Raw genomic sequence first — 259,177 nt, 5'->3', positions numbered from 1 at the left:
AACAGGTTTCTGACGGTAAACATGTACCAGAACGGCATTATCATGGTCCCGGGCAGTGAGGCTGCTCTCAGCTCTTTTGCGCAGGACTTCCCCAACCTAACGAAGATAGCGGAAAGCAAAAAAGGAATGGACAGCACTCCGACCTCTCCCCTCACCTCAGGCATCCCAACAGCAGGGCTATCCTCCCCCCTGCCTACCTACAACCACCAGAGCCAAGACCACACTACCATCAGCCTGTTGAGAGACAGTGTTAGAGGTATGGGTTACTGAGCTGAAGGAGCAGCCCCCCAGCTACACCACCACCAGCCCAGACACAGAGCTTCTACAGGACCAGATCAACTAGTGCAGGACCCAGCTGAAGAACTCTGTCCAGGAGCTGAGAGAGAGCCTTACCACAGCTCTTGAGGAGGTAAAGGCCACCATGAGGAGAGAGCTAGTGCAGGTAAAGGAGGAGATGGCAAAGAAGTTGTCTGTCATCAAGAGGGTGCTACAGCACAGAGAACAGACTATAGAGACTCCCAGAGAGAAGCTTGCAGCCCCTCACCACCCCTAATAACCGCACTGACCCACCTTTACCAACAATCCCCCCCCATACCGACAACACTTTACCCACACCCCAAGTCAACAAGGAGGCTCACATGGAGACACCTACTACAGAGAGAAGCTCTCTGGCCCTCCCCGACACACCCCCACACACCCCTCCATGTACACAGGCCCTGTGTACTCCAGCGCCAGACCGTAAACGCACTAATCTGGTAAAACCCACTGAGGTGGCAATCCTCATTGACTCAAATGGGAAATTCATCCAAGAAGACAAACTCTTCCCCCAACACAAGGTGTGCAAAATATGGTGCCCAAAAACACAGGATGCACTCCACATCCTGTCCCAGCCTTTGGCACACCAGGCCACATCATTATTCACACCGGCACCAACAACCTGCAAGAGGAGCAGGAGAGAGTAGGCAGCCTGGTCAACAGAGTAGCAGAGAGGGCCTCTGAGCGGTTCCCCAACTCCCACATCATCATCTCCACTCTGCTGCCCCGCAAAGACTTTCATCCCCGTACCATTCAGAAAGTCAACGCTGCCATCACCAGAGGGTGTGGCCTACTCCCGAATGTACACGTTGCTCACCACCCAACAATCACCACAGAGCATCTGCACGACCACTCCCACCTGAGGAAGCAGACAGTAGGGATGTTTGCCAAGTCTCTAAAGGACGTGGCACTTGGTAGACCAACACCCCATGCCGCATTGGACAGAGGACCACCCAGAGACCCCTACCAGACCATTGCACCACCAAGGAGCCCCAGGCCTCTTCACCAGACCCAGCGCATCTCACAGGCCCCACCCACCACCAGAGAATCACCACTTCCATCGGCTTAGCCAGACCCGGACCGGGCCCAGCCTACTACCCCACACCAGACCACCACCCCTACCAGACCAGAGAGGAAGCCCCACGGCCCAGAACTGGCCCTCCTCCACTCCACAGGGCCCAACAGCAGGACCACCGCAGCTACGCAGAGGTCGTCAGAGGACAGGAGAACCCTATAGGATTAAGTGAGATTAAACAGCTCCTCCAATACATCTGCACTAAACTGCACTAAACACACACGGACGTATGCACACACACACACACACACACACACACACACACACACACACACACACACACACACACACACACACACACACACACACACACACACACACACACACACACACACACCTATTGAACTAGAATTGACTTGTTCAATGAATAGGAATATTTATATATATATAACAGAAATGTTTTTAGGTGTTATCCTGTTTATCTCACTCTTAACAACTTATTAGTTAATAGTTACTGTATTTCTGACTGCTTGTCACGTCCTGACCATAGAGAGCTCGTATTTTTCTATGGTAGAGTAGGTCAGGGCGTGGCTGTGGATTTTTGTCTAGTTTACTTTTTCTATGTTGGTTTCTATTTTTTTTTTTTGCATGATTCCCAATTAGAGGCAGCTGGTCATCGTTGTCTCTAATTGGGGATCATATTTAAGTAGTTGTTTTTCCCACCTCTTTTTGTGGGAGATTATTTTGAGTTAGTGCATGTTGCACCGCTTCGTCACGGTTTGTTTTGTTTATAGTATGTCTTGCATAGTTTCACATATAAATAAAGATGTGCAACGATACCCACGCTGCGCCTTGGTCTCCTTCATATGACGAACATGACACTGCTATTCTTTCTTTACTTAACATGAAATCCCTATCAGTTAGCATTTTGTTGTTACTGTTGTCCCGTTGACAATTTTGATTCTCTTTTTTTATTTTATAATTTTTTTATTTTTATATATAGTAAATATCCAAAATAAGCTTTGGCAATATGTACATTGTTACGTCATGCCAATAAAGCGAATTGAATTGAGAGAGGGAAAATAATTCATTTCCCAATAGAGGGAACAAGGTCTCACAAAATATAAGATGAGTCCGACCACAGAGCATAGACTATGGCCAGACTCAGAGATGGCAGCCTTTGTGTAGCCTTTGTGATCAGAACGCTTGAAATAAAGAGTGATGGTATCACAAATATCACAAATAAGATTATTCTGTGCCCTGTCACGCAATAAAGTTATGTTGTAGTATGTATCACTAGGAAAGGCTGACCAGATGTTCAAAAGTGAAATCATCGCGTTTACCGGTAAACATTTGGCTAGATTAGCCAGCTAATAGTGGAAGTAAACGTACCATATAGTGCATATATGGGAAGTACACTGATGTTACCTGAGAGGCGGACATTACCCAGGTTACCATCCAAACGTGTTATGCCTGTAAAGTACATGTTACAATTGGCCTGATTTGTCAGTACATTTCCAAACATCGACTAAACAAAATACGCTAGAAAAGGTGGGATTTTTTCCTGCGCTCTAAAAATGAGGGGTTCAACAAGAGTTCTTCTAAGATCCTCAAAGTTCTTCAAAGAACCTTAGGGTTCTTGGCACTGAAAATGGCCCATAAAAGTTATTCTAAGAACCTCATAGGAGGTGGGGTTCATTGAGAAACCTCCTTAATTGGTGGGGGTTCTTGCAGGAACCTAACTGCCAAACTGAAACATTTGGATTTGAAAGGGCAGCAGGTGCGGGCACTTAACTGAAAAATGTAAAGATCTCCTCAAGTTAAGTTAAGGTTTGTCCCTTGTATGATCTACATTGATATTGATTTATGATGATACCATTTATCTTTTGTGCAAATCTTTCTAAAACAGAAAATGGACACAATTCAATGGATATGAATTAACAAAGCGGTAAGAATATGTAGGCTATAAGATATGTTGAAGGCTAGCTGTGTTGGGTGCACATAACTGAACTGGAGGCACACAATATGGTATGTCAATATGCATTGGTATGTTATGCTGATCACATGTACCATCATCCTCCCTTACCTCTTCAATGAATATTCCATAGGCCTCTACATTATGGACAAGGTATGTGTATGAAAACCATTATCAACATTTTATTTTTCATTCACATTTACCACAAAAACCAAGGTAAAATTACTGTTTTGTTAATCATCTGTATAATTATATTTTGGGGGATTCCCAGACTTCACCCTCTCTACACCTCTGATGAATATAACAGGAAACCTGTTTGATCACCATGCACTGCAAAATCATTCTGGCTATGGATACAGAGAACATCAACACATTAACATCAACACACCAGAGGATATACCCATTGGACTTGGGGCTCTGCTGGGAGTTTACTTCATTTAGATTGTATTTAGATATTGTGTTGTTATTGTTATGTGCATTATTCATTATAATAGGGAAGGGGGGTTGTTCAAAAATTAACCCCAAAAGGTTCTTCAAAAGATTCTTCAAGGATCCATTAAAAGGGGTTATTTGAAGAACGATTTCAAAGGGTTCTTCGAATACTTTATAGGGGTTCCCCCACAGTTTCAATTTGAAGAACCCCTAAAGGATACACCAGGAACCTTTTCTTTTTAGAGTGTGTGTAACGGGTTTTGTCGGAAGGAGTGGACCAAAGCGCAGTGTGGTAAGTGTTCATGATTTTTATTATCAAAAAACACTTAAACAAAATAACGTAAGGGAAAAACGAAAGCGCACAGTTCTGTCAGATACAGAATAACAAAACAGAAAACAACTACCCACAAAACACAAGTGGGAAAAGGCTGCCTAAGTATGATTCCCAATCAGAGACAACGATAGACAGCTGCCTCTAATTGGGAACCCTACTCGGCCAAAACAAAGAAATAGATAACATAGAATGCCCACCCCACATCACACCCTGACCTAACCAAATAGAGAAATAAAACGTCTCTCTAAGGTCAGGGCGTGACAGTACCCCCCAAAGGTGCGGACTCCTGGCCGCAAACCTGAACCTATAGGGGAGGGTCCGGGTGGGCATCTACCCTTGGTGGCGGCTCAGGTTCGGGGCATAGCCCTCGCTCCGCCCGCTGATCCCTCCGCTTTTGTGTCACCGGACCGTGGATCGTCGCTGGAGGAACCGGACCGTGGATCAACACCGGAGGCTCCGAACTGGGAACCCCCACTGGAGGTTCTGGACTGCAGGCCATCTCAGGAGGCTCCGGACTGCAGGCCGTTGCTGGAGGTTCCGGACTGCAGGCCGTCTCAGGAGGCTCCGGACTGCAGGCCGTCTCAGGAGGCTCCGGACTGCAGGCCATCTCAGGAGGCTACGGACTGCAGGCCGTCTCAGGAGTCTCCGGACTGCAGGCCGTCTCAGGAGGCTCCTGACTGCAGGCCGTCTCAGGAGGTTCTGGACTGTGAAACGTCGTCGGAAGTTCTGGACTGGGAACTGTCACCGGAAGCTCTGGACTGGGAACTGTCGCCGGAAGGTCTGGAACGGGAAGGCGCACTGGAGGCCTGATGCATGGGGCTGGCACAGGTGGCGCCAGGCTGGTAACACGCACCTCAGGGCGAGTGCGGAGAGCAGGAACAGGACACACCGGACTGGGCAGGCGCACTGGAGGCCTAGTGCGTGGAGCCGGGACAGGTGGCACCAGACTGGTGACACGCACTTCAGGGCGAGTGCGAGGAGCAGGCACAGGACGTACTGGGCTGTGAAGGCGCACTGGCGACACAGTGCGTAGAGCTGGCGCAGGATATACTGGGCCGTGGAGGCGCACTGGAGGTCTGGAGCGTAGGGCTGGCACAACCCATCCTGGCTGGATGCTCAGTTTAGCCCGGCAAGTGCGGGGCGCTGGCACAGGACGAACTGGGCTGTGAAGGCGTACTGGCGACACAGTGCGTAGAGCTGGCGCAGGATGTCCTGGACCGAGGAGGCGTACTGGAGACCAGGAGCGCTGAGCCGGCACAATCCGTCCTGGCTGAATGCCCACTCTTGTTGGTAATGAATCCAGTTCAGTGACGAGAGACTGGGACGTGTAGCGGCTCTGTGCAAAGGAAAGAAAACGTGTGGAGGGGCAATAGTCTAATAAAAAGCATGAGCTGGCGCACACCCAGAGAAAATGATTTAGTGTAGAGGTGCTGACTAACTGTAAGATATAAAAATAAATAGAGTCACACACGAATATGAATGTTGGAACAATGTCAAGGTTAATAGTTGTAATTGTGGGGGGACACATTGCAGCATTTGGTGGATGCCAGGTGCAGAAAGAAGCGAGAGAGGCCCAAAGATATAAAATCACTCATAATGTCTCTTATGCAGAGGCTGCAAGGCAGATTGGTGGAACTATTAGGCAGAATGTTTTATTTTATTTTTCAATTTATTTCACCTTTATTTAACCAGGTAGGCTAGTTGAGAAAAAGTTCTCATTTACAACAGCGACCTGGCCAAGATAAAGCAAAGCAGTGTGACACAGACAACAACACAGAGTTACACATGGAGTAAACAATAAACAAGCCAATAACACAATAAACAAGTCAATGACACAGTAGAAAAAAGAAAGTCTATATACAGTGTGTGCAAAAGGCATGAGGAGGTAGGCAATAAATAGGCCATAGGAGCGAATAATTACAATTTAGCAGATTAACACTGGAGTGATACATGAGCATATGATGATGTGCAAGTAGAAATACTGGTGTGCAAAAGAGCAGAAAAGTAAATAAAATGGGGATGAGGTAGGTAGATTGGGTGGGCAATTTACAGATGGACTATGTACAGCTGCAGCGTTCAGTTAGAATGATGGAGATAATAGGTTACTCCTGGAATAGCTGGACCTACTGTAGGAAATGTCTAGAAACAGATGTGTCGTTTCAAAGGACACCTTAATAGTTAATCAGATTGACTTTATAGCCTTCATTGAAAAGATGATCAACCTGACTGTGTTTGTGGAAAGAACAACTGCCAGGTTGAAGATCATTGTATACGTTTTTAGGAGTAACAGATGTTACTGTTACCATGATTGTTGATATGTTGACTTCTAATAATACTAATGATGGAATGTCTCAGTATGATGATAATTAGAGTTATGTTTTTTGTTATCGTTCAGTGGAATGCCAGAAGCCTTGCTAACGGTCAGGAGTTTAAGAAATGTATAATAGATTTAGAGATCAAGCCTGATGTGATATGTGTTCAAGAAACATGGCTTGGACCACATCTTATTTGTATTATTCCTGGTTATTGCTCAATCAGATCTGATAGATCAACTGGACAGGGTGGTGGGTGTGCTACGTTCATAAGGGAAGGTCTTGTATATCGTAATATACCTGTCCCATCTGAATATGAATGTATGATGGTGGAAATCTACAGTGCAGGTTGTAATGTTAAGTTACAACATTTTTACAACCCTTGCTGTCAACTATCTGTAGCGATGTTTGATGAAATATCAGGAGAATTGGGCTCTTGAGAGGTATGGTCCCTCGACTTTAATGCACATAGTAGTTTATGGGGAAGCACACATACAGATGCTAATGGTACTATTGTGGAAGATATGATGGAAACAAGAGCATTACTATGTCTTAACGATGGATGTGGTACAAGAGTTGATGTTGTTAGAGGGGTTACATCCTGCCTGGACCTCACAATGGCTTCCAACTCTATTGCATCTATGTGTGAATGGAATGTAAGGAATGATTCTACTGTTGGAAGGGATCATTTCCTGATTTCGTGTACCATGAACTTTGATGTTATTATTCCAGATAGAGTACCATTCAGAGATGGGTCTTTCATAAAGCAGACTGGGAAAAGTCTGGTGATCATTGCTCAAAGTCTGTTGGACAGTTGTCTTTAGAGAGGCCCGTTGATGTATGTGCTGCCTCTGTGACCTCTCTGATTTTGAGTGCTGTGAATTTATATGTACCAGTGAGTGAAGTGGGTGAGAAAAGGAAGGTGGTTACTTGGTGGACTGAAGAGTGCACTGTGGCTATGCAAGAAGAAATAGGGCTTGCGTAGGCATATGACTCCTGAGAATCTGCTTGATTTCCAAAGGAACAGAGCTTTAGTATGTAGAGTCATTAAGTCTGTCAAGAGAAATGCATTGAGACAGTTCTGCTCTACAATAGGCAGGGGTACTGAGCTGGGGGTTGTACTGTATGGTCTATGTTGAAGAAGATGACTGAAAGAAGCAAGTCCACTTAAATTCCAGTTTTTCCTCAACAAACCTGTAGGTACCGGTACCCCCTGTATATAGTCTCGTTATTGTTATTTTATTGTTACTCTTTTATTTTCTTAACTCTTATCTTTTTTTAAACGGCATTGTTGGTTAAGGGCTTGTAAGTAAGTATTTCACGGTAAGGTCTACACCTGTTGTATTTGGCGCATGTGACAAATACATTTTGATCTGATTTGATTTGGTTGTGGATCAAAAAATGTCCGTAACCGTAAAAGAAAAAGATGACTTGTTGGGAAGACATTTGCTAGGGTATATAGTGGGGTATATAGTGGGGTTACTTTGGATTAAGTATATAAGCAACTCAGATGTTAAATGCTCTTGTTAATGTGTATAAGAAATGGAATACTGTTGACTCTTCTTTGGATGCTGTTTTTACCATACATGAGATGTGTTCAGCCTTAATAGGCTGTGGATATACAGCCACAGGTCATGATCAGTTGTGCTTTGTAATGTTTAAGCATCTACCAGATGAGGTCAGACATGTTCTCCTGGGATTATTTAATATGATTCGGAGTGAGGGGGTTATACGTTCTGGTTGGAAACTTGCAGTAATATTACCTTTTGTAAAGCCTGGTAAGCACCCTTCATGTGCTGATAGTTATAGACCAATAGGACTAACCTCTAACTTGTGTAAACTGTTGAAAAAGTTGATAGTCAATAAATTGTCATATTTCCTGGAAAGGTAGATCTACTTTGGTTCCATTAGTAAAAGTGAGCAATGAAGTTGAAAAAACTCTGGTCATGAAAGACGTTATGGCTACTGTCTTTTTCGACATTGAAAAGGCTTATGACACTATGTGGAGAGAAGGCCTACTGATTTAGATGGAGAGACTTAGTATTGGTGGGAGATTATATAATTGGGTTTTGGCCCTCTTATTTAATCGCTCTTTTCGAGTTAAAATAGGATCAATTTTATCTGATGCCTATGGAGTTAACAATGGTATTCCTCAAGGCAGTGCTATCAGTCCTATTTTGTTTAATATTATGATTTGCAATGTGTTTTTGAATGTAGGTATTGGGGCTTCCCTATATGCTGATGATGGAGCTTTGGAAGAGGGGAAGGAATGTCTCTCCTGATGAAATCTATTCAACAAGCTATAGTGGATGTTGAAAGATGGTTGATTGACTGAGGTTTTACATTTAGATTTTAGTCATTTAGCAGACACTCTTATCCAAAGCGACTTAAAGTAGTGAATGCATACATTTCATTTTTCTTTTTTGTACTGGCCCCCTGTGGGAATCGAACCCACAACCCTGGCGTTGCACACACCATGCTCTACCAACTGAGCCACAGGGAAGGTTTTAAATTGCCAATGGCGTAGTCTTGTTGTATGTTCTTCTCGAAGAAGAAAGTTGCTGATAATATACAGTTGTTTCTGTATGGACAGCCTATGGGGAAGGTTTCTAAGTACAAATAATGGGGTCTATGGTTCTATGAGCGATATACATGGAAAGATCATGTCATAAATGTTGAAACAAAGTGTAAGAAGGTGAATCTTATGTGCTTGGTCTCTGGTTATGAATGGGATGCTGACAGACAATCGTTGATGGATATTTATAGAGCTCTGATCAGGCCATCAATTGATTACGGATGTGTAGTTTATGGAACAGCGGCGAAGACTTGGCTTCAGAAGCTGGACAGAATCCAGTATATAGCTTTAAGGATAGTATTGGTGTATTTAAATCAGCATCTGTATGTGCTTTACAAGTGGAGACAGGTGAGATGCCTTTAGATATACGGCGTAAAGAATTGTCATTAGCTTATTGGGTTAGGTTCAAAGGCTGTGGGGTTGAGCATCCCACTGCTACTTTTCAAGGTGACTGTTGGGAATATACTACTAGACAACGCAGTGGTTTTGGTTGGTCAGTTGAAAAACTTGCTGATGAGAGTGGTTTGAGGGAGTTGGAGGTTGTCCCTTCTGTGGTGATATGGGATGCTTCTCTATGGTTACTGCCAGATCCTGTTGTTGATCTAACCTTGGTAGAGAAAAGGAAAGATTGATCAGAATTCAATGATATAGGGAAACTGGTTTACAATTACATTGGTAGAAGTTGTTATTCTTTTTAACGCTTTTTCACAGACAGATCCAAGGACCCAGATAGTGGGCGCACAGGAGCGGGCGTTTACATTCCTGAATGTGATGTGCAGATATGTAGAAGACTAACAGATGAACTGTCAGTATACTCAGTTGAACTGTTGGCGATAGTAGTTTCCCTCTTGTGGGTGGAGGACATACAACCTGTTAGAATTATAGTATGCTCAGATTCTCTGTCTGTATTAAATAGTTTATCATCTGGTAAATCTAATAGGAGTGACATACTATTGGAGGTATTAATGTTTGTAGCAATGTGCGCTGAGAGTCTGGAAGCAAGTTCAGAGAGTGAGTGTTTTAATAAATAAATGAAGCATAATACAAAACAAGAAACACGAACAACACACAGACAGGAAACAGAAACAATGACGCCTAGGGAAGGAACCAAAGGAAGTGACATGTATAGGGCAGGTAATCAAGGAAGTGATGGAGTCCAAGTGAGTGATGACGCGCAGGTGAGTGTAACGATGCAACTGCTCGTTACACCTGCACCCCCCCGTGTGCGTTCGTGTAACAGGGTTGGTTATGTTTCCACTTGCCTCTAAAGAAATGTGTACTTAATGTTCAAGCATTCGTATTGGTTGGTTCAACTGATGACAATAAGGTGTGTTGTGATTGGCCCCGCTTGCAGATAGGGGGAGATCGCGAACGTCAGGTCTTCCCAGTATGAAAATGTGATGCAAGGGGTAGGTCACGTTCTGAATACTGTTTTATATTTTATATTTTACAATGTGTTCAAGTTTGCTGTACGTTACGGATTTATACATGTGTGGGTATATGGTACCTGTTAGGGATTGAGGGGCTTTCTGGAATGTGCTTTGGCATATGATTGCTGTAGATAAGTGTTAGCTAGCATACATCGTTGTAATGGTCACATAAGCCCACTGCTAACACAGTTGTCTTCATGCTACAGCTTTTGCCATCGACAGCCATCAGCATCATTAAGCCCTGCACAACTACCGTGCTGTTTCTCATTTAACAACAGCAGGAATAAATGATGCTCAACTGGGACCGCTGGCTGATGTGATTTATTAGGAAAAAAACACAACGCAAGGAGAGTACGCTATACATCTGTTACATTCGCCTCCAGATGCAGGACGCCAACCCAAGGGACGATCCCGGGAGTCAGGAGCGGACCGGTCACCCCTGCTGATACGCATGAACCTGTCGCCGGCTGGGACGCGGGAACCTGACAGACCGGCTGAGGCAGGGGAGCTTGGCGATCCGGCTGTGGCATGAGAGCCTGACAAGCCAGTGGAAGCAGGGGAGCCTGGCGATCTGGCGAAAGCTTGAAAGCCCGATGAGCCAGCTGAGGCAGGGAAGCCTGGCGATCTGGCTGAGGCAGGGAAGCCTGGCGATCCGGCTGAGGCAGGGAAGCCTGGCGATCCGGCTGAGGCAGGGGAGCCTGGCGATCCGGCTGAGGCAGGGGAGCCTGGCGATCCGGCTGAGGCAGGGGAGCCTGGCGATCCGGCTGAGGCATGAGAGCCTGACGATCTGGCTGAGGAATGAAAGCCTGTAGCGGCTCCCGGACCCGACGTCATTCCACCTGACACAAAAAAACTCCCTGATGCTTCCCTTAGGTGAGGCATCATTCTGTAGCGATGTGCGCTGAGAGTCGGGAAGCAAGTTCAGGGAGTGAGTGTTTTAATAAATAAATGAAACATAATACAAAACAAGAAACACGAACGACGCACAGACAGGAAACAGAAAGAATTACACCTAGGGAAGGAACCAAAAGGAGTGACATATATAGGGCAGGTAATCAATGAAGTGATGGAGTCCAGATGAGTGATAACGTGCAGGTGCGTGTAATGACGGTGACAGGTGTGCGCCATAACGAGCAGCCTGGTGACCTAGAGGCCGGAGAGGGAGCACACGTGACAATGTTATTGTGGACAATTGAGAGAATGGATGTAGTATTGAGATTCTGACGGATCCCAGTACATTCGGGTGTGGAATGGAATGAAATTGTAGACCAGTTAGCCAAAAGAACTTTGAAACAAGATATAATTGATATTAATGTTCCACTGGGTAGAGATGTGGCCAAATGTAAGATCAGAGCCATTTTGATAGATGTGTGGCAGAAGAGATGGGACTCTGAGTCCAAGGGCTGGCATTTAAATGCCCTCCAACAAAAGGTTGGTAGACCAAGATTCAAAGGTCTGATTAGGAAGGAAGAGGTAGTGTTTTCTCGACTGCGCTTAGGACATTGTACATTGAATTCGTCATTACATCTGGTTGGCATGCATGTGAATGGTTTGTGTCTGGAGTGTATGGTCGATGAAACGGTGGAGCATGTGTTGTTATATTATTGTAAGTATTTTGAAGAGATGGAAAGATTGAAGTGTAGGGTCATTGAGGTTGGACAGGGTTGGGGGTTTTGGAAGGGATTTCGGGGATGGGGGAGGGTCTATTAGAAGTTAGTAGTGTAAGGACCGAAACCGGTGATGAGAAGCCGGTACGGGGAGTCAAACATTTAATCAGGAACAAACATGGAACAAGACAGAAACAGCGTCAGCACATGGGTATACAAGAACATATAACAATAAATGCTGAAGTGGGGAACAGTGCAGGGGAACAGACAGATATAAGGGAGGTAATGACAGAGGTGATTGAGTCCAGGTGAGTCCAATAATTCCTGATGCGCGGGACGGAGGAAGGCAGGTGTGCTTAATGATGGTGGCAGGAGTGCGTAATGCTGGGAGCCTGGTGCCCTCGAGCGCCAGGGGGGAAGAGCAGGAGCAGGTGTGACACTAGGGCTCTTTTTTATTTTCTCAGAAGTACTGAGTTTGGTAGGAGGATTTATAAAATGTTGTAAACCGTGATTGACCATACACTACAGCACAGTTGGTGGCGGCATGCACCTTTAACGTGTCACATCCTGACCAGTAAAAGGGGTTATTTGTTATTGTTGTTTGGTCAGGGTGTGGCTGGGGGTGTTTGTTTTGTGTGTTTCGGGGTTTTTGATTTATGTTCTATATTTTCTATTTCTATGTTTATTCTAGTTTTCTATTTCTATGTTGTGTTTTTCAATGACCTCCAATTAGAGGCAGCTGGTTGTCGTTGTCTCTAATTGGAGGCCATATTTAAGTGTGTTTGTTTTTCACTTGAGTTGGTGGGTGGTTGTTCCTAGTATAGTCTGTGCACCTTATTGGACTGTTTTCGTTGTTTATTTTGTTTAAGTGTCTTCTCTTTAATAAAGTAAAGAAGATGATAAATATACCCGCTGCATTTTGGTCCACTCCTTACGACACCCGTGACATAACGTTGGTTTGCGGTAGAAGAACAATATTAGGAACACCTTCCTAATATTGATTTGCACCCCCGGCCCCCTCCCTTTGCACTCAGAACATCCTCAATTCTTCGGGTCATGGATTTGTCATGGAAATTACCACCAGGGACACCTGAAGTCAATCTTAAAGCCAAACCTTGACCCAGAAAATATAAAAAACTATCGGCCTATATCGAATCTCCCATTCCTCTCCAAAAAAATTGAAAAAGCTGTTGTGCAGCAACTCACTGCCTTCCTAAAGACAAACAATGTATACGAAATGCTTCAGTCTGGTTTTAGACCCCATCATAGCACTGAGACTGCACTTGTGAAGGTGGTAAATTACCTTTTAATGGCATCAGACCGAGGCTCTGCATCTGTCCTTGTGCTCCTAGACCTTAGTGCTGCTTTTGATACCATCGATCACCACATTCTTTTGGAGAGATTGGAAATCCAAATTGGTCTACACGGACAAGTTCTGGCCTGGTTTAGATCTTATCTGTCGGAAAGATATCAGTTTGTCTCTGTGAATGGTTTGTCCTCTGACAAATCAACTGTAAATTTCGGTGTTCCTCAAGGTTCCGTTTTAGGACCACTATTGTTTTCACTATATATTTTACCTCTTGGGGATGTCATTCGAAAACATAATGTTAACGTTCACAGCTATGCGGATGAAACACAGCTGTACATTTCAATGAAACATGGTGAAGCCCCAAAATTTCCCTCGCTGGAAGCCTGTGTTTCAGACATAAGGAAATAGATGGCTGCAAACTTTCTACTTTTAAACTCGGACAAAACAGAGATGCTTGTTCTAGGTCCCAAGAAACAAAGAGATCTTCTGTTGAATCTGACAATTAATCTTGATGGTTGTACAGTCGTCTCAAATAAAACTGTGAAGGACCTCGGTGTTACTCTGGACCCTGATCTCTTTTTTGACGAACATATCAAGACTGTTTCAAGGACAGCTTTTTCCCATTTATGTAACATTGCAAAAATCTGACATTTTCTGTCCAAAAATGATGCAGAAAAGTTAATCCATGCTTTTGTTACTTCTAGGTCAGACTACTGCAATGCTCTACTTTCCGGCTACCCGGATAAAGCACTAAATAAACTTCAGTTAGTGTTAAATACGGCTGCTAGAATCCTGACTACAATCAAAACATTTGATCATATTACTCCAGTGCTAGCCTCCCTACACTGGCTTCCCGTTAAGGCAAGGGCTGATGTCAAGGTTTTACCACTAACCTACAAAGCATTATATGGGCTTGCTCCTACCTATCTTTCCGATTTGGTCCTGCCGTACATATCTACACGTACGCTACGGTCATAAGACGCAGGCCTCCTAATTGTCCCTAGAATTTCTAAGCAAACAGCTGGAGGCAGGGCTTTCTCCTATAGAGCTCCATTTTTATGGAATGGTCTGCCTACCCATGTGAGAGAGAGACTCGGTCTCAACATTTAAGTCTTTATTGAAGACTCATGGTAAGTTGGTGTTTGAAGATATCCCTCTAGTGGTGTGGGGGCTGTGCTTTAACAAAGTGGGTGGGGTTATATCCTGCCTGTTTGGCCCTGTCCGGGGGTATCATCGGATGGGGCCACAGTGTCTCCTGACCCCTCCTGTCTCAGCCTCCAGTATTTATGCTGCAGTAGTTTATGTGTCGGGGGACTAGGGTCAGTCTTATATCTGGAGTATTTCTCCTGTCTTATCCAGTGTCCTGTGTGAATTTAAGTATGCTCTCTCTAATTCTCTCTTTATTTCTTTCTCTCTCTCGGAGGACCTGAGCCCTAGGACCATGCCTCAGGACTACCTGGCATGATGACTCCTTGTTGTCCCCAGTCCACCTGGCCGTGCTGCTGCTCCAGTTTCAACTGTTCTGCCTGCGGCTATGGAACCCTGACCTGTTCACTATGATTACTATTATTTGACCATGCTGGTCATTTATGAACATTTGATTATCTTGGCCATGTTCTGTTATAATCTCCACCCGGCACAGCCAGAAGAGGACTGGCCACCCCTCATAGCCTGGTTCCTCTCTAGGTTTCTTCCTAGGTTCCGGCCTTTCTAGGGAGTTTTTCCTAGCCACCATGCTTCTACACCTGCATTGCTTGCTGTTTGGGGTTTTAGGCTGGGTTTCTGTATAGCGCTTTGATATATCAGCTGATGTAAGAAAGGCTATATAAATAAATTTGATTTGATTTTGATTTAAATGAGTCCTTGTTTATTAGCAGTTAACTGGAGAGGTTCCAACAAACTTGATGCACCATAGTACACGTCTGTCAGGAGCTCTATCAGGGCAGTCCTGTTAGATCTCTTATATACTGCTTACAGAACGTTACATATGCATGATTTAGCTTATTCATCATTCATAATTAATTCATCATTAACGTTTTGTTCATGCATGTGACCGACCAATACTGGTTCATGCATGTGACAGACCAATACCTCACAAGGCTTCTTCTCTCCAAGCTGAGACCTTGAAACTGAGATATCCTTTCGTTCTCAAAACAAGGTTCTGGGCGTACTGCCAAATTGCCGATACTGATAGTGAGGATTCGTTCAATCAGTCACTTGCATGAACACAAAATAGGTTATTAGAAGAAAAAAAACAGAACACAGAAATTGGTTATTAGAAAAGCACAAACATAACATTTTCCATCACAGACTCTACAAGGAGTCGAAAGCGTTCCACAGGGATGCTGGCCCATGTTGACATGTTGTTCTCACAGTTGTGTCAAGTTGGCTGGATGTCTTTTGGGTGCTGGACCCTTTTTGATACACACTGGAAACTGTTGAGCGTAAAAAACCCAGCAGCGTTGCAGTTCTTGACACACTCAAACTAGTGCGCCTGGCACCTACTACCATACCACATTCAAAGGCACTTATAATCTTTTGTCTTGCCCTTTCACCCACTGAATGGCACACATACACAATCCATGTCTCAATTGTCTCAAGGCCTAAAAATCATTTAACCTGTATCCTTCCCTTCATCTACACTGATTGAAGTGGATTTAACAAGTGACATCAATAAGGGATCATATCTTTCACCTGGATTCAACTGGTCAGTCTATGTCATGGAAAAAGCAGGTGTTCCTAATGTTTTGTACACAGCGTATTTTGAACTCTCTCTCTATATATATGGCTATGGAGTTCCCCATCTCCTCAAAAGTATCTCTGGTTAGGGGTGAAAAAACAGACTGCTGCAACCTGATTGGCTGAACGCGATCTGCATCTGGGACTAGCATTTAGTCACTAGCATGGTGATGGGAAATGGTGTTTCATAAAGAAAGTATGCATATTTTCCAAAAATATTCCTGCCTTCTCGCCCATTAAATCGAGTTAAGGAGGAAATTTAAGTCTTTGCAGCCTGAATGGAGAATGTTTTAAGTTTGAGCCGGTCAACAAGGGACTCGAGCAGTGGTGTAAAGTGCTTACAGTGAGCAACCAAAGTATCGGGACAGTGACACATTTTTGGTTGTTTTGGATCTGTACTCCAGCACTTCGGATTTGAAATTATACAATGACTATGAGGTTAAAGCGCAGACTACCAGCTTTAAACTGGGGGTATTTTCATCTATATTGGGTGAACCGTTTAAAGGTTACAACACTTTTTGCACATAGTTCCCCTATTTTAGGTGACCAAAAGTATTGGGACAAATTCACTTATATGTGTATTAAAGTAGTAAAGAGTTAAGTATTTGGTCCCACATTCATAGCACACAATAACTAAATAAAGCTTGTGACACTACACATTTGTTGGATGCATTTTCTGTTTGGTTTGATTCAGTGTTTAATAGTCACATGTACAGGGCTGCAGGTGTGATTGCAAGGTACAGTGAAAATCTTAGGCTCCGAGCTCCAACATGCAGGACTAAGTGAAAATAATATATGAAAATGGTCATAAAAAAACAACAATAGAAATAGAAATAGCACTATATACAATACAGTCAAAAGTTTGGACACACCTACTCATTCAAGAATGTAGAATAAAAGAGAAGACATCAAAACTATGAAATAACACATGGAATCGTGTAGTAACCAAAAAAGTGTTAAACAAATCAAAATATATTTTATATTTGGGATTCTTCAAAGTAGCCGCCTTGATGACAGCTTTGCACACACTTTGCATTCTCTCAACCAGCTTCACCTGGAATGATTTTCCAACAGTCTTGAAGGAGTTCCCACATATGGCTTCTTTTTCTTCACTCTGCGGTCTAACTCATCCCAAACCATCTCAATTGGGTTGACGTCGGGAGATTGTGGAGGCCAGGTCATCTGATGCAGCACTCCATCACTCTCCTTCTTGGTCAAATAACCCTTATACAGCCTAGAGGTGTGTTGGGTCATTGTCCTGTAGAAAAACAAATGATAGTCCCACTAAGCGCAAACCAGATGGGATGGCGTATTGCTGCAGAATGCTGTGGTAGCCATGCTGGTTAAGTGTTCCTTGAATTTTAAATAAATCATAGACAGTGTCACCAGCAAAGCACCCCCACACCATCACACCACCTCCTCCATGCTTCACGGAGATCATCCTTTCACCTTCTCTGCGTCTCACAAAGACACGGCGGTTGAAACCAAAAATCTCAAATTTGGACTCATCAGACCAAAGGACAGATTTCCACCGGTCTAATGTCCATTGCTCGTGTTTCTTGGCCCAAGCAAGTCTCTTCTTCTTATTGATGTCCTTTAGTAGTGATTTCTTTGCAGCAATTCAACCACGAAGGCCTGATTCATGCAGTATCCTCTGAACAGTTGATGTTGAGATGTGCCTGTTTACTTGCACTTGAAGAAACTTTCAAAGTTCTTGAAATGTTCTGTATTGACTGACCTTCATGTCTTAAAGTAATGATGGACTGTCATTTCTCTTTGCTTATTTGAGCTGTTCTTGCCATAATATGGACTTGGTCTTTTACCAAATAGGGGTATCTTCTGCATGGAGACCTACCAGAGGTATGGGAGGAACATGATCGTGTCAATGTCTTCAGATCACAATTCTGAAGAGTTTACACAAATATTACCTTCGTAGCTCTTATTGCTGGACTTTGACTGTGGAAAATCACCTCTAGTCAGCCTATTATATGTATTGAATTTTTTTACATTGATATTAGACAGTACAGCATTACCTATGGATTGTGGATCCATGAAATGGGGTATCAGTCTTCTCAGTGACGAATCTGATGATTCGCTTGGCCATTGTAGTAGTTGGAGTTCAGTTCAATTGTGGTGAATCGAATCATGGGAATTAAAATCATATTTTGTGAATCATGAACAGTAAAAGGAAAAAAATACATTTGGGATTGTGTCACTGCAAAACTTATTTTGTAGATATTTTAAGTTGGTTATGATATACTATTTATTGGACATTGCGACTAAATAGATGCTAGTCAGCCTAAAGTAAACACTTCTAAGATAAGATAAAACATAGGGCACTATGAAATCTCTTATGCAGAAAAGCATGCTGAAACAGTAATTTTTAAAGCCCCCCCCCCCAAAAAAAAATCCCAATTATATGTCGACTGTAAAGTAGGCCTACCTGGCATTATGATATCATGATGATTTGTATTAATCGGGTGCACATTTGTTTTGCAAGCTCTGTCATCACATGTGCAGTACAGAAACACTGCTATGTGTGCAGTTGAATTAAATGGGAACTACACCCTCAAATATAATTCTTTGAAGCTTTTCCCAGACCTCAAGTGATTAAATCATTATTGTGGACTGAGAACATCCATTTTGTTGTTCTATAAAAGAAAGTTTGAACTTGACAATTTGCAATCGAAAACCTGAAAAAACAAAGGAATCAGAAACCTGGAAAAATAAGACTGAGAAAACAATTTGAGAAATAACAAAATATAATTTTGGGAAAAAACTATTGGATTTCATAGGGCCCTATAAATAGGAATACAATAGAATGCGTAAATTTCATGATTTTTTTTTTTATGGTTGCTTCAGCTGTCTAAAAATATTTGTTTGGTAGTGGGAGATGTGTTAAATGTGGAATTCAAACTGAATAAAAGCAGTTCAGTACAGTAAGAATTGGTCTGATTACTTTAGTAGACTGCTATATAGACTACCCAGATGAACTAGGGGGCTGAGTAGTCGAAGCACGGGGATGTGCCTTCCCATTTTTGGAGGGGGCAGTGTAGCAACCCTCGCTATATGAGTCACATTATAATTCCCTCTAAGTGGGTCAACCCTATTGGTGCAATGTGTAGGGTGTTTTCCTTTGATGCCAGTGACCAGGGTTCTATTCCCTTCTATGCTGTTCGCTTCAATACCAAAAGGTTAAAATCTATTGGTGAGGTTGCTAGGTGTTGTACTAATGTTGTTTAGTATTAGTACAAAGTATACAACGTATTTATATAGATACTAGATAGATATATAGATTTATTATTTATTTTTTGCTCACTCGCCTCAGTTTTCAAAAAATGAAATCCTTTATGCAGTTAATTAAATCTTTATAGCCTTATTGTAAAATTAAGTTATGTGTATTTATTTATTATGTAATGATATTCCAACCTTGTTTATCTATTGAGTCATGTGGCATGATTCCACTATTTGTACCCGTTTGGATCAGTTTCAATGGTAGAATTTTATTGTCAAGGCGAACCACCGATTCCACTACTGTTGCTCATCGCTAATGTTTTTCACATCACTGTGGTGTTATTCACTACCACCTCATGGGTGAAGCTTTGAATTAAACTAGGCCTAGGCTAGATACTAGTCAGGTACAGACGCAACAAGATAATAGTTCTCTGTAGCTCAGCTGGTAGAGTATGGTGCCTACAATGCCAAGATTGTAGATTTTATTCCTGGAACCACCTGTACATAAAATGTATGCACGCATGACTAAATCACTTTGGATAAGAGTCTGCTAAACGGCTTATACACTGCTAAAAAAAATAAAGGGAACACTTAAACAACACAATGTAACTCCAAGTCAATCACACTTCTGTGAAATCAAACTGTCCACTTAGGAAGCAACACTGATTGACAATAAATTTCACATGCTGTTGTGCAAATAGAATAGACAACAGGTGGAAATTATAGGCAATTAGCAAGACACCCCCAATAAAGGAGTGGTTCTGCAGGTGGTGACCACAGACCACTTCTCAGTTCCTATGCTTCCTGGCTGATGTTTTGGTCCCTTTTGAATGCTGGCGGTGCTTTCACTCTAGTGGTAGCATGAGACGGAGTCTACAACCCACACAAGTGGCTCAGGTAGTGCAGCTCATCCAGGATGGCACATCAATGCGAGCTGTGGCAAGAAGGTTTGCTGTGTCTGTCAGCGTAGTGTCCAGAGCATGGAGGCGCTACCAGGAGACAGGCCAGTACATCAGGAGATGTGGAGGAGGCTGTAGGAGGGCAACAACCCAGCAGCAGGACCGCTACCTCCGCCTTTGAGCAAGGAGGAGCAGGAGGAGCACTGCCAGAGCCCTGCAAAATGACCTCCAGCAGGCCACAAATGTGCATGTGTCTGCTCAAACGGTCAGAAACAGACTCCATGAGGGTGGTATGAGGGCCCGACGTCCACAGGTGGGGGTTGTGCTTACAGCCCAACACCGTGCAGGACGTTTGGCATTTGCCAGAGAACACCAAGATTGGCAAATTCGCCACTGGCGCCCTGTGCTCTTCACAGATGAAAGCAGGTTCACACTGAGCACGTGACAGACGTGACAGAGTCTGGAGACGCCGTGGAGAACGTTCTGCTGCCTGCAACATCCTCCAGCATGACCGGTTTGGCGGTGGGTCAGTCATGGTGTGGGGTGGCATTTCTTTGGGGGGCCGCACAGCCCTCCATGTGCTTTCCAGAGGTAGCCTGATTGCCATTAGGTACCGAGATGAGATCCTCAGACCCCTTGTGAGACCATATGCTGGTGCGGTTGGCCCTGGGTTCCTCCTAATGCAAGACAAAGCTAGACCTCATGTGGTTGGAGTGTGTCAGCAGTTCCTGCAAGAGGAAGGCATTGATGCTATGGACTGGCCCGCCCGTTCCCCAGACCTGAATCCAATTGAGCACATCTGGGACATCATGTCTTGCTCCATCCACCAACGCTACATGGCACCACAGACTGTCCAGGAGTTGGCGGATGTTTTAGTCCTGGTCTGGGAAGAGATCCCCCAGGAGACCATTCGCCACCTCATCAGGAGCATGCCCAGGCATTGTAGGGAGGTCATACAGGCACGTGGAGGCCACACACACTACTGAGCCTCATTTTGACTTGTTTTAAGGACTGTCATGACGTTGGCCTGTGGGTAAGGTTTATGACCCCCCCCCCATAAATACCTTTCTCCCTTCCCCTCTCTGACCCTACTGAAGGACTTGAATAGCCTGTGTTAAATATAGAGAGTCTGGGAACATCAAACAAATGGGGAAAAGGAACCATATTTTGGTAATAAAACCAGTTGGAAATATGCTTGGGAACGTAATGAGTATGTATGTCAGTTCGGTTGTCATCTGAGACATTATGACTGATGACAGGACGACATAAACTGTACCTGAGAAAGTATACACCCTCTAGTTATCAGAGTAACATGGAATTGTTATGCAATTGAAATGTTTGATATTGAAATTGTTTGTTAGGAGATTAAATGTAATTTTAGCTTCCAAATGAGAGAATTGGGTTTTCATAAGGAAAGTGCCCTGCTTGATCAGTGGCCCACCCCTGTGAAGAGGAGGGGTTATAAACGATGAAACACATCCTTCCCCCCTCTCCACTATATAAGCCTTTGACGAAAAGATAACCACGTTGTTCCAGTACGTGAGGTCTGCAGCCTCTACGTTAGAAGGACACACATGTCAACTAAGCCAACCTCGGCGTGAGCTATGGTATGAACTGGTATGAACTTTGAGCTTATTCACTACAGAAGTGCTACTTCCTAGCCGTTGAGTTAGCAGCGGCCGCTGTAGACGTGGGCTAGGAAAGGACGGACGACGGATCCAGTCTAACAGACGGACGAAGATACCACCACGTATCCAATTTACCACCAGAGTGTCACGTCCTGGCCAGTATAAGGTCAATTGGTATTGTAGTTTGGTCAGGACGTGGCAGAGGGTATTTGTTTTATGTGGTTCGGGGATGGTGTTTTGGAAAGTAGGGTGTTTGATTTAGTATTTGCGGGGTTTTGGGTTATGGTCTGTGTTTATGTATTTCTATGTGTTATCTAGTTAGTTGTATGTCTATGTTTGGTTAATTGGGGTGGACTTCCAATTGAAGGCAGCTGTGTGGTGTTGCCTTTGATTGGAAGTCCTATATTAGTTGGGTGTGTTTGTTTGTCTAATTGTGGGAGATTGTTTTTGCATTGCGTGTTTTGTAGCCTGTAAAACTGTTGCACTATCGTTGTTTATTGTTTTTTGTATCGTGTTCACGTTAAAGATTTATTAAATTCAAAGATGAACACGACCTCCGCTGCGTATTGGTCTACCTTTTCTGACGAGGACTTTTCTATATCTTCTGAAGACGATGAATGCTGTGACAGAATCTCCCACCACTTCAGGACCAAGCAGCAGAGGAAGGCGCAGAGGGACTTCGAGTTGGACTGGCGGGAGAAGTGGACCTGGGAGGAAGTGCTGGACGGGGCCGTACCTTGGCACCAGGCTGGGGATTATCGCCGCCCGCAGTGGGAAATTGAGGCAGCCAAGGCAGAGAGTCGGTGGTACGAGGCCATGGACGCGCTGAGGGAGAAGCATGAGAGGCACCCCCAATAATTTTTTTGGGGGGGCACACGGGTAGTTTGGCTAGGCCTAGGAAGAGCCGGAAGCCAGCTACCCGTGGTTATATGGAGGAGCGTATGGGGGGGAGAGCGCCATGTTTCGCTGAGGAGCGCACTATCTCACCCATACGCACGCACAGTCCGGTGCGCGCTATTCCAGCCCCTCGCAGGTGCCGTGCTAGAGCGGGCATCCAGCCTGGTAGGAGGATGCCTGCGCAGCGCATCTGGTCGCCGGTATGCCTCCGAGGACCAGGCTACCCAACTCCCGCTCTACGCACGGCTACCATCAGGCCCCTGCACAGCCCAGTCTTCCCTGTACAAGCACCCCGCTCGTACAGGGCTACTAGTTCCATCCAGCCAAGACGGGTTGTGCAGGAGGTAAGATCAAGACCGACTGTGCGCCTCCATAGCCCTGGGTTTCCAGCTCCTGTCTCTTGTGCGGACCCGGAAGTGCGTCAACCCAGTCCGACTCGTCCTGTTCCCGCTCCCCGCACTAGCCTTCAAGTGCGTAAACCCAGCCACGCCAGTCAACAGTCGTCGGAGCTGCCCGCCAGCCAACAGTCGTCGGAGCTGCCCGCCAGCCAACAGTCGTCGGAGCTGCCCGCCAGCCAACAGTCGTCGGAGCTGCCCGCCAGCCAACAGTCGTCGGAGCTGCCCGCCAGCCAACAGTCGTCGGAGCTGCCCGCCAGCCAACAGTCGTCGGAGCTGCCCGCCAGCCAACAGTCGTCGGAGCTGCCCGCCAGTCAACAGTCGTCGGAGCTGCCGGAGTGGCCAGACTGCCCTGAACTGCCGGAGTGGCCAGACTGCCCTGAACTGCCGGAGTGGCCAGACTGCCCTGAACTGCCGGAGTGGCCAGACTGCCCTGAACTGCCCCGAGTGGCCAGACTGCCCAGACTGTCCCGAGTTGCCAGACTTTCCCGAGCTGCCAGACTGCCCAGACTGTCCCGAGCTGCCAGACTGCCCCGACAGCCTGGAACGGCCAGAGCCGGAGCCACCTCCAGAGATAGGTGGGTTGGGGAGGGGGGGTGTAGCACAGTGCCGTCGTTGACGGCAGCCACCCTCCCTTCCCTCCCTTTAGTAGGGGGGAATTTTTCTTTTTTGGTGTTGCTTGGGGTTATTTTGTTAAGGTGCTTCCGGGGTTAGCACCTTTAAGGGGGGGGGGGTACTGTCACGTCCTGGCCAGTATAAGGTCAATTGGTATTGTAGTTTGGTCAGGACGTGGCAGAGGGTATTTGTTTTATGTGGTTCGGGGTGGTGTTTTGGAAAGTAGGGTGTTTGATTTAGTATTTCCGGGTTTTTGGGTTATGGTCTGTGTTTATGTATTTCTATGTGTTATCTAGTTAGTTGTATGTCTATGTTTGGTTAATTGGGGTGGACTTCCAATTGAAGGCAGCTGTGTGGTGTTGCCTTTGATTGGAAGTCCTATATTAGTTGGGTGTGTTTGTTTTTGCATTGCGTGTTTTGTAGCCTGTAAAACTGTTGCACTATCGTTGTTTATTGTTTTTTGTATCGTGTTCACGTTAAAGATGTATTAAATTCAAAGATGAACACGACCTCCGCTGCGTATTGGTCTACCTTTTCTGACGAGGACTTTTCTATTTCTTCTGAAGACGATGAATGCTGTGACACAGAGACATTCTTCCGAGGAAGATCTGTTGGCCAACCCGGCCAGCATCTACGACCAATCTACCGAAGCGCAGCTCAGAGTAAATATTTATTGCATTTTCCTTTTCCAAATGGGCGGTAATTTAGAATGCATAAGATAATGTATTTACGATAGCATAGCTGCTGTTTCTTTGTTCCTAAATCTTCCCGCTCTTTCATTCAAGCCCAACCCCCTTTCCTTTGTGTAACCAGCCATGATACAGGTTCCGTCCACCAGGACGTTTTTGTATGACATCATATGTATTCGGTGTATTTGTAATTCTGTGTGATAAGTTTAGGTATTTAGTAAATAAATAATTGAACCCAATTTTGTATTGCTGATTCAACTTGTTAGCCAGGGTTTGTGAAGATAGCCAAGAATTTACAACTTTCATTATGAGACTGAAAATAAGATAAGGGTTAATATTGACGGCTATCGATGTAAAATATTACTAAGTATTTTAAGAGTTTATTCGGAAGATAACGGCTCTATAAACGTTCTTCCGTGGTGCCCCGACTTTCTAGTTAATTACATTTACATGATTAGCTTAATCAGGTAATATTAATTAGAGAAAGAATTTTATAGGTTAGCATGTCATATCTCTTAATCCGGCATAGCCAAAGACACGACAGGACATTACATCAAAGTTGGATCAGCCTGTAGTGTGGTTTTCCACTTTCATTTTGAGTGTGACTCCAAATCCAGACCTCCATGGGTTGATAAATTGGATTTCCATTGATTATTTTTGTGTGATTTTGTTGTCAGCACATTCAACTATGTAAAGAAAAATAGTATTTAATAAGATTATTTATTTCAATCAGATCTAGGATGTGTTGTTTAAGTGTTCCCTTTATTTTTTTGAGCAGTATATATTAGTGTTTTATTTTTCATTAATCTATTTTTTATTTAATTGTTCTTCCACTTTGATATTAGAGTATTTTGGTGTAGATTAAAAAATAAAAATGATTTTACATTTACGTCATTTAGCAGACACTCTTATCCAGAGCGACTTACAAATTGGTGCATTCACCTTATGATATCCAGTGGAACAACCACTTTACAATAGTACATCTATCTTTTTTTGGGGGGGGGGGGTTAGAAGGATTACTTTATCCTAACCCAGGTATTCCTTAATTGATGTAATCCTAATTTGTACACAACAAAAGGTGGAAAAAGTTGAGGTGCTGAAGGCACTGTAATTGCCCAGAATGTATACAATTTATTTTGAAGGCTTATTTTGCCCATTATCTTAGCACCACATGTAATGTTCCTATCACCATTTGTCACCCAAATTCTGTAGGTCATGCAAAAAGGTGTTGGCAACTGGTGTCTATGCAAGTTTCAATCATTTCTCAACTATTAACGAGTCAAAAGACGCATTGCATTTAGTGCTTGCTACTTTGGCTTGGTGTATGTTTTATGAAGCTGAGTATTCTGATTATAACTTGAGCTCTTAATATCTGACCCATAGATTGTATAATGATGACAATATCACACCATAAAGCAGCATGTTTAGTCTCCAAACTCTTCAACAGAACGGTACAAAGGTGTCTTCAGATACATAACATTCATATAGCCTTATTTGAATTAATATTACTATACTGGTGCAACTCCAATCTTCTGACTGTATTTCATATTTCTTAAAGCAATTTAGACATACATTTTGGCTGTTTTCAAAGGATGTGGGAGATGAATCATACAAGCAGCTTTTTGTTATTTTTGCTATGTTGAACATTTAAAGGAAAGAAATAGCCTCCATTACCAGTGTTTTCACTGGTTGGGGACTTAACTCACATCTATATTTCAAACAGTACAATGATGTGTTGCCTAGTCTATGTATTAAATTATGACCCACATAATTCACAAGGGTAACCTAGAGTCAGATGAGATGAATTACTTATAACTGGTTGACATGCGTATAAAGTGTGACAATCTTTTTTTTCAAATTTTTCAATGAAACTGTAGCATCAAATTAACATGGTCTTCAGACCCATTCTCATTGGCTATGAGAGATGGACTCATATGACGTAAAGTTTCCGGGTTGTCGCCTCTCTGTTGGAGGTTACTTTCGGTCATTCATCCTTCTGGGAATGTTCCTCTCACTTCTCGGTTTTTGAGGTAAGATTAGATTGACTATAGCTAGCATATAAGCTAGCTAGGGAAATGGCTAAGTAAGCTGTCAGATAATATATGTTATCATCATAGTTATCTTATTTACAAAAATGTGTCAATATTGAATATTCTTAATATCCAGTGTACTGAAGTAGTAAGAAAGAGCTAACGTTAGCAATGGCAACTTCATTTCTGTCTTTGTTTATTATTTTCGCGCTATCTGGACAGGCTACAAGCCAGGCTACAAGTCATTTTTAATTTTAATAACCATCAGCACCTATTAATATCAAATACTTAAAGCGCATAATGGGTGTATTCCACGGTGGGTCTCTGTTTTCAAACATCACATTACAGAACATTTGCGGAACGCCAGTCACCAAATTCTATTCCTCGTTGTCCCTCATTTTCATAATGATACCACGAAGCTAGCTACAAAAAAGTCTTAATTTTGATATGCCGGATTCTTTTTAGATATGTGAACAGTCTTACATTTGTTGGGATAAATAGCACGACTATTATGTTTTTTCTTGAAGCTATGTAAATGGAGTTGACAGGTGCAGAGGTTACTTTTGGTCAGACAAGGACATGGCCTCACTCACTGGACCTTTATATGATTTATTCATTTGATGTCCGTAAACTAAAAGGCATGTAACATTGCCTAATTGTTAAAAACGAATGAATGTTTGAGCAAACGATTTGATAGCTATGTGGGTTATATTACAGGTTTATACAAAAGCGTTGGTGAATACTCGTTTCTGATTGGCTAGAATGGCATTCTAGACTAGACATTAAGGAAGGGATAATCGAGGGGCTGTGCGTTCCCTGGAAAAGAATGAACGACGTAGAATATGTGTTCCATATCACGCTAGCAGAGTGGAACTAACATGCCAGGGATTAGCATTTTTTTCCAGAGAAAGCATAGAGCCCTGAGTTGATTACCACTTTTATACTATTGCTATAATTGAACACATTTACCGCTAGAGATGGGTTAATTTGCTGGTAGAAATGTGTTCAACATCCACTGAAGTAGCTAGCAAGTTTACTAGATAGTGACAGTAGTCGCCTTGGTAACCAAACAAACAGACTTGCTAGTTTTAGCTAACCAAACCATCGGTCCTAGCTTGCTATTATGAAAATCAAATTCAACAATGCCAATGTTTTCAATTCGACTTTTGTTTCAGAAGCAGCTCAACATAGAACATGTAAGAACTATAGCCATTGAATTCTACCATGCAAATATACTGTGGGTTATAGGGAAATAATGCATGCTCTAGAATGCCCTTCAAGCCAATCAGAAATGAGTGTTCAACAATGCCATGGTATAATTAAGCAAAAAGGCCTGAGGGGGTGTGGTATATGGCCAATAAACCACAGCTAAGGGCTGTTCTTAGGCACGACGCAACGTGGAGCATATTGGTGAATACCACAAACCCCTAAGGTGCCGTAATGCTATTATAAACGGGTTACCAATGTAATTAGAACAGTAAAAATACATGTTTTTGTCATCCCTGTGGTATACGGTCTGATATACCACGGCTGTCAGCCAATCAGCATTCAGGGCTCAACCACCCAGTTTCTAAAACCAGATAATGGGACAGTTAGAAAAGTTATTGGGTCAGTTGGAAACGTTGGCTAGCTAGCTCGCAAGACATAAGCACGTTGCCATGACACATAAAGAACGAACGACTGCAGTCACGTCCATAAATATCGAACTAATCGAACGAATGACTGTCTCTAGCAACCAAAAATATGAGAAAGTATGAATTTGCTTCGAAAAATGAAAATATCAACCAACACTTTTGGTAAATATTTGCTTTAGTTTTATTTTCTTTGGCAACTGTGGTATAAGCGGGATAAACACCTCCGTTCTGTACATCCTGTACATGGGGTGGCAGGCAGCCTAGTGGTTAGAGCATTGGGCCAGTAACCAAAAGGTTGCTAGATCGAATCCCCGAGCTGACAAGGTAAAAATCTGTTGTTCTGCCCCTGAACAAGGCAGTTAACCCACTGTTCCTAAGCCGTCATTGTAAATAAGAATTTGTTCTTAACTGACTTCACTAGTTAAATTTAAAAAATAAACATTACCTTGGAAAAATTTACTCCGCAAAGTGGCGTGTTGTCCATTATTTTCAAGGTAATGTCAGTTTATCCCTTACTTATATATGGGTTATACATGTGCGTATTATATTATATATGGGTTGTACATGTATGGTTTATATTATATATGGGTTATGCATGTATGGGTCGTATTATATATGGGTTATACATTTAAAAATATATATATTTACCAAGAATGTTCAATACCAGTCCTAATAACAGGATAGAAAACTAATGCCAAGGTCTGGTGAACACACTTCAAGTCAGTCATCACCCTGTTTTGTATTGATACGGTTCTTGTGTTACAATTTGTACAGATGAGGAGTTTGATGTACAGTGTAGGCTTGAGGTACAGTACAAAGCTTGTGTTGCAGGTTTGTGTTGTTCTTTTTCTGCCATCTGTTTTATAGACACAGCAGTAGCATTGGATGTTCTATCTAACAATACAACCTTGCCATTAGTCTTGTTCCCACGTTTCATGCATCACACAGTATTCTTCAGTGTGTTAAAGGTCATTGACCTCATGCTATGACATGCTTCTACGTGGGTAGTAGTATCCTGTCTGATGATGAGGCAGTGGACATGTTTTTCTTGAAACAGCTGAAAGGAATTCACTGTTGCTGATTTGAAAGTGTTAGAGCACATCAAGAAAAATAATCATGGGGCTTGGATAAACATGTCTGTCTCTTCATTTCTTGGAATAGATTAAACTGAATCTGTGAACAATGTTGTGTCAGTCTATGAAATGTGTTTCACTATGAGCAACCAGCTGTGTTTGCGTAACAGTTTTAATAGATGTGGTGTCTGGAAATATAATGCAAAAAGGGTTAGTCACAGTCAGCCCTGAGTACGTTGAGATGAATACTGTAGAGAGGAACCGTATCACTTCCTGTCCAATACACTCTCCTATTGGATGAGAGCAGTTGTGGGTGGAAGCAGGAGAATGTATGTTAGCTCTTTGTGAGTGCAGCTGAGTTAACGAAAAACCTGAGACGGGGAGTGAAGAATAAACATTATCTGGACCAGGCTTTTTGTTCAAGGAAAGAGGAAGTGTGTTTTGTTAGCGTACCTCAGAACAGTAGGTAAGGTAACCAATTTCCTCTCTTGTTCATTCTACCGAAAGGTTTGCACTGTTTCGATCTGCTCATCACTGGTATAGTGTTTTTCAGAAGTGTGTGCATGTGTTAATTTTCCAAAGCCATTCAGACCATCTCTGAATTACCCCACTTTTCAGGGGTAAACGGTCTTTCCTCTGACTAATGTTTTAGGCTCTCTGAAAATGATGATTCTGTTTAGAGCTGATATACCTGATAACGGATATCATTTCAATTAAGAGCAACGAAAGCGGTTGGAAGATGTTGTTTTTGGGGGTGGGGCATCATATCAAATGTAGAAATATAATATATTTAGAATGTAGATATTTTCTTCCCACTGAAGAAGATATACTGATTGACGGAGGAATTTGTCCTGGCTGATTCCTTTTGGGGTTGTGATGCCTGGGCCTCGTGTGCCTATGTAGTAAATGGGATTAGGCCAGATCAGTGACACATGAGCAGTATAAGCCACTCACAGGCAGCATCCTGTGTGCTAAAGCATTACTGTCTGGAGGGATGTCAAGTCACACAAGCGTTCACCATCAGGATAACGTAGCAGATCATGATTCAAGCATGACGTGGCCTTTCTATCATTTTACAAGTTATGATCCTGTCTAGACATGCTCAGCTGCTAGTTATAGTATCCACAGCAAGATTTTTTTTTAACCTTTATTTAACTAGACAAGTCAGTTAAGAACAAATTCTTATTTTCAATGACGGCCTAGGAACTGTGGGTTAACTGCCTTGTTCAGGGGCAGAACGACAGATTTGTACCATGTCAGCTCAGGGATTTGAACTGGCGACCGTTACTAGTCCAAGATCAATTAGATAACATTTTTAATGGAATGTAGGTCTGATGTGTTGGGCACAGTTGACTTGACCTGAAATGTTCCCCTTATCTCTGATGTCAAGCTGCCCTCCATTAGGCTACATTGTATTATAAGTGATTTGGTTGAAATGGTTTACTGGATAGTGGAATGGGATTTTTGTTTAGGCTTGGATGAAGTCCAGATTAACCTTTTGGTGCCCTTTTTACCCATTCCAGTGTGCTGGTTAGTGTTAGTTACCAAACTTTGCATCTTTTATTTTTTTAGGCAAGTCAGTTAAGAACAAATTCTTATTTTCAATGACGGCCTAGGAACAGTGGGTTAACTGCCTTGTTCAGGGGCAGAACAATAGATTTTTACCTTGTCAGCTCGGGGATTCGATCTTGCAACCTTTCGGTTACAAGTCCAACGCTCTAACTACTAGGCTACCTACCACATCTGCACTGTTCTTCAAGTAAATGTGCGCATAGAGTCCTTGTGTATACAGTTGTATGGTTTGTTTAACTTTGTAATCATTGGTTTTTTATAGTTTTTTTTCACTTTAAAATGTATGTTAGTCTGCATCACTCTGTTACCGTGGAATTGCCCTCTTGCCAGTTGCCACCATGGAGAATCTTGCGCAAAGAAATGTGTTCTTTGGCTTACATGGAAATGTCTCTGGTTTGCACAAGGAAGTTGTTTTCAGTGATGTCATGACTCCTGAATAGTATTCAGTGAAGTCATTTGGGTTTGCCTTTTTCATGGGACAAGACTGGGTCATGCACATATGCATATGACCGTGATCCAGGTTAGACTGTAGACGTATGTCGAAAGGGTTGCCAAGTGGCACCAGAAATGTGGCAATAGTAAGAAAGTAAAAGCCAAGTAACAAAATAAGACAGTAAATGACTACTTAAATGTTTTTAAATGTTTTACTTGTAAAAGGTTAAGTAAGATTTCATGTATGCTGTTTCTGTCATCTAACCTAATCTAACCTCACCTCTTTGGCTTCATAACCACTCTGCTAAACTCTGCTCTGCAGTCTTTGTATTTCAGTCTCTTCATTTACAACATTCTCAATGGGTATTTTCCTAGGGTAGACCTACTGAGTTATTTATTAACAACTTGTGTTGCTCATTCGGATTATTCTACCTTATAAATGTTTCTGTCTTAACCAAGGCACCATCAATTGGCATAAATACATACAGGTACTCTTTCAGATTTTTTAAACACAGACCTAACATTCTTCCAGTTCTGGCAAATGATTGCACACTGCAAGCATCAATTATAGATAAGATAAAAGGTTGTCAAATCTGAACTGAAGTGATGTTGACCAGACATGGGCCTAGATGTTTGTGTACAGCTGCAGTGGTCAGTGCAGTGCTCCAGTGAAACTGAACTATTTTGTGCAGCAATATTTACCGGCGGTAAGGTATGTGTTAAATACCTTAGCTGCTTCTTCTTTGACGTCCCCCCCCCCAATAATAAAACACCTAGGTTTGGTGTGTTGCAATGTATGCTTTGACATGAAATACACAAAATAAGCCTTTTTGAAAATGAATAAAGTCATTACTTTTGGCTAGTCTATAAATTAGATGTTGAATTATTCACAGTGCATGCTTGTTGCTACTGGTAGCTCCTAGCTATTGTTTCAATATGACTACTCTTGGTTAAGTTCTGGGTCTATACGTGTTAGAAATGAGTAGTTCACCTGTGTTTATTCAGCTTCTCCCAATCCTGATACGTCCAAATAGTCAGTGAAGAAAACCCGAACACTGGAACTACTGTTGCTCGTTATCCTACGCATTCCATCCCGCCGCGACAGATTCTTCGGTTTACGCGCAGAATCTGTCCACAAGAGATTACAATATGACTAACCTACTTCTCTTTCTCCATGTATTTTCTTCTTCCCGTGTGCTCAACAATTCTGGACCAATCACCCTGCTATAGAGCTAGCATCACAGACCTCTTGTGTCAAGCCTTTCCATTGAATCGTCTGGGTGCATGTGCTGCTACCTGTCCAATCTGTAATTACCGCAACCTGCTTTGGCAACCTTTCCATGACCTGAGAGCTGAGCTGTCTGAACTCTCCCTGAAGCAGACGCTTCTCCCTCAAGTCTCTTTTTCTCTCCACTTCTGCCTCACCTTCAACCATGAGGTTCAAAGTAGACATGCATTACATAGTGTTCTCGCCTGTGTACCTGTTGATGTGGCTGTACACGCTCATCACGTTTATCCCATGGTATTTCCTCACTGATGCTGGGAAGAAGAAAACCATGGCAAAGAGAGAGAAAGCCAAGTCCACCACAGGCAAAGCAGAGGGCCCCTATCGTTGTGTAGAGAACTTTGACAACCTGGCCCGGGAGGACTTTGAGGGAAAGGACTCTCTAGACAAGCTGTTTGAGCATGCAGTGCAGCGCTTCGGCAAGGCAGACTGCCTGGGCACCAGGGAGGTCCTAAATGAGGAGAACGAGACGCAACCCAGCGGCAAGATCTTTAAGAAGGTAGAGTGATCTCACACACACATCTCACCAGGAACCAATTATTGCAGTCAAGGTTCTGCCAAATAAGTTAGAAAAGTTATGCAACCTGAAGCAAGTTCGTGTAACTTCATCTAACAATCCTAGATTAAATCCCTTCTTGTGGAGTTATTAAATCAAATGTGATAAATATATGACTTGACTCTCCAGTGGGATATTTACCCCTGTGAATTGAAGGCCCTTAGTAAAACCAACCCTAAAGTCCTGTTCCTGTGCTCTGTCCTCTGCTGCAGCTGATCCTGGGGGAGTACAGGTGGCTGTCCTATGACGAGGTGGACCAGATCATCAGTCATCTAGGTAGTGGACTGGCAGCACTGGGCCAGCAGCCCAAGAGTACCATCGCCATCTTCTGTGAGACACGGGCAGAGTGGATGATCACTGCACAGGCCTGCTTCAGACGCAACTTTCCATGTAGGCATTGACCCAACACACGTCCCTGTTTGAGAATCCAACACTGGCACATAAAGTTCCACTAGTTTTTATTATAAAGATATTTCTTTTTAGGACAGCAATATTTGTGAAAACATTGTATTGTGTGTGTGCATGTGAACAACATGTTTGGTTGTGTTGCAGTGGTCACTCTGTATGCCACCCTGGGGGAGGAGGCAGTGGCCTATGGCCTGAATGAGTGTGGGGCCACTCACCTGATCACCAGCACAGAGCTACTGGAGACTAAACTCAAGGTAGGAGTCATTAGGGGAAATGCATGGTTCAGATTCTAGCCTAACTACACACTGCTGTTCTCAGCTCCTCTATCTGTGGGAAAGAGAGCTATCTTTTTAGACAGGATGTGTGCAATCACCTCCGTAGATCAAGGAGGAATTTAAAATTAGCCATGGGGTGTTTGTGTGTGAACTGAGGTGTGTCATTGCTGAAGATGGCGCCGGAGAAGATGGCTGATGTTTTACGTGCTCCTAACCAACTGTGCTATTTTTTTTTTTTTTTGCGTTGTTTGTAACTTGTTTTTTACAAAATGTTGCTGCTACCATCTCTTATGACTGAAAATAACTTCTGGACATCAGAACAGCGATTACTCAGCTTGAACTGGAAGAAGCTTTTTTCCTTTAACGAGTCCGACATGAAGGATATACTGCTTTCCCGGGAACAGGCCCAAATCCCTGTCATTTGCGTGAAGAAAATATGGAGAAAGGGGGGCGGAGGTCAGGTTGCCTTCTGAGAATTCGTAGGCGAGCGAGTAAACCTCCACTGCCATCCGTTCTATTGGCCAACATGCAATAATTGGAAAATAAAATCGATGACCTACGATCAAGATTATCCTACCAAACGGACATTAGCTGTAATATCTTATGTTTCACCGACATGGATAAAATAGAGCTGGCGGGATTTTCCATGCACCGGCAGAACAGAGAAGCTACATCTGGTAAGACGAAGGGTGGGGGTGTGTGTCTATCTGTTAATAACAGCTGGTGCGCGATGTCTAATATAAAAGAAATCTAGAGGTATTGCTCGCCTGAGGTAGAGTACCTTATGATAAGCTGTAGACCACACTATCTGCCAAGAGAGTTGTCATCTATATTATTCGTAGCCGTCTATTTACCACCATAAACCAATGCTGGCACTAAGACCGCACTCAACCAACTCTATAAGGCCATAAGCAAACAAGACAATGCTCATTCAGAAGTGGCGCTCCTAGTGGCCGGGGACTTTAATGCAGGAAAACTTAAATCCGTTTTACCTCATTTCTACCAGCATGTCACATGTGAAACCCAGAGGAAAAAAAACTCTAGACCACCTTTACTCCACACACAGAGATGCATACAAAGCTCTCCCCTGCCCTCCATTTGGCAAATCTGACCATAATTCTATCCTCCCGATTCCTGCTTAAAAGCAAAAATGAAAGCAGGAAGTACCAGTGACTTGCTCAATACGGAAGTGGTCAGATGACACGGATGCTACGCTACAGGACTGTTTTGCTAGCACAGACTGGAATATGTTCCGGGATTCATCCAATGGCATTGAGGAGTATACCACCTCAGTCACCGGCTTCATCAAGAAGTGCATCGATGACCTCGTCCCAACAGTGACCGTACGTACATATCTCAACCAGAAGCCATGGATTACAGGCAACATCCGCATCAAGCTAAAGGAGCGGGACACTAATCCGGACACTTATAAGAAATCCACCTATGCCCACAGACAAACCATCAAACAAGCAAAGTGTCAATACAGGATTAAGATTGAATCCTACTACACCTGCTCTGACGCTCGTCGGATGTGGCAGGGCTTGAAAACTATTACGGACGACGAATTGAAACCCAGAAGCGAGCTGCCCAGTGACGCGAGCCTACCAGACAAGCTAAATGCCTTTTTATGCTCGCTTCGAGGCAAGCAACACTGAAGCATGCACGAGAGCACCAGCTGTTCTGGACGACTGTGTGATAACGCTCTCGGTAGCCGATGTGAGCAAGACCTTTAAACAGGACGTGTACTCAAAGCATGCGCGGACCAACTGGCACGTCTTCACTGACATTTTCGCTCTCCCTGACTGAGTCTGTAATACCTATATGTTTCAAGCAGATCATCATAGTCCCTGTGCCCAAGGAAGCGAAGGTAACTTGCCTAAATGATTACCGCCCCGAAGCACTCACGTCGGTAGCCATGAAGTGCTTTAAAAGGCTGGTCATGGCTCACATCAACAGCATCCTCCCGGATACCCTAGAGCCACTCCAATTTGCATACCACCCCAACACTTCCACAGATGACGCAATCTCAATCGCACTCCACACTGTCCTTTCCCACCTGGACAAAAGGAACACCTATGTCAAATCAAATCAAATTTTATTGGTCACATACACATGGTTAGCAGATGTAAATGCGAGTGTAGCGAAATGCTTGTGCTTCTAGTTCCGACCATGCAGTAATATCTAATAAGTAATCTAACAATTTCACAACAACTACCTTATACACAAGTGTAAAGGAATGAATAAGAATATGTACATATAAATATATGGAGGAGCGGTGGCCGAACGGCATAGGCAAGATGCAGTAGATTGTATAGAGTACAGTATATACATATGAGATGGGTATGTAAACATTATATAAAGTGGCATTGTTTATAGTGACTAGTGATACATTTATTACATTCAATTTTTAATTATTAAAGTGGCTAGAGATTTGAGTCAGTATGTTGGCAACAGCCACTCAATGTTAGTGACGGCTGTTTAACAGTCTGATGGCCTTGAGATAGAAGCTGTTTTTCAGTGTCTCGGTCCCTGCTTTGATGCACCTGTACTGAACTTGCATTCTGGATGATAGCGGGGTGAACAGGCAGTGGCTCGGGTGGTTGTTGTCCTTGATGATCTTTTTGGCCTTCTTGTGACATCGGGTGGTGTAGGTGTCCTGGAGGGCAGCAGAATGCTGTTCATTGACTACAGCTCAGTGTTCAACATCATAGTGCCCACAAAGCTCATCACTAAGCTAAGGATCCTGGGACTAAACACCTCCCTCTGCAACTGGATCCTGGACTTCCTGACGGGCTGCCCCCAGGTGGTAAGGGTAGGCAACAACACGTCTGCCACACTGATCCTCAACACTGGAGTGTGTACTTAGTCCCCTCCTGTACTCCCTGTTCACCCACGATTGCGTGGCCAAACACGACTCCAACACCATCATTAAGTTTGCTGACAACACAATAGTGGTAGGCTTGATCACAGACAACGATGAGACAGCCTATAGGGAGGTGGTCAGAGACAACAACCTTTCCCTCAATGTGAGCAAGACAAAGGAGCTGATCGTGGACTACAGGAAAAGGCGGGCCGAACAGGCCATCATTAACATCGACGGGGCTGTAGTGGAGCGAGTCGAGAGTTTCAAGTTCCTTGGTCTCCACATCACCAATGAACTATCATGGTCCAAACACACCAAGACAGTCGTGAAGAGGGCACGACAAAACCTTTTGCCCCTCAGGAGACTGAAAAGATTTGGCATGGGTCCCCAGATTCTCAAAAGGTTCTACTGCTGCACCGTTGAGAGCATCCTGACCGGTTGTATTTCCGCCTGGTATGGCAACTGCTCGGCATCTGACCGTAGGTCACTACAGAGGGTAGTGCGTATGGCCCAGTACATCACTGGGGCCAAGCTTCCTGCCATCCAGGACCTATATAATAGGCGGTGTCAGAGGAAAGCCCAGAAAATTGTCAGACTCCAGTCACCCAAGTCATAGGCTGTTTTCTCTGCTCCCGCACGGCAAGCGGTACCGGAACGCCAAGTCTAGGACCAAAAGGCTCCTTAACAGCTTCTACCCCCAGGCCATAAGACTGCTGAACAATTAATCAATGGCCACCAGACTATTTACACTGACACCCCCCTCCGTTTATTTTGTACACTGCTGCTACTCGCTGTTTATTATTTGGGCTCCGTGTCGGCGCAGCGGTCTAAGGCACTGCATCTCAGTGCTAGAGGCATCACTACAGACACCCTGGTTCGAATCCAGACTGTATCACAACCGGCAGTGATTGGGAGTCCCATAGAGCGGTGCACAATTGGCCCAGCGTCGTCCGGGTTTGGCCGGTGTAGGCCGTCATTGTAAATAACAATTGTTCTTAACTGACTTGCCTAGTTAAATAAAGGTTACTTTTTTTTTTTTTAAATACATTCAATTCTATGCATAGTGACTTTACCCCTACCTACATGTACAAATTACCTCGACTGACCTGTAACCCTGCACATTGACTCGGTACCAGTACCCCCTGTTGATTGCCTCGTTATTGTTATTTTTTAATTTTTTTACTTTTGTTTATTTGGTAAATATTTGATTAACTCTTCTTGAACCGCACTGTTGATTAAGGGCTTGTAAGTAAGCATTTCACTTACCGTGAAATGCTTACTTACAAGCCCTTAACCTACAGTGCAGTCTACACTTGTTGTATTCAGCGCATGTGACAAATAAAGTTTGATTTAATTTGAAAAACAAACACTGATGTCATTGAAACTTGAATGAACCCTAAAGGCATTTAGGACACGAGAGCTGAGATTACTCATGTCTAGACAATGATGTGTCTTCCTGTGTATTTGACAGAGTATTTTGCCAGAAATGCATAATCTGAAGCACGTTATCTATGTGGACAACAAGAGCATCAGAAGGACGGGTTACCCAGAGGGCATTCAGATCCACAGCATGCAGGCAGTACAAGAGCTGGGAGCCAAACCTGACAACTGTACGTGGAAACATCAACAAAACTATGCATGTACAAAACACACAGGCCACACTGTTGGGTCACCCTGTTATGTCAAACAGTGTTTGCGCTGAAACTTGAGTTTACATATGGCTCAGATGGCATTGTAGAGATGATAAAATGTCTAAGCAGCTAGTGAAGTATAATATGCACATATGCTGGCAGTTTAGTTTAGTCCCACAATGTAGTAAATAATGTTTGTACTGTCTTGAACTGTACCATTTATTTTCTAAGCATTATTAAGTGACGTGTGCTCCTGGCAGTGAGTATAGCTGTGCAGCGGCCCCAGCCCACAGACCTGGCTGTGGTCATGTACACCAGCGGCTCCACAGGACAACCCAAAGGAGTCATGATCATCCACAGCAATCTTATTGCTGGCATGACGGGCCAGTGTGAGAGGATCCCAGGCCTGGGGTGAGCAGAGCACTCTACCACAGGGCTTCTAGTATCTAACCACCATTTACCTAGGCTGGTCAGGTCTCTGCATCTGACATGGGAATTTGGCACAATGTTTTAAAGACAGCAGACAAACAGTGTAATGTACTCATGCTAACCGTGCCTAAACTTATTTACCCATGCGATCTTCCTCCTTAACTTGATAATTAGACAGTATTGTCAAAGTGCATAACCACTTCCTTATTTTTGTATACCGTTGTGCATGGTTACAGACATTGAAGATGTTCTCTCATCTTCATATTGCTTACAGTAGTGTGATGTGTTTGTGCCCATGTGCAGGCCGAAGGATACCTACATTGGCTACCTGCCTCTAGCTCATGTGCTGGAGATGACTGCTGAGATCTCATGTATGACGTATGGCTGCAGGATTGGCTACTCTTCCCCACAAACACTCTCTGACCAGGTAATAGACTCAGCAGTTTGATATAAAGAGATATATATATTTTCTTATGGATTTGTTTTATTTTATTGCAAAGTGGACAACAATCTAATGTTAATTTTATTGCTTATCTTTTGCAGTCAACAAAAATCAAGAAAGGCAGTAAGGGAGACTGCTCTGTGTTGAGGCCTACTCTGATGGCAGCTGTACCGGTAAGAAAGAACATCCTTCCTTAATCTTTTTGCTTATCACTGATTTGTTAGTGTTTTATAAAATAGGGATGTGCATGGTTATTCGAATATCTGAACGGACGTAGTATTCTAGTACTTGTGTGAGTATAATGTTTTGCTCCCGAAAAATTATAGGCCAATTTTAACCTGACTCTAACACTGAAAAGCGTTTTTCTAAATTAAATGTAAATGTCCGTGTGACTTTGTTACATACAAGGATAGACCATGTCATTGCAAGTTATTCATTTAATAAAGCAAACCTTTCAATGTAGTTATTATGATGTGCACCCCATAAAGACCTGTAGCCCATCAATTGCCTTCACGTAGCTTGTTGGCCAATCAAAGCAGCAAAGAGGTTCAATGTGTAGCACGTGTAGTGAAAGTTCACTAATGCAATGCAAGATGGAATAAATTACTGAATTACAAGTTAGTGAAATGAAAAGGTGTAGGCTACAATGAGCAAGCAACAGGTAGGCTGTTTTATCTGAATGGGGTTGTGCAGCATGTGGACTCCATTAGCTTAGCTAGCTTCTCCCAGCCCTTGATCATGACTCTGCTCCATTACATTACACATAAGAGTCATTGGACGAAGGCGTCTTCTGTACGGGGGAGTTTTGTTAAGAGCCCTGACGCTCGGTCTGAACATTAACATGCATCGCTTGAGGTACAGTTTTGGAAGCATAAGGACCTTATTTCATATCGGCAAGAATTCATTTTCAAAAAACAAAGTTTAAATTGATACACACCTTTTGTTGTGCTAGGCTACTCCAGTCAAGACAGACTGTTTTGTTATATGGGATGATAAATAACATTGTGGCTGCTACAAATAAACGTTAGCTAGTCTTGACTGTAGCCGAGCTGCCTTGGCGTCTCTCTCTCTCTGTCTGCTCGCTACACACACCACCCCATATAACCTCAACGGCTGTATTTCAAATATCCGCATATCCGACAAAAATGTAAGGTACTATTTGAATAGTGCCATTATTTCAAACCCACATCCGTACTATAAGGCTGGCTTCTTTACAGATCTTTAGAGGTCAGGTTTAGAGGACATCTTCGAACAGTTGGTGTTGATTCTTTGAGGTTCTTTAACTATCCTGCAGCTTTGATTTCCTCTGTAGAGAAAGTGAAAGCAGACATATGGATAAGGTAAAAAGAAAAACCGTCACAACTGATGCGTGATGTTTATCTTTTCTGTTTATTGTATCTTATCTGTCAGGAAATAATGGACCGCATCTACAAGAATGTGATGAACAAGGTGCAGGAGATGAGCTATGTGCAGAGGACACTGTTTAAACTGGGCTACAACTACAAACTGGAACAGATCAAAATGGGCTACGATGCCCCTCTCTGCAACTTGTGAGTATACTGTATGTGAGGACACACACATACACATACCAGCATGTTCCCAGCTGATGTACACAATCCTGTTACATGCACATGGCGATCTCTATAGAGATAAAATCCCTGATACAAGGTCAGTGCATAAAGACATAAACATTGTCAGTACATAAAAACATAAACATTTCCAACATGCCATTACAGTAGTTGGAAGTAAGACATATAGCTAGGCCTTATCAAACTACATGGGTTTTTCAAAGCTGTATAGATTTGTCCTATGGAATCTATATATTTTAAATGTACGCTTGTATTTTGACTGGTTTTGGTTCCCCCTTGGTGGCAACAATATTTTCTTGTCTGCCAGACAAGAAAAGTTTCCTTTCCCCATTTCTTGGTATCAGCATGTCTGAGCCATTGGCCTCTGGTCACCCTCTCAACTTTTTTTAGTTTTTGATGCCAATTTTACTCTATTGGATTCTATTAAATAGGCTACAAGTGTGTCACTTCCAATGCAAGTCTAATGTGCCCTAGTTCTGAGATGGCAGAGACCAATGACAGGCTCAGAATCTGTATACGTCATCATAACATGCAACAACCTGCATTGCAAGCTGCTTATCAGGGATCGGACAGTGAAACTGTATCAGTAAGCATGGACCAATGGGTATCTTGATAAGCTAGTAAGTAGTAATACGTACATTTCTCTCCTCTGCTCTGTCAGGCTGCTGTTTAAGAAGGTGAAGGCTCAGCTGGGAGGGAACATCAGGATGATGCTGTCAGGAGGGGCGCCCTTGTCCTCCGCCACCCAGCGCTTCATGAACATCTGCTTCTGCTGCCCTGTGGGACAGGGTTACGGCCTCACAGAGACCTGCGGAGCAGGTACCATCACAGAGGGTGAGTCAGGGCAGGCACAGCCACGACTACAACTGCTGGGGTCCTTTGCTAATGACATTCACCCTGGAAGTGGTATCATTACCAAGTGCACCCTTGGTTCCTTCACTAGCAGAGTAGTAGTAGTGTGTAGGGGAATGGTGGGAGCGCTGTCATTTGAGAATTTTCACCATTGTGTTTTTTTGGGGAAATTAAACCATGGTAAATTTGGGCTTTAGCCAAGACAAGGTCTTTGAGAAAATGCTACTGCTCAGGCTTTTTCATATATTAAGGTGCCCTGAGGGTTTCATGTCTTTAAACACACATGCTCTCAGCGATAGATGTCTTTGTTCAAGCCCCAATCTGTGAAACGTTCTGTGGTACTGGGATCGTGGATGACAAAGGAATGACAGCTATACTAAATATAACTGTTTTGCGTCAATCGGCTTTGCTGTATAGGTCACGCAGGTATCAGTCACTTTTCAGTGCATTGTAAATGTGGATGGATATGCTTGTGCGACGCTATGCAGCAGTATATGAGTGTGAAATAGTTGGCCGAATGATGCCAAATAACCACTGGGTGTAACGGCCGTCGTCAAAATGAGACCAAGGTGCAGCGGAGGATGTGTACATCTTGAAAGACTTTAATGGACTAAATGAACACTTACAAAATAAACCAAAAACGACCAGCAACAGTTCTGTTAGGTTGTAAAACTAAACAGAAAACATTCACCCACAAACCCCAAAGGAAACACAGGCTGCCTATGTATGACTCTCAATCAGCAACAACGATCTACAGCTGTTCCTGATTGAGAGCCATACACGGCCGAAACAAAGTAATACACCAACATAGAAAACAGAACATAGAACGCCCATCCATGTTACACCCTGGCCTAACCAAAAATAGAGAACAAAAAACCCTCTCTATGGCCAGGGCGTTACACTGGGGACGATTTTATAAGCCCATATTATTTAAGAGGACCTCGGGACAGGGTTCTCAGTTTCGTTTAACACTCTTGCAAGGCAGAGGACAATGTACAAGTTCTTAGTTTAAAAACAAATAACATTCTTTTATAACAAATCAATGTTTGCAAACATTTGATTTTCCTCATAGCTCAAAGCAGTGAATGAACTAAATATGACAGTGTTATAATTGTGATTCTACCACCACACTGTTTTTTGTAAAGGTGTGTTAGTGATGCGTGAGTCAGCTGTTTGTTCACCCGCCCGCAGTTGCTAATAACACATTCGCAACCGCATGTGATAAAGTGAAAATCTGTGGCCCGCTCCCGACCCAAACCTGTAAATATAGAAAATGCGCTGCATTATGTTAGGCTATGTGTGAGGTTATAGACTTCGCCTACAGTCAGTGTCGAGATTTCAGTTACTATTCCATTTAACCCATCTGAACACTACAGTTCCCATCTTGTGACTGTCTAATTTGTATAGCGCTTCACAATCATCACACAACATAGCTGCTATTATCAACCTCTTCTACCACTTCACCACAGTTCTGGCCCTCCCTTAATGTTTTTAATTCAACTCTGACATTGTCCTTTTTGCCTCCATTGATCGACGTACATTTTTTCTGCTCGTCTTACCTGAAGCATTTGGTGATTGGCGTGCGTAGGCTAATGTTAGACCCTAAAGCGTAGGCTTTTTTGTACCCTTGTCTAAAGCCAGATAAAAATAACCAAAGAAAAAACTTAATGTAGCCTATTCCTATGAATTACACAATTGTATATTTGAGTCAACCCGCACATCACTAACGTGTGTATCTTGCTCAATGCCTTAGAAGTGCATGAGCGTAAGCACTGACGCCTATTCTTTAATAAGAAAACCTTGAATATTCCCAGACTGGTTTTTAGTAGGCCGGGTTGCAGCCTACTACTGGCATCAGGTATTAAACTCTACATGGGACTATTTTATTTATTTGTGATTGTGTGTTTCCTCTCCAGTGGCAGACTACAGCACTGGGAGAGTAGGAGCCCCCCTCATCTGCTGTGAGGTCAAACTACGAGACTGGGTTGAGGGTAAGTAATAAAACCTATGGACACACACATACACACACTTATTTGTGAAAATTTTTGATAAAGTGTACTGCGCTGTTGAGGAGAGCTTGCAAGTAAGCATTTCACTGTATCAGTTACACCATGTATCCTGTGCACGTGACAAATACATGTTGATTATGACACACCTATAGTATGTGTATCACAGATGGCTTGGACATCCTCGTTTAGTAGCTGCCCGATTTGCCCCCTTTGCATGTTGTTACTGTATTTTCATGTGGCTCTCATGGGCCCGATTTAGCTTCCATGTGGTTAGTTTTTTTCTGGTCCAAACAATACTCTATACAGCTATTCTCTCCCATCATGCCTCACTCTTATATTCCAACTTTGTTCCCAAGGCGGCTACACCAGCCAGGACCAGCCCCACCCCCGTGGAGAGATCATGATTGGTGGGCCCAATGTTACCATGGGTTACTATAAGAGTGAGCACCTGAACAATGACTTCTGGGTAGATGAGCAGGGCCAGAGGTGGTTCTGTACTGGGGACGTGGGGGAGATCCACCCTGATGGCTGTCTGCAGATAGTGGGTGAGTGGCTGAGAGTTAGAGAACGCCTGAATAATAACACCAATGTGCACTGATCATTGCACAACAGCTGCCTCTTCAACACTTTATGACCATGAGGCAATACTGTCATAAACAATTGAAATGGATGTAAACAGTGCTACCTGCCATAACCTCTCAGGAGAAGATGTAGACAACGCTATGCTGACATACTTTAGTGTTCTCACTGACCCTCTCTGCTCTGTTTGATCCATGTAGACCGTAAGAAGGACCTGGTCAAACTGCAGGCTGGAGAATACGTGTCCTTGGGGAAAGTGGAGTCTGCTCTGAAAAACTGCCCCCTTATTGAAAACATTTGTGCATATGCAAACAGGTATCTCTTCTGTCTGCTTTACTATATACCATACACTTCTTTACATAGGACAGAACTCTATTAAATTGACACCACATGCATTTGCGGTTATTCTACATGTATCACCCTGAAAACATATTTAATGTGCACAGGTCAAGTCTGTATCATTTTAAAAATGTTCTCTTGCTTTTAGTGACCAGAACTATGTGATAAGCTTTGTGGTACCGAACCAGAAGCAGCTGACAATTCTGGCCAATAAGAACGGCATCAGTGTCGCCTGGGAGGAGATCTGTAACCACCCGGCCATGGAGAAAGAGGTCTTGAAGGCCATCAAAGAGGTGGCTACCTCAAGTAAGGCTGACACTTACTCTATGACACATATCCTGTTAACTTGATTAACCAGACGGATAATAACCTAGAATTATAAGACACATCATTTTAGTGTGTGACAATAGAGGGCTTTGTTCAGGCCATGCTTATCCCTTTTATATTAACCATTGTGTTTTTTCCCCATCAGTCAAACTGCAGCGTTTTGAGATCCCAGTGAAAGTGCGTCTGAGCCCAGAGCCCTGGACCCCTGAGACTGGCCTGGTGACAGACGCATTCAAACTGAAAAGGAAGGAGCTGAAGAACCACTTCCAGACTGATATCGAGAGAATGTACGGAGGGAAGTAAAGCCACTATCTGATCTAACCTAAGAACGGTTTCCTGACCACTTTCACCAGTGAAATGAGTGGGTGCGTGTCTGAATGTGTGTGTATGCTTGCGTGCGTGTGCATATGCTTCAACGCACGTGTGAAACTCATTCCACGGCAGGCTGAGTGTCTGCGGGATTTCACTCGTCCCTTGTACTTGATTGATGAAATAAGGTCACTAATTAGTAAGGAACTCACCTCACCTGGTTGTCTGTCTTAATTGAATGGAAAAATCAAAAACCTGCAGACACTTTGCCCTCTATGGAATGAGTTTGACACCCTGCTTCAAAGCATTATGTCTGTGAACTGTAGAATTGTCTTTCCACGTCGTCTCTTTTGTCACATTATGAATGTTAGTCCATAAAGTTCAGCACAGAGGGATCAGCTGGTTAGTTACAGCTATTTGTGTTGGAGATCGCACAGCGTTGTGTAAAACGCCATTCGAATGCAAGTCTTGTATTTGCATATTGTAATTTGCCTTTGGGATTTATTATGACATGTCCGTAAATACTACTATTTTTGTGTCTAATTGAGGTAGGAGTCATAATGTCCTTTTCTCAATGAGATTTGCTCAACTCCTGAGTCCTCTCTTCTCTGTCCCATCTGGCCTCCTTTTGAAAAAGGTCAACATAATTGATAAAAACATTTTTGCTGCCCCCTCGTGAGCAAGCACCCACAGTGCTGCTGTATAAATTGTTTGCTTGTTCTGTACATAGGATCACATTACTGCCGAGACCCCACAATCCTTTAGGCTATTGCACATAGATCAAACCTGAGTGTAACTTCGGCCATTTCTGTCACCTGTGCTTGTGTCATTTATGTTTTCATGTTTTGAACCTGCTCATGACATTGTTATAGTGACACAACCCAACCCAAGTATGTCACGTTATGTTTTAGATTTTTCAGATAGTAGGTAATTGGTATGGTTAATGTCATACTTGCTATGTTACAGCATGGATTATCAATTTTATTTGAGCAAAAATGAAGATAGTCCTTTAGCCTTCTTTTTTCATGCTGATCTCTTCCTACAACTCTGTTGTATACTGTACAATATTTATAGACGTAGATAATGTTTCAAGTCATCTTTATAATGTACTGTAATAGTTCTACATTTCTGACCTATGGATATGCCAACTTAATAGCCTGTATGCTCTTAAGTAATTTGACATACAAAGTTTATCCAGATATGAAATACTCAATATAATTCAATGCAATATTTTCATTATATGATGTTGAAAATCCAATTGACTTGCATGTGTAAAAAAAACGTTTTATTTAAAATATTTTGTATGTATATTTAAGGTCAAGTTAAACGTTGAACCATTTTACATTTTTTTGGATGAATTTGTACTATTGAACTGTTTAAAGGTCACAATTGTGCTTCTTGAAACTTTGTGTGGAACCTTAATGAAAATGCTGTGTATCAGCAAGTTTGCTTTATCATTCAGAAGCTGTTTAACGTGGCATATATTTTGCAGTAGAAGAGAATTGATGGGGTCGTGACAAGTGAAATGTGCAAATCAATGCCAAAAATAACATTCCAGGATGCATTGCATTCATAACATATAATACAATTTAACGATTTTGCAAATATCCTCAATGGCCAACACAGCGGGGTGAAACATACACTGTTCAAATTAGCCATGATACCACTCTAATCCATTGAGTCCTATCACGGCTATGTTCCAATAGGAGTGAGAAAGGTCAAAACATTTTTTTTGTCAAGGTTTTATTATTTTTATACTCAGGGTTACATCCACCAAGAATGCGACTGCGGTAGTATTTATTTTGAGACCAACCTTTAATCTTATTATGTTAATTGTGAAGCACTTAGGTTGTGTTTACAATGGCAGCCCAATTCTGATATTTTTTCCACAAATTGGTCTTTTGACCAATCACATCAGATCTTTTCACATCAGAGATTTTTCAGAGCTGATCAGATTAATCAAAATACCAATTAGTTAAAACAAGTTCAGAATTGGGCTGCCTGTGGAAATGCAGCCTTATTCTCTCTCCATTTATATTGATGTGATGTTTTGTTAATTTGTATTATTTATTCAAATCTGTTAATATGTGTATGAAACAATGTGTGATAGGGATGGGCAGTGTGTACCTTCTGGTTATGTCATTTGAAAGTACATATTCTTTTTATATGAACATTAAAGCTTTCTGCCCACTGTAAAATGTTTATTACTTGAATAATTGTCAGTCATAAATATCAATATAAAGTATTGTTCAATGATTTATAACTAGGTTCACTAGTTTAAATCTACCCCATTCTTTCACAGCGCTGTCAAGAAAGATGCATTCTAACTATCGTTGGGGCAAGCTTTGCAAATCTTTCAAGCAAGGAGAATGACAGAATTTCAACCAAGCACAAGGTATGAGGTGATTCTAATGCCTCTCATAAGTTCCGTAGGTAGTGTAGGGCTCACAGCAAACTCAAATGTCTCATTGCTCCACTCAGACACAGCTGTTTATTAAAGTGCATCATGGCAGGTAACATAGTGCCTAATGAAAGTCTACACAGCTTGAAGTCTTCAACATTTTCTGCTTTCAAATTAAATCTAAAAATTGATTTAATTTTGATGTTTTTTTCCTACAGATCTACACAACCTACTCCACATTTACAAAGTGAAAGTTGTAGAACCTTTTGCCATATCTATAACTCATATTTTTTTATGGGAATTTGGTTGGGTCGCCCAAAAAGTTACATATTTAATTGAAAGTAAGTCTAAGAAGTGGTATATCTGTTTTATGTGCACTTTTTATATGCTTCCCGTTCTTAAGTTTAGTTTTTGTATCTGCTTTCTTTTGCACACCAGCTTCAAGCACAATATTTTTTTGGTTATGGAAAATATATTTCACAGTAGTTTAGATGGTACAATATTTCTCTACACTATACATGCTTGTTTTGTCAAACTTAAATAGTTGAACTATTAGAATTTTTGCAACCAGGAAATGGCATAGTGAATCTTTTTAATGGTCTTGTTGCAAACAGAATTGATGATTTGGAGTGGATTTTTTTTTAAACACGGGCTTCCTTCTTTTCACTCAAGCCTCTGTCTGAACAATTGTTCCTTTATGATCTAGCCAGGTCATTACAATTTTATACAGATTTGAGGGTGCATGTATTTACGTTTAATATTTTACGTCTAGTCTATGACACCAGGCTACATGTATTTTGTATCATCAACAACAGTCTTATGTCCATGTCCTATTAGTTTTGTATTAAAATGAGTTGCTGGCAAGTGTACTGTTCAATTTCACCGACAGGTGGTGCGCCATCGACGACAAGAATCCATCGACAACAAACTGAGCCATGCTAGCTAGCTAACTAGCAGAGAAAAATAATAGCCATAGCTCAGGAATCAGATTGACCAAATCTACATTTAAGAGAGTGGTAAATAGCCAATTATATATTTAAAAATTAATAAACGTTCCAGCGAGACAATTTCAGAAACATCTGGATTATTTTTATGGTTGATTACAGTATTTGAATCAAACAACGAGGTAAGCTGTAAAATGGCGGATAACAGTCTTGGAGCTAGCTGTGTTGCTAGTAATGTTGAATAAACTAGCAAGTTATTACCTATATGTAGCTAGGACAATTAATGTTAGCTAGATACAATAAGGAACTGGGATTATTTTTAAGTAGCGGTTGTGTCGCAAATTAACTAGCTAGCAGTTAACTTAATCATCAAACCATATTGACGTGTCCCTTGACTGTAACGTTATATATTAGCACGCTAGTACATGGTAGCTAAGTTATTTAGCTCCATCACCATGATCTGTGCAGCGACTTTGCCTGATTTATGTCGGAATCGTTACCTAAATCGTCTTGCGATCACCGTAACACATCATGCGAGTGTTTGTTTATAGCTAAACCGTCTCTTAGTTAACCATAAGATAGCCAACTAACGTTAGTTAACTACAGTAATGGTAGCCAGCTAGCTGGCAAAGATGGAGGACGTCAAACATTGTTTACACGGAAGAGGATTGTACCCTATCAAGAATAGCTTGTTTTTGGAGTAACGTTAGCTATATTGAAAATGTGTGTAGTTAACTGAATGGCAGTTATTTTTCTTACATGTCGTTAGAGTTGCATACTTCTTGGTTTTGTTTAATTGTTTTACAGTTACTACATTGTCTGACAGCCGCAGAATGCATAGCTACTTTACTAGCCAACCTTCCATTCGCCGACATCAACCAATGAACAAAGATGGAGTAGTTTAAGAACGTCTGTTGCAGCCCTGGAGTAACGTTAGTCCTCATAATGTAGGGATTTTTTTGTTTCTTTGTTTGAAGCCGACGAGGTGTTATTTAGTTCGTGATTCTCATTCGTAAAGAAGTTTGCTGACTCAGCTTTCCGAATGGCCTAACATTAGCTATCTCGTTTAGCTAGCTTTCTCGTGAATAATTGTTGCTGGCTTCATAACAGATTTTTTCCCCCCTTATTTCCATTTTTTAAAGTGTGCTGTTGTCTTCTGGTTCTACGTCTAGTGTCATGTTATTTTATTTTCCCAGGTAACAGTAGTAAGCTACATCTGGAAGGTGTGTTCATTCGTCTGTTGCAAAACGTTTTCCAACGGAAACCGTTTACTAAAGGAACCTGACGGACACAAACGAAAGGCACCTACCTACAGTTGTCCAATAAAAACCTGTCGTTTTCGTTGCAAATAATTTTCTGTTTGGCGTGAACGGTTTCCGTTGCAAAACGGTTAGCAACAGACCAAACGTTTTGCAACGGAATGAGACTAATGAATACATCTATGTCTTCAGCAGTCAATTGTAAACTGCCGAGTGTGCAAACGGAATTGGTTATCCTCACTTGTTATTTATACTGTTAATCAATGATACTTGTTACACATCAACCATCAACCAACCAAGTTATACATAGGCATAATACCATCTTTGGAGGGCCTTTGTCCTTTTGAAAGTTTGACCTTTCTTTTCATATGTTCTAGGTTGTATTAGTCTACATTTTGGTGGATCCTGAGAAGTCCATACTTACTAGAGTGGGTCCAGAAAATGTTAAAGAAATGATAGCAGCACAAGAGTTGCACACAGAGTTTCAGTTTCCTCAGTAAGTATAACTTAGATGTGTAAAGTAACATGCAAATTGTATTACCTTATTTTTTTTAGCAAACCGTGAAGATACAGAGGACATACACTTTGAATTGCATAGATAGACCTTCAAACTAGTTCTGTGTGTATTGTTAAAATAACTTATTTTTGTTTTCTGAACAGAGAGACCGATACACAGTTATCCTCTGACACAGACGTTGAGGACCCTGATGTCAAGAATGCAAAGCTTGGGAAAGGAAAGGTGAGACTTGCTTGTAAAATCCTCTATCAACACAAGACATCCATAATAAAATGGATATGGTCTCCTACTACTTTACATTTGTGCACACACAATGTACACTTACACGGTATTCCTGTCTGTTGTAGGGTGGAAGGAAGGGGAAGAAAGCCCCTGGAGAGAAGGGGAAGGGTGGTGGAGCGAAGGGTACTGGCCTTGGCGGGGTGAATGGCCACCACCAGGAGAATGGGATGGAGAGCATGACCCTGTTCGAGGTGGTGAAGATGGGGAAGAGTGCCACACAGGTTGGTTATTTAATTAGAAGGATAGGGTAATAAACAAGTCACTCTCAATGCATGTTGTTGATAGTAGTATTTTCATATATAAGTGATGGCTAATTGGTGTTTTTTCTTTTAGTCCATCGTTGATGACTGGATTGAGTCTTACAAGAATGATCGAGACATTGCACTCCTGGACTTGATCAACTTTTTCATCCAGTGCTCCGGTTGTAAAGGTAGGCTCCCAGAGTGTATTGAATAGAATTGTTGAATAGAATACAATCTGCTGTGAAGTCTCCCAGAGTGTATTGAATAGAATACAATCTGCTGTGAAGGCTCCCAGAGTGTATTGAATAGAATACAATCTGCTGTGAAGGCTCCCAGAGTGTATTGAATAGAATTGTTGAATAGAATACAATCTGCTGTGAAGGCTCCCAGAGTGTATTGAATAGAATACAATCTGCTGTGAAGGCTCCCAGAGTGTATTGAATAGAATACAATCTGCTGTGAAGGCTCCCAGAGTGTATTGAATAGAATACAATCTGCTGTGAAGGCTCCCAGTGTATTGAATAGAATTGTTGAATAGAATACAATCTGCTGTGAAGGCTCCCAGAGTGTATTGAATAGAATACAATCTGCTGTGAAGGACTTTTCTAAATAATTTAGCATCCATTACTTGTGATGATTAAACAAGCTAAGATTTGTTGTTGTTATGTTTTGTTTTGCTACAGGTGCTGTCAGTGCAGAGATGTTCAGACACATGCAAAACTCTGAGATCATCAGGAAGATGACAGAGGAATTTGACGAGGTACTTTCTGATTGTACACTTACTGTACATCGTTATTTATGCCTCTCTGTCTATAGCGTATATTTAAACATTATTCCCGCTTTCTCTCTGTTGTCAAATAGGACAGCGGGGACTACCCGTTAACCATGGCAGGGCCACTGTGGAAGAAGTTCAAGTCGAGCTTCTGTGAGTTTATCGGGGTGCTGGTGCGGCAGTGTCAGTACAGCATCATCTATGACGAGTACATGATGGACACAGTCATCTCGTTGCTCACGGGCCTGTCTGACTCGCAGGTCCGAGCCTTCAGACACACCAGCACACTGGCAGGTCAGTACTAACACAATAGAGACTCTGGGCAGTTGAGGAAGAGTGTAGTTAAACCACTGTTAAACTACTAGCTTGATGTATTTTAGTGCTATCTTTTATGAGGGCTACACTGTGTGTCTATATGTAGGCCTGTTGAATATACCTTGATTTGATGGCAGGTCTGCATAAATAGTGCCTTATTAATTAGTAGATGTCACTCAAGTGAGTCGTTGTCTCTACCAGCCATGAAATTGATGACAGCCTTGGTGAACGTGGCTCTGAACCTGAGCATCAACATGGACAACACTCAGAGGCAGTATGAGGCAGAGAGGAACAAGGTCATGGCCAAGAGGGCCAATGATAGGCTAGAGCTCCTGTTACAGAAGCGTAAAGAGGTGAGTGGGTTCTTCTGGTGTCTCAACCGTTTATTCCCTACGGCTGTTGTAGGGAGGGGTAATCTTACCTGGTCCTAACAATTCAAAACTGACCATTTAGAAATTACATTTTTGAAAAGGAAAAGGCACAGCGCTCGCTCAACATTTTAAAACATTATTTTATTTAAACAACTAAAAGCTTGACAACCAATTTCTGATGAAGGCCATCGATGAAGTCCGTAACGTCAAACTTTTAAATAGTTGTTTAAATAAAATATGTTTTTAATGGTGAGTGAGCGTTGCGCCTTTTCAATTATAATTTAGTTTTTTGGTTGCCCCTCGACTCGCGTTGGTTGTGCGCCCTCCACTTTTTTCCATTAGATATGTAAAAAGCATTTTCAATTTGAAACGTCTCCTCTTTTCAGCTTCAAGAAAATCAAGACGAAATTGAAAACATGATGAATGCGATTTTTAAAGGAGTGTTTGTTCACAGATATCGGTATGTATTGCAACTTGTCATCTTTCTACGTACAGAACAATTAATTAAATTACAACTGTAATGGATTATGTGTTTTTTTTTAAATTCAGTATTGTTTTATGGTGGGTATTATGAGTGGTATTTTTGTAGTAGATTTTTAAAGAGAGGTCTAAAAAGAGAACTGTGGGTGCATTCACTTGATGTCAGAGAGTTTGATCACTGTGTGAAAACCAACTTCAGGTACTGACATTGAGAGAGACTTCAGATGCATGGAAGGCTTACAGCAGTTGTGAGATGTGCAGGCTGGTCTTTCACTGAGCTATTCCAAGGCTTTGGGGTGCCCTCTTGTGCTAAACAACAGGCAGCAACGGTTGCTAAGGCAGAACAGCTCATCATGGCACACCATGGTGCACTGATATCTGATCTAAGTAGAACTGCCTCTGACTGTACCACTTAAGCCTTTCTAATGAAATCAATGTTTACTGCCCTACCGTAAGATATCAAATAATTGATTTGATCATTGAGGGTAATGGGGGCTGTGAATAAATCTGGACATTTCTGTTTATCAGCGATGCCATAGCTGAAGTCCGGGCAATCTGCATTGAGGAGATTGGGGTATGGATGAAGATGTACAGCGATGCTTTTCTCAATGACAGTTATCTGAAGTATGTTGGATGGACCATGCATGACAAGGTGAGCCATGCAATATGTCAAATCACATTTGTGGGAGTTGTAAAGCATGTTGCGGGTAGTCATTTACTGTGCGTTTCAACAGTAGTTATATTATCAGAGTTGAAAAGCTACAGCATTGAGGTTTGAACGTTGTGGTTTGAACATTGTCCTCCCTGTGACTGCAGCAAGGAGAAGTGCGTCTCAGGTGTCTGACTGCGCTCCAGGGCCTGTACTATAACCGGGAGCTCAACACTCGACTGGAGCTTTTCACCAGCCGCTTCAAGGTAGGTCAGACGCTCCCCCATCACACCGCTGACTGGGAAATCCTGTACATAACATACACACATCATGGTTGGCCAGATGTTGACTTTACTGTCATTGACAGGACCGCATTGTGTCGATGGCTCTGGATAAGGAGTATGATGTTGCAGTGCAAGCCATAAAACTTCTGACTCTTGTCTTGCAGTGAGTAACCTTGTCTACAAATAATGTCTATAATTGCTCATCCTTCACAACGTTAGCCCACATATTAGTGTCCAGCCCTCCATGCATTCCTGACCCTTCGCCGATGAGACCTTACAGACCTGTGTGTTGTCACCTTGCAGTAGCAGTGATGAGGTCCTGACAGCAGAGGACTGTGAGAGTGTCTACCATCTGGTCTACTCTGCCCATCGACCTGTGGCTGTGGCTGCAGGAGAATTCCTCTATAAGAAGTAGGTCTCACACTGGCTCTCTAAAGCTGTGGTGGAAGCTGAAAAATACTCTTATGAAATTGTGATTAAAGCCCTATTTGGGTTGGTAATGCCTTAAGGCTGAGAAACCGATATATATTTTTGGAATTATCCAGCCGCATTTAACCTTACCTCAATGTTGCCATATCCATAGGCTCTTCAGCCATCGAGGTCCAGAGGAGGAAGGGATGCCCAGGAGGGGCAGGCAGAGCCTCAACGGGAACCTCATCAAGACCACCGTCTTCTTCTTCCTGGAGAGTGAGGTGTGTTCAGGCTCCATGAAGAGTCTGTCTCTGTGTGAAGTGACCTACTTGGGGCACAAATCAAAATCACATTTTAAATTGTTATGTTTCGTAAACAACATGTGTAGACTAACTGTGAAATGATTACTTACGGACCCTTTCCCAACAATGAAGAGTTAATGATAACAAAAATAGAGATACATTAGTGACTCGACAAATAAATACACAGTGAATAACATGGCTATATACAGGGAGCACCCGTATCATGTCAATGTGCAGGGGTACAAGGTAGTTGAAGTAGCTATGTACATATAGGTAGGGGTAAAGTGACTAGTGACGTGTTTGTTGTGATAACCTCTGAATGTTTGCAGCTCCATGAGCACGGGGCCTACCTGGTGGACAGCCTGTGGGAGTGTGCAGGGGAGCTGCTCAAAGACTGGGAGAGCATGATCAGCCTGCTGCTGGATGAGGCTATGCCAGGGGAGGAAGGTAAGGAGGAGCAACACACACACACACACACACACACACACACACACACACACACACACACACACACACACACACACACACACAGTCATGTCTCAACATGTTTTGTCCTGTCCAGCCCTGACAGACCACCAGGAGACTGCCCTGATAGAGATCATGCTGTGTGCCATCCGCCAGGCCTGTGAGTGCCACCCTCCAGTGGGCAGAGGCACTGGGAAGAGGGTGAGTGCTGCTTGGCATTTTCCAATGTAAGCCCCTCAGCGGTCAACTCCAGTACTAGTGAGCTCTCAAGGCTTTATTCTCAGAAGGCATGTTTGAACATTGACTCAGATATGAGGTTTTATAAAAACCTTTCATATAACATTATTGTAATGTGAGTTCAGGTGGGCCGTTGCGCTTTAGCAAACAAAGGATAGGAGGGGTGTTCAACAACAACTGACAAAAATCACGAGAATGGCTTACTAAGAAAAACTTCCAAAACTACTAATTTGAGGTAAAAAGGAGATGGAGCACTCAACAAAAAAGTCAGAGATTGATTACTTTTTGCTCACTTTAATCCATTGTACAGGATGCTAACAGGTGACTGACGGTTCTGCCTTTTTTTGTTGAGTGCTCTAACTCCCTTTTACCTTAAATTAGTCCTTTTGGAAGTTTTTCTAGGTAAGCCATTGTCATGACTGTGACGTGATTGTGCTCTTCTGAAAATCTTCCTAGGTCCTGACAGCGAAAGAAAAGAAAACCCAGCTGGATGACCGGACGAGAATCACTGAGATCTTTGCTGTGGCGTTGCCTCTGTTGTTGGCCAAGGTCAGTTATCAAGTTGTGTACATGACTGTCACTTTTTATAGTCTATACACAGCTTCTATATATAACTCAACCCCTGGGACTGCCAGAATGATGCAGTATTACTCAACGCTAGGTCTGTTGTTGTAGCTCCCCTCACCCTCTCCATCTTACCCTCACAGTACTCCGTTGATGCTGAGAAGGTGACCAACTTACTGCAGCTACCGCAGTTCTTTGACCTGGAAATCTACACCACTGGTCGATTGGAAAAGGTTTGTGAATCATCTGATATTCCTGGACCTCAACTAATCCTACCGTACCTTAGATTGTTAACAGTCAATTGTTCACACGGCCATTGTGGCAGAATATAGTTTGAGACCTCGCATCCCTTTGTCCTCTGTTTGTGTGCAGCACTTGGACTCGTTGCTGCGTCAGATCAGGGAGGTGGTGGAGAAGCACACAGAGACTGACGTGCTGGAGGCGTGCTCCATGACCTACCACGCTCTCTGCAATGAGGAGTTCACCATCTTCAACAGGGTGGACATCGCCAGGTCTCAGCTACTGGACGAGTTGGTGGACAAGTTCAACAGACTCCTGGAGGACTTCCTGCTGGAGGTGGGCTCAGATGCATAGAGACACATAAAATGTCTATTGGATTCTATTTAATTCTATGTTTAGCTGGCTGAGTAGCTTAGAGACTGAGCAGTCTGTCTGTCAGATTGAGAACTTCTATGGCAGATTTGGCAATGCATAAGGACATTGCCTGTCTTTAATCTTTGTAGATTATTTGTCAAAGAAAAACGAGTATTCTAGGGTAGTACTCAGATTGGTGTTAATTGAAACCGGGACTGTAAATTGAGTGATACGTGGCTGTGTAGGATTTCACAACCTAGTTCTCTGTTGTTTCAGGGTGAGGAACCAGATGAGGATGATGCCTACCAGGTTCTGTCCACACTAAAGAGGATCACTGCTTTCCACAAGTAAGGCCTTGAGCAAGATTAAACAAGTAATGTGTAATCCAAACATTTGCCAATGAACGGTAGATAAATCATAACTCCTTATCTAACTAGATTCTGTCTTTCTCTCTCCTCTTCAGTGCACATGACCTCTCTAAATGGGACCTGTTCACCAGCAACTATAAGCTACTAAACACAGGACTTCAGAATGGAGATATGCCTGAGCAGGTACCTAAACCATAACCGTTATCCCCTCAAACCCACCTACCCCTGAAATGTTTGACATTCATCTCCACTGTTTACTATCACTGACCTTGTAATACTCTCTTTTTCCCAGATTGTAGTTCATGCGATGCAGTGCACACACTACATCATTCTGTGGCACCTAGCCAAGGTCTCAGAGGGCAGCTCCACAAAGGTACACACACTGTTGTTATCAGTGACTAATGACTATCCAGTGTCTACCAATGGTTGTGACTATACACCCCTGGGTGGCAGAGTTACAAGTTTTGTCTGTAAAATGAATGTGGTTTACTGAGTAAATAGTGAGTAGTGAAAACTGAAAAAATGTGTTGGTTTCCAGGGGAACATGGTCACCCTGAGGAAGCAGATGAGGGCCTTCTGTCTGATGTGTCAACGCTACCTCACCAGTGTCAACACCACTGTCAAAGAGCAGGTGGGTTGTCCTACGTCATGTCGGTCTGTTCCCTGACTGTGTAGCTGTGTGGTCACTGTTAAGTGAGTGCTGAGGAGTTGCTGCTCTGTTCTATTTTCCTGGATTACTGTAAAGCACTGTGTGACGGCTGTTGACGTGGACGGGTGTTGTGTGATTGATTGACTGACTGTGTTCCAGGCCTTCACCATCCTGTGTGACGCCCTGATGATCTTCAGCCACCAGATCGTGTCGTCGGGCCGGGAGCAGCTGGAGGCTCTGATCTACACGCCAGACTCCCCCCTACAGGCCGAGCTGCTCAACTTCATCCTGGACCACGTCTTTATCGACCAGGACGATGACAACAACAGCACAGGTCAGACACAGCCCACTGGCAGACAGTAACCCCCCCCACACACACACACAGCACAGGCTAAACATCCACACAGCCCACTGGCAGACAGTAACCCCCCCACACACAGCACAGGCTAAACATCCACACAGCCCACTGGCAGACAGTAACCCCCCCCACACACACACACAGCACAGGCTAAACATCCACACAGCCCACCTGGCAGCTAGTCAAAACACAAGGAGACGGCTGAGAATGGTGAATAGTGCACACACAAGTTAAAACACCAGAGCTGTTTCTGAGTTAAAGCGAACACATTATATGGAGACAGGAATGGTAAAGTTTTGCAAGTGGTTACCTCAGTGTTCTTAATTTTATCAGATGGGCAGCAAGATGATGAAGCCAGTAAAATTGAGGCTTTACACAAGAGACGTAACCTGCTGGCAGCGTACTGCAAACTGATAATTTACAATGTAGTGGAGATGAACACTGGAGCTGATATCTTCAAGCAGTACATGAGGGTATGTCTGGCCTCCAACCATATTTAGACCTTTTAAAAGAGAAATGTCATGTTGTGCTATTCCTAATCAATGAAATTTGTGTTTTTCTCTCTAGTACTACAATGACTATGGGGATATCATCAAGGAAACGATGAGTAAAACAAGACAAATTGACAAGATCCAGTGTGCCAAGACCCTCATTCTGAGTTTGCAGCAGGTAAGAGCTATGGTGAAATTAACATTCAGTTAAAGTATTGTCTTAATTTTGTGACAATGTGAGTGGTTTTGATGATTGTTTTTTAAAAGTTGCAACACTTTTCTCTTTTTAGCTTTTCAATGAGATGTTATCTGACCTCGGCTGCAACTTTGACCGCTCGTCGTCGTCCTTCTGCGGCATTAAAGAACTGGCCCGACGTTTCTCGTTGACCTTTGGCCTGGATCAGCTGAAGACCAGAGAGGCTATCGCCATGTTACACAAGTAAGCCTGCAGCAAATGTGAAACTCATCCTCTGTGTAGGAATCAATACATAAAGGTTTAACAGCTCTGCAGGCATGCTTCTATTTGAGGCTTCTCAACCTCCCAGAACTGTTAAAGTATTTACAGCTCAATACTTCAATCCATTCCTTCCTAAACATTTTGTTTTGTGCTACACTTGCTGCAGGGATGGAATCGAGTTTGCCTTCAAGGAGCCCAGTCCCCAGGGAGAGGGAAACCCTCCTCTCAACCTTGCCTTCCTGGACATTCTCAGCGAGTTTTCCTCCAAACTTCTCCGTCAGGACAAGAAGACTGTGTAAGTCAGAGGAAACTGTTATACGTAGTCCTATGTGCAGTCAAATCATTAGTGACTGTATTATCCTTAGCCAGACAGACCACAGCTACACTAGATCATGGATGTTGATTTGTGGTCCTCTGTCCCCTGCAGTCACCTCTACCTGGAGCGGTTCATGACCTTCCAGATGGCCCTGCAGCGAGAGGACTGCTGGCTGCCCCTCATCTCCTACAGGAACTCCCTGCAGGCCGGAGGGGACGACGACACCATGTCTGTCATCAGCGGCTACAGCAGCCGAAGTTCCAGCATCAGGACCAAGAAGGCCAAGCCAGCCAGCACCGGAAAGAGGAAACTGCCTGAAGGTGAGGGGCCGACACCGAGCCACAGAACAGCATGGGCAACATACTGTGACACGCTGGTGTTAAACCTGAAAGCTCAATGTTTAGTGTTATGATATACACTGAGTATACAAAACATTACGAACACCTTCCTAATATTGAGTTGCATTCCCTTTTGCCCCCAAAACAGTCTCAATTTGTAGAAGCATGGACTACAAGGTGTCGAAAGCATTCCACAAGGCTGCTGACCCATGTTAACTCCAATGCTTCCAACAGTTGTGACAAGGTTGCTGGATGTCCTTTGGGGGGTGGACCATTCTTGATACACACAGGAAACTGTTGAGCGTGAAAAACCCAGCAGAGTTGCAGTTCTTGACCCCGACCGGTGCGCCTGGCACCAACTACCATACCCTGTTCAAAGGCACTTAAATATTTTGTCTTGCCCATTCACCCTCTGAATGGCACACACAATCCATATCTCAATTGTCTCAAGTCTTAAAAATTCTTATTTTATCTGTCTCCTCCCCTTCATCTACACTGATTTGAAGTGGATTTAACAAGTGATATCAATAAGGGATCATAGCTTTCACCTGATCAGTCTATGACATGTAAAAAGCAGGTGTTCCTAATGTTTTGTACACTGTGTACACAACAAATTGTGTTCCAGAATATGCCACCTGCTTTGTGCGATTAGATTTTCACTTGGGGAAATAACTTGCCGAATGAAGATTAGACATGAATGAATTGAGTGTTTGCTAGATGTTATCTGATGTTGGCTTTCTAAAAAGCCAATATGCGAAGATGTCTCTAACTGAGCAGCGAGTGGTCTGCTCACTGTATAACAACCCTATGAAACCCTTGCTATTGCAGCAGAGGAGAGTAGCAGCTGCAGCACAGACGCAGTGTGGATGAACCAGGAGCAGAACGTGCAGACGCCAGTGATGATGCCCTCGCCACATCTAACCTCCACTGTGCTGAGGGACCCCAAGAAAATGAGGCCAGAGGAGAGCTACATGGGTGTCTATGCTATGACATCAGAGCAGCAGCACCAACAGCTGCCCCCCCAACAGCACCACCATCAGACCCCCATGGATTACAAGTACGGAACACCTTTCTATGGCTCAACACCTTTTGATTTTCATGAGTATCTTTGGCCATCCATTGTAGGGTGGCAGGTAGCCTAGTGGTTAAGAGCTTTGGCCCAGTAAATGAAAACTTGCTGGTTCGAATGCCTGAGCCGACTAGGTGAAAAATCTGTCAGTATGCCCTTGAGCAAGGCACTTAACCCTAAGTCGCTCTGGATAAGAGCGTCAGCTAAAGAACTAAAATGTAAAAATCTATAATGTAATGTTACTTAGCTACGTATGCAATGTTATCACAATGAATGGTATCTTCAATGAAACCTCTGTAGTTCGCCTCTTGTTTGAATAAGTATGACTGTCTGTATTAATGTGTGTGACTCTGTTTTCAGTACCCAGGTGACCTGGATGCTAGCCCAGAGACAGCAGGCAGAGGCCCGGCAGCAGCAGGAGCGAGTCAGCATGCAGTATGCCAAGATGAGGAGCCACATGCAGAATGCAATGTAAGACTGCACTTCTCTTCCAGACCACAGTGGTGTTTCAACCCCAGTGTAGTACTTACTGTCATTTGCTGCCACATGTGTAATGTATATAGTAATTTGTGGCCATGTCTTTGACCATCTAGCCGCCGCGGTTCAGGACTCATGGAGGATGATGAGGAGCCAATAGTAGAGGATGTAATGATGTCATCAGAGGACCGTTTGGAAGATCTCAACGAGGGCATGGATTTTGACACTATGGATATTGATCTGGTAAAATACACTCAAAGATGTTTATTTTCTCACAAGTTGTGCATTTATGAATATTACTGCCTTGGTGTCTCTTCTTTCTTACTTTGCTGTTTATTATTTAGCCACCATCTAAAAATCGCAGAGAGAGATCAGAGCTGAAGCCAGACTACTTTGATCCTTCTTCGATCATGGATGATTCGGTGGGTATTGGTTTGTCATTGAGAGTACAGTGATATCTACATTGTTAAAGATCACACACAACAAATGATATGATTAACAGTGGCAGTGCTGACGTGAAGTCCAGATACCTAGTTAATGTCTTTCGTATGCATATGGGAAGGCTATACTTATATTCTCTAATTCTTTTCCATATTATACAGCAAGTAACTAAACATTTAAACGCAGTATTTTCTTTCTTTTTAGGTCCTCAATGTTTCAATGTTCTAAGCTGATTATGGTAGATCTGCGTGAAGAGGATACTGTGTTGTTACCGAAAAAGTTTTGATGACGAGAAGTATTCTCTGTAGAGAATTGTTTTAAAAGAATCTCATGGGACTATTTGCTTATAAGGCATCAATGGTTGCACATTCGTCATCATGTTTGAATTTCACCTTTTATTTTGTCGATCAATGGGCATGTTTTTGTCTCATGTAAATACATAGTTGCTGACATACTTTTAAAATATAAAATCTGGCATGACATGTAGCCATATATTAAAACATATACAGTAGGAGAAAATGTGAAATGTCTTCATATTGTTGGAAGGCCTTACCGCAAATATGAAATACAGGGTTCTCAGAATTCTCTCTGTGTCATTATTTTTAGAGGTTTGTCTGTCCTGCTTTTATAACTTATAGAATACTTTGATTTATAGGTATTTTGTAATGACAATCAGATGTAAATCAGTACTTTATAATCATGTTAATACTCCTATAGAGTACGGAAATGAACCTTTGTAATGGAATTTCTGGTGTGTAACAATGGATGTGGCCTGCAGTTTTTATTTTTTCCAATGTTATAGGTGAGACCTCTTGGTGAACTGATAATGCCCTTTGACCCATTGACAAGCTTAGTTTAAATTCTGAATCACTTTTAAAGGTTTGATGATTTTGAATGCTGTGTGGCTTTTGAAGAGTGGTACAAAAGTATAGTGTGCAGAGGGTTTGTATAAAAGATTGGTCAAAATATTCTCTGTTGTACCACTGTGTTGTCTGTAAGAGAGCTTGTTATAGAATGTTTCTAAAATACCACATTTAAGAGTTTGGGTTAGCTATTATGGTATCATAATATATAATTATATATTATACAATTATAAAAATGTGTAATATATTGTGAATCGGTGCTCATTTTATATTTGCTCAGTTTTAGTTCATTTGAAGTCTAATTTAGGAAAAGGTTCAATAGAATGTAAACTGGTTTAAATTAACCTCCTAACTAATGTGCAGTTATGCATAATAATTTACCTTTGTATTTATATTTAAATGGTAAATGTTTTGTTTGTCTTTTCTAAGGATTTTTGTTTTAATAACTTTTCTTTACCTCTATGTACTTTGGTTTGCAGATTCCCAACAAGCTTTTCTGGAAGAATAAAATTGTAATCATGAATATTGTAAATTATAGTTTTATACAGCCACAACAGCTTAAAACACAGCCTCTCCATTTTCAAAAGCTAAAATGTTATATCTAAATACAAAACTACAAACCGGAGAATTGTATATTTTTCATTATTTACATTGTAGCAATGTTAGACAAATAAAAAAAAAATCATTTGAATGCATAGTTGTTTTGCTTAAATTTTATGTAGGCTTCATACTGTCATTTTGATATTTACCTTTCTGTTGTCCTTGCATTGAACTGCTGAAAGTGTGTGCATATGTCTAAATGTGTATGTATACACATACACATATATATATATATATATATATATATTCAAATGTATATGAAACTGTTTTTTTATTCTATTTACAAAGTCCACTGTTCCATTTATGGTTTGTATTTATGTCTCGAGACCAGTAACTTTTTGAACAAAATAAACCCCTGCAATTGTGTGATGATTTGAATGAAGTGTTACCAGTATTTAGTAGACCTATTACACTGAAATGAAATGTCTATGGGATAGAGTGTAGTATAGTCACTGGTTGTGTGACTAGTTTGAATCACCCGTGTCAGGGGTTGCTACAATGATGTCATTAATGGGATGGTGATCATGTAGACCACTAACGGGTGAATGTGGGTCTTTTTAAAGCACAAGGAAGCCAAAGAAGCCACTGTTACAGTAATGGGGTTGTGGATAATGTGTTGTGAGAATTCTATGGATGCACAAACGCCCACACACAAATCATCCCAAGAGACATGACAGGCAATGGGTTAAATTGACAAGTGGGTAAACTGGAGTTTACCTTTAAATGCTTTGTGCTCACCTCTGCCATGAATTTGCCTGAATACTGTTAATAAACTGAAATTGAGAGGCTCCTAGCATCACATGACCATCATGTACTGAATACATGCTCTGACGACTTGAAGTGATAGAGACGCTTAAGCAAGCCTAAAACCCAGTGGCTCTGTACAACATAATTGATTATCTTTACACTAATCTACATAAAATCATAAACGTTAATTATTGTAGCGTTGTAATTTTAGGCTTCCAACGTTTATTTGTGGTAAACTGACTGGAAGACCTCAAATTGACTCGGCGTCCCACGATGCACTAGTTTTCATTATTGTGCGTTCAGCTAAACATCCGGGCTATGTGTGGTATTGAGGGGGAAGATGGCGACACGTATCATCCCTGCTGATTGGATCAAAAACTGGGAAAAATCTGGAAAACATGAGTTGTAAGTTGTATTATATTGTTCAATTGTGAAGACGAATGTCTTGGTATTTCATTTTCCATTAGGGTTGTTGAGCCATGCAACCGGTTCCCATAGTTATCCTGTACACGACCGGGCTAACTCGCGACGTGAATTAGCCAACCTAGCGTGCTAACTATTTCATAATAGCAAGATAAAGTTGGCTACAGTTCAATAATGTTGTTTGAAGTAATAATTTGGTAAAGCGTTTGTACAATCCATGTACTGCAACACTGGCCCGGGCCATTAGATGCTAACTAGCTACCTAACTAACTTTTGAGTCCGTCTGTCCTCCGAGGCAGCTAGCTAGTTAGCTTAGCCCTGAAAGCCAGTGCAGTGGACTAACTAACTAGTCAGCTATTATTGATGCAGGCTAGCCTGATGGTTGACCCTGTGCGTTCTAACTAACGTTAGTAGCTACCTACTATAATTAGCTAGCTACCTATATACCTATCTAGTTGGCAAGTTGACTTAGTGAACAGTGAGTTAGCTAACTAATACTAGTATTGCATGCATGTGCATCACAACATGCGGTTTTCGCTCACATGCACTACATGGCCAACAGAATGTGGACATCGCTTCAAACTTGTCGATTCGGCTGTTTCAGCCACACCCGTTGCTGACAGGTGTATACAATCGAGCACACAGCCATGCAATCTCCATAGACAAACATTGGCAGTAGAATGGCCTTACTGAAGAGCTCATTGACTTTCAAAAGTCAGTTCCTCAAATTTCTGCCCTGGTCAACTGGAAGTGCTGATGTTGTGAAGTGGAAATGTTGAGGAGCAACAACGGCACAGCCTTGAAGTGGTAGACTACAAAAGCTCAGAATGGGACCGCCGAGCGCCGAAGCTCGTAAAACATCGTCTGTCCTCGGTTGCAACACTCATTCCAGAGTTCCAACCTGCCCTGGAAGCAATTTCAGCACAATGACTATTCGTCGGGAGCTTCATGAAATGGGTTTTCATGGACGTGTAGCCGCACACAAGCCTAAGATCACCATGCGCAATGCCAAGAGTTGGCTGGAGTTGTGTGAAGCTCGCCCTCATTGGATTCTGGAGCAGTGGAAATGCTTTCTCTGGAGTGATGAATCATGCTTCACTATCTGGCAGTCCGATGGATGAATCTGGGTTTGGCGGATGCCAGGAGAACGCTAGCTGAATGTCAATGTGTAGTGCCAACTGTATAGTTTGGTGGAGGAGACTGTTTTCCATGGTTCTGGCTAGGCCATTTAGTTCCAGTGAAGGGAAATCTTAATACTCCAGCATACAATGATGTTCTAGACGATTCTGTGCTTCCAACTTTGTGGCAACAGTTTGGGAAGCACTAGCGGTTCTGTGACACAAATTTTGGTCCCCCTTGTGGCCCCCCTAAATGTGGAGTATGAAATAATTTTTACATAACTAATGCCTGCAATGCAGTGAAGAAAACGATATGACAACAATGTCTAATGTAACTGGCCCCTCTAACAGTACAACTGGCCCCAGCTTGGCCCTGTTGAAATGGTCTTGAACCGCCACTGTTGGGAAGGCCCTTTCCTTTTTCAGCATGATAATGCCCCCGTGCACAATTCGAGGTCCATAGAGAACTGGATTGTTGAGATCGGTGTAGAATAACTTGTCAGGAATCTGTCCAGGCCAGTCCTCGATTCTATCGAACACCTTTGAGATGAATTGGAACGCAGACTGCAAGCGAGGCCTAATCAGCCAACATCAGTGCCTGACCTCACGTATGCTCTTGTGCCTCAATGGATTAAGTCCCTGCAGCAATGTTCCAACATCTAGTGGAAAGCCTTCCCAGAAGAGTGGAGGCTGTTTATAGCAGCAAAGGGGGGACCAACTCTATATTAATGGCCGTGATTTTAGAGTATGTTCGACGAGCAGGTGTCGTTCCTAGCAAGCTAATGGTACCACCACCTGACTCTTGCTACACGAAAACATTAGCTAGGTAGTTAACGTTAGCCACTTTGTCTAGAATAGCCATGCATGTATTGTCCTATGTTTTATTTTTACTTAATGCATGGTTCCCAGGCAGCTATCACAGTCTAGACATTTTCTATCAGGGACTAGTTAGCTACCCTAATAATTACCATAACTAGCTAGCTAGAATTGAAAACATGTCGTCACCTGAATTTGGTAGTATGGGGGTGATTTCTGCTGATTTAAATAATTGGCAACAGTTGGCATTGATAAGAATTTAGTCATCAAGCTCTCTAGTAACTGGAAGTTACAGTTTTTTACTATGTTTTAAAGTCTCATAGCAAAAATGCTCAGAATGGTGTACTCAAACAAAAAGTTACAGTATAATATTGGGGGTAGACATCAGGCTGATCTTGCATGTCTGCAACATGTACTGTACAAATTATGTACACATACTACAGCACACTAACTGTTCTATGATCATTTGGAAAACTATTTACAAATCACTGAAAATAAACTAGATAATATATACTAAATCACCTTTCCCCTTCTTTTCAGTGTACAACTATGTAAGAATCTTGCATACAAAACAAATCATGACAGCACAATAAAAGGTAAGCTCAAATGAAAGTACCCATCTGTGCTCTTTGAAAGAACAGTATACATGTTAGTTTTGCAACAATTGAGTCTTTGCAACATGAAGTTATTCAAGGTATTTAAGGTAATATTCATTCAATGATGGGGTCTCGCTATGTGGGGTCTCATCTAATGTTCATATAGCATCATAGTGAGCTTATGCCTCAACAGCTCTTTGGTTGTCCGTTTGTGAAAAGGGGGTTATACTGATACATTGTATTGAGAGTAATTCTCTGCCTGTTTGCCTCTTCTCTTTATTCTCTAGATATACAGGCAGCTTTGTATGAACTCTGCTGGCATGTCATACAGGGGAACTTCAAGCTAGACCTTTCTGCTAGCGTCCTCTGTGACATGATGGTATGTATGGTCCTTTTGAAGTCCTCATTCTCTGCAATGTCTTTCATCCCATAAAATCTTCCATGCGTTAGTGCAATAACGAAATGAGGGTTTTGTGTCATATAGGAGAGTCCTTTTAGTGAAAACATTGACTAGTGCAGTATCTGCCATTGAGGAGTGATGTGTATTTAGTTCTTAATTTCTGGTTATTTTTAAGAGGGAGAAAAAGACACAATCCTAATCGGCGGTTCCTTTAGCAGGTGTTCAAGTTGATAGAGTAATGTGACAACTCATTGAGTCTCCAAGTTTTTCCTGTGTTCCCTGGAATGTGGAATTTTTGTAATGTTACGAATACAGGCACAGACGCTATCATTAGGAACATGCAGAGAAGGTACACTTGCAGCTGCGCCATAATAAAACAGTCCTCTTCTGCCTATTCATTCATTTCAGACTGAAACGGTGTGCTTTGCTTGTGAAGAAAGCTAATCACCACTTCTGGAACTTCTGTATCAGCAAACAAAAGTCATTAAGAATTTACCTTTTTTATGCCTGTTTTGAATGCTTCTGATTTCTTTATTTCCAGGATCTGCGGGATGACATGCCATCCATTTTAGCAGATGTTTTCAGTATACTAGGTGGGTATGACTTCAGTTTGGGCATATTGTGACAGCCATTTGCAATCTAATGCCTAAATGTGTTGCCTAATTACAGTTATGATATTGTAATATTTCAATCATTATTTTGACAGACATAGAGACCAGCTCTTTAGAGGAAAAAAACAAACGTGACCATTACACCCAGCTAGTGGGAGCGTGTCTGGTAAGTGTGTTTCAAGTTATTGCAATGAACAAAAATACATTCTCATGAGATGTCAACTTTCACTAGGTGGCGGTATTGATCATGGAAAACTCAGCCTTTGTCTGTATTTCCTACTGCTAAGCAAAACACACAGTATTTGAGTGTCAAGCTTGAATACAAACTTTTTTTTATGCTATTGGCTCTTAATTTAGAATATTATAGTGACATTTGATTCTCTTCACACATGTTAAATTTTCTGTCATTTATAACCAGGGGTGAAAGTAAGCTGGTCCGGTACGGCGTTCATGCCAAATAAATAGTGGGGCTACATCGTACTGGTAAAACGTGAGCCTATCACAATTAACACAAAATGCCAAAAAACAATAGGCTTTTACACGCATTCTGGGATATGTTTCGTGTAGCCTCTGAGAATAACATTGACTAATACATGGATACAGTGACTGAGTTCATCAGGAAGTGTATTGTAGATGTTGTACCCATTGTCACTATTGAAACCTACCCAAACCAGACACCATGGATAAATGGCAGACTGAAAGCGCGAACCACCGCATTTAACCATGGCAATGTGACTGGGAATATGGCCTAATACAAACAGTGTACTTATTCCCTCCATAAGGCAATCAGAGGCAAAACGTCAGTACAGAGACAAAGTGGAGTCGCAATTCAATGGCTCAGACACGAGACGTATGTGGCAGGCTCTACAGACAATCACGGACTACAAAGGAAAAACCAGACACATCGCGGACACCGACGTCTTGCTTCTGGACAAGCTAAACGCTCTTCGCCCGCTTTGAGGATAATACAGTGCCACCAACGCGGCCCACTACCAAGGACTGTGGACTCTCCTTCTCCGTGGCCGACGTGAGTAAGACATTTAAGCGTGTTAACCCTCGCAAGGCTGCCGGCCCAGACTGCATCCCTAGCAGCGTCCTCAGAGCACGTGCAGACCAGCTGGCTGGCGTGAATACCGACATATTCAATCTCTCCCTATCCCAGTCTGCTGTCCCCAGTTGCTTCAAGATGTCCAGCATTGTTACCGTACCCAAGAAAGCAAAGGTAACTGAACTAAATGACTATCACCCCGTAGCATTCACTTCTGTCATCATGAAGTGCTTTGAGACTAGTCAAGGATCATATCACCTTTACCTTACCCGGCACTCTAGACCAACTTCAATTTGCTTACCGCCCCAATAGATCCACAGTCGATGCAATTGCCATCGCACTGCACTATCCCATCTGGACAAGAGGAATACCTATGTAAGAATGCTGTTCATTGACTATAGCTCAGCATTCAACACCATAGCTCAGGGCCCTGGGTCTGAACCCCGCCCTGTGCAACTTTTTGTAAATTGTATTTATTTATTTATTTAACCAGGCAAGTCAGTTAAGAACAAATTCTTATTTACAATAACAGCCTAGGAACAGTGGGTTAACTGCCTTGTTCAGGGGCAGAACGACAGATTTGTACCTAGTCAGCTCCGGGATTCGATCCACCAACCTATCGGTTACTGGCCCAATGCTCTTAACCACGAGGCTACCTGCCGCCCCAGGTGGACTGGGTCCTGGATTTCCTGACGGCCGCCCCCAGGTGGTGAAGGTAGGAAACAACACCTCCACTTCGCTGATCCTCAGCACAGGGCCCCACAAGGGTGTGTACTCAACCCCCTCCTGTACTCCCTGTTCACCCATGACTACGCACGCGTCTAACTCAATCATCAAGTTCACAGACAACACATCAGTAGGAGGCCTGCTTTACCAACAATGATGAGACAGCCTACAGGGGAGGAGGTGAGGGCCCTGGGAGAGTGGTGCCAGGAAAATAACCTCACTCAACGTCAACAAAACAAAGGAGCTGATCATGGACTTCAGGAAACGGCAGAGTGAGCACGCCACTATCCACATCGACGGGACTGCAGTGGAGATGGTGGAAAGCTTCCAAGTTCTTCTGTGTACACATCACCAACAATCTGAAATGGTCCACCCACACAGACAGTGTGGTGAAGAAGGCGCAAAAGCGCCTCTTCAACCTCAGGAAGCTAAAGAAATTTGGCTTGGCACCTAAAACCCTCATACATTGTCACAGATGCACAATTGAGAGCATCCTGTCAGGCTGTATCATCGCCTGGTACAGCAACTGCACCGCCCGCAACTAAAGGGCTCTCCAGAGAGTGGTGTGTTCTGCCCAACGTATCACTAGGGGCACACTGCCTGCCCTCCAGGACACCTGCAGCACTTGATGTCTCAGGAAGGCCAAAAAGATCATGAAGGACATCAACCACCTGAGCCACGACCTGTTCCCCCGCTATCATCCTGAAGGCGACGTCAGTACAGGTGCATCAAAGCTGGGACCGAGAGACTATCATAAAGCCATCAGACTGTTAAATAGCCATCACTAGCCGGCTTCCACCCGGTTATGCAACCCTGCATCTCGTCAATTCAGGCTACACATGTAGGCCTTCACAGAATGTAATTACAGTACACGTAGGTGTTTTGTAACGGATAGCACTTTCCATTCATCAAATTGCGGCTGCACAGTGCACTGTTGGGTGTGGATGCTGGAATTATTTTGTGAGTGGATGAATGTGCACGGGTAGCCTGCAGGAGCTCTTTGTTAAGTCATTGTCAAACAATCGGATGAAAACATCATGACTGGTTGTTTATGCCGCATTAAAAGGCATAGGCGACATGTCCATAAAGCTAGGGGAAGCTTTCCCTAATGTAAATGTAATTAAATTGCCCAAATTATATAGGCTTATTAGCTTACGCCTGTCTATACAGAAATAAATAAAATCATTCAAAATGGGCAGCTACACCAGAAAGAATGATTTGGCCGCAGAGGATCGTTAGCTTGTTTTATATAACTTTTTTTCTTCTTAGCTTAATTGAGCGAACAGTAAGTAGCCTATTTTATTGGCACCAGTGGAGAACATCAGCCATATCCCTGGTGAGTGAACATATTCACTATCTTTATCATTGGATCAGTAACACTTTTGGTTGTTTTTGGACAATTTCCTCCTCTAGGTTAGATAGATGTCATATTGTATTTGTGTCTCACCTTTTTTTTGTAGGCCTTTTTATATGGATCAGACAACATTGTTTTTATTGATCTGTCAGGTGTCAGCAGAGTAGGCTACCTAATCATTTGTCGTAATAAGATTCTGCTAAAACAGTGAATTCAGAAAGTATTCTGATCCCTGGACTTTTTCCAAATTTTGTTACGTTACAGCCTTACTCTAAAATGTTTTATAGTTTTTTTTATCCACATCAATCTACACACTACCCCATAATGAACAAGCAAAAAACGGTTTTTAGATTTTTTTTTGTGTGCAAATTTATAATATAAAAAATCATATTTACTTAAGTTACTTTACTTTACTTTACTCAGTACTTTGTTGAAGCACATTTTGGCAGTGATTACAGCCTCCAGTCTTGGGTATGACACTACAAGCTTGGCACAACTTTGTGTGGACTTTTTGTTTTCCTATTCTTCCCTGCAGATCCTCTCAAGCTGTGTCAGGTTGTATGGGGAGCATCGCTGCACAGCTATTTTCAGGTCTCTCCAAAGATGTTAGATTAGGTTAAAGTCGGGGCTCTGCCCAAACCGGTGAAGGTCAGAGACTTGTCCCGAAGCCACTCCTGCGTTGTTTTGGCTGTGTGCTTAGGGACATTGTTCAGTTGGAAGGTGAACCTTCGCCCTAGTCTGAGGTCCTGAGAGCTCTGGAGCAGGTCTTCATCAAGGATCTCTACTTTTATCCGTTCATCTTTCCCTCTGTCTTGACTGGTCTCCCAGTCCCTGCAACTGAAAAACATCCCCACAGCATGATGCTGCCACCCCACCATGCTTCACCTTATGGATAGTGCCAGATGTGACGCTTCAGGCCAAAGAGCTCTATCTTGGCTTCATTAGACCAGAGAATCTTGTTTCTCATGGTCTGAGAGTCCTTTAGGTGCCAAGCGGGCTGCCTTTTACTGAGGAGTGGCTTCCATCTGGCCACTACCATAAAGGCCTGATTGGCAGAGTGCTGCAGAGATGGTTGTCTTTCTGGAAGTTTCTTCCATCTCCACAGAGGAACTCTGGAGCTCAGTAAGAGTGACCATCGGGTTCTTGGCCACCTCCCTGACCAAGGCCCTTCTTCCCCGATTGCTCAGTTTGGCCGAGGGGCCAGCTCTAGGAAGACTCTTGGTGGTTCCAAACTTCTTCCATTTAAGAATGAGGGAGTCAACTGTGTTCTTGGGGACCTTCAATGTTGCAGACAATTTTTGGTACCCTTCCCCAGATCTGTGCCTCGACACAATCCTGTCTCTGAGCTCTACGGACAATTCCTTTGACATCATGGCTTGGTTTTTGCTCTGACATGCACTGTCAACTGTTGGACCTTTTTTATATAGACAGGTGTGTGCCTTTCCAAATCATGTCCAATCAATTGAATTTACCACAGGTGGACTCCAATCAAGTTGTAGAAACATCTAAAGGATGATCAATGGAAACGGGATGTACCTGAGCTCAATTTTGAGTCTCATAGCAAAGGGTCAGAATATTTATGCAAATAGGGTATTTCTGTAATTTTTTTACACATTTGCAAAAATGTGTAAACCTGTTTTCGCCTTGTCATTATGGGGTATTGTGTGTAGATAGAATAAGGCTGTAATGTAACAAAATGTGGATAAGGGAAGGGGTCTGAATACTTTCCGAATTAATATAAAGTGTAGTAGAATTGCATGAAATGTGTTTATAAAAGGCCAACAAGACATGTATCTGATAGGCCTACTCTACACCCCTTCGCGCTGCATTGAAATATTTTTTTTGCCAACAGTGATGGAGTTAGTGTTAATTAGAATGGAGCCATTATTTAAGCTATCACATTAGGAATAGTAGGCTAACTTACATAAGTCTGCAAATGCGAGGATGCATGGAATGCTTTATTATAAATGTTTATTGTGAAAATTAGCTTCCCCAAAGTTGAAACCCACATGCCCTCTATGTTAAAAGGTAATGCATGTTAAAAGTGTTATGGCATATCTTTACTAGGCCTTGGCCCACTGAGATCATATGAAATGAATAGGGATTCTGTATGTAATTCTATGATTACACCTAGGCTATACAAAAAATCAATTTGTGTGTGCGCTTTGGTGTCCTGTACTGGTAAGAAATTAAATCTACTTTCACCCCTGTTCATAACCATATAAGATCTATTTACTAATCTTTATACAGCCCCTCCAGGATTTCACAAGGAGTTTTTGTTATTATTGCTGTCAAAAATGCTTGATTTTGCTGTGGCAATTCTGGCATTTTGCATGGCAATGTGCAGTGATTGTTGTCCAATTTGTTGCTAAAATGCGCTGAGGAAAAAGGTTTGACGCGTGGCTCGGTAAATGTGCGCTTATTGGTTTAAATTGTGAGCCCTGTTTTTGTACTGTGTTATGGGTCAGTTTGTGATAATATTGCATTAGACTGTTTTATGTTGGAATAGTGCAGTGATTGGTCAAATTTGCAAGCCCTTGCACAATATGCTGGGAATGTTTGTGACCGCAGAATCCTGGAGGGACTGTTTATATAACACTTGTTTGTTTTGTCCTGCCCTCTCTTCAGTTCTTTGTGCCAGATGCCATCCTGAAGGAGAGACTGGACCCAGAGACCCTGGAGTCCCTGGGACTCATAAAGCAAGCTCATCAGTTCAACCAAAAAATCGTAAAAATCAAGACCAAACTATTGTAAGTGGAGCAGTGACTCATTTTCATGTCATTTTTTATTTATTTTTATTTTTATCATGTAATGGTCGGTGTGAAAAGGGCAACAATGTAATAAATTGAATGATCTGACCAAGTAGCCAGAACTAGAGTAAGCTACTGTTATTCCCAGGTCAGGGCTGAATGTGCTGTTAACCCAAAGTTACATCTCCAACCCTGGGCTATCCACCTCGCAGCCTGTGGCTGTAGCATTTGATATGTGACCATTTACCCTATAGGATGTGAGCTCTGCCATGAATGCCAAATGTAATGTCAGCACAGAATGTAGAGAAATTACATCATTTTACCTTGCTGCAAAACATGGTTATTCAGGCTGTATAGGGTTCTATTACCCTATAATACACTAGAAACACAAATGATCATTTCACTTGCATTCACGCTTGGGCCTAAAGTTTGAAGTTGTTTATCTAATAGTGAGTGGTTGGCCTCCTACATATTGTTTTGCACTCTGTCCCCTTACAGTTACAAGCAGCAGAAATTCAACTTGCTGAGGGAAGAGAATGAGGGCTATGCCAAGCTGATCACTGAGCTGGGCCAAGACCTCTCAGGCAACATCACCAGCCACATCGTCCTAGAGAGCATCAAGTCCCTAATAGGTATGAAACCCCTAGTCTTTTTCATCACGTTCTCCACCGCCAAGAAGCAGCGGGTCCTTGTTGCACTCTTAGTCTCGCTGCTTTTTCGGTGACGGGTATGTATAATTTCTGTGACCAACCAAGAAAGTAATGGAAATTATAAGTTTGGCAGAAGTGCTTTTTACAGTTTTTAAATTGAGGATTGAATTGTTGTATGGGACCTTACTATTTTTATTTATTTTTAAAGACGACTCTCCATTTAAGACTCCCAAATGGGGGTTACATTACACATTGCCTTATTTTGTACCCAAGTTACTCAATGTCATCTGTACACCCTTACCCCCTCTCCACCCTGCAGGATGCTTCAACCTGGACCCCAACCGCGTTCTGGACATCATCCTGGAGGTGTACGAGTGTCGCTCTGACCAAGACGAGTTCTTCCTGCCCCTCATCAAGTCCTACATGTGTGAACCCCTCACCCTCTGCCACATCCTGGGCTTCAAGTTCAAGTTCAACCAGGTGAGAGAGCAGACTCCCCACTGTGACTGTCTGCACTCTACAGCCTGTCTAAAACTGGCCGGATATAAACTGTACAAATAGGTGTTTGTGAGGAGCTACCTGTCCAAGAAGCAGAGAAATCCTTAACCAAATTAAATAAAAATACTTCAAGGTCTTATTGATGAGAACATAAGTCTTGCCCACATTCTCCATTGACCTGCAAGAATGAGGGGGAAAATGGTGCAGTCAGACCTGATGTGAATATTAATGCTGCCAGTAGGGATGTTAACGGTTAACTACAAAAAGCCTGTCATAATTTAGTGGAAATAAATTGGCTTGTGTATTTCCGTTACTTGTCATGTATCTTATCACATGTGCACAGAATACAGAGCCTAGTTTGAAGAGTGGAATGGCCTATCACCTGTCAGACAGCGCGAGAACAGCTCCTCAAAAAGTTGGTACTGGAGTGAAACGTGCTTTTATAAGCCCAGTCAGTAAGCAACAAATAACAATTCTAAATGCAATCGTGTGCCAATTCTTTTGTAGGCCAAGATTTAAAAATAGTTATTTTTAATTTCTTAACTCGTAATTAAAGCGTTCCTCCGATTCGATGTGCGTAGAATTTAGTCAACGGTAGGCAGGTTATAAGCATGTCACCCACCAATTTACAATGTAAGCTTTGGTGGTTGTTATACCTTGCTTCAAAGTAGCCTAGCCAAAATCCAACCATAGAAAAGTGGAGACAATTGTTCCATAAAGACTCATGCCATTAACCAGCAATTATCTCCTGTTCTATTGGTTTTCATATCAACTTTGTCCAGAATCCAGAGACAGAATCTTAGTCATATTAGCAACCTGTCCTAGTTGTTGCTATTAGATTCCCCTCTAAGTTTCTAGCTGAGATTTTCATCTCTGTCACATGTGACAGACCGCCTTGTGAGGTAGTGACCCCCCCCTGAAACGGGTCACATATGTAACCGCTCGCATTAGATGCTCTGTTTTAGAATAGTGTTTTCCCATGAATTGCATTTTGGCAAATGTTTGAAAACAGCTTTTTTTTTATTAGCTGCTACATTACAGCAGTTGCATCCTCAATAATATGCTATAGCCTTTTGACTATAAGACAATAGGCTTGCTATTGTTGCATGTTTTCATGAAGCTCTTAGGAAACATGTCCATTCCTTGTATGTATACATATTATTTTCTGTTGGTCGTGTCATTTTACTGTTTTGGGATAAAAAAATAAAAAAAAACGGTTAATGAGGGCCGGTTAGTCAGAAGCAAAATTGACCGACGTGCATCCCTAGCTGCCAGTCACTGAAATATACACTTTAGCTTCAAGTTGGGGATCAAAAGACAGAGTGAATTTCTCTGATTTGTACTAGACCCCACCCCCCCCATATCCATTAGCTGTTCCTCAGTATGTATTGAGTGTTCCTTGACTGTCCTCCCAGGAGCCCAATGAGGAGACCCCCACGTCACTCTACCACATCGCTGCCGCCCTCTTGCATCACAACCTTATAGAGCTGGAGGACATCTATGTGCACGTAAGCATCTCAACTCACACCTACAGAGCATTGTCTCACATAATACAGTTCATTCTCAACTTCTTCCACGTTTTGTTGTTAGAGCTTAAATTAAAAAAGAAATCCCTGGCCTACACAGTACTCCATAATGTCAAAGTGGAATTGTTTTTTGAAATCTTTACAAATTAATTAAACATGAAAATCTGAATTGTCTTGAGTCAAATTACAAGTATCTATGAGGTCCCTCATTCGAGCAGTGGATTTCAAACACCGATTCAACCACAAAGACCAGGGAGGTTTTTCAATGCCTTGCAAAGAAGGGCACCTATTAGTAGATTGCTAATAAAAAGAAGAGAGTGAATTTCCCTTTGAGCATGGTGAAGTTATTAATTAGTCTTTGGATGCTGTATCAATATACTGAGTTATACAAGATACAGTCATAAGGCTAATGGTGACTTTAAAACAGAGTTTAATGGCTGTGATAGGAGATAACTGAGGATGGATCAACAACGTTGTAGTTAATCCACAATACTAAATATTCCAAAACATGCATCCTGTTTGCAACAAGGCATTAAAGTAAAACTGCGAAGAAATGATGTCCCTAATACAAAGTGTTATGTTTGGAGCAACACATCGCACATCACTGAGTATCACTCGTCAACCTTTCAAGCATGGTGGTGGCTGCATCATGTTATGGGTATGCTTGTCATCGACAAGGACTAGGGAGTTTTTTTATGATTAAAAAGAAACAAAATAGAGCTAAGCGCAGGCAAGGTCCTAGATGAAAACCTGGTTGTCTGCTTTCCAACAGTCACTGGGAGACGTTAACCTTTAAGCAGGACAATAATTTAAAACACAAGGCCAAATATACACGAGTTGCATACCAAAAAGACAGTGCATGTTCCTGAGGGGCCTATTTACTGTTTTGACTTAGATCGGCTTGGAAATCTTGGGCAAGACTTGAAAATGGCTGTCTAGCGATGATCAACAACCAATTTGACAGAGCTTGATGAATTAAAAAATAATAATGTGCACAAATATTGTACAGTCCAGGCGTGCAAAGCTCTTACACTTACCCAGAAAGACTCACAGCTGTAATCACTGCCATTGACTCGGGATTGAATAGTTATCTAATCAATGTATATTCATTTTTTTCTATAAATGTTTCACTAGTGTTAGAATTCTTCTTCGCCTTGACATATTTTGTCTAGATCGTTGACAAAAAACTGATAATTAAACCCATTTTAATCCCACTTTGTAACTCAACAAAATGTGGAAAAAGTAAAGGTGTAAATACTTTCTAAAGGCATAATTGTATAATTATGTTTAATTCTATATCAAAGATTTTACTAACATTGGTTGTCTTCAGTGCATGCCAGATTGTGCAACATGTGATCCAACAGAGAAGTCTAAATGCCTGGTGCTATAAAATGTTACCTGATGTATGACTGAGCCTGCGTTGCCCTCCCAGCTGATGCCACTGGATGCCAGCATTGTAGAGGAGCACAAGAGAGAAATCACAGAGGCCAAGCAGATTGCCCGCAAGCTCACCATGGTGGTGGTGCCCTCCGAGAAGACTGAGGACAAGGAGAGGGAGAAAGAGGAGGAGAAGAACGACAAGGTAAAGTAATCTCATGTTACACTCGCACACATTTCTACTATTTGAAATACATGTCTCCACATTTGGGTAACTGTTCCACACTAAAGCACAAGTCTACTTCCACTAAGTGTCATTCTTTAATTGCCATGATGAAGCCCAGTCTTTATAAGGCTGCCTCTGTGTGCTGCTGAAGGAAAGGGAAAAGGCTTTATTGTTGTGTGTTAACGAGGTGTCACTCAGTGTCTGTCTGAGGCAGGGCTGTGCATACCACCACCGACAGACAGACAGACAGACAGACAGACAGACAGACAGACAGACAGACAGACAGACAGACAGTGATTGATGGGCCAGAAGGAGGTCTGTTAGTTGAGGCTGCAGCAGCCCCCCCCTCCCACGTTAAAAGAAACGAAGAGCAACACTGAAGGCTTTTGTGAGCCATGTTTCTAAAATAAATTCGGCCTCCAGCCCAAGATCTAGATTGTCAGATTGCATCTGTCATCTGAGTGCCCACGTCATGCTAATGCTAAATTTAGCAAATAACGGTTTCAATAGTTTTCCAGTGGCTTGCACAAAAAAAATCTATTTCAATATTCCAGAACATGCAGCCTGTTTGCAATAAAGAACTAAAGTAAAACTGCAAAGAAATGAACTCTGTCCTGATGTGTAATGTTTGGTGCAAATCCAACACAATACATCACTGAGTACCACTCTTTTAAACAGGGTGGTGGCTGCATCATGTTATGGGTATGCTTATGACTAGGGATTAATGATAAAAATAAATAAAGCTAAGTACAGGCAAAATCCTAGAGGAGAACCTGGTTCCGTCTGCTTTCCAACACACTGGGAGACAAATTCACAAACATCTTTCAACATTAAGCTCACAGTTTGACGTAAGTGCTTTTAGTTTTTTATAAAATAGCCTGGCCCAAAAAATTTGTGACATTGGATGAGCAGAATATCAGTTCGTCCTCTAGCTAGTTAACTCAGCCTCTCCCTGACAACACTGCCTTGTTACTATGCTGTGTCACAGTTGGTTGTGTCAGTCACACACATGAATTAAGTGCAGCATCAGGTACGTCGACAGATTTCTACAGTTCCTTGTTCCCATCCAGTGCTGCTGGAGAAAATTACGACTCATATGGCCCCCTGGGTGGCGCAGTGGTCTAAGGCACTGCATCACAGTGCTAGCTGTGCCACCAGAGATTCTGGGTTCGAGCCCAGGCTCTGTCGCAGCCGGCCGCGACCGCGAGGCCCATGGGGCGGCGCACAATTGGCCCAGCGTTGTCCGGGTTAGGGAGGGTTTGGCCGGCAGGGATATCCTTGTCTCATCGCGCACTAGCGACTCCTGTGGCGGGCTGGGCGCAGTGCACGCTGACCAGGTCGCCAGGTGTACGGTGTTTCCTCTGACACATTGGTGCGGCTGGCTTTCGGGTTGGATGTGCATTGTGTCAAGAAGCAGTGCGGTTGTGTTTTGGAGGACGCATGGCTCTCGACCTTCGCCTCTTCCGAGTCTGTACGGGAGTTGCAGCGATGAGACAAGACAGTAACCACGAAATTGGGGAGGAAAAGGGGGTAAAAATAAATAAAATATTTACGACTCATGATTTACTCACTAGGCTTTGTGTTTGAAAATCATCCGTAACCTCTTTTAATGGGCCTGCTTTGTACTTTGTCAGATCCCTCCGCTATTACTTCTAGTCATAAACCTAAGGATGTAGGAAGAGCTACTCTCAGACTAACTTCTGCTGCTGCTCCAATTGCCCTGAGCTTCACTCAAGCTCACCCACACACTCCACATCTCCCCCTCTACCCTCAGGCTCCTGATAACCAGAAGCTGGGTCTGTTGGAAGCGCTGCTGAGGATCGGAGACTGGCACCATGCCCAAAGCATTATGGACCAGATGCCCGCCTTCTACGCCACCTCTCACAAGGCCGTTGCTCTGGCGCTGTGCCAGCTGCTGCATCTGACTGTGGAGCCACTGTACCGCAGGTGCCTGCCTGCTCCCCTGGATTCACTTTGTGCTCTTTACATATTAGTGGAAGAAATGTACACATTCACCTAAATACAACACGACATGTCAGTGTCCATACATACACAGCCAGCCAAAATAATACAAACTCTGATACCCGCCTTTCATTTAATTGTAGGCACACACACACACACAACAACAGTCGCATGCAGAACCACCTAGTGTTAACACTAGAGCAGTGGAGGCTTTATGTTGCTGTTTGTAGTATGCCCTGTCTCACCTGTGTTTCCCTTTGCAGAGCCGGGGTCCCCAAAGGGGCCAAGGGATGTTTGATGAGGCCCCTGAGGAACAAGCGGGCCCCCAGGCCTGCCGAGAGCTTTGAGGACCTGCGCAGGGACGTGTTCAGCATGCTCTGCTACCTGGGGCCGCACCTCTCCCATGACCCCATCCTTTTTGCCAAGATAGTACGCCTGGGCAAGGGCTTTATGAAAGAGGTACAGGCCCTAAAGTCAATTGATGCTTTATTGATCACCAAAGGAAAATGTATTGGCATACCCTCCTACCCTGGCTTCATCGCACTAATGGTCCTCGTGTTCTCTTTTGTTCCTCCAGTACCAAAGTGAGGGTAGAAATGACAACGTCAAGGACAAAATGGTGAGTTGTCAAAGTAGTGTCTTGAACAGTTTTGTTGTATTAATCAGCAAGAGGAATGCACAGAGAATAAATTCAGGTGTACAGGTGTAGACTTTACCATGGAATGCTTGCTTTCAAGCCCTTCCCAACGATGCAGAGTTAAAAATATATTAAATAAATAAATGGTAGCACAAGGAATAAAATACACAACAATGGAGCTATATGCAATGAGTACCAGATCATTGTGTAGGATTACGAGGTATTTAAGGTGTTAGGTTCTGAACAAACTCAAACGGACGACTGGAAAAGCGCAAAGTATATTCACCCACTGGGTCATACCGCTGCAAAGACAAGGTATGATTACACAAGCACATATATTTATAACCTCCTCATAGGTGGGGTCAACTCCTTACACATCTAGACAGCCAATACATCTCTGTTGCTAGGCAGGAACTTATTTGTTTCCTCTCACTGGCGTAGTCATGGCCCTGCCTGATGCTAGAACCTTTGTGGAAGTTTGTGTGTGCGATTTGATTGTTGTGGTGGGCCCCTCTGGCCCCTCACCCAGAGGTTTCATCTCACTTCATCTGTTGACTTGACCTCAAGCCGAATTCCTCGCTCCTCCCTAGTTCCACAGCTGGCCTGCCTTATCAGAGATGAACTATTTCCCTTCGCCTCCCTCTTTAGAAACATGAAACAGAATATGAACTTTCTGGACTTCCCATTATCTCACTCAGGGACTTGCTGTATGAGAAGTTACTATCTACCCTTCATTGACCCCAACATATACATTCCTTATACATGTAAAGTAATCAATAAGTTAGTGTGGTAACATGAATAACTATATTTCAGGCTAGAATCCAACAAAGGTAAATATGTACATGAAGGAAGTAGGGTTCTTCCCGACCCACAAAAAATATTGGCCAACCGAGAGTGGTCTGATCTTTCTACTAATCGATAGAAATTAAGACGTGTGTTTTTCCTTATATAGACTTAACCTATGTTTTGAATAAAATCAACAATATGTAGCCCACTGAGCTTGTATGATGCTTTAACCACTGCGACGCACACAAATTACTAAAGACTGAGCCAGAGATCAATATAGCCTAACCAGAAGAGGGAACCCTTTTCCAGAGCCCTCCACCCCCTCCTCCCGCTGCTGCTGGCCTTAGTTATACTCCTGAAGTTGCCGGTAAAAGGCTACACCAGCGGTCCGCAACCTTTTCCATTTGGAGTGCCAAGTTATCGTAACTTCTCTACTGATCTGCGTACCAGTTATGCTTTTCATATGCACATTTTCGTGGAACAGTTTCATTTCATTTATAATAATGTATCTCAAAATCTGTCGTGATTAATCAATTCTAAATTAAAATTATACAAATCTAAAAGTAACTTTTATTGCCATTACCAAAATGCAAAAATAGCCTACTTAAAGCTAACAAATAAAAACATTGCAGCCCGCAGGTAGAAAATATCCTTTAAATCACATTGGCTACTATTGCCTGTCTGCAAGGAAGTTGAAACATTGTATCAACTATTAACTTGGGCCCTCTGTTTCCCATGCCAGTGAGCTCTGGACAGATCGACAAAATGGTAGGCTATTTGCGCAAGGGATAAGAAGTCAGAAAATAGGCCTACCTGATATACGTTTATCCCCCCCCTTTCATGCCGTGTGGTTATCGAATGGGAGAGAACTGGAAAGATTTTTTACATAGGCTATGTTGAGGAACTATTTTCTTTCTCAATGGCTGTAATAACAGACTTTGTTAATTGCTGTTTGAGTTGAAGAAAATAATATTTGAGAAACGCCACAGTGATGGTGAGTTAAGACAATAAGAAATGGTATCAGATCCCCAAATTGGCACATTTTATAGGCCTACATTTTTCACGCAGGCCAGGTAGCCTACTTCTATGTGTAATCAGGTGCGTGTCCTTACTCAAGGTTGACAGTAGCGCTCCAAACAAGTGTAGCCTAGGTTGTGTGCTCTGCAAACAATGTGTCCACTCCTACAATGACAACAGTAAGACTGTAGTTACATGTATACATACATGCATACTAGAGGTCGACCGATTTAATCGGAATGGCCGATTTTAATTAGGGCCGTTTTCATAACAATCGGTAATTGGTATTTTTGGCCGCCGAATAATATTATATATATATATATTTTTTTTTACCCTTTATTTAACTAGGCAAGTCAGTTAAGAACACATTCTTATTTTCAATGACGGCCTAGGAACGGTGGGTTAACTGCCTTGTTCAGGGGCAGAACGACAGGTTTTTACCTTGTCAGCTTGGGGATGCAACCTTACGTTAACTAGCCCAACGCTCTAACCACCTGCTTTACGTTGCCAAGGTAAGTTGCTAGCTAGCATTAAACTTATCTTATAAAAAAACAATCAATCAATTATAAACACTAGTTAACTACACATGGTTGATGATATTACTAGTTTATCTAGCCTGTCCTGCTTTGCATATAATCGATGTGGTGCGCATTCGCGAAAAAGGACTGTCTTTGCTCCGACGTGTACCTAACCATAAACATCAATGTCTTTCTTAAAATCAATACACAGGTATATATTTTTAAACCTGCATATTTAGTTAATATTGCCTGCTAACATGAATTTCTTTTAACTAGGGAAAATGTGTCACTTCTCTTGCAAACAGAGTCAGGGCATATGCAGCAGTTTGGGCCGCCTGGCTTGTTGCGAACTGTGAAGAGTATTTCTTCCTAACAAAGACAGCAGACTTCGCCAAACGGGCATGATTAAAAAAAAGCACAATAGTTGCACGACTATACCTAACCATAAACATCAATGCCTTTCTTAAAATCAATACACAGAACTATATATTTTTAAACCTGCATATTTAGCTAAAAGAAATCCAGGTTAGCAGGCAATATTAACCAGGTGAAATTGTGTCAGTTCTCTTGCGTTCGTTGCACGCAGAATCAGGGTATACAGAATCTGGCTCGTTGCGAACTAATTTGCCAGAATTTTACAGAACTATGAAATAACATTGTAGGTTGTGCGATGTAACAGGAATATTTAGACTTATGGATGCCACCCGTTAGATAAAATACGGAACGGTTCCGTATGTCACTGAAAGAATGTTTTCAAGATGATAGGTCATTAATATGGTCAAATCCGGAAACTAAGGTTTATTATATTATAGTTAAGTCTATGATTTGATATTTGATAGAGCAGTCTGACTGAGCGGTGGTAGGCAGCAGCAGGCTCGTAATAGTCAAAGGTATATGGTTTAGAGAGAAATAGTCGACGCATCATAATTCCTGTAATAACTTGCGGCTGAACTTGAAAGGGGTTCCTTCGTTATTTTACCGTTCATGTCTTCCATAGAGAATGTCTTCATCTACTTCAAATAAGGTCTGTGTTTTGTGCTTAACCGACTCGGCGTTTTGATACCCGTGTAAATCTCACTAGGTAACGTTTGTCAACATATTTTCATAAATCCACTCTACAAAAAAATGTATCTTCACTTATATTGATCAGAGTTATATCCTATGGATATCTACACAGTTATAAAATTGTCAAGGTGGTGTAAGCCTAAACCAAACACAGACCTTATTTTAAGTTAATCTAAAAATATCCTATGGAATAAATGTAGGAACCGCTTTTCAGATTTTGCTAGAAGGTGTCAAGGTAGTCAATTCTTACCATGCCCATTATTAAAATAGGATTTCCTGCATATAGAAATTAGTTTGTTTTTTCAGCATTCATCACAGGTAACTTAAACTCTATTTTTATTATTCAAACAGTTGAATATTTGTCTCCTAAGCAGACTCTTCAGTATCGTTGTCACTTCAGAGCGGTGTATGTATGTATGTATGTATGTGTGTGTGTGTGTGTGTGTGTGTGTGTGTGTGTGTGTGTGTATATGTATATGTATATGTGTGCAAAAATAAATCATTCATAATAATAATCGGCCGATTAATCTGTATCGGCTTTATGGGTCCTCCAAGCACCGGTATCGGCCTTTTGGGCCCGCCAATAATCCGTATCGGCGTTGAAAAATCATAATCGGTCGACCTCTAATACATACATACCGTGAGCGGGAAAAAGTATTTGATCCCCTGCTGATTTTGTACATTTGCCCACTGCCAAATAAATGATCAGTCAAAAGTTTTAATGGTAGGTTTATTTGAACAGTGAGACAGAATAACGACAAACAAATCCAGAAAAACGCATGTCAAAAATGTTATAAAATGATTTGCATTTTTATGAGGGAAATAAGTGTGTGTGTGTGTGTGTGTGTGTGTGTGTGTGTGTGTGTGCGCGCGCGCGCACACAGTTGAAGTCGGAAGTTTACATACACCTTAGCCAAATGCATTTAAACTCAGTTTTTCACAATTCCTGACATTTTAATCCTAGTAAAAATACCCTGTCTTGGGTCAGTTAGGAATAATAGTAGAGAGAATGATTTATTTAAGCTTTTATTTTCATCACTTTCATCACATTCCCAGTGGGTCAGAAGTTTACATACACTCAATTAGTATTTGGTAGCATTGACTTTTAAATTGTTTAACTTGTGTCAAATGTTTCGGGTAGCCTTCCACAAGCTTCCCACAATAAGTTGGGGAATTTTGGCCCATTCCTCCTGACAGAGCTGCTGTAACTGAGTCAGGTTTGTAGGCCTCCTTTGCTCGCACTTTTACAGTTCTGCCCACAAATGTTCTATAGGATTGAGGTCAGGGCTTTGTGATAGCCACTCCAATACCTTGACTTTGTTGTCCTTAAGCCGTTTTGCCACAACTTTGGAAGTATGCTTGGGGTCATGGTCTATTTTGTAAGACCCATTCGCAACCAAGCTTTAACTTCCTGACTGATGTCTTGAGATGTTGCTTCAATGTAACTACATAATTTTCTTTCCTCATGATGCCATCTATTTTGTTAAGTGCACCAGACCCTCCTGCAGTAAAGCACCCCCACAACATGATGCTGCCACCCCCGTGCTTCACAGTTGGGATGGTGTTCTTCGGCTTGCAAGCCTCCCCCTTTTTCCTCCAAACATAGCGATGGTCATTATGGCCAAACAGTTCTGTTTTTGTTTCATCAGACCAGAGGGCATTTCTCCAAAAAGTATGATCTTTGTCCCCATGTGCAGTTGCAAACCGTATGGCTTTTTTATGGCGGTTTTGGAGCAGTGGCTTTTTCCTTGCTGAGCGGCCTTTCAGGATATGTCGATATTGGACTCGTTTTACTGTGGATATAGATACTTTTGTACCTGTTTCCTCCAGCATCTTCACAAGGTCCTTTGCTGTTGTTCTGGGATTGATTTGCACTTTTCGCACCAAAGTACGTTCATCTCTAGGAGACAACGTGTCTCCTTCCTGAGCGGTATGACGGCTACGTGGTCCCATGGTGTTTATGCTTGCGTACTATTGTTTGTACAGGTGAACGTGGTACCTTCAGGCGTTTGTAAAATGCTCCCAAGGATGACTTGTGGAGGTCTACAATTTATTTTATGAGGTCTCGGCTGATTTCTTTTGATTTTCCCATGATGTCAAGCAAAGAGACACTGAGTTTGAAGGTAGGCCTTGAAATACATCTACAGATACACCTCCAATTGACTCAAATGATGTCAATTAGCCTATCAGAAGCTTCTAAATCCATTACATCATTTTCTGGATTTTCCAATCTGTTTAAATGCACAGTCATCTTAGTGTATGTAAACTTCTGACCCACTGGAATTGTGATACAGTGAAGTATAAGTGAAATAATCTGTATGTAAACAATTGTTGGAAAAATGACTAGCACAAAGTAGATGTTAAACTATAGTTTTGGCAAGTCGGTTAGGACAAGAAATTTGTGGAGTGGTTGAAAAATGAGTTTTAATGACTCCAACGTAAGTGTATGTAAACTTCCGACTTCAACTATATATATATATATATATATAGCTCAAAACAATAAAGGCAACACTAAAATAACACATCCTAGATCTGAATGAATGAAATAATCTTATTAATTACTTTTTTCTTTACATAGTTGAATGTGCTGACAACAAAAATCACACAAAAATAATCAATGGAAATCCAATTTATCAACCCATGGAGGTCTGGATTTGGAGTCACACTCAAAATTAAAGTGGAAAACCACACTACAGGCTGATCCAACTTTGATGTAATGTCCTTAAAACAAGTCAAAATGAGGCTCAGTAGTGTGTGTGGCCTCCACGTGCCTGTATGACCTCCCTACAACGCCTGGGCATGCTCCTGATGAGGTGGCAGATGGTCTCCTGAGGGATCTCCTCCCAGACCTGGACTAAAGCATCCGCCAACTCCTGGACAGTCTGTGGTGCAACGTGTCGTTGGTGGATGGAGCGAGACATGATGTCCCAGATGTGCTCAATTGGATTCAGGTCTGGGGAACGGGCGGGCCAGTCCATAGCATCAATGCCTTCCTCTTGCAGGAACTGCTGACACACTCCAGCCACATGAGGTCTAGCATTGTCTTGCATCAGGAGGAACCCAGGGCCAACCGCACCAGCATATGGTCTCACAAGGGGTCTGAGGATCTCATCTCGGTACCTAATGGCAGTCAGGCTACCTCTGGCGAGCACATGGAGGGCTGTGCGGCCCCCCAAAGAAATGCCACCCCACACCATGACTGAACCACCGCCAAACCGGTCATGTTGGAGGATGTTGCAGGCAGCAGAGCGTTCTCCACGGCGTCTCCAGACTGTCACGTCTGTCACATGTGCTCAGTGTGAACCTGCTTTCATCTGTGAAGAGCACAGAGCGCCAGTGGCGAATTTGCCAATCTTGGTGTTCTCTGGCAAATGCCAAACGTCCTGCACGGTGTTGGGCTGTAAGCACAACCCCCACCTGTGGACGTCGGGCCCTCATACCACCCTCATGGAGTCTGTTTCTGACCGTTTGAGCAGACACATGCACATTTGTGGCCTGCTGGAGGTCATTTTGCAGGGCTCTGGCAGTGCTCCTCCTGCTCCTCCTTGCACAAAGGCGGAGGTAGCGGTCCTGCTGCTGGGTTGTTGCCCTCCTACGGCCTCCTCCACGTCTCCTGATGTACTGGCCTGTCTCCTGGTAGCGCCTCCATGCTCTGGACACTACGCTAACAGACACAGCAAACCTTCTTGCCACAGCTCGCATTGATGTGCCATCCTGGATGAGCTGCACTACCTGAGCCACTTGTGTGGGTTGTAGACTCCGTCTCATGCTACCACTAGAGTGAAAGCACCGCCAGCATTCAAAAGTGACCAAAACATCAGCCAGGAAGCATAGGAACTGAGAAGTTGTCTGTGGTTACCACCTGCAGAACCACTCCTTTATTGGGGGTGTCTTGATAATTGCCTATAATTTCCACCTGTTGTCTATTCCATTTGCACAACAGCATGTGAAATTTATTGTCAATCAGTGTTGCTTCCTAAGTGGACAGTTTGATTTCACAGAAGTGTGATTGACTTGGAGTTACATTGTGTTGTTTAAGTGTTCCCTTTATTTCTTTGAGCAATATATATATATATATATATATATATATATATATATATATATATATATATATATATATATATATATATTATTTTTTTTTTTAAATTTAAATTACTGTAAGAGAAATTACCGTAACCAGACAAACATTGTAGATGAGAAATTATGGGAATTAACGATAGGCTGCAGGGATGGTGTGCGATTAGTCCACTCAGATAGGCGTGAATCAGACAGGTCTCGTGTGACATACATTTTTTTATTTGATATTTGCCACTGCTCGACTAAAGAAAATCTGTCGACCAACAGCCTATTAAACAAACAATCATCCAGTCGACTAAATGTGGTCAGCCCGAGAAGGAAGGCAGGATAAAGTGACTAGGAATCAGGATTAGGGATGCACATTTCGGCTAGGCTACTTTGAAGCAAGGTAAGACAATCTTCATTATTTGAAGTGAAGTAAAACATTCAGGTATTCAGCAATTATACTACCTCAATCTCACTTTGTTAAGTGGTTGGTGAAGCGCTGATGGCCTGCCTACCTTTTTTTGACTATAGTTTATGCACTCGATTGTTGAATGGGAGACACGCTTTAATTACGAGTTGAGATTGAGCAATAAAAATAGTAGCTCTTTATTCGGTAATGCGATTGCATTTAGAATTGTTATTTGTTGCTTACTGACTTGGTTTATAAAAGCACATGTTTCACTGCAGTAACAGATTTGAGGAATTGTTCTTGCACTGTCTGACAGGTGATAGGCCACTCGCACCTCAAACTAGGCTCTGTATTTTATGTGCGTGTGATAAAAAAGATGCATGACGAGTAACAAATACACACGAGACAATTTAATTCCACTAAATTATGCAAATGAATCTATAGATTGATAATCATGACCGGTCAAATGTATTTTCAGCAGCTAACCGATTTCACGCTTAACCGTTAACATCCCTAATCAGGATAGATGATGATGAGTAAAATAAAGAACAGCTTAGCAGCTTTGTGTGAGAGCGTGCGCGTGTTTGTAGTGGATGTGTGTGGGTTTTGTGTGAGTGTGCACAGAGCAGTGCAAGATCGGGTCAGTCCAGGTAACCATTTCACAAAACATTTATCAGTCTTATGGCTATTTAGCAGTCTTATGGCTTGAAGGTAGAAGCTGTCTCGGAGCCTGTTGATCCAAGCGCCGATGCTCCAGTACCGTTTGCCAGACGTGGCTTGGGTTGCTGGAGTCTTGGGCAATTATTTGGGGCATCCTCTGACACCACCTGATATAGAGGTCCTGGATGGCACTGAGCTTGGTCTCCGTGATATACTGAGCTGTCTGCACCACTCTCTGTAGAGCTTTGCGGTCGAGTGCGGTGCATTTTCCATTACAAGCTGTGACGCAGCCAGTCAAGATTCTCTCTGGTGCAGTTGTATTTTTTGCCTCCTGAGGGGAGAGGCGATCTTTGACCATATAATTGTGTAAGTATTCACTCACTGTGGTCTGTACTCTGGTGGTTGATGTGCTCCTGTTCCCTCCTAGGACACATTGCTAAGTTGTTTCCTGAGCATTGCAGACCAGGTGCTGCTGCCCTCGCTCTCTCTCATGGAGTGTAACGCCTGCATGTCAGAGGAGCTCTGGGGCCTCTTCAAACTCTTCCCCTACCAGCACAGGTGAGACACACACACACACACACACACACACACACACACACAAAGTCATAGTGGTGTCCTTTTCGATTCGAACTGACATGTTTGGCCATCCATTTTGAATCCATCCAATGGAGATGGCAAACAAGTTTATACAACTTGTTCTATTCTCCGACCCTGTTGTGTTCTGTTGGTATTTCAAGGTCCTAATTCCAGGCTGGTCCTGGTGTATGTATTATTAAATATGTCACTGTTAACCCACCCACCTGTGTACTACCTGTGGTCATCAGGTACCGGCTATACGGCCAGTGGAAGAATGAGACTTACACAAGCCACCCACTTCTGGTCAAGGTCAAAGCTCAGACTGTGGACAGAGCCAAATACATCATGAAGTAAGTCACGTTGCCTCGCAGACCTGGAATTTCTTGATTTTAGGGGCAAGGCCATTTGCCTGTCAAGAGGTGCCCAATCTGACAGGGCACGAAGGCCATCAACCAAAATTGTCAATTTAAATTGATTTGAAAACCAAAAAACAGTAGCTCTTCTGTTAAGAAAACAACACGATTAGCCTACATGTCAAAGTGTAGGTGATAGACTATGCGTATTTGCTACAGCCTCTAGATGCTGACATGAGGTTGGCACCGGAAAATGTAACCTTTCTTTAATGAGACTTTTAATTATACAGTGCATTTGGAAAGTATTAAGACCCTTTGACTTTTTCCATGTTTTGTTACGTTAGTCTTATTCTAAAATTGATTAAACCTACACACAATTCCCCATAATGACAAAGCAAAAACAGTTTAAAAAAATAAATCATTTTTGCTAATTTATTAAAAAAACAAATGACATTTGTCTCACCACCTGGATTCGGTCTTATGTAGCAAAATGTGAAATGGTATTTTTTTACGTTGGATAAAAGTAGACTCAGAGCTACAAAATGGTATATCATACACTGTGTTTGAGGAACAATGGGAAAGTAATTCTGCTTTGAAAGTTGATTAACTTGTAAACTCACTTTGAGAAAATCGCCTTTGAATGAGTTGGTATCTTGTGAAGAGCTCTTTGTCTACACCCATTCAGCATCATTCACAGTTTCTTAAGCTTTAGCCCCACCCATCTTGTTTCGCTCTCAGAGCGCACACTTGACGCTCTGACGATGATTTGTTTACCTCTGGATAACATGAAAACAGCCTAACCAGCTCTGCTGGTAACAATTTCATTACGCTTTTTTGCAGACGTTTACTGACACCAGCCACGTACACACATCGCATAATGTTAGCTAACGGGCCAGCCAGCTAATGTTAGCTAGTTAAACAACAATGAACAAAGTGCCAACAATGCCTAACATTCAGCTCGAACTAGAAAAGCAAACAGCTCTGGGAAACGAAAGAATAACGTCCACTAGGGAGCCAGCCAGCTAACGTTAGCTAGCTAGTTAACAGTACACTTTAGCTTAAGACATAGCTAGCTAGCTAACAGTACACTTTCGCTTGAAATGAAACCACTTTCTAGCAAAATTAGAAACATGTAATATCTGAAAATGTAGCTAGATCTTACCTGTATACATCATCATGCATGATGGATGCTTCTCCCTGTCAGGAATGCCATACCACGGTTGCTCTTAGTTTGAAGATGTAATCCGGAGACGTGTGTTTTCTCCATTTCTTTAGCTATCATACTCTAATTCCACTGATTTCAAAACTTGATCCTCCAGAAAGTGGAGAGCAACACTTATGCAGCTCCACTACACGATCATTTTTTAGTCCCAATAGTCAAAGGTATATGAAATACAAATCGTATAGAGAGAAATAGTCCTATAATTCCTATAATAACTACAACCTAAAACTTCTTACCTGGGAATATTGAAGACTCATGTTAAAAGGAACCACCAGCTTTCATATGTTCCCATGTTCTGAGCAAGGCACTTAAACGTTAGCTTTCTTACATGGCACATATTGCACTTTTACTTTCTTCTCCAACACTTTGTTTTTGCATTATTTAAACCAAATTGAACATGTTTCATTATTTATTTGAGGCTAAATTGATTTTATTTATGTATTATATTAAGTTAAAATAAGTGTTCATTCAGTATTGTTGTAATTGACATTATTACACACACAAAAAAATATAGGCCGATTAATCGGTATCGGCTTTTTTGGCCCTCCAATAATCGGTATCGGCGTTAAAAAATAATAATCATAATCGGTCGACCTCTAGCTGTCATGACTTGAATTTGATATTCATCTGAAGACTTATCTAATTAACTGTTTAATTGTTACGCGATTTAAATTAATCGAACCACTCATTAGAATCTGCGAGCGGTTCTTTTAAGGAGTTACCATCTCCCGAATTATACTCTAAAAGGTCTTTACCAATGTCATCTATAAAGAGTCAACTTATTAATCATAACCTCGTATCATATCATTCAGTACTACTCAAATTAGGTTATTTATTTACTAGCTAATTAAATGGGAACACAGGATAAACATACACACACTGCACCAGTAATACGCCGAAAACAGGTCCCTAGCGAAAGACGGCAACATGGATGCTTGTTAAAGAAGCCTTGGAGAGAGAGGGACAGAGACACTTAACATTGCCACATTCAGAAACTACTCTCACCTACAATAACCATGTACATTGAACATGAACCACCGCCTGCTTTGAGCAAGAAATCATGAATGTATTTACGTGAAATGCCTGGGTTCGCCGGGAACTCTCAGTGAACAGGGCAGCCTTGGAAAGGGTGTTGGGCCTTTTCGCGGCACGCTTGTAAGGCTTTGATTGTCCGAAATGGTTCCAACAAGTCTTCTACTGTTGTCCTTCTTCTTAGTTCTCTGGTATCCGGTGACTTGTCGTGTAGTCCTGAACAGAACTACAGAGTTGTCCTTCCATTCGCTCTTGAAGATACTACTTTGAAGGTAGGCTAGCCAGCCTTATCAGTGGTTCCCCAGTGGGGTGATGAGAATAGCGTAATATGATGGTTTGAGTAGAGTAACAGGATGGTCCTCCTTCAATTCGAAGGTACTTTACTTAGAACAGCTAATCAGCTCTACCAGTGATTGTCCGGGAGGTGATTTTATCAAACCATTTTAAACGTGTAGCTGCTGCTTCATGCCTTTTCTGGTTAAATGTGTTTTTTTTCCCCCCTTTACCTATCATTTATACCTTTTGCTCCAAAGGGGCTGTTCCGGCAGGCTGGCACGCACCCTGACCTCACTCCAGGGCGGTGATTACTCACTGTGCAAAGTTATAAAAAACAATTATCTCTTCTAAAATCACATCCCTCTCAAGAAAAACACTCATTTTTCATATTACATGCACAACCCATAGTGTGGAAACTTCAGCTATGTTGTGTGTGTACTCCCCAAGTTACAGTATTTCCTTTTATAAAATGTTTAATGACATTAGTGTTCTATAGATCGCCTCCACCATACCCCACGTTCTACGTTCAAAATAGTGTTCCTGTATTCACTTTTGAAGGTGTTACTTTCAGCGGGAAAATATCTGAGACAAAGCACACAACTTTTAGTGAATTTGGAGAGCTCCAGCCTGGATCTTCTCCCTTGATTTACCACAGGACGCGGGTGTCAATCCCCACTAGTTATTTCCTCCCCCCCATGGGTGAAAGGGGGTCTGATTGAAGTTATTCGTTGCAAATCTGATCTGACCTATTTGGATTTCGCAGTCAGTCATGACACTGCATAATGAAACAATCCCTTGTAAGCTAGTGTTTTGAGGGTGGACTGACTTATTTAATAGACTGGTTTTACTCAAAACAACTTTCCATCAAAGCTGGGTGAGAGCGTGAGCATGGCTCATGTCATGCAGGTGCCTATACCGGACAGTTTTATAATCTGTAGCTGATTAGTATGCTGTTGCATCAAAAATGTATTTTACCATCTGCAATGTTTGAATTTCCAACTTTTTTTACTGAACAAGTAATTACGTTATTACCACCAACCAGCAGTCTAAAAGTGGGAGCATTGAGACACCGTGTATAGCTTTTGTGCAATGTTAGGCATAACATGAGAAAATTATGACCAAATGGACCTACCAATAAACATTTATCGATTAGTTAATGCGTAGTTAACATGCCCTGGCACCACAGAAAGCCTATAATCGATTTGATAGGCATGCAGCCGCATAGACATGCTGCAATTTCAGCCACATTGACCGCGATCGTTAGTCTATACTTTGAGTGGCTGTCTGGCTTACTCATTCGATTTTATTTTAGGGAGGGGTGCCCGATCTCTGTCCTTGCGGGGGGGCTCCAGAGAAACTGCATCACGCCAGTGGTGATGGGCATTGGCTAATAAGAATTGAGAGAGCCATGTGAGTGAGAGGTGCTTTGTACCATGGTGATTGGCAGCTGAGCGTAGGGAATTCTAATTATTATATTCAGCCCAGGGGCATTGCGCCCACACACATTGGAGGCCTGTTGCTACGCCTCCCCAACGTATCGCCTTACCAGTTAGATATAGTGCCCGTTGTTTTATCCATCGTGTGGTTGTGGCACTTAGTCACATTTTATACACCCACTACTCGTATTTTCCTTTTTATAGACTTTTCAGGCATCTAACAGAATTCAATCATCCAACCCTTGCCCCTTGGGTACACTGTAGCAGCATCTCTATAGAAATGCACCCCCAAAGCCAGTCAGTGGTTTACATACATTTCTCTAGGAGATAAACTCAAGGTTACTGTGTCCATTGAATTCTTTATGGATATCAGTGGTTGGTATGGAAACATGTAGAAAAAAAGACGTGGGTGCTGAGAAGCACTAACATGCAGCCCTGGTTACCATAGTAATTATTTTGGTTGGCACAGATCTAGGAATGTTCTGCAACTTTCATGGCTTTATTTGATACAAGTGCTAACATCTACTAATGGCATGCGCACCCAATGGGCCAGGAATATTTCATTTATCCAGCTCTCAACAAAATGCTCACTCGCACTGCCATAAAGACACACACACACACACACACACACACACACACACACACACACACAGACAATAGCAGACGTGGGCTGGTGTGGGTGCCTACTTTGGAAAGGGCCTCAGGCTTGTTTTATTTCTGAACCACTGGGCTTTGTGGGGTCAGCGCTGAAGTACAGCCTCACTACTGCACATGATACACAAAGACTGCATGTTTTCTAGATTCACAATGTCTTACTTCTATAATAGTTGGTGCCAAAAAAATATATATTTTAGCACAGTGAAAATGCTGCACACAATTATCTCATAAGAGGAACTGTCTTCATTCTATGTAGAATGATCAGCACATGATCAGCACTGGCTGTATAACGTTTACAGTGTATTTTAATTGGGCTTGATTATGTTAATAATGGGGCCATCCAGGATTTGAAACACAAGGTCACCCAGTCACATGTTTTGATCAACAGCTGAGAGATGCCAATTCCGGATTGACCTTTTTTAAAGAGCAACTCAACAAACAAAAAAAGTATTTAGTTGAGAACGACCTATGTGGCATCGATATTAGTCAAATATTTTTTCCAATGGTAAAATTGTCTAAAAAGTGTAAGTAGGATAATTTGGGTCCTAAGTTCAGTATATTCCAAAACAGTTTTGTGAGATTTGTGTAACTGAGGTCTTCACAGTTTATGTAAGGGTTGAGTTTGGATTACATTCATGCCCACTTGCCCATTGTAATGCCTCAGGATGTAACAGTTCACCAAACCCACGGTTTGGTACATATTGCTGTTTTGCTGTCACAGTTCAGGTACAGCGAGAAAATGAAATGCCAGTTATTTTTTGTTTAAGAAAATCCAAAGTGTTGGTATTCCTGGTTCTCTATCATGAGTCATATAATGACTGATGGGATCGCAATCAGGAATAACAAAACTTTGTATTTTCTTAAATGAAAACACATGATTGCTCATCAACACAAAAATAAAGTACAATATGCGTGTAAAATATGTAAACATGGCTCAGACATTGTTTAGGTCTATGCTGTTTTCTTACAAAGAGAAAAATATGCGTGTGTGTGTGTGTGGCACTCTGGGGCTGTGTCAATGTTAAGTAACTCTGTAGCCCTGGCGGTTCATCCATCTGTAGTAAGCGCAACTCATGGTGCATTGGCCAATTCATTGTGAGAGGGCGAAGTTCATAACGTGGCTCGAGCACTTTCACGTGGTGCTTAAACTCCCCATTCTCAACCACCGAGAATGGGCACATATCCACAGCTATAAACATACCTATCGCTCTTGTAATTTCTTTGGCTCTGTCAGAATCAGCTGCGAAGGGGTGCTTGAATACAGAGGGGAGCCGGTTTTTTAAAAATCATTATTTCTTGCGTTTCCGTCTTGATCTGGTGGTAGGAATACTGGGGTGACGTCGGCGTAAATGTGTCAACATGTTTGAGGTGTTGGCAGCTGCATACTGTAGGCTATTCTCTTGAGCAGTGGAGACATACTCTCTCTGGTCATCGCCGTTGTAGTCTTCTGGGAAACCAAAATGTTCCCAAACTGGAGATTTAAACGATAATGGAGAATCCTCCAGGTTTATCGACCCCGCCACTGGCCATCGTACAGAACTACTTCCCGGCTGCTTGTTTACATAAGACATAAAACTTATACAACTGGTAGGTCTAATCCTGAATGCCGATTGGTTAAAACCGCATTCCAGCTGGTGTCTATTCCACAAGTTACCACCAGCTAAATCTATGATGTTAAAATGCCTGTTTACTCTGTTCCATCTGATTGCGCAATCCACTGTCTCATCAGCCAGGCAATTTATAAACTTGATTTCCACTATAAAAAGCATCAAGACATTATCTCACAATTTCTTTTCAACTAAGATTTAGTTTTCTTCAGTGGAGATTTAATAAACCTTACGGTCTGTCTCGCTGACATTTGCAACGCTGTTTCAATATTTAAATTCGGGCTCCAGCTGTCCCATAGTGATGGACACGCGGGCAGCGTTTCTCAACCAGTCGAAATCATGAATCGGCAGGCATTTTTATGGATATACACAGAAATGTCCTTTTGAAAAAAGTTACAAAACGAAGTGAGGCTAGTTTACATTCTTTCCAGCTTCGGTTTGAAGTGATTGTGTTAGCTGTGTTGTTGGCTAGCTCCTCTGAACAACAGTGTCCTGAGGAGTAAGCACATTTTCTATGCCAGGTGAAATCATGCCTCATTAACTCATTGTTATGGATGCATCCAAATGATTGTCACTAGAAAACAGCTTAACAAATGCAGCTACTGTTGTTATTCTGGCTGCACTGTTTGACGTGACTGTAAGATAGCCGTAGTTGGCTGGCTAGCAAGCAAGGGAAAAGAACATTGCCAGCCAGTATGGCAATGGAACATTTAGAACATCCCAAAAAAACACTGAACGACTTGGTCACGTCTCTGGCAACCGAACCGTTAGAACGAACGACCAGTCTGCTTGGGTAGCAACCCTAGATTTCTGTCTGGACTATATCTTGTGGAAGGATGAAATAAATTAATCAAAATAATGTTTTTAATGAAAATATGTCAATCTTTATTTGAATATGTTGGTAACCTGTTGTATAAAAGTGATAATGCCCTCGAGGCCGGTGTTTGGAGGATATATTGGCACGGTTTGCCGGCCCTCGACTTTTGTCTCGGGCCTAACACCCATGCCAATATATCCTCCAAACACCGACTTCTCTGGCATTATTACTTAAGTAACACCCACATCGAACCACACCCACAAGCATCCAAATCTTGTTTTTCATAATGAGCAGCAGAAATAAACATGCGAATCGGTGCATTCAGCCCCCCCCCCTTTAAAACAATGGCACTTCATGCTAGCTAGTAAATCATACGGCATGTGAAAAGCAGTAAATGATATATACGGTAGCATATATTACAGTACCAGTCAAAAGTTTGGACACACCTACTCATTCAAGGGTTTTTCTTTATTTTTACTATTTTCTACATTGTATATTAATAGTGAAGACATTAAAACTATGAATTAACACACATGGAATTGTGTAGTAACCAAAAAAGTGTTAAACAAATCTAAATATACACTGCTCAAAAAAATAAAGGGAGCACTTAAACAACACAATGTAACTCCAAGTCAATCACACTTCTGTGAAATCAAACTGTCCACTTAGGAAGCAACACTGATTGACAATACATTTCACATGCTGTTGTGCAAATGGAATAGACAACAGGTGGAAATTATAGGCAATTAGCAAGACACCCCCAATAAAGCAGTGGTTCTGCAGTGGTGACCACAGACCACTTCTCAGTTCCTATGCTTCCTGGCTGATGTTTTGGTCACTTTTGAATGCTGGCAGTGCTTTCACTCTAGTGGTAGCATGAGACGGAGTCTACAACCCACACAAGTGGCCCAGGTAGTGCAGCTCATCCAGGATGGCACATCAATGCGAGCTGTGGCAAGAAGGTTTGCTGTGTCTGTCAGCGTAGTGTCCAGAGCATCAGGAGACGTGGAGGAGGCCGTAGGAGGGCAACAACCCAGCAACAGGACCGCTACCTCCGCCTTTGTGCAAGGAGGAGCAGGAGGAGCACTGCCAGAGCCCTGCAAAATGACCTCCAGCAGGCCACACATGTGCATGTGTCTGCTCAAACGGTCAGAAACAGACTCCATGAGGGTGGTATGAGGGCCCGACGTCCACAGGTGCGGGTTGTGCTTACAGCCCAACACCGTGCAGGACGTTTGGCATTTGCCAGAATAATCCAAGATTGTCAAATTCGCCACTGGCGCCTTGTGCTCTTCACAGATGAAGCAGGTTCACACTGAGCACGTGACAGACGTGACAGAGTGGAGACGCCGTGGAGAACGTTCTGCTGCCTGCAACATCCTCCAGCATGACCGGTTTGGCGGTGGGTCAGTCATGGTGTGGGGTGGCATTTCTTTGGGGGGCCGCACAGCCCTCCATGTGCTCGCCAGAGGTAGCCTGACTGCCATTAGGTACCGAGATGAGATCCTCAGACCCCTTGTGAGACCATATGCTGGTGCGGTTGGCCCTGGGTTCCTCCTAATGCAAGACAATGCTAGACCTCATGTGGCTGGAGTGTGTCAGCAGTTCCTGCAAGAGGAAGGCATTGATGCTATGGACTGGCCTGCCCGTTTCCCAGACCTGAATCCAATTGAGCACATCTGGGACATCATGTCTCGCTCCATCCACCAACGCCACGTTGCACCACAGACTGTCCAGGAGTTGGCGGATGCTTTAGTCCAGGTCTGGGAGGAGATCCCTCAGGAGACCATCCGCCACCTCATCAGGAGCATGCCCAGGCGTTGTAGGGAGGTCATACAGGCACGTGGAGGCCACACACACTACTGAGCCTCATTTTGACTTGTTTTAAGGACATTACATCAAAGTTGGATCAGCCTGTAGTGTGGTTTTCCACTTTAATTTTGAGTGTAACTCCAAATCCAGACCTCCCATGGGTTGATAAATTGGATTTCCATTGATTATTTTTGTGATTTTTGTCTTCAGCACATTCAACTATGTAAAGAAAAAAGTAATTAATAAGATTATTTCATTCATTCAGATCTAGGATGTGTTATTTTAGTGTTCCCTTTATTTTTTTGAGCAGTATATTTTAGGTTCTTCAAAGTAGCCAGCCTTTGCCTTGATGACAGCTTTGTACACTCTTGGCATTATCTTAAGCAGCTTCATGAGGTAGTCACCTGGAATGCATTTCAATAAAAGGTGTGCCTGGTTAAAATTACATTTATTGAATTTCTTTCCATAATGGGTTTGAGCTAGTCATTGTGTTGTGACAAGGTAGGGGTGGTATACAGAAGATGGCCCTATTTAGTAAAAGACCAAGTCCATATTATGCAAAGAACTGCTCAATAAGCAAAGAAAAATGACACTCCATTACTTTAAGACATGAAGGTCAGTCAATACAGAAAATGTAAAGAACTTTGAAAGTTTCTTCAAGGGAAGTCGCAAAAACCATCAAGCTCTATGAAGAAACTGGCTCTCATGAGGACCACGACAGGAAAGGAAGACCCAGAGTTACCTCTGCTGCAGAGAATAAGTTCATTAGCGTTAACTGCACATCAGATGCAGCCTGCACATCAGATGCTTCACATAGTTCAAGTAACCTACACATCTCAACATCAACTGTTCAGAGAAGACTGCGTGAATCAGGCATTCATGGTTGAATTTCTGCAAAGAAACCACTACTAAAGGACACCAATAAGAAGAGACTTGCTTTGGGCCTAGAAGCACAAACAATGTACATTAGACCGGTGGAAATCTGTCCTTTGGTGTGATGAATCCAAATTTTAGATTTTTGGTTCCAACCGCCGTATCTTTGTGAGACGCAGAGTAGGTGAACGGATGATCTCCGCATGTGTGGTTCCCACCGTGAAGCATGGAGGAGATGGTGTGGGGGTGCCCTGCTAGTGACAGTCAGTAATTTATTTGGAATTCAAGGCACACTTAACCAGCATGGCTACCACAGCATTCTGCAGCAATACGCCATCTCATCTGGTTTGCGCTTAGTCCTACTATCATTTGTTTTTCAACAGGACAATGACCCAACACACCTCCAAGCTGTGTAAGGGCTATTTGACCAAGAAGGAGAGTGATGGAGTGCTTCATCAGATGACCTGGCCTCCATAATCCCCTGACCTCAACCCAATTGAGATGGTTTGGGATGAGTTGGACCGCAGAGTGAAGGAAAAGCAGCCAAGAAGTGCTCAGCATATGTGGGAACTCCTTCAAGACTGTTGGAAAAGCATTCGCCAGGAAGCTGGTTGAGAGAATGCCAAGAGTGTGCTGAGCTGTCAAGGCAAAGGGTGGCTACTTTGAAAATTCTAAAATAATATATATTTTGATTTGGTTAACTTTTTTTGTTACTACATGATTCCATATGTTTTATTTCATAGTTTTGATGTCTTCGCTATTATTCTACAATGTAGAAAGAAAAACCCTTGAATGTGTAGGTGTCCAAACTTTTGACTGTTACTGTAGTATATGCTACTGTATATCTCATTTACTGCTTTTCACACTAGTGCAGTATGATGCATACTTATTTTCAACGTGTGGAAGTACATGTTTGTGCCTGAGGCCTTTCCCTGCTCCCTGTAGTGTAGAGGTCGACCGATTAATCGGAATTGCCGATTTAATTAGGGCCGACTTTCAAATTTTCATAACAATTGGAAAACGGTATTTTTGGACGCCGATTCATTTTTAATTTTTTTTAGTTTTTTAGTTTTTTTAGACCTTTATTTAACTAGGCAAGTCAGTTAAGAACACATTTTTCAATGACGGCCTAGGAACGGTGGGTTAACTGCCTTGTTCAGGGGCAGAACGACAGGTTTTTTACCTTGTCAGCTTGGGGATTCAATCTTGCAACCTTACGGTTAACTAGTCCAATGCTTTAACCACCTGCTTTACATTGCACTCCACAAGGAGCCTGCCTGTTGTGCGAATGCAGTAAGAAGTCAAGGTAAGTTGCTAGCTAGCATTAAACTTATCTTATAAAAAAACAAATCAATCAATCATAATCACTAGTTAACTACACATGGTTGATATTACTAGTTTATCTAGCCTGTCCTGCGTTGCATATAATCGCTTAGGTACACGTTGCTCCAACCATAAACATCAATGCCTTTCTTAAAATCAATACACAAGTGTATATATTTTTAAACCTGCATATTTAGTTAATATTGCCTGCTAACAAGAATTTCTTTTAACTAGGGAAAATGTGTCACTTCTCTTGCAAACAGAGTCAGGGTATATGCAACAGTTTGGGCCGCCTGGCTCGTTGCGAACTAATTTGCCAGAATTTTACGTAATTATGACATAACATCGAAGGTTGTGCAATGTAACAGGAATATTTAGACTTATGGATGCCACCCGTTAGATAAAATACGGAACGGTTCCGTATTTCACAGACAGGAAAAAACATTTTTTTTTCGAGATGATAGTTTCCGTATTCAACCATATTAATGACCCAAGGCTCGTATTTCTGTGAGTTATTATGTTATAATTAAGTCCATGATTTGATAGAGCAGTCTGACTGAGCGGTGGTAGGCACCAGCAGGCTCGTAAGCATTCATTCATACAGCACTTTCGTGCATTTGCCAGCAGCCCTTAGCAATGCATTGCGCTGTTTATGACTTCAAGCCTGTCAACTCCTGAGATTAGGCTGGTGTAACCCATGTGAAATGGCTAGCTAGTTAGCCGCGTGCGCGCTAATAGCGTTTCAAACGTCACTCGCTCTGACACTTGGAGTAGTTGTTTCCCTTGCTCTGCATGGGTAACGCTGCTTCGAGGGTGGCTGTTGTCGGTGTTCCTGGTTCGAGCCCAGGTAGGAGCGAGGAGAGGGACGGAAGCTATACTGTTACACTGGTAATACTAACGTGCCTATAAGAACATCCAATGGTCAAAGGTATATGAAATACAAATTGTATAGAGAGAAATAGTCCTATAATAACTACAACCTAAAACTTCTTACCTGGGAATATTGAAGACTCATGTTAAAAGGAACCACAAGCTTTCTCATGTTCTGAGCAAGGAACTTAAACGTTAGCTTTTTTACATGGCACATATTGCACTTTTACTTTCTTCTCCAACACTTTGTTTTTGCATTATTTAAACCAAATTGAACATGTTTCATTATTTATTTGAGGTTAAGTTGATTTTATTGATGTATTATATTAAGTTAAAATAAGTGTTCATTCAGTATTGTTGTAATTGTCATTATTACAAAAATCGGGCGATTTAATCGGCAGCGGCTTTTTTGGCCCTCCAATAATCGGTATCGTTATCGGCGTTGTAAAAGCATAATCGGTCGACCTCTACTGTAGTGTACCAGTGGACATTGGCGTATTCCCGTCATTGCCACCACACACAGAGTGAGCACCCCAGGGCTGCGTGATAATGTAGAACAGAGCAGACACTCAGGGAAGCCATGGTTTTGTTTTGTACCCTAACCCCCTAAGCACAACCCCCATATCCCGGAAGAAAATATATTTTTTAATGGAAGCAGGCAGCTGGGAATGGAGCAGGCCTCCTACCTGGCGTTATCAATATTCTGCTGGATCCCACCCGGCAGGAACACTGCACGGCCAGCCATGGTGTGCTCTCCCCCCACACATGTTTTGTTAACACTCTGGCTACTGTGACGGTGTTTCCACTGTGTTTGCGTGTGTAAGCTCCTTGACAAAAGGATACCCTGAGGATGTGTGGTGCTGGTTGGTGTCTTTTGGAGGGTGCGATGTAACCACACCAGCATGCATCGCTCTGAAGGGGGAAGGGACAGTTTAGTGTGTGTGAGGGCTCCCCAACTCGGTGGGTGGGGAGACTAATGGATAAACTGGTGCTGCGGGGCTGAGATCCTGCAGCTCTGGTGCAGTGGAAGGCAGGGAGTGGTGGAGTGGAATTGAACAGCTACTATTCCCTCCACCAGGGGCATTATAGAAGATTGCTCCACAGTTGCACTCGAGTGGTCTACTCCCATCCCATGTCAGATTTGAGGCTAGCATAGCAGCACGCCAACCCTGCTGCAAACGCCTGCTCTCATAGCACCGTGACCCTCTCACCAGCCCCTAGCCTCATGTAATATACACCGTTTGTTAAAGTTGCTGCTACTGAATGATTAAAATGGCCATTAGACATTTAGATTATTTATTCAATCCACCCCTGTATGCATCTTAGTCTCTTGTAGTTAGCTGAAGGATGTCAGTGCCTTCGGTCCAGTGTTTATTAATAATGTAAATGGGACATTGCTTGGACATCATTACCCGTACTTCATGATATGGATACAGCTCTGCTGAGTGACATGTCACCACTGCTCTGCGTCACTACAAGGTGGCTAATCCACACGATAGGAAGTTAATTAATGTGTTGTGCCTGGCCCCTGGCCTGCATCATGTATGCGTGTACTGTGCAGAACCACAGTCGGAAACGAGTCCCTGGTGGTGGTGGTGCTTTAACTACTTCTAAATCACCACCCCTCTTCCTCCCTCCCATTATGTATTGCGATTCTCACGATTATGTATGTATTGCGATTGGATACTGTGATTTTGTGTTTCGATGTTCCAAACATATTGCCAACCATATGTCTGCTGCAGAGGGATGAGAGGGCAATGAGAAAAGCCACGAGTTTTGATCAGTCAAGGAAATAAAAGTGCTGGAAACAAATTGGCTCCCTATTTTAAGAAGATGGAGTTTTGGTGCAGGTACAGCCATCTAGCGCAAAAATATTGCGCTATTGTCTAAACAATACATTATATCGTCAAATAATATCCAGATTATGTAACTGTATTTCTCTCTCTCCCCCCCCATCATCAGTGGAAGAAAACATGGACATGTTCTTCCCGAGTAGCAACGCTACCAAAACTAGTTTGAAATGTGTTTGAGTACGTTTCGGCTTGCAGTGAAGCATTGCTCACATCGGTTTGGCTGTTTACATTCATGAATTTTGACAATGCTAACTCGTTACTGTGGCAGAAGTACAACATTTATTATTGTGTATTCTGTCGCTATTGACCTTCAGACACGACTCAAGTTAAGGGCAATTCCACCTAAATATAAATTTTGCCTGAACTATCCCTTTACCAGCTTGGATTACTGCAAAAAATATTACTTTGGTTTTGTCAACGTGAAGTATAATGTTGTCAATAATACTGTGTATGAGTTAACAAGATAAAGGGAAAAACATAATTTTAATAAATGGATATCAGCATTGTTAGGTTTTTATTTTTCTGAGTAAATAACTCACGGACACTAGAGAAGCTTAACCAATTTTAATTCTTCACAAACGGTCGTTAAAGTTGTAATTCAGACAAAAAAAAATTCTCACCATCACAAGTGTATTTGATACACACACACACACACACACGTACGTTGGACACTCCTCCTTCTCTCCAATCCTTACATCTTATGGATTGACAGGAAGTGGGTAACAGGATAATATAACCATTATTTCTCCCTTCAGGGGATCTGACGTGACCTCCTGACCTCAACCCCTCCTTCGCCTAATCCACAGATGTCCTCTCATATCACCTATCGCACTCCTGTGATTCTCTCCCGTCCACCCAGCACATTCCACAGCCACTGTCTTTCTACAGATCTCTCCTTTTATATACTATGCGCCTGATCTATCATGTCTTTTAATATCTCAATGTTCAAATTTTAGCCCAAATCCAACAGCATGAAGCAACTAAACATTGAGCACAAGTTCATTATTAGTTGCAAATTCTTCTACTAAATAATCTTCAGTCTAGGCCTAACCATCAAATCAGAGTCCCACAGCATTGACAGGGGTAAATGTATTGGCTGCAAGATGCTTCAATAGATTTAATTAATTGCTCTCTTTTCTCTCTCTCTTTGCTTTTTTCCAGGCGATTAACCAAAGAGAATGTGAAACCATCTGGGCGCCAGATAGGCAAGCTGAGCCATAGCAACCCCACCATCCTCTTTGACTATGTATGTATTCTCAAGGATTTTATATTTTATTCACCTACTGTACAGTTGAAAGTAGTGTTTTGAGACTGACACTAATATTAGCCTTATTTTGAGTGATCTCCCCCCTACTCCTACTTTAACTGAGTACTTAATCTTGACAGTGAAAGGACTCCGTGTCCTCTATCTCCATGGGGCAGAGAGATCTTATTTTAAGGCCACTATCTTTACAATCTGCCTTTGTAACGATAGGCTACTGCTGAAAAATGGGTGCTGAATGTAAATTTGATTCACTGCGACTGCTTACATTCTCTTTACCCCCACACCCCAATGAACATTTTATCATTGTCACAGATTTATATATTTGTCTAATTGTTTCATTCACTTTTCTTGTTCACCTGTACTGTCGGAGCCTAAGAATTTCACTGTACCCAGCAATTACATCTGTGTCCCTATGCATGTGACTAATGAACTCACCTACTCCACGTCACAGCCTGTCTTGTCTTGCTAGAACACCCCCATCCACTCCCTCTCCTGTCCATCTCCACAGTATAAGCCCTATCCCCTACCCCTCCCCTAAATATCTCACATCTCAAAAAATGACTTTACCAGAATTGTCGGCCAAACAGAAAGAGGAATGGGGAGGTAGTGGGGTTGTGTTTTGTGGTGCCTCAGCAGCAGGACATTAATGGAATGAAAAAGCTGTGCAGCTCCTCTCCTTTTTAAAGCCTCTCTTAATCTCTCAACCTGCAGTCTGGCTGAATGGCCTCTGCGTGAGTGAGGCCATTCCTCTGAGTGAGGAGAGTTGGACCTCCCCTGAGACTCCCCTCATCCTCAGCCCCCCTCTCTTTCCTTCCTCCCCCACCTCAACCCCTGTCTGTCTTCACAAATAAGATCACGGGAAGAGACCACACCATTATTTATTCTAACACTGGGTCTTTTAAAGCCTCTCTGCACTCATTTACACTACAGTATGTGGACACACCTTCAAACTAGTGGATTTGACTATTTCAGCCACACCCATTGCTGACAGGTGTATAAAATCGAGCACACAGCCATGTATTCTCCATAGACAAACATTGGCCTTACTGAAGAGCTCAGTGACTTTCAATGTGGCACGTCATAGTCAGTTCATCAAATTTCTGCCCTGTTAGAGCTGCCCCGGTCAACTGTAAGTGCTGTTATTGTGAAGTGGAAACGTCTAGGAGCAACAACGGCACAGCCGAGAAGTGGTAGGCCACACAAGCTCACAGAACGGGACCGCTGAAGTGCAGCAGAAACATTCTCTGGAGTGATGAATCACGCTTCACCATCTGGCAGTCCGACAGACTAATCTGGGTTTGCCGGATGCAAGGAGTACGCTACCTGTCCGAATGAATTGTGCCAACTGTAAAGTTTGGTGGAAGAGGAATAATTGTCTGGGGCTGTTTTCCATGGTATGGGCTAGGCCCCTTAGTTCCAGTGAAGGGAAGTCTTAATGCTACAGCATACAATGACATTCTAGACAATTCTGTGCTTCCAGCTTTGTGGCAACAATTTGGGAAGGCCCTTTCCTGTTTCAGCATGATAATGCCCCTGTGCACAAAGCGAGGTCCATAGAGAAATGTTTTGTCGAGATCGGTGTAGAAGGACTTTGACTGGCCTGGACAGAGCCCTGACCTCAACCCCATCGAACACCTTTGGGATGAATTGGAACGCTGACTGCGACCCAGGCGTAATCGCTCAACATCAGTGCCGGACCTCACTAATGCTCTTGTAGCTGAATGGAAGAAAGTCCCTGCAGCAATGTTCCAACATCTAGTGGAAAGCCTTCCCAGAAGAGTGGAGGCTGTTATAGCAGCAAAAGGGGGACCAACTCCATGTTAATGCCCATGATTTTGGAATAAGATGTTTGACGAGCAGGTGTCCACATACTTTTGTGGAGGAACAGGAGAGTCTGATGGCATCCTGTCACAGTGGGAGTGTAGGGATGTAGTGTAACCGGTAATAAGGTGGCTTTACCAGGAGAGAGGATAATAAAGTTTAAGTGACCTGCAGAGGACACTGCAGAGCAATGGCCTTGTTTTCTCAGACCATTTAGAATGTTATTCTAGAATCTGACTATAATGGTCCATCTACACAGTCTACAAAACATTAGGAACACCTGCTCTTTCAATGACAGACTGAGCAGGTGACCGCTATGATCAGTGTAGATGAAGTGAAGGAGACAGGTTAAATAAAGGTTTTTAAGTATTGAGACATGGATTGTGTATGTGTGCCAGTCAGAGGGTCAATGGGCAAGACAAAATATTTAAGTGCCTTTTTAAACCGGTGCCAGGCGCACCGGTTTGAGTGTGTCAAGAACTGCTTAACACTTTCCCTTGTGTATAAAGAATGGTGCACCACCCAAAAGACATGCAGACAACTTGACACAACTGTGGGAAGTATTAGAGTCCACATGGGCCAGCATCCCTGTGGAACACTTTTGACAGCTTGTAGTTTCCATGCCTTGGTGAATTGAGGCTGTTCTGGGGGAAAAAGGGGGTGCAACTCAATATTAGGAAGCTGTTCTAAATGTTTTACACACTCCCTATGTATATAACAGCTGGGCGGATGTTTTTTTTAGATATCCTCTTTAATCATCTTCATCTGGCAGGTGGTGTGTGTGTGTGTGTGTGTGTGTGTGTGTGTGGCCTGTTGTCCCTGTATTGTATTAACCATGTATTTTTGTCCCTTTCTCAGATCCTGTCTCAGATCCAGTGGTATGACAACCTCATCGGTCCAGTGGTAGACTCCCTTAAATACCTCACCTCACTCAACTATGACGTCATGGCTTGTATCCTTAATCTGACATTTTGTGACTTGCAATTTTTGCCCATTTATTTATACACTTTCAGAACTATGTTTAATCATGTATTTGGAATGCTATAGTCCAGCTAACGTAGGCAGAATGTATTAAGACGTGCAGTGTTGTACCGCTTAACTCGTTGCCTGTAGATTGCATAATTGAAGCGCTGGCAAATCCAGAGAAAGAGAAGATGAAGCATGACGACACTACGATCTCCTCCTGGCTTCAGAGTGAGTTCACTAACTGAATCCTACAGACGAAGAACCATATGTGTGCGTTTAATTTTTTTTTTTAAATGCATTTTTTTAGAGACTTCATGAATCATTGTAAAAGAAGTATGATACCAAAAATGTACAAAATAATTGAGAGAAGTGTGATGTCATTATCTTTAAATAAAGACACTCTTAATGACGTATACACATTCCCCCCCAAAATTATATATTTGACTATCAGAATTTTTCTAAATGCACAATAGTGCCTTTGGAAAGTATTCAGACCCCTTGACTTTTTCCACATTTTGTTACGTTACAGCCTTATTCTAAAATAGATCAAATAAAATGCATTCTCAGCAATCTACACACAATACCCCATAATGATAAATCGAAAATAGGTTTTTAGAAATTTTTGCACATTAATTAAAAACAAAAAACAGACCTTATTTATGTAAGTTTTCAGACACTTTGCTATGAGACTTGAAATTGAGCTCAGGTGCATCCTGTTTCCATTGATCATTCTTGATGTTTCTACAACTTCATTGGAGTCCACCTGTGGTAAATTCAATTGATTAGACATGATTTGGAAATGCGCACACACCTGTCTATGTAAGATCCCACAGTTGACAGTGCATGTCAGAGCAAAAACCAAGCCATGAGGTGGAAGGAATTGTCCGTAGAGCTCCGAGACAGGATTGTGTTGAGGCACAGATCTGGGGAAGGTTACCAAAACATTTCTGCAGCGTTAAAGGTCCCCAAGAACACAGTGGCCTCCATCATTCTTAAATGGGAGGAGTTGTTTGGAACCACCAAGACTCTTCCTAGAGCTGGCCGCCCAGCCAAACTGAGCAATCTGGGGAGAAGGGCCGTGGTCAGGTTGACCAGACAGAGTTCCTTTGTGGCAATGGGAGAACCTTTCAGAAGGACAACCATCTCTGCAGCACTACACTCAGCATTAAAAGGCACATGACAGCCCGCTTGGAGTTTGCCAAAAGGTACCTTAAGGACTCTCAGGCCATGAGAAACAAGATTCTCTGGTCTGATGAAACCAACTCTGACCTGAATGCCAAGCGTCACGTCTGGAGGAAACCTGGCACCATCTCTACGGTGACGCATGGTGGTGGCAGCATCATGCTGTGGGGATGTTTTTCAGTGACTGGGAGATTAGTCAGGATCAAGGCAAAGATCAGCGGAGCAACATACAGAGATCCTTGATGAAAACCTGCTCAGGACCTCAGACTGGGGTGAAGGTTCACATTCCAACAGGACAACGTCCCTAAGCATACAGCCAAGACAACGCAGAAGTGGCTTCGGGACAAGTCTCTGAATGTCCTTGTGGCCCAGCCAGAGCCCGGACTTGAACCCAATCGAACATCTCTGGAGAGACCTGAAAATAGCTGTGCAGCAACACTCCCCATCCAACCTGACAAATCTTGGGAGGATCTGCTGAAGAATGTGAGAAACTCTCCAATACAGGTGTGCCAAGCTTGTAGCGTCGTACCATGAAGACTCGAGGCTGTAATCGCTGCCAAAGGTGCCTGAGTAAAGTGTCTGACTACTTATGTAAATGTGATATTTCTACAAACCAGTTTTTGTCTTGTCAATATGGGGTATTGTGTGTAAATTGAGGGGGGGGGGCGGGATGATTTAATCAATTTTATATTAAGGCTGTAACCTAAACAAAATGTGGAAAAATTCAAGGGGTCTGAATACTTTCCGAAGGCACTGTATATGGTTCTTCCTTGCAAGGGTTCAACTACAGCAATGTGTGGGGGGGGTTATTTGATCTGGGTTGTATTCAGTTTGGAGAAAATATTTCTAAATCTAGTGAAATCTGGGTTGTATTCTGTTTGGAGAAAATATTTCTAAATGTAGTGAAATCTGGGTTGTATTCAGTTTGGAGAAAATATTTCTAAATGTAGTGAAATGGGGGGGGGTACTACCTGAACGTGTCCAATTAGAACACAGATTTTAGTTTTCTGTAACAATTTATTTTGTTACAGTGTACCATACTAAACATGACCCCGATGTCACTAATCTGCTTTATTATTGAAGTGGCATTTGGGTGTACTTTTGTTCCATGTAGTTACAGCCCAGTGCAACTCTACTTTAGTTGACTGTATTTTATGCAACATATATATGTCTGCTTGACAACTGATTGACTGCTGACCTTTTTCTCCTATCTCCAGGCCTGGCCAGTCTGTGTGGAGCGGTATTCAGGAAATACCCAATTGAGTTAGCTGGCCTCCTCCAGTATGTGACCAATACGCTGAAAGCAGGGAAGAGGTAACTATAACTTCTGAGCTGGCAGACGGGCGCCTCATTGACTTGCTGGCTCTGATGTGATTCATAGTGATGGAGTATGTCGCTCATAGTCAATCAACTGGGTCCCCTTCGTCTCTGTCTGGCCTCTCCTGAATCAGAACAGTGACGGACATACAGTCTGTTCCTCCTGTTGCAATACAAGGCCAGGGCTGAAAGGGGGAGGGGGAGAGGGGTCTTGGCCGTTGTTGTGCCACCCTGCAGGGCCCTGGACTGGGCTGAGCTGCAGAGTAATGTTGTGTTGATGAGGAGGCTGCAGACTGTGTGGGGGTTTGGGCTTCCATAGAGGAGGAAGGAAGGGTAATTATATCAGCGCTGGTCTCCCTGTGATGCCTGGAGTCAGCAGGTACTGAATCACACTGGGCTCCATGGCCACACTCTCATCTCTCTCTTTCTCTCTCTCCCATCAGTTCAGATCAGTCCTTTCCAGGGCCAGGGATGCAGGGGAAGTAAATAGAGGTGGCACTCTGCCACAACGCCCTATGAAACGGCATGCTGAATTATGTTATTATTAGTCCCCTGTCCTTAGCTACTCCCATGGTTGTTTCTGCCCCCAACCTTGTTTTTTTAACCCATGTTTATTTTTGTGTATGCGCACATATTATTTATGTCTGCATTCACAAATATGTATACACTGTGGTTATGTTGTGTTCCCCCCGCTGCAGTTTTGACCTGTTGATTCTGAAAGAGGTGGTGCAGAAGATGGCCGGGATCGAGATCACTGACGAGATGACATCAGAGCAGATGGAAGCTATGACTGGAGGGGAGCAGCTCAAAGCAGAGGTACAGGACACTGTTTGGTCTGACTTGAAACTGTACACCATGACCAGCTCAAAGCAGAGGCACATTGCATTAGTCGGCTATTCCTCAGCATGACTTGAAACAATGCAGTTATATTTTCTGTCCCCAGGGTGGTTACTTTGGTCAGATCCGTAACACTAAGAAGTCGTCCCAGCGTCTAAAGGATGCCCTGTTGGACCATGATCTGGCCCTGCCCCTCTGTCTCCTCATGGCCCAGCAACGCAACGGGGTGGTCTTTCTGGAGGGGGGTGAGAAACACCTCAAACTGGTGGGCAAGCTGTACGACCAGGTACGTACTGACCCCCTTTACAGCTTTACTTACACTAGTTTCGCACCTTGGAGAGTTCTCCCATTTTAGAGTTCATTAAATAGTCAATCTGTCATTGCTTTTCCTCTGCTTAAAATAGCATTTTGATAAGCACAGAGGGTAACTAGAAGTCATGTCGATAAGCTACTTCAGGGGAATGCAGATGAAGGGAATTCTCCCCTTTTTTCATTTCTTAAATATTACACAGCTGACAATTATGTTTGGTTCAATTCCCCCATGTTGCCTGGAAGCTGTGAGCAGCGATAATCCCCCCCAAAAATTGCCTCTGTTTGCAGTATTCGGCCACATTGATGGATAGTTTGAGTAAACCAGCTTGTGTCTTTAAACAAATGAGAAACGGTGGGACTAATAGCACACACATGGCTGTGCAATAAGGGAGAATTAACTGGCTGTGTCCAAAATAGATGACTGTGTCCTATTCCCTATATCGAGCACACAGGAAACCGCTCCAGCCATTACCACGAGCCCGTCCCCCCCAATTAAGCTGCCACCAACCTCCTGTGATAGAGAACTACTTTTGACCAGGGGTTTGAACCGGTTCAGGGAACAGAGCATAAAACAACATTTTTCGAGGAACGAAAGTGATCAATACTTTTCCGGAACAGAACCGTTGTTTTCAAAGCATATGCAAAGCCCTCACTCAGTAACTCGAAGTTATTCCGGTGTCTGTCTGCCAGTTGAAAGTCTTTGCCAGTGTGTGTTTACGTGTGTCGGCAACCTGCCCCTCACCTCCGAACCTTAGGCTGCTGTAGCCTACTGACGTTACAAGCATGATTCAGAAATTAGGGAGAGATTTTTGTTTATAGAAGAATCTCTTAACTTTTTCAATGCTAGTTACAGATACTATAGTTATCACATTTCACATTGGCTTTATTAACTACAAAAAGGTAAGATGTGTTTTTAATTCTGCTGCCGCTCTGCACACACAAGATTGTTAGCTAGCTAGCTCTGGTCCAACTTTAAGCCAGCTCTCGGAAGTTCAAAGACATTCAAAGTTCCTCCATAGAACCCGCTCCTCCGTAGTTATAATTCTGTGGGCCTAATTCATATAATGCATGTGCTAACAATGCCAGGCGCTTCTAGCCTAGCCTCCTCCACCCACTCACTCTCGCGACCCGCGAATTGTCAATTGCATCTCGCGCCCTTCATTTGTCTGTCCATCGCACATGTAAACAACTATAGCTTAGGCAGCCAATAGCGCGCATGCACGAATACCTAGGCTAAAACAACTACAGCTTGCCCGCTCCATAGCAAGCTGCTCTATCCGCTCTGATTGGTGAAGTCATTTAATGTCAAGCTAAGGTAACAAAACTTTTGATTTCAGAGGTTTAAAAAGGAACTGAAAGGAACAATATAAACCAGTACTTTTTTTGGGGTACGAACGGTTCAGAACATAATTTAGCAAGTCGGAACAGTGTGTTTGAATGAAAAAAACAATGATTCTGTTCAGAATGATACTATTGGAAAATGATTTCGATTCCATCGCCTGCTTTTGTCCAGAGGCCATAAGTAGTGCACTAAATAAGGACTAGGGTGCCATTCTCTGACTCCCTGTCCCTTGGCTACAGTGTCACGACACCCTGGTGCAGTTTGGTGGCTTCCTGGCCTCCAACCTGAGTACTGAGGACTACATCAAGCGTGTTCCCTCCATTGACATCCTCTGTAACCAGTTCCACACTCCCCATGACGCTGCCTTCTTCCTCTCACGCCCCATGTATGGACATCAGATCCTGGTGAGTAGTCTCTCCTTCCCTCTGGCACTTCACCTTTAGTCTGTACGGTATGACCAATAGATACAGCGAGTATAAATAAATTCAATACAAATAAGACTAACTTTGAATTGATGTGCACAGTAATGCTTTGAGAACACTGGCCATGTAGAATCCTGAAAGAATGGTTTCAGTTTGAGAGAGTGCTGTGTAACCTCATTTACGGTCCCCCTGGCCGGACTTGAAACATCCCAAGTTCCCCCTCTGCTGCCGTCACATGGCATGGTCGCGCAATCTAAACAATCACAGCTGACACGCATCCATTATGAGGAAATGGACTCGGTCAGGTTGTGTGTCTGGGAACAGATCAGCCCCACTGTCCTGCTGGGAGTCATGTATAGTACAGCACTATAGGTCAGGCTGACCCAGGCTGCTGCTTTCACAGCCAGGGTGAATCTGGCTGTAAACTCTTATACTGAAACATACTGTATATCAATCCGTTTGTGAATCTTACCATGTAAAGGAGATGGTAACTGAGTGTCCCCTCCTCTCCCCAGTCTAAGTATGATGAGCTGAAGAAAGCTGAGAAGAGCAACCGGCAGCAGCAGAAGGTCCATAAGTACGTGGCTGCTTGCGAGCTGGTGATGTCGCCGGTGCACGAGGCCGTAGTGTCCCTGCACCCGCCCCGTGTCTGGGACGACCTCCGACCACAGTTCTACGCCACCTTCTGGTCGCTGACCATGTACGACCTGGCCGTGCCACACAACGCCTACGACCGCGAGGTGAAGAAGCTCCAGGTCCAGGTCAAGGCCATCGAGGAGAACCCTGATGTGGTGAGTCACAGCATCATGGTTGTGTTCATTAGAGCGCACAACGGACACCGCATTCAAACCAAAATTAGCTTTTATTATTAGTCCAGACCCAGTTCCCCCGTGTCAGTCTGTTTTCTTCCTTATGGTGCCGAATACTCGAAACACGACTCCGGCATCTAGCAGACCCCTTGATGACAACACTTGTATTATTCTTTTTTTATTTAATTTTTAATTTTAGCAGTGGTTGAAAAAGTACCCAATTGTCATACTTGAGTAAGAGTAAAGATGCTTAAGTCATTTCCTATTAAGGTAAAAGTGAGTCACCCAGTAAAATACTACTTGTGTGAACGTCTAAAAGTATTTGTTTTTAAATGTCTTAAGAAAAGTATAAATTATTTCAAATTGCTTATTAAGCAAACCAAACAGCGCTTTGTTTTATTTTATTTACGGATAGCCAGGGGCACACTCCAACACTCAGACATCATTTACAAATGAAGCATTTGTGTTTATTGAGTCTGTCAGATCAGAGGCAGTAGGGATGGGTCATAAATTGGGTCTTATTTCCTGTACTGCTAAGCATTCCAAATGTACTGTTACTAGTACTTTTGGGTATCAGGGGAAAATGTACAGACTAAAAAGTAAATCATTTTCTTTAGGAATGTAGTGAAGTAAAAGTTGTCAAATATATAAGTAATAAAGTACAGATAACGGAAAAAATGACATAAGTAGTACTTTACTCCACTGCATTTTAGTCATTTAGCAGACTCTTATCCAGAGCGACAATTAGTGCATTCATCTGAAGAAGGGTGAGACAACCACATACTACAGTTGTAGCAAGTACATTTTCCCTCAAAGTAGTTATCAGTGAAGTCAATGCGAGGAGGAAAAGACAACACTGCAGCACGAAGAGACTATTCTCATCTTCCAGTTAGTCTAAATGCCCTCCAAACACAGTTATACACTTCATTGTGGCGTAATTGCAATGTTCTCCAATTATCACTTGACTTGCAGGGTAATGGTAAAAGAGTACTGTAATTGTACTGTGCTTGAGCTCTAAGTTGTTATTAGTGTTTTCTCTCTGCATGTGTTCACGCTGTCTAAACAGCAGCCTGCTTGTCTGTCTATGGTGTCCGTCTGTAGCCAATGAACAAGAAGAAGAAGGAGAAGGAGCGCTGCACGGCCCTACAGGAGAAGCTGCAGGAGGAGGAGAAGAAGCAGCTGGAGCACGTCCAGAGGGTCCTGCACCGCCTCAAACTGGAGAAGGACAACTGGCTCCTCGCTAGTAAGATACCATCGCGCTCGCTCTTTTTCTCCTCTCTCCCTCCCCCTCTATATCTGACACACACACACACACTGCTGACTGCCCCTCACAACACTAATCCCAGCAGACCCTCCCGTACCCAGCTGCCTGTTCCCATTGGGGGACAATACTCTATTGGGACAGTAACACCACAGTCAAGCCCCCTCAGCTCCCATGAGGCTACTGAAAACCAGCCTCACCTTGTTTGTTTTAGCCCAGTTAACGGGCGTGACAAGTTGTTTGATGTAATGGCGCCGTAGTCTGTTTTAGCGGATCTGGGCTAATGGCAGATGTCAACTCTCCCATTTCATTAAAGCACACGTCAGTCATATGAACGATTTCACTGTACAGCTATACAACCTACGCTAATGACATTTTAAAAGAGTGGGTTTAACCTCAAATCTTGTTTGAAGAATTACCTCTGAGTCACACTAAAGATGAGTCATGCGAGTTAGTTGAAGGTAAGTCTTAATTCACTGTTCTCACATACTTTTTTTTTATCAATCCCTTCCCTCTCCCTCACACCTTTTTTTCCCCTCAGAGTCCACCAAGAATGAGACCATCACTAAGTTCCTGCAGCTGTGTCTGTTTCCTCGCTGTATCTTCTCTGCCATCGACGCTGTGTACTGCGCCCGCTTTGTGGAGCTGGTGCACCAGCAGAAGACCCCCAACTTCTGCACCTTGCTCTGCTATGATCGGGTGAGACTTCTCCCTTTCTCTCTGTCTTTCTTGCTTTCTGCCCTCTACTATCTCTGGCTGTCACATGTCATTATACCATGGGATTTTTGTCACTTAGTTACTCCGCCCTGACCTCCTAACTGTGTTACGTGGTCCTCTCTGCAGGTGTTCTCTGACATCATCTACACGGTGGCCAGCTGCACGGAAAACGAGTCGCGACGCTACGGACGCTTCTTGTGCTGCATGCTGGAGACGGTGACCCGCTGGCACAGTGACAGGGCTGTCTACGAGAAGGTGAGGAGACCACCTCTATCTCACACGCTACATCCTCTCAGATCAACAAATGTGTTGGGGCAAGGAGTTGATTTGAGGTTGTCCACATTATCTACTGACATTACTAATATTCACTGAAGTGTGGAAGATGTAGAATGCACATGTAACCAGTGTTAACACTTCATCTTGTCTGTTTGTTGTTTCCCTCTTCAAGGAGTGTGGTAACTACCCAGGCTTCCTGACCATTTTCAGAGCCACAGGCTTCGACGGAGGGAACAAAGCAGACCAGCTGGACTATGAGAACTTCAGACATGTGGTGCACAAATGGCACTACAAGCTGACTAAAGTGAGTTCCTCCCTTTGTTTCATTACCTTCTGAAGAAGCCAATCTGGTATTTTTGTCTCATTAACACCCATTCATTTACTACCATTATTCAGAATTCAATATTTATAATGAAGAGAAACGTGACGGACAACACTAGCAGGAAATAGTAACCGCTCCAGCAGTTACAATACACTCCTCGCTCTCCCCTCTGTGCCCTCTAGGCATCAGTCCACTGCTTGGAGACGGGGGAGTACACCCACATCCGGAACATCCTGATCGTGCTGACCAAAATCCTGCCCTGCTACCCCAAAGTGCTGAACCTGGGCCAGGCACTCGAGTGCCGTGTCCACAAGATCTGTCTGGAGGAGAAGGAGAAGAGGCCAGACCTCTATGCCTTGGCCATGGGGTAACAGAGTCCACCAGCCGCATTGTGTGCAGCACAGGCACAGTTCACTAGCATTGTGGGGGTTGTAGTTTGTTGTGTGGCATAAGTGGCAAGCGGTTACCTAACATTTTGCTGTTAGGTTTGTCAGTTTGTTGCTAGTACAAACAAAGGGTGGTGTTAAATGGAGGTGTGTACTTTCAATGCAAAAGAACTGCAGAGGTATAGATGAAGTGGTATTGGAGGAGTTATCATTAGGGAAGGTTGAGTTGTATTTTTATCCAGATGTTATTTACATTGGGAAGCACTTGTTGTGGATTATCTGAACAGAGTTGTGAGAACAGATAAATGATCTTGGTACTTTGTCTTGTAGAGGAGGGGCTTAAGGAGCTGGTGTGGTAATGAGGGCTGATTAATTAAGGTGTAGGCCTAGTCTAGCTGTCGATCTGTCTGCCTGGGATTCAGTCAGTCACCTGGTGCTGCTGCAAAGCACTTCAGACAGCTAAACAAACATAATCCTCTACAGAGCTTTACAGGATGTACCTGGCAAATCCTCACTCAGAGGCACTGATCCCGTGTGTTTGGGATGTAACGATTCACCAATACGCATCGGCCCCCAGTTCAAATGTTTAAGATGCGAGTGCGTAAGTCCGCAGGAGCCCAAACTGATCCAAATGAAACATGCATTGGTAAGAAAAAACTCTTAAAACATTACGAAATCGCCGGTTCACTAACTTTTTTTACTCATAATATTTTGTTCTGCCTTATTCTGAAAAATACCTCTAATCTGTTGGCTGAATTGATGTGTCCTTTCCTTCAGCCTATCAAACTTTTATGCATGTAACTGTGTATGACTACAAGTCAGATCACAACTGTCAAATCAAATATTATTTGTCACAAGCGCCGAATACAACAACCTTACAGTGAACTGTTAACTTACAAGACCTTAACCAACAAAGGAGTTTTAAGAATCCCCCCCCCCCCCCCAAAAAAAAAGTAAGAGATAAGAATAACAAATAATTAAAGAGCAGCAGTAAATAACAATAGTGGGGCTATATACAGGGGTTACTGGTAATTGAGGTAATTATGTACATGTAGGTAGAGTTATTAAAGTGTCTATGTGTAGATAATAACAGAGTATCAGCAGCGTAGGGGGACAGTGCGGGAGACTCTACCAATGAGAGGTAGGCCTACCCTATCCCTGTTCTAATATTCATAGGCTACGTCTGTACGGCACCTTCAGCATTCAATGTTTGTAAAATGGCTTTCGCATGATTAAATCATAGGCTTTATTGCGGGACAACCAGTGTGGTTGGCTGGGTCATTGTTACCAAATTGTGTTTCACTGGCAGAGCTGTATAGGCTACCGAAGTGGACACAAGTAACGTCTTGCTGGTTGCACATCTAACTGCTGATTGGGGCTTTTCAGTTACAATGTTCACCGTAATAAGTATTTTTGGTAGTTCTGCTTTATACAGTCTGCATTTGGTCATTTTTACATGCACAGGGTGAAGGTGTAATTTCATAACAAGGACAACAATCATTTTTGCGGGCTGCACTGGTCAGAACAGGAAAAGAGTAGCTCTCCTCTGTAAAGTTCTAAACCATTCTTATTTGAGACGGTGGTGAAATCCAAAGCTGTGTTGTGTGGATTGGCTATGTATTTCATAGCTCATTTCTGAAGATGAATATTGACATATTACTAGCACAACACATTTCCATCTTCTATATGACAAGTTCATCAGTGGGTGATCAGGATTTCAGATAAAAAGTAGGGGGGGGTTAAATTGCCAGCTCACACACAGGGCCGCTCAGACCAATCCAGCTCAGCTCCTGAGCTCCATCCGTATCAGATATTCATTTAGAATGGTAAATGAATTTGTTCATGCAACAGTTGTTTGTGCATTGAATCGAATCGCACCGAATCATTTCAAACTGAAAGTATCGTTCCTGTATCGTATCAGAGCCCAGTCAAAAGTTTGGACACACCTACTCATTCCAGGGTTGTTCTTTATGTTTACTATTTTCTACATTGTAGAATAATAGTGAAGACATCAAAACTATGAAATAACACATGGAATCATGTAGTAACCAAAAAAGTGTTAAACAAATCAAAATATATTTCATATTTGAAATTCTTCAAAGTAGCCATCCTTTGCCTTGACAGCTTTGCACACTCTTGGCATTCTCTCAACCAGCTTCATGAGGTAGTCACCTGGAATGCTTTTCATTAACAGGTGTGCCTTGTTAAAAGTTCATTTGTGGAATTTCTTTCCTTTATGCGTTTCTCTTTGCTCAAATAAGCAAAGAGAAACGACAGTCCAACATTACTTTAAGACATGAAGGTCAGTCAATGCGGAAAAACCATCAAGCGCTATGATGAAACCGGCTCTCATGAGGACCGCCACTGGAAAGGAAGACCCAGAGTTACCTCTGCTGCAGAGGATAAGTTCATTAGTTACCAGCCTCAGAAATTGCAGCCCAAATAAATGCTTCATAGAATTCAAGTAACAGACACATCTCAACATCAACCGTTCAGAGGAGACTGCGTGAATCAGGCCTTCATGGTAGAATTGCTGCAAAGAAACCACTACTAAAGGACACCAATAATAAGAAAAGACTTGCTTGGGCCAAGAAACACGAGCAATGGACATTAGACCGGTGGAAATCTGTCCTTTGGTGTGATGAGTCCAAATTTGAGATTTCTGACACTTAACCAGCATGGCTACCACAGCATTCTGCAGCAATACGCCATCCCGTCTGGTTTGTGCTTAGTGGGACTATCATTTGTTTTTCAACAGGACAAATGACCCAAAACACACCTCCAGGATGTATAAGGGCTATTTGACCAAGAAGGAGAGTGATGGAGTGCTGCATCAGATGACCTGGCCTCCACAATCACCCGACCTTAACCCAATTGAAAGAGTTTGGGATGAGTTGGACCACAGAATGAAGGAAAAGCAGCCAACAAGTGCTCAGCGTATGTGGGAACTCCTTCAAGACTGTTGAAAAAGCATTCCAGGTGAAGCTGGTTGAGAGAATGCCAAGAGTGTGGAAAGCTGTTATCAAGGCAAAGGGTGGCTACTTTTAAACAAATCAAAATATATTTTAGATTCTACACTCTTTTTTTGGGTTAAAACATGATTCCATATGTGTCATTTTGATATCTTCACTATTCTGCCCTACCAAACAAAAAGGCTGTAATTGCTCATTTTGTTATTTTTGCTGCATTAAATACATGCTTAATCAGGTGGGCAAGTATCCTGCCTTGTCCACAACATGGGGGTCATGTTACTGTGAAACCAAGGTAAATAAAAGCCATTTTTCTCAGTTCCACACTATGAGCAGTTACTGCCTTTTTGCTTAGTAGGGCAGTATTATTCTACAATGTAGTAAATAGTATAATTAAAGAAAAACCCTTGAATGAGTAGCTGTGTCCAAACTTTTGACTGGTGCTGTAGATGTGTATCGTGCTTGTAAGGAGAGATGCACATCCCGTGTGTGTGAGTGGAAAGATCATCATTATGTTATTGCGTCCCTATGTGGGAGTTCTGTTTCTGTGGTATGTCTATGGGTATGTGCGTAAGCATGTGTATTGGGTGTAATGCTGTATGATTACCCTGCTTGTACCTTGTTGTACTCTCCATGCCTCTTGCAGCTATTCTGGCCAGTTGAAAGGCAGGAAGGCGCACATGGTTCCTGAGAATGAGTTCCACCACAAGGAGCAGCCGGTGAGGAGCGCCACCCCTGTCAGCCAGCAAAACGGCCCTGGCACCACGGCCAAGCCTGCCAGCAAGACGGAGGAGGGTGTCAGTGAGGACGCCGGTGAGTGGGGAGATCCAACATGTTTCCACTGAGATCTGACCTTCTGTCATAAGATGAGCTGGTAGACTTGTGGTTACGTGTCACACACAATATGACAGGTGTTCTAGTTTTACTTAGTATGGGGACAGTTGTTTTATTGAAAGGGCCATTGTCTTCATTCTGTTGCTGCTTCATATTTTGATAGATCGAGCCAAGGATAAATCTCAGGGTGCAGCAAAGCCAGTGAACAAAGCCAACAGCACAGCGGCCAAGGTGACCACCAGCAACGGGAATGGGGCTCCTAACAGGTAGCCATGGAAGCCAGCCAACAGCAGCCCACAGCACTGTGGCTAGGAAACAACTATATTTACTTATTTACGGTCTCAACTATAGCTCATTAATACGACTAGACATCTGAAGTTTTGAATGATTATATACATGAATTAAAGATTGACTCTGTATGATTTCTATGAGCATGTTGAATCAGTCTTGCTTATCTGTGCATCCGTAGCATGTTGTCCATGTTGAACTCTGAACCATGTCCATTCTGTTTCTCTCGCAGCACCAAAAGCATCAAAGAGAGGGATGACAAAGAAAAGAGTGGGAAGGAGAAAAAAGAGAAAAAAGAGAAGACTCCAGGCAACACTCTAGAGACGAAGGGGGAGAGCCGGCGGGAAAAGCAGAGGGACGAGAGAGGAGCAGGCGGCAAGGAGGAGCGGGCGCCACGCGAGGGTAAGGAGAAGACGCCCAAGGCAGACCGAGACAAGCAGAAGGCGGAAGAGAAGAGCAGCAAAGAGGACAACAAGGCCAAGGCTGGCAACGGAGAGCCGAAGGAGCCATCCAGGGAGCGCGACACTGGAGCCAAGGAGTCTAAGAGCAAAGAGAAGGGAGGAGACAGGAGTGCCATGTCCGGATCCCTCAAGTCTCCAGTTCCCCGATTGGAGTCTGCTGAATCTGAGAGGGGTAAGCAGCCTAGTCTTCAACACGGGCTCTGCTCTCATACGGTTTCTGATTTTCTCATCGTTGTCAACGGGTAATTGGAGCTATTAGTTTGAATGTGCCTGTTGAAATGAGAACTAACTGAATTTAATCCTCTTGTTTATTCCAGATCACAAAAGGCGAAAACTGGAGACCCACTCTTCACCATCCCATTCCTCCTCTGTTAAGGTTAGTATGGCCTGAGGAAGGCTGTGCGCGTGTTTCTTCCTTTCTGCCGGAGCGTTCCCAACTGTTGCTTGTTCCATCGTCCCTCAAGATCACCGAGGAGAGTTCTCACATGGGAACGTCGTCTGGAATCCCCTTCCTAAACCCTGACCGTTCGGAAATAATTCCATGGACTTTTCCTTCATATTTTCCTGAGTGGGGAAAACCATCAAGGACTTAGCCAAGAGAGAAATGTATATATTGAAATATTAATTTATTTTCATGTGAATGAAAGCAGTAAAAGTGCGAGGAGTTTTTATGCATTTCTATAGTCCCTACCCTTTTTTCTCTTTTTGAGAGCACTATTTTTCCTCAAGTAAAATGCCTTCCAAGTCAGGAGCTTGCTCCTTTTTCGCTGAAAAGAAGACCCCCCCCCTCTAAGATCAGTATTTTTCAGTTCTAAATAGCACCCAAGATGAAGAGTTTTTCTCCTGTTTTCCGGCAAGCTGAAAATATTTCTTATTTGAAGTGGCGTGAAGTGTTTTTGTTTTCCTCTGAATCTACGGGAATCCAGCGGGGGTTGGGCTGAGTCCGCAGTGGCACAGTATCTTCAGAGGAAGTCTATCTGCTACAGGAGGAGAGGCAGAGAGCCGTCCTGCTGCTGCTGCTGCCGCCACGTCATCTGTCCCCACTGTTAGCTCTGATCTGTTCAATCAGCCTTCATGCAGCCTCAGTCTGTACCTTCGCTTCCACTCAAGATGTGTACGCAGTCAGTTGTTCCTTTGGCCTCCTCCCCACAACCCTTCCCCACCTACAACCAGCAATCCCCCCCTCAACACCCCTACCACCCTGTCACACGCGCAGTGGGAACCCCAGGCACCAGCAGCACCCAGGCCCACAGAGAGCAGGAGAGACGAGCGGGAGCTTCAGTTTTACACCAGCCAAAAGTACAGAAGGGAAATAAAGCCTGCCTTCTACTACAGAGAGTGCGAGAGGGAGAGAGAAAGTGTTGGCGAAGCCTTCTGGATCTGCTGGAGCGTTGCCTAAACCGCTGGAAGCTTGTGATAGGTCTTAATGTTTACTACCACCAGAGAGATAGGCTCCTCCCTGTGTCTTATCCATTCTCAACTGTAAGTGACAACAACAGTGTTAAAACGTAGGAGAGCAGAGCACATACGAAATGTAATTAATTTAGTCAGACACATACATACACAGTTCAGTTCAGTTTTGTTAGTTTACACCACATGCACTACAAACAAAGTAAAATACCAGCTGTTCTTCAAGCCTCAGAGGCTTCATTTAATTCCAGACAATTTTTTATAGACAGTAATCAGACACTATTTTCATCTCACTTGTCAGTGTTTTTCAAATTTAATGTAAAGCCTATGAGATGACCCTTGTTAAGGCTATTATGAACTCTCCTCTCTGTTAATAACCTTGTGAAAGCATTAGTCCTTGAAGGTCAAAGGGAAAGAAGTGTGACGTTGGTCTGTCCAGCCCCCCCCCCCCACACTTCTCCTCCTGTCCTGCTGTCTGACAACTCCCCAGCTCATCTGTCTCCATTCATTCCTACAGGACAATAGCAACGAACCCAAGGACTCTGCATCCAAGGTTTGGACTCCTCCTAAACACTTCTCTATTATCATTCACCTTGACTGTTATCTTCTTCACTCTCCTTTTCCAAGTGCCATGAGGAGGGGGTCAGTTAGGACTTCAGTAGTTCACACATATTGAATGGGAGAATTGACCATTTTGCAGACTGTCTGAATAAATCAGACTTAAATAAAAAGTCATTGCTGAATAGTATAACTTGAGATGTCACCTTAGGTCAAGTTTTTCTGTTTAAGTCCACTCTGTGTCAGGCAGCCAGACCCACACACTACGTTTTAATGAGCTCGGAGTCATGGGAAAGATTAAAGTCCTTGTCCAGTACAGCAGACTGTTGTGAAAAAGTGCTGATTGTGCCACTGGGGGGAAGAGAAGGCGAAAGGGCAGAATTTTAAGCAGGCGGCATTTCTTCCTCTTGTCTGTGATCACTTTCTGAGGCCGTCCCTGATGCCTGCCCGGCTGGAGACTCATTAGCTATGCATGTGATGTGCTGTGAAAACACTATGAGAAGAAGAGGGGTAATCCTCTGTTGAGCCCACACTACAGACCTCTGTCTGGCAGTCAGACACACCCGTTCACCCACCCGCCTCTATTCCATATTGATTTCTGATATTCGTTTAAAGCAAAACACTTGAAGTCTTTATTAAGCTCTAGGTTTTTTAGGCTTGTTTTAAGACCGTAGCCTGCCATTCCTTTTCACCACCAAAACCCCTATAAGCCCTAGTCCATATTCATTGGGTTCCTCTCAAATCAGTAGCCAATGCCATAGTTCAGTTATTCCTCTGTCTAGATGCTCTCCCTGCAGACTGAGCTAGAGATGCTGTAGATGGCTATGCCAGGTGAATAATTCATACAGCAGGTACAAGGTTGGCTTGTTAAACTCTTATTGAGTTAGACAGCAGCACAGGCAGCATTGCTCTGCTGTCTGTGTCCTGTACTAGTCTGTGATATTTTGATCTCCCGCCTGCAGTACCCATGGTCCAGTCTCATATCCCCTTTCTATACATGGTTCACTGTGTAGTTATTGGAATGATATCTATGCTCTCTGGACTGGGCTACAGTCACTGGTGACTCCGTTGTTGTCGAGAAGGGAAGTGTTTGGGGTCTGAATACTGAGGATGATGGACCTTACTGCACCTCTCACCACGTGGTTAGGGATAGTCTTCAACTTTCATACTACAATCTTGGAAATGTTCCTGATGTTCTATTTTACTAGATAACTTCTGCAGTGGTAAGATGCACTGTGGATCGGTGACTTACACTCAGAAAGGGACTGCTTTTGGACACATGACACGATCACTTGTTAGATCCATCAGGATCCCATTGTGTGCTTGCTTTGGCCCCAGCATTCTCTGCTCTTGAATCTCTTTTTCTTCCTATTTGTTTTTAGTCCTGTTTATTTAGCCGTTCTATATTTCTGTGTGTTTCTATGTTTAATGTTTTATCTTTGACTGTTTCCTAGTGATTTTCCTCTAGGAACTAACTGTCAGAGCCACTTAGCGGGTTTATTCATATGATCAGCAGCACCTAGTACAGTTTACAGGGTGTGCCCGGGAATATGGGGTTATGTTGTCAGGTTAATGGCTTGGTAATAGGCACACACTGAGAAAAACGGGCTGATTTCAGCACACACATTTCAAGGTATCCTCCTGTAAGTGGACAGAATGCCACGAAACGTAAAAATAATCATCTATTGTGGTCTGTCTGTTGTAATCTAATTCCTTACAGCACCACATCAACTACAATTCGGTCGCGCGGTCCAAGAGCAGAGAGAGGGAGACGGACAAGAAAGAGTCTGAGAATGCCCGGGGCCGTTCCAAAGAGAAGACCGAAGACAAAGACAGAAAGGACAGGAAGAGAGTGAGTATTTTACAGGCCATGTTGCATTGAGAGACACTGGGCTCCATGTGGAACTGAATGTTCTAAACTGATTTTATACAGGTCCCATATCTATCTTGATTCGATAAGTTCTATAGCTAACAGCCAAATACTTCAGAGGAATTCTGACATTAGTTTTGCATAGATTGTCAAGACTGGTGAGATTGATTCATTGTCCTTAATTATTTCCCATCTTTTTTTAGGATCATATGACCACTGACCGTGAGATGAGCCTAGAATCCAAACGCAGAAAAGATGAAAATGGAACCAGTAAGCTATCTCCATGTACATAATAAGCAAACCTCTCTGCCTAAGAATACAGAATAAAACATACTTTTCAACATGGATATGATCAATATTCATGGTTGGTTATTCTTCTGCTTCTCTCCCAGATTCCTCCAACAAACACAGCAATAGCGCCAGTCCCTCCTCAGACTCCCCGGTCTCGGCTGACAAAGAGAAGACCAAGAGGTCAAAGTCCTCTAGCAAGGAGAAGGGAGAGTCTGCTAAACCTGAGAGAAACTCCTCCGGGGGCAAGAAGGTAGGTAGTACTGGCCCAGTCCTGGACCCTTGCAGAACACAACACAGTGAGACTCAGTCAGTTCCCTCCCTGGGAGGGGCCATAGTCTCTCCTCATAGTTTTGACCCCTTAAGGGCTGTTGTTGAGCAGTTAAAGCGGTGTAGCTGTAATGGTCTTGGCCCAGCCATGACATGACATGAATGGTGTCTTTCTGTACAGCTTGTCTGGCCCTTTTTAAATAATTAAAGGGACTGGCATGCTGCTGCAGATAAATATTTGAATCAGCATATATCAGACCTGTCAACCTGCACGCATTTTATGTACCATGCACACAATTTGAGGTCAAAGTACGCTGGTATGAAAAACGAACCTAAAGTACAAAAAATGAAATGTTTAATTTGCACATTGTGGTTTTTAACGCCACCATCTGAAGTTGGAGCTGAGCCAATCAGAGGACTTGGCCAAGGAGGAAAAATCTTTAGCTCTCCGCTTCGGCCCGCCCCCGAAGTCATAGTACTATATTCCTCCCTCGAGCTGGATGGCAGTGCTCCACTTCGGCCATTGATACCACTGATGTGAGAGAAAAACACTTTCTTGCCTGCACATGCTGTGATCTCTGCAACGGTAGTAGGCACAAGCGCATCGACGATTAAGGAAACGTTGCGGTAGTTCAGTGCCGTCGCTGTGTGGATGGAAACAGACATGGCAGAGTGCTGTTCCGCTAATACCTTCCTTCAAAGTTATGTTTGACCGTTAGAGATTAGTAGGCCTATGTTAATTAATCAGTTCTTTATCTGTCCTCTTCATATATCTGTATGTCAACACTAGGCTGCTAATGGTAAGTCTGTTCACCAATGACAACAAGACATGTTGAATGAATGGGAGCCTAGTAGTCAGACCTAACTTGATGGATGAGGTCAGAGGTAGAGATCTGAAACGAGCTCATATAGGCCTAGTTCAGTTGTATTGCATTCCAAATAGCCCACGATAAGCTACACTACTACATTGCATCCAGTAATTGAACTAAGAAGGCAGTTTACATTTTCATTAGACTAGTATCCACATAGACACCCATTAGAATAATCATCAGCCCTAAATTTATCCTAGAAAAATGTCAGGGTCATTGAGACCACCTCTAATTTAGGATCAAACAAGACTTCTCTGTTGACTACATTGTTTGATATCAGTTAAGACTATAGGTTTCAGGAAATGGCAGAGGTTTTCAAAACTTCAAAATACTTCAACTTCCGGAGGGGGAAGTTGTCTGACCCCCTCCGGACATCCCCCCTACCCAACTTTAGGCCTACATCAGCACCACCTTGTCAGAAAATTCTAGGTAGAATTGAACATATAATACATATTTTTAGGGATAGCCCCCTTTTTTTTTTAAATTTCACCTAAAATGACATACCCAAGTCTAACTGCCTGTAGCTCACACCCTGAAGCAAGAATATGCATATTATTGGTACCATTTGAAAGGAAACACTGAAGTTTGTGGAAATGTGAATTGAATGTAGGAGAATATAACACAATAGATCTGGTAGAAGAAAATACAAAGAAAAAAACATCCGTTTTTCTTCTACCACCATCTTTGAAATGCAACAGAAAGGTCCCAATTATAGCCATCACTCTGGTTGTAATTCCAATGGTGTCCACACGATTGCAGTAGTGTATGTGCAAAGTTTCAGACGGATAACTTGAAGTATGAGCGAACTACATGACATTTAGTGTGAAGTCACCCAGGTACATTTGGGCAAATCGTGAAGGAGACATTTGCATTCATATCACATTTTTCTGCAAGAATATCGTCAAATTTGTATACTTGGACTTTGATTTAGTATTAGTAGCCATAGAAGTTTGCAAAACAACCAGTTTTCATAACTCTGAATATTCTTAGAATATTTGTCCAAAATGATAAGGCATGCTGTCGCAAGGTTCGTAGCTACATTTTACGACAGATACAGGGTTTCCGGATACTCCCGTAAGCCCAGCTCACTGGCTATCTAGCTAGCGTTGTTTGACCCCCTTTGGTGCTTATTTGACAAAGTTAGTCATTCAAATGAAGACCGCCCGCGTCATCGGCGTGCCATGAAGGTGTCGCTCTCTGACCAAATATGGGTTCCTATAGGATATACTACACCCCTAATGATATAGTGAAGTCTGGTTACGTTCTAGGATCTCTGAGGAATACATACGAATGTGATTTGACTGGTTGAAACAACGTTTAGGGTTAGATTTTTCACAGATTCCTTTCTTTGCAAATTTCATTCTTTGCAAAACGAGTGGAAATACGAAATCGATCGTGCATGCTATATGGACCTTTTTTGAATATGAAAAAGGATTGTATCTAACAAAATGACACTTCATGTTATCTCTGGGACCCTTTGGACGATAAATCAGAGCAAGATTTCAGAATGTAAGTACACATTTCACCTTCTCAGGTGAATTTATCAAACCTATCGCGGTGAAAGTGTTTTGTTAGGAGCTCTCCTCAAACAATAGCATGGCATTTTTTTTGCAGTAATAGCTACTGTACATTGGACAGTGCAGTTATATTAACAATAATTTAAGCTTTCAGCCGATATAAGACACTTATATGTACCGACATTTGTTTCTCTAAAATCTGCAATCGTGACAAGGCGCTGCATGATTTACAACTGTCCCGTTGACGGGACACCTATCCCTAAGAAGGGAGGGGGAAGTTGTCTGACCCCCTCCGGACCTCCCACCTATCCAACTTTAGGGCTACATCACCACCACCTTGTCAGAAAATTCTAGGGAGAGCCCAAATTGTACACTTCTTGCGGATTAGTGGGACGCTAGCGTTTCGAAAACTTCCGGTGAAATTGTAGAGCGCCAAATTCAAATTAAACTTTCATGAAATCACAAGTGCAATACATCAAAATAAAGCTTAACTTGTTGTTAATCCAGCCGCCGTGTCAGATTTCAAAAAGGCTTTACGGCGAAAGCAAACCATACGATTATCTGAGGACAGCGCCCAGCACACAAGTGCATAACAAATCATTTTCAACCAGGGAGTTGCGACACGAAAGTCAGAAATAGCGATATAATATATGCCTTACCTTTGAAGATCTTCTTCTGTTGGCACTCCAAAAGGTCCCAGTTACATTACAAATGGTCCTTTTGTTCAATAAAGTCCTTCTTTATATCCATAACTCAGTTTAGCTGGCGCGCTTCGGTCAATAATCCACTCGGTTTCCCTCCTTCAAAATGCATAGAAAATGAATCCCAAACGTTACCAATAAAGTTATCCAAACAAGTCAATCAACGTTCATAATCAAACCTTAGGTACCCTAATACGCAAATAAACGATACAATTTAAGACGGAGAATCGTTATTGTCTTTACCGGCGAAAAATACCAAAGAACGCGCTCTCATTCACGCCCTTGGAAACACTACAGCCAAAATGGGAGCCACCTAGAAAACCTACAATTTCTGGCGCATTTTTCCAAAAACCAGCCTGAAACTCTTTCTAGACTGTTGACATCTAGTGGAAGCCCTAGGAACTGCAATCGGGCACGATTTCACCCAATTATAAAAGTACCAGCCATTGAAATCAGTGGTAGGATGAATGTTTTTGGGGGGGATGGTTTGTCCTCAGGGTTTCGCCTGCCATTTCAGTTCTGTTATACTCACAGACATTATTTTAACAGTTTTAGAAACTTTAGTGTTCTATCCAAATCTACCAATTATATGCATATCCTAGCTTCTGGGCCTGAGTAGCAGGCAGTTTACTTTGGGCACGCTTTTCATCCGGACGTCAAAATACCACCCCCTATCCCAAAGAAGTTAAATTCTATGTACCCATAAGTAGCCTACTGATCTTACTGAGGCAGCCATCACTATTAGGCAAAACAGTACCCCCGTTGCGGGGCCGGGGGTACTCATAAACATTCTTCAAGGTTGGCAGCTCTGGTATAGGAACTATCGCCTATATGTTCATACCCCTTGACTTTTTCCACGTTTTGTTCTTACAGCCTGAATTTAAAATGGATTCAATTCAGATTTAGTGTCATTGGCCTACACAAACAATACCCTATAATGTGGAATTGTTTTTACATTTTTTTTCTTCAAATTAATTAAAATGAAAAGCTGAAATATCTTGAGTCAATAAGTACTCAATCCCTTTGTTATGTCAAGCCTAAATAAATTCAGGAGTACAAATGTGCTTAACAAGCCACATAAGTTTTCATGGACTCACTTTGTGTGCAATAATAGTTTTTAACATGATTTTGGAATGACACCTCATCTCTGTACCCCACACACACATACCTGTAATAAGGTCCCTCAGTTGAGCAGTGAATTTCAAACACAGATTCAACCACAAAGACCAGGGAGGTTTTCCAATGCCTCACAAAGGGCACCTATTGGTAGATAATATATATTTATTTATTTATTTATTTATTTATTTATTTTAAATAAGACATGGGATATCCCTTTGAGCATGGTGAAGTTACTAATTACACTTTGGATGGTGTATCAATGCACCTAGTCACTACAAAGATACAGATGTCCTTCCTAACTCAGTTGCCGGAGAAGAAGGAAATCGCTCAGAGATTTCACCATGAGGCCAATGGTGACTTTAAAACAGTTAGAGTTTAATGGCTGTGATTGGAGAAAACTGAGGATGGCTCAACATTGTAGTTACTCAACAATACTAATCTAAATGAAAGAGTGAAAAGGAAGGCTGTATGGAATAAAAATATTCCAGAAAATGCATCCTGTTTGCAGAAAGGCACTATAACTACAAAAATGTGTAAAAAAAATCAAAATCAAATTTTATTGGTCACATACACATATTAAGCAGATGTTATTGCAGGTGTTGCGAAATGCTTCATTAACTTTGTCCTAGATACAAAGCATTATGTTCGGGGAAATCCAACACAATACTGAGTGCCACTCATCATATTTTCAAGCAAGTGGTGGCTGCATCATATTATGGGTATGCCGATCATTGGTAATGCCCAAAGTTCCCTCAGAGCTGCGCGCTCCCCTCGGACTGCCGCACAGATGAAATATCAGTGCTCGGAGAAAAGCACGATATTGAACTTCTCAACTTTCTAGAGTTTTCCCAGAGCTGCAGTAGGTCAATATGCAAATAGCCATTGTCATGTATGGCTCTGTGCCATTCACTTTGAACAGGAGAGGATGAGCGGTCGTGAGTAGATTCTTTTGAGATCAAAGCTAGAGCTGCTCGTAGCCACCTGTGCACATTTGCTCATATTCTTTGCTAGTTAGGGAGTTATTTAGCCCAGTTATAGTTAATTCCTAGTCAACAATGGGGGAGTGGTTGCTTCCTAAAAGAGCACAAAATGTGTGCATTTCTAGCCATCTTTGAAAATCAGTCAGGTAAAGAGCTTTTTTGTGTCTTAAAGGGGCAGTGTTGTGTTTTGAGACTCTTGAATAAGCACGCTAACTAGCCAATAGGCAGAGGGTAGCATACTTTGTCTGACTCTCTGTAATAATGGTATGGGAATAATGATACAAAATAAAATGTAAGGTGGTTTCTTGCATCAAAATAATTTTCAGTCGCCTCCTTTGTCTGAACGACAAGTGGATAAACACGTCAAGCCCTGTATGTTTTTTTCAAAAGTCCCAGACACTGGGAGACTAATTCACTTTTCAGCTGGACAATAACATAAAACACAAAGCCACAAATACAGTGGAATTGCTTACCAAGATGACATTGAATGTTCCTGAGTGACCAAGTTAGTTTTGAATTAAATCGGCTTGAAAATCTATGGCAAGACTTGAAAATGGCTGTCTAGTGATGATCACCAACCAACTGAAAGAGCTTGAAGAATTTAAAAAATAATCATGTGCAAATATTGTGTAATCCAGGCGTGCAGAGCTCTTAGACTTACCCAGAAAGACTCAAAAGCTGTAATTGCTTCCAAAGGTGATTCTGATATGTATTGACTCAGTGGTGTGAATACTTATGTACAGTGCATTCAGAAAGTATTCAGACCCCTTCCCTTTTCCCACATTTTGTTACGTTACGGCCTTGTTCTAAAAAGGATTAAATAAATAAAAAATCCTCATCAATCTACACACAATACCCCATAATGACAAAGCGAAAACAGGTTTTTAGAAATGTTTGAAAATGAACTAAATATAAAAAACAGATACCTTATTTACATACGTTTTCAGACTCTTTGCTATGAGACTTGAAATTGGCCTCCGGTGCTTCCTGTTTCCATTGATCATCCTTGAGATGATGTTTCTACGACTTGATTGGCGTCCACCTGTGGTAAATTCAATTGATTGGACATGATTTGGAAAGGCACACACCTGTCTATATATAAGGTCCCACAGTTGACAGTGCATGTCAGAGCAAAAACCAAGCCATGAGGTCGAAGGAATTGTCCGTAGAGCTCAGAGGCAGGATTGTGTCAAAGCACAGATCTGGGGAAGGGTACCAACAAAAAGAAATCTGCAGCATTGAAGGTCCCCAAGAACTTTGTGGCCTCCATCATTCTTAAATGGAAGAAGTTTGGGACCACCAAGACTCTTCCAAGAGCTGGCCGCCCGGCCAAACTGTGCAATCGGAGGAGAGGGGCCTTGGTCAGGGAGGTGAACAAGAACCCAATGGTCACTCTTACAGAGCTCCTGAGTTCCTCTCTGTAAATGGGAGAACCTTCCAGAAGACAACCATCTCTTCAGCACTCCACCAATCAGGCCTTTATGGTAGAGTGGCCAGACGGAAGCCACTCAGTAAAAGGCACATGACAGCCCGTTTGGAGTTTGCCAAAAGGCACCTAAAGGACACTCGGATCATGAGAAACAAGATTTTCTGGTCTGATGAAACCAAGATTACTCTTTGGCCTAAATGTCACATCTGGGGGAAATCTGGCACCATCCCTACGGTGAAGCATGGTGGTGGCAGAATCATGCTGTGGGGATGTTTTTCAGCTGCAGGGACTGGGAGATTAGTCTGGACCGAGGGAAAGATGAACGGCGCTAAGTACAGAGATCCTTGATGAAAACCTGCTCCAGAGCCCTCAGGATCTCAGACTGGGGGGAAGGTTTACCTACCAACGAGACAACGACCCTAAGCACACAGCCAAGACAACACAGGACTGGCTTTGGGATGAGTCTCAATGTCCTTGAGTGGCCTAGCCAGAGCCCGACCTTGAACCCAATCGAATCTCTGAAAATAGCTGTGCAGCATCACTTCCCATCCAACCTGACAGAGCTTGAGAGGATCTGCAGAGAAGAATGGGATAACCTCCCCAAATACAGGTGTGCCAAGCTTGTAGCGTCATACCCAAGAAGACTTGAGGCTGTAATCGCTGCCAAAGGTTCTTCATAAAAGTACTGCGTAAAAGGTCTGAATACTTATGTAAATGTGTTATTTTTATTTATTTTTTGTAAATCTGCAAATATTTCTAAACCTTTTTTCTTTGTCGTTATGGGGTTATTGGGGGGGGAACGACAATTTAATCCATTTTAGAATAAGGCTGGAACGTAACAAAATGTGGAAGAAGGTCTGAATTCCATCCGAAGGCAATGTAAATTGGATGTTTCTGTATTTCATTTTCATTAAATTTGCTAACATTTCTAAAAACATGTTTTAATTTTGTCATTATGGGGTATTGTGTGTAGATGGGTAAGAATTTTGTTTTTAATCAATTTTGAATTCGGGCTTAACACAACAAAATTTGGACTAAGTCAAGTATGAATACTTTCTCAAGGCCCACACATTGGTGGTCCAGGTGTACAGTTGTGGCCAAAAGTTTTGAGAATGACACAAATATTAATTTCCACAAAGTCTGCTGCCTCAGTGTTTTTAGATATTTTTGTCAGATGTTACTATGGAATACTGAAGTATAATTACAAGCATTTCATAAGTGTCAAAAGCTTTTGACAATTACATGAAGTTGATGCAAAGAGTCAATATTTGCAGTGTTGACCCTTCTTTTTCAAGACATCTGCAATCTGCCCTGGCATGCTGTCAATTAAGTTCTGGGCTACATTCTGACTGATGGCAGCCCATTTTTGCATAATCAATGCTTGGAGTTTGTCAGAATTTGTGGGGTTTTGTTTGTCCACCCGCCTCTTGAGGATTGACCACAAGTTCTCAATGGGATTAAGGTCTGGGGAGTTTCCTGGCCATGGACCCAAAATATCTATGTTTTGTTCCCCGAACCACTTAGCTATCACTTTTGCCTTATGGCAAGGTGCTCCATCATGCTGGAAAAGGCATTGTTCGTCACCAAACTGTTCCTGGATGTTTGGGAGAAGTTGCTCTCGGCGGATGTGTTGGTACCATTCTTTATTCATGGCTGTGTTCTTAGGCAAAATTGTGAGTGAGCCCACTCCCTTGGCTGAGAAGCAACCCACACATGAATGGTCTCAGGATGCTTTACTGTTGGCATGACACAGGACTGATGGTAGCACTCTCCTTGTCATCTCCGGACAAGCTTTTTTCTGTATGCCCCAAAAAATCGGAAAGGGGATTCATCAGAGAAAATGACTTTACCCCAGTCCTCAGCAGTCCAACCCCTGTACCTTTTGCAGAATATCAGTCTGTCCCTGATGTTTTTCCTGGAGAGAAGTGGCTTCTTTGCTGCCCTTCTTGACACCAGGCCATCCTCCAAAAGTCTTTGCCTCACTGCGTGCAGATGCACTCACACCTGCCTGCTGCCATTCCTGAGCAAGCTCTGTACTGGTGGTGCCCCGATCCCACAGCTGAATCAACTTTGGGAGACGGTCCTGGTGCTTGCTGGACTTTCTTGGGCGCCCTGAAGCCTTCTTCACAACAATTGAACCGCTCTCCTTGAAGTTCTTGATGATCCGATAAATGGTTGATTTAGGTGCAATCTTACTGGCAGCAATATCCTTGCCTGTGAATCCTTTTTTGTGCAAAGCAATGATGACGGCACGTGTTTCCTTGTAGGTAACCATGATTGACAGAGGAAGAACAATGATTCCAAGCACCACCCTTCTTTTGAAGCTTCCAGTCTGTTATTCAAACTCAATCAGCATGACAGAGTGTTCTCCAGCCTTGTCCTCGTCAACACTCACACCTGTGTTAACGAGAGAATCACTGACATAATGTCAGCTGGTCCTTTTGTGGCAGGGCTGAAATGCAGTGGAAATGTATTTTGGGGATTCAGTTCATTTGCATGGCAAAGAGGGACTTTCCAATTAATTGCAATTCATCTGATCACTCTTCATAACATTCTGGAGTATATGCAAATTGCCAACATACAAACTGAGGCAGCAGACTTTGTGAAAATTAATATTTGTCATTCTCAAAACTTTTGGCCACGACTGTACTATGTACCACTGGTGGGCAGTAGTGATGTTTTGATTGACGTGTGTGTGTTTCCTGTCTGTTTTTGAAGGAGTCTAGGCACGACAAAGACAAATCTGACAAGAAGGAGAAGAGGGACAGCAGTGGTGGAAAGGATGAGAAAAAACAATATCCTTAAGTTCTGGGTAACACTTCAGAACTGAAATTATGGAATTAACTAACTTCTGGAGACCTAGTATTTGGTGTAATTATAATTGTATTACCTTAAGTACTGTATATATTTTCATTTTATTATTCAAGGCAACAGCCAAATCAAAATATTGCGTCTTGATAAAAACATCTCACAGTGTCATGTTTATTATCTAGCTACCTTGTGGTAGATTTTCTATTGATCGTTGTCGTGTGTATCTAACAAATTGCAATATTTTTACTGTTTTGAAGTTTTTCCTTAATGGTGGTACTCATAAGTCTTCTGACAAGCACAGATAATGTGTTATAGTCCAGTCAGTGAAGGTAAGTAGTAATGGAATACTATATAAGAAGTTCTTTTACATTGTCCCAATTTAATATTACGCTTGACTTTCAAGTGTTTTTATGATTTGGTCTTTGTCTAAAGCATGTCTTCATTCTTCCACTCCTTCCTCACCCTCCCCTCCCAATCTGTGGGCTGCAGCAGACCTGGAGAAGCCGTGCTTTCCCCTAGATGGAGAGACAGATAGTTACCTTCCCTCCCTTCTGTACCATGCTGTTAGCTAGTGCTCCATTTTCTCTGCCTTGTGCAGTCTGAGATGAGGCCGCATCTGAAATTTTACTCTCATTTCTGCCTGTTTCTGTTGTAACTGTCTGCAAGTGATGTTAGTTTTAGTGTTTGAAACTTGCATATCTCTTTATTTTTTTATTTCAATTTATTTCAGTAACCAACTGAAAGTGAGTTTTTTTACTTTTGAATATTGGCACAATGTGCTATTCAAATCACGAAATGTTTCTTCTACTCAGAAATTAAACTGGTAACTGTATGAAATGCTCTCGAAAGCATCAGGTCATACAGTCGATGATCACAAATGCCTGATGAAAAAAATGGACCTGTTTCATGTTGTCAGGCTCCTCCCCTCTTTCTTGTTTTATTGGCATTAATAGACACGCTCCATATTTGCATTTACCTCATTTAGTTACATGTCTATTTTATTTATCCTCCTTTTAATCCAGGCAAGTCTTTAGGCATGTATTGAGTGAAATGATACAAATGACCAGTTTGTATATTATGTGTACAATAATAAAGGTAACATGTAAGTCATATCTGTTATGTTTATTTTTCGATGTCCCCTTGCTATGTCCATTATGCGATTGTGTGTTATCAGGTTTTTAAATCATTTGTAAAATGACAGTTCCTCCTTGAAGCAAATTAAAAAAAAAAAAAAATGTAAAAATTTAGAAAGCTTTGTACTCCAAATACAAATGTTTCAGAAACAACCTTTTCTGGAGTTTTTATCTGCTGTACTGGACAAGTGTATGCTTTTTTTTTAACTAATAAATGATAGTTTTCCTAGTGAGCCATTCGTGTTCGGTGTCCACTTATTTGAACTTTTAGGTTTATTTACCATCCCACTTCACTTCGTTACAGTTAAGCTGAAGTAACACAGACCGCTCAGTAGGTCAGGCAAGAAGTTATTAGAAAGTTTCAAGTTCCCACACAATGGGTACACAGAGAACGCTCTAAACCGTGCATTTCCTGATGTGAAACCTTGCACAGAGACATGTCCAGTGTTCAGCAATGCTATAAAGCCTTATAGGAAAAGCTATTGCAGTTTATTTTCTGATATGTACAGAAACCCTTAAGAAAAAAGATTGCAGTCAGAGTGCAGTATAACTTCAGTACACTGCAGTTATTCTGCAATTGCTGTGTCCAAAATACCACAGTTGACTGCAGTTACTGCACTTTTACTGCAGTTTCAAAACTGCACTCTTTTTCTTGTAAGGGAAGCTCTTAAATACATTAGAAATGTGTAGTCTAGTGTTCGGCTATCAGATTTTCCACCAATGCTCCTTATCGGATATATCACTTCACTCTGTAAACTGGCCATATCTGTATACCTGTTGCAAGACCCGTTGCTTGATGCTTATTTATAAAACCCTCTTAGGCCTCACTCCCCCATCTTAGTGACCTACTGCAACCCTCATCCTCCATATACTACCACAACCGTTGACCTTATTGCCCTTCGTGCTGTTATCTGTGCCTAAATGTTTGTACCATGTTTGTGCTGCTACCGTGTTTCATGTTGTGTTGCTACCATTCTGTGTTTTAGGTCTCTCTTTACGTAGTGTTGTCTCTCTCTCGTCATGTGTGTTTTGTCCCCGCAGGAGGCCTTTTCCCTCTTGGTAGGCCGTCATTGTTTGTAAATTAGAATTTGTTCTTAATTGACTTGCCTAGTTAAAGGTTAAATCAAATAGTGTTCAGACTAGGCTCCTAGTCTTGTTATTTTACAGTTGAGAGCATTCTCCTGTTCCTCTCTGCCTCAGTGTTTTAGGTTGGTCGTAAATCACGAGTTCCCTGGCTTTAACATCATTTATCACACAAAATCCCCAGACCAAGTCCTGTCCAGTCTGGCAATCCTGCTAGTTTATACATGTACATTTGAAATAACCCTCTCTCATACCTTCTTTGTAATATAGTACATTGTCATGAAAAAATTGCTTGCATATACCATTCAACTGTAATGGCATTTTACTCCAGGGCAAGCCTTATGGATTGTCCATATTGCTTGCAGGATGAACTGTCTGCTGGATAAATGTTAATATTTCCTGGTTTCTTCCTGTCTATTACATGGTGCAGTATGATCACTGGAGATATGTGGATGATAAAATGTATTGTCCCTGTATGACAACATTTAATAGCTTAACCAATAATATTAGAAAATAAGATTTTTAAATCCACTTTTTATTTACAAAATGTAATAAAATTCTTTGTACAGGACCTCACAAGGTTCAGTATGTCCACACATGCAGTTCTTGTTATCACTATGCAGCTTGGCAATTTCCTCATTGCTGAGGTGCAATTACAAATAAAATAACTAAAAGGATCAAATTCGTTATAAAGTTGAGATTGTTTGCTAACTTCCTAGGGTCTGCTTTAGGTTGCAGTTTGGTAAAGTGATCACCAATTTCACATGCATTTTATTTGTAAAAAAAAAAAAAGGATAAGAGAAGCCTTCATTAATAAAATCAATGTTTCTTAACATTTATGCTTCCCCATGGTTAATAAAGAATTATCTTATTCATCATCCGTTTTCTGCTTGGCATGTCTTCAAAGTGTAGGCTAGTGGATCACAGTTTTTGTAGAAACATAAAAACACAGAAATACTCTAGTTGTATTCTCCTGATAGTTATTTTTCTCAGAAACATAAAACAGAAATACTCTAATACTCTGATCTCTCTCCACTCTCATTGGGTTAATTACTGAATAATGATCAATCTAAACAGAAAACACAGGTACAAAGAAATTAATGTCAATTACAACTAGATATAGTGTGCTATTATTTACCAAACATGTTAAGATAGAGATTTAACTCCATTAGTATGGATTGCATTGCAATTAGACTTACGATTTAATAACCTTTTTGTGAAAGAAATGTAGCCGATTTTGATTAAGATGAGTAATCAAACCTTTTATATGTTGTAAATTGGGGTGTACTGTTTATAACACAAAACCTGTTATGCTCAGTAGGCCTATACTGTAAATAAGCAAGTGTTCTCTACAACTGTTAATACTCTGTTAAATCAAAAACCTCAATCACAACATGGCCCCATATGGCTTTTAAAAACTGATCATGTCTTCATAAAAACTATTTTTGTTTGGCAGTAGTGACAAGTGTGGGCCATTGCCCAAATTAAATATTGCATTTCTTTTTAACCAGTCATGTTGTGCTGCTACCATGGTGATAAAATGTCAGCTTGTCCATCAGGCTCTAAGAAAATGGACAGCACTTAAGACATTTTAAATAACCAATGATTTCAAATTATTCATATTTCTTAAATAAAAGATTAGGGTACAACATTGTCCTTTTCTATTGATCCTACCCTATTAATTGAAGTTTGTCTTAGATTATTATATGACATTGAAAATAATTTTATAGTAAAATAGGCAGATGACTCGAGTACGTTCAATAAAACACAACATTTTTTCAATAAACATTTTACCACTAAAATACACCTGTAAAGGCTTGAAATGACTTAAAATGTTCTCTGGGATGAGTTTCTTAATGGCAAGTAATGGCTTTTTTTCTTCAAAATAATTTAACTAAAACTTTCCCCACTTATAGATTACAACAGTATAAATGTTTTCTTTCTTTCCTACCCTATATTCTTTTGCGATTCTTGTATTTTCAAGTGAACCAAAATGGAGTTGCATTGCTGTGATGCTGAATGCTCCGTAAGGCACTAAGAGAGGCAAGTCCCATATTTCAAGAAGCACAAGTCCTATTGCATCACCGTCGTCAATAATCGTGCCAGGCTTGGCAACACAGGATGGGCATTTGTTGACTGTGGGTTTGGGTCCAAGCTGATGACCAAGTCTGCCGCCTCGCCTCCAGGGTGCCAGCCAGTGGGTTGTGTTCCTACAGAGTGTCCCTTCCTCCAGACACACCAGCGGAAGGGACAGACTTCAGATCTGTAAAACCGGAATCGGATTTCAACAGAATTTTTTGTTGATACCATAAAATGTTATATTTTTCAGTAATAGGCAAACTTACATAAAACATATAAACCATTCAGGGCCCTTGAAGGCTAGATTTCAACAGCATTCAAAATCAGTGTTTGTAGCCTATTCTTGAAAAATATTCTAGAACATAGAATACATGCATTGCTTATGTTGAAAACATTATCACCTTATCATAACATTGTGTTGCAATGGCATTCAGTAACAGAGTGACATCAATTCTGAGAGAAACTTAGTGCCCAAGACAGGGCTCTCCAACCCTGTTCCTGGAGACCTACCCTCCAGTAGGTTTTCACTCCAACCCTAGTTATAAGCAACCTTATTCAGTTTATCAACCAGCTAATTATTAGAATCAGGTGCACTAGATTAGGGTTGGAGCAAAAACCTACAAGACGGTATCTCTTCAGGAACAGGGTTGAAGAGCCCTGGCCCAAGACAACTGGGACAAAATGTGGGAGAGACATACCCCCTAGATTTTAACACTCTCTGTTCCATACACATTATAGCCTTCTCGGTACGTGGCAAAATTCTGGGTGTTTGCCGGAGGAGCTGGTTTAAAGTTTTGGGCATTCTTAGCCAGATTCAGTCGTTTGGTTTCAGCCCGTGACTTATAACAGAACTCTATCAAAGCCACGGTCATAGCCAGCCCTAGCCCTCCAACCAGAATATAGAAGACTCCCGCCACATTGCTCAAGCTTAGAGCACTTGTCTTGTCCTGGGGAAGGTAAAGAACAATGTTAAGAATTTTTTTTACAGACATTTTGGTTGTGACCTGATCAAACAAGAAAGGCAAAATCTCCCGAAGTCAAATCCAGCTCTAATGAAGATGACACCCCCACTATTAGTGATCTAATGGATTACCCCAACAACTCTGTATGGTTCTATCAACTGTGTAGGCAGTGAATCCCATGGAGACATATGCCTATGTGGGGTAGTATTGAAGTAAACTACAGAGGTTGACCTGCTGAATGACTTCCCTACAACAGTGGGAAGCTGGAGCAGCTTGGGACTGTCTGGTAGGTTAGTCAATCCTCAACAATAGCAGGAGAGGTGGGTCAACTCTGCAGGTAGTTAATAACATAGCTAGATTGGTGAATGTCGAGAAAAAGGTTCCTTATACCCTACTCTGTGGCTCGTTTACGAGGCCACCCTAAAGGAAGGTGGTCAATGTCGTACAGGTCAAAAAACTCTTAATTGGCCCTGACTTCACTGTGATATTGTAGTTCTTCAAATGTACCATTAATAATCTGACTGCATCGCACAATTTCAATCAAAGTGGCAAGCTGTTAGAACTGTGAATTGAACCATTTTGCTGCTACTAAGATCCAAACTTAGATATTGAAATTAATTTATAAGAGTTTTACCATTTGCATTTTAACCCTATAAGTGTGTCCTTTAAATTGTGCTTCATATAGACTGTCATAGGAGAGCCCTGACATTGTCTACAGGGCCTGTGTGTCCTGTCCTCTGACTATCTCAGAGGGTTAAATAACTGGTTTATATTAGATCCTTTAACTTCATGAAGTGTGCAAACAAAATCTCCTTATTGTGACATTCTACAGTTCAAACATGACCTTCAGATTCCACATGATCACTGTATGACCAGGTGGAGTTTGAAAGTTAGTTTGGAGTTTGTCAGAGTAAAGAAGCTTGTTTAGTAAGTCACACTGTATAATGTTAATAGATTCAATATACTCAATTAGCACGCAAATAAGTAAGGACACTAATAAACAATATTTCAATAAAAGTTTGGTCAACAAAACAGTAGCATAATGGTTACAATTCAATGGTTGTCATTTGTCTATGGTAAATATGAATACAAATGTAATTTTACATTTTCCAAGGCATGCTGTACCTTTTCAACTATCATTACATATGTCTAAGCTGTGTAATGAGATCTTAGGAATAATAATAATTATTATTATTATAACAGTAATGTAATGTAAACATTAATAATGTGGATGCGGATAAGACAAACTATGCCATGAATATTGTTTAGAATGTTTTCACTGTGTTGCAGATATGTCATTCTAGGAAAACAAAAACAAAAAAAATGAAAGAAAAAATATTCTATACATATATATTTTTTAAATGTATGGTATTTAGGTATTTGCATATGAACAGTTAAGTCAAAATGCAATTTGCAATCAGTACAAAAAGACCTGCAGCGACTGACCTTACTTCCAGAGTCCTTGGTTCCACATTCACCCTTATCGTACCACCATTTGTTTTTCAGCTTGTCTAAGATGCCTTGTTCACTGAGTTTCAATACTGCAAGGTTTACAGGAGTTCTTCACGTGGGAAATAACATAAATAACATTATATTATGTTATTTTATGTTATTCAAGCTTTAAACTACTTCATACTTTACAAAGCGATAGAGCAGGGTCCTGGCCAAGACAACACAGAGAGCAGGCAAAACTAACTGTTACCTTTCATACACCAGGTCTAACCCCTACCGTACCAGACCCTACCTGTATCGCTTTGAGTAATCGGCACACACTGTTCAAAAAAGTACTTACGATTGGGACTAGCAGAATAGCTACTGTAATATAGCTCTATATGTACATAAAAGAGGTGCAATTGTTATGGGCACATGTAGCTTTTTGATCAAGGGTTTAGCAAGGTGGATCTAACAGGAACCCTTTCCTGACTAACAGACAAACAAAAACTAGCAGCCCATTTTGGTTCTAGCTGAGGGTAGCCAACGCCTCACAAAATACAGCCCTTCACTGCACATGCATCCACAGAGCCACCTATAAATCCAACTTGCATAGGCCTATACTGTGCAATTAACATCAATCAAATGTAACATTGGGACATACAAGAGAGCGGTAGATCTAAATTGGAGTAATATGGAATTGTAGCCAATCTGGTTTTGTAGCCTATCAATATATACCAACATGTTGATTCTATGAAGTTCTGTGGCTGCATGATTAGTGTATATAGCTACTTTTTTTACTTCTAATTGCAATGAGATCAATAAAATATACAGGTAGATTTGACTGAATAAGACTAAGGAATGTAAAAGATAAACAGTTTCTAATGAGTCCTGAAGTAGGGCGTTATGTTTGTAAGACATTATGCTATCTACATGACTGCTCGATTTCTGTGTTTACTTTCTTCCTGAAAAATGATCAGGGTTTGTAATTTAACTTCATTAAATATATTGTATTCACCACTGTAGTCTGCTTCATGCATAATAGCATAATATTTACATAAAGAGGAGTGTAGAGAATGTGAGGTTATTTGATCTTATCTGGCTATATGGCTTATTTTCACAGCAATTTAGACAACATACTTCAACATTTATGGTTCACAGTAAGTCTCAGAAAATAACTATGTAAATAGGAATGAGTTTAGTAACAGCATCTTTGCACAATTAGTACTGTCTCCTGCTCATACTGAGCTGTTGCTATGGACATGGTAAGTCACATCGGGCAAGGTTCCAGTACTGGTATCAGTATGGAGAGTAGCAGCTAAACAATGGACAGAATGGGCACAACATCAGGACAAACTGGGTGTACTGACATCTGTTTCCCTACTAAGTAGAAGAATCCCTGGCAATGGCATGGCTATTTGGTTTGGAAGAGTACCATCCTCTTTTCTTTAGACTAGAGTAATGACAGACTAAATAAATAACAGCGCTATAACAGTGCTGTAACATAACAGTGTTATAATGCATGATGTAGTCATGGGCACAAAGCAAAAAAACCCCCACAAAAAAACAGGTGATCATTTAGTTCCCTCTTGCGTGACCCGTATCCAGAGCTGGCGGAGTGTCCTATGAGGGCATGCAAACACATGAAGTGACTCACAATAGCCATGACCCAGCAACCTAGAGGTCAGTGGACTGAGAGCGCTGACAGGCTAACAGCGAGATCGAGGACAGTACTCTCCTAGCTAACGTGTCACAGAGGGTCTGTCTGTCTGTCCAGTAGCGGCTGACATGATCATGACACATGCTGATGTACGCGCTGTACTGAGCATGCCTGGCGGGTGGCTATCACCTTGTGCCTGTGATTGCTGCTAGCTGCTAGGTAAACATGCTTTGCTACGTCCCGTCTTGATCCAGTCCAACAACGAGGAGGAGCAATATAAAAAAGCAATGTTCAGTTCTTTTTTGAGAGTATAAAATCAGCGTCTGTGGTGGGGGATGTCTAATGACTATTTCACTGTTACCATCAAGTAGGATTCAGGTGTCAAATGAATACATATGTTGAGGTGACAAAACAAAAACTGGAAAACAATACAAACAGAACACTCCCAAAACATACAAAAAGACAAAACTATAAAATCAACCCACACAGTATTTGACAGTTCATTCAAAATATCAAATACAACTTTAAAACAAAATATTCACAACTGAGAAAACATGACACACAGAAGAAACACGATTTACTCACGTCTTTACACCATCCAATTCTCATACATCCAAATATCTATCAGAAATAGTTACTCGTTACAGTTCTTAACCTGCTGTATGAACTTTCCTTATTGAGTATATGTCTGTGATAAGCATGTAGTCTACTTTCATATTTGAGACAATTTCCCTAGGTATTTATGGTATATTTACAGTGTCATTTGCCAATGTCAGATCTAGTTTGTGTCTATAATATATTGGGTTTTCCTCTGTCAGTGGTTATTACATACAATATATTTGAAGCACATTGTTAAAGTACCAACACATGCATTTTTAAGAATAAAAGAATAAACAAGAAATGTGGCAGTCAGGTGCAATATCATAACATGGCTACCCTCTCTCTACCAAGGATTCAAGGCAGATTGCTTGCAGGACGAGGCAGCTGCTTTGTGTTGCTCTGCTATAGTATTCATGTCCCGCTTACACTCAGGAATGAATGACTAGAGTCAACAACATCAAAGTCAGTCTGCCTGTTCTTCTACAATGTGCCAAGTGTACAGTGGTCAAGATGCAAGCAGAAGAGTAGAGACAGAGACGGATCCACAGTCGGGCTGTCGCTGTGCCCTCGTGTTCTGAAACACAAGATCAGGTCATATTTTCCACCCTCTTGCAGCGTTTCATTTGTCGGGATGGGGCCGGCCATGGGAAGACTGACTGGTCTTGGAAACTAAGACCAACCAAAGGAATCTGTCAGGGTCACAAGCTAAGACTGGTTTTCAGCGATGTTATTGGTATAAGACAGAAGTTTGGATCATTTGGTGTCACTGTCATTAGAATTCTCACGTTTGCCTGCAATGCTTAGTCCCCTCAAGACTACGCTGTTCGCCTCGCCTGCCCTAGCACCCAAGGTTGAGGCAGTTTGGAGAGTGCTACAGTACACCTCAGTGCTAGGGTTCATGGCCACTGCCATGTTATTCTCTTAATCAATACTTCATTCGGCATCAATTGCAACAAATTATTAATCCACTGTCAGTTAAATAAGTGATGAAATGTGTTGTTCTCTTCAAATAGAAGCCCCCTGAAGTACATTTTAGTGAAACAGAGCATTATAATTCCACCATGTTTGTCCTGTGGATATAAAAAGCAGAGGAAATGTACATTCTGCCATTCTGTATGTTTTGCCTTTGACAACCACAGGGCAAAGCACTAAACTAAAAAGCCTCTGGAGAAACTTAGGAAATATCTCACAGAGCAGCCCTGCTGCAGAGCAAAACACTAACTCCCCAAAGGTCGTCAAACCGTATGGCTTCTTACCAGAGTGGTGCTACTCTTCAACCATCAGGAATAATAATTAGCTTCAACACTTCTTTACCTGCAGTTAAAAAATAGCTCATTTTTTTTATCAGAAATATCTAAATTGTTACTGGTCTTTTTCCTCCATTAGCCAAGTAAAGGGTTCCCAGTTTGATCTCAGTTGCACAATAAAATAGAAAAAGCCACACGGTTTTCTGTTACAGGGCCATAGTGGACTGTGGTTGGGGCCTATAGGTTACAGTAGTGATATAACAGGCTTGCCGATTACTCTACTCTACGATACCCGATATTGGTGACATTGAGGCTGACCTTGGAGTCACCTCCCCCGCTGCCGCACTCTCCCTTGTCGTACCACCATTTGTTTTTCAATTTGTCCAAGAGGCCTTGCTCATTCAGTTTTAACACTGCCAGGTTAACAGCATTTCTTGAAACGATAAAACATGACTTGTAAGAAAACGAACAGGTCCGTGAGAAATCTAATATTAGAATATTAGTTAATAGTAATAATAATAATAATATCAAATGATTCATAAGGGGGATCACGAAAATGACAAATTGGTAAAGAATTTCAACGGTGTGTAGAGGTAAGAAGCGTTTTACAGCAAAGAAAGTGTTAAATATTAAAGAGGTGGTATGGAGGGTTACATTGCTCAGAACTTAAGTGTGCGGGATAGGGACACTTTGTCATAGAGAATAGAAGAATAACGACAACATACAGCATGCACGTTAACATTCATCACAAGTGACAGTGCAGCTTTTAGCAAGTTAAGTGAAAGAAACACATTGAACTGTTAAATTAGAAGCAATGCAGAACTGCCAGAGAGGGACACCACAGAGGACAGAGAGAGGAAAGGTTGAGGGGAAGAGAAAAACAAACGAGGGGTGGGGGCACATCAACATACAAATGGATTTAGTAAATATGACTAATATACCAATAAGTACTTTCCCTTTGAAGAGAAAGAAAAAGACAGAAACACAGAGAGAAACGAACCATAGAGAGAACATGATAGAAATGGCTTTACGTCTACACGAGAGTTAAACATAATACCGTTTACTTCCTGATGAACCTCAAAAAATGAAAAATTGAGGAGTGAGGAAGAAGAGGAATGGGACAACAGGAGACATCAGGGTAGGTGGAATACTATAACAACATGGAGAATATTGTTATATTATCCCACCCACCTTAATGCTGAGCCTTTAGGTGTTGCCACACCGTATCCCTTAGAGTCGAGGTTGCCGCCCACTTTCATGGTGTCACAAGGTTTCCGCTGCTCAATGTACTCGTTCATTGTGGATTCGAGAAGAAAGGCAAATTTGCCTTTCGACTTTCGCACTCGGGCAACCCCTTCTGGAGTGGTCTTTGCGAACACTGACGGTTCAGCTGATTTCATGTAAGACCACATTTTTTCATAAACTGCTATTTTGGAACGCTGCATTTGGGGAGAGAGGGAGAGAGAGAAGACAAAAATAGGTTAGTGGTGTATTAAAAAAAATGGAGACCATAGCGCTCAGTGCTTAAATAACACATTTTTCACACATACACCTTCATATACAGTGTAGTCCTTTGCCATGAGTCAATAGAGTGCTCTCTGTGCTCCCAGAGAGCTGAGTAAAGGAGTCGTTGTAGTGGGCCTGTTGCCAACAGCAGATAGGGCCTAAGGTCTGACAAGCTGGCAGCACACTAAAAACAAAACTGCAGGGCCACGTTTCTCCTCAGCATCCATCGACAGGACGACCACCTGACTGACCACCTGCTCCCTTTCACCATCCCCCCTTAGTTCACAAGACAGGAAGTGAGTCAGCTTGCCCTTTGACATTGGGGTTCTGGAGATGTCACCTGGATGTATCAGTGGGGCTGCTGCCACCTGGAGCAGCAATATGACGTGCTGAGAGGAGAACACAACCCTGCCATGCCCTGGCCTGCCTCCTGCCTCCTGCCTCCTGCCTCCTGCCTCCTGCCCTGCCCTTACTGACACACACCCAGGGAGCTGCTGCTAAAAGTGGCCTTTGAGTGTCTGGCGTCGGGTCTCCATGGAGCTGGGGTAAGCACACAGCAGTAGACAACAGAAGGACAAACAAGGAAGCTACATTAAACTAGGTTTATGTGACCTTCCGCCGAGTGACCGAACAAGTGGGGAAAACTTTAGGATGGATGTTCTCACGACCAAAAAAGTGATGTGTATAAATAGCCTATAGATTGATTTAATTAGCAAGTGAATGCATAATGTGGCAAAAACAGAGTCAACTTGGTGATTATATCTATGGCTATATTGCCCAGGGCCCCAAATATCATCATATATTGTTGATGAATAGATATTACTATTTAATCTGAGAGGGCCATTGGAAGTTCATTTCAGTCTTTGTTTTGTCATATCCTTTTCAGTCTTTAATGGAGAATGGGCAATAGGCCCACCATAATAGCTGAATCAAGCTAAATCTAACATTACATATTAAACTGCAGATGGCTTGGCTACTGTGGACCATCGTGAAATTTAGTGTGAAATATATGACTCTACTAACCAGATAAACAGATTGATCTACTTTTTACGAGTCTGAGCACACGCATACAGTTGCACACGCACGCTCGCACGCTCGCACGCTCTCGAACACACACACACACACACACACACACACACACACACACACACACACACACACACACACACACACACACACACACACACACACACACACACACACACACACACACACACACACACACACACACACACACACACACTTACAGTATACGTTTTGGTATCCTTGTGGGGTCTTTTGGGGATTTCTGGTACCCAGTAGAATAGTAATACACACACGGAGTAAAAAACAACTCATGGAACGGCAGGGACTGTGAGGGGACACACACACAGATGCACTCTAACACACACATACTTTTTGTTGTTGTATTGTTTGTGTTATTTGTTTGTTGTATTGTTTGTATATCATTGTATTTGAAATTTGTGTGACTGTCCATGTCTATCAGTGTAACAGTGTTTTGTTACTTGTCATGTAATGGGGATCCAAATAAACATAAAAGGGTTCTACCTAGAACCAAATATGTTTCTTCAAAGGGTTCTCCTATGGGGACAGCCAAAGAATCCTTTAAGGTTCTAGATAGCACCATTTTTTTCAAAGAGTGTAAAAACACATACACACAAACACGTCCTTACAGACAAAAAGGCCCAAATCTTCGTAGAGCAAAATTCCTCTCTAATCAATATTGTTTGTACATTAAGCACCAGTTCTGATGTGCTCTCTAAAATCAGTCTACAGGCTGTCTATTGATTGACTTACTAAGCTTTGGGGATAAAATTTGCTGGACATTCAGCTGTTTCTTCTATCAGGTGGTTGCACACCAGAGCAAACAGGTGCATTCTCATATTTCTCTGGATTAAGTAAATCCTCATAGGAAGTGTCAATCTGTTTAACAGAGGTGGCTGTATACAGAAACTACAATGTCACTTAATTTCAGTTAGCTGATTATTAATATATTACATGACTCTGACTGTTATAATTTTGAAACAAGTGCAGACGGCGTGGCAGGTAGCCTAGTGGTTAGAGCGTTGGGCCAGTAACCGAAAGGTTGCTAGATTGAATCCCTGAGCTGACAAGGTAAAAATCTGTCGTTTTGCCCCTGAACAAGGCAGTTAACCCACTGTTCCTAGGTCATCATTGTAAATAAGAATTTGTTCTTAACTGACTTGCCTAGTTAAATAAAAAAGACAGAGTGCTGTGGTTCTGGGGAGGTGATTTGGGATGCCAATAGTTTACAGAATCTCTAATGGCCTCAGCCCCTCTGCTCTTTATTGGGAGTGATGAGCTTGACTCCTGATGAGCTTGACTCCTGATGAGCTTGACTCCTGATGAGCTTGACCCCTGATGAGCTTGATGATTACATCATTGGTCTGTAATGTAAACTGTAAATAGATTGATGATTACATCATTGGTCTGTAATGTAAACTGTAAATAGATTGATGATTACATCATTGGTCTGTAATGTAAACTGTAAATAGATTGATGATTACATCATTGGTCTGTAATGTAAACTGTAAATAGATTGATGATTACATCATTGGTCTGTAATGTAAACTGTAAATAGGGTTGTTGAACATAATGAGCACATTGGTGTCACTCTAGTTGATTCTGTAGAGATGCCTGGTGTTCTCAGGACAACTGATATGACGGGGTAGGATCAGATCAGCGGGGATTCAATAAATGAGCTAAATATGAGTCAACATGTTAATTATTAAACTATAGAGAAACAACCAATGCTGCAGTCAAAATATTAGTGTCTGATCTGCACATACACCATCTGGTGCTATGTTGGCATCAGCATCACTCTGCTCAAATATTCACAAACGCCAATACTGTCATACAGTTCTCATCAGTGATGGTTGCATTTACACTCACAGCACACCAAGGAATTGAATGAAATTGAGCTGACTAGTATGTAATCTTGAACAATGGGGAGTCAGGTTCCCCTACAAATTATTCCCCACATCACCCCCCACCCCCACCCCAGAGAGGTGGATTTTACCCCCTGCATCACACACTCATTTAAAGAGTACAGGGAGAGACCATATGGGAGGTGATTGAGGGGGTGGGGTTGCTCAGCGGGACATTCCTTGGAAGCGGTTGCTTCTTATGCACCAACAGATGTTGAAGCATTATGGGTGTATCAATCAAGGGCAAATATGTTTCACTAACAAAATCTGTTCAAATCTGCAGTACATTCAGCTCCTATTGCTGGTGTGCAAAAGGAAGATGGAAATCAGTGTGTCTTTTGGAAAAAGGGCCTTTTGTGCAGCAGGGCCTTCAGCCCAGGTTTTCAGAGAGAGAATCTAGACTAGACTGGGGGGGGGGGGTGGGACCTGAGCTGTCTCCAGAGTGGAAAGGGCATTTACACAATACAGGTGACAAGAATGAATGTGGCCAGAGAATCCAGTAAATGTCACAGAAAGTGCTTTAAATGTCAATACTGAAACCCCTGTGAGAGCACTTTTGTTATCACTTGAAACATAACAAGACAAATGATTTTCGGTATCGATAGCGAAGTCAGCATTATATCAGATGGACTACAAGAGCCAAGCTTAAGCACCTGACTTGATCTGACTGAAGTCATGGATGCTCTATATCAGGGATGGGCGACTTTAATGGGGGTGGGGGTGGGGGGGGGGTCACAAACAATCGGAACGAATCATGATGGGCTGCAGTTGCTTATGTCTCCAGCTTCTTATGTTTTTACAGTAGTTGCATGATAATATCTGCTCAATGCTTTCTGCAAGATGGATGCATCTAACAGAACATCAGTATCAATGCATTGATAAAATAAAGCTGTCTCCCCACATTGTATCATGCAAATTTCAGCAGTAGCTGGATATGTAATGAATTCAGGACCATGATTGAATCATGCTTGACATCTGCACAATTTCAATGGGAGGGACCGTTCATGTAAATTACAGTAATAGTTTATGACATGCTTGGCCATGCTGTGTAAACAGAGGGTCATTTCTGGGTCATGTAAAGATGCGTGCAGCTCTTCTGCTTGTGTTACTTGAGTCAGCAATCATATGTGGGCTAAAGGTCTCCAGTGTTCAAACGCAAATCTATTTTCATCTATACTACAACATAGAAAAGCATGTTGTAAGTTAGTTTTCGGCCTCAGTATCCATTTGCAAAATAAATAAATATTAATGAAACGATGAGCTGACTCCCATAGTGCAACACAAACACATCCAGCTGTCAGTCCATCTATCAACACTCCATTTATGCGCTCTGAATGCTTCACGGCTGTTTGCTCAGATCCACCCCACTGGCAATACAAAGTAGGGATGAGTCAGAAAATAAATCATTAGCATTCTGTCTGTATGCAGAGTGCTTGTCCACATGTAATTCTTGGATTCTCTTCTGGCCAGTTATACAAGTGCCAAAAGTATTAAAATATACTCTGGAAACAACATAAGTAGCTCCAAAAAAAATCTGCAATTTCATTTCATCGGGCTTTGTAACATCAACCTGGACACATACACGTAACATAGTAAATGTACATCCAGGACACTCCATTTCGTATGAGATGTTACGTTTCGTATGGTATGTATTCATTTGTGGATTTCCATCATCCATTTTGTATGAGATGTTATGAATTACAATTTTTAAATGTTACCAACTGCAATTCATACAATATGTTACGAATTTGCGAAATTCTAGGTGGCTAACGCTAACGTTTGCTAGGTGGGTAAAGTTAGCCAGGCTAGAGGTTAGGGTTATGGTTAGGTTAAAGGGTTAAGGTTAGGGGAAGGAACTAGCTAACATGGTAAGTATTTGCAAAAAGTAGTAAGTAGTTGCAAAGTTGCTTATTAGCAAAACTACTAAAGTTGTCCGTGATGAGATTTGAACACGCAACCTTTGAGTTGCTAGACGCTTGCATTTTACGCCAAACCATTCACCCTGACCAACCACCCTACTTTAGTTTTTGCTTTATGTAACCTTCTGTCTTATGTAACCATGCCAAACGTTACATATCATACTAATTTGAGTGTCCCGTATTTACATTTACTATGTTACGTTTAGTCTATGAGACCAGGCTGAGAACATACACATGGCTGGTTTTGAAAATGAGATGCCTGAACTAAGTTCATTTCTCTCCATGTATCACATACATGCTGCTGTGCCTAAGATACATGAGGTGGAAATGGAGCTAAAAATGCAAGCACTTAAAATCCATTTGATGTGTCTGAATATTCTTCTTCTGACTCTTTGACAACAAAGGGGCTGTGTCATAAGCGAGGGAGGAGTTGGGGAAGCATGTGATGTACTAGGGTGCCGGTATGGTAAATCCTGAGAGGAGTGAGGGAATGCATGGAAAGTAAAGGTGAGCCGTTTGAGGGATGACCTGCCAGTGTGTCATCAGAGCAGATTTCCGTTTGCCTGGTGGCTATATGACTCTAATTAAGCAGCACATCTTTCCTGAAGAACATATTTAAAATGTATCTGGAGCCTCTATTTTAATTAAAAGTCCCCTGGAATGGCTCCTCAGTCGTGACATTTGAAGTTTTGAAGGCGGAGGGACAGGAAGTGGGTCACTCATTATGAAGTCCCTGAACACCTATCAATTATCTTCCCAGAAAGACCTGGGACAAATCACCAGGCCGTCAGTCAGCCTGCCAAACAAATCATGAAAGAGAAGTACATTTGCATTACATCCAGAGGCTTGCACAGGTGGTTGTGTTTCACTGCACTGATTCACTAACTCTAAACACCAGGCTATAAATATACTTTTTAAAATATTCACTGTGTTCAATTTTTAATGCTTTGTTTTATAAACACCACAAATTGAGAGAGAAACCACACAAAAGTGTCTTCTGTCACCACACAGTAGCATAGACTCTGATAGCCACCTGTTCCGTGTATAGCAGCTTGACTTTATTCAATATTTATTATCATAGCTAACTACTTCCATATTTTCTGTAGGGTATCAAGCTAAATTAAATATCTATACCATTCCCCTGTGCTCCTTGCTTTGATGTCTTGTCTGCTTTTTTTTGTTTTCTAACTGTAAAGAGACTAAAGTTGTGTCTGGTGAATAAACCCCCATTTAGTTTAGTCACTCACCCTAAAAAACTCCTTGGTGGAGCCTGAGTCTAGGGTCCCGTAGGCGATCTCTGTCTGCTTGGCCAGGTCCTCAGCACTCTCTATGGGAGACACCATCCTCTCCACTGTGAGGAAGGCAGCCAGGTTGGCTGTGTAGGAGGAGATGATGATGAGGGTGAAGAACCACCACACCCCCCCCACGATTCTGCCCGACAGAGACCTGAGAGAGGGTGGAGGAGGAGGAGGACAGAGGGACATGAGAGCAGGGTGCTCAATCCTACACACTGACAGCGGGGTGGAGGTCGCCATGCCTTTGGAGTCCACTGCTTCCTGTGTAGAGTCTGGGTATCACACACCACGTATTGACATAAATGCACAGCCTCAGAGCATTGATCTTGGATTTATGTCAAATCTCACCCACATACCTCAATGTTAATGCTCTTTACACAGAGAAAAACATGGTGTCCCAGCCTTGTTGCTCTATGATGCTTGCGTGGAGGGTTGTGTTGTGGCTGAATGATAGCACACACAAACACAGCAAGCAGAGATTAGCGTGCATCAGCTTCAATGGGACTGACGATCCCCACTGGTACGGTAACCACTAACCTTAGGCTTACTGTAGTCTATCACGAAAACCGATCCTCCAGGAGGGAGACTGACATTTACTAAATAGTTTTCATCAAATTCATCAAATCTGCGGCATTGACTCTTTGGCATTCTATGGGCTTTTCAAATAGTACCTGACATCCTAAATTGCCATAGAATGTTTTGTTACAAGGATTAAATGGCTTGTCTTTTATTTAGAGTTGACTTTCTTCACTGCACATGAGAAGCCGTCACTCAGTTTGCAGCACGCAAACCCCTTCTTTTTCATGAGCAATGCTCCAAAACAAAAATCATCTTTTCATAGAGACAGTAAGGGAACAATTAGTGAGGAAGGAATCCGAACGATGCATGTTTAAACGTTGATCTCAGTGGACCATTACCCTATAACGCTGTAGCCATCACTATTCAGGTGAGACTGACGCTCAGCTCTGATAGATATGTCCTGGAACACTCTCTCATTGATCTTCATTCAGATGCACTACAATGGCCCAACATCCCAGACAAGATGAGGAGGGATGGCTTGAACAAAGACAGTCCCCCGAGAAAGAATGAGGGACACACCGGCACAACAGTGATGATGAGTGAACAGTGATGATGACTCTTTGTGAATGAAAAGAGGGGGAAGAGGGCGTAACTTTTGGTCTATATGAAAATGCATGATATTAGTCATAAGGTGGGGGCTGAATTGAATGCTATTAAGGTGCTTCATCAGAGTGAAAATGTATAAAAATGTCTTCCACTTTAAATACATTATACGCACCAGGCTGATGACCGCAAAATGGGACATGCAGCAAAAACACGGTAGCCCTCCAAGAGTCATGGGGAATAGGGGAAACTACGGATGTAGTGACCCTGTGCATTTTACAGTCCCCGGCACGCTGGATATAAGTTATTTTGTGGATGCAATGCATAACTGTTAGCATGCAGCCTGGAGAGAAAGAGTGAGAGAGAGAGGAATGGTGGTGGTGTGTTTAAAGAGCATGAGGGAAAGATGAAGTGGAGGTGAATGGGGTGGAGAGCAAAAAAAAACAAGACAAGACCAAAAATAACATATATGCACCATGGCATGATGGGAGTTGTAGTGATTATGACCATAAAATGCAGAGAGATGGTACGGTATGTAGATGATAGGATGGCTGAGTTTGAGGTGATGGAACATGGAGTACAGTAACCAACCTTGGCGAGATATCGCATCCTTGCTGCATGAAGGCGCCCAGGGAGAACCACAGGCTATTAAAAATCCCAAAGTCGTTAGGAGGGTCTGGAGGGCTCTGGGGGTCTTTGGCCTCGTCGTTCTCGTCCAGATGCCACTCATATGGGCTGAAGCGGCTGACCAGGAAGAGCACCACGCTCACGCCGATATAGGCAAACACTATGCACATCCAGATCTCATAGGCCAGCGGGTCCAGGAAGGAGAACACGCCCGGCTTTGACTTTTGAGGCTTCTTTATCATAATGGAGATCCCCAGGCTCATAAAAGGCTTAGAGAAGTCTATCACTTCCTCTCGTACCAATGTTATAGTTAGAGGAGCCACTGCTATATCAGCTCTCTGGAAACATGGGAACAGGAGGAGGAGGAGGAGTTAGTGGTTCAAAACAGAGCACAGACACATCACATCAAACTGCCTTGTGATCAAAGCCCGACTTAGAACAATTTAAAATAGAATGCCCATTTAAATAAATGATGTGATTTCACTGTTTTTTGATCAAATAAACTGGTCATCAGGCAATTTTCAATATCTCATTATGACTATAGTGTATCTATAATGTATTGCTGAAACCAATGAGTAGAGATGGAGCGCAGAAAAATGAAATGGTGGATTAGAAAAAGGAATGCATTAAATGTCAGATACGTTTAAGAAGAAAGTGAGACCTGCCAGCTTAAAATGGACCAATCTCAGTTAGCATTAGTAGTGGCTAATGTCTCTGCCTTAATCCAAAAGAGCCCATTACTCTGCCAGATCCATCTATGAAGTAGAAGGTATGGAAACAGGAGGTTGAAGAGCTTATGCAAACAGCCCATGATATTTGAATCAGCCTAGGAAATTCAACTCCTTTATCAGATTGTCTTTAAAGCCTCCTAGCCTTATTAGTGAATAGCTCAGCTAGGTAATAAATGTTCCCATCGATAGCTTTTCAGGTCCCAGAGTCACAACCGGACCTGGCCTTGACTTATAAATATGTAAATGCCATGCGAGGGCTGGGATCATCTTAGTGAGGGTTAGGCAGAATCCCTGTGAAAAACACAGCTCCAAGCCACTCCTTGTCTCAATATATCACTGGCTCATTTGCATGTGAATGGCTAATTAATGGTCTGGTGGATTTACTGTTGATGCAGAGAGGTGTCTCAGGGCTTGTATAAAGCCTGTCAATTATAGCAGGAGATCATCTCTCTCTCTTTCAGCTCTCTGAAGAGTCAGGGCTGTTATTTTGCAGAATGGTTGGTAAAATGTTCATTACAAAAGGAATATGCTATTTCGTGTTAAATTAAAATGCGTTCAGAGTATCACTGCTTGCATTCAAACTGACAAACAGATGTTTTTCATTTTCACTTTATAGTCTGGCTGTCATCTGTCCCTTAATGAAACATGAACCAGTTCACAGTTGGTGTTTTATGAAAGAAGAAAATGGGCTCATACTTACACATGTAGTGAGTGGTTCATAACATAAAGTAATCAATCTTTCAGTTAAGATCTGATTTATGGAGATACATATGGAGAAAATCACACACCATGTCAGTAGAGGATTGCGGGCCAGATCTGGTTGCTGGGTGGCACATATGGATCAGTGCTGCCACCGCAACAGTAAAAGGCCAGATCTGGTCCGAATGTGGGAGATGCGACCAGGGCGAGGGTAGGCACACTTTGCTTATGAGCCAGCTCTGGCTTGTGATATGTGACCCTAACAAATACCTGTAGTTGCTGGGCCACTTTTGAATGAATGTGGGCCACATTCACCCTGCTGGGCAAGGTCTGGCCTTTTCATGCCGAAGATCTGGTTTAGGTGTGTTAACCAGATCTGGCCCACATACCTCAAGCCAGAGCTGGCCAAGCCCCCGTCCCTGTGTTGGTGACAGTGCTTCAGTACGTCGAGACTGTCACTTACCCCATATACCAGTTCACCCACCATCCCGTTCCACGTCTTGGTTTCTGGATCCCGCGCACCATACTTCCCGTCCGCAACTACTGACAGTTTGTATCTTATCCCCACATGTTTTGCAATTTCAGCCGCTAAATCGACACAGTAGCCTTCATATCTGTCATTCCCATCCAGTGACAAGTAGTTTCGCTTGTACATCACATAAGGAGATTCCTGTTAATTAAACATAATGTTGAGTTTATAGTTGAACATGCACACATTCCATTCACAGAGGCCTTTCCTCTTGAGGCCAGTCCTTTTAAACCCAGACCGTGATTGTTGCATGCACACATGCTTGGATTACACACACAGACATTCACAGACATAGACAGACAAACAGGAAATAATAACAGAACAGCATGGACAAGAAGCGACACACAGAGTTGGTCACATGGGGATGTTGGGGCGCTGACCCGATCCACAGCCAAATGCAACCAGCCTCCATAGCAGCGGGCTAGAGGCAGGGCCCGGCCCAGGTAACCAGTGGGGACAGTAAGGCCTCTGACAGGCAGGCATGAAGGGGGAAGGGGGTGGGTCACTCAGCCAGATTCCTTCATGCTAAACCCAGCCACAACTCTAAGGAGGTGGGGGCCGGGTGGAGGGTGCATTAGCTTTGCATCGGTTTGGTAGGACAGGGGCAGGTTAAACGGGGGTTTGTGATACTTTCCAGTTCATCATGTAAATGGCAGTGATTGGCAAGGGATTACAGTAATGTTCGTTTTTATTGCAACACCATCAAACACATCGATGAATGTGCAGGGAGGCTGCATCATTCAGGTCATCAAACCAACTCTGAGCTTATCTTCCATACAGAATACACTGGGAGGTGTTCGTTCAAATACTTGGCTCTTCAAACTCTGAGATGTGGTTGGTTTTCTTTTTGGCTCGGCTCAAAAATCACACAGAGTGATTGATCTTAAATCACATCCCAATCCGTGTCAGCAGTGGAAGAGATGCCAGTGGGTAAAACAATGGTCAATTTCTTTCTTTCTGTGCTGAAGGTATCTTTTCACCTCTATGCTATAAGAAATGGGTTTCTGAAACAATAAAGTCAAATATAGATAATTCTGATGCATAATGAGATGAGCATTGTCAATTTACAATGTGAATAGACTAATACATGATCACTAGATGAGTAGTGTAACACTATTGCTATCATAACATTACAATGGTCCTACCATTTCCCTGTGTCTATCAGAAGTATCCGAACTAATTATGAGTATGAGCATGACATGCTTACATCTAGATGAGAATGTCTGACTTTCGTATTCTGAATTTGCCTAAGATGAACACATAATAGGCAGAGTCAGAAAGAAGGCCATCGTTTTAAATGTAAGATAAGGCTTACCTTATTTTACATTTAAAAATGACCAAGATCTTCTAACTAGCCATATATACATCCAGTTGATTTATTTGTATCTCTCTGCTTGAGCTGGGGAATGCTTCATCTCTTGCTATCCCTGACCTTTGACCCCTAATATCGCTGGATATTGGAAGAAGCCACAGAGGTTATACTTCAGTACAGAACTTGTAGTGGACGATCCAAAATAGATTTGAACAAGGGGATAAACAAACCAAAGCTTTAAAGCCTTGAGGTTTTTTATGTCCTCCTCAAAGGACAGTTATTTTGTGTCCCCAGTGAGAAACAATTGATCATTAAAGGTCGTTTTGTTGACTCTATCCCTGTCATCATTGACCATTTACTTAATGAGTAAGAAACAGGTTTTTACTTACGTATGCACTGAATGTGTATTAGATTACGTCTATAGGCTCTAGCTAGTTATCATTACCAAAGCCGTTATTGTGATGTCACTGCTACAACAGGCCACCGTAATATGGAAAATCAAAATGCTTTAACACCCACACGGATACAGTTGAAACACTCTTTGTGAATCGACTGTTTCAACATGTAGTGAGTGGATGGAAAGCAACTCAAAAGAAAATAGTTCTACCCTCCCAGGACAGAATGTAACAATGGACACCTTGACCTTGAGTGGCAGAATTTTTTAGAGGTGGAACATTTAAAATCTGCTTGGAAAGTGTACCATAATAGTAGTGACCACAATCGTTCGGTTTTCCACAGAAGAGGACTCGTTGGTGACCTGCGCATCCACAATATATACATATTTTTCGAATTCATTCCAGTACCCGGTCTGAAAGTGACAGAAACATCAAAGTTATTACAAGAAACAGCCATTTAAAAGACATTTGTGAGTAAAGCCTCCAAGTGCAGTTGGCAGGCGACATGTCTGATGAGAGTCTTGGCCTGAAGGGGGGTTGGGGGTGTCTGGTGATGCGCGAGATAAAAAGCCCTGTTCTGGTGCTGTGCTTGGAGACGACGCTCTAACCTCTGCTACAGATCCAGTGGGGGAAAAGAGCATTCAACTTTCAGCTAATCTCCCTCTCAGCACCCTTATGCTGCAATGTCACAGATCTTTTACATAACCATGAATTACTGCCCATGAAATGCTCCTCGCATGCTGCTTGGCAATACTAATACCAGCAAAAAAGAATTAGTCTTACTCAGCAATAAGCATTTTCAGTTGCAATGTACAGAGTGAGGGGCTTCTCTTAATGTACAAGCATTAAGCATACTATATCTATGCTGCTACTAAAAATGGATATCTGATGTATGTGAACCTATTCAATAACTGTTGAGATTTTTTTTTTAAGTCAGCAGTTACATGTTATTTGTTCTGTTCTGTTTTGTTCTGTTCTGTTGTTCTGTTCTGTTGTTCTGTTCTGTTGTTCTGTTTTGTTTTGTTCTGTTCTGTTGTTCTGTTCTGTTGTTCTGTTCTGTTGTTCTGTTCTGTTGTTCTGTTTTGTTTTGTTCTGTTCTGTTGTTCTGTTCTGTGTTGTTCTGTTCTGTTGTTCTGTTCTGTTGTTCTGTTTTGTTTTGTTCTGTTCTGTTGTTCTGTTCTGTTGTTCTGTTTGTTGTTCTGTTCTGTTGTTCTGTTCTGTTGTTCTGTTCTGTTGTTCTGTTCTGTTGTTCTGTTCTGTTGTTCTGTTTTGTTTTGTTCTGTTTTGTTTTGTTCTGTTCTGTTGTTCTGTTGTTCTGTTCTGTTCTGTTGTTCTGTTCTGTTGTTCTGTTGTTCTGTTCTGTTGTTCTGTTCTGTTGTTCTGTTTTGTTTTGTTCTGTTTTGTCTGTTGTTCTGTTCTGTTGTTCTGTTCTGTTGTTCTGTTCTGTTGTTCTGTTTTGTTTTGTTCTGTTTTGTCTGTTGTTCTCGTCTTTTCTGTTCGGTTGTATTCTGTACTTTTCTTTTCTGTTCTTTTTAATTCTACTTCTCTCCTCTTCTACTTTCCTATAGCTCAGTATGTTCTATAGGCTAGTAAGTGTGGGAACTAGGGGGGTTACTGGTATAGCACTACTCCTGACAGCCTTGATGTGTCCTCTCTCCTGCCCCCTGCCCCAGTTATGACGGAGCACAAATGGAGCACGCAGGGAGAGGTCAGCCCCAGTGCATGAGCCTCTACAGGTGAAAGCTGTTCTACTGTAATAAAGCTTAAAGCTCTGCCCTGGACCCTGCTCAGAGCTGTTCAATGATTACTGTTGCGCACGTATGGTGCAATGCAGTTACAAGCACACTTATGTTATGGAGTCATGTTAATGTGTAATTACGTAAATATTGAATGTGTAATTACTTGAATATTCATATTTAAAGTCCATAAAACTGAACTATCTTCACATGTAATCTCAGTTATGAATAAAGAAATAAAAAAGAAGCGAACTGGTCTGATATCCTGCAACCTTTTTTCCCAATTACTCAGATAATGACCCTCTGAACTCAAACAATGTGAGAAAGAGTTTTGCAATCTGCATGTTGAGCCACTGTGCTGCTTTTTACTTACCTTCTTGGGCCCCCCTATTTTCATTTCATACACATCGATGCTGTAGTTGGATCTCCGACCGAACGAGTCAAACTGGATATTCCCTGTCATACCTTGTACCTGGACCTGCCATGCACACCATGACACAAGGAACCGTAATAACCTTCACACAACAACTCAATTCAGATTTAGTCAAAATATACTACTATATTTTTAAGACATGGTGACAGGGGTACACCTGGGCATCTGTGAAGACCCCTCCTACCATTTTGAGGGCTCTCTCTATGTCAATGCCTTGGCTCCAGGGCACGGCCGGGTTGGCTAGGCAGTCCCCAGCGCTCCCCCTCCGGGACACGTCCACCCTCTGCCTCCGCAGGTACCGGAAAGCCTCTGCCAGGACCAGCACGGCATCATGGGTCAGCGCCGACGTGAACTGAAACACAACCACCACACCAGATCATGACACTAGGAGAGCAGTCCGAAGGGTATTTACTGGTTTGTGTAAGGAGCACATTTAGATACAACGCACAATGTGAAAAGGGAATCAATTGTGAAACTAAGTATCAATGATAAAGTAGGTACAGCAGTAGCTGAACAGCCCACTGTCACTCTGCCTCAAGGTTTCTTTTATTCAAGAGTAATTGGGGATTGGCAGTCTGTTGTTGCCTGATATGCCAAAGCTAGTTCATACTGTTGTAGCTACTTTCAAACAGAAAACACATTTTTGCCTCTTTTCTGAGTGACAAGCAGTAAACAAGCAGTATGATTTTACTATTGCCTCACTGACAGTTTATCTGGTTAAATTTGACAAAAGCTTTCCTTTTGTGAGTGAAAATGCTCTGTCTTTGATACTATTAGCGAGACACAGATAACTGAACAGATAGAGAGAAAGGTAGAGAAGCAGATATGGGCAGAGATGGAAGTTTCATACTGTAAATAAAACATCCACACAACATTGACAGCTGTGTGGGACTGTACCTTCAGTGGAGTGCCCTTAGCCTCAGGAAACTCCCTCTCGTCTAGGCGTTCCCAGCGCTGGAGGAATTGTGTGACTATTGGGTTCTCTGGGTTGATGATCTGGAAGCCTGTTATGTTGGCTCCTCCAGCAAAAACCTTGTCCAGGGTCATGTTAGCGAAGCCCTGCAGTGAAACCAGAGGTACCCAACAACATGCAGGCATCAAACAATCTGTCCCCAACAACTGGGTTCATCCGTACTGAGAGCTTCACCTGTAATGCCTTCACAGTTAAAAAAGGAAAGGATTTTCTGAGGTATTGTTTTCTGAATAACATAAAACTTTCGAGTTTGTGCTGATAATGTATGTTCGTATTTGTTCATAAGAGTACAGTTTGTTCAAATTTAGAAAACTAAAGTGATTCCACATCCCATTTTATAATAAATGTTTGAGAGGGCCCCTGAAATAGATAAGGATTGTTGTGTTGTGTTGTGCTACTCTATTCACCAGGTTAGCCAGGATGTAGTGGTAGCCTCTTCTGTTCTTCCCCAGGGTCACCACCTGCAAGAGGGGGAAAAACTCACAATTAGACAAGGCATCAAAGGACATCACATACTCTATCAATCTTCTGGTCTAAGAAGACACAATAGAACCTGAAAGCCTCTATTAGTTCTCAGAAGTAGCATAGATCCACTTGATCAAGGTTGTGGGTTTCCAGTCTCTTTGCACTAATGAGGAAATATAGTGCACCACCACCACCCCCACCACCACCACCACCCCCACCACCACCATCCCCATCAGTGACTTTTGTTGAGCAGCAGAAACCGCACAGATTCAACTGTCATCTTTCAGTTCAAAAACAAACAAACAGAATAATTTAATTTCTTAAATAATGTTCCTTAGATAATGTCTGATGTGTATATGAGTGTGTCTCTCTAACAGGGTCTGGGTGTGTGTTTGTGTGTGCGTGCGTGACTTTGTGTTCCTTTTGTATTAGCGTCAGTATGGAAAATAAGGTCAGGACTCAAGGCCCGCAGAAAAATTACCCTTTCATAACGCAGCTGCCTACTGAAACAAAAAGTGCTCTCTGTCATTTTCTGCTGTAGCTCAATCTGCCACAGGGTTGGAAAGACTTAATTAGGACCAAAACTGTTCTCTCCTAGTGAGAGTGGGCAGGCAGGCATGGACAATCAACGCTTGCTGTTGTGTTTACTCTAATGACCAGTCCAGGCTTAGTTAACGCATCAAGGTTACTCAGAGATACTGTACGTTACCATAGCTCTCATTCTTACTGCCTGGCAGAACAGAACAAAGCAGAACAGAAATGTGGTTTCATCATGGAGATACATACAGTACCATACTTAGGGGGTGGAGAGAGAGGCTTTTTTCTCTCTATTTTCACTGTCTTTTTAGACTTCCTCCCCCACAGTTTTGACAAGGATGCTCTCTATGTGTCAGCCACTGCAACATCCAGTGTTATGTAGGACAGTTTCACGCATTGTAGTTGAGAGAATGCCTATGAATTCCAATAACCAACATGTGGTAAATGTACAGTATGTTTCATTTTACCTTTGAATAACCTCCAATATGGATTGTAATTATTGTAAGAGTATCAAAGCAAGGAATCAAGGACATGCAATATGTTGTGTTGCATCGCTTAATCAATTCTCATATCTCCTCCACCTCCCTCAATGTCACTGAGGGATGTATTGTTAGATGTAACCAAGGAAACAAAGGAAACAGCGTAGGAATAGGACTGTTTTATCACATTTCAGGGCGTCTTCACAAATTACCCACAAGTCTCCATCTGTAATGGCATCCATCTGCACATTGTGACTGTCATTCAGACAGCATCCAGTCAGTCCTTTCCTTCACACCTCTACCTTTCAACCATCATCTGCTTAGTCCCTTTAATAGCTCCTAATTGTCTCTGGAGAGAGAACATTCTCAATCCTCCAAGGTTACAGCTCAGTCCCTCTCCCAATCCTCCCCATCATCTTGGCACTTTCCACTAAATCCTATTACCCTGGGAAGGTGTGCTCAACGATTTCATTATGTTTGACATTTTCCACCTCCACCAGTAACCCCCCCCAGATCCTGCCTGCCTGGGACCCCAAACTTCCCATTTCTCAGAGGGAGGATAGTTACGGAACTAGAAGGTCCCAGTGTGTGGGATAAGGCCATACTACTGGTAATAACACCTGTAATGACGTTCATAGCTCATTTCACTCTCATTTGAGAAAATACAGAGTGATACAGACAGGCTCCTTGACAGTGGGACACTGTCTCCAGTGAAGGATCTGATCTCCAGTGTTGGGGAGTAGTGAACTGCATGTAGTTGAACTAAATTAAAATCTAGGTAGTTCATTACTTTATTTGCCATGTAGCGGTGTAGCTAACTACTGGAACAACACACTACTTTTTTTGCAAAAACTTTATTTTTTGGCATCAGACTTGCCTAATTCTCACTTGAAATATTTTTTGTGTTTAATAGGCAAAATTACATTATGTTAACATGTGACCCCAAAGTTAACTGTTTTTGCAATTTACAGTCATTGACATTTCAGATTTACATATTAAACTTTTTCAGTAGTTTGAATGTAGTGAATTACTTTTTCAAAGTAACTTTATAATTAAGTAAACTATATTTTTCTGAAGGGTAGCTTTAGTCTAGCTTAACTTCTTCCAGTGTTAAGTACTTGGTAGCTTGGTAAACTCTCTTTTCAGAGTAGCTTCCCCAAAACTGCTGATCACACATGCAAAACCACCCGCTCCTCCGCCCCTCGTCATCCCATCCCTCCCAGGCAGAAAGCATGCATAATCAAAAAGTTCAATTAAAAAAGAAGAGGGAACAAAAAGCCCTTCATCTGGGATTCATGTGAGCGGGAAGGAGCCACGGCGGACAAAGTGTGACAACACAGCAAGCACTTAATGAAGCTGCAGCTCCTGGAGCCAGCGGCTAATTCTCTCCTCTGACAAGTCATGGAACGAACGGAACAGGACCACTGCATCCTGCCGTAAAACACAGGCTATTCGCTTATATGAGGGCCACTAAAGATTTGCCACTTGAAATTGTATTTTTGGCTCAAATATTGAAGTCTGTTTAATTCATCGTAATTAATGAGTAAGTTAATATTGCGCTGTGATCTGAAATGCAGAAAGCTGAAACATCTCTGTGGTCCACTGTGTGTTGGTTCTCTGTTGCAGAGACGTATGACTAGACTACGCAAATCCAATTTGAGTACTTAAGAGTCCTAAGCTAATCCGTCCCAGGGTGTGTATGTGTGTGTGTGTGCCCACACGCACACAAGTAGGGGGAGTTGAGGTATTTCAGTGACTCATACACATTACCATTCAAAGGAGTCCAGCTCCAATCTAGAGGACATAACTGTTGTATATGAAGACAGTATGCAGTATCCCCCTCCTGTGCCCTCAGAACAGCCTCAATTCATCAGGGCATGGACTCTACAAGGTGTTTGAAGCATTCCACAGGGACAAGTTGGCTGGATGTCCTTTGGGTGGTGGACCATTCTTGATACACACTGGAAAATTTTGAGCGTGAAAAATCCTGCAGCGTTAAAGTTTATAAAAGACACCCACCATGAGTGCCCACTACATTGGCCCAAGAAGGCCAATATAAAATAAAGAAAAACCCACACCAAACTTAAAGACAGGAGGCAAATCAAAAAGTGGAGCAAAATGAAAATTGAGAAGAACAGAAACAGGATTGTTTTTCTAGAAATCAAATAGGGAGTGCCAACGAAAGGTGTTAACCCCACACATCTCTCAAGAGAACTGGGCCAACCACTCTTAAATATCACTTGGGCCAGCACATGTGAAACACCTTCCCACTAACGAGATGATAAACCAGCACAGGTGTAACACATTCTGACTAACGAGGTGACACCAATCAGTGCGCACCACGTGCGAACGTGCTAGAGTACAACCTCGAAATATAAATGGGCAAACAAAAGCATGTAACAAGTTCTTGACACAAACCGGTGTGCCTAGCACCTACTACCATACCCCATTCAAAGGCACTTGAATATGTTGTCTTGCCCATTCACCCTCTGAATGGCACATACACAATCCATGTCTCAATTGTCTCAAGGCTGTCTCCTCCCCTTCATCTACACTGATTGAAGTAGATTTAACATGTGACATCAATAGGACCATAGCTTTTACCTGGTCAGTCTATGTCATGGAAAGAGCAGGTGTACTTAATGTTTTGTATACTCAGCGTATGTCTTGTTCTCTAGACCAGAAGTGGACTAAGATAAAAATAAAGCATGTGATGTGTGCATAATAAATATTTTTAGGATCCTAGCGCTCCAGTTTCCTGGTTCCCCTGGGATGATAATATTTCCAGCCTGCACCTAAAACAGACGGATGGGGACTTAGTGAGGTCATTCTCATTCCTCAGTCACATCAGTTCGCTTCCTGATCATAACCAGTCTCTGTTGTTCTCTTTCGGTCAGAGGCTAGGTGGGTCAGGCCATTGTGTTCCAGCCAAATAGAATGTCATTCTATTCTATTTCTATGGTTCCACCTCCCTAGACAGGATGGACAGCTCACCATTATCCACTTTGGGGGTGGAAAAACTCTTCAAAGGCATAGCAAAAAAGGAGAACTGTCAAAGAGTCTACTCCCTATCCAACTGTACACTGGGTGAGAGTGAGAGGGGAGCTCCAGTATCAACTGCATTGATTTACTATTATGTGGATTACAATTAATGAACATTTTTGAAGGGGTTGCAAAAAAAATTGTAAGGGAAAATCAAGTCTGAAATGTCAAAGTGGAATCGACAAACTGCAGATTGTATTGGGCAGACCAAAAAAAGCCGTAATTGAGAGGAGGGGAGGCTATGCTTGGTTTTTAATCAAATAAAACAAAAAATAATAATAATTCTGTGTTTCTAAATACGAAGTATACAGGCACCAAATGCACATTACGCTACTCGTTCCATGCACATACGGGCGCAGTGTGCATCACGGCTGGATAGGCTGCATTTCGGCTAAAACCAGCTTTTGGTTGGTCTTAAATATCCCTATCAGCACTGCATGAAATTAGCACTTTGGATCATGTTTTTAAGGACACACATCAAATATTTCCACCCCACCAATCTGAGCGCAAGCTAGCTGATATAAGACAGGTAAGATGCCAGTGCGGCAGTATTTACATACCGAAAATAACGTGTGTTTGCCGCCTTAACGCCAGCCGAAAATAGAGCCCTACAAGTTTAAAATGTCCGGCATTGCAGGACATCTCTCTCTCTCTCTCTCTCTCTCTCTCTCTCTCTCTCTCTCTCTCTCTCTCTCTCTCTCTCTCTCTCTCTCTCTCTCTCTCTCTCTCTCTCTCCTCTACATTCATTTAGACAGAGAATAATGTTCTCACATCTGTCACTCACCAGAGAAGAGGGAAAGAAGACTATTAAGGTTGGTGAGTGTATACTTCACTATTGCAAAGTCAATATTAAACAAATCACAGATTCATTTAAATTGACTTACTGAAATTCAGAAGACATGTCTCTCAGAGGATCGTGAATCAGGTATCTTCCCCCGGGCAGCTCTCAGTAAAAGTCTGGTCTGGGCGGATCCAGGTCGTCTTTTGTCAGATAGGAAATTCCCTAATGCTTTCCCACTAGGGAATGCGGCACCGGTGTCTCCCTCGCAGACCTTCACTGATCCTTTTTGTGATGCCAAATTGTTGTGGAAATCCTTACACAGGGACACTCGAAATCAATCTTAAATTAATCATTGTTTATTGTCAGCACGCTGGAGAGGTTCCAACAAACTTGATGCACCATAGTGAACGTCTGTTAGGAGCTCTAACGGGGCAGTCCCGTTTAGTTCCCTTATATACTGGTTACAGACACGTTACATAGGCATAGTTCATAGGGTTGCCTCCGGCATGTGTCTGGCACCGTCTCCTTTCTTAACTTATAGAACATGTTCCGGGCATTCTGCCAAATAGTCTAAAGGAGGTATGTCATGACCGCCCACCGTCATATCTTTGCCAGGCACAGGCAGGTACCAAGGATTGTTTATGACACCAAAGACAAGATGCACAAAGTAACATTTCCTTCACACCAGTTATAATTTTTAAATATACATCTACAAAAGCTAATTAGAAACAACAATGCGATTAATGACAATGTTAAAAGCTTCAATGAAAATCTATATGAATCAGAATTAAACAATAAAAAAACAGACAAAAAATTATCACTAAAAACCAAGATCACCCCAAAATAAATATTAGACATTGTTATAACATTCACACGGAGACAAGCACCAGAAATAGATGGCTTTCCCATAGAATTATATTTAACATTTTGGGACAAAGCAGCTTCCCTATTTACACAAATGACAACACACATCACTCAATTCAGTGCTTCCTAGTGTATCAAACAGTTATTTCAGTTATATTAAAACAAGGAAAGTCCCCTGCTGATTACAGACCAATAACTTTAATAATGTGTGACAATAAAATAAAAAAAGCTCAGAAGCAATAGAATGGCAAAAGTCTTACCAGACTTGTTACATATCAATCAAACATGGTTGATTAAAACTCCACGTACAAACAAATACAATAACATATTTCAGTTTAATACAATACGCAAAAAAAACAAGATATACATTTATCAATAATGGCTGTTGATGCCAAAAAGTTTTTTGACCGTCTTGAATGGCCTTTCTATTCAAAACTTTGGAAGCTTTCAACTTTCCAGCTGAAATAATAAATGTTATAAAACTATTATATAAATGTCCTAAATTATGAAATTGCTGATGATGACATTTCTTTAGAAAGGGGCACAAGACAGGGATGTCCTCTCTCCCCCCTCCTGTTTGCATTGGCAATTGAACCGCTTACAGAAATAATTTGACAGGACCGTATCAGTATTGGTAAACATGAATATAAACCAGAGCATGTGAGCGGAATTGAGCAATTGGAAATCGCCCTCATCGCTCATGGAGTGGTGCTTGGGCAGCGCTCAGGCACTCAGTGTCCATTCCAACCGCTCCGCTAAAAAACAAAAACTGACGCTCCAAATTCGCTCCATTCATTAAAATCCCAATATAAACAACACCCATCTATTTTTGTGACTACCTTGACCTACCATTGGTTTTGACGTATTGAAACCAAACCATATGGATTTAAATGAAAAGTGTTTGAATAAACATGAAAAGGTGAATTTAAGAAGCGCACATCATTTCAAATAGGCTACATGTAATATTAAACATCATATAAAAACTCTAAATAGGTCAGGAGCCAGACAGGGAGCCTAAGAAGGAACAAAAATTAATTATTTAGGCTATATTATTTATATTATTTCAAGGATATAGCCTGCAAAGAAATACATTGTGAAGCATTTGCGAGTGTGACAATAGGCTAGTAAGGACATAAAGGACTGAGCATCTAAACAACATTGTATTAAATCATTATAGTCTATACATTGTGCATATAGGCTGTGATTTACTGAGAATTAAATACAAATTAAATGAAAAATTACTTATTAGTGCCTTTGAATTCATTTTTAGAATAAATGTTTAGTTTTCCCAGTGTGTGGCTTCAGGGTCATGCGATGATGCCTGGAGAGCAGGCCAGCAGTGGAGAATATCCTCTCTACGCTTGCGGAGACACTGGGGATCCTAAACACCCTTTTGGCCACTCTTCCCAGGCTGGGCAGAGATCCAAAGTATTTTTTTTTTTTTTTCGATAGGGAGGCCCTTCTGGTTTTTAGGCAAATTAACCCAATCAAAGCGGAAAGCTTCTTGAACGTGGGAATATGCCAGGCCTATTGGGCCAAAATCAATTATGGCCTATTGGGCCAAAATCAATTATGGCTTACTGGGCCAAAATCAATTATGGCCTATTGGGCCAAAATCAATTATGGCTTACTGGGCCAAAATCAATTATGGCCTATTGTATAGATAACAGAACAAAAATGAACGGAACGTTTAATAGCATGTGCACATAGTAAGCGCGCCTGTGTGGTTTATCAGTTTCTTTATGAAAATATTTTGCGAACTCCATGACAGTAGCTAAAGCAAGGGGCTATAACAGCACACAAGTAGACAACAAATGCATGCTGGGCCGGGCCTGCCCTAAGGTCATGAAGTGAGCGCTACTTTAGTGCTACTGGAACGAAACTGGAGCAAGCGAGAAGACCAACGCTCCAGCCTCTGGGAATCTCGCTCCACGCTCCAGCCTCTGGGAATCTCGCTCCACGCTCCAGCCTCTGGGAATCTCGCTCCACGCTCCAGCCTCTGGGAATCTCGCTCCACGCTCCAGCCTCTGGGAATCTCGCGCCACGCTCCAGCCTCTGGGAATCTCGCGCCACGCTCCAGTCAAATTGGGCATGCTCCGCTCACATACTCTGATATAAACCAAAAATATTTGTTAAAAATATTTTCAGAATACTCTAAAATCTCAAGATATAACATGAACGTGGAAAAAAACGAAATAATGGCAATAGGAAAAATAAAATCAATAACATATGAGTGTGACGATCCCCCCACTCTGTCTGCCGAATTCTTTCTCTTTGCTCATGTTTTCCTTAATAGGATGTCAGTGGGCGGAGCCGAGAGGGTCGTCAGCGAAATGGGACGTAAGGGGGCCATTACGTTTTTTATATTGGTCAGGTATAACAGGAGATCATCTGCAAATATGTTTTGCTTATATCAGAGTATGTGAGCGGAGCATGCCCATTCCCGGGGATGAATACACCTTTCCCCCATACATTGAAGAGACTCTCTCCATGCAGACACACTGTTGTTTTTTATTCTGGCATTTTGGGTCTTCTTTGTGTGCACTTGTTTTGGCACCTCTCAACACCCCTCATTATCACCATCTTTGCACACATCCACTCACTACACTAGTGAATATACACACCATTGTTAATTGTATATAGTTTACTTTATTTAATAAATATGTTTGTTATTTCTTTATCTCCGCGTTGTCTCCCTCTTTGTTACGGGCTATGATCCAGTTCGTAACATGAGCTACAGCAATCCTTCAAGTGGACCACAAAAATAGCAAATACTTAGGATGTGTAATAAGTAACAACAAACATATAAAGATAACTTTATCAGATTACTTAACAATACGAAAGCAGATCTAATTAAATGGAACAATCTTCCCATAAATCTTACAGGTAGAATAAACCTCTTCAGAGTGGCATGGCTCCCGAAGTTTTTATATTATTCTCGGCAATAACAATTACCCCACCGAAGACATTCTTTAAAAAAGTATTCTCGGTCATAACAGACTTGATATGGGCAAATAAAACTCATAGAATAAAAAGTAATGTTTTATATCTTCCTAAGTGGTTTTAACCTTTCAGACTTGGAATTGTATCAACTCGCTACCCAAGCTTTCACTAGGGACACTAAAGAGAAACAATGGGAACATACTGAATATGTGCACGCTCATTCCCAGAACTTTTTCACATGTCTATTTTCAAAGGATAAAGCTAAGAACATTAACAACTGCATAGTTAAGAACACTATAACAATATGGAAGAAAATGAAACATATTCTACTAAAACCAATATCACTCCCTAAAAACACAACCCTCAGAATTCACCGATAAATTGAAGGCATAGAAACCGCAAAAGACTTGGTAATAGGAAATACATGTATTTCTATTACAGAATTAAAAAGCAATTTTGGACTGACCAATGTAGATATTTCCAAATGAAACAACATTTTGATTTGAAATCTTTTGGGCATCAGAGCAATCTTTGAGTCAGAAAAGGATCTTCATATGATAGGTAAGATATACAAAACCTTGCGAGAGCCTATCCAACTGACAATCTCTGACAAAAAAAAGAATAAACTATTGGATCCAAGTACTGATATTGGCACAAGACGGAAGGAATGTTGAAACATAGAGAATCACTGAAGACAGGGGAGCATGAACATCTACCATCTACCTCCCTGCATGATTTGTTCTCTTTGAATAAACCTATTTTCCCCCCTGATTTGCTTTGGGGTTTGTGTTATTGAAGAGTAACATCAACTGCTAACATTTGATGCCGTGACCAGAATGAATTGGTCTGAAAAACAACAAGAAGTAATAAAGTAATAAACTGTGTGTTGATCCAGAAGAAAGAGAGAAGGCTGAGTGCAACCCACTTCGGGAGTCAACCCTTAATCTCCTGATTGTTGGCATAATTGCTGGGTGAGTCTAGACCAATATAAATTTAAAAGAACCAAATCAGGTTAAAATGTGTGCATGCAATGAGTTATACGTATCTGTGATGTATAAGGGTTCAAGTCCTTTGTTTGCTCGGTTAGAGGTTTGAGTCCTCTGTTACAGGTTTGTTAAATCTCTGTTATAGGGGTTCAAGTCCTCTATTAAAAGGTTTGAGGCCTCTGTTTTTGTTTTGTGAAACCTTCTTGTTGCATTGAAGTGAGTTGCTAGTTGAGAAGCAATTTTTACACGTGTGGGGAATGTAAGCCTTGTGAGCAGCATTCAACAAGCTTTGAGGTGAACACAAGTTTTTATGGGTAACCAGGGTCAACAGAAACAATTTGTCTTCTAGGAGATAATAGAGGTTTAAGTCCTCAAAAGAGGTTATACACACACACACGCATGCACACACACACACACACACACACACACACACACACACACACACACACACACACACACACACACACACACACACACACACACACACACACATATATGGATGTATTTCAAGGCATACCTTCAAACTCAGCGCCTCTTTGCTTGACATGATGGGAAAATTAAAAGAAATCATCCAAGACCTCAGCAAAAAAATTGTAGACCTCCACAAGTCTGGTTCATCCTTGGGAGCAATTTCCAAACGCCTGAAGGTACCACGTCCATCTGTACAAACAATAGTACGCAAGTAGAAACACCATGGGACCACGCAGCCGTCATACCTCTCAGGAAGGAGACGTGTTCTGTCTCCTAGAGATGAACGTACTTTGGTGCGAAAGGTGAAAATCAATCCCAGAACAACAGCAAAGGACCTTGTGAAGATGCTGGAGGAAACAGGTACAAAAGTATCTACATCCACAGTAAAATGAGTCCTATGTCGACATCGCCTGAAAGGCTGCATAGCAAGGAAGAAGCCACTGCTCCAAAACCGCCATAAAAAAGCCAGACTACGGTTTGCAACTGCACACTTTTTGGAGAAATGTCCTCTGGTCTGATGAAACAAAAATAGAACTGTTTGGCTATAATGACCATCGTTATGTTTGGAGGAAAAAGGGAGAGGCTTGCAAGCCGAAGAACACCATCCTAACCGTGAAGCACGGGGGTGGCAGCATCATGTTGTGGGGGTGCTTTGCTGCAGGAGTGACTGGTGCTCTTCACAAAATAGATGGCATCATGAGGAAGGACAATTATGTGGATATATTGAAGCAACATCTCAAGACATCAGTCAGGAAGTTAAAGCTTGGTCGCAAATGGGTCTTCCAAACGGACAATGACCCCAAGCATACTTCCAAATTTGTGGCAAAATGGCTTAAGGACAACAAAGTCAAGGTATTGGAGTGGCCATCACAAAGCCCTGACCTCAATCCAATACAAAACGTGTGGGCAGAACTGAAAAAGCGTGAGCGAGCAAAGAGGCCTACAAACCTGACTCAGTTACACCAGCTCTGTCAGGAGGAATGGGCCAAAATTCCCCCAACCTACTGTGGGAAGCTTGTGGAAGGCTACCAGAAATGTTTGACCCAAGTTTAACAAATTAAAGGCAATGCTACCAAATACTAATTGAGTGTATGTAAACTTCTGACCCACTGGGAATGTGATAAAATAAATAAAAGCTGAAATAAATCATTCTCTCTACTATTATTCTGACATTTCACATTCTTAAAATAAAGTGGTGATCCTAACTGACCTAAGACAGGGAATTTTTACTAGGATTAAATGTCAGGAATTGTGAAAAACTGAGTTTAAATGTAGTTGACTAAGGTGTATGTAAACTTCCGACTTCAACTGTATGTCCTCAGTACACGGGCAAGAAGATGAGAGCAACAGGAGTGGGGGGGGGGGGCAGATATGAAACAAACCAAACCATTATACATTTCTATTGGTCCAATGAAGATTCATGCAGGGGTGTGGATAGGCTCATTTGAACAACCTATTTTAGGTCTTGATGTTATTATGCAACTTGACTCTACATTGAACATTTCTGAAGGGAAGGTGACATGGAAAATTAGACAACTGCAGGGATCTACAGTTCAGAACCATCCTATTTGGACTACGGAAAAAAATGGGTGTGGAACTTTGGATATGGAACCAGTGTGCTTGACAGGTGCTGCCCCACCTTGCACAAAACAATATCCCATTAGCAAAGAAGCTATGGCCAATACTAAAGTAGTGGAGGCTCCTAACATCATCATACAACATGGCACACCATGTAATCCAGCTACCTGATGCTTCCTCCAGATACCACATTACTTGAACACGACTGTTGTGAGTTGGTTTTGGATCAGCTCTCTGATGGGTTTATGAAGAATCTGTTGGGAAACCCAGAGTTTATCTTACACACAGACAGTTCAAGCATTGTGGAGGGGGGTGTGAGGAAGGCAGGCTGGGAAGTTACTACAATGGACAATGTGATAGTGACAGGCATGTTAACTGCAGGAACATCAGCACAGGTGGCGGAATTGGTGGCTTTGACAGAAGCATGTAAACAAGCTGAAAGAAAAACAGCAAATATCTACAGACTTGAGGTATGCCTTTGGTGTTACTCATGATTTTGGAAAAATATGGAAAAACAGAGGATTCATGACATCACTGGGAGCTCCTCTGAAGAATGGACCAGAGGTGATGGCTCTACTGAATGCTCTCCAGTTAGCTGGACAAGTTGCAATTTTGAAAATGAAAGCACATGGAAAAATCTTTACAGATGAGAGTAAAGGTAATGATCTGGCTGACAGAGCTGCCAAGGCGGCTGCCAAGAGAACACCTCAGGCACCTAAACTGATTAAGAAATACACCTCAGATGCATTGCCTACGGTATTATGTAGTATACGGGCAACACATAACAAAATCACAGGATTGAGTCCGTTTGAGGTCGTCACAGGTCAACCCATGTCACTACCAGGCATGTTAGATTTGAGAAAAGCAGACGTTCACTTTATGAGTGACACAATGCTTAACTACTGCATACAACTCTCTAATGCAGTATGGGAAGCAGACAGACAAGTAAAAGAGGCGTGGGGAATAACTTCTGAGGGGGGACATGACGTAGTACCAGGACAGTGGGTGATGGTAAAAAAAGATGTAACAGAGACATGAGGGCCAAAATGGTTAGGTCCTTGTCAAGTTTAGCTCATAACAAGGTCAGCAGGGAAAATCACAATGGATACATGTCACTCATTGCAAGGTTGTCCATGTTGATGACAAAGCGAAGCCTGGAGAACAAAGAACTGATTGATTAGCAATCTCGGGTGAAGAAGCATAGTAAGATGATCAGAACCTGATAAGCTTCTATGTTGTACACCACAGTCATCATATTAGGGATATCTAGCCAACTTTTTCCTGAAAATCGGGACATGCTTACTTAGGGAAATCTATGTGAAATATCAATTTCTCTTGAAACCAGGACATGTTACTCTCACTTTTTTGTTTCCTTCGTTACAGGTTATGATAATCTACCATCTGAAGCTGCAGCACTATCCCTTGACTGTACCTGAAACGATACAAGATCCCCGGTGAAGTGTTCATTACAGAAGTCCTTATCAACCAGTGGAACGGAAGAAGAATTCCTCACTACCAGCAGACTGTCAGAACATCATTTTTAATAGTTATCTATGTGGGACTGATAACAGTGTGGAATTACCTTGCCAATAGGACGATTGAATATTATTGTCTTGAATATTATTGTTTGTGTGAGTTTCCTCCTAATACAGGATGTGGTAGGAATCGTAAGGGACATCACTTTGTTTGAAATCTATTTCTTAATGTAACAGCAAGTACAATATGCCCTTTGTGTGTTATAGAAATGCAAGGTGTTTAATGTGAATGATTTTATGCTTACTGCTAATGATTTTTATACTGTCTATTTTTTCATGTTTTTTATTGTTTTCTAAAAATAACTTTTTAAGTATATTTCTTTTTTAAATGGTCTAGGGGGGAGTGTAAAAATATTTTAAAGATAATACACAACGCAGAGGACGAGAGGTCAATAGAGTACTAACGATCAATGGAAATAGTGTTTTTTCTCTAATATCAATGGGTCAGAGAAATTTCAGTCCGGGACTCATAGCTACATGGCAAGTTCTCATTGGTCCAAATTGTTTATACATTGAACCTGAAATAGGATACTTGTTATTTGGCTATTGGCCCAGTTTTATTCCAAGGAATTCTAATTGGTCAACCACAGGCTAGGGCTGGGTTATAAAACTGCATCCTGTCCCTTTGTTCTGTGGGGAGAATCACAGGAGAGAATCACTGAAGTGAATCACAGGAGAGAATCACTGAAGTGAATCACAGGAGAGAATCACTGAGGACAGGGGAGCATGAACATCTACCATCTACCTCCCTGCATGATTTGTTCTCTTTGAATAAACCTATTTTCCCCCCTGATTTGCTTTGGGGTTTGTGTTATTGAAGAGTAACATCAACTGCTAACACTATACAGTGCATTCGGAAAGTATTCAGACCCCTTGACTTTTTCCATGTTGTTACGTTACAGCCTTATTCTAAAATTGATTAAATAAATGTTTTTCCTCATCAATCTACAAACAATACCCCATAATGACAAGGCAAAAAAAGGTTTTTAGAAATGTTAGCAAATGTATTACAAGTAAAAAACAGAAATACCTTATTTACAGTATTCATACCCTTTGCTATGAGACTCGAAATTGAGCTCAGGTGCATCCTGTTTCCATTGATCATCCTTGAGATGTTTCAACAACTTGATTGGAGTCCACCTGTGGTAAATGCAATTGATTGGACATGATTTGGAAAGGCACACCTGTCTATATAAGGTCTCACAGTTGACAGTGCATGTCAGAGCAAAAACCAAGCCATGAGGTTGAAGGAATTGTCCGTAGAGCTCTGAGACAGGATTGTGTCGAGGCACAGATCTGGGGAAGGGTACCAAAAAATCTGCAGCATTGAAGGTCCCCAAGTCCTTTGTGGCAACAGTTTGAGAAAGGCCCTTTCTTGTTCAGCATGACAATGCCCCTCGTGCACAAAGTGAGGTCCATGTAGAAATGGTTTGTCGAGATCAGTGTAGAAGAACTTGACTGGCCTGCACAGAGCCCTGACCTCAACTCCATTGAACACCTTTGGGAAGAATTGGAACGCCGACTTCGAGCTAGACCTAATCGCCCCAACATCACTGCCCGACCTCACTAATGCTCTTGTGGCTAAATGTAAGCAAGTCCCCGCAGCAATGTTCCAACACCTAGTGGAAAGCCTTCCCAGGGACCAACTCAATTTTAATGCCCATGATTTTGGAATGACATGTTCAACGAGCAGGTGTCCACATATTTTTGGTCATGTAGTGTAACTAATTAAATTACAATTAACTAAAATGTACGCTTAATCCAGTATAAAGTAATGTATAGAATTTATTATACAACAGATAAAATTCACAAATTCTACAGCACAATGGCAGAGTGATGTCTTAAGTGTAAAACTAACAATTACTCAATAATCCTGCCTTCTGGGAATGCTGTGAAGTCCAAAAGTTATGGGTGGAATTAGAAAGTTGGCTGTCAGAAGTATTACTATTTACTTTTAATCTGTCTGTCTGCCAAATTTAAAGACATGGCATATGAGGGTGCAGTGAGCTACCCAATGGGGTGGACGAATCTTTTCTTGTCTATCCTCTTGAAAAAAAACGTTTACTTAAAAACTGAAAATCAACCAATCCTCCATCGTTAACACAATGGAAAGGTAAAATGCTTTATTATCTAACTGTTGAAAGTGCATGGGCGAAGGAGAGAAACAAAATGGTGCAGTTTGAGGTCATGTGGTGGAGAGTGATACGGGCGCTGGAGATGGGGGTATTAGCAGTTGGGTCTGGGCAAACTTTAGGTCAGGTGACGGGACACTTGAACATTGTGAGAATTTTGTGCAACTTCCTGCACGCGGTAAAAAAAAAAAAAAAAACATACAATAAATAAATGAAGTAGTTGGCCGACGGCCAGCATGCGCGCAGGATTTGGTTCTGGGTGATGAGATTAGACACACTAACATTGACATTCAGATTCATTCTTGAGTATAAAATGTAAAAATTTTTTTTTGGAGATGACCAAAATAATCAGATTACTTTCAGTTACTTTTGGATTATTTAGGCATTAGAAGAAGACAAAAAGGATCCATCAAATTCATTTGGCGTGTCATCATAGTGGTCTCTGAGAAACTTAAACTTGCGTCTTTTTTCAATTCTGAATTGAATGTAATGGAGGAAACAGAAAGGTGTCGTGTATTTTTTTACGCAAACATAATATCTGAATTTAAAAGTAAGCCAGTTGTTCAAAAGTATCTGAAATCTGATTTCAATATTTTTGCTGGTAACATAACCAATTACAGTTCGTTTTTTTGTAATCAGATTACATGTAACGGATTACATGTAATCCGTTACTCCCAAACCTGAATGTGGTGATGTATTCCTCTGCAGTAAGAGTTATAAAACAGCCCGTCAGTATGTTTGGGAGAGAGAGGGCTTTCTGTCTGCCCTGCCCATTGTGTAAGAAAGCACAGTTATCTTCATTTCCTCTCCTATCTTGGTTGCGCTGTGCTGGGCTGTGCTGTGCTGGGCTGTGCTGTGCTGCTGCAGGACCATTAGCCTAAGTATTCCTTGGGGAATCTATTCTAATTAAGCAGACTGGAGCCGCGGCTCTGTGCAGGGCTCCATCTATACCCCGGTGTCTTCCAAAAGATTTGGCTCCCTTTAAAAGCATTCCCCCTGACAGAGCCTTGTCTTTGTTGATGCCGTATAAGAGTCATTTGTCATCCGACTCCTCAGAATGGAAACTGGCCTCCTTAGGATTCAACCCTTCCCTTTCCTCCTCCACTTAAACATCTGTGTAAAACAACTGAGCAGGAAAAGGTCCAATTAAAATGTGTACTAATGATAGTAATAGTAGTACTAATAGTAATACTGCTGCACCACCTCTAAAACTACAGTACTACTACAAAGACAGCGTATCATGTCATACCTTTTAAATTGATATCTATGTAAAACAAACCATTTAGCAATACAGTAATTCACACGCAGAGTCAGGTTCCCTCTACAAGCTCCCATTTCCCCTTCCAGCATAATCCAGCTCATCCACCCCCCTCTCCTCTGTGGGAGTGGAATTCCAATCCACCAGTGGGCATTATACCACTTCTGCTATTCCATCAACCAGCACAGAGCACTGCACAGCAGAGGGGAGCTGGATGCATGGTTCCATTCCCACAAGCATTCTATTCTCTCTCCATCCACTCTCGTCTCTAGTCTCCACACACTACCTCTCTCTTTTTTTCTCCTGTGGTAAACTGGGCCCGTCACTTGATCATTTATGAGCAGGTTGTGGGAGTGAGGTCTCTCCAAAGGCCCATCCATTCATGCCTGGGCCTATTCTTTACAGAGGAGATGAGCAGGTTGATACCTTTAAGATGGTGAGAGCCTGCAGGGCAGGGCAAGCTCCCAGACCCCACAAATCAACACATACAGAGCCTCAGGCCAGCACACACTCTGGTCTGTCTTGCACCAAACTACCTCACTGTGAGAAATGATAACGAGTAACGACTATATGATTGAATAGGAGGAGACACTGTGCTAGACATGCGTTTTGAATGACAAGTCATTGGGTTCATATTAGGAGAGAAAGACAGGGAGTCCTCCACTCTGTGCATCTCTCTCAGATATTGTGCCTTCAGTACTGCACACTACTCGAGGAATACAATCCAAAATGGGTGTTTGTTTCTGGAGGATTCTCCCCATCCCATCCGGCCCAGTGTATCGCTGAGTGATCTTGCATGTGTTCAGGCTCCTGCCTGCCTTTGTGTGAAATCTTCCTTCAGGCTAGGAGGCTAGGGCTATTTTTAGCAGGCTGATTGTATGCTGTTATGGGACAGCGTGTCCTACTTACACTGGGAGCTGCTGATATTAAAGTGTTGATGTGACGACCCACATAATGAATCGTCCTTGAGAGACCCAGACGTGTCCTGCCAGTCTCAAACACCAAAGCCACCGCTGTGTCTGTTAAGTGACTTCAAATGGCTTCAACATTCACACTGGGGCTGTGGGTGTCAGGGCTTGGAAAGCAGAGATATCACACTTATAATAAATGTCAAGATTTCAACCTCTCACATCAGTCAAGAGGACAGATATAAACCTCCTGACCTGAATGAGAAAGTAATATTCTGTCACTTTCAGATACATCCTTCCATCATGGTCAGAACCAAGTGGCAATAAACACAAATCTGTCTGAAAGGTCACAGTAAAACTCTTTAGCACAATCACAATGAAGGATCACCATAATGAAGAATAGCTGCTCTTTCCATGACATAGTCTGACCAGGTGAATGCTATGATCCCTTATTGATGCCACTTGTTAAATCCCCTTCAATCAGTGTAAAGGAAGCGGGGGAGACAGATTAAAGAAGGATTTTTAAGCCTTGAGACAATTGAGACATGGATTGTGTATGTGTGCCATTCAGAGGGTGAATGGGCAAGACAAAATATTATAAGTGCCTTTGAATGGGGTATGGTAGTAGCTGCCATGCGCATTGGTTTGTGTTAAGAACTGTAATGGTTCTGGGGTTTTCATGCTCAACAGTTTCCTGTGTGTATCACGAATGGTCCACCATCCAAAGGACATCCAGCCAACTTGACACAACTGTGGGAAGCAATGGAGTCAACATGGGCCAGCATCAATGTTCCCTCTAAACTGTGCACGTGGGCGGCCGCGCACTTCCTCCAGGACTGCCGCCCAGAAGAAATGCCATGCCGCGCAGAGACGCATGAGATTGAAATTCACTGAAGTCGTCCCATTATTTTGCACTATATAGATCAACGTTTTTCTGTGATCGAATCAACATTATATCACCTCATTTTCAATGCAACAAACCAAAACAAATCTAACTTTGCAAGATTAAGTCCGTGATTTTGTTGTAACAGAGCCAGAGCACAACAGAATAGAATTCTATTGTCGGGAGTAGCTCACAAGCGGTCTTTCAATCAGTAGCTAGTGCACTTTTCAGATCAGTTCAGATCAGAGCGCAGAGTGTGCGTGTGCACATTTGTTTATATTCTTTGCTAGTTAGCAAGTTATTAGCCCAGTTATAGATAAGTATAGGCCAGCAATGGGGAGTTACTGCTTCCTACAAGAGCACAAAACGTGTAGGCTACATTTCAAGCTGTCTTTGAAAATCCTGTCAGGTAAAAAGCTTATATCTTAATTAAAGGGGCAGTGTTGTATTTTGAGACAGGCTTGAACATGCAAATAAGCCAATAGGCAGAGGGGTAGCCTACACTGTCTAATTCTCTGTATGGTAATACAAATGTATTTCACTTTGTAAAGTGGCTTCTTGCATCATACAACACAATACAATGCAATTTACAGTCAGCTTTTTGGCCCATGTTGTAAAAAATCATTCATTCATGTCAAGCCCTTCATAGTGTAAAAATGTTTTTAAAAGTCTCATTGAATGTAGGCCTGCACTGAACACCACATAGACTATATCACAGAAATCCAGAGCTATTTCCATGTGAAAATGTTATGGGATTCACTGCCATTGGTTTTGTTGGTAGGCCTACAGTGCATTCGGAAAGTATTCAGACCCCTTGACTTTTTCCAAATTCTTTCGGTTACAGCCTTATTCTAAAATGTATTAAACAGTTTTTTTCCCTCATCAATCTACATACAATACACAATACTGAAAAAGCAAAAACAGGTTTTTAGACATTTTTGCTATAATATATATATTAAAAAAAACTGAAATATCACAATTTGCATAAGTATTCAGACCCTTTACTCGGTACTTTGTTGAAGCAACTTTGGCAGTGATTACAACCTAGAGTCTTCATGGGTATGACGCTACAAGTTTGGCACACCTGTATTTGGGGAGTTTCACCCATTCTTCTCTGCAGATCTTCTCAAGCTCTGTCAGGTTGGATGGGGAGCGTTGCTGCACAGATATTTTCAGGTCTCTCCAAAGATGTTTGATTGGGTTCAAGTTCAGGCTCTGGTTGGGCCACTCAAGGACATTCAGAGACTTGTCCTGAAGCCACTCATGCATTGTCTTGGCTGTGTGCTTAGGGTCGTTGTCCTGTTAGAAGGTGAACCGTAGCCCCAGTCTGAGGTCCTGAGCGCTCTGGAGCAGGTTTTCATCAAGGATCTCTCTGTATTTTGCTCCGTTCATCTTTGCTCCATCCATGCCCCATGACTAGTCTCCCAGTCCCTGCCGCTGAAAAACATTAATGTTGCTGCCACCACCATGCATCACTGTAGGGATGGTGCCAGGTTTCCTCCAGATGTGATGCTTGGCATTCAGGCCAAATAGTTCTATCTTGGTTTCATCAGACCAGAGAATCTTGGTTCTCATGGTCTTAGAGTCCTTTAGGTGCCTTTTACTGAGGAATGGCTTCTGTCTGGTCACTCTACCATAAAGGCCTGATTGTTGGAGTGCTGCAGAGATGGTTGTCCTTCTGGAAGGTTCTCCCCTCCACAGAGGAACTCTAGAGCTCTGTCAGAGTGACCATCGGGTTCTTGGTCACCTCCCTGACCAAGGCCCTTCTCCCCGATTGCTCAGTTTGGCCGGGAAGCCAGCTCTAGGAAGAATCTTGGTGGTTCCAAACGTCTTCCATTTAAGAATGATGGAGGCCACTGTGTTCTTGGGGACCTTCAATGCTGAAGATTTTTTTTTGGTACCCTTCTCCAGATCTGTGCCTCGACACAATCCTGTCCTGGAGCTCTAAGGACAATTCCATCGACCTCATGGCTTGGTTTTTGCTCTGACATGCACTGTCAACTGTGGGACCTTATATAGACAGGTGTATGCCTTTCCAAATCATGTCCAGTCAATTGAATTTACCACAGGTGGACTCCAAATAAATTGTAGAAACATCTCAAGGATAATCAACGGAAACAGGATGCACCTGAGCTCAATTTCGAGTCTCATAGCAAAGGGTCTGAATACTTATGTAAATCATATTTTTTTCTAAAAATCTGTTTTCGCTATGTCATTATGGGGTATTGTGTGTAGATTGCTGAGATTTGTTTTATTTAATCCATTTTAGAATAAGGCTGAAATGTAACAAAATGTGGAAAAAGTCAAGGGGTCTGAATACTTTCCGAAGGCACTGTACATTATGCTCAAATAGCCACAATAGCCTATTGGCAACTGTCTAAAACTGTAATGGTACAGCCTCAGTGTTGACTGTAACCGCGTGCAGGAAGTTGCACAAAATTCTCACAATGTTCAAGTGTCCCGTCACCTGACCTAAAGTTTACTCAATGCCCCCCAAAAATGTGAAGTAACATTGGCCAGCATCCCTGTGGAATGCTTTCGATACCTTGTAGAGTCCATGCCCCGACGAATTGAGGCTGTTCTGAGGGCAAAACTCAATATTAGGAAGGTGTTTGGACACAGATATACACACACACACCATTTTAAACCCTGTAGGCTTGTGTATTTGTGTAAAAAATAGAGGAAACATAACATGGGTGAAACAAACAGTGTAGTTATGAGGAGTGTTTCCTGTGTGGATTGAAGGTCCTGGGAGTCAGTCGGTCAGTCCCATTCCTTTGAGCCCTCTGCCCTGGTGGCACTCCATCTCATTAGAGAGCTCTGTGACATTTTAGAGAAAACCCTACAACACCGCTGACTAAAGAACTGTGGCATTACTTCAATTTCAATTGTCAGATAGAATAGAAGAAAAAGGGCCATTACTTACGTCACTACTCAGGGGATTTCGCCAACAAATCCATTCAGTTTGAAAAACCTTATAGGAAACATGTTTTATGAAAAAAAACTAAAGCGCTAGATAATTTATTTAGTTATAATCTATGAGTTGGGAATCACATCGCTAATTAATCAAACTCTATATATCAGATGAAATGTCATCCTGAGTATAACAAACACAAAGCTAAACAACTGGTATAAAATGATATTGTTAACAATAAGATTAGTGAACCCATTCCAAGCTTGTGCAAGCAGACATAAACAAATCTAAATCAACAGTAATGTGCTATTCAGTGGCTGATCACCTAGGAAACAGGATGAGAGAGGAACCATGGTTAATAGTAGCTGTTATTCCTCAGTGAAAATGTAGCCTAGGAGCCAACCTCAAACCGCGGCTAGATCAACAATAAGATCCAACAACAAGTACGGGTCCCGTGTGGCTCAGTTGGTAGCGCATGGTGTTTGCAACGCCAGGGGGGTGGGTTCGATTCCCACGGGGGACCAGTATGAAAACATTTTATGAAATGTATGCATTCACTACTGTAAGTCGCTCTGGATAAGAGCGTCTGCTAAATGACTAAAATGTTAATTTATTTTTGTTATGTTGCACCATAACCCCCTTAAAGAGAGAATGTTCCCTCTGTTTGTGGTGTGTGAGGTTATTATGAGGCGCCAAGAGTTTCAGCTATACTTACTGCCCAGTTAAATGTCTTAGAGAGTAATGGAGAAGCCCTGTTAAATGTCTTAGAGGGTAATGGAGAAGCCCTGTTAATTAAATGTCTTAAAGGGTAATGGAGAAGCCCTGTTAAATGTCTTAGAGGGTAATGGAGAAGCCCTGTTAAATGTCTTAGAGGGTAATGGAGAAGCCCTGTTAAATGTCTTAAAGGGTAATGGAGAAGCCCTGTTAAATCTTGGAGGGTAATGGAGAAGCCCTGTTAAATGTCTTAGAGGGTAATGGAGAAGCCCTGTTAAATGTCTTAAAGGGTAATTGAGAAGCCCTGTTAAATGTCTTAGAGGGTAATGGAGAAGCCCTGTTAAATGTCTTAGAGGGTAATGGAGAAGCCCTGTTAAATGTCTTAGAGGGTAATGGAGAAGCCCTGTTAAATGTCTTAAAGGGTAATGGAGAAGCCCTGTTAAATGTCTTAGAGGGTAATGGAGAAGGAATAAGAAGTACAAAGCTGGAGAAGCCAGGATAGATCTCTACTAATGGAGATGGTACTTTCAGAGGTATTGAAGGAATGGAGGCAGACTGAATGGCAGACTGAGGCTCATAAAAGGCTTCTTTGAAGGGATGGAACCCTGACAGAGATCTATGTGGGTGAATCAGACTCTCTCGAAGAAGGTCCTCTTAGTATTTGAAAACAAACAAGGGCACGGCCAAACTTTTAATCATCTTTTGTAGAATGAAGATTACTACTACAAAATATTCCATTCATGCACACACATAAAGGACAACTAAATAAGTGATTTTTAAACCTCAGAACCACAGCTCATTAATTGTGCGTGTGTGCGTGAGTGCGTGTGATAATTATATTTTTTCCACAGGTATAAAAGTATAAATGGGGTACTGAACCCTGGTTGTTGATTCATTCAGTTGATAGACATCAACTGACTGGTCCGATTCACACACACCAATATAACCGAACTTGGGTACTCTACAGCTCATAACCAAAAATCGGTCATTCTGCCCCTGAGCAAGTGCCGAAGACGTGGATGTCGATTATGGCAGCCCCCCGCACCTCTCTGATTCAGAGGGGTTTGGTTAAAGACACATTCCAGTTGAAGGCATTCTGTTGTACTAATCTAAGTGTAGTTCAACGAATCCCCTAAGCTTCTGCAGTAGCGAATGAGTCTTAAAGGGCCAATGCAGCCGTTTGTATCTCAATTTCAAATCATTTCTGGGTAACAATGAAGTACCTTATTGTGATTGTTTTCAATTAAAATGGTCAAAAAGAAACAAAATAGCTTATTAGCAAATAGCAATTTCTCAAGCAGGAATTTAGCTACAGTAGGAATGTCAAGGAGTTGGGAGGGGAATACTGAAAACGAACTGTTATTGGCTGAGAGGTTGGTCTATTAACTAATTTACCGCCTAGTGATGTCACCAGGCAGGCCAAAACTCCATCCCACCAAAACAGGCAGAAATGTCATGCAGACTTTTCAAACAGCTCCTACACTAAAAGGGCATTATCATAATTTTCACAGTATTATTCCAACCTCATAGAGTGGAAATACAGTATATGAGGTTGGAATAATAATTGTTTTAACTGTCAAGGTCAAAACATATTGATTCAATGGTTGTGACGATGAGGAGAGGTCTGTCCGTGATAAAAAGATGCTCTGCTTTTTTAACACCACACTCTTGATTATTGTCAAGTCATATGGTCAAGTGCTGCAAAGAAGGACCTAGTTAAGCTGCAGCTGGCCCAGAACAGAGCTGCATGTTTTGCTTGTCATTGTAAACCATAACACTTAGGCTTCAACTTCCAGTTTATACAGTCATGGCCAAAAGTTTTGAGAATGACACAAATATTAATTTCCACAAAGTTTGCTGCTACGCTACAGTGTCTTTAGATATTTTTGTCAGATGTTACTATGGAATACTGAAGTATAATTACAAGAATTTCATAAGTGTCAAAGGCTTTTATTGACAATTACATGAAGTTGATGCAAAGAGTCAATATTTGCAGTGTTGACCCTTCTTTTTCAAGACCTCTACAATCCGCCCTGGCATGCTGTCAATTAACTTCTGGGCAACATTCTGACTGATGGCAGCCCATTCCTGCATAATCAATACTTGGGACTTTGTCAGAATTTGTGGGTTTTTGTTTGTCCACCTGCCTCTTGAGGATTGACCACAAGTTCTCAATGGGATTAAGGTCTGGGGAATTTCCTGGCCATGGACCCAAAATATCGATGTTTTGTTCCCTGAGCCACTTAGTTATCACTTTTGCCTTATGGCAAGGTGCTCCATCATGCTGAAAAAGGCATTGTTCGTCACTAAACTGTTCCTGGATGGTTGGGAGAAGTTGCTCTCGGAGGATGTGTTGGTACCATTCTTTATTCATGGCTGTGTTCTTGGGCAAAATTGTGAGTGAGCCCACTCCCTTGGCTGAGAAGCAACCCCACACATGAATGGTCTCAGGATGCTTTACTGTTGGCATGACACAGGACTGATGATAGCGCTCACCTTGTCTTCTCCGGACAAGCCTTTTTCGGATGCCCCAAAAAATCGGAAAGGGGATTCATCAGAGAAAATGACTTTACCCCAGTCCTCAGCAGTCCAACCCCTGTACCTTTTGCAGAATATCAGTCTGTCCCTGATGTTTTCCCGGAGAGAATTGGCTTCTTTGCTGCCCTTCTTGACACCAGGCCATCCTCCAAAAGTCTTCGCCTCACTGTGTGTGCAGATGCACTCACACCTGCCTGCTGCCATTCCTGAGCAAGCTCTGTACTGGTGGTGCCCCGATCCCACAGCTGAATCAACTTTAGGAGACGGTCCTGGCGCTTGCTGGACTTTCTTGGGCGCCCTGAAGCCTTCTTCACAACAATTGAACCACTCTCCTTGAAGTTCTTGATGATCCGATAAATCGTTGATTTAGGTGCAATCTTACTGACACCAATATCCTTGCCTGTGAAGCCCTTTTTGTGCAAAGCAATGACGACGGCATGTGTTTCCTTGCAGGTAACCATGGCTGACAGAGGAAGAATAATGATTCCAAGCACCACCCTCCTTTTGAAGCTTCCAGTCTGTTATTCGAACTCAATCAGCATGACAGAGTGATCTCCAGCCTTGTCCTCGTCAACACTCACACCTGTGTTAACGAGAGAATCACTGACATGATGTCAGCTGGTCCTTTTGTGGCAGGGCTGAAATGCAGTGGAAATGTTTTTGGGGGATTCAGTTCATTTGCATGGCAAAGAGGGACTTTGCAATTAATTGCAATTCATCTGATCACTCTTCATAACATTCTGGAGTATATGCAAATTGCCATCATACAAACTGAGGCAGCAGACTTTGTGAAAATTAATATTTGTGTCATTCTCAAAACTTTTGGCCACGACTGTACATATACTGCTCAAAAAAATAAAGGGAACACTTAAACAACACATCCTAGATCTGAATGAAAGAAATAATCTTATTAAATACTTTTTTCTTTACATAGTTGAATGTGCTGATAACAAAATCACACAAAAATAATCAATGGAAATCCAATTTATCAACCCATGGAGGTCTGGATTTGGAGTCACACTCAAAATTAAAGTGGAAAACCACACTACAAGCTGATCCTGCTGGAGGTCATTTTGCCTGCTGGAGGTCATTTTGCAGGGCTCTGGCAGTGCTTCTCCTGCTCCTCCTTGCACAAAGGCGGAGGTAGTGGTCCTGCTGCTGGGTTGTTGCCCTCCTACGGCCTCCTCCACGTCTCCTGATGTACTGGCCTGTCTCCTGGTAGCGCCTCCATGCTCTGGACACTACGCTGACAGACACAGCAAACCTTCTTGCCACAGCTCGCTTTGATGTGCCATCCGGGATGAGCTGCACTGCCTGAGCCACTTGTGTGGGTTGTAGACTCCGTCTCATGCTACCACTAGAGTGAAAGCACCGCCAGCATTCAAAAGTGACCAAAACATCAGCCAGGAAGCATAGGAACTGAGAAGTGGTCTGTGGTCCCCACCTGCAGAACCACTCCTTTATTGGGGGTGTCTTGCTAATTGCCTATAATTTCCACCTGTTGTCTATTCCATTTGCACAACAGCATGTGAAATGTATTGTCAATCAGTGTTGCTTCCTAAGTGGACAGTTTGATTTCACAGAAGTGTGATTGACTTGGAGTTACATTGTGTTGTTTAAGTGTTCCCTTTATTTTTTTGAGCAGTGTACTATACACATTTTACAAACACAATCTACACTGCTCAAAAAATAAAGGGAACACTAAAATAACACATCCTAGATCTGAATGAATGAAATAATCTTATTAAATACTTTTTTCTTTACATAGTTGAATGTGCTGACAACAAAATCACACAAAAAGAATCAATGGAAATCCAATTTATCAACCCATGGAGGTCTGGATTTGGAGTCACACTCAAAATTAAAGTGGAAAACCACACTACAGGCTGATCCAACTTTGATGTAATGTCCTTAAACAAGTCAAAATGAGGCTCAGAAGTGTGTGTGGCCTCCACGTGCCTGTATGACCTCCCTACAACGCCTGGGCATGCTCCTGATGAGGTGGCGGATGGTCTCCTGAGTGATCTCCTCCCAGAACTGGACTACAGCATCCGCCAACTCCTGGACAGTCTGTGGTGCAACGTGGCGTTGGTGGATGGAGCGAGACATGATGTCCCAGATGTGCTCAATTGGATTCAGGTCTGGGGAACAGGCGGCCCAGTCCATAGCATCAATGCCTTCCTCTTGCAGGAACTGCTGACACACTCCAGCCACATGAGGTCTAGCATTGTCTTGCATTAGGAGGAACCCAGGGCCAACCACACCAGCATATGGTCTCACAAGGGGTCTGAGGATCTCATCTCGGTACCTAATGGCAGTCAGGCTACCTCTGGCGAGCACATGGAGGGCTGTGCGGCCCCCCAAAGAAATGCCACCCCACACCATGACTGACCCACCGCCAAACCGGTCATGCTGGAGGATGTTGCAGGCAGCAGAACGTTCTCCACGGCGTCTCCAGACTCTGTCACGTCTGTCACGTGCTCAGTGTGAACCTGCTTTCATCTGTGAAGAGCACAGGGCGCCAGTGGCGAATTTGCCAATCTTGGTGTTCTCTGGCAAATGCCAAACGTCCTGCACGGTGTTGGGCTGTAAGCACAACCCCCACCTGTGGACGTCGGGCCCTCATACCACCCTCATGGAGTCTGTTTCAGACCGTTTGAGCAGACACATGCACATTTGTGGCCTGCTGGAGGTCATTTTGCAGGGCTCTGGCAGTGCTTCTCCTGCTCCTCCTTGCACAAAGGCGGAGGTAGCGGTCCTGCTGCTGGGTTGTTGCCCTCCTACGGCCTCCTCCACGTCTCCTGATGTACTGGCCTGTCTCCTGGTAGCGCCTCCATGCTCTGGACACTACGCTGACAGACACAGAAAACCTTCTTGCCACAGCTCGCATTGACGTGCCATCCTGGATGAGCTGCACTACCTGAGCCACTTGTGTGGGTTGTAGACTCCGTCTCATGCTACCACTAGAGTGAAAGCACCGCCAGCATTCAAAAGTGACCAAAACATCAGCCAGGAAGCATAGGAACTGAGAAGTGGTCTGTGGTCACCACCTGCAGAACCACTCCTTTATTGGCGGTGTCTTGCTAATTGCCTACACTTTCCACCTGTTGTCTATTCCATTTGCACAACAGCATGTGAAATTTATTGTCAATCAGTGTTGCTTCCTAAGTGGACAGTTTGATTTCACAGAAGTGTGATTGACTTGGAGTTACATTGTGTTGTTTAAGTGTTCCCTTTATTTTTTTGAGCAGTATATTTTACAATAGTTATATTTTGTTTCTTTTTAGTCCTGGCCTCCCTCTATTTCTGTTGTCCATCCAGTTTGATTTCTATTTGCCATATATTTGTAACTGTGCTATTTCACAAAAGTTCTGAACCTATAAACATTTTGGAGACACATTATATTTAAATTTGTTATCTTGTTGTTATTAGTCCCACCCTTCAGCTCCATTCAACCCCTCCCATCTATCGCTTAACACCATCCATATTGGATTTCAAGTTGCCATATATTCTTCAACTGTGCTGTGATGCTTCACAAAAGTACTGAACCTTTCTATTCTCATAGTTTCTACAGATTGTAAATTATAGATACACATTTTTGCTAAAATAATTATTACAGTGGGGGAAAAAAGTATTTGATCCCCTGCTGATTTTGTACGTTTGCCCACTGACAAAGAAAGGATCAGTCTATAATTTTAATGGTAGGTTTATTTGAACAGTGAGAGACAGAATAACAACAAAAATATCCAGAAAAACGCATTTTAATGAGGGAAATAATATTTGACCCTCTCTCAATCAGAAAGATTTCTGGCTCCCAGGTGTCTTTTATACAGGTAACGAGCTGAGATTAGGAGCACACTCTTAAAGGGAGTGCTCCTAACTGCAGCTTGTTACCTGTAAAAAAGACACCTGTCCACAGAAGCAATCAATCAATCAGATTACAAACTCTCCACCATGGCCAAGACCAAAGACCTCTCCAAGGATCTCAGGGACAAGATTGTAGACCTACACAAGGCTGGAATGGGCTACAAGACCATCGCCAAGCAGCTTGGTGAGAAGGTGACAACATTTGGTGCGATAATTCGCAAATGGAAGAAACACAAAAGAACTGTCAATATCCCTCAGCCTGGGGCTCCATGCAAGATCTCACCTCGTGGAGTTGCAATGATCATGAGAACAGTGAGGAATCAGCCCAGAACTACACTGGAGGATCTTGTCAATGATCTCAAGGCAGCTGGAACCATAGTTACCAAGAAAACAATTGGTAACACACTACGCCGTGAAGGACTGAAATCCTGCAGCGCCCGCAAGGTCCCCCTGCTCAAGAATACATATACATGTCCGTCTGAAGTTTGCCAATGAACATCTGAATGACTCAGAAGTCAACTGGTGAAAGTGTTGTGGTCAGATGAGACCAAAATGGAGCTCTTTGACATCAACACCAAACCGCCGTGTTTGGAGGAGGAGGAATGCTGCCTATGACCCCAAGAACACCATCTCCACCATCAAACATGGAGGTGGAAACATTATGCTTTGGGGGTGTTTTTCTGCTAAGGGGACAGGACAACTTCACCGCATCAAAGGGACGATGGACGGGCCCATGTACCGTCAAATCTTGGGTGAGAACCTCCTTCCCTCAGCCAGGGCATTGAAAATGGGTCGTGGATGGGTATTCCAGCATGACAATGACCCAAAACACACGGCCAAGGCAACAAAGGAGTGGCTCAAGAAGAAGCACATTAAGGTCCTGGAGTGGCCTAGCCAGTCTCCAGACCTTAATCCCATAGAAAATCTGTGGAGGGAGCTGAAGGTTCGAGTTGCCAAACGTCAGCCTCGAAACCTTAAAGACTTGGACAAGATCTGCAAAGAGGAGTGAGACAAAAGCCCTCCTGAGATGTGTGCAAACCTGGTGGCCAACAACAAGAAACGTCTGACCTCTGTGATTGCCAACAAGGGTTTTGCCACCAAGTACGAAGTCATGTTTTGCAGAGGGGTCAAATACTTATTTCCCTCATTAAAATGCAAATCATTTTATAACATTTTTGACATGCGTTTTTCTGGATATTTTTGTTGTTATTCTGTCTCTCACTGTTCAAATGAACCTACTATTAAAATTATAGACTGATCATTTCTTTGTAAGTGGGCAAACGTACAAAATCAGCAGGGGATCAAATACTTTTTTCCCCCACTGTATATTATTGATCAATTGACTATGACTTTTCAAATCACCCAGTATTGCTATCTGCAACGTTAGCTCCAGGTAAATGTTACAATTCTTCCACCATTCCTGGACCTGTTACCAAAAACAAGCTACATATGGACAGTACCAAAATAAATGATCTAATGACTCTGCTTCCTCACAGCAATATCTGCAGAGCTGGGAAGATTGTATCCCACATATATATAACATTCTATTGGTTGCAAGAATTGTGTATAATCATTTATATTGAAAAATTTGAGATTTTGAATCCGTTGTCATTTTGCATGTCAAATCATAAACCATGTGCCATGGAATTGGTACATCGTCAAATCTCACCACACACACACACACACACACCCACCACACACACACACACACACTACATGTTAAAGGTTTGGATGTAAATTGTAAAGTCTTTTGTCTGTAATGTTATATTTCTCGTTATGTGTCGGACCCCAGTAAGACTAGCTGTCGCCATGGTGCCGGCTAATGGGGATCCCAATAAAACAAAAAATTTAAATATATACACTCACTGGCCAGTTTATTAGGTACACGGAAATGGACCGCTCCTACAGACAATGAGTCACGTGGCCGTGGCTTGCTATATAAATCAGGCAGACAGGCAGGCATCAAGGCATTCAGTTACTGTTTGATTGAACGTTAGAATGAGCAAAACGAGTGACCTAAGCGACTTTGAGCGTGGTATGATTGTCGGTGCCAGGAGCGCCGGTTCCAGTATCTCAGAAACTGCCGTCCTCCTGGGCTTTTCATGCACAACAGTGTCTAGGGTTTACAGAGAATGGTGCGACAAACAAAAAACATCCAGTCAGCGACAGTCCTGTGGGCCAAAACAGCTCGTTCATGAGAGAGGTCAAAGGAGAATGGCAAGAATCCTGCACGCTAACATGCAGGACACAAATAGGCAATTAACGGTGCCGCACAACAGTGGTTTGCAGAACGGTATCTCGGAACGCACAAATCGTCGATCCTTGGCACGGATGGGATATTTCAATACATGACCACACCGTGTTCCACTCCTGTCAGCAAAAAACAAGAAGCGGCTCCAATCTCCACGCAATCACCAACATTAGACAATTGAGGAGTGGAAAAACATTGCCTGGAACATGACAGCGAGTTCAGTTTACTTAACCAGCCTGCACAGTCCCCAGAGCTCAACCCAGTAGAGCATCTTTAGGATGAGATGGAATGGGCTGTTCACAGCATTAATGTACTGTCGTCCAATCTGCAGTAACTGCGTACTGCCATCGCGTCAGCATGGACCAACCTCCCTGTGGAACAATTCTGAATTGTAGAATTCCCCCGAATAATTCAGGTTTTCTGGAGGCAAAGGGGGGTCCGACCTGGTACTAGATGGATGTACCTAATAAACTGGCCAGTGAGTTTATATTTAAAACAGCAAAATCACGTTTTTGACTGCACTGGGCCTTTAAGGCCCACAGTACTATACCTGTTCCAGGATGGTGTTGATTCTTCCCACCTCACAGTCGATGAGGAAGCGTTTCTCCTGCCTGCGGTCCATCTCCTCAATGATGCGTTTGTACTCTGTAGGGTCTACTATGCTGCCCACCGACCGGGCTGTCACCTGCCAGTTACTGGCCACTGCTGACTCCATGATGGCTTGAAGGATAGAGAAACCTGGAGAGGAGAGAGAGGGGATCAGTCACATACTGTAGAATGGCAAAGGTGGGTTTGTGGTCGTTTGCAGAGGAGAGCGGTGTACTTAATCACGTCATAGTTACTGTAAAGTCAAAATACAAAGCTCTTTGACAATAAAATCTGGGCACATATTCTAGTTTAACGTTTCAATGTCACGTGCACAAGTACAATGAAATGCATTTCTTGCAAGCTCTAAACCCAACAATGCAGTAATAACATAAGAGAACAAAAACACACGAGAAATAAAAGAACATGAGAAAGTAAGAAGCTACAGTTCCAATACCATATTTCCAATGTGCAGGGACACTGGAGTGATAGAGGTAGATAAGTATATTGGTAAGGTGACTAGGCATCAGGATGTATGATAAACAGAGTAGCAGTGGCGTAAATAAAGATTGTATGTGAGTGTGTGTGCGTGTGTGTGTGTGTAGTCAGTATGAATCAGTCGAGGCTGCTGAGGGTAGGACGGCTCATAATAATGGCTGGAACGGAGCAAATGGAATGGAAACCATGTGTTTGATGTATTTGATACCATTCTACTGATTCCGCTCCAGCCATTACCACGAGCCTGTCCTCCCCAATTAAGGTGCCACCAACCTCCTGTGGTATAAATGTGTGCATGTTATGTGTGTGTTGGAGTGTCAGTGTGCGTGAGTGTGTAGAGTCCTGTGAGTGTGCATAGAGAGACAGTGCAAAAATACAAATAAAATACAAGGGTCAACTCAGTCTGTGTAGCCATTATGTTAGCTATTTAGCAGTCTTATGGTTTGGGGATAGAAACTGGTCAGAAGCCTGTTGGTGTCAGATTTGATGCACCGGTACCGCTTGCCGTGCGGCAGCAGAGAAAACAGTCTATGGCTTGGGTGACTGGAGTATTTAATGATTTTCCGGGTCTTCCTTTCATCGCCTGATATAGAGGTCCTGGATGGCAGGGAGCTTGGCCCCAGTAATGTACTGGGCTGTCCACACCACCCTCTGTAGCGCAATGCGATCGAGGCCGGTGCTGTTGCCATACCAAGCAGTGATGCAGCCAGTCAAGATGCTCTCAATGGTGCCGCTGTTGAACGTTTTGTGGATTTGAAGGCCCATGCCAAACTTGTTCAACGTCCTGAGGGGGAAGAGGCACTGTCACACCTTTTCACGACTGTGTGTGTGTGTGGACCATTTTAAGTCCTTAGTGATTTGGACCCCGAGGGACTTGATGCTCTCAAACCGCTCCACCGCCGCCCCATCGATGTGGATGGGGGCGTGCTCGCCCTCCCCCCTTTCACATTTCTCACTTTGCATCATCGTCAATTTAAAGGTTCTGTTTTGTACTGTTTGTTAACCAACTTGTGTAGGGTATGAATATTTCATGTTTTCTGTCCACTTGAATGGTATCACTCTGTCATAAAAACAACCACAATAGTCTTTGAGCCCATGAGAAAAAACCTCCCAAAAGACAGCCCTGTCAATATCACATTTCATGGGTGAAATAAATGGTATAGTAGTGTCACGTTCTGACCAGTAAAGGGGTTATTTGTTATTGTAGTTTGGTCAGGATGTGGCAGGGGGTGTTTGTTTTATGTGGTTCGGGGTTTGTTGGGTTATGTTATTATGTAAGAGGGGTGTTTGTTTAGAGTGTTCCGGGGTTTCTGGACTATGTTCTTGTTAGTTTATTTCTATGTTAGTTCTAGTCTTTCTAGGTTTATGTTTAGTTAATGGGGTTGACCTTCAATTGGAAGCAGCTGCTTCTCGTTGCTTCTAATTGAAGGTCTTATTTAAGAGGGGTGTTTTTTCTATGGGATTTGTGGGTAGTTGTTCCTGGTTTTGTGTCTGTGCACCTGACAGGACTGTTTAGTGTCGTTCGTTGTTTTGTATACGTGATTTTTTTTTTTTTCCTTCTTTTGATTTAATAAAGAAGATGAGTATACATGTTCCCGCTGCACCTTGGTCCAATCCTTACGACGCCCGTTACAAGTACGTAAAGTATGTCAAATGGAAAAGTAGCTTATAGCTTCCAGGACAGGCAACTAGAAATTCTAGTCTGGGATTTTTATGATGGGGAACTGTTTCGCAGAAATACTACTTGCAATGCCAAGAAGCTTTGGAGGAAAATTTCAATTGAATAGGTTTTCATTTCAGCTCCCAGTGTCTCGGCTGTCACAGTATGTAATAACTGAATTAATGTGATTTAAAATTCAAATTGTGAAGTACTTCATGTCAATGATACAGTGTTACCCCTCCAACGTATAGGTTATAATGGATCTCCCAGTGCTCTAGGTCTGACGAGCAGGCCTTATTTAAACAGTCTAAAGGGGCGGAGTTACAACCCAGGACATGTTTTCGTTTCAGGAGATCAATGCATCGTCCATTATGTCAACTCAAGGTCAAACTGCGGGCCTGAAATGGGGGGTTATACAGCGAGAGCTGCACATCTTTATGGGTAATTGCCTTATCAAAATATGAATGTTATTTAATAACACTCCTTACACCACAATGAATAATGATGTGCTACCACTGGATTATTGATGCATAGTAATATACAGACCTAGACTGGGTAATGAAAGAAAGCATGGATGGACAAAATAAATCTGAGATTTGCATATTTCCATTACCTGGCAGGAAAACATATACACGTATCAGCGATGGTGGAAATGTGTGGTGGCAGTAGGTCATTATGTGGTAACTTGTAAGTAATAGACAGATAAAATGGTGCAGTTGAGGAAGGCTTTGTGCGAGAGCAAGCACGCTATAGTCGGCTTGGCTAAATGGGCAGAGGCAGCAACATGTGCTCGGCTATCTCTTCCTCTTAGAGCTTGGGATAAAATTGCTGATTCAATAAAATTATGAATATTATTACTGATGCTGAAGCAGTCAGTGTAGATTATGCTAATGCGGATGCGGTCTTTGCAGTGCACCCCTGCTGGGCCCATCCACATAAAGAACTCTTCCCTATATGAGCTACCGTCACTTTGTCCAACCTGCTACTGGCACGCCAGGGGCCTCTGTATAAAAACACTGACAGCCCAGTCTAAAGACACCTGTAGCCCAAAACATCTCACAGTACCTCCACTAACAGCCAGCCATCACAGCTTCAGCATAATACTTTCCATGTGAAAGAGGCGTTTTAATTCATGTCAAATGGAGAAAACATGTTATGAGTGTTCATGGATACCTTAAATCGTCTAGAACGCTAGTTGTAGGCATAAATGGATCTACTGCTGTAGATGTATGGAGCTGTGAAGTGAAGAACTACCATAGACTAGCTAGCTAGAGTACATAAGAATTCTGAGCACAGCCAGAGACTCAGCCATCCACTCTCCTCTATCTCCTCTCCTACGTTAGTGACCTTCACTCAAGAGAACACTGCAGAAGGTTGTCCAATCAGACATTGCCTTTTACAAGACAGGTGGCTGTGAAGGACTGAGCACGGCTACATCACCATCACCCACTCAGGTGGCGACTGGAAGAGCAGTGAGGAGCAGGGAGAGCCGTGTATGCACGTCTGATATTTCTAAAGGTTGGGAGACTCAACAACGGTTTTCATGCGTCTGGCCGTATCCCAGCGCAGTGTGAATGACAGTCAGATAAGATAAAACCAGGAGCTAACCCCTGGTTGAAAGGACAGGGGCTTATTCTGTCATTGTAGAAGCACCATCAGGTCACACTGAAAAACACGGTGCTTTTATCATCCATCCCCACAGCATATTAAAAGAGAAAAAAGACCGCAGTCTATGTCTGATAGCATAGCAGCACAGAGGAAATTAAAAAGCAAATGCTGAAATATGAGGTGTTTTTTTCACCTGCTTCCCTGAGACTACATATTGTATAGAGTACACTGGGTAAAGCCTGACATTTTAAACATGTTACCAGCTGCTTATGAAGAAAAAGGATTTGGGAGGATTTAGAAATGATTCCCTCATGACTTATATTTTGTATCAATCTTCTGCCTCTAAGCTGATTTGGAAGTTTTGGGATTCGGATGTTATTATGTATTTCTCAATGTTAAACGTGTTGTGAAATGTTGACAAGTTAAAATACTTGGAGATGGAAAAAGAAATTACCAACAATTCTGGCAGAAAATATAAACAGGGGATGTAATTTAATAGACTTTGGCTTTCCTTTTAATGTGATAGGTAAAGGTCATGGCATCACAATGCTAAAATAAACAACATTCTGGATATTGGCATAGCCTGTCTGCTGTGTGTAAGATGAAGATAGTGTCACTCAGCGGTGCAAACAACAAAGCGAGTGAATGTTGGTGCAAGGTTTTTAGTCGTAAACAGATGGCACATATCACAGAAGCCAGCGGGCAGGGCGACCATCAAGAGCAGTTATAAACCGTCAATTGTACAACCCATAATAAACACCACATGAAATATTCAGAAATCTGGGGCATATTGGTCACAAGGCAATGTATAATTGGGATGAAAGCAAGACATTTTGTGAGGGAAATGTTTTAAAGATGACCCATAGTAGTACATTTCTTTAAAAACATTTGATTTCGTAGAAACATTCACCTGAATGATTTTTACTACAGCCTGCTGACCAATTGGGAAACTTAATTTGTGTGGAAATGAGTCCCAGCTACAGAGCTCAGGGTTGACACCTTTATTCACATCAAGTCCTCAACACTAGATGTCTATCATCTGAAGTCCGACTTGACAGACACTCTATTCAAGTGCAATATCTGACATCCTGTCAGATGATGCAGTAACAAAACATGCAGCAAACTAAAAACGCTCGATACTCAATTTAACCCATTTTTCTCATCAAGAAAACATAAATGATTTTGTACTCAGTATCAAATCTTTGAAAACTAGACATGGTGAATGGATGAACGAGGAACGTTCAAAACATAATTTTAATGGTGTGGATCTTGACTGGAATATAAACCTTTTTGGTTCTCATCACACTAGGTTCATTTACAATTCTTCACATGAACATAATTCCCTGGCTCAGCGTGGAGTGTGAAAGGTCAAAATGATTATGCAGAAAGCAGAGAAAATGTCTAATTTCTTCAAAAGAACAATTACAACCCCTGATATTTGTCAATGTCAATTATCATGATTGGGCTATTTGAGTAGAGTAAGACATAAACATTTTCCAGATGCTTCTCTATTTCTCTTGATATACCAAAACATTTCATTAGATCATTTGACAGTCAGCGAAAGCTATATATAGTATTTTTTTCATATGTAACAATTAAAGGCTATTAGTAACCATTCAAAATATACAGTTATAAACAAAGACTGACTACATCTGGGACAGCACCCAACTCCAAGCCCAAAGCAGTGTGATTTGCATGTGGTCTTTGTATATGGGAAGGATGGATAAAGACAAGTTTTACTGTAGGTGGTGAGCAGTATGGATAATGTGTAGGGAGGTTCTGATAGTATCTGATCTCAGTTGGAGGATATACGTGTAGATAAGGGTAGTGTGGATAGTATGCTGTGTCATTTGGAGGTTATGAGAGGTAGAGTGGACATTATGCTGTCTCAGGTGGTGGATAGCATCATGGTGGCTGCAGCATCATGGATGCTGTGTGCCCTCAACTCTGACTCAATCTTCCCCTGCTGCCTCCCAGGAGATGGTGACCTCTTTTAATCTCTCTCTCGGGGCAGGCATCAGAGTTATTTGCTGTGATGGCTTGCCCAAAGCTGAGCAGTGCATCACCGAGGTGAAGTCACACAAAGCTTCTGAGCCCACTTTTAGAGAAAGCTCCAAAAATCTCAAAGCTTAAGTCAGAGAGAAAAAAACAACAAGAGCTACTGCAGAGAGAGGCATTCCACTTCCCTGCACCAGATTTCACAAAATTGAGTTTGCTGGTTGGCTTTCTCCTTGAGAGTAAAGCTGCACGTACAGTCCCATGTTTCTGCTCAATTGCCTACAGAACACCCATCTCTTAAACAAACAAAAATGGCCTTTCATCTTGGGCAAGCCCTGTACCGAACACAGCATATTAAGTCTTTTATAAAGCAGAAAGACCACTGTTCAAATAGCCCATGCATTATCCTGAAAGCTTGGGTCCCAAAATAGATGAAAGGCTTTGGAGACCAGTGGCCAGAGACCAGTGAGCAGAGGACGGTATAAACAAAACAGTGTGTAATAAAGCAGGGGCAAGTTCTATTAGTCACCCAGTTCATTACTATGCCATTTTAAGTCACATGGTCAGGCCAGATTAGATGTGACAGACTGTGGATCTCCTTAGGAGATGTTTAGAATTCAGAAAGTAAATCATATTTGGTTGAGCTGCAGAGGCACAAAGGCTTTGCTGACTCCTCCATTCTTTTCCCCAGGCTACGCCTCCACACTGTTTTTTATTCTATTGAAATTTCTGCTATTTCTCCTGCGAGCAGCTGAGACTAGTGCAGTCAGCTGAGGAGAGAGAGAAAATGAGAGAGAGACTCATCCTGGCCATTATAAGCCTCTTGCTCCTGGGCTCCTCTCTTGCTTTTGTTTAGAATGGATGTGTGTACATTTGTCTCCTAATGTCAGTTTTTCCACATACTATGATAGCACAGGATACAAATACAAGGGACTTATTTTGTCAGAGATACAAAGGCTATATAACAATGGGGTTTAAATGCCAACACATTTTAAATATTGAACAATTACATATCTAGGACAATACTGAAATGAGTCACATTACATGTCGATGTTAAAGGTATGCATACATTACATTTTAAGGTCAGTGACTGTGCTGGTTTTCTTTTCTCTCCGAAACACTATTTCTGTCTGCATCCTGTGTATTGATTTCTTTATTTTTCCCGAGCAGCAGCAGCAGCAGCCGTAGGGGCGGTCACAGCACCAACCAAGCAAGCAATAGAGAGAAGAGAACTGTCCAGTGCTGAAATACTGGTTTCTGCAGTCCGAGCCAGTACTATAGAGTGGAACTGTCCAAGGTTCTGAAATATTAGCAACTTAGAACAGGGAGCAGGGAAAAGCAGGGGTAAAAAGATCTGAAAATGGCACTGAACCACACAAGGCTGCTGCATTGGAAGCAGTGTTAGTAGGAGCTGTTTCAGCCCAGTGATGAAATACTAGCTGCTTAAAGAAAGATGAGTACAGACCAGTCGGAAATACTAGCTGCTTAAAGAAAGATGAGTACAGACCAGTCGGAAATACTAGCTGCTTAAAGAAAGATGAGTACAGACCAGTCGGAAATACTAGCTGCTTAAAGAAAGATGAGTACAGACCAGTCGGAAATACTAGCTGCTTAAAGAAAGATGAGTACAGACCAGTCGGAAATACTAGCTGCTTAAAGAAAGATGAGTACAGACCAGTCTGAAATACTAGCTGCTTAAAGAAAGATGAGTACAGACCAGTCAGAAATACTAGCTGCTTAAAGAAAGATGAGTACAGACCAGTCGGAAATACTAGCTGCTTAAAGAAAGATGAGTACAGACCAGTCAGAAATACTAGCTGCTTAAAGAAAGATGAGTACAGACCAGTCTGAAAGACTGATGCTTGTGATGATTTTTGTATTTGTATTAGTATTTATTATGGATCCTCATTAGCTGCTGCCAAGACCCCCTTCCTGGGGTTCAGCAAAATTAAGGCAGTTTATACAATTTTAAAAACATTACAATCCATTCAGATTTCACAAAACATTGTGTGCCCTCAGACACCTGCACCACCACCACCATCTACGGTACTAAATCCATGTGTATGTGTGTATGTTATCGTGTGTATGTGTGTGTATAGTGTGTATGTTATCGTATGTGTGTGTATGCATGTGTCTGTGCCTGTTTGTGTTGCTTCACAGTCCCCGCTGTTCCATAAGGTGTTTTTAATCTGTTTTATAAATCTAATTTTACTGTTTGCATCAGTTACTTGAGGTGGAATAGAGTTCCATGTTGTCATGGCTCTATGTAGTACTGTGCACCTCCCATAGCCTGTTCCGGACTATGAAGAGACCTCTTATGGGATGTCTTGTGGGGTATGCATGGGTGTCCGAGCTGTGTGCCAGTAGTTTAGACATACAGCTCGGTGCATTCAACATGTCAATACCTCTCACAAATACAAGTAGTGATGAAGTCAATCTCTCCTTCACTTTGAGCCAGGAGAGATTGACATGCATATAATTAATATTAGTTATCTGTGTACATCCAAGGGCCAGCCGTGCTGCCTTGTTCTGAGCCAATTGCAATTTCCCTAAGTCCTTTTTTGTGGCACCTGACCACACAACTGAACAGTAGTCAAGGTGCGACAACACTAGGGCCTGTTGGATAGTGCCTTGTTACTGCCTTGTTGATAGTGTATGATAGTGTAGTGCAATTGTAATGGCTTAGCAGATAATAAGAAAAGACGATCAGTATTTATCTGGCTAAAAGAGAAGGAATATAATATCTATTGTTTACAGGAAACTTATTCAACAATTTTAGATTAAGTTTTGTGGAATTTTCCAAGCTGTTTAAAGGCACAGTCAATTTAGTGTATGTAAACTTCTGACCCACTGGAATTGTGATACAGTGAAATAATCTGTCTGTAAACAATTGTTGGACAAATTACTTGTGTCATTCACAAAGTAGATGTCCTAACCGACTTGCCAAAACTATAGTTTGTTAACAAGACATTTGTGGAGCGGTTGAAAAACGAGTTTTAATGACTCCAACCAAAACTTCCGACTTCAACTGTATATATTATATATACAGTACCAGTCAAAAGTTTGGACACCTACTCATTCCAGGGTTTTTCTTTATTTTTAACATTTATTAAAAATATTTAATATTGAAGAATAATAGTGAAGATATCAAAACTATGAAATAACACATATGGAATCATGTACTGTAGTAACCAAAAATATATTTTATATTTGAGATTTTTCAAAGTAGCCACCCTTTGCCTTGATGACAGCTTTGCACACTCTTGGCATTCTCTCAACCAGCTTCATGACAAAGTCATCTGGAATGCATTTTAATTAACAGGTATGTCTTGTTAAAAGTTCATTTGTGGAATTTATTTTCTTCTTAATGCATTTGAGCCAATCAGTTGTGTTGTGACAAAGTAGGGGTGGTATACAGAAGATATCCCTTTTTGGTGAAAGACCAAGTCCATATTATGGCAAGACCACTCAAATAAACAAAGATAAATGACAGTCCATCATTACTTTAATTAAGACATGAAGGTCAGTCAATGCGGAAAATTTCAAGACCTTTTAAAGTTTGTTCAAGTGCAGTCGCAAAAACCATCAAACGCTATGATGAAACTGGCTCTCATGAGGACCGCCACAGGAAAGGAGACCCATTTACCTCTGATGCAGAGGATAAGTTCATTAGAGTTATCAGCCTTCGAAATTGCAGCCCAAATAAATGCGTCACAGAGTTCAAGTAACAGACACATCTCAGCATCACCTGTTCAGAGGATACTATGTGAATCAGGCCTTCATGGTCTAATTGCTGCAACGAAACCAGTACTAAAGGACACTAATAAGAAGAAGAAACTTGCTTGGGCCAAGAAACACAAGAGTGTGCAAAGCTGTCATCAAGGCAAAGGGAGGCTACTTTGAAGAATCTGAAATCTAAAATATATTTTAATTTGTTTAAACACTTTTTTGGTTACTACATGATTCCATATGTGTTATTTCATAGTTTTGATGTCTTCACTATTATTTAACAATATAGATAATAGTAAAAATAAAGAAAAACCCTTGGATGAGTAGGTGTGTCCAAACCTTTGACTGTACATTTACAAAAATATATATGGGGGACTGGAAATTGTGCAGACAATTGTATTGATGTAAGCCATAAGCTATCTGCAATATTAAAGTTGATCTACCCCCTAAAAAATAAATACAAATACACATTATATAACACACTCTAAATGTGGTCCCAGATAAATAATGGGAATGTAGAATTGGTGTGTGTCACATTATGGAGGACTCTGATATATCTGGTGTAAATGCTATTGTTATAGCAACACTATGGACTCCTGTGATTCTATATTTGACACTTAATTTTTACTGTTAGTTCTCTCTACATCCTTGTCATATGTTTATCACTCCGAAACCGCATGATAACTGTTCCTCATTTGTCGTTGTGCTTCATGATTGAGTTCAAAATGCATCAAGAGTGCAAAATAGTCAGCCTCAACATATAGAAATCAATGTGATATCCAAACCAGAACAGCTTACTCCTAACAAGCTCCCTTTCTCCCTCCACTAACCTGCAGCTCCTGATACTGTATTTCCTAAGAGGAAATGTCAAAGCTAGATTAAAAAGGAAGCCATAACACAGTCTATATTCATAACTAACACATTTTAATCCTGCAAATGCAGCACACCGCAACAGTGTGTTGTGGCACAATATTGTAGCCAAGTATTATACTATTGTATGTGGTCTGCAGCACAGCACAAACCACAGATTTTCCTCCCATTCCACTACCTCGCCATGCTTGAATGTGGCTGGACACATGGTGACCATTTGGGGCCTCTGGCGGGAAGGTGGGCAGGCTTGGTTTTGTTCAGAGGGGAGAGCAGAGGCCCCAGCTACAGACTCTCTGCTGTGAATGCTCTATGAGTCATCGCTTTTCATCAATGAGGTCATTCCACAGTGCACACAAACAGAGAGAGCCTTACAAAACACAAACAATAAGATCAACATACACCCACCCAGTATACCCATCCACACACTGCAACACACCACCCCACTTTTACCTTCATCTCATACTCTGACTGATAACTCTGACTGAGCATTCCTTGTTTAAAACACACTGTACGGTACTTCCATCAAGTTGCAGTTGATCTAAAGCTTTGCAGTCAACAGACCCAGTTTGTATCATCTATCTCTAAAGTTAATACAATTGGGGATTCAAAGAGGATTTGTTAGGCGTCACAGAACTCTCCAAGGATACAGAGCTCCAAACTGGACCGACCCAATGTTCTCCATGTTCCGCATCAGGTTGGGCCCCCCAGAGAGAGACACACAGGTCCCATAGAGAATAAGGACTTGACTTAGAGACGTTAAGAGCCAATTGAAGTCTTGGAGTCCCAAGGCAGAGCTAACGAGTGCGGGAGAGAGGGACCACACAGACGGCAGGCAGAGCCAGTGATGGGGAAGAAGAGATAAACATCGTTTAGCCACAGCAGGCTGCCTGTGCTCATTGATTTGTGCGGAGAGGCCCGGGCCTGGCTGGAAGCGAAGGTGGAGTAGAGAGCTCACGGAGATGGAGAGAAGAGGGAGTGGAGCAGCAGGTTTGTGCCATGTCGTCTCTCTCTCTCTCACCCACACTGTGTTAATGAGCCTGTGCCTGACTGCTGAACGCAACCATTTAGCACTGTGCAATTAATCAGATGTTTCCTTGCAGAGAGGAAGCCAGCGAGACATCCAGGAGGGGAGCTGTGATTTTACTCCATACAAATGCAATTTTCCACCTTAACCTCTACCTTCACCTACTGTCAGGGGTAAAGAGACCAGAGAAAAGCTGTCATTTCGCCTGTAAGATTGTAGACTTTGGTTAAGATGATTTCATGAGATGAATCCAAACCAAGGAAACAAACGGTTTATTACAAAGCCCTATATCCTACAAGAAAGGGGGCAGTCAGTTAATATTACAGTATTTATGCAGGCAGTAGAATATAAATACACTTTCTTTCCCGTTAATCACATAAAATGACTGACAAACAGAAAGTAGACCGCTCTCACAGGAGTGTGTGTGTGTCTGTTTGTGGATATTATATGAAAAGGATTTGATTTCTCATATTAAAAATAAATGCGCTCTATGGCATATTCAACAAGATACAGTTGAAGTCGGAAGTTTACATAAACTTAGGTTGGAGTCATTAAAACTTGTTTTTCAACCACTCCACAAATTTCTTGTTAACAAACTATAGTTTTGGCAAGTGGGTTAGGACATCTACTTTATGAATGACAAGTAATTTGTCCAACAATTGTTTACAGACAGATCATTTCACTTATAATTCACTGTATCACAATTCCAGTGGGTCATAAATTTACATACACTAAGTTGACTGTGCCTTTAAACAGCTTGGAAAAATCTAGAAAAGTATGTCATGGCTTTAGAAGCTTCTGATAGGCTAATTGACATAATTGGAGTCAATTGGAGGTTTACATGTGGATGTATTTCAAGGCCTACCTTCAAATTCAGTGCCTCTTTGCTTGACATCATGGGAAAATCAAAAGAAATCAGCCAAGACCTCAGAAATAAAATTGTAGACCTCCACAAGTCTGGTTCATCCTTGGGAGAAATTTCTAAATGCCTGAAGGTACCACGTTCATCTGTACAAACAAGAGTACACAAGTATAAACACCATGGGACCACGCAGCCGCCATACCGCTCAGGAAGGAGACGCGTTCTGTCTCCTTGGTGCGAAAAGTGCAAATCAATCCCAGAACAACAGCAAAGGACCTTGTGAAGATGCTGGAGAAAACAGGAACAAAAGTATCTATATCCACAGTAAGACGAGTCCTATGTCGGCATAACCTGAAAGGCCGCTCAGCAAGGAAGAAACCACTGCTCCAAAACAGCCATAAAAAAGCCAGACTACGGTTTGCAACTGCACATGGGGACCAAGATCGTACTTTTTGGAGAACTGTCCTTTGATATGATGAAACAAAAATAGAACTGTTTGGCCATAATGACCATCGTTATGTTTGGAGGAAAAAGGGGGAGGCTTGCAAGCTGAAGAACACTATCCCAACTGTGAAGCACGGGGGTGGCAGCATCATGTTGTGGGAGTGCTTTTCTACAGGAGGGACTGGTGCACTTCATAAAATAGATGGCATCATGAGGGAGGAAAATTATGTGGATATATTGAAGCAACATCTCAAGACATCAGTCAGGAAGTTAAAGCTTGGTCGCAAATGGGTCTTTCCAAATGGACAATGACCCCAAGCATACTTCCAAAGTTGTGGCAAAATGGCTAAAGGACAACAAAGTGAAGGTATTGGAGTGGCCATCACGAAGCCCTGACCTCAATCCAATAGAAAATGTGTGGGAAGTATTGAAAAAGCATGTGTGAGCAAGGAGGCCTACAAACCTGACTCAGTTACACCAGCTCTGTTAGGAGGAATGGGCCAAAATTCACCCAACTTATTGTGGGAAGCTTGTGGAAGGCTACCTGAAACATTTGACCCAAGTTAAACAATTTAAAGGCAATGCTACCAAATACTAATTGATTGTATTCTGACCCACTGGTCATTCTCTCTACTATTATTCTGACATTTCACATTCTTAAAATAAAGTGGTGATCCTAACTGACCTAAGACAGGGAGTTTTTACTAGGATTAAATGTCAGGAATTGTGAAAAACTGAGTTTAAATGTATTTGGCTAAGGTTTATGTAAACTTCCAACTTCAACTGTATTATTCAAAATGCAAACACTAACAGGATCTAGCTATAAGTCAAAGGCACAAATTAATTCCATTCAAACACATTGTCCTTTATTAATTATTATTGTTAAAGGACTTGAGGTGTTCTTCAAGCAGAACACGGGCAGGTATACTAACTGAACTCCCATTTCTGTTAACAGGAACTAGTGGTAAAGAACTCTAAACACTCTTCAATGATTCAATAGAAAAATCCTATTCAATGTGATTCAGATTCAACACAACAATGGAGACAGAATTTTCTAAGCATTTCCAGCATGATGGCGAGGTGGAATCGATGTGAGACAGAGGTTGAAAGAGGAGAACATGACTGCCGGTGTGAGAGACTCTCACTAAGGGGCCAAATCACATTGGAAATCGAATGCTCCATGCACAGTGAAGGCAGGGTCGAAATCTTTGGGTGTTTATTTTGCAAGCAGGAGATTCCTACGTTATTGTACCTTGACACAGTAACAAATCTTCCTATTACAACACAGTGTCTCAGAGCCTGAGCAAGACTTTCAGCCATGATAGGGTTCACCACACTGCGATCCAGGAGACTGAGTTTGCATCCCTTACTATTCCCATTTTCATGCTTTTTGTGGGGAAAAAGGGACTAGAGTCATGTATATTTCTCGGTCTCTTTTTTTAAGTGTCCAGGTGTGTTTGGTGGCTTTGTCATCAGTGATGGAGAAATCATCCCACTGGAATTTTTCTCTGCTTTAGTGCCCTAATGCTATCATACTCTGTCACGGGATGTCAATACAAGCAGAAATTGCTCCTGTCTCCGAATTTAAGAGCCTTCCCAATTTCAAATGGCTCCCTCTTGTTGTTGTAACAGGGAGTCAATATCACTGTACCTAATAGTAAAATGGCATTTAGAATGTCCTTTTTAAAACATGTGGAATTTAGATGGGTGGTGATCACTGTAAAGCCTAAACAACATCTCCTAATCCATGTGGGGAACAGAACAGTGAGGGGTTCTGGGAACAGGAGAAGCAGGAGGGCTCTCTAGCCTTTCTTGCCTCAGAGAAAACACAAGCTGTAGGTAAGGCATACACAGCACAGCATGTGGGGTAAGACTCCAAACTACAGTGGCTAAAGTGCCAATGTTGCTGTAGGCCAAAGACCCATTAGACCCCAAAAAAGCTTCATCTATTGCTTTTCCAAAAATCTATTTCCTATGACACAAAATACCACAGTAAGTTGATGGGGCTCTTCTCTCCTGTTATCCGTCTGGCGGGATGGAGTTTTTACGCGGTTTTTCCCTTTATTGTTTCATGTCATTCTGTGGAAATGGGAGTATGTTACAGATGGCGGCGATCTGATCCAGACGCAGTAGGTGGAAGGGCCTCCATAAGTCAAGTAGAGCTGTAAGGGGTGAATCAGGAGGCACATGGAGGAAGGTTGATTTTGCCCGGGAGAGACAATAAACCTCGTAATCACCTTTCCTCCACCACAGCAGCCAAGCAATTATCCGCTGGTACGGCCTGCCGCAGACACACAGACACTGAGACACATGGCCCGTGTCCATGCTTCTGACATGCAGCCCCCAATTTCAAAGCAATTGGCACTGTCTTAACATGGTTTAGGAAGGGATAAAACATCTGGAACACCATAAGGGCAGGGTGGTAGCTACTAACATCTCAATTAGGTTGGTGTGCTGTGCTGATGGAGAGGGAAGATTAAAAAGACAAGCATTTTTTTAAATAAACGTCTTAAACTCAGTGAGAAAAAGGGGTTAGAAGTGAGCTGTCTTTTTCTAGTTGAATGACACACAACATGGTTTGATGAGATGATGGATAAAGCACCCAAGTTATACTGCATTTAGTAAGGTAAGCCAGCAAGTAACCCTCTACAAAGCACTGTAATTAAGCTGTCTCAACGTAGGCTCAACAGCACTTTGAATGCACTCTACTGTATATAAAACCAGTACACGATCACAATACAGTGAATAGCTCTCACCATCACCAGACCTTTCAAAAATACATCTAAAAAAGGGCAGAATGTAGTTTAGCCCAAATGTGGTCTAATACACTGCTCAAAAAATAAAGGGAACACTTAAACAACACAATGTAACTCCAAGTCAATCACACTTCTGTGAAATCAAACTGTCCACTTAGGAAGCAACACTGATTGACAATACGTTTCAAATGCTGTTGTGCAAATGGAATAGACAACAGGTGGAAATTATAGGCAATTAGCAAGACACCCCCCAATAAAGGACTGGTTCTGCAGGTGGTGACCACAGACCACTTCTCAGTTCCTATGCTTCCTGGCTGCTGTTTTGGTCACTTTTGAATGCTGGCGGTGCTTTCACTCTAGTGGTAGCATGAGACGGAGTCTACAACCCACACAAGTGGCTCAGGTAGTGCAGCTCATCCAGGATGGCACATCAATGCGAGCTGTGGCAAGAAGGTTTGCTGTGTCTGTCAGTGTAGTGTCCAGAGCATGGAGGCGCTACCAGGAGACAGGCAAGTACATCAGGAGACGTGGAGGAGGCCGTAGGAGGGCAACAACCCAGCAGCAGGACCGCTACCTCCGCCTTTGTGCAAGGAGGAGCAGGAGAAGCACTGCCAGAGCCCTGCAAAATGACCTCCAGCAAGCCACAAATGTGCATGTGTCTGCTCAAACGGTCAGAAACAGACTCCATGAGGGTGGTATGAGGGCCCGACGTCCACAGGTGGGGGTTGTGCTTACAGCCCAACACCGTGCAGGACGTTTGGCATTTGCCAGAGAACACCAAGATTGGAAAATTCGCCACTGGCGCCCTGTGCTCTTCACAGATGAAAGCAGGTTCACACTGAGCACGTGACAGACGTGACAGAGTCTGGAGACGCCGTGGAGAACGTTCTGCTGCCTGCAACATCCTCCAGCATGACCGGTTTGGCGGTGGGTCAGTCATGGTGTGGGGTGGCATTTCTTTGGGGGGCCGCACAGCCCTCCATGTGCTCGCCAGAGGTAGCCTGACTGCCATTAGGTACCGAGATGAGATCCTCAGACCCCTTGTGAGACCATATGCTGGTGCGGTTGGCCCTGGGTTCCTCCTAATGCAAGACAATGCTAGACCTCATGTGGCTGGAGTGTGTCAGCAGTTCCTGCAAGAGGAAGGCATTGATGCTATGGACTGGCCCGCCCGTTCCCCAGACCTGAATCCAATTGAGCACATCTGGGACATCATGTCTCGCTCCATCCATCAACGCCACGTTGCACCATAGACTGTCCAGGAGTTGGCGGATGCTTTAGTCCAGTTCTGGGAGGAGATCCCTCAGGAGACCATCCGCCACCTCATCAGGAGCATGCCCAGGCATTGTAGGGAGGTCATACAGGCACGTGGAGGCCACACACACTACTGAGCCTCATTTTGACTTGTTTTAAGGACATTACATCAAAGTTGGATCAGCCTGTAGTGTGGTTTTCCACTTTAATTTTGAGTGTGACTCCAAATCCAGACCTCCATGGGTTGATAAATTGGATTTCCATTGATTATTTTTGTGTGATTTTGTTTTCAGCACATTCAACTATGTAAAGAAAAAAGTATTTAATAAGATTATTTCTTTCATTCAGATCTAGGATGTGTTGTTTAAGTGTTCCCTTTATTTTTTTGAGCAGTATATTTTAGAACGCTAATTATTTCCTAAAAGCTCAACATTTGGTTATAGGAACCTCCCTTGGGCCACCGAGGATAAAGGCAACTAAGATCTCCCTCAGCCAGAGGAAAAACTGGAAATGGTCTACAGAGGACATACACTATAGTTTTACACTATGGTCAACAGAGGACATACACTATAGTTTTACACTATGGTCAACAGAGGACATACACTATAGTTTTACACTATGGTCTACAGAGGACATACACTATAGTTTTACACTATGGTCTACAGAGGACATACACTGTAGTTTTACACTATGGTCTACAGAGGACATACACTATAGTTTTACACTATGGTCTACAGAGGACATACACTGTAGTTTTACACTATGGTCTACAGAGGACATACACTATAGTTTTACACTATGGTCTACAGAGGACATACACTGTAGTTTTACACTATGGTCTACAGAGGACATACACTATAGTTTTACACTATGGTCAACAGAGGACATACACTATAGTTTTACACTATGGTCTACAGAGGACATACACTATAGTTTTACACTACGGTCTACAGAGGACATACACTGTAGTTTTACACTATGGTCTACAGAGGACATACACTATAGTTTTACACTATGGTCTACAGAGGACATACACTGTAGTTTTACACTATGGTCTACAGAGGACATACACTATAGTTTTACACTATGGTCTACAGAGGACATACACTATAGTTTTACACTATGGTCTACAGAGGACATACACTATAGTTTTACACTATGGTGAATAGCAAATGGTTGGTTTACACAAGTGAGAAACGCTGTGTAACTGTCAGCCTCAGCATTTTGTCCTATCCCCGGTTTCTAATTACAGCAAGAACATGGTATTGTAAACAGAATACCTGCTCCAGTACAGTTTGTCTCTCCCTCTCTACAGCCAGCCTTACAGTACAGTAGCCTGGTCCAGGACCAGGAATACCCTCTCTACAGCCAGCCTTACAGTACAGTAGCCTGGTCCAGGACCAGGAATACCCTCTCTACAGCCAGCCTTACAGTACAGTAGCCTGGTCCAGGACCAGGAATATCCTCTCTACAGCCAGCCTTACAGTACAGTAGCCTGGTCCAGGACCAGGAATACCCTCTCTACAGCCAGCCTTACAGTACAGTAGCCTGGTCCAGGACCAGGAATATCCTCTCTACAGCCAGCCTTACAGTACAGTAGCCTGGTCCAGGACCAGGAATACCCTCTCTACAGCCAGCCTTACAGTACAGTAGCCTGGTCCAGGACCAGGAATACCCTCTCTACAGCCAGCCTTACAGTACAGTAGCCTGGTCCAGGACCAGGAATACCCTCTCTACAGCCAGCCTTACAGTACAGTAGCCTGGTCCAGGACCAGGAATACCCTCTCTACAGCCAGCCTTACAGTACAGTAGCCTGGTCCAGGACCAGGAATACCCTCTCTACAGCCAGCCTTACAGTACAGTAGCCTGGTCCAGGACCAGGAATACCCTCTCTACAGCCAGCCTTACAGTACAGTAGCCTGGTCCAGGACCAGGAATACCCTCTCTACAGCCAGCCTTACAGTACAGTAGCCTGGTCCAGGACCAGGAATACCCTCTCTACAGCCAGCCTTACAGTACAGTAGCCTGGTCCAGGACCAGGAATATCCCACTCTGACAGATTGGAGTGTCATTAGTGCTCCATCTTAAAGCTGAACTCTCCAGATGTTGACCTTCACAGAGCAGGATGGAGACCTCCGTTAGCTCCCTCCGTCAGCCCACCGCTGCTGCTGGGGTACAGCGGAGAAGAGAGGAGGGGGGTGCATGAAGGACATGGAAAAGTCACGGTGTGTTGTGGCTCATTCTTTATATAATCCAATTAGAGTCGAAATTATATTCAGAGGATTAGAGGCTGGTACCGTACAGATGGAGGGATCTCCTCAGAGTTACACTACAGTACAGCAACAGTCACAGCGACAAGAACACATAACAGTACCTGTCTTGGACTCATTTCCGGAAGCAGACGGAGCCCTGTGGAAGCCAAGCAGCATTCAACCTCCTCCCAGACAATAAAACACTTTGGCATCATTACAGGCCCAGATTTAAAGGTCTTAGATAGACCACTCTTGGAATGAGAACTGGGGAGAGGATTTCCACACTGAGGGGAAATAATGAAATACTTAATGGTTTAACGTGATGTGAGGAGAGAGGAGCACCTCTTATTTTTCCTGTCCGTCAAACTGGATTTTCACTTAACACAGAACCTGGAATCAAATATGAGCTGGTCTGAACCTGGAATCAAATATGAGCTGGTCTGAACCTAGAATCAAATATGAGCTGGTCTGATGGGTCTAGCAACATCAAATAGACATATTTCTCTCATGATACACTGAACATAACAGTAAGTCAGGCTATGGGTTATAACCAGAGAGCATACATACTGTATATAGTACAGTGTCAGTCCATCAGTCTGTCAGTCCATCAGTCTGTCAGTCTGTCTCTTAGCTATCTCCAGGTGTCATAGAGGTAGACAAATAAAGAAGCCAGGCTAAGGGTTAACCACAGAGACCCTTTTCTATATGCAGCATTCCATTGTGTGTGGATGGAAGGCTGTCAGACTGTCAGACAGGCTGTCTCTTACCTCTCTCGGTGTCATAGAGGTAGACAAACTTCTCCCACTTGTAGTGGGCCAGCAGGCTGAGGACAGCTCCCCGTAGAGGAGGCCTCATCTGAATGACAAACTGCACGTCGGCATCGGTGGGGAAGCTGGGTGTGATGAAGGAGGTGTGCAGAGCCCCACAGAACGAGGTCAGCGTGTTCATGGACTTCTGATCGTAGAAGCCAAAGATGGCGTACACTCCTCTGGAGAACTGGGAGCAGACTGGAGAAACAGACAGACAGACAGACAGACAGACAGACAGACAGACAGACAGACAGACAGACAGACAGACAGACAGACAGACAGACAGACAGACAGACAGACAGACAGACAGACAGACAGACAGACAGACAGACAGACAGACAGACAGACAGACAGACAGACAGACAGACAGACAGACAGACAGACAGACAGAACAGTCAGCTTTGGGTCAGAACATAGTCAGCCTAGAAATACAAACAGACAGACAGTCTGTTTGAGTAAGCTCAGGTGAGGGACAGAACTCAGAACACAGTCAACCTACCAGACAGACAGACAGCACCGTCAGTACACAGCACTGGATATAAAATACAGACAGTACAGTTAGGTGAGGCTAAAATCAAAGTCGACCAAGCCTCCAGGCATTTCTTCCCACATTCAGATATCCAGGTGAGGGTCAGAACACAGTCAACCACACACACAGTCCAACAGGGCCAAATCTCTCCCGGCAGCCATAGAACATAACACCAAGCCTGACAGACTGGTCAGATCTCAAAATAATAGCTACCAATCAGAGAGAGAGAGAGAATGGATTCATCAGAATATCGTACAAAATAGTTGTCATGGTGGAGTAATTGAGAATTCAGGGGAAATCACATTTAATGTGTAGAAAATGAACTATTATTTATTCATTTAAACAGGCATTAATCTAAATAGGGAAATAAACCGTGACCATTCAGAATAAAGGACAGCTGTGTGGGATGTGCGGTCCCCATGGCAATGCTCTCTGCCTCTCTGTGCCCTTCACTTCTCCTTGGAGTCAACCTATCTGCTTGGTTAATCAACTAGAACTAATACAACTAATGGGGGAAATCAGTGCACTGGCCACTGCTCTTAAGAGACAAATTCCTCCTTCCACCATGCAGGACGCAGACAGGCGTTGTTGCAGCATTAGATTGTGAATCACGGATCCCTCTGGAACTTTCATCACGCACACCTGTCCTCTTTTCCCACTGATTAGTATTTGTATATATCTTCCCTTTGGTTTCCATGGTCTTGTCGATTATTGTTACAATGTGTGTTGGTGCGTGTGAGTACGTGTGCTGTGTGTTTTGGGCTTTCGTGCCCTTGTGGACTGCGCAGATGATTACGGGTCTCGTCCCGTGTGTTAATCATTGTGAGCGTGTGTTATTTATTCAAGGTACTCCTCGCACTTTTGTTTGGGTTTCAACCCTGTGTTTTTGTTACGTGTTTGGTTGGTCTTCATCCCTGTGCCTTTACACAGCACACCGTAATTTGGGGCTTAGTAAAAAAAAACTGTTACGCATTCCCACGTTTGTCTCCCGAATCTCTTCATACCAGCGTGACAGAATAATCGACCATTGAGGGAGACAGCTGGAATGGCCCGTCCGGCGACGCTACGACCGGTCCGTCAGGCGCCTCCACAACTTCAGCAGCCACAACCGGGCAGTCTGACGCCACTGCTACTGGTCCGTCCGACGCCGACGTAACTTCGGCAGCTGCATCTGGTCGCGATCGACCCGCACTGCGTTCCTGTGATCATCTTCGAGGCCGTGGCCGTGCTAGTGCAGCACGTCAGAGGGGAGGGGAGGGGAGGGGAGGAGGGGGGGTACTTTTACGTGTTTGTTTGGTCTTTGTCCTCGTGCCATTACACGGCACACTGTAATTTGGGTAAAATAAAAAACCCTGTTACGCATTCCTCTGCCTGTCTCTTGAATCATTCATACCAGCGTGACACTGTGCTCACTGGTCGCAGCAGTATAAACTGATTTGTAACAAGCTGCTATCTAGGGCCATATGTGGGACTGATGAAAACAGCTCTGGCTATAAACACTATGAACACACTGGATACTTGGTCTAACAAGGTATAAATATTTTATTTTATTTGTACAAAACAAATGAGTGAACAAACCTCTCATGTGACTGTACAAAAGGTTTTAAACAAGCTCCCGGACCCTCCCTCTCTCTCTCTCCTATAGATGTTAGTTGTAAGTGGGATGGACGTTTGTGAACCCTGAATAACAACTCTTCTGTGCCACACCATCTGGCTGATCCCTCAAGCGCTTTGCCCTCCGTGGAGTGTACTCTCCTCTCCTCTCTTCACCTGACTGACCGGCAAAAGTAGAAAATGAAAGAAATAATCGTTGAAAAGGAATGCAGTGCTCTAGAGCTTATGGAATCAATAGGGGTCTAAACCTCAAATCTCTTGAAAACTTCGAAAAACCACAGCATAGATACTGCATAAAACTATAAAGACTGACATTTGGAATGGATTGGTAAAAAGAGAGCAGGCTTATTTCAAAGTCTGGAGGCACACCTGAATAATTTCGCGGTTCTGTAATCTTCAAGTATTATTTTCAAGTTCAATGCTGCATGTTATACAACACTGGTTTAAAGGCATCTCTGCCTCATTCCTCCATCAAGCTAACCATTCACTCAAACATCCACACATTTCTCTACCCATCTATCATGCTTCAATTCAACCATCTATCCATCCATCATCCTATCATCCATCCATTCATGGCCTTTTCCTTTGGTCTGTGCACACATCAGATGAATGTGTGTTTGTTCTGGGGCCAGGGGCAGCACCAGAATAATGACTCTGCTACAGCAGGTGTCTTTGTGAAGGTAAAACATTACATCTGCATGATATAACTAGCGACAGATGAGGTTGAAACCACGGGACGTGGCAGGACTCAACATGAGGCTGTTGTGGCATTGTTTCATATTCAAATCATATTCTTTCCCCAGGTTTTTTTCTGCAGACTTGAAGGACCTTTTTTAATTGAATGGGTTCTACTCCCTTTGTTGTGGCTTTGGAGACAGGCATATGAGAAAATGTCAGAGCAGATTCCCATGCACTGCTAGAACCATCATTTATCACAGCCTCTCTCAAACCCAGCCCACCGTCTGCATAAAAACAACCATGTCGATACGACTCACACACACACAGAAACTAACACACACACACACACACACACACACACACACACACACACACACACACACACACACACACACACACACACACACACACACACACACACACACACACACACACACACACACACACACACACACTCAGCTCAAAGATCTGATACACTACATGGCCAAAAGTACACTACATGGCCAACAGTATGTGGATGCCTGCTCGTCGAACATCTCATTCTAAAATCATGGGCATTAATATAGAGTTGGTCCCCTTTGCTGCAATAACAGCCTCCACTCTTCTGGAAAGGCTTTCCACTAGATGTTGGAACATTGCTTCCATTCAGCCACAAGAGTATTAGTGAGGTTGGGCACTGATGTTGTGCGATTAGGCCTGGCTCGCTGTCGGAGTTCCAATTCATCCCAAAGGTGTTCGATGGGGTTGAGATCAGGGCTCTGTGCAGGCCAGTCAAGTTCTTCAACATCGATGTCGACAAACCATTTCTGTATGGACCTCGCTTTGTTCACGGAGGCATTGTCATGCTGAAAGAGAAAAGGGCCTTCCCCAAACTGTTGCCACAAAGCTGGAAGCACAGAATCGTCTAGAATGTCATTGTATGATGTAGCGTTAAGATTTCCCTTCACTGGAACTAAGGGGCCTAGCCCAAACCATGAAAAAAGCCCCAGACCATTATTCCTCCTCCACCAAACTTTACAGTTGGTCCTGTTCTGTGAGCTTGTGTGGCCTACCATTTTTCGGCTGAGCCAATGTTGCTCCTAGACGTTTCCACTTCACAGCACTTACAGTTGACCGGGGCAGCTCAAGCAGGGCAGAAATTTCACAAACTGACTTGTTGGAAAGGTGGCATCCTATGACGGTGCCACGTTGAAAGTCACTGAGATCTTCAGTAAGGCCATTCTACTGACAATGTTTGTCTATGGAGATTGCATGGATGTGTGCTCGATTTCATACGCCTGTCATCAACGGGTTTGGCTAAAATAGCCGAATTCACTAATTGGAAGAGGTGTCCGCAAACTTTTGTATATAGTGTATATCGAATAATACACACATGCAACTGAGACACAATTCTTTTTAAAGACTACCAATTCCAAGTCTATGGATTTGGATTCAAGACAAATACTTTTTGTCTCCACTGCATACCAAGGGAGCCAGGCTCTGGTGATAAAAGATGGAATTCCCTTCTAAAGCATTGGTTTTCAATTTACATTAAAAAAAAATATACATTTTCCATGCTATCAATGTATACTGTACCCGGGGTGCAACTTTGGTGTTAGAAGTGGGGGGAACATTTTTTACATTTATTATTATAATAAATATTAGGCACATTCCTACTATAAAACTGTGTGGGGGGCAAAAATGCAATTTCAGAATGTGGGAGGATATGTCCCCCATCCCCAGTGAAAGTTGCGCCCCTGTACTGTACCATGGCCTAGCTGCAGGTTACTACACCAAATGATGCTAATCGCTCCTGCAGTCACCGTTATAATCGTTTGAATAGCAAAAAATAAATACAAAATAATATTTTTTTTAAGACGCACATTTTCTCCTCTCCTCCGCTCCTGACTGCATGTGCTTAGCGGTGGAGAGTAATCGATTCCTTGTCTCCTTGCCCTTCAAATCTCCTCCTCGACTGCAACGGAAGATACTGAGTAGTTGCTTTAACTTCCAAGACAATAAACTCACATCTTTCACAACAAAGAAAGAGCAAACTAGTGAGGGAAAGAGAGGGGAGTGGCACATCATACTGTATTTATAATGAGAGATTACATTTTTAGCACTTCTAACAGGAAATTGAAGGGGCAGAGGAGTCTTGTTCTGCTTTGAAGTAACTGTACTGTCACGTTAGTCAAGGCATCTGTTGGCTTTGTTTTGAGAATGATATTGGAGCCTACAGAACCTAGAAATGGCTAATGTGTGGTGGATAAGTATGAGTCTGGACCGACACCAGGCAGACAGAGTCAGAACCGTGCATCGGTAATCAAAAGCTGTATCTTGCCATTTCATGGCTTGCAATGTCTTGCAATTTCAATAAGTAGGGGCTATCAATGTGTAGTAGGCTACCGTAAACTATTCTACACGCAACAGACCGAAGACTGAACACACACTCGCGAAGAGAAAGAACAGGCGACCCAGCGAGGGACAGACAGGCAGACAGACAGTCGGAACAGTGCGCATAGGCAATATAATCTGTATCTCGCAATGTCTTGTCTAGCGATGCCTCATAAACTCACCAAACGTATATTCAAGTATAGATTAGGCTATCAATGTGTATGGCTAAACTATTATCCATTGCCCGTTTGTAAATTCACAGTGCTGTTGTCAGATTGCCCGTTTGTAAATTCAGAGTGCTGTTGTCAGATTGCCCGTTTGTAAATTCAGGGCGTTTCGCTCTCGGAGTGTTCAGAGCGCACACGCACACTGGACGCTCTGGCCGAGGAGTTGAGATGATCCGAGCGTTCTGACCAAACAACGATAGTCAATCCCAAGCTAACTGCCAAACGTTGGCTTGCTTGCTGTCTACTTCCAGACTCAAATGAGAAAACACCTCACTCTGACCAATTTACTCGCCCTAGCAGAGATGGTTAGACTGTTTTCATGTTATCCAGAGCGTTGGCGACTGCAACTGTGCTGCTGGCAACAATTTAATTAAGCTTTTTTGGACGACATTTACTGACCCCGGCTATATTCAACTAAGTGTTGAGCGTTCGTAAATTCATCAGTTATTCTGCGCTCTGGCACCCTCAGACTAGAGTGCTCTGAAATCGGAGTAGATAGCCAGAGCGAATTTATAACGCACCCATAACCTCAAGCGCAAATACTGTTCATCAGCTCAAATCAGCAGGATGGGGGGCATTTTTATTAGAAGGGTCTTCCACCACGGATTGCTATAATAATGATAATGATAACACTTCCTCAATTTAAATATTATGGGGGCACCTATACATTTGGCAGCCAATCACGAGTTATCAGTGTAGCCTAATATCGTCTAGACACGCCTCTAGGTCTAGGGCATTTCTGACACTTGTTACGGGACCTTTTTTGCTGAATAACGTGACCGTTTTTTATAATAGTGTTTTGCTTTTTGTGTATCATTGTGTATAATAAAGTGTATTTTAATGTGTATATGAATGTGTAGTTTAATGTGTTTATTGTATTTTGATGTGGATTGTGGTGCTATACAGGGCCTGTCTGGAAAAGAGACCTTCGTATCAGCATTGACTCCCTGTCAATATAAAGGTTAAATCAAATAAATAAACATGACATTGAAATATCTTCACGCCTAGAATAAAAACCACAGGCACTGTTATACTGTTCTATTTTCACTCACAGCTCTGTTATATACGCTCACAGGTCTGTTCTATACGCTCACAGCTCTGTTATATACGCTCACAGCTCTGTTCTATACGCTCACAGGTCTGTTCTATACGCTCACAGGTCTGTTCTATACGCTCACAGCTCTGTTCTATACGCTCACAGCTCTGTTCTATACGCTCACAGCTCTGTTCTATACACTCACAGCTCTGTTCTATTCGCTCACAGCTCTGTTCTATACGCTCACAGGTCTGTTCTATACGCTCACAGCTCTGTTCTATACGCTCACAGCTCTGTTCTATACGCTCACAGCTCTGTTCTATACGTTCACAGCTCTGTTCTATACGCTCACAGCTCTGTTCTATACACTCACAGCTCTGTTCTATACGCTCACAGCTCTGGTCTATACGCTCACAGGTCTGTTCTATACGCTCATAGCTCTGTTATATACGCTCACAGGTCTGTTCTATACGCTCACAGCTCTGTTCTATACGCTCACAGCTCTGTTATATACGCTCACAGGTCTGTTATATACGCTCACAGCTCTGTTCTATACGCTCACAGGTCTGTTCTATACGCTCACAGCTCTGTTATATACGCTCACAGGTCTGTTCTATACGCTCACAGCTCTGTTCTATACACTCACAGCTCTGTTATATACGCTCACAGCTCTGTTCTATACGCTCACAGGTCTGTTCTATACGCTCACAGCTCTGTTCTATACGCTCACAGCTCTGTTCTATACGCTCACAGCTCTGTTCTATACGCTCACAGCTCTGTTCTATACGCTCACAGGTCTGTGCACCTCCGCTCAAAATAATACCACAGAGGAGCATGATTAATAACACAGACCAATGAAAAATCCCTTCACTACTTTTCTCTTTACTTTCTCTAAGTATTCTCTGACATACTTTCTTCCCCCTCTCTCCTCTCTTCTATTTAGCCTCCTCACTGTCTGAGACTGTCTGTCGTTCCTTACTGAATGACAGACAGTCTCTCTCTCCATCTCTCTGTTGCTCCCTCTCTCGACAACTCATTATACGTAATGGGTGGTTGCCGCGGTCCCAGTGGCCCCAGCGTTCAGTCATGTTTTCCAGAAACCTGGTGATTTGCACTTCAGAAGGTCTCCCCTACAGGCAGCTGGTGGATCTACTGTGAGTCTTACATACCACTCAGTGAGGTGAGGATGGAGCTGTATCAATGCTATGCACTGCAAAGCCCAGGCAACCTGCCTGCAAAGTGAATTCTTTAAGTGCTAGCTGCTATCACTGAAGGCAGGGGAGGAGAGGCTAACAGAACAGAACCAACAGGCTTTCTCTTCAAGTTGCTGCTGCTGTCCTTCCCAGCTACGGTAACACCAGATGCATCAGTAAGGCAGCCAGAAAATCAATCCCCCATTTATGTGACTGAATAGAGCAGTAAGAGGGAGATACGGGCTAATTAAGGCATACCAAGGCTCTATGACATTGCTGAGGCCACCCTCCTGGGTCTGAGGGCCAACAGACAGTGGATGTGGGCTTACTATGGACAACTGCATCACCCTCTGGAACAATGGCTGATTAGACATGTTGTTGCCTGATGGTGAGGTTATTCTGAAGTTGCCTAAGACCAACAACTTCAGTGTTGGCACTGGGCTGGCTGCATTCTACTGTCGGTGTTGGGAGCCAGCAAGGGGGAGAGTGTTGACTGCTGGAGGTACCTCACCCTCCTTCAGAGAGGCATCCTGGGTGAGAGGCAGGCCAGGGGCCTAGGGTTCGGCTCTAATCACCATGGGAATACCTGTCCAAGGGCCACATGTTCAGGGACAAGATAGAGTAGAGCACAGTACACAACAGCTGCTGAACACACATGCGGACGCGCACACACACACACACACACACACACACACACACACACACACACACACACACACACACACACACACACACACACACACACACACACACACACACACACACACACACACACACACACACACAGATGCATGGACACGTTGACACACACATACACCACACACACTATTTGAAGTTAGGCAAAGCAATATAAAATAACAGAAAAACAACTCCCAACAGCTCAAAACATGCCCCAAAAATACAAATAGATGAAAGACATAATACTCTTATGGTATACTTATTGAGAAAGATAAACAACTTGTATATTTTCAAAGGCAGCCTTAATAACTGCTGCATGTGAAATTATTTTGGAGGTGGAACATATTTATGCTACTGTAATGTGGGAATCACTGTTAGGCAGACAACAGAACCAATGGTACATTATGTTGCTGTTATGCTTCAAAGGGATTTCACTGCTCTCAAGACAAGCTTAAAGCATGCCAGTACCCCTGTGTTACACAATAAATACATACTTCTTCCTCTTATCCCAAAAGAGGCCACTTTTAAATAATGATTGTGTTTTAGAAAAAAAATGATATTTTAGAAGAAGAAAAATTCTCTTCAACCTTTATTTTTACTGGTTGTCCAATGAAGAGAAATGTATTCGATGAGATTGAGTCCATTTCCACTGTCTTTATATAATTGATTTGTGTTTTATATAGTACAATCATTTCTGGTGTAAATTTGGAAAAAGACTGCAATGAAATTACAACAATTCGTTGAATCCATAGCAAATTTTCAAGGAAAGTCCCTCACAAATCAAACTAAAAACAGGTTCAATGGCACCCTTTGGCACCTGATAAAGAAGAGAGATGCTGCTCTGAAGAAATCACAAAAATCTGGCTTAGAGGTTGACCGACCAGTTTACAAGGGACTGAGAAATTAAAGGACTAAGAGTTTTAGGAAAGCCAAAGCTGATTTCTTTCTTAAAACCATCAAGGAGGCCAAAGGCAACGGCAAACTCACATAGAAAAACCTTGATAAACTGACTGAAGAAGGCCATGTCAAGACTGGTGACCTACACCTGAAGGTCGATGGGAGTCTCCAAGACAAAAACTCTGTCATCGCTACCACTTTCAATAAATACTTAATTGATTCAGTTTTAAATTGGGCCAACAATTTACCATCAGAGACCAGACTATCAACCCTTGCAACGAATGTCACCAGGGACGAGAAAAAAGAACAAACCTGGACACTGCTCTTGCTAGTATCACTGCTCTTGCTAGTATCACTGCTCTTGTTAGTATCACTGCTCTTGCTAGTATCCCTGCTCTTTCTAGTATCACTGCTCTTGCTAGTATCACTGCTCTTGCTAGTATCCCTGCTCTTGCTAGTATCACTGCTCTTGCTAGTATCCCTGCTCTTGCTAGTATCACTGCTCTTGCTAGTATCACTGCTCTTGCTAGTATCACTGCTCTTGCTAGTATCACTGCTCTTGCTATGATCCCTGCTCTTTATTATGCTTTACGTATCTTGCAAGAGCAGTGTGCGGGTTTCTTTTTTTTCTCATCTTATTTAAAAAAGATAGCTCAGATGTACGAGTGCCTTTTTGAATTTTGAACCTGGTGACGACAATTGAAGGGAAGGTGCATAATCTCATATCTTCTGTGTCAAACTCTAAAGCCAAGGATTAAGAGTTTATTAAGTACTGTTCACTACCCCGTTCACGAAAATGGATCGCTCATACAGAAAGTCACGGGGCATGCTATATCTAGCAGGCAGACAGGCAATCAGTTATTGTTCAATTGAACATTACAATTTGCAAAACGAGTGACCTAAGTGACTTTGAGTGTGGTATGATCGTCGGTGCCAGATGAGCCGGACCCAGTATCTCAGAAACGGCCGGCATCCTGGGCTTTTCACGCACAACAGTATATAGGATTTACAGAGAATGCTGCGACAAACAAAAAACATCCAGTCAGCGACAGTCCTGTGGGCGAAAAAAGCTTGTTGATGAGAGAGGTCAAAGGAGAATGGCAAGAATGGTGCAAGCTAACAAGCAGGTCACAAACACGCAAATAACGGAGCAGTACAACAGTGGTAATTGAACAGCTAACAGCCCACCTGAAAATGGGTAGCTTTCCCCTTCACCCCATGCAGTTTAGGTTTAGGGTCAACCACTCTCCAGAAACAGCATGTTGGTATCTCCTAGAGATGATCAAGGCCAAGCTGTATAAAAGCGGGTGTTGTAGATTCTGTTCTCCTCGACCTCAGAAAAGCCTTTTACACTGTTAACCACAATGTCCTCTTCTCCAAGCTATTTAACTTCAACATCAACAAGTGCTTTAAAATGGATTGAGTCTTATCTGGCAGAACAGATGAAATGTGTTCAAATAAATGGTGAACTATCATCACCAAGGGATTGCACTATGGGAGTTCCACAGGGATCAATTCTGGGCCCTTTGTTTTTCAGTCTCTATATTAATGACCTTCCATCTGTGTGCCAAGGTGTGGATATACAAATGTACACGGATGATACAGTTTTTTATACCCATGGCAAAAATGCTGATGAAGTGGCAAGCAAACTAACAGCATCATTGGTGAAAGTGGCTGAATGGCTCAAACATTCCTGTCTCACCCTCAATGTGGAAAAAAACAGGAGGAGTATGCTAACCCGGACATACTCCTCCACGGACAATAAAATGAACAGTTTAAATATCTGGCCATTATCCTAGACCCTACTTTGAACTTTCAAAAACACATTAAAAAGATGTCCATCAAAATCATATATAGTCTTTAAAATGTCCAATACATCAGGAACTCATGCTCTACAGAGGCAGCCAAAATGTATTTACATGCAATGATCTTTTCCCACCTGTCCTATTTTATCACCAGCCAGTCACAAGCCAATGAAACATAAATGATACCCGTTCAATCTCTATATAAAGAAACACTGAAGATCCTGGACAGGAAATCACATTATTACCACCACTGTAAAATTCTCCACATGTACAATCTGTTAAATTTTGACAACTTAATTTTTTTCTCACATGTCTTTCTAGTTTATAAGATTATCAAAAATCCTGCACCCCCACATCTGAAAGATTTTGTAATATTAAGCTCTGAACAAAACAGCAGTCACGCGGAACTCCACAAGAGAAGACCAGTGTTTCCCCTATATGCATTTAGCAGCGGCTTGTATTTTTTTTCGGGATGGTAAAACGTTTTCAGTGTAAACTTGAACCACTAAAACCAGATATAAAGTATGTAGAAAAGATAATGGAGCAATATCTTTTTTTTATAAGATAATTTTTAAGAACTAACAATCACCAAAATAAAAACTAGACAGTCAGGGAGAATCTAAAATTCCCAAAATGTCATGGCATGATTTTGATTAGCATGATTTTGATTATAATGATTTTGATTTTGTTATAATGTTTGAGTCACTCAGATAGCATAATAACAAGGCATAAGCCATGGCAAAATGTGTATAATTGAAGGAAATCTGTTTTAACCTGAACATGTTCACTCAGTCCCATGTCAAAATGTGGAGAATTAGAGGTAATTAGCTTTGAAATTGCAATTTTTCCTGCTCCATGGAGGTCAAAGCATGGATCAAGGCGCATCAACCCTGAACACATTGACTAATTCTTAATGCACTCAAGTATCAATGTGTTTTATGTACTGTTTTATGTACAATGTGTTTTATGTACCTGTACTTATTGTATTATTTGTTATATTTGATGTAAGAGTGATATGAATGTATATTTAGCTATGTTTAAAATATTTGCCATTTAGCAGTCGCTGTTAGCCAAAGCGACTTACAGTCATGCGTGCATACACTTTAAGTATTGGTCATCCCGGGAATCGAACCTTCTATCCTGTAGTTGCAAGCACCATGTTCTAACAACTGAGCCATAGAGGATCACATATTTAGTTATGTTTATTTAGGGACTGTGTATGAAAAATAGCTGTGTTTAGCTAACTCTGGTGCAAACATCATATTTCACTGTCTGAAATGTATGTTTTTACTTGCATATGGTCCCTTTAAATAAACAACTACTACTACATATATTAAACCAAATGAAATTGTGCATTAATCCGATCTATCTGTAATGCCATAATAAGCAGTGAGATGATGTATCGTGAGTGTTTTTTGTGGTTGTAACCAGCTGTAACTCCATATGGCCCTGACTTGGACATCCTAATCCAGTTCAACTAACAGATGTGTGAAGTGGAAGCAGTGTGTGGGGTCTCACGTCTCAGCCTTATGAGGATTTTATGTTTGAAGATGTCAGGTACTCTGAAATCCGCTCCCCATGACAATTATGTCTCTTTCCAGGGAGAGGGAATGAACTGGTTCTACTGAATAATGAACTAGTTTCTCATGGCTGCCTCTTCTCTTGGTTTTTTGTGTCAACATGTTTAACTGTTTCGTAACACTCATGTCTTGAACGTTTCCGTGCTGTCATGTGCTCCCTAAAAGTAGCGCGATAGAAAAATGTAAAAGGAACAGTTCAATTCCCCAGGTCCAGGCGCTGATATGGTTATTCATCAGATACAGTCGAAAAGCAGAGAGACATTTTATGACGCATTTGCTGTGCGTTGTACTTAATCCACCCGGAGGGTAGTTGTCATCGCTAGTCCAATCTTATCATAAAGTCACAAAAGACCAAAGTTATTATCAGGCTGTAAAAAGTCCCTGAATGCAAACAAAACATGACATACTACACAAATACACAGAGGGTGCTTCCGCTTTTGTAATACCCATGTTAGAGATGTGGAATAGTACTGTAACAAAACTGTATGTTACAAAAACTGGTTTTCTGTTTATATGATTGAAAATAGGCATTATGCAGGCCTCAGGCACCAATGTGAGATGTTGGTTGGGATACATCTCTCAGCAGAATATTTAAATAACATGAAGTTGCACCAATGGTCTGCCTGTGTTTCCACTCGTATCCTCAAACCACATCTGAGGTGGATTATGCCTAATCTCAGACCTACTGGTGTATTTATGCAGCCCACAAGTAAAACGATCAGCCTGAGCGAGCAACAAACAGCACTGCCGGCTACTGTGGTTCTGTATGACAGAATTATGCTTTAATATTCCAGCATGGAGGAACAGCAACACAGCTAACCCCCCACCCACACACGCTTTGCATATTGCAGGAACAACAGGACCAGACTGTTTATGAAGAGCAGGGGAAGGAGAGGAGAACATGCTTGATACATGTTCTTTAAAGTCATTGCTTTTTGAAACGCTGCTAGATCTGCACCAAAGCCCTTGACTGTAGAGTTGGAAGAAATCACAAGAGAGACTCACAAGATAAATGTTGCACTCTGATGATTTACAATGTGTTGTACATTGCCTCCTGTGAGGAAAGGGTTAAGGGATTCAATAATTGTGCATGTGAAGCAGCACTGTAGTAACACCACCACTGACACTCGTTCAGACGCGTGAAATATTGCGATTGCAATGGGAGGAATTCATGACTCCAGAGGGCTGTGCATCAGCACCATGAAACCCAGTATGAAAAGTCAACTTGGAATGTTGCCTGCTACTCACAGGATCAAATACTTTCTTTAATCTCCTTAAAATCCACCAACACACTCCTCTACAATAGACATTATGAAACGCATATCATGCTACTGTACTGTATGTCAAATATGAGATGACACAAGTGTCAGTTTGGACAACTAATTTCAAAAGGATGCGTATCCTAAAAATGTACTAAAATATTGAATAAACTAACAAACTTCCATGGGGGTTATGAATGAACATGAGCTGATTCTAGTAAGACAACATTTTCATCAAGCATATGATCACATTTTTATCCTTTGTGGTTTCAAAATTCATCATCATTTAATTTGTATTTGAGGCCATAACGTGATGCTCTTCATGTATCAAGTAATTGCATCTGCAAACCCAGTACAAATGCCAAGTGGAATTAAGAACGAGGTACATGTGAGTCCTTGAAAGCTATAAAAACAGCACCGCTAAATTATTCACTGGCCCAATGGTATGTTTCGCTTATTTTTCATTAGGCTACTCAATGTGAAGCACATAGCTTGTTGTCCTAAAATAATCTCAGATAATAGTGAATCACAGCACAGCGCAACCTTCAGAGCTTTATTGTGTGCTGCTGTAGCTAGCTTTCTGTGGGCCTGTGATAAAGTGTGTTGTGTAAGAGTGAAAAATCTTTCAGCGGCGAAGGGGGCCATTGTGACCTGTCAGTAGAGATCCCTTTCGCTTGGTTGCCACGCTGACATTCATGCACATTCTGAAGAACAGGATGAAAGGGGCACTGCACAACCCAATGACTCGCCCTCAGGATCACCCAACGCTGATGCCATTTTACAACCTCACCATTTCCACCATGTGTACTGTGGGCAGAACATACTGCTGCATGTGTTAGAACTGTGTGTACAGGACTGCGGATGGGTTAAGCACAAATGAAATAGAACACTACTGTGTCTTGTATCTGGATGGGGCTATGTCTTTCATTTTGAGATGGGCAAGGTTACAGTCTTTCATAAGTATATGTTATGGTCTCTGTTTATCAATCACCGTGATTCAATGTATTGATGTCAAAATCCATCATCAGCCACTTCACTTTCTATATGGGCTTAATCCACCACATGCTGAGGAGAATATGTTTGTCTAGTCAGGTGTGAGATGTGTCCTCCTACTGTGTTCCAAACTGGGGATGTTAAAACCTGTCACGATATCAGCCACTAACTTTGTAGTGATCCAAATGCATAATCCCCCGGTGCAGACATCCTATGCAACTTTTATCTGTCTTAAAGACTGACAAAGGAATTGATTGAGGACACTCAGATGAATTCCTATATACTGTACCTGTGAACAACATCATTGTAATTATGCAAATTGTCACGTCTACTCCCGCTCCCCCTCTCTGGCTCTCATTGTCGCCAGTTTACTTATTATTACGCACACCTGTTACCATCGTTACGCGCACCTGCACCTCATGAGACTCACCTGGACTCCATCACTTCTATGATTACCTCTCCTATATCTGTCACTCCCTTCGGTTCTGTCCCCAGGCAGTATTAGTTATGTTTCTCATGTCCAGACACTACTCTTGATTTGTATTGTTCTATTTATTATTAAATTCTCCCCCTGTACTTGCTTCCTGACTCCCAGCGTCTGCATTACCCAAATCCCTGTCATTAATGGTGCTTGATCTACCTCTGGTATGGGTGTGGTTGGGTGTATGTATTGGTAGCCAGCATCAATATTTCCTTTCTCCAACAACCCCTAGGCGTAGATGACGGAGTACTGCAACTTATGGTTACTGATAAACACAGAGTCTAATATCAAGGAGAGGTCAATGGACTCACTAATGAACAGGAAATGTTGTTTTAGCAAAACAAAGGGGAGAAAATATTACATAACACAATATTTATGCTGCAGTCTCTAAGTGAAGGTCACATCAAAAGCATACAGTATCAAATCAAATACATTTTTATTTATCACTTGAGCCGAATACGACAGGTGTAGACTTTATGGTGAAATGCTTACTTAACAGCCCTTTCCCAACAATACAGAGTTAAAAAGTAAAAAATATTAGCAAATAAGAAAAAAAATGAAATAGTAAAACAATAAAATAACAATAAGGAGACTATATACAACGAGTACCAGTACCGAGTTAATGTGCCGGGGTACGAGGTAGAGGTCATTTGTACATGTAGATAGGGATAAAAGTGACTAGGTAATCAGGATAGATAATAAACAGAGTAGCAGCAGCGTATGTGGAGAGTGAAAGTGTTTCTATGTGTGAGTGTGTGGCGTCAATATGCGTGTGTGTGTGTGTGTGTGTGTGTGTGTGTGTGTGTGTGTGTGTGTGTGTGTGTGTGTGTGTGTTTATGTACTGTATTTGTGTCTTGGAGTGTCAGTGTAGTATGTGTCAGTGTAGTATGTGTGAGTGTGTGGGTAGAGTCCAGTGAGTGTGCATAGAGCCAGTGCAAGAATGTCAGTGCAAAAAATACATAAAAAAGAGGGTCAATGCAAATAGTCTGGGTAACCATTTGATTAACTGTTCGGGTAGAAGCTGTTAAAGAGCTCTTTGGTCCCAGACATGGCTCTCCGGTACCACTTGCCGTGCAGTAGCAGAGAGAACAGTCTATGACATGAGTGGCTGGATTCTTTGACAATTTGTAGGGCCTTCCTTTGACTCCGCCTGATACAGAGGTCCTGGATGGCAGGGAGCTCGGCCCCAGTGATGTACTGGGCTGTATGCACTACCCTCTGTAGCGTCGCATGCCAAGCAGTTGCCATACCAAGCGGTAATACAGCCAGTCAAGATGCTCTCAATGGTGCAGCTGAATAACTTTTTGAGGATCAGAGGGCCCATGACAAATCTTTTCACCCTTGTGAGGGGAAAGAAGTGTTGTCGTGCCCTCTTCACAACTGTGTCGGTGTGTTTGGACCATGATAGGTCGTTAGTGATGTGGACACAGAGGGAACTTGGAGCTCTCAACCCATTCCACTACACCCCCGTCCGTGTGAATGGGGGTGTGCTCGGCCCTCCGTATTCTGTAATCCACGATCAGCTCCTTTGTCTTGATGATGTTGAGGGAGAGGTTGTTGTCCTGGCACCACACTGCCAAGTCTCTGACCTCCTCCCTGTAGTCTGTCTCATCGCAGTCGGTGATCAGGCTTACCACAGTCATGTAGTCTGCAAACTTAATGATGGCGTTGGAGTCGTGTGCAGCCACACAGTCGTGGTGAACAAGGAGTACAGGAGGGGACCAAGCACGAACACCTGAGGGGCCTCCGTGTTGAGCGTCAGCGTGGCGGATGTGTTGTTGCCTACCCGCAGAGAGAGGTGTTTAATCCCAGGGTCCTTAGCTTAGTGATGAGCTTGGAGGGCACTATGGTGTTGAACGCTGAGCTGTAGTTAATGAACAGAATTCTCACGTAGTTGTTCCTTTTGTCCATGTGGGAAAGGGCAGCGTAGAATACAATAGAGATTGTGTCATCTGTGGATCTGTTGGGACGGTAGGTGAATTGGAGTGGTTCCAGGGTGTCTGGGATGATGGTGTTGATGAGCTTGGAGGGCATGACCAGCCTTTCAAAGCATTTCATGGCTACAGATGTGAGTGCTACGGGGCGATAGTCATTTAGACAGGTTACCCTGGTGTTCTTGGGCACATGGACTATGGTGGTCTGCTTGAAACATAGGTTGGTATTAAAGACTGGGTCAGGGAGAGGTTGAAAATGGCATTGAAGACACTTGCCAGCTGGTCAGCACACACTCTGAGTATGCGTCCTGGTAATCCGTCTGGCCCTGCGGCCATGTGAACGTTAACCTGTTTAAAGGTCTTACTCACATCGGCTATGGAGAGCGTGATTACAGTCATCCGGAACAGCTGGTGCTCTCATGCATGGTTCAATGTTGCTTGCCTCGAAACGAGCATAGAAGCTATTTAGCTTGTCTGGTAGGCTTTCGTCACTGGACAGCTCGGGATGGGTTTCCCTTTGTAGTCCGTGATAGTTTTCACATCCGACGAGTGTCAGAGCCAGTGTTGAAGGATTCGATCTTGGTCCTGTATTGAAGCTTTGCCTGTTTGATGGTTCGTCTGAGGGTGTAGCGGGATTTCTTATTAAAGTCTGGATTAGTGTCCCTCTCCTTGAAAGCGGCAGCTCTAGCCTTTAGCTCAGTGCGGATGTTGCCTGTAATCCATGGCTTCTGGTTGGGATATGTATGCACGGTCACTGTGGGGATGATGTCGTTGATGCACTTATTAATGAAGCCAGTGACTGATGTGGTAAATTCCTCAATGTCATCGGATGAATGCCGGGAACATATTCCAGTCTGTGCCAGCGAAACAGTCCTGTAGTTTAGCATCCACTTCATCGTACCACTTCCGTATTGAGCGCATCACTGGTACTTCCTGTTTGAGTTTTTCTTGAAAGCATGAATCAGGAGGATAGAATTATGGTCAGATTTGCCAAATGGAGGGCAAGCGACAGCATTTTATGCATCTCTGTGTGTGGAGTAAAGGTGATTTAGAGTTTTTCTGCCTCTAGTTGCACAGCTGGCGTGCTGGTATAAATTAGGTAAAACGGATTTCAGTTTTCCTGCATTAAAATCACCAGCCACTAGGAGTGCCGTATCTGGGTGAGCATTTTCTTGTTTGCTTATGGCCCTTGTAACGGTCGTCGTATGTAATGGACCAAGGCGCAGCGGGTTGAGTGCTCATTTTAACGTTTTATTTTAATAACTTGAACACTTAACAAAAATAACAAAACGGACGACAGCTAAACAGTTTTGCAGGCTAACCCTAGCAGTGCAAAAACAACTTCCCACAAAGGACAGGTGAAAACAGGGCTACCTAAGTATGACTCCCAATCAGCAACAACGATGTATAGCTGTTCCTGATTGAGAGCCATACCTTGGCCAACACAAAGAAATACACAACATAGACAGAGCATAGAAATACAAAACATAGAACATAACCAAAAACCCCGGAATACTCTAAACAAACACCCCTCTATATAAACACATATCCCAATAAACCCCGAACCACATAAAACAAACACCCCCTGCCACGTCCTGACCAAACTACAATAACAAATAACCCCTTATAATGGTCAGGACGTGACACCCTATACAGCTCTTTGAGTGCAGTCTTAGTGCCCACATCCTTTTTTTGGTGTTAAATAGACAGCTACAAAACATATAGATGAAAACTCTCTTGGTAAATAGTATGGTCTATAGCTTATCATAAGGAAACTCAGGCAAGCAGAACCTCAAGACTTCCTTAATATCAGAGATTGCGCACCAGCTTTTGTTGTCATGCCCTGACCATAGAGAGCCCTTGGTTCTCTATGGTGTAGTAGGTCAGGGCGTGACTAGGGGGTGATCTAGTATGTCTATTTCTATGTTGGTGCTAATATGGTTCCCAATTAGAGGCAGCTGTTTATCGTTGCCTCTGATTGGGGATCATATTTAGGTAGTTATTTCCCCACCTGTGTTTTGTGGGATATTGATTGATTGTTAGTGTGTTTGGGCACTACGTCCTCACGGTCTTTGTAAGTTTTGTTATTTTGTTTTGTTAGTTTCACTTAAATAAATATGTGGAACTATACTCACGCTGCGCCTTGGTCCAATCATTTTCAAGAACGTGACAGTTGTTAACAAAGTGACACACACCCCCTCCCCTGAGCTTCCCCGACGCTGCCGTTCTGTCCTGCCGATGTATAGAAAAACCAGCTAGATATATATTTTCCATGTCCTTGTTCAGCCACGACTCAGATCACATTGATGGGATTGTCTCGAACGGAGCTCATTCAGTTTATTCTCCAGTGATTGCACGTTCGCCAATAGAACAGAAGGTAGAGGAGGTTTATCCACTCTCCGACGTGCTTCTACACCTGCATTGCTTGCTGTTTGGGGTTTTAGGCTGGGTTTCTGTACAGCACTTTGTGACATCAGCTGATGTAAAGAAGGGCTTTATAAATAAATTTGATTGATAGTCTCGTCGACCTCTATAGTACCGTCTCCTCCTTCTCTGAGTGTCCAGTATATGGGCCTGGTCCGGGATAATCAATATGTCCTTCACCTCCAACTCATTGAAGTAGTCCTCATCCCTATCGAGGTTAGTGATAGCTGTTTTGATGTACAGAAGCTTTTTGGTCATAGGAAACAAAGGCGGAAACATTATGTACAAAAACAGTTAAGATCTGCATAAGAAATACACAAAATAGCACAATTGGTCAGGAGCCCGTAAAACAGCTGCTATTCCCTCCAGCACCATGTTTTTACCATGTGTCCATGGTAAAGTTTGAACAAACTGTGGACACCAATTTGGATTGGCTTGCAAGGCATTCATGGAAGGACTGAAAATCATTCAAATATGCTCACCGTTGTCAAATAAACACCTTCGGGTATACATATAGTATGTGTTGACTGGTGTTTGCTCACACACAATTGTGCTATAGAGAAATCCGTGTTCCACATGAGGATTTTCAGTCAGAACAGATTCTTTAGTATTTTTTAAGCTCCTGTATTTTTTAAAGCTATCAAATGATAACCCCATGACAAAATTTGGGATGAATGCTTGCCAACCTGAGGCAAGGCATCCAAACTAACAAAGATCTGGCATTAGTGGCTGGAAATTCAGACATTTTTGTCAGTACATCATAACAAAAAGGACACATTTTGGGAAAGATTCTCAGTCTGTCCGAGTGATCCCCAAATTCAACTTTCAAATGAAACAGAGGTAAAAAAAAGAGGCATACTGTCACATTACTCTCCACTAGATACCCCTGTGCCTCAAGGGAATTGTCGTTTATCCATCTTCATTCTATCTGGGTCAAGGACTGTCACTGTGAACTGGTCCAGACCATTGAAAATCATCTCTATTTTTACATCTCAAAACTCAATCATTCCACAAGGACAACTTCTTGACCATTACTAATTCAAGCATGCTCTATTTATTTGTTTGCTAAAAATATCATTACAGTGTTTCTCACTGAGCGGATTGAAAATCAATGAGCATGGTATACTGTGGAAGGAAGGTTCTATCTATATAAATAATTACATCTTACAGTAGGTTCCACCACTCTGACCTGGTTCTGATTAAATGAATTAATTATATATTCTAACATTATTATCTGCGGTCTGTAAATACACTTCCTACTCTGCCACTAAATCAGATCCTAAATGAGTCTGGTTCCAGGTGAGAGAGCCAGACATTCTACCGAGGCTGCTATTCTCTGGGGTCAACATATTTGACGAGTGCTGGTCCATCATTCATGAGGTTGTCTGCAAAAATGAGCAGCACTCAGAGTAGCAATGGGACTTAAATCCCCTATCTGGGCAACCCATGCTCTCACAGAGCTGGGAGAATAATTGACATTAGATTGAAGACATCCAATTTTCCTCCAAACCATTCTATTGGATAAAAAGGCACAGCGGCTGCTGTGCTCTCTCTGCCATATTGTAAAAGGAATTTGAATGCAGTTGACCCATCGTGACCCCTGGTATGTCTGATCTATATCTTATATAGGGCATGCTGCTGCAGGGAATAAGTGTTTCCATGGGCTCCTGCTTTTTCTGGGCCATAACAGCAATTGCTACAACGGGAGATCCAAGCGATAGATAAATAATCAAACTAGAATAACTCTTGAGAGGAGACATAAGATCGTCTCTGGTCAAGAGTATATCAAGGCTGGAGGTAAGATGTTTTAAATAGAATAACAAGACCACCAAACTGCTGTTTAAAAAAAATTCTATATTTCAAAAGACAAATATGTCTTTGACAGCAACCTCCATGCTCAGGTTCACTCTAAGTGTGCCTTTTGATATTGGTATTAAATATGCAGTTTGTTGAATTTGCCCTCCAGTGAACAGAATGGATTAAGCTGTATCTCATTACCATCTATTCTCCACTAGATGTAGGCTGCAGATTGGCCACCATCCTCTATGAACCAAGAGGAAATATCACAGACCCAGGCAGTAAAGGATTATAAACAAAAGACACATTCCTCTGAATGAACAAAAGGTACAGAACATTCCTTCTTCCTCCCAATAGTGTTAACAGCACCAAATATCTTTTCTATCAGTATATCAGTTGGCATCCCCACTATTCTCTGTCTCATCCCCAATCTCTCAACCCTTATAAACCTCTAAATTACTCCACATGTAGCTGGTATTTTGTTGTGTTTAATCTCATGGCACAAACTCCCTCTCACAGGTACCCAGGGCAGTTAAAGAGGAGGAGATGGCGTGGTACTGGCATTGTGTTGTCCCTGTGCTGCTAAACCGCAATGCTGCCTCTATAAAACGGATGCCAGGTGGAGTTCAAACATGACCCTTGAGCTATGTTATTGTCCTTGAGCTATGCCCATGGCCATGCTCAGCTAATGACAAACACCTCCATATGGCCATGGAGATACAGTGCATTCGGAAAGTATTCAGTCCCCTTGACTTTTTCCAAATTGTGTTTAATGTTGCAGCCTTACTCTAAAATGGATGATAAAACAATTCCTCACCATTCTACACATAATACTCCATAATGACAAAGCAAAAACAGGCTTTTAGAAATCTTTGTAAATTTATAACAATTAAAAAACGGAAATACCTTATTTACATAAGTATTCGGACCCTTTGCTATGAGACACAAAATTCAGGTGCATCCTGTATCCATTGATCATCCTTGAGATGTTTCTACAACTTGATTGGAGTCCATCTGTGGTAAATGCAATTGATTGGACATGATTTGGAAAGGCACACACCTGTCTATATAAGGTCCCACCATTGACAGTACATGTCAGAGCAAAAACCAAGCCATGAGGTGGAAGGAATTGTTGGTAGAGCTCCCAGACAGGACTGTGTCAAGGCACAGATCTGGGTAAGGGTATCAAAACATTTCTGCAGCATTGAAGGTCACCAAGAACACAGTGGCCTCCATCATTCTTAAATAGAAGAAGTTTGGAACCACCAAGACTCTTCCTAGAGCTGGCCACCCAGCCAAATTGAGCAATTGGGGAGAAGGGCCTTTGTCAGTGACCAAGAACCCGATGGTCACTCTTTTAGCTCCAGAGTTCCTCTGTGGAGGCGAGAATCTTCCAGAAGGACAGCCATCTCTGCAGCACTCCACCAATCAGGCCTTTATGGTAGAGTGGCAAGATGGAAGCCACTCCTCAGTAAAAGGCACATGACAGCCTGCATTGAGTTTGCCAAAAGGCACCTAAAGGACCATGAAAACATGATTCCCTGGTCTGATGAAACCAAGATTGAACTCTTTGGCCTGAATGCTAAGCATCATTTCTGGAGGAAATGACTAGTCAGGATCGAGGGAAAGATGAACGGAGCAAAGTACAGAGAGATCCTTGATGAAAACATGCTCCAGAGCTCTCAGGACCTCAGTCTGGTGCAAAGGTTCACCTTCCAACAGGACAACTACCCTAAGCACACAGCCAAGAAAATGCAGGAGTGGCTTCAGGACAAGTCTCAATGTCCTTGAGTGGCCCAGCCAGAGCCTGGACTTGAACCAGATCGAAACCTGAAAATAGCTGTGCAGCAACGCTCCCCATCCAACCTGACAAAGCTTGAGAGGATCTGCAGAGAAGAATGGCAGAAACTCCAGAAATACAGGTTTGCCAAACTTGTAGCCTCATACCCAAGAAGATTAGAGGCTGTAATCACTGCCAAAGGTGCTTCAACAAAGTACAGAGTAAAGGGTCTGAATACTTATGTAACTGTGATATTTAATACATTTTCTTAAAAATCTAAAAACCCCCGTTGACTGCTAATCAAACCACTAATGTTGTTACAGCCATTAATCATCAGTCTGATGTAATCTAATTGATAACACCTGGAGCAGATGCCAATCAGATGGTACTGCTGGTATTGGTGCTTCAGTGGGACTGCTCAGTGCTGTATGTCCAATATGAGAGCGCTTTAAGGTGCTTTAAAAGCACTGTGCTGGTTGAGTCATATGCAGGGCAGGGAGAGATTAGGAGCTCCTTTCCGACGCCATATAAATAATATACTGCTATTATAACATGATCAAATAGAAGTGTAACTCAGAAGAAAATGTGGTGCATGAAAACCCTGCAGCTTTTACTTTAGATTTTGGGTATAGAGTAAGTTCTAAAAGATGCGTGATGTGGCTTTTTACTGTGTTTATAGTATATATTCACAGAGCAGCTTGGGACTATTCCTCCTTTTAGTGCCAGATGCACTGTCAGCCTTGAGCCTGTAAAGTGTTTGTACATTATATCAAGACAATAGCTTTGGTTTGTCTCTACTTATTTCAATCTAACTGACAAAGTGGTGCGATTATAATAACAACATGCTTATGTAAATGTATGGTGGCTACTAACCCAGTTCCACTAGTGCTAGCCTGGAATTCCACATAGACTTGCCACTTTCCAGATAGACTTGATTCATGTCCACTGTCTACAGCACATCTAAACTTCCATCCCACTGTGACTCAGTGTCTCCCTCCACCCTTTCTCTCTCCCTGCCCTGACCTCAGCCTTAAAGTGGAATTGACAGTGTTTTAACTACTTTGTATTTAAAAAAATATCAAATTCCCAGTTTATGCTTCAAAACCAACTTCATAAGAGGTTTTAAAAATATATTATATTCGACTCAAAATTCCATGACGTACCTTAAGGCATTGTTGGCAGAATAGATGAATGCAGTTCAATGTATGATTAATATAATTCACCAATACATTTCTTAGTAGTCTCCAAAATATTGCTATCAGGATTTAAATCACAGGTACATTGTTTGCTGCCTCCAGCCATTCAGGATGCACTGTTTCAGTTTCAAGGACTCAATATTTTGAACAAAAACAGACGACAGTATCTAAGGCTGGGAATGCCAATACAATGAAACTAGCTAGGGCAATGATCACAAGTCAGTCATAACGTGGCTAATAGGCTAGCGCACATATGTCAAACACAAGGCCCGTGGGCCGAACAGGACACACAAGTGAGTATAAATTAGTCAACAGTTTTACAGCCTGATCAAATCAAATCAAATCTTATTGGTCACATGCACATATTTAGCAGATGTTATTGCGGGTATAGTGAAGGCTTGTGTTCCTAGCTGCAACAGTGCAGTAGTATCTAACAATTCACAACAATACACACAAATCTGTCGCTCCTTCTTCACCACACTGTCTGTGTGGGTGGACCATTTCTGATTGTCAGTGATGTGTACGTCGAGGAACTTGAAGCTTTCCATCTTCTCCACTGAGGTTCCGTAGATGTGAATAGGGGTATGCTCTCTCTGTTTTCTCCTGAAGTCCACGATCAGCTCCTTCGTTTTGTTGACGTTGAGGGAGAGGTTATTTTCCTGGCACCACTCCGCCATGGCCCTCACCTCCTCCCTGTAGGCTGTCTCGTCTGCAAACTTGATGATTGAGTTGGAGGTGTGCGTGGCCATGCAGTCATGGGTGAGCAGGGAGTACATGAGGGGGCTGAGCACGCACCCTTGTCAAATCAAATAACATTTTATTGGTCACATACACATATTTAGCAGATGTTATTGCGGGTGTAACGAAATGCTTGTGTTTATAGCTCCAACAGTGCAGTAATATCTAATTATTCACAACAATAAACACAAATCTAAAAGTAAAAGAATGGAATTAAGAAGTATCTAAATATTAGGACGAACAATGTCGGAGTGGCATTGACTAAAGTACAGTAGTATTTGGGCCACTGTGTTGAGGATCAGCAAAGTGGAGGTGTTGTTTCCTCACCACCTGGGGGCGGCCCGTCAGGAAGTCCAGGACCAAGTTGCACAGGGCAGGGTTCAGACCCAAACTTAATGATGAGTTTGGAAGGTACTATGGTGTTGAAGGCTGAGCTATAGTCAATGAACAGCATTCTTACATAGGTATTCCTCTTGTCCAGATGGGATAGGGTAGTGTGCTGTGCAATGGTGATTGCATCATCTGTGGATCTATTGGGGCGCTATGCTAATTGAAGTAGGTCTAGGGTGTCAGCTAAGGTGGAGGTGACATGATCCTTAACTAGTCTCTCAAAGCACTTCATGATGACAGAAGTGAGTGCTACAGAGCGATAGTCATTTAGTTCAGTTACTTTTGCTTTCTTGGGTACAGGAACAATGCTGGACATCTTGAAGCCAGTGGGGACAGCAGACTGGGATAGGGAGATATTGAATATGTCCATAAACACTTCAGCTAGCTGGTCTGCGCATGCTCTGAGGAAGCGGCTAGGAATGCTGTCTGGGCCGGCAGCCTTGCATGGGTTAACACGCTTAAATGTCTTACTCACGTCGGCCATGGAGAACGAGAGCCCACAGTTCTTGGGAGCGGACCACGTCGGTGGCACTGTGTTACCCTCAAAGCGGGCAAAGAAGGTGTTTAGCTTGTCCGGGAGCAGGACGTTGATGTCGCGACGTGGCTGGTTTTCCCTTTGTAATCTGTGATGGTCTGTAGACCCGGCCCCATACGTTTTGACTTACGGAGGGAATAACTACACTGTTTGTATTCGACATATTCCCAGTCACCTTGCTGTGGTTAAATGCGGTGATTCGCACTTTCAGTTTTGTGCGAATGCTGCCATCTCTCCGCGGTTTCTGGTTTGGGTAGGTTTTAATAGTGACAGTGGGAACAACATCCCCTATACACTTCCTGATAAACTCAGTCACCGTGTCCATGTATATGTCAATGTTATTCTCAGAGGTAACCCGGAACATATCGCAGTCCACGTGATCAAAACAATCTTGATACATAAATTCTGATTGGTCAGACCAGCGTTGAATAGACCATAGCACGGGTACTTCCTGTTTGAGTTTCTGCCTATAGGAAGGGAGGAGCAGAATGGAGTTGTGATCTGATTTGCCGAAGGGCGAGCGGGGAGGGCCTTGTAGCCATCCCGGAAGGGAGAGTAACAATGGTTCAGAGTTTTTGTAGCGCGAGTACTACAGGCAATGTGTTGATAGAACTTCGGTAGCATTTTCCTCAAATTTGCTTTGTTAATATCCCCAGCTACAATAAATGCGGCATCAGCATATGTGGTTTCCAGTTTGCACAAAGTCCAGTGTAGTTCCTTGAGGGCAGTTGTAGTATCGGCTTGAGGGGGAATGTACACGGCTGTGACTATAACTGATGAGAATTCTCTTAGGAGGTAAAACAGTCGACATTTGATTATGAGATATTCTAGGTTGGGTGAACAAAAGGACTTGAGTTCCTGTACGTTATCACAATCACACCATGAGTAGTTACTCATGAAACATACACTACTGCCTTTCTTCTTCCCAGAGAGTTCTTTATTCCTGTCTGCGCAATGTACTGAGAACCCAGCTGGCTGTATGGACAGGGACAGTATATCCGGAGAGAGAGATGATTCCGTGAAACAGAGTATGTTAAAGTCCCTTATGTCTCTATTGAAGGAGATCCTCGCCCTGAGGTCGTCTACTTTATTGTTCAGGGACTGAACATTAGCGAGTAAAATACTTGGAAGTGGTGGATGCTGTGCACTTTTCCTGAGTCGCACTAGAAGTCCACTCTGAATACCTCTTCTCCGCCAGTAGCATCTTGGAGTAGCCTCTGGGATAAGTAAAATTGCCCTGAGGGGTACGAACAAAGGATCCAATTCAGGAAAGTCGTATTTCTGGTTGTAATGCTGGTGAGTTACCCCCGCTCTGATATCCAAAAGTTATTTGCGGCTGTAAGTAATAACACAATAAAACATTCGAGGCTAATAATGTAAGAAATAACACACAAAAAAACAAAATACAACAAAGTTGCTTAGGAGCTAGAAGCAGAGCTGCCATGTCTGTCTGTGCCATGTTTTACTGCTTGTATCAGTGAATTCAACTTCAATTGCGCTGCCTTCGTGTGTCTTGTTTACAGCGCGCAGCAGAGGGAACGTGTACAGACAGACACATGCTATAGTCCTAACTAGGCTACTAAAATGTTGCAGTCTGGCTTCGGTTTTTAAAGCTTGACAATGAATAACCAAAAAACAAAACACCATGCAAAGGAGAAACATGTAGGCCTATTACAGCAACATTTGAACAGTAACCTAGTCTGGCAACTCAACTACAATACATTTTGAGTGCACCATTCAGCAATGCTGCATTCAACAGCACCGGTGATCCATGCAGTGCAACAAAAATTAAAAATAAGCAGGCTGCTATTCCCCATCGTTTATCAGTGCAATTTTGATGGCCAACTAGCTGAAAAGGTTTGAGAGGGTTTTTCTAACGTTCCCTCGTTAGATTTTAGCTTATCTCACGCTGGCTAGCATTAGATGTTGTGCATAGGCAACTAATGGAGAGAACCTACCTTTTCAAGGCTGTTTGATCTATAGGAATGTGAAGTTCCCAAATGTAAGAGGACGCCCGTGGTATTTACATATTTGCAGAAATCCATTCAGGTGTATTCTGTAGCATTTGGCGAATACGATCTAAAATAGGGCTAGTGTAGCTCTGATTGGCTATGGCACACCAGTCTGTGTAGACTCTGGTCCTGGACAAGACAGATGTTTTTATTAGGTTTTATTTACTGCAATATACATTAATTGTCCAAACGCATGGCTGCTTTCCCACTCTATTGCTATGGAATTTTCACAAATGCCTCACTATACATAATTCCCAAACATTCTATGAATTTATGAAGGTGTGAAAATGACCATATATAAGTGCTCGCTTGTCCGAAGAAAAAAGCTGTCATATTCTTTCTCGTGTGAATATGAACAGATTTTAATAAGATTCATGTAATGAATACTCAGGGAGAACAAGGTGTAGATTCACGTGCAGAGCGCGGCAGGTGTTTATTTCGCCTTCGCAGAAGGCAGGAATCGTGGTCATAGGCAGGCAATGGTCATACACAGGTAGGCAAACAGGCAGGTGAATCAAAACTAGGACTGAAGGCTATAACTGGTTCTCACAAACGAGCTAGGAAAAGGCTTAGTAGAGTCAAAACGAACAATACCTCACAAAGGCACAAACAGAATGAACTGAACTAAATAAGAAGCTGATGAGACCAGGTGAGTAACTAACACAGGTGAAAACAATGAACAAAAATGAAAGACAAGGCTACGTTCAAGAAGACAACAAAACAGAACACAAGGTTGATTAAGAAAATAAATACAGAACCTTACAATTCATGTTGCTAAAACCCTGTCAGTTCCACTTTAAAGCACACAATATAACCCTCCTATGTCTGGATCAGGGTACACAATATACCCCAAACTCAGCCTGAGGCAAGGTGTTTCACAGCAAGAGATCACAGTTAAATTCCGGCCAGTTAAATTGGATAGTAATGTGCAATAACACTGACTGCACTGCCCAGATCCTATGAACAAATAGTAACACCATAGCAATATATTAACTTGAACTAAATATTGTAACCAAGGCTCAGATTCACAAAACCTTCTTATTAAGAAGAAATGTCTTCTTAACTGCCATCTATAGACTTAAGAAGAAAGTTAAACAAAGTTGCTATTCCTCAAAAAGTTTATTGGAAATGTTCTTGCGCTATTTCTTATGTTTCTCCTTAAGCAAAAAGTTACGAATAAATTAGATTCTTGAAAAGAAAGTTCTTGGAAATGTTCTTCATTCCAAGATGGCTAAACCTTTGTCTTAAACTCAGGGCAGTGAGAGAAAAAGCTCATGAAAGCAATTTAACATGTTTAATTCACTCACAAACTTCATCTGAAAGTTTCAGTATTGATTATTTTAAACCCATAGAACAGTAAACTCAGTAGGAAATATGGTAAAATGATTGCCATTGCTAGCTAAATAGCTAGCTAAAATGGTTGCCTAGCGAAAAAACATCTTAAGATTTGTAAGAAGATATTTTAGAAGAAAATCATTCAATCTTAAGATATTCATTTTTCTTTCTTAAGAAGCTTCTTAAGGTTTTGCGTAAGAAGTATTTTGAGAATCTGGGACCAGGGCCGGCTTAATGCAGGGGCTTACCCAGGCCTGTGGGGGGCCCAAGAGGCAGCAAAATAAAATAAATTAAGAGCAATGTAAAAAAAAAAAGAAATATATGTATATATTTTATATTTTTTCACTGCACGTGCCAACCACAGGAAGACTTAGGAGCCCGCACTCAATGAGTGTAGACAGCCTGCTGCTGCCTGCTGCCGCTCTGCTAACCATCAGCCGAGGGGAGGAGAGGCGGTAGGAGGCTGACGTGGGTAACTGGGGTGCCCTGCATTGATTGGAGAACTGATTTATAAACATTTTTAAAAAGCATAATAAATAAATGTGACTTGTCAATTGAGACTGTAGGGGGCCTAAGAGGCAAACATTCTATCAACATTGGATTTGAACAACGTAATCAACATAATAACTTTTTTTTTTTTCACAATCCAATGCCATGGTGAAATGTTTTGTGATTTTACATTCAATTCACGTTAGTTCACAACTCAAATTAAAACTAGACGATAAATTGATGTCTGACCCCAGTGGGTTATGTACAGTTGAAGTCGGAAGTTTACATACACCTTAGCCAAATACATTTAAACTCAGTTTTTCACAATTCCTGACATTTAATCCTAGTAAAAATGCCCTGTTTTAGGTCAGATAGGATCACCACTTTATTTTAAGAATGTGAAATGTCAGAATAATAGTAGAGAGAATGATTTATTTCAGCTTTTATTTTTTTCATCACATTCCCAGTGGGTCAGAAGTTCACATACAGTCAATTAGTATTTGGTAGCATTGCCTTTAAATTGTTTAACTTGGGTCAAACGTTTCGTGTAGCCTTCCACAAGCTTCCCACAATAAGTTGGGTAAATTTTGGCCCATTCCTCCTGACAGAGCTGGTGTAACTGAGTCAGTTTTGTAGGCCTCCTTGCTCGCACACACTTTTTCAGTTCTGCCCACAATTTTTCTATGGGATTGAGGTCAGGACTTTGTGGTGGCCACTCCAATACCTTGATTTTGTTGTCCTTAAGCCATTTTGACACAACTTTGGAAGTATGCTTTGGGTCATTGTCCATTTGCGACCAAGCTTTAACTTCCTGACTGATGTCTTGAGATGTTGCTATCCACATAATTTTCTTTCCTCGTGATGTCATCTATTTTGTTAAGTGCACCAGTCCCTCCTGCAGCAAAGCACCCCCACAACATGATGCTGCCACCCCCGTGCTTCACGGTTGGGATGGTGTTCTTCGGCTTGCGAGCATCCCCCTTTTTCCTCCAAACATAACGATGGTCATTATAGCCAAACAGTTCTATTTTTGTTTCATCAGACCAGAGGACATTTCTCCAAAAAGCACAATCTTTGTCCCCATGTGCAGTTGCAAACTGTAGTCTGGCTTTTTTATGGCGGTTTTGGAGCAGTGGCTTCTTCCTTGCTGAGTGGCCTTTCAGGTTACGTCGATATAGGACTTGTTTTACTGTAGATATAGATACTTTTGTTCCTGTTTCCTCCAGCATCTTCACAAGGTCCTTTGCTGTTGTTCTGGGATTGATTTGCACTTTTCGCACCAAAGTATGTTCATCTCTAGGAGACAGAACACGTCTCCTTCCTGAGCTGTATGACGGCTGCGTGGTCCCATGGTGTTTATACTTGCATACTATTGTTTGTACAGATGAACGTGGTACCTTCAGGCATTTGGAAATTGCTCCCAAGGATGAACTAGACTTGTGGAGGTCTACAATGTTTTTTCTGAGGTCTTGGCTGATTTCTTTTGATTTTCCCATGATGTCAAGCAAAAAGGCACTGAGTTTGACGGTAAGCCTTGAAATACATCCACAGGTACATCTCCAATTGACTCAAATGATGTCAATTAGCCTATCAGAAGCTTCTAAAGCCATGACATCATTTTCTGGAATTTTCCAAGCTGTTTAAAGGCACAGTCAACTTAGTGTACGTAAACTTCTGACTCAGTGAAATATAAGTGAAATAATCTGTGTGTAAACAATTGTTGGAAAAATTACTTGTGTCATGCACAAAGTAGATGACCTAACCGACTTGCCAAAACTATAGTTTGTTAACAAGAAATGTGTGGAGTAGTTGAATAACGCGTTTTAATGACTCCAACCTAAGAGTATGTGAACTTTCGACTTCAACTGTATATGTTTATCTGTGTACATTTGTCTGTAGGTTGGTGTTGTACCGTACAGCAATATGGGTCAAACTCTCTGGGGCTCATATTTTTCTGAGAGAACTGTAGCCTACACTCTGAGATAATAAAAAGCTCTAGTGAAATTAATTCTGTTCTGTCACATATCTGGAGATGTTGAGAGAATGATATGGGCAGTGAGAGCTGATCTCTTCACACCAACACAGTGTAGCACAACACACTACACCAAACACTGCTGTCTTGTCCTGTGGCCTTCAGCCTATTGATTTTCTCAGCCAATAACACAGTAATGGCCGATGGGGATTTGTGACTATCATTACATCCTGACCCAACCAGGATAACTGACATTATTCTAATCACAGCCCCTGTCTGACTGCCACTTCTAACAAATGGCTCCTAATCGAGAAGTCTTTACACATGTTATGACTCTTTTTATTTTTTATCTATACGTACATCGCCTGACTCGATCATGTGATTCAAAGACATTGATTTAACCCTTTATAGATGGATGTGCCTTTTTTTAAGATACACAGTCTCCACAGACAACCACAAATCCCAAAAAGTGCCATTTACAAAAGAATATCTAACATCAAGAAATTATAGCACCCTCTATACACACTAAAAACATATAGATCTACAGTATATAGTGCAAAATAAAGGTTATTTGACTTGTAACCATAGTGGAACCCTTTCTGGTGCTTTATGGAACCTTTTTTTAAGGTTCTATTAAGAACAATACTAAAATGGAACCTGTATGGTGCTATAAATAACCCTTTCCTAATGTTCTATAAAGAACAATTAAAAAAGTTTCTATATAGCACCAAAAAGGGTTCCACTAAGGTTAGGACACTTTTTGGGGCTACTGCATATAGAGCCCTTTTTTATGATTATTTTTATAACCTTTATGGAGAATGGTTCTAGAAAGAAAGTTATTTTTTAGAACCATACAGGTTTATTTATTCTGGTTTAATAGCCATATTATACTGTATTGTTAAAATTCCATAGGTTTTCTTATTGTGTTTATTAAGAAGTTGAATCAAGTGTGCTAGCTCTGGAACGGCTTTGGGTCCCCGAGGAGAGAACTGAGAACTACTCACTTAGTCAACGGTTCTCATTTGACACAGGCCAACTATAAGTCTTTCAAAATACTTTGTCACTGGCCGTGTAATAGCATAACATATCAGATTAGATCAACTGGAATGACACTCTCACGATTGAACAAAAAGAGCTGTGTGCAAACTACGCCCTAAAATATTTGAATGAGCCACCGCCCCTACATTTTAACTTTAACTAAAATAGGAAATAACCCTTTTGAACTGCAAAGAACCATTAAAGGGCTCAAAGGGTTCTTTGGGTCAGTATGGTTCCACATAGAACCATCGCCCTTCCCAAAGAACCCGTGAGGAACCCTCATTTTTGTGTGTGTAGTGAGACACCACATTACTTTTCTCACTAGAGAAAATCCTTTGAAAAGAATTTGAATAATGCAACTCGTTTTCCACCAACTCAGATGGTTGTTTTGTTAGCATTGTCCCACTTTTAACATGATGCATACAATCCGGTCTTACATGTTTCAGGTCTCTTGAATATAATTTTTTTTTTTTTTTCGTTAAGTGGGAGACATCTGCTATGTTCCATCTTCAAACTGAATATCCATCTGTTATGCAGATGTTTTGAGGAAGCATGAGAATGCATTAAAGAATGAGTAGCAGCAGATCCACATATCATCCCGCATTAAAGGGTTATCGAGTGAGGCTGAGGTGAGAGAATAAAGAGTATCTTCTGCGATGAAAGAACATACAGTGCATTCGGAAAGTATTCAGACCCCGTCACTTTTTCCACATTTTGTTACATTACATCCTTATTCTAAAATTGATTAAAAATAAATAAATCCTCATCAATCTCATCAATCAACACTACAAAGGGAAGCACAGCCACGAGCTGCCCTGTGACATGAGCCTACCAGACGAGCTAAATCACTTCTATGCTCGCTTCAAGGCAAGCAACACTGAGGCATGCATGAGAGCATCAGCTGTTCCGGACGACTGTGTGATCACGCTCTCTGTAGCCTACGTGAGTAAGACCTTTAAACAGGTCAACATACACAAGGCTGTGGGGCCAGACGGATTACCAGGACGTGTGCTCCGGGCATATGCTGACCAACTGGCAGGTGTCTTCACTGACATTTTCAACATGTCCCTGATTGAGTCAGTAATACCAACATGTTTCAAGCAGACCACCATAGTCCATGTGCCCAACAACACAAAGGCAACCTGCCTAAATGACTACAGACCGTCTGTAGCCATGAAGTGCTTTGAAAGGTTGGTCATGGCTCACATCAACACCATTATCCCAGAAACCCTAGACTCACTCCAATTTACATACCGCCCAAACAGATCCACAGATGATGCAATCTCTATTGCACTCCACACTGCCCTTTCCCACCTGGACAAAAGGAACACTTTTGTGAGAATGCTATTCATTGACTACAGCTCAGCGTTCAACACCATAGTACACTCAAAGCTCATCACTAAGCTAAGGATCCTGGGACTAAACACCTCCCTCTGCAACTGGATCCTGGACTTCCTGACGGGCCGTCCCCAGGTGGTGAGGGTAGGTAGCAACACATCTGCCACTCTGATCCTCAACAATGAAGCTCCTCAAGGGTGCGTGCTCAGTCCCCTCCTGTACTCCCTGTTCACCCACGACTGCATGGCCAGGCACGACTCCAAAACCATCATTAAGTTTGCAGACGACACAACAATGGTAGGCCTGATCATCAACAACGATGAGACAGCCTATAGGGAGGAGGCCAGAGACCTGGCCGTGTGGTGCCAGAATAACAACCTATCCCTCAACGTAACCAAGACTAAGGAGATGATTGTGGACTACAGGAAAAGGAGGACCGAGCACGTCCCCATTCTCATCGACGGGGCTGTAGTGGAGCAGGTTGAGAGCTTCAAGTTCCTCGGTGTCCACATCAACAACAAACTAGAATGGTCCAAACACACCAAGACAGTCGTGAAGAGGGCATGACAAAGCCTATTCCCCCTTAGGAGACTAAAAAGATTTGTCATGGGTCCTGAGATCCTCAAAAGGTTCTACAGCTGCAACATCGAGAGCATCCTGACTGGTTGAATCACTGCCTGGTACGGCAATTGCTCGGCCTCTGACCGCAAGGCACTACAGAGGGTAGTGCGTACGGCCCAGTACATCACTGGGGCTAAGCTGCCTGCCATCCAGGACCTCTACACCAGGTGGTGTCAGAGGAAGGCCCTAAAAATTGTCAAAGACCCCAGCCACCCTAGTCATAGACTGTTCTCTTTACTACCGCATGGCAAGCGGTACCGGAGTGCCAAGTCTAGGACAAAAAGGCTTCTCAACAGTTTTTACCCCCAAGCCATAAGACTCCTGAACAGGTAATCAAATGGCTACCCGGACTATTTGCATTGTGTGACCCCCCCCCAACCCCTCTTTTTACGTTGCTGCTACTCTCTGTTTATCATATATGCATAGTCACTTTAACTATACATTCATGTACATACTACCTCAATTGGGCCGACCAACCAGTGCTCCCGCACATTGGCTAACCGGGCTATCTGCATTGTGTCCCACCACCCACCACCCACCAACCCCTCTTTTACGCTACTGCTACTCTCTGTTCATCATATATGCATAGTCACTTTAACCATATCTACATGTACATACCACCTCAATCAGCCTGACTAACCGGTGTCTGTATGTAGCCTCGCTACTGTATATAGCCTGTCTTTTTACTGTTGTTTTATTTCTTTACTTACCTATTGTTCACCTAACACCTTTTTTGCACTATTGGTTAGAGCCTGTAAGTAAGAATTTCACTGTAACTGTTGTATTCGGCGCACGTGACAAATAAACTTTGATTTGATTTGATTGATTTGATTTGAATACCCAATAATGACAAAGCAAAAACAGGTTTTTTGACATCTTTGCAAATGTATTAATAATAAAAACAGAAATACCTTATTTACATAAGTATTCAGTCCCTTTGCTATGGGACTAGAAATTGAGCTCAGGTGCATCTTGTTTCCATTGATCACACTTTAGATGTTTCTACAACTTTATTGGAGTCCACCTGTGGTAAATTCACTTGATTGGACATGATTTGGAAAGGCACACACCTGTCTATATATAAGGTCCCACAGTTGACAGTGCATGTCAGAGCATAAACCAAGCCATTAGGTCGAAGGAATTGTTCATAGAGCTCCGAGACAGGATTGTGTAGAGGCACAGATCTGGGGAAGGGTACCAAAACATTTCTGCAGCATTGAAGGTCACCAAGAACACAGTGGCCTCCATCAATCAAATGGAAGAAGTTTGGAACCACCAAGACTCTTCCTAGAGCTGGTCATCTGGCCAAACTGAGCAATCGGGGAGAGAAGGGCCATGGTCAGGGAGGTGACCAAGAACCCAATGGTCACTCTTACAGAGCTCCAGAGTTCCTCTGTGGAGATGGGAGAATCTTCCAGAAGGATAACCATCTCTGCATCACTCCACCAATCAGACCTTTATGGTAGAGTGGCCAGACGGAAACCACTCCTCAGTAAAAGGCACATGACAGCCCACTTGGAGTTTGTAAAAACGCACCTAAAGGACTCTGACCATGAGATACAAGATTCTTGGGTCTGATGAAACCAAGATTGAACTCTTTGGCCTGAAAGCCAAGCATCACGTCTGGAGGAAACCTGGCACCATCCCTACGGTGAAGCATGGTGGTGGCAGCATCATGCTGTGGAGATGTTTTTCAGGGGCAGGTACTGGGAGACTAGTCAGGATCGAAGGAAAGATGAACAGAGCAAAGTACATAGAGACCCTTGATGAAAACCTGCTCCAGAGCCCTCAGGACCTCAGACTGGGGTGAAGGTTCACCTTCCAACAGGACAATGACCCAAAGCACACAGCCAAGACAATGCAGGAGTGGCTTTGGGACAAGTCTCTGAATGTCCTTGAATGGCCCAGCCAGAGCCCGGACTTGAACCCGATGTAACATCTCTGGAGAGACCAGAAAATAGCTGTGCAGTGACGGTCCCCATCCAACCTGACAGATTGAGAGGATCTGCAGAGAATAATGGGAGAAATGCCCAAATACAGGTGTGCCAAGCTTGTAGCGTCATACCCAAGAAGACACGAGGATGTAATCGCTGCCAAAGGTGCTTCAACAAAGTACTAAGTAAAGGGTCTGAATACTTATGTAAATGTGATATCAGTTTTTTATTTTTAATGCATTTGCAAACATTTCTAAAACCCAGTTTTTGTTTTGGCATGATGGGGTATTATTTGTAGATTGATGAGAGAATTTTTTTTTAAATCAATTTTAGAATAAGTCTGTAACGTACTAAAATGTGGAAAAGTCAAGGGGTCTGAATAATTTCTGAATGCACTGTATATACATATCATCCATTTGATAATTTCATCTGACATTAAAAAGTGTGACTAATAAATAATAATAACTGTGTTATTGTCCAACAATGTTAGTGTCTGATGAGGTAACTTTTCTCCATATTTGCCCTCTAATGCTAAATAGATGAAAAAAGAAAAATTACAGTAAGACACAAAAGTTGGAAAAGTGAAAAACGAATCATCATTATGCGCAATTGTAATCCAATTAGCAATTAAAATATAGAAATACAGTTCAAAGCACTGAATGTAAAATAAATGTTTTATAACCTTCAATTCACAGTCCCGTGTGGCTCAGTTGGTAGAGCATGGTGTTGGCAATGCCTGGGTTGTGGGTTCGATTCCCACGGGGGACCAGTACAGGAAAAATAAATTATGAAATGTATTCACTACTGTAAGTTGCTCTGGATAAGAGTGTCTACTAAATGACTAAAAATGTTTAAAAAATGTAATTTAGAAATACATACATGAAGGCTCTAATTTAATAAATGTGAAAAACATGAATATTGTTAAAGTGCTACACATTGAAATGTCAGGCTGTGTAGGCCCTCTGGTCAAAGTCAAAGGTTTTCCAAGTTGGCTACTCTTCTATTTTCTCCCTCTTCTTCTTCTGATGTCAATTTCAAAGGGAAAGTGACATAAACAGATTTGTATTATATCATGGCACTGGTGGTGTTATGAGTGCTTTATGAAGGCTTCATGGAAGTCCGACTTATAATGTTCCCTTCAGATTTTCATTTGTGTCATGCCATTAACAGACATGGTTTTAAACAAACGGAAATACCACAATACACAAAAACCACACAGAAGGACAGATGTCAATTTGTAAGTACAAAATCATCACAACAAGAGATGATTTTGCACTTTAATAGATGAGCCCGCAAAGGCATCAAACAAGCTCCAGATTTCCTCATATTTTTTCTCTTTATTGAGTTACACTACCATCTGAGTGGCTAATTCTATTTGCTGACACATATTTGAATAGTCTTCCTCATCCTTAGAGAAGTACAGTTAGTGAAAAGTTAACATGCCAAAAGAGTGCTTCTGACAGTCCCTGTGGCTCCCAGACACATCCAATGCTGCCAGAGGAAGGCAGTACGATTTTGGAAGCCCACTCCCTGTCCACAACCATTCTCATCTAGAATGAACCAGAGGGTCCCATCGCATGCCATTCGACAAAAGCAAATGCAAAGACCTGACATCAGAATACACTCCAACATGTCGAATATTAAATAAGCAAACAGATAAATATATTTATTTCAGTTAAAAAAAAGAAAGAAAAGCAATCTATAGGTTATTGTCTTCAATAAACACTGCAATATTGAGCTGAATGCAGTTCAGGTAAATTACGTCTGAGTTTCTTGCTGAAGCAAAAAACGTTTATTCTTGGGATAGCTAGCTGGCATCAAACTGAGATTGGCATTGGCTCCTCTTTGAATTTAAAACATTACATTTACTCAAACTAGAAACAGCAAATACTGCATCTAATCACAATGGAAAAATGTGCAACTGAAATGTGCACAGAGCACATGTTTACTTTACTTAGCTTTGCTTGGCAGAAAGGCTCATACCTGCTTGTCAGTCATGTGGCAGATATCCATATTCTGTCATATTGATCACTATAGCAACAGGAGGCATTTCATGAATCCTGCAATATCTAAAAGCCATCCATTCGCTCCAATTATAGGTCAATTTCTCCACCCCGGCAATCAAATTAACTAGTCAGTTCCAGAAATGAATGAGAATTCATTCTACAAATCTAATAGAGGAAATTGATTTTACCAAAGCTATCCTCACAGTCACAGTAAAGGGAATTGGTACAAAGTAAATTCAACAACTTACAGCGTAGGCTATAGCAAAATGATGCAACCAGAGGTGGGGGGTTAAATAAAGCCCAACAGTGAGATACACTGCAGGCTTATTCATGTGCACCCTCATTACAAGCCTATCGCTGTGACCTTACAATAGTGTCCCAAGTGAACAGCAACTAAAATAGGAGATGTAACACTGTCAAATGCCATTAATTAACTTTTTTTTATACCACAGCTACAACACAAGGTAGAGAGAAGCATCTTTGCCAGAGGAATGTGGAATTGTCAGTTCAGAGAAATATTAACATAGTTTTCCAACAGAACAACAGCAGCCTCTGTTGAATAGTATCCAAAGAATCGAGAAGCATTTCCTACCGATGATAACTGTGATATTCTCAATGACATTATTTCAAGTATTTTGTGAAATATCCCAGCTACAGACAGACATGACAAGTTTACTGTGTGTCTTCGTATACATGAAACATCTGTACCTGTGTACCATTGTGCTTCACGTGTCAAGATAACTGCTATGCAGTTTAGACATAATGTTTTTCAATTTAGTGTAGACTTAGCTGACCATAACCTCTTCTTTTTAAATGCTCTTAATGTACACACTTGACTAGTGTACTGTGCATGACAAAACTAAATATCACTTCTATCTACTACAGTGTAGGTAACTCACAAAAAAATGGGATATAACAGAGAACTGAATACGTCGTTTTGATTATTAGACTATACAGCAATTTCTGCAACAACCACCTCTTTGGAATATCTACGGCTTCATCTGAAAGGAACTAGGGCTTGTAGAATAGTCCAACTTTCTTTGACAATCACAGTGGTGTGAAAAAGTGTTTTGCATACAAAATATAGAATATCCGGAAAGGAAAGAATGAACAGATAAACTATAAAAGATCAACCATATTGTGAATCTTTAACAATCACTCCAGCTTGAAATAAGCTGTATATCCTCAGGCTCTGAAATAACTTGTTCTTATGCCACTTAAAAGCTCATGAAGCTGACATTGACACACAACAGCATTGCAATGTTTTCATGTGGATGGTTCAGTGTTTTTCTGGAATTGTTCTCTTCAATTTGAGCCAACCCTATACCCTACCATCAGCAAAGCCATGTGCAGTGACAGCTCAGAAGACATGTGTGGGATGATTGTCTTCTAATGCTATAGCAATTAGCCAACAATCAATATAATATTGCATTAAAGCAGACATAATTTACATAGGCGTCAAGCCAATGCCACTGTGGATATAGCCCCCAAGTCGGTGCAGTAGCAGCTCATAATATATTGAGAGGGTGGGGGGGAAGCAGTGCCCTCGTTAATTAAATGAAATACATTGCCATCATTTAGTGTCGTGGTACTCACACGCATGTGTGACGGAGAAGCTGTTGGATGATTCGAGGTTGTCTACATTATAATTGAGATGGAAAGGTTTCTCCGTCACATTTTGATTGGTATTATACAGCTGAACAGCGAATCTGAAGGCGCTGTGCTCCTGCACTGTAGAGCGCATAAAAAGCCCACCTATAAACGAAAGAGGAGAGGAGAATGGGAAGAATTGCATAGCTTAGTTCCTCTTATTCTGTTTCATGAAAACATAGTATGACATCAATATCAGCCCTTATAAATGATTTTCTATCACTGACGACAAATGATCAGTCCTATTTTCCGCCCCAAGTTATTTCACATTACTAACTGGATGAACATTGCTTTATCTAGAATAAACATCAACCAATTCATTCTACTGTGATTCATTTGTTAATGTATAATCTATACTGCCCAGTGAAGTGGTGGAAAGTTCTACATGAAGATATTTAAATAGGTAAGTATGTGCAACTTTTGGTTATTTTTTATACCCTCCCCCCACTCTTAAGCGCATTGTTTCTCTTAGCTAGTCTGCTACCTCTCCTTAGGGTATGACTGATGAACTTGACAATGAATTATGCAAATAATAATCAGTGCAAATGAAGTCAACATCACACAAGCTTTTAATGTACATTTATCTCGTTTTCTTTTTAGGCTAAAGAAAAAACATTTTAGTAATTTCAAATATAACTTACCTATATTTATCTGGTTTGGAAACGCTCCATGCGATTTACAAAAAAGCCACACAAAACAAAGGACAGTCGCTATTATGCGATGCCCCATTTTATCAGACCTCTGAATTTAACTCTTCAAACGAATCTGATACAGGGAAACCATGTAGGTAGACAAGCCTATTCGCAGAGAAAATCCGCCAGATGTGCAAGGAGCTCTCAGCCTCTCACTGTGGACTACGAGTGACATACATTGAACTGCGAGCCGAACTGCAGCAGAGCGAATCTTCTTCCGTTGAGAAAAAAGGCACAGACTTTCTCAAAGATGGTTGCGGAGCGAGAAGATTATATTTTTTGTGAATAAGGATCCAATTGAGCCAGCAGGGGGGCGTTGATTATACTTGATCTGACGTTGAATTCTAACAGCTTCCTCGCCGTGCCGCCACTGCAGACATGTGGGCTGGGAAGAATCAGCGCGGGCACAGCTATACAGTGTTTGTCTGCATGGGGCACAGACAAAGCGAGTCCAGATATGATGGTATCTACTCTGTAGTCAAGTGGGCTAGTTGAGGGAAAGTGACATTTTTGGTATTCTTTAATGCATGTTCTATAGCCTATCTGGAGAAGAAGTAATGATTCTATATGAAAAATTAAGCATTAGGCTATGTGATTTTCCTAAATATATGACAGTTATATTAAATGAATGCCAGGCAAATTGGTGACCATTTCATCTCCTGTGAAATTAGTCTCTGGAGATATTCCTGAAGACATGACAAGGTGTTTTTATCTCCTGAACTAAACCTGTAAGTACCCCAGGCCCAGCCCAGGAGTTAGGTAGACTTCAAGTCCTATGAGTCAGTCAAATATATTTCCCATCAAAATAGTTCCTATGACAATGAAAGTGAATAAGTGCCACTTCAGGTTTTCATTAAAATAATTCCTCCCATGATTGCAGTCTTCTGCGCTGCCTGCCTGTCAGTATCTTTGGAGTGAATGTGATTGAGTCTGTCAGTTTTTCATTCTGGGGTTACAGTGTAATGTGAAACAGGTGCTGCTGCAGCGCCCTATCAGACCCACACCATCCGACCCCTTTTCATCAAGCCCGACTGTGCCTCCAGTCACAGGCAGGCACCAAGAGAAAAGGGATGTGATGTTCCATCCTGGGGAGTGAAATCCCTCCCAGCGCTGGAGAGCTATTGCCTCCAGCAGGTTGGAAATGTTCATTAGTATTGCAGAGGAGTTGCACACTGCTGCTTGCTGAGGGACTTAGTGCAGTTATAAAGGTATCAATCATCTTCTATAACCTCTATACAGTACATACTGTAGCATACAGCCACCCACTACACTAAGTATACAAAACATGAAGAACACCTGCTCTTTCCATGACATACCCTGACCAGGTGAATCCAGTTGAAAGCAACTAAATATTAGGAATGTTTGGTATACTCAGTGTATACTGTAGTTCATGTGATCCTTCAAAACAATGATAATTCACACTCCAGCACAGCTATATCAATCCACTGTAGCCTGGTTATGAATAAGAAGATATAGATTACATTATTGAAGCTCTTTGTTCAGAGAGTCAGTGTGTACTGTTGAAGAGCCAAAGGCAAGTCAGCTAATCATTACCGCTTTCTGTTAGGAAGAGGCCGATGCAGACCCAGCCTAGCAGAACAGGTCAGACTGTATTGACCCAGATTAATCAGAGGGATTTAATGCTTGGCATTACAACTTTGATGTTGATTTACAGTTCATCACTGTACTAGGGCCAGAGCAGTGGTGTCACGACTTCCGCCGAAGTCGGTCCCTCTCCTTGTTCGGGTGGCGTTCGGCGGTCGACGTCACCGGCCTTCTAGCCATCGCCGATCCACTTTTCATTTTCCATTTGTTTTGTCTTTGTCTTACACACCTGGTTTCAATCCCCCAATTACTTGTTCATTATTTAACCCTCTGTTCCCCCATGTTTGTTTGTGAGTAATTGATTGTATGTAAGACGGTCCGTAATGTGGGCTCGCTTTATTGTATTACATTTGTCTATTTTGAGTAAATTAAGTTTATTTACTCATATCTGCTGTCCTGCACCTGACTCCTCTACACAAGCTACACACAGACCACATTACAAGTGGTGCTGTGCTGCACAAATGTTGGGTGATTTCCTTCCAGGAGCAAAAGTGATTTTGCTTTAGAACATGTACACTGGGTGTACAAAACATTAGGAACACCACCCAAATGGCATCCAGCCAACTTGACACAACTGTGGGAAGCATTGGAATCAACATGGACCAGCATCCCTGTGGAACACTTTTGACACCTTGTAGAGTCCAGACCCCAACGAAGTGAGGCTGTTCTGAAGGAAAAAGGGTGTGTAACCCAATATTAGGAAGGTGTTCCTAATATTTTGTACACTCTGTGCTTCTGTAAGACCTCATAGATTTGATGAACTACACAATCTACTTTCGGCTCGGCTGTGTAAAATTATTACATTTGTTCCTGTGTGCTCAAAAACAAACTCAGACTTAATTTGACTGAGCTTGTGGCAAAGCTGCCGCTTTACGTTCACTGAGGTGTGTATGTCATCATGATGAGAGCCATCAGAGACAAACTCACCCAGATATAATATACAGGACCACTCTGAAATGAACCGTTGAAAGGAGAATGGTGAGGTGATAATGATGATACGACGTCTGAAACATCTCAGCAGGGAAGAATAGGGAGAAGAAGGAAACCACGGTCAAGCTAAACAGAATGGGAAGGGAAAGGAGAAGAGCGGAGCAAGAGGAGATGAGACAGGCAGTCAGGGGGAGATGCAGCATGACACTGAGGCCTGTCTGTGCTCACACACTCTCTGAAGACATGAAAATGTGCTTTAGGTTTTTAAACAATGAGCAGCCAGCTGAGTATTTTTTCCATGCAGTAGTGAATTCACGATCTAAATCAGGGATGGGCAACTGATTGGGGTTAGGGCCACAAAAAATCTGAAGTCATCATGGGGGGCTGCATCGTGCAATTCTACACATTTTGCCATGGGGTGTAGAGAAAATGTTGAAGCTAGTTTGCTTCAATTATACATATTTTGCCATGGGGCGGAGAGAAGATTTGGCAATTTTATAACTAATTTCATGCACATTTTTACGTTTTATAGTTCATTTTGTGCAATTTTACTCCTTTTGCCATGCGGCGGAGAGGAACATTAGCAGTTTTACAGCTAATTTCATGCAATTCTACTAATTTTGCCATAGGGTGGAGAGAAATGTTTGCAGTTTGGAATATGATATCTGAGTGAGACTGACTAACAAAATCAATGGGGTCACCTGGGGCTCTAATTCGACCTTGATTACTACAAGTTTAGAAAGCTTTTCTCTAGACTAACTTACTAATCTAAAACATTTTAGCTGACATGGGCTAATTGAGTGGCTATCAGTGACTGACATACTGTAACAAGAGAAAAACTGTTGAAGCACAACCATATTTCGAAATTGCATCTTGTGTATTCTACTATTCTACTTTGCAACAGTAAGTTGAAACCCTGACTGAGTTCCAAGGCGGGCCTTCAAAAAGGGGGCCTGCGGGCCGCAGTTGCCCATCACTGATCTAAATGTGTGTACTGTTGGTGTTTCATTATTTGCTGCTATGTACTTTTATTATGTGCTTCATTTTAAAAAGAGATTCGGTGCAGACAAAGGCCTACTATGCTAGCCTGAGCCATTTTCTTCAAACTATCCTAAGCATGCAAAGAAGGCTGCATATCTCTGGCGAAGCTAGCTTTTCATCATATTATAATGAAACACACACGCACAAGTATGCGCGAGCACACACACAATTTGTGTGTGTATTCAACAAGACCCCACTGAGTGTAAATACTACTGGGCCATTCCAGCACCTCCTAAGGAATTTAAGTGAACATGCCATTCAGACACTAGACCATATGGCTAGTACAATTAATGGCACAGTCTAATTTTTTAAAAGATAGCTTTTTTCAGCTCTGTGATGACATCACACAAACAAACCATATCCCCAGGCTACATACTGTCACAGGGAACTATTTTCTTTTCTTTAAATGTTAATATGTTTTATTTAATCCCAGTTAACCAACAGAAGAGACACACACATGTCATCATCCATAGAGATGCAGTAAGAACGTCACCACTATGTTACAGATCTCTACCACCATGTTTGTCTGGTAACCTTATTTCTGCCTGCTGGGGGCCTGACTGGTTGGTGGAGACATTAGTAGATTTGTAATCATCACAAGTTATATTCTATATATATATACAGTTGAAGTCGGAAGTTTACATACACCTTAGCCAAATACATTTAAACTCAGTTTTTCATATAATAATAGTAGAGTGAATTATTTATTTCAGCTTTTATTTTTTTCTTCACATTCCCAGTGGGTCAGAAGTTTACATACACTCAATTAGTATTTGGTAGCATTTCCTTTAATTTGTTTAACTTGGGTCAAACGTTTTGGATAGCCTTGCACAAGCTTCCCACAAAATAGTTGGGTGAATTTTGGCCATTCCTCCTGACAGAGCTGGTGTAACTGAGTCAGTTTTGTAGGCCTCCTTGCTCGCACACACTTTTTCAGTTCTGCCCACAAATGTTCTATAGGATTGAGGTCAGGGCTTTGTGATGGCCACTCCAATACTTTGACTTTGTTGTCCTTAAGCCATTTTGCCACAACTTTGGAAGTATGCTTGGGGTCATTGTCTATTTGGAAAGACCCATTTGCGACCAAGCTTTAACTTCCTGACTAATGTCCTGAGATGTTGCTTCAATGTATCACATAATTTCCTTTCCTCATGATACCATCTATTTTGTGAAGTGCACCAGTCCCTTCTGCAGCAAAGCACCCCCACAACATGATGCTGCCACTCCCGTGCTTCAGAGTTGGGATGGTGTTCTTTGGCTTGCAAGCATCCCCTTTTTTCCTCCAAACATAACAATGGTCATTATGGCCAAACAGTTCTATTTTTGTTTCATCAGACCAGAGGACATTTCTCCAAAAAGAACACTCTTTATCCAAAAAGTGTGCAGTTGCAAACCGTAGTCTGGCTTTTCAATTGGGGTTTTGGAGCAGTGGCTTCTTCCTTGCCGAGCGGCCTTTCAGGTTATGTCGATATAGGACTTGTTTTACTGTGGCTATAGATACTTTTTGTACCTGTTTCCTCCAGCATCTTCACAAGGTCCTTTGCTGTTGTTCTGGGATTGATTTGCACTTTTCGCACCAAAATACATTCATCTCTAGGAGACAGAACGTGTCTCC

The 259,177-nt window shown here is 42.3% G+C and overlaps 4 protein-coding genes across 17 annotated transcripts; 3 read left to right on the top strand and 1 right to left on the bottom strand.

Moving 5' to 3' along the window:
* Positions 1-26,329: 26,329 nt before the first annotated feature.
* Positions 26,330-47,232, top strand: acsl4 (Long-chain-fatty-acid--CoA ligase 4). 6 transcript variants are annotated; one of them, XM_014137447.2, is made up of 15 exons: positions 26,330-26,430; positions 32,372-32,925; positions 33,195-33,372; positions 33,535-33,644; positions 38,000-38,138; positions 38,420-38,570; positions 38,892-39,015; positions 39,132-39,203; positions 40,441-40,580; positions 41,281-41,453; positions 43,388-43,462; positions 43,837-44,025; positions 44,260-44,374; positions 44,547-44,704; positions 44,871-47,232. In XM_014137447.2, the coding sequence occupies exons 2-15, from the start codon at positions 32,575-32,577 to the stop codon at positions 45,026-45,028; spliced, it is 2,133 nt and encodes a 710-aa protein (XP_013992922.1). In that variant the 5' UTR covers positions 26,330-26,430; positions 32,372-32,574; the 3' UTR covers positions 45,029-47,232.
* Positions 47,233-48,299: 1,067 nt separating this feature from the next.
* LOC106567847 (cohesin subunit SA-2) lies at positions 48,300-62,928 on the top strand. Of its 4 annotated transcripts, none has more exons than XM_014137651.2 (34): positions 48,300-48,561; positions 50,016-50,134; positions 50,299-50,377; positions 50,503-50,658; positions 50,771-50,867; positions 51,363-51,439; positions 51,541-51,745; positions 51,968-52,119; positions 52,524-52,597; positions 53,146-53,269; positions 53,434-53,532; positions 53,634-53,713; positions 53,854-53,961; positions 54,134-54,242; positions 54,593-54,710; positions 54,826-54,929; positions 55,422-55,514; positions 55,673-55,762; positions 55,902-56,105; positions 56,400-56,470; positions 56,587-56,674; positions 56,784-56,864; positions 57,030-57,122; positions 57,300-57,474; positions 57,832-57,971; positions 58,066-58,167; positions 58,280-58,428; positions 58,613-58,741; positions 58,874-59,082; positions 59,929-60,157; positions 60,530-60,640; positions 60,763-60,889; positions 60,991-61,068; positions 61,292-62,928. In XM_014137651.2, the coding sequence occupies exons 2-34, from the start codon at positions 50,091-50,093 to the stop codon at positions 61,313-61,315; spliced, it is 3,819 nt and encodes a 1,272-aa protein (XP_013993126.1). In that variant the 5' UTR covers positions 48,300-48,561; positions 50,016-50,090; the 3' UTR covers positions 61,316-62,928. The 4 variants fall into 4 exon arrangements, with proteins under 4 accessions (XP_013993126.1, XP_013993129.1, XP_013993128.1 ...); XM_014137654.2 differs by having other exon boundaries at positions 48,306-48,451; XM_014137653.2 differs by lacking the exon at positions 48,300-48,561 and adding an exon at positions 48,569-49,326.
* Positions 62,929-63,413: 485 nt separating this feature from the next.
* LOC106567846 (THO complex subunit 2) lies at positions 63,414-136,213 on the top strand. Of its 4 annotated transcripts, none has more exons than XR_006758365.1 (39): positions 63,414-63,702; positions 66,195-66,250; positions 66,538-66,629; positions 67,192-67,243; positions 67,357-67,427; positions 73,018-73,139; positions 73,638-73,771; positions 74,109-74,269; positions 75,703-75,795; positions 77,246-77,395; positions 79,191-79,363; positions 79,642-79,837; positions 79,956-79,997; positions 88,960-89,090; positions 89,357-89,458; positions 104,401-104,485; positions 107,183-107,276; positions 107,438-107,518; positions 109,690-109,786; positions 110,488-110,605; positions 110,733-110,912; positions 112,520-112,684; positions 113,218-113,493; positions 114,613-114,754; positions 115,314-115,471; positions 115,616-115,744; positions 115,938-116,069; positions 116,270-116,454; positions 120,089-120,255; positions 120,440-120,542; positions 120,797-121,197; positions 121,343-121,401; positions 122,953-122,988; positions 124,714-124,845; positions 125,067-125,133; positions 125,256-125,404; positions 134,755-134,848; positions 135,105-135,176; positions 135,340-136,213. XR_006758365.1 is itself a non-coding variant. In XM_014137650.2 (39 exons), the coding sequence occupies exons 1-38, from the start codon at positions 63,638-63,640 to the stop codon at positions 135,150-135,152; spliced, it is 4,701 nt and encodes a 1,566-aa protein (XP_013993125.1). In that variant the 5' UTR covers positions 63,414-63,637; the 3' UTR covers positions 135,153-135,176; positions 135,340-136,213. The 4 variants fall into 4 exon arrangements, 2 of the variants coding, with proteins under 2 accessions (XP_013993125.1, XP_013993124.1); XR_006758364.1 differs by having other exon boundaries at positions 135,337-136,213; XM_014137650.2 differs by having other exon boundaries at positions 134,755-134,831; positions 135,125-135,176.
* Positions 136,214-137,577: 1,364 nt separating this feature from the next.
* On the bottom strand, positions 137,578-254,407 carry LOC106567848 (glutamate receptor 3). 3 transcript variants are annotated; one of them, XM_014137656.2, is made up of 16 exons: positions 253,936-254,402; positions 253,241-253,399; positions 212,721-212,960; positions 192,964-193,151; positions 161,675-161,728; positions 161,192-161,365; positions 160,479-160,646; positions 160,235-160,339; positions 158,431-158,538; positions 156,353-156,559; positions 154,424-154,797; positions 152,663-152,861; positions 146,234-146,481; positions 145,361-145,475; positions 139,841-140,089; positions 137,578-139,326 (listed from the first exon to the last, which is right to left on the bottom strand). In XM_014137656.2, exons 1-15 carry the CDS (start codon positions 254,021-254,023, stop codon positions 139,844-139,846), a joined length of 2,673 nt encoding a protein of 890 aa, XP_013993131.1. In that variant the 5' UTR covers positions 254,024-254,402; the 3' UTR covers positions 137,578-139,326; positions 139,841-139,843. The 3 variants fall into 3 exon arrangements, with proteins under 3 accessions (XP_013993131.1, XP_013993130.1, XP_045548230.1); XM_014137655.2 differs by lacking the exon at positions 145,361-145,475 and adding an exon at positions 141,551-141,665 and having other exon boundaries at positions 253,936-254,399; XM_045692274.1 differs by lacking the exons at positions 137,578-139,326; positions 139,841-140,089; positions 145,361-145,475 and adding an exon at positions 140,134-141,665 and having other exon boundaries at positions 253,936-254,407.
* Between the last annotated feature and the right edge of the window lie 4,770 nt (positions 254,408-259,177).

Source organism: Salmo salar, chromosome ssa13 (assembly GCF_905237065.1).
Source record: "Salmo salar chromosome ssa13, Ssal_v3.1, whole genome shotgun sequence".
Taxonomy (NCBI): Eukaryota; Metazoa; Chordata; class Actinopteri; order Salmoniformes; family Salmonidae; genus Salmo; species Salmo salar.
The sequence above is the reverse complement of the archived record's forward strand: the minus strand, read 5'-3'. Positions and strand labels throughout refer to the sequence as shown.

Coding starts and splice junctions, on each gene's coding strand:
- acsl4 (XM_014137447.2), top strand. CDS start 32,575: ATGAGGTTCAAAGTAGACATGCATTACATAGTGTTCTCGCCTGTGTAC. Junction 38,139..38,419: donor GGGAGCCAAACCTGACAACT/GTACGTGGAAAC, acceptor TGCTCCTGGCAG/TGAGTATAGCTGTGCAGCGG. Junction 44,705..44,870: donor CAAAGAGGTGGCTACCTCAA/GTAAGGCTGACA, acceptor TTTCCCCATCAG/TCAAACTGCAGCGTTTTGAG.
- LOC106567848 (XM_045692274.1), bottom strand. CDS start 254,023: ATGGGGCATCGCATAATAGCGACTGTCCTTTGTTTTGTGTGGCTTTTT. Junction 212,961..253,240: donor CTTCTCCGTCACACATGCGT/GTGAGTACCACG, acceptor CTGTTTCTCCAG/TCTGCTCCCAGTTCTCCAGA. Junction 193,152..212,720: donor CCTCTATGACACCGAGAGAG/GTAAGAGACAGC, acceptor TCTCCTCTCCAG/GTTTCTCTATCCTTCAAGCC.
- LOC106567847 (XM_014137651.2), top strand. CDS start 50,091: ATGATAGCAGCACAAGAGTTGCACACAGAGTTTCAGTTTCCTCA. Junction 54,930..55,421: donor GCAGAGGCACTGGGAAGAGG/GTGAGTGCTGCT, acceptor AAATCTTCCTAG/GTCCTGACAGCGAAAGAAAA. Junction 57,123..57,299: donor ACACCACTGTCAAAGAGCAG/GTGGGTTGTCCT, acceptor ACTGTGTTCCAG/GCCTTCACCATCCTGTGTGA.
- LOC106567846 (XM_014137650.2), top strand. CDS start 63,638: ATGGCGACACGTATCATCCCTGCTGATTGGATCAAAAACTGGGAAAAA. Junction 75,796..77,245: donor TGGAGGACATCTATGTGCAC/GTAAGCATCTCA, acceptor TTGCCCTCCCAG/CTGATGCCACTGGATGCCAG. Junction 77,396..79,190: donor AGGAGGAGAAGAACGACAAG/GTAAAGTAATCT, acceptor CTCTACCCTCAG/GCTCCTGATAACCAGAAGCT.